The sequence below is a fragment of the Struthio camelus genome, chromosome 2 (assembly GCF_040807025.1).
Source record: "Struthio camelus isolate bStrCam1 chromosome 2, bStrCam1.hap1, whole genome shotgun sequence".
Lineage (NCBI taxonomy): Eukaryota > Metazoa > Chordata > Aves > Struthioniformes > Struthionidae > Struthio > Struthio camelus.
In genome coordinates, this window is record NC_090943.1 from 165,492,699 (window position 1) to 165,732,062 (window position 239,364).

General features: G+C 38.8%; 1 protein-coding gene and 2 long non-coding RNA genes across 9 annotated transcripts; 1 reads left to right on the plus strand and 2 right to left on the minus strand.

Moving 5' to 3' along the window:
- Positions 1 to 57,954: 57,954 nt before the first annotated feature.
- Positions 57,955 to 62,810, minus strand: LOC138066097 (uncharacterized). The gene is made up of 3 exons (XR_011139347.1): positions 62,605 to 62,810; positions 60,325 to 60,512; positions 57,955 to 58,412 (listed from the first exon to the last, which is right to left on the minus strand). It is a non-coding gene; the product is annotated as an uncharacterized lncRNA (long non-coding RNA).
- A 4,178-nt stretch (positions 62,811 to 66,988) lies between these two features.
- On the minus strand, positions 66,989 to 104,474 carry LOC104144087 (uncharacterized). 4 transcript variants are annotated; one of them, XR_011139345.1, is made up of 8 exons: positions 104,386 to 104,474; positions 103,926 to 104,078; positions 102,031 to 102,125; positions 85,894 to 86,048; positions 78,788 to 78,927; positions 73,799 to 73,844; positions 68,431 to 68,459; positions 66,989 to 68,298 (listed from the first exon to the last, which is right to left on the minus strand). It is a non-coding gene; the product is annotated as an uncharacterized lncRNA (long non-coding RNA). The 4 variants fall into 4 exon arrangements; XR_011139343.1 differs by lacking the exon at positions 102,031 to 102,125 and having other exon boundaries at positions 66,990 to 68,298; XR_011139344.1 differs by lacking the exon at positions 102,031 to 102,125 and having other exon boundaries at positions 66,999 to 68,298; positions 78,788 to 78,981.
- A 514-nt stretch (positions 104,475 to 104,988) lies between these two features.
- Positions 104,989 to 203,015, plus strand: KHDRBS3 (KH RNA binding domain containing, signal transduction associated 3). 4 transcript variants are annotated; one of them, XR_011139342.1, is made up of 12 exons: positions 104,989 to 105,474; positions 135,826 to 135,944; positions 143,656 to 143,772; positions 148,864 to 149,010; positions 155,453 to 155,592; positions 166,433 to 166,543; positions 168,017 to 168,209; positions 179,402 to 179,484; positions 194,990 to 195,048; positions 198,376 to 198,525; positions 199,890 to 199,946; positions 202,252 to 203,015. XR_011139342.1 is itself a non-coding variant. In XM_068933381.1 (10 exons), exons 1-10 carry the CDS (start codon positions 105,387 to 105,389, stop codon positions 198,465 to 198,467), a joined length of 1,149 nt encoding a protein of 382 aa, XP_068789482.1. In that variant the 5' UTR covers positions 104,989 to 105,386; the 3' UTR covers positions 198,468 to 198,983. The 4 variants fall into 4 exon arrangements, 3 of the variants coding, with proteins under 3 accessions (XP_068789482.1, XP_068789483.1, XP_068789484.1); XM_068933381.1 differs by lacking the exons at positions 199,890 to 199,946; positions 202,252 to 203,015 and having other exon boundaries at positions 198,376 to 198,983; XM_068933382.1 differs by lacking the exons at positions 199,890 to 199,946; positions 202,252 to 203,015 and having other exon boundaries at positions 166,436 to 166,543; positions 198,376 to 198,983.
- The last annotated feature ends 36,349 nt before the right edge of the window (positions 203,016 to 239,364 follow it).

Sequence of the window (239,364 nt, forward strand, 5' to 3'; positions counted from 1 at the left end):
AGGCAAGGATAAGAAAATAATTAAAGTTCACATCCTTACCCTCTGTACTTATCCTGGTAGCAAGGGGACTTTTAGTGACACTTCTATGGTTTCGACCTTGACTTATCTCCTCCTGGAAATGAACTGAAATCAATAGATTTCTCTTGGGTCATTAGGCAAGCCCCAAGTAGAAGTAACATTTGCTTATCCTTATCTCATCTGCTTACTGATACTTGACCCTATCTTAAACATCAACCAGGTACTACCATCGTTTATCAAAAGCTCAGGTGATTTTTAAGATCCTAAGGGTCTTAAGTGCCTCATAAGGAAGCATCTTATAAATAAAGCTTACTGTAGCTCCAAATACTTGCCCCTGAGTATGCCACAATCCATGCAGCTTTGTTTTTCCCACCTCCTACTGCTCTTTTTCTCTTCCTTTTCTTCTCAAAATATTGGCTCCCAGTCCCCAAATTCCATGAAAACTGTCTGCTCAACTCTTGATTGTTTGCTTTTCTGTCACATAGCTAAACTGTCTGACTTTCATGAAAGTGCTGGTTGTTCAGTTCATAATAGAAAATAAGATAGGAGGGAACCTCAAGAACTCATCGAGTCCATACCTCTGCTCCACAGAAGTACCAATTCTACCTAAACCATTCCTGATAGATATTTGTCTAAGGAGTTCTCAAAAGCTTCTGAACAGTAGAGAGTCATTACTGCCAGAATGACCTTCCATAAAACACTGCCGTTTAATGTAGCCAGGGGAGTAGGCAAGGCAGACAACCTTGATCGTGTGAGTACTATCAAATAATTTCTGGATAAGCCTATGCAGGATTAGTTAAAATCAGTAGTTCCTCCTGCTTTATTGAAACTGGGATTATCAGTCCGCAAAGAAAATTAAGGCCCAGTTTTCAGTGACTTTCAGTGCACATGAGCATCTGTACTCGTGTTTAACTATTTAGTTGTTCCACAGAGAGAGGAAGACACAGCAGTAGATGGAGACAGAAGCTGAAAGTAGATGTTGGTTAGACTCAAGCAAAAAGCAAGAGTGGAGATACTGATAACCTTTCTAATTCCCTAGTTATCATATTTAAAATGGCAAAATTATATTGATTTATTTGTCACCTCTGCCTCCTCTGTCAGCTGTGTGACACCCTATAAAGAAACTTTGATGGACCCAGCTTGGCATCAAAAGGGATTTTTGGTCAGCGGCAACCACCATTGCCTATTCTCCTCTAGAAACTAACACGGGCAGAAATTGTGCCTTTAGCGCGCACCCACAGATCATAAATCCAGAGAACAGAGTCATTCCTGGTAAGGGGCCTGGACCACAGAGCAGTCTAACATTAAATATGGGAAATAGGTCTCTCCATACAAAACTAATTTCTTCACATATATTTTACCACAAAATAGAGTAAAGGGTGAAGTCCGTGACAATCTCTTGACAACCGCCTGGGCAAACCTGTTTGGAGATAAGATGATGGAAGGAGAAGATCAGAACGCCAAGGGGCTTTGTGGGCAGCATTAATATTCCTTCTGATTAAAATATGGTAGATGCAGCTAGACTAGAAATGATTATATGGGAATAGATACTTGTCAGTCACTCTGCTTGCCAGTTCTTTCCTCTTTTTTGGTCAGAGAAAATGCTAAATTTATGTTTTGAAATGCATACATAGATTTCTTTGGAATAAGGATCCTAGCTTTGCATGTTACATTTTCAAGTAAAAGAAAAAAAAGAAAAGCAAAATACAAAAATTTCAATCCCCAAAACTCTTCCTAAACTCCCATCATGATGCTTTGCCCTATGAAAGCCTGGCAGACTGTTTAACACCTTTACTGTTTGATTCTGGGAGCTCAATTTATTATTTACCAATCCTTCTCCTGTCACTGGCCATGACCACATATCTGCTTATATTATTCCTAGCAGGTTCTCCAGCACACATTAGTTCAAAAATCAATCACTTCTTAGATCTATCATTTCTGTTCTGCTTTTGGGCTACACGTCTCAAGTGCTAATGTGTAGACAAGTGCCTGATGCTGGCTACAGTAGCACCTGCTTTCACCACAAGAGTAAAGAAAAGATTGCCTCACACTTCTTGAGCCAAAGTATGCTAATAAATAGATGGTATGGGTGAATAAACACATGCATCTCTTCCCCAGTACCTAAGATCCTTGCTGTAAATTTATGTTCTGTAAATTTTCACATGGTTACACCATTCCTCTGGGAAGATGGCTTTTCAAAACATCAATTCATTAGGATTTGTTTAAATTACACTCCTTTTATAGTTCCTTGAGCTTAATTTTGTCCCATTTCTTAGACTCTTAAGTGATATTCTAAATCGTTCTCCTCTTCTCGTTGTTTATTCCCATCTATAGTGCACATTCAGCCAAGATATAAACATTTAGTTTTATTCATCTCTTATTGTTCATTTATTTCTCAAGTTTCAATATATATTTTTGTGTAATTGATGACAATTTTTTTTCACACTTAAATGTAGTCATATCCCAGCAACATGAAGAAAGATGTTTTCCTAAGTACTAGCATATTTTTCTGCCATATCTCCTTATAATCTCTTGTACAGTTTCTTGTCATCTGTCTTAGAATTATACTTCCCATATTACTCTTCTTTCATGTCATCTTGAGTAATTATCTTCTTGATATTGCTAATTTGCATTTCCTGTTTTGTTCTGTTTTCCTATCCATGTTTTCCAAATCTGTCGGTTCATGTAATTTTATCTATTTTCCCATTTTCTCTAATGTTCACAATTCGTTTACTACTTCCAGTCAGGGTATCACTATGCTAAGTTATGGATGCATAAATAAAAGAAAGGCCCTACCTTAAAGAAAACACTTTCTAGGCTTGTAACAAAAAACAACGATAAAGACTCAAAGACTTAAATGAGGAAAGAGAACAAGTTAGCAGGGAAAACAGATGAGTGTAGGTCATATATTCTTCTATTGAGGATCTCAGTTACAATTGAGGATGCAGCTGAGATTTTCTACTGTTTACAGACTTTTAAAAGTTGATTAGTTTTGATTGCATGGTTGGCTATGTACTCTTTTAGACACTCCGCAGTAATGCTATATTCTTAGTAGACAAAATATTCATTTTTTGCCATATCCTTGAAGCACAGTATGGGCAACAGCTATAAAATCCTACAAGGACCTGACATAGGGAATGGGGCTAAGAGGGACACTTTGGAGAACGCTTGGGATCTTCTAAGCACACAGAACGGATGGGAAGGGAAAGACCTTTCTTAATCTGAAGCAATCCTCTAGGATTGTTTAAACAAGATTGGCGCATTTCTAGCATTTATACAGCGCCAGATTGGGAAAATTAATCTGGAATAATAATCTTCTCTGTTCACTCTCAGAGTTTTAGAAATTACTTAAAGCATTTGCTAAAATAGCGGCTAATGTTGTGAAGATTTCTTTTTTTAAGAAAGGTACCTATTTGAACATCCTAAACACAACAAAATATCAGTATACTTGCTTCAAAGATACAGTTTACGCAAGAGTAAATCTTTCAGCAAAATAAAAATTTTCCTTAACTGACCTCTGCTGGAGCTGCTTTCTTTTCGTCTTAAAAGACACTCTAGCAAGGACATTGCAGGTTCCAGATTTACTCTCTGACTCCTGCTCTTCCATGGCTCTCAGTTGGCCATCCATTATTTATTACAACACAGCGTGTACCTAGGTGACCCTGAACAACAGGTAGAGCCTACCAAACAAAGCAGGATCTCTGCTCAAAGCAGTTTACAGTCTCAGGGCACTACCTTGGAAAGTCATGGAAAATGGGAGAGATTTCTTGACTGTACCTGTACTGAGCACAGCAACTCTCTTAGCTTCTCTGGGTAATAAAACACACTCTAGAGTAAAATAATTACTGTAGTCCTTGCTTTTCTCATACCACAGAGTAGCTGAGGTGGGCAGGGACCTCAGGAGACAGTCTAGTCCAGCGCCCCTGCTCAGAGTAGGGTCGGCAAGAGGAGGTTGCTGAGGACCGTGTCCAGTTGGGTTTCGAATATCTCCAAGGATGGAAACTTGGACAACTTCTTCCAGTGTTTGATCAGCCTTATGATGAAAAAAGTTTTTCCATATGCTTAAATGGAATTTCCTGTAATTTCAATTTTTGGCCTAGTATCTCTTCTGTTTTCACTGGGTACCACTGTAAAGAGTCTGACTCCAACTTCTTTACTCTCCTCCTCCCCATCAGATGTTTATACATATTGATAAGATCCCTCTGAACCGTCTCTTCTCGAGGCTAAACTGTCCCAGCTCTCTCAGTCACTTCTTGCATGAGAGATGCTCCAGTCCCTTAATCATCTTTGTGGCCTGTGGCTGGACTCACTCCAGCAGGTCCACCAAGTCTGTCTTGTACTGGGGAGCCCAGCACCGGACCACGCACTCCAGGTGTGCCTCACCAGTGCCGAGCAGAAGGACGAGCTCCTGAAATGGTTAAAGGAGCGGTGCATAACTTTGCCACTTTACATCACATGGTTGCTTTCAGAGCACACAGAAGAACGTATACCAATGAGAATGTCATGTCCCCCTCGTACATTGTTTACCGCTCATTTTGATCAGTTTTGAAGTGTGCGTATGATTGAAATCGAGCGCCCAAAGAAGCTTTTCCGCAGAGAGGTTTTCTAGAGTTTTTAAGTGCAGCATGGAGGTGTGTCCTAATATAAAATGAAGTAATGAAGACTATGTGATATGTTGCTTTTGAAAGGCAGCTCTTATGAAAAATTCAAGAGGAAATGCTTTCCTTTTGTTCACTGCCAGTTTACCTAGTTTGCAGCTCGAGGAAAGAGAGATGATTATTTTGGGGTACTTTAATGTGTGGGAGCTTTTAAGTGATATAGATTTGTTCTGTTTTGTTGTCAAGGTGCCAGAAGTTCTTGAAGCCTGATAATGCTCTCCCCATGTTTTATTCAGGTTGTCATCAGTAATGAAATATAATTTAATTTTACTTTCCTATTACACTTTTGTCATCTCACTATCAAAAATAGCGTGCAGAATATGTTTTATCACTGCTCACAAACAAGGGAGCTTTAAAAACAAATGTACGCAAAGAATTAATGTTTTTGTAGAATAGCTTTAATTTATTATTTAGCTCTATTTCTCCAGTGATAGCAAGAATATGCTTTTTATGAACATCATGGTACATTTAATTCTCGAAGACAATTTACACATTAAAAATAAATTGTAAAATCTCAGTAGGATTCAGCGTGTTGACACATTTTAGATTAAAGATGGTAATGCTGATGACTGCTAACTTTTAAATAACTAAGTTAGATGGGAAAAAGTGATTAGCAGGAGTTGTGCTAAAGAAAAGTAAAAACAACAAAAAAAATAAAACCCAGAATAACACTGAGAGAGTTAGCCTTTTCTTTCCAGGACAGGATCTCATCACTTCTTCCTTTATGCTAAGAGTCTTTACAAAAAGGCTTCTTAAAATGTCAGGCTTCGGACTGGATAGAGACTGCAAATACTTTTTTCTTGGGATCCACCAGGGTTCAGGTATTTCTTGCCTCCTCCATTCCTGTGAGAACTATTTAGTCCCTAGTTATCCAGTCTTTTATTGTTTGCACTGTTTGATATCTTATTGGTTTCTGGGGTGGGAGGAGGAGAAACTGTGGTGTGTCATCTTCTTACTCAGCGAGGAAAGGAGCAGCATCCACATGGTCTGGCGGCGGAGAAACTGCTGCACCACTGGACGGACTGGGTAAAATTACCTTGTAGGCTTCCCTCAAAGGTGAACGGAGTAGCCCTGTCCTCATCAGGAACATTCATCCCCTTCAAGCATTTCATCTCTAACCCCACCGTGAGAGATCATGGGTTTCTCAGCTGGGATGAGACCATAGGTTTTTCCCCACCCCAGTGTGCCATCACATAAACTCATTTGCTGCTCTCATTGCTCCAGCTTCATCCCCTCCTGCAACCCTGATGGCCATTTCCTAACAAAAACCTTCATCCTCAAGACCTTGCCAATCATCACCTGCATTCCTTTCCCCTTAATCTTCCTCATCATGCTCCGAAAACTCCTCTTCCTGCTCCAAGATTCATACTTTCTTAAAACCGATCTTAAAGAGAACCATCCCTTTGGCTACCAGACACCTTTTCCAGCCTTTTGCAGATTTTTCTTTAAATCCCATTTCTTTTGCCTTCCTTCATTAGATTGTTGTCAAACTTTCATGTATTTTCGCCTCTGGATAGTAGATTGCATATACAGAGCGCATAGTTAGAATGTCAATAGGTTTTATTACAGTTTAGGATAGTGGTTTTGCTTAATTTCATGCTATCCACAAAGCAGACAGTAAATTGTTGGCTCTGAGAGGAAGGTTATACTACAGGCTAAATTGTACCCTAAGTTACATTCAAGCAACTTTTTACCAGAGTCAGAATTTAGCCTGTAATGCATTTGGGAGTAAAAAAGAGAAGTTCTGGTCTCCTTATCAGACCTAACTTACAATCCTGTTATATTACAGATGCACTTCCCTGATATAAAGAGAGTAAAAAAAAAAAAAAATCAACAACAATTCATGGTGAATTTATATGGTTAATATTATCTGATAAAATACAAGTGAATGAACAGGACCTTGAGGGAAAGTTTGATTGTTGAGGGATATAAGGTATCCAGGGAATCATTGCTACATGCCTAGCAGAAAGGTAAAAGCAAAACTAAATGTAGGTCAGCTGAAAAGACAGGAGAAATAGTAAAATAATAAGAAAATTTGAGGAACAAGACAAAAATGACCCGCAATAGAGCTCAGTCCTCATCACATCTCAGAACAAAGTCTGTCAAAGCAGATGTAAAAATGAGAATCCAGCTCAATTACATCAGTTTGTTTCCCTTCCCCTTCCTACTATATTGGGAAATACAGTACTAGTTTTGCAAATCCATTGCTCCATATCTATCTGGTCAAAAATTTCTGGAAAAAAAAAAAAAAAAAAACCCTCACATTTGGGAGCAACACCAATAGTTCCTTCATGTCCTCCGGAGAGCAAAAATCAGCAAGACACCAATCTAATCTCTATATGTAAGTGGAAATGCCATCCACAACACTCAGTGAAGGATGGCATGTTTCTCACCTGACTTTACAGTCTTGACTGTTGACTCCAAGACTCCAGGCTTCAGCAATAGCAGCTCCTCCTCCCATGTAATGTGAGGAGGAGAATAGCATATTGTGAGCTTGTGTGGGCCCTGGTTCAAGCCCAGGCTCAGGTGTCTGCCAACTCAGTCAGCTCATTTTGGTAAACTAGTGCCTTCACACAATGCACTAGATTGTCTGGTACATTCAGTGGCTACTATAAGGAGTGAGGAGTGTGGGAAGGCATGTAAAAATTAGGAGCATAGTCAGAAGATTTTAGGAAACAAAAATCTGGTTAGGTTCTTTCTTTCTCTCCCAGATTGCTTCCAGTGGTTTAATTTCTAATAACCTGTTCAATAGAAATTAAAAGTTCTCAGACATGAGATCACTGACTCTTCTCCAGCGTAGATTCTTCCACAGATTAAGGGATCTCACCTACAGGAATACAATTTCTTCTACGCAGAGCAGACTTCCTGGTAGCAGATAACCGGAAGTAATTAATCACGACAAAGACAAACAAACAAAGACACAAATCATTAAACTAACAGGAACGTGGTCTGCTGCTCTGCCCCCTTCCATCTTCTCTTCTGTCTCCATGCTATTTTGAATGAAGAACTGGGGCTTGAGGGAGAAAATACAAAGCTAACAGTGTATTTTATGGCTTATAATAGTGGCAGGAATTTGTGTTTTGTTTTGTCTTCTTTGTTTCTCCATTGTATTCTAACAAAAGGTTTTGTCCCTATATGATCATGACATGAGAATGTTTCTCTGTGGATCTTTACACACTGAGAACTCCAGGAGTCTCTTTATGTAAAGACAACACACCCTATTCACCCATTATTAAGTATCATTTGCAGTCTTGTACTTTATCATCAGTGTGTTGGTCATTCAGCAAGTTTTCATGCTTGATATACCTGTGCTGACCCTCAAGATGTGTCAGCTAGTTTGTGCAACAAACTAGTTCTGATTATATGTTTTTTATTACTACTATCTTCAGCGGCTGAAGCTCTCATTGACATTCGTTGTACAGCATAAAAACCTTGCATCTCTGACCTTATTCCCCATGACCTAGTTGTAACGCTTCAGATTTAGTGTTCTTACGGTTGAGCTGCCCTTGGAAGAATCCTTGTGCTTTTCCTACTGAAGTTTCCTTGAGACATGGTGTCCTAACATTACTTGTGTTTGCACATTCCCGACTCTATTAGGGCCTAAATCACCAAATTTAGCTTCTAATTATAAAAGAAGTTCAACCGTGTCATTAAAGAAGGGCACTTATTTTAGGAAATATGAAAAAATTTGAGAGGGACAGGCAGCAGGCCCCAATTTCTGCTACACCAGTCCATTTTAGTGGGTACCTCCAGAAATGTCTCTAACCTGGCTAGTGTGGAAAGCATACTCTAGTTAACTGCAAAAGAGTGTACATTATCAGTTGATGAGAATGCCTAAAAAGGATAAGGGAAATCATATACGTATTGTATGTAAAGCAAAAGAATGAGAATTTTGATGCAGATAATGCTGACAGACACAATTGACTAGAAGAACAAGCTAGGTAAAACAGAAATCTTGCAATCTAAATGGAGTAAACTTGCTAAAATGATCTGCAGAAGTGTGAGTGCAACCCCATGCATGATAACTGTACAGTAAGTGAGCAAATGATGTAGCCAATAGTAAATCTCTGCTGCAAAGAAATATCCATTACTGCTAAAGAGGTGAGAGAACTCATTGTCTTTGGATTGTGGGCTACTGGATGCTTCTATCCTATGGGAAACTGTTTAGTCAGAAACATGGCAGTTCTGTCCCATTTGCTGCAAAGCTGAATAAAAGGAAACCTCAGTTGTTTGTGGCTAACAGGACAGGCAGACCCTGGAGAAAAAAAACAGTACATGCTTTCATTAACTCCTTATAAATTTCTTCTCCTAACTAGCAAAGATCCTGTTGATCAAAAAACCAGATGATCCAAATGTTATCATCCCATCCCTAGACACAGCAACCTTATCTAAAATATAGGTAATTAGCCAATGATAGGGTTAAGTCTACCTCCCCTTAAAATCCCTTTGGGCAGGACTGTGACTTATCAACAACCCCTACAATGAGAGAAGACTCAAAGGGCAAGGTGCCCCACCAATTTCAAGGACAATGTAGGATGCAGCTCGCTAACCACAGCTGTTGCACAGCGAACTGACGTCATCTCAAGACAAAGGGGACCGGAGGGTGGCCTTCATCTTAGATAAGCAGCCATATCCGTTACCTGGACCTCATGTAAGTGATTTTTTTTTTTTTTTTCCGTAGCTGACCAAAAGGATGTGAATGTCTCCCTGGGATTAGCCAGACCAGCATGGGAGAAGTGTATATGTGGCTCAGCCCAACAGAGAGTATAAAGCCTCAACAGCTAACAAAGAAATTTCAAAGAGAGCGATGGGCTTGAGCTGGTATCAACCCACACATTCCTCTTGGTGACTAGGGATGCTCAGCATTGTGACAGTGAGCATATTTGAGATCAATAACGGCAATCACATTGGTATTGTAGTTGAACTGTCTAGGTAGATTTTGTTAAGTGTATACATTTGTATTGTGATACACTCGAATTGTAATTTCAGTATATTGCCGAATCACTCTGCTAAATGAAAATCTTGTGTAACATCAAATTCCCTCAAAATGAACTTTTATATTAAAAATATTGCACTCTCGGTATGCGTGGAATATCTAAAAGAACGTGGTCAGAGAGTACAGGACTCTGACACAAACTCTTTCACCTGACTTTAGACATTTGCAATGCAGATCCCCCTGTGTGAACTAGCTCTAATCAGGGTCAATGAAGAGAAATAAGCACCCTCAGGATATGAATCATATGATCTGTTTTAGCTGTCTGAGTCACCTCTTGCCTGCTTGCCTTCAACAACTACACGGGAAGCCCAGATGACTTCTTCAGATGTAGAGATTACCATGCAGACATTTATATTTGAACAGATATATATCACCCTTTCTGACATATCCTTTAGAGCTTTTTGCTAATTTGTATGGCCACATGGAGAACCGAACCTATGATCCTGTTTTTCAAAGCAAGGGAGATGATTAACTGAGAAATGACAGAAGGCCACAATGACATCTGGTGAAAGTAGAATAGATTAGGCCACCCTCAGTTCTTTCTGAACACCCAGGAGGTAAAGAAGAGGTCTCTTAATGCAACCCTAAGCTAGCACAATTAATGCCATACACTGGGTCAGCTACGGTCCCTGGGTAGGAAGGCAAAAGCAGCTTGAACGAGGCCAGAGCAAGCACAACACTTTGAATTTTAACTTCTCCCTGTGCCAAAACTGTTCCTGCTCGTGGAGGCTGCTGAAGCCGCAGCAGGAACTTGCCAGTCCCTGCACCAAGGAATTTTACTACTCCTGTATGTGGTCACCTATTTCCTATCTGCAGTGAGGAAAGAGTGTTTAGAGAAGGGGAGAGATTAGTGAATCAGGTGAATTTAAGGCTGACTGAGAGAAGGGTAGGAGGAAAAGAGCTTGTATTTTACTGGGAAAGCTGGCCAGGAGGATTTATGACAGAAGGTAGACCATGCTAGTAAAATTAAGCAAATCGGGGGACACAAAAGATATTTAACAGATATATAAAAAAAGTCACAATAAGCAGGGCTGCGAGGCAGGGGTGAGGATCTGATTTTAACAGTCTGAAGAAAGTAGAGAACTAAATATAAAACACAGGCTGATGGAATATTTACAGCATGCATTTACCCTCTGAACCAGAAAAATCTACTGGCAGCATAAGCAGACGCTGCCCTCCAGGTCCACTACCTGTTCTTTCATGGTTTTCATTACATCAGGGCTGCTAGCTCTCTGGGAAAGCAAAAGTCATTCATATGTTTGTCTGAATCCTGTGGCATGTGTCACTAGCTATCAAGTACGACCATAACACCAGTGTTGAAAAGAGCACCCAGACTCTAACCCAGACTTGTCTTTCTCCCCAGTCTTTCTCATTTCTTTATTTCCTTCCTGAGAAGTCTGAAAAACCTGGAAAAGATCTGTTTTTTCAGAAGGAGCTCAGAACAGGCTCAGAATAATTGAGCCTCTCACTCAGACAGGCTATTTTGTATACCCTGGCCAAAAAACATGAAGTGTTGCTAGTGTTCTGAAAACAAAATTTGAAGTAATACGTGAGTCAAAGAGAAAGACTTTGGTCTTTTGCAAACCCTGTTTTGACATTTAGACAGTCTTGGCTGTTAAAGGGCCAATTTGCCCCAGTTTGAAGAGGATATAAGTGCAAAAAGTAAGGGAGAAAATGACTAATATTAAAAATATCATGCACAAGCAAGACTGTTCTTTAGAAGCAATCATAGCAATAACTTGCAAAGAGATAGCCATCAAGTTCAGGACGTTCTCCAAAAGCCTACCAACTACATACATCTCCACGGAAATGTTGTCACTTTCTGAGGAATATTTCCCAAATCCATTAGCAAATCTACAGAACAGTAACAAAAACGCTAATTTGAACAATGGCACATTGGAAAAACTGTTATGCCCGATCTTTAACGTTCAAGGAGGACAGAGACAGCTGGTTATCTGATCCACAGATCCTCTTTAATAAATTTCACAGACCTGTACTTATTTACCTCCAAAAGTAGGAAGGGTGAGTCAGGGCACAGGGGACACAGACATGTGATAGTCTGGCCTTAAGCATTGCAAAGTAACCAAGTGTGCTCTATCCTCCCAGTAAAAGCAGGGTAAGAGAAACTTAACAACTTTTTCTTAACCTATGACCCTTTGTGGCTTGATCCAGAGCCTAAGAATATTTCTTTGTTAATGGATTATCAGGTTTTGGTTTTCAGGAAAGTTCTTATCTCAAGCAGCAACCAAAGTGAAGCGATTAGGCTTTTGAGAGTGCATTATATCCGAAGATAGGTCTTCTGATTTTGCATTGATTTAAAAAATATTGTAGCAGATATTCCCTGTAACAGCTGCTAAGATCTACAACCTGAGGTTTAAAAAGAATTAAATCTCTTAGTTCAAGGAGAAAGGAGTCACTTTCACTAAGATAACTTTATACTAAAATTTTATAAAATTGGCGAGAATGTTTGGCTCCTCCTCCCACCCAACTCTTCTGTTATCCATTTCTGAAGGTACATGACAAAAGAAATGCAAATAAAAAGATCATTGACTTTTGAACATACTAATCTCTGAGAATAAAGCAGTTTCGTTTTGTTAATAGTAAATTTAGTATTGTGTTGATGAAGCATAATTTAGCCAACCTATTAAATTGCGACCATAGATCACATTAATGAAAAGCTGCTAATTTACCTTTTTTTTCCAATTATAGTGTAAGATTTTGTGTGGCCAAAAAAAAAAAAAAAGCAAAAAAACTCCTGATTTCCTCTAATCTTTCCATTGTCTGCAGTAGAAAAACAAACCAAAAAACGGTTTTCTTCAGACTAGAGAACATGAAAACAATTATCTTCCTCTCGCTTTTTCAAATTCTCTTCTTACTGTCTACCTCTTCATCTCCCTCTTTCAAGGAGGAACTATTATCAGGAATAATAAAATGCATTCCCTAAGGATAAAGAATGAGTAAACCTCATGGAAGGTGAGATTTTGTGAGCCATTCATTTGCAAAGTCATTTTGTGTTCCCAATCCTTTCCTTCCAGTAATTTAAATCTGTATGGCTTGAGTCAGATCTCAGTTGGACCAGTTTTACACCTGAGCAACTCCATTGGGCTTTTTTCTCCACTGTGTCACATTTTGCACAGTGATTTATACCCACATAAAGTGAGTGCTAGGTGTTACAGCCCTGCTTTGGGACAATTCTTCACACGCCTTGCGGAGAGGCAGATGATTATCTACAAAGCATAAAGCAGCAGGGAGCTGGGCCCTTTGGCTTTTATGGGAGTACTTCTGACTTACAGCCGCAGCAGACCAGCAGGATCCTTTGCAAGAAGCATTCAGATGTGAGTTAAACGAATAATACCCTATTGAAAAAGACAATGTGCATACGAACTCTACTCTACCTTACCCTACCCTACCCTGCTCTACTCTATCCTACCCTACTTTCCTCTCCTCTCCTCTCCTCTCCTCTCCTCTCCTCTCCTCTTCTCTTCTCTTCTCTTCTCTTCTCTTCTCTTCTCTTCTCTTCTCTTCTCTTCTCTTCTCTTCTCTTCTCTTCTCTTCTCTTCTCTTCTCATGCACAGATGCTAAAATTGAGCTTATTTCTGCAGTATTAAACCATCTTTTCAGTATTACGTGTGAAAAAAAGAGCTGACATCTCCAAACTGTTTGCTGTCTCATATTCTCACTTTGGGAGAAGCATGTGGAGTGTTTCTGTAATTTTCTTTACGAATAATACATGCAAAAATATGGTATTAGGTTGTTATGACCCAAGAGCTCTCTTTGGCCCCAGTGTAGCCAGACACAAGCCAGCAGCAGCTTTGGAGTTGTATAGTTTTGACAGGATCTTAGTCTGCCCAAGCCAATATGCTTCTGCTTTCTGAAGACAAAACCTCTCCAAAAAACAAAAGAGGGCTTGGCGACTGGAGGTAGCACCACACTACAGTGGCTGCCTGGCATTTGAAGTAACTGAGCATCGGATAATCTCAGTGCATGTGCAGAGGAGTGTGGGACTGTGTCTCAACACACCCGTTAGATTAAGGAAGTACTTTGCCCTTAAAATGGAAGACTGCTGGCATTCTTCATGGTGCTAATTCCCTCTGGGAATCCCTTCACATGTGGGGACAAATTCCCAAAGAATGCGAAGTCTTCAGTTCTAACACAAAAGAGATTTACTGCTCTTGAATTTTTTGCCTAAAAAAAGCCTATCAGCTTCGGTCTTCATTCCAGACCCTTATGTGGTATTTCACACCTTATCCATTGAACATCTTCAAAGTGGGCAGGAAGAGGCAACACTCAGTTTTCTATTAGCTGTTGAGATATGGCAGGTAGAAGGAGGTAGCCAGCACAGTATGTGTTTGTAGCACCCAGAAGATGTCTTGCCAAGGTCTGTGTCACCTAGAGTTTCTTAAGCATTACCAGCTTCTTGTCACGTTGTCCAGCTGAAAAGTGACAAAGGTGTGAATAACCCTGAGCAGCTTATCGCTGGCTAGAATAATGGAGACAGTAACACAAGTACTGCTGTCATGTACACTGGATAGCATCTTGAATAATACTCTTGCTTAGTGGAGTTATTCCAGATTGTCGCTATAGCTGAGCCATGGCAAATTCCAGTAACATCATTTCATCATATCCATGCCTCTTCAGATAACAGCTTAATTTTTTATCTAATAGGAAATGGAGCCTCAAGTTGGAGTGATATCTTACAGTCCGCATAAATGTGAGAAGGATGCCAAGTCTGTCAGTATAAATCCCTTGACTGCTGTTCTTCTTCTGTCGAGAAAAATTACACAGAAAAGAAGGTGATGCCTCTGCTTTCTGAAAATGCAAGCAAAGGGCCCATTTAGTATGTGCTTTCTGGGAAACTATTTCTGAAAGCAGAGATGTGAAAACAGAATATAAATAATATAAGAATGCTCAATATTGTTACAAGTATTACGCATCCGGGAGTCGGAAGGGAAAGCATAGAAGATATCATCACCTGTGAGACTACAGGTCTTGGAAACAATCGGTTCACTATCGGCATGCTCAGACACCTACTAGCCTACTCACTGGTGGCTTGATAATCAACACAACATCAGTTTCTTAACCCATGTAGCACTTGAAAATTTAATGTGTTAATCCTCCCAAGCCCTTTTCACTGCAGCTAAAAATTGTATCTGTTACCTGGGGAAGTAGCCCGAGGCAATGAGTCTGAGGGCTCTGACAGAAAAAAAGGAAGACTAAAATCAGACGGCCTAAGACATCGCTATTCAGCATTGTGCTCCATCCTCCCTTCAGAGGTTTCCATCCCTCCTGGAGACAGTTCATCCTTCGGTGAATTGGCAGCTGCTTTAACCAAAAGGTAACCTTCAGGTGGATTTCCTCAGTGTCTGATTATAATTCTTCTCATCCTTATGGCTACCCTTACCAAATAGATGCCCTGCTCCTCCCTCCCCCTATCTCCTCAGCCCACTTTGCACTAGGTGATGAAAATCAGAAATGATGTTTTCGGCAAGATATTTCTAAATGACATGGAATTTTCCGCTCACTCCAGTGGGTTGGAGTTTTCTGGTCCAACTCCAAGGCACAATCTTAACAACCTGAAGTATCATAAGCTCTTTAAGAATCACTGGAGGGATCTCCATGAGAGTTTTAATGTAGTTAAGATGCTTAACTTTGGAATCTAGTTGCCATGTAAGCACAAAGAGGGGCCGTTTCAGGGTCAGATTAAGAAAACTTTAAGAATTCCAAGTCCCTACTCAAGGAAAAAAATACACGATCCAGGAAATTTTCTTCTCTGGCATGTCCTAGGATGTTTAGCGCTGGCAATATGAGATTTATATGAGAACCTCAATCTTAAAACAGTTTTTTCCCTTTGTCATTTGAAATGCTCAGACATCCTCATCTATACTGTCCCCAGGTGGCTTATGCTTAACCTAAATAACAAAACAGAATGGAGGAAAGGTTGACCTTGTCTTCACTCCCATATTGACCATGTGTTAGCTCATTACATTACAAATGCACCACAAACAGGTTATAAAAGGTATAAAAATAGTAGTGATGTTTATGGACGTTTGACTAGTTTCAATAGGAATTCAGTGTGAGTGGTGAACTTTGTGTGCTGCTTACTTCCTTGATAGCTCCATATTACCCTGTCCATCCCCATGTTAAGGCGGTAGCACAGAAAAATAAATCAACAGTCAATAAGCAGAACAATTATAGGAGGTGCTATGATAAACAGGCAATGCATTTATCAAACAAGGTGTCTGTAATTACTTAAGACAAGGGAATGGAAGTGGAAGTGTTACCCACAAAGGAATATTATCAGAACAAAAACTCCTAGAACAAGAAGCAGCACTTGAAAAGCAGCATTTTGACAGTTGTTCTAAGGAGGAAAATAAGGATAAAAATTTAAGGTTGGCCTTTCGTCCGAAAGCTGCTGACGAGACTGAACAGCCTCACCTTTTTGGGTACTATTCATACCAGCAGGAAACCCCAGAGCAACTGAGATGCAGAGTTACATTGGTCATTTGATAACCTCATAATTAGGGCTGGCTGGAAAGTGAGAACAATATTTCATTAAAACTATTAAGTTTTTGACATTTCTTTGTATTCTGGGAAAGCAGGCTTTTTTGTCTTTTTTGGTGAAAACATACAAGAGAATTACCCTAGTTTGCTATAAGCTGGTGTCAGGGGCCTGAGGGCACTAGCAGGCCTTAATGGCCCTGACAGCTAGTTTTAAAAATGCACGGTGAGAATGATGTTCAAATGCCTTCTCTGCGCAACTTGGACTTGATCTTCCAGATCATAGCTCATCTCTAAGCTCCAGTGTCTGATTCAGTTAGTTTCCTGGTTAGAGTTGTTTCGAATTGCATAAATACGGAAATCTTAATGCAGGGTCGCAAAGGGCTAATTATCCTTTCTGGAGAATGCAACGTCTTCCCCTAAACAGATGGCCTTGGTTTGTAACAGAAACATGAGCCTGTTTTCCCAGCTCTAAGGAAATCCTTTCACTGGCTGGCTTTGCTGGACTTGGTCACTCTCTAACATTGCATACTATATTTGTGTGAGCTTCCTGATTGTCAGAGAAAATTATGGTTCTGGGGATGAAGACTCAGTTTGCACAAAGAGGCTGACAGCTGAATCAGGCGACAACAAACACAAGAAATATTTCTTGAGTTGTATCATACTTTATTACATAAAGCCGTGTTCCAACTATTATTGCTAATCTTGTTATTCAATTATGCACAAACAACATCTCAACAACATGCACAGTCGTACAAACACAAACTCCACCAGCTCGTTCGCGCACAAGGCACTCCGTGACTATAGAACAGCTCCCTTTCTAACCATCACAGCTGCCATCCAACCTGCTCTGTGTGGCAACATCAGGAAGTCATGCTCCCAGTGCCCACAGACAGTATCCATGCTGATGGTGTTGAGCAATTGCCACTGACACAGGGTACTCTGACCAGTCTGGAATGGATCCACATGTGCGCTCCTCAGCCGCAGGCATGAAGCAAAGGGAGGGTCATCTTCTTTCCAACTGGTGGTTGGGTCTGCTGACGGGTCTCCTTGAGGCCTTCAGAAAAACTTTCCTAGTCTTAATCTACCGTAGCTCCTATTTACATTGGTAATATCCTGGCTAGGAGTCACATAGATCACCCTAGTTAGGTTTTTCCACATTCATCTTGACATGATTTTATCCATTTGTCATCAATCTCCAGCAGGCTATGCCTTTCTATTATTAGTTTCAAATAAGCATCATAAAGCTTCAGGTATGTTCCGTTTTATATACCAGTCACTCTGCAGCTACAGTTTACATGTCTTTGACAGTTTTCTGGCATCAAGGGAAGGTCGCACATACTCCTCCGTTCTGATAAACTAAGAGATATCTGATCAAAGAGAACAACAACAACAAAAAAAAGACTTTCCAGTGAAAAATTGTTTTGTTAAAAAAAAAAAATCAGTAAGCACAGTAAGTTTGGAACACCTCTATCACAACAATAAGTTGAGGGACTCTTCATGATTTCTAGCATTTTTTTTGCTCCAATTATTCTGGAAACCAAACCAATTCCAGCTGAATGGAGTAGCAGGATAGATATTATACTACCTAGACCTCATACAGTGTTTTACATCTTATTATGGCCATGATGTGGTCAGTGTCATTATCCACACTATGGAGAAAGCCATAGCACAGACTAGACAGAATAAATTTCCCAATGCTACTACCAAACAGCTTGAAAGTTGCTTGAAAGCTCAACCCGCAACTGCTGGTATCCAGATCTCCTTCCTCCTACTGAGCACAGTCTGACTGAGTTAGAGTATGTTTTAGTCCAAAGATTAAAGTGAAATACAGACTGACAATGAACTGCCCTCAGTGCAACAGCGGCAGGACTCTCAGGTGGTTGCAATGTGGTTCAGCTGGGGAGTCAACTGGGCTTCACAGACAAGAGCTAGTCTTGCAAGTCCAATGCCCTGCTGAAATCTGTCAGGAACTGGACAAGGGCAGAAACGAAACTGATGGTCTGCCCTAGTTGTCTCAGAATGAAAAATGATACCACCGTTCATCTTGCTCATCTTAATTCTTCTCCCTTGTCTTCTTTTCAACCCTGTGTCTTACATCCTAATACGTCTCCTCACATATGTGCTGTTGCATCATTTCAGCTAAGCTGTCTTGATAACTTTCACTCATGTCTTCCCTGGACAGTCCTTGGATATGAAACTTTTACAAAACTTATGAAACAATAACATGGATAAAATAAAGAAATTTTTTTCCTCCTATGGCAGAAGGGAGCTACCTAGGGATGTCACAGATGGATTTTGGATGTTACAGTACTGTTAAGCACAGCTGTTTTCCAGAAAAGACTATGATTAGTTCTGTTCTTAAAAAGCCATGGTACTTCGTAGGTATTTCCTGTGAAACTACCTTCATGGGAAAATTTCAGATTGCCTAGTTGTTTTCAGTAGTATTCAGCAAATACTAGATAGCTATATCCATCTAAATTAGTCACATGTAACTTCTTTTATAATCAATATGATTAATTTAATACTGAAGTAGATATTTATTTTATACAAAGAAACTTCAACAGGAGAATGATTAGCTCTAACTTAGATACATACACTGTAGGTGACTGAACTTTAGTGGGATGAACCTCAGTTTTTCTGCTTATCTAGTTTTATTGCTCGTCCATAATATGCTTTTTATGGCTGTTGGTCACTGTCCTGCTGATGTGACACACAGATGTTTTGATTATTCAGTCTGGATGTGTTTTAGTGAAGGTTGAAAGCAAAAATTCAACCAGGTGTCATCAGTCCAGTGGACTTATTTCTAATCAAGATGTTAGGGGTTATCTGCTTTTGGAGCAGAGGCATCCAGGGGCTGTCTCCAGTTGTTCTCTAACATCTGAGTTCTGCTGGGAAAGTCCTTGAGAAGAAAAGATACTACTGTGCTAACGTGCAAAATAGCCTATGTTCTCACAATGCAGAAAAGCTCAGTATTAGTAGCACGCTAATCCCTGAGAAGAGTCAAAACAAGATCCAGCAATCTTCTCCTTGCCATCCTATATTTCATGTGCAAGGTCTGACGTGGCAGTCATTGCCTGAGAACGCCAAATAGAGCAGATCTTATGTAAAATGCAGTTGGAAACAACACATTTTCAAGGATGTGCATACACTTATTTCAGTATATTTAAGAAATGTGGTGAAGGCAATCCATAGGAAGGTAGCAGACTTGTTTTCAAATTCTTTCATCTGTAAAATAAATACGAATACAGTTTCTTCCACTTCCAAAGAATAGGCTAGACTACCCTCTAGGTAAACTGCTGCTCAGGCACTATACAGTACTGCTGGAGCTTTTCTAAGCAGTTCAACTCTTAGCTCACAAAATTCAGCTATGTTGCCGTGAAGTTCCTGCTGGCCAAGGCATATAAAGTAGTGAGAGATTTGAAAACAAAGACAACTCTGTGCAAAGAGTGAAGCTCGATGACATGAGGCTTAAAGATAGAATTACAAGGAATTGCATTAGACACCGTATACCCCCTCCTCCCAAAAGATGTTGTATCCGCAACACAGTATTTCCCAGCTTGTTCATATGGCCAAGATTATGTATTCTCTCTCTAACAGGATTTGGAAACTCTTTGCTATCAGATCTTCTTTTCAAAACAAATTCAAATCAAATCAAGTAATCAAGACTGCTTATTTTTTGAGCTGGTTATAAAATACCAATAGGATCCTGTGCAGTAAGTGGTTTGGGATTTCATGCTCTTTCTCTTATTCTCTAGGTGAATCTCATTTTACTTTGTCCTGTGGAGCTGCATTGTGCTTTCTCTTGGGTTTAATAGGAGCTTTTTAGCAGAAGTACCTTTGACACCTTCCTTGGTTCAGATCATTTGCTTTGACAGGCAGCTTCCCCACTCCCACCCTTTTTCTAATTAATTCAAAGCCCACTGCAACAAGAAAAGAAAATTGATCCATTTTTCCTTTCCAGCTGACACAGATCTAGCGGATTCGTTCCCTTCCACTTCCTCCCCCCCACCATGTTTTATTCACAATTTTACCAATATTCCTTCCTTAATAGGACCAGCTCTGTGTGTTCTGTTTGATCAAAGTATGATGAGGCCCACAAAAAAACAGTACCCATTTTCTCTTGTATCATCCTCATCACCCTTCCTCAGCTACTATGTCACATATGCCAGTCCCTGTACCAACATTCTTTTCTCTCCTTTCTGCTTTTTCTTTTTACCATTTAGGACGTTGATTGGGACCTGCTGAGCAGTAATGGTGAGACTGCTAGGCTGCTGAATGACTCATAACTACGGCTGACTGATTGTTTTTTCCCCAGCTTGGTCCTACCTGAGCTTTCTGAATACGGACTGTAATTATTCTTTAATTATGTCCAGTATTTCATGCCAGGCGGCACGAGCCACCCTTTCTCTCTGTTTGCAATAATCCAAACTCCAATAAGCCAGTGTCACGGCACCAGGGAACACAGCACACCATGGCAGACTTAAACCTAAGAGAAATTATGGCAAGTACCAATGTACAGAGCCGATATGAGGTCATATCAAATTGTAACATTATAGCACAGAGGAAGCCCCGACACCACTTTCACTCTTCTGCTGTTGGTTTTTATTCAGTTGCCTGTACGAGGGAGCCATTTTGTTTGCTCTTTTTTTTCTGCTGAATGACCTTTCTGAACTGACCACGTTAACACCGATCACATTAAGACAATATATCCTTAACTGTTTGCATCTGTGTTTTGTTTCAAGCACCATGCATAACACGTATTTGATGTCTAGAGGCAGGAGGCTTTGGAGTCACTCGAAAGTAAATCCAAAAAGCGAAAAATACCTAGATGAGCAGTGTTAGGGTTGGCTACCACGGTGTGATGAGGAAGGTCAGAGAACTGGACTCAGAGCTGTTGTCATGGCATGGCAGCTCCTTTGTCAGCAGTCTGGGCCACAAACGCTGAAGACGGAACCTGGGGAGATTTGGAGATCTGGACCGAGAGTTGAGAGAGGGTTTTCTGAACCTGCATGGCTTCCATCTCCACTCTCGTCTGCATTTTGCTTTCAGCAGGTGGTGCTGCCTTCACATTAAGGCCAGATACTATAAAGAGGCTTGATAAAGATACTATCAGCAGCAGCATCTTACCTCTTTGAGACAGCATATCCCAGCTCCAGCTGAGTCTCAGCCAAGATATTTAATGTCTTGTCTGGGAAAGGAGAAAATACCATTCGCTACAATATGTTTGAAAGGTGGGTGGGTTATCCAAGAGCCTGCTACAAATTAATGAGCTAGCTCTAGACTAGTTAGGGTTAGGAAAGTCAAAGTCCCCCTGGAGTTGAATCTAGGGAGCAATACGATGGGCAAGAAGAAAATCTTCTGCAGGTATATCAGCAGCAAAAGGAACGCTAAGGAAAATGTGGGTGTGCTCCTGAATGGGGCAGGGATCCTGGTGACAAAGGGCATGGAAAAGGCTGAGATACTCAAGATCTTCTTTGCCTTTGTCTCTACTGGTAAGATCAGCCTTCAGGAATCCTAGGCTCCTTAGAGCTGTGGGAAAGTCTGGAGCAATGAAGACTTACCCTTGGTGAAGGAGGAGCAGTTCAGGGAACATTTAAACAAACTGAACATACACAAGTCCATGGGCTCTGATGAGAAGCAGCCCCAAATGCTGAGGGAGCTGACTGATGTCACTGTAAGGCCACTCTTGGTTATCTTTAACAGATCATGGTGATGGAGGAGGTTCCTGTGGACTAGAAAAAAAACAGATATCACTTCTATCTTCAAGAAGAAGGAAGCAAGAAGGGTCCAAGGAACTACTGGAAGGTCAGCCTCACCTCTATTACTGGGGAGGTGATGGAGTAAATAACCCTTCAATCCATTTCCTACCATGAAGGGCAAGAGGAAATTATGCCTGGCGAACCTTATAGCCTTCTGTGACAAAATGACTAGCTTGGTAGATGAGAGGAGAGCAGTGGATGTTGATCTTGACTGTGACAGGGCTTTGACACTATCTCCCATAATATCCTCACGAACAAACTCATGAAATGTGGACTAGATAAACGGTCAGTGAGGTAGACTGGAAACTGGCTGAATTACCAGGCTTAAAGGGCTGTGAAGAGCAGCACAAAATCCAGCTAGAGATCAGTCACTAGTAGGGTACCCCACGGGTTAATACTGGCTCCAATAGAGGGTCCAGAGCCTGAGATACCCGGAATTATTCAGTCTAGAGAAGAGAAGACTCAGGAAGATCTTATCAGATAAATACCTGATAGGTGGACTAGAGAAGATAGAGCGAGCCTCTTCTCAGTGGTATCCAGTGAAAGGATAAGAGGAAATAGTACGGAGAGAAATGAAATATAGAAAATTCTATTTAAATGTAAGATTTCATTTATTTATTTATTTTTTACTGGTGGTTGAGCCCTGGAACAGATTACTGTTGGATGTCTTCAACGTCTTCCATCTTCCTCGGAGGTCTTAAACACCTGACTGGACACACACCTGAGCAACCTCTTCTAGTTTTCCTGCTCTGAGCAGGGGAGGATTGGACTAGATGGTCTCCAGAGGTCCCCTTCCCATACCAGCTACTCTGCGATTCTGTGACAGGCGTCTCTCAGACCCCTAGCTCAGGGCAGAGTGTTTCTTCTGGTACGTGTTGAAGTTATGGGTTCCTTAAAAACCTTGCAGAGCTCTTGGCTCTGTAATAAAAGAAAGTCCAAATCCAGATGCCTTCGAGCAGTCTTAAAAAGTTATTCAGCCTGCCATAAGCAGTAAGTATTTAGATGCTTGCTATTTCTTGGACAAAGGGTCTGCTACCTTATGGAAAAAAAGAGGAAGGAAAAAGTACTGGCTAACATTCCTTAGTGGAGAAGGCCTTATTTTAGGCTATTCTTTTCTCACTTGAAAGACAATGGAGCTTTTGTGATTTCTTTGTTCCTGGACTTAGTTGCTCTGTTGCTTTTGTTTATGGGCAAAATAAAGCCTGATTAAGAGGTTTTCAGTGGAACGGTTATGACTTTCAATATCCTAAACCAACACGAAGTAAAAGACTGCCTTCCTGCCGGTCTTCTTATGGCTTTTTAAAAAAGTCATGCTTTGGTATGCAGACTGGCTTGTCTGCACAAAGAACATGCCATGGTAACTCCTGCAAGAACCCCAGAGACAGATCCTTTCTGAGCCTTATCTATTCTCTTATGAGGACACTTTCAATTTGTTTTCATATTTGATATATCTACTGTCCCTTCTACTCCACTCTTGAACTTGTTGGCTATTTTCACTTGAATTAGAAAGATGACAGTGCCTGCCACTTCTGGGGGAAAAGCTGAAAAAAAGAGGTCACTAACCCAGAAGATCTAGCTTTGCGATCTGCATTAAGCTTCAGGGAAATCTTTAGGAACAGCTTCTGGCTTACTAGACAGGGGAGAATCCAGCTAAGACACAAAGACATAGGAAACTGGCTGCCTTTAATTATCCTTTACCTAGAATTTCTTGCTTGATTTTTCTTTCTTTGTGAAATGCTTCTTACCTGGAAGGGGTTTCTCCATAAATCAGAGGGCTGGAGAGCTGAACTGTGCAAAGAAGCTGCACACCACTGTTGCTCTGAAGTGACTGATGCTGTGAGAGGGGGACAAGCTGCAGTGCCTGATCTCACTCTGACAAGATACAACTGGCTAAGGAAACACAGGAAGGTGAGCTCTAGTTATGGGAATTCCAGGAGATGGAGAAGAGGAAGCATTAAAAAAAATTATGAAATCTATGAAATTAAAATGTTTAGACTAACCATTTCCTATCCCAATTCCTGTCACCCATGCATGTGCTGTGTACACTCTACACTTTCACATCAGGGGTCTTATTTGAGGGCACTTGCAAGCTTAACAATAGTAAAGTTAAATGTAAATGTTAATTCACTCCTGTAGAGGAAGATTTCAAGCTATTTCTATAATAATGACCTCATACTCCTACAGTATCCAAAAAAATCTCAAAGAATTTTGTTCATGCCTTTTCTACCAGGTAGGCATCATAAGTGCTGTCCCCATTTTATTATCTAAAAAAAGCAGGTAGAGTGAAATGCAACAATGCATTCAAGGTGACAAGATGTGTTTGTAGCAGAATAAGTCCTCTGACTTTCCTATTCACTGCATGCGGCTATATGTACTCCTGGAGTTGAATGATAACTAAAAAATTTCTGAGAGATTTATTGTATTGCACCTGATGATTGGTTCATCCAACTCCATATATTGTCTTCTAATTTGATGCACGAAACTATCAGCAGCAGAAAGAAGGTCATTTCAAATGAAAAAGGCTCATCTGTGCACAGAAAGGAATGAAAGGAATCTGATCGAAAGAATAGAATCACTAGCAAAGAAGCCGGAGACTAAAAGCCTGTGTAGACAGGGAACAGACTGTAATTAATGGAAGGGGGGAATAACAGTGCTAAAAGGAAACAAAAGGCACAAACTACTTTTTTTTATGCTTTCATCTGATTAATATAACAACCTGAAAGCGATTACTATGAAACTGTTTGGGGCCATTAAAAAACTCATAATTCCAGTTCTGTGATGTTAAGCAGTGCCAAGGAAGATGATTTAGTGCCAAACTCTCTACAATACCTCGTGCTAGGAAAAATTCCTTTTTTGCTATTCTTCTCTTTTATTAAAAGAAGGCAACCTGGGCTCTTTTTCCTGACAGTTTGCCACCTTTCTGTAATGTTATTCCCTCTCTTTATGAAGTAATACACAGAATATATAGTCAAATATTGTCACTAATCATGCATTTCCCAAAACCCAGCAAGAAGCCGACCTCAAGATGACGCTCATTTCACTGGCTATGCCACTGCTTTACCCATTTCATCAGCACATAGTCCTTAAAAACCAGGAGGTATGACCCTGAGCCCTACTGAGCTGTAATTACTCATGCACAATTAATTTTGTTTGGTTTAGCTCATTTTATTGGACAAGGGCATGGGACATTCAGATAAAACAGGCCCTGATTTAACCTGTGGCCTGAATTCTGCACTCAGCAACCTGGCAGTTCAAACCAACGTCTCCCCAATTAATTATCCTTGTCACCACACTTTTCTGAGCTGAGTCAGGTCCAAAGACACAGTGTAAAGACACTGATATCATTAACATCCTAACCTGATAAAGCTATTTTGAGCAGCAGATCTTCAAACACCACCTAGAGGAGCTCAGATCTACTCTGACCTCTTATGGGTAAAGAAATGGATGTTTGTGGAAAGGAAGCTATATACCCAAGATCACACAAGTAAAATGATAACTCTGGGATGAGAATCCTGTGCAGACCATTATCCTCTAGTCAGAGCTAGATATTACAATACAAAAGTACAGTGTATCTTATGTTGAATGCACTTAATAATATCTATTAAACTCATCTGTTTTAAAAACATATATATATGTAGCAAAGGAGACTGTAATGGAGCCGAGATGCATGCTTTGTATCTGCTTAGTCGGTCAGTCACCGTGGCTTGACTAAGGTTTCAGAAGACAAACTCTTGCCTACTCCAAAAGTATGGTGTTAAAATACAGGCTGTAGAAGTCCATGAGCAAATCACAAAGAACAGAGAGCAAGGTCACACAGAAAACAGGAATAAGAAGACAAGACAGACTGTGGTGATCAGATGCAGGACCTGACCAGATGGAAGTGCTGACCAATATTTAGTTTACACGAGTGGCCCTTTTTATCCCCCCTGCTCTCCATTTTTGCATGCTTGTTCCACCCTGATCCACCTTGATCCCTGCCTTTCCCCATGTTTGGTCTTTCCACAAACCATCCCATAATAATTTTCACACATTCTCACAGTCCTTTCAAAGCACCATATAAGAAACTTTACATAAACCCACAAGCCCTCTCAAACATCCCATAATAAGCCTACCTTTCCTGTAGACAAGTGTGAATCTTGTTTCCCCCCTTCTTATCACTTCCTAAATTCTAGCTGAACCCCCCCAAGTTGAGAGCGGTTCCTTCAGCATCTCCGTAGCCAGTGACCTGAGAGCTCTGGTCTTTGCTGTTGTCTGTTATCTCCTCTTCCTAAGGGTTTGTATATCTAGGTATTTCATTTATTATTTTTCCTGTCTCTTATCTTTGACTCTTCTGCCGATATCTGTTAACCAGATATCTTTACATTCTACATATCTTTGACTCAATCAGTGTTTGGATTAAAGAGTTTGAATTAAAAAAGACAGAAAAAAGTGTAGAGGAGAGCCAGAAGCATTCTAAAGGCTTCAGCTCCAGCAGCTCAGTCCAACACCTGAATCCTGAATTTCATGTTACAAGAGATGCCAAACCTCCTTCCTCGGTGTGTTTGTCAGTTATTTATATACATCACAGGGAAGATCAGGGCTATGTGAAAATGTATATGCTGTATATTCAATGTACAATGGGGTTTGTATAAAGGTTAGTAAGAGAGAGTCCCGATCTCATGACACTTACAATGAGATTATACAAGAAATGACAGAAATTATTATTCCTGTTTTATTCCTGTATTCCTCCATTATTTCTATTTAATAGCCAAGGGTCTGGGCCATAAAGATTAAATAACTAATCCTAAATAACACACAAATTTTATGACAAACTGAGAATTGGATCTCACTCTGTGAAGTTTCAGCCTAGGGATTCAGCTACATCAAAAAATACTCAAATAAAAAATTTGTAACTTTTCCCAAATATGAGGGTATCAAGTTAAAAGATGAAATCAGCGCTCTCCCCTTGGACACTCCTCTTCCTTCCACAGCATCTCCAGTGCCTGCCAATCCTTTCTTCTTTCTTCAGCGTCCAAGAGGATTTTCAAAGCTTCGACTCACAGAAAAATCATTCGCCTTGTTCCCAGAGCAGAGCTGAGCTGACCTGGAGGCACTGTTGTACCAGTTTCTCCAAGAGAAGGTCTCACCCAGCTCTAAGTAAAGAAGGTAGAGCATAGATTTGAAGAAAAAGAAATTTTCACTCTGTTTTACCCATATGACCTAAATTAAATCAGCACCCGCGTGCTGGTACACTCCTCAGTCACCGATGCTCTGACTTTGTTGTATTGCTGCAACTGTGCTGTTACACACAACGAAGTCTACACAACCCTTGGCAGTCAGCTACTTGGCTGTTACGAGCATGGCATGATCTCCCCATCCTCACTTTGCCGTCTGTGAAGTCAACAGTCTGTCTGAGGGCAGACTCCTGTCTGAACGCATGTTCGTGGAAATGGGGCTTGCACCATCCAGTCCTAACTTCCAGACTCACTGCCAAAAAGGACAGCAGACCTAGTCCAGAGGGTCACTTCAAAGTCTAGTGAAGATATGCCAGTAAAAAAAATGCTAAGAGCACGGCTTGTGGTGCCAATGACCCAGACTGATCTCTTATAAACTATTTTTGATCTGCTCTGTGCTTACCTGACCTTCATCTCAGCCAAATTCTCAGCAGGAGTCACCATGCTTTGCTCAGGGAGAAATCCAGTCTTCAGCCCTTCCAATGATCTTATAAACGCTGAAGAATTAATTCTCAGTATCTTACCTTCTCTCTCCCCTAGAGGGCACAGTTGGTTTCTTAAGGTAAATTATTAGCATAATAATCTGTTAATTTGTCCTTGCATTCAGCTCATGTCCACAGCAACACAAAATGTGTGAACGGGAAGTTGAATTGCTAGTGGTAAATCAAACCGTGGCTGAGAAGTCACCACCGATAACTGTAATGCAATCTACACCATGTACCGGATGACGTTTTTTGGAGATCTCCATCCTGTTGATGCTTTCACAGGGGCTTTGTGTGAACTGCAAGTGTTGCTGCTAATCTGCATTTTTGTTTTGTTGATATTGGCACATTAAAAAGGTATGTGATAGAGCAATATTGCTTTGTTGCTAAGTGCTGATTCTTGAATACACATTGACAAAGCCAATGCAAGTAGTGCGAACTGATTTGGCTAGAGTTTAGAAAATCCTCATTTCTTCATAAAATTCATTTTCTTGATGAAGAACTGTTGAAAGAGGAATAGAAACTTGTAATTGTGATGATTCCTGTACTGTAGGTTTTTCTAAATTGGAATTTGATTTATCTGAAACTTTGCTTATTCTTAAACTAATACTCAAGTTTTGTTTAAACTTTCGAAATATGCATATGTATGTGAATATGAACAGCCATAACTAAGGTATCTAAACAAAATTACTGTCCTGATGATGTTAAGTTTGTCTATCCACTAGTGAAAAATAAAGAGCGTTTCATTCAATCTAGAAATAGAGATACTTTTACATGCCCATCGTGGCTGTGCAGTTATTTTCATCCCTCTTTCTTATCTTGCTTAGTTTGCTTTTCAATTTCATCTTATTTCTAAATGTTTCAGATCTGACACATTTACTTTAGTGATACACGTAAAATCCTTGTGATATTATTATCTTTAAATGTGGTACAAGTATCCTTAAAGATTAATACATGCTTATATTTAAACAATGTGTGTGAGAGTGTTGGGAGGGTCGTTCCCTCTAAAATCCACAATAAAAATCTACAATTTAATTATATTTTACCAAGAGATAAGCATTCAAACTGAGAATATACTTTCCCTGATGTTTCAAGATAGTGAAAATATCAGGTCTAAAACCAATCAGCCGATGCAGCAGTAGACAGTATCATACACCTCAAGAACAAAATGAAAAAAAAAACTGGTAGATCACAATGGGGGAATAATCATCTTGCTGGAAAAGTTTGATAATTGTTTCATACCCCAACCACTGCAGCTTTTGCTTTGCAGTTGCAGATGCTCCTGTTATCAGTTATGGTTGGTTTATGGCCAAAATGCTTTAGGTGATCCCATTAGACATGGAGAGCAACTGTTATCAATTCATGGGCAAGCCTTAGCTCAAGTATGAGGCATCTGAATGCAGTTATCTGCAGTGGATGCCTAAGCTGCAAGCATAAAGAAAGGAAATCTAATCAATACTTTCAGGAGGAAAGCAGTCGGAAGATATTCGCACCTGATTTGGGAGACGTGTATCTCCCACATCTATGGCAGCCCTCATTTTAGTCAGCAAAAGTTTCCTCTTAAAGGAAGCTGAATCGTATCCCCCACTTTACCTATAGTTTGATGCACTGGAAAACCCTTCTGCCTCTTTGGATACTTCTTCCAAGTGCGCTGACAGGCCTTTAATGTACAGAGAAGCCCATGTGGACGTACATTTATGTACTCTAAAAATAGCTGCGGAGCGAGGCCTTGTCTGAGACATTGCTCCTGCAAAGTAGTGGAGCCAAGACATCCATGCAATATCCTGAGAAAAGAGAGTTAGACGCTTTCATTCGTGTCAGGTTTTTTTTTTTTTTTTTTTTTTTTTTTAGGGACTAACGCTGAAGGAGCAGGGCCAACCTGAGAAGACTCAAACATCTGCTCTGGCAGAATATAGGATATGCTTTTTCGTTTCTCTCCCTCTCTGATATGGTACAAAAAAGGACATGAGCTGCTCCAGCTCTGGTCTAGTAATGCTTTTACTCATTAGCCCTGGGATAAATAAATGGCTGCATGCTGTCTAGGGCATGGAAAAATAAGGTCCCTCTTGACATTTAGCATATTAAATCATTACTTTCCAACTTGAAACTATTTTCTCTCCTTGCTGACCCTTCCTAATTTTACAGTTACCCAAGGCAAAAGAATAAAAATAAAAATAAAAAAATGTCATTTCTCCGATGCCTCAGGAACTTTAAAACCCAGCTAAATTCTGGAGCTGTGGTTCAAGCCCAGAGTTCTTTGACAAAATAGAGTCGATGACCAAGGGAATTGACTAATTCTGTACAGTTTGCTCATCCCCATTCATGCCCGTAATGAGTTCCTGCATAAATTAAATAAGATTTAATTGTGTGACATTTAGGACCATGTGCTGTGGATTTTAAAACTAAGATTTCCTGATGGAATCAAATCTGTGTGTTTAGTTTTTCCTTGTTTACTATAACAATTTCCTAAGGTGTTCCCCCCCCCGCCCCCACAGTGAAGCACTTGCAATGTGACTTCGTGCATAATAATCAGATCAGGGTAAGGTTACATAACAAGCAAGAACTTTACTTTCATCTTCTCTAGGTAATAGATGAGCAAGTCAGACAGGAAATCAGTCTGCTTTCACACAGGGTATATTTAAAAATTTATGATGCAGAGATATCTTATTCTCCCTAGGTTTAGAGGAAAACGAGTGGTTTGATAAAGAGGTATCCTATACCCAAAGCAAAACGGTAACACAGTTGCCAGTGTACAGCAGGAAACAGAGCCATTGACAATGTCAGTCCTATAATTAATCATTCTGTTCATGATGACTATTTATTAAGCAGTGGTTCTCGCTGCTCCTATGGCTTACATGACTTGAACTTGAAGAGTCCTTGAAGGACAAAGGAAATGTCAAAATATTAACAAAGTCACACGAATCTCTGCTTTCCCGGATCGAGGAGCAAAGCCTGGGACAAGAATACATGACATAATGATTAGGCTTGTGGCTCTTGCAGCAAGCCCATGGAGAAGCAGCAGGGGAAGGAAGCGGGTTGAGGAGCTGGCTGCAGCCCTTGTAGCAGCGCTGTTCTTCACCTGCACTTAGATGGGGCCCTGGCAGAGCTGTCATTGGGAAGAAGAGAGCTCCTAGGCCATTCTCCTCTTCGAGGGTGGGAAAGTAGATGGATTAATAACTTGGAGCATGATCTATCTTTTCAGGACCTGCTCCAAGTCTCCTGCAAGTCAACACAGGAGAAGGACTGAAAAGAGGTGCTGGCCAAGACCCCCTTCCTGACAGAGGTGCTAGGTGGAGTCAAACACCGATCCTGCAGATTGCCAGCTCCTCTCTGCTGATGCTGCAGAGGAGCAGGCTCCCCACGGCAGGACAAGGTAGTGAGCACAGGAGCCCCAGCTGTTCCCAGTCAGTAGGTGACACTGGTGGGATAGCTAAAGGACACTGAGGAAAGGGCGTGGGGGAAAAACCTTCATTTCCAGCTCGTCCGTCTTTAAGTTTGATATCCGTTTGGTATCCAGGAGACTCTTTCCACTGGCTTTTAAAGAAGATGCTCTGTGCAGTGAGGGAAGTTTGCCCTGCTGGCACTGTACCTCTCCATCTGTTCTGCCGGCAGAGTGAAAACTTCAGTGTCAAAAGCAGTGACACCAACATTAAAAGTACTTTTTTTTCTCCTTTTTCAGGAAAAAAAATAAATAAATGAAAAGAATCTGAAAGAAGTGGATAAAAGTGCATAACTTTCCACAGGCACTTCTCCTCTGAAGAGAGAAAACAGGCTGGGTGGATGCTGAGTTGAAAGAATTCAAGAGTGAGTATGTCAGTTAACAGTGATTTGGCTTGAATGATATCTTCCCAGAGGAAAGAGGCAACTCATAAAACTTTTCTTCCGGAAGCTCTCAGATTCCAACTAATTAATTTCAGTGAGGTGTCTTTTAAAATATAGTTGTGCCAAGGCAGATCCAATTGCTCCTGAAACACTTGCAGTTGCCAAGTCTTGATATTCTTACGTTAAGAATCAGCTCCAAAGTATGTCAGTGTAAAAATCCTTGGCAGTATAATATACATAATACAGAAATATACAAGATTTTTAATGAAAAATAATATCCGAACAAAGACAAGACAGGGAGGGTGCACGGAAAAACATTTCTTGCTATGATGCCTTCAGCTTGAATGCCTGGGGACACAGCTCTGTGCCCTGGAGAATCAAAGGCCGGTCAGCAGTGCAGCCAGTGCGACCACATCATACCGGCTTTACATAGCGCATTGTACACCCACATTGTACAGACTAATGTGCTTGATATATATATTTTTTTCCTGATGGCAGCTCCCCTTAATGCATGAGCTGACCTGTGCTTTTTACTTGCTTCTGAAATTAAGTAAATAAAGAAATTCTCATCAATAAGCTTCACTCATGTTCCTTATGACAAAAGCTGTTCCTGTGACAAAGCTGGCATAAGTGGGGTATGTCTATACTGTAACACATAAATAAATAAATAATGATGGACTTCTCATTCCAGTTGATTAACTCCAGTTAAAAAATCTCTATAGACCAGGGCACTTGCTTTTTAACCTACGGCAGCAGCTCATGGCAAAACCCTCACAGAGTATCACGTCAAGCTAAACAAAATCCTATATTGTTGTTTGGTTTTTTGATTGGTTTTCATTGCTATTTTAACCTGAGATAAAACCACAACTTCTGTTATGATGGGTAGATTAACCCAGATTAGCCCATTCCCAGTTTTTGGATGCTGTGGAAAATGTTCAAATAAAAGTGTGATAGCTAACCTCACAAAAACCTCAGCATGTAATTTGCATGCAATACAGCGTGAAAGATTGAAGTTTACTGGCAAACTGGTTACTAATTTCCAATCTGTATCCCTCACAAGAAAGGCAAAATAATAATTAAAAAAAAAGTGTGCAATGACATAAATAAGCTGTATTTTATCATGCTTAAAAATGAAAAGCAAAGTGGAACCTCCATGTTTATAGCCCTGAGCCCCACAGTGACACAGATGGAGGTCACCACTTTGAATTTTTAAATGAAAGTTGTTCCTTAAAAAATACAGAGGAATAATAGGTAGCAGAAGACTTGCTCAACTATTAATGGAACCATTCTTTTAGCAAAATACAGGAAAAAAGATAATAATGATTATCACAAAGTGGGAGAATAACGTTGAAAATTAAACTATAATTTCAAAGCCATAAAAGCACTTGGGAGGCAGTTTTTCATCCATCTTTTTCTACATCTCACTTTTGCACATCAGAGCAAAGAGGTCTCAATAGAAAGACAGCTTGAAAAGATTGATGAGAGCTAACAGGACCAGACTTCCCGTTTACAAGTGAGTGTGCATTTTGATTTAATATTCAGGCTTATTAGTTGCAACTGTGTAAAACTCACAGTTCTAATTCAAGATAGAGCCCATAAAAATGTTTCCATAAGGGATCTGAGGCAGGGATTGTGCAACTTGAGTTGGCACCGGTGAGCCCCTCCACCATCTTCCATGCCCACGTTTCTTCCCGAGATCCCTGCCTTCTAGGGGTGCAGCTTAAGAGAAGGCCCCAGGTGCTCAATTGTCAAAATTCTTAGGCTACAATTGGTGCTGATTTCCTTTAAAACACCAGGTTATAAATTGCAGAGATTTAGCAGCTGCCGTAAGAGCAGATGAACTTCCGCAGATTTTCCCTAAGGGGGCGGATGGCAGCTGTGGCCGGGAAATTTTGCTGCTGTGCTGAGTTGAGCCGTCCCTCCTTATGAAACAGAACCCCAAAGCTGCTGCTATTCAAAGAATCATCTAAATGTGCGCTTACTTCAAGCATGAACTTAAGCTCCATTGACTATTAGAGAGTTTAAACATACACTTAAATATAAGCATATGTGTACAGGCCTTCATATAAGACATGAGGTCTTGAATCAGGGTCCAAGCTAAGGATGAGACAGTAGGCTCATCCTGAATGCAGGTTCATGGAAGTCAAAAATATATTTTTATTCTTACTGATAAATAATACCAAATCTGTATGATATAAATGTTGCTATCTCAGTAGTTTATTCTTGCTATGGAATCCAAACTTTGCAAGATGGGAAGAAGCAGGATGAAGTCTGATATACATCCCCTAGATATAATCCTGATTACACAGTCCTTTTGAAATTGGGCAAGCACTTCAATATTTTACTTCATTAGAAATTTCAGGGTGTGTGAATCTCGATGAGTTACGTCTTGACTATGAATTTGTAGTAGATGTAGGCAAAGAGAATTTAAACCGTAACATGTGACGATGATTTCAGTCTAGGACCAAAGTCTATGGGAGCCCAAACTAACATAATATCATGGATCATGGATATATTTGTACACACTGTCAAACCTGTCAAGGTTCTTTTTAAGTCACTGTAATCTTATAGCAAGGCAAAGTCTTAAAATTTTAGGCACCTATCCAAGTGCCTTATTTTTGCAAAACATTCAAATAAATATGCAGTACCTTGCACAACCATTGCATCAGGGGAGAGGCACAAATGCTTTCAACTTGAAATCCCAAGAGTGTTTTTATCACAGCTATTCAAATTTTGTGACCTTGCTAGAGTTTCAAAAGTGAAACTGAAGTAGCACATCTGGGTCCTTCTCTTACTTCCTCATTGGGACACCTCTGCCTTCCCAGCTGAGCCAAATTAGGTCCATTAGGTCCCTTTTCTAACAAACCCATGGGACTATCTCTTGGGCATTTTGTGGAGTCTTCTGGGATCAAAACTCTAGCGAAGAAAGTGAAGGAGTATTATCTGATTTTCCTCTGTTCAAATTCCTGGTTGGCTCAGGAGTTCAAAGGAGTGGTCATCTATGGCATGACACTTATGGTGAGGAAAGCTTTCTGAGGCTCACACTTTGGGTTCATCTGACCAGCAACTGCCTCTAAGTTGCTAAAGATGAGAACATTTAGTCCTGTTGTGTCAAACACTTGGTCGTCGGTCTTGCTTCTCCACGTGGTCCCAGGGGAGTCCAGTCTCTGTCTGAGGGACGCGTGATTTGATCACTAATTTAAGTGGGACTGCTCATTTAAGAGTTAGAACTTAACATTCAAATTTGCATGAGGGATGGACTGAAAATTGCAATGAACTTACTCTTGGGAATGAGTTGCTCAAGGATACCTCTACCACAGGAAAACAACACATTGCCTCTTATATCAGTGAGAAACAGTCTTCCTATTCCATTTCCAGTTAATGAGGGCAACCAAGCTGGTGATGGCAAACACGTGGATTATGGCAGCCAGCAATTTCTTTCCCTTTTTCAGATCCATGTCCCTGATCAAATACGCTTCTTTCCGTATAGAATTGTCATCCTTATTATGAATAAAAGCATATGTGCATTTTGCAGTGCAAAAGTGTCTGAGCTACACAGTTCATCTGCTAGAGTGGGAAAAAAATGAATAGTAATATCTCAACTCCCAAGCAGCTTTGAGATGTAGCACTGAAGTGTTTATCAAGCATTTTGTGCATACCACAGCAATTTTCTCACCTGAATTCCCAGCCTATTGTAAGCGCTGGGTTACAGGAGGAATGAATTGGCCCTGAGGTCTCCTGTGACCACTTCTTACCTGTCACTTCTGCTCCCTCCCCTTGGGGAAGGGAGTTACACTGGCTGCAGCTTTTATTTTCATTTCTATTCTGTTTTCAGCTGCCCCCCTTTGATGCCTCCTGCCATCTCGCTCTTTCTTGCTGTGCTTTGACGGCATGCACTACTGCATGCACTAGTACTACAGTACTGCAGGCACTAGTAAGATCATGCTGTGATGAGCTTCCTCAAAGCAATGTCTTGCTGGTAACAGGTATCTCTGCAGTGGAAGTTGGCAGTATAGTGCTATAGGGACACAATATGCTCCTCTCTGTCTTTTTAGATTCATCCCCTCTCAGGACTCCCAAGGGCACCCCTCTTGACCAGAAATGTCAAACCACACAGTTTGAAGCTGGGAGCAGATACACTGTGACAAGGTTCAAATCTGCCAGCCCCGAGAGCAAAAGCTTATATTGATGTGCATACTAAAGGTCTGTGTCTTCATTAGGAGTGTTGCTGATCTTTCCCCTTAAAGATTAAGTATTTAGAAAGGTACTAAGGTAAAACACAGAAAGGGGACAAGTTCTGACAAGAAAGAAGTCCTAAAAGGGATTATTTCATCTCCTGAGAGCAGAGGTTTTTTTTAATAGAGATTTGAAATTTATATGCAGAAAAAAATATTTGAGAGAAGAGTGCATATTACTTTCAAGAACAAAGAATGAAGAGCTGAAATGGTTTCAAGTGTGAGATATGACTAGGTTTCACAGAACTAAGAACAATCAGAATCAGCTAGATCTGAGGACAATTTCTCAAGCATGTTGCTTACACAAAGAAGGATGCAGTTGCAGGCTTAAACTCAATCTTGTGCTGGAAAAGTGTGATTTTTAGACTCTGAGACATTAAATCTGAGATTTTTTTTTCACTTAAATGTTTCATTTTTTTCAGTAAACCACTCTGACATGTAACTCTGTTAACATTAAAGTTACCTTTTAAAATATCTAGCAACATAAATTGTTTTATTTAGTTTGAACAAACAATTTAGTTAGACCCAAAGTGCAAACTTTTTTTGTCTTGTGTCATTTGACGGGGAAAGACTGGAAAATCTACTTCAGAATTTCTTCTCTTCTGATTCCTTTTCACTCTCCATGCTTGGAAGAGCACTCTGGAGCTGAGCAATGTCAGGATAGGAAGGTTACATAGCCCAAGAACAGCCAGCCAAGTATGTGATCCCTCAGAGAGAGAATAGCCAGTTAATGTACTCACTACGACATCATTAGCCTGGGGATAAGAGGAACATTGTAGTTGCATCCTTCTTTTACCCTATAGAAAATAAACTGAATATAGTCAAAGATCCCCCTTCCTCTATGTGTCAGGCTTGAGCTTTTCCAACAAAAGAGAGAATAACCCAATAACCAAGATGAATCTTAGTGATATTCTGTGACAGCTGGGCATTTGATAGTTTTTGTACATGTATGTGTCTATAGTGACAACTGCTTATGATGCTGGGCTTGAAACCCAGGGGGATTTCAGAGCAGACTGAATCAAAACAAAAGTTTTAGGGTTTGTCCATGTTGTTAGTATTTTTTTTTTATTTTTTTTTTTCCAGCTAGACACCAGCATGGTCTGCCAAGGAAGATGGTTTTTTGAAGAAGAGAATAGAGAACAGCTGGTCAGGAATAACAGAGGTTGGGTTGATCCTGCTCTTAAAGAAGCTGCATGGGCTGGGTGACTTCTTAAGGTCCTCTCCAGCCAAATTTGTCTACAACTTGCCTACTGTTAAGAGAATAAGAGGTAGGAGGAAGAGTTTAATTTCTGCAAGAATAGAATAAATTATTTTGAGAGAAAAGTGAAGATTAGGGATAAGGACTGGAACAGGACTGAAGCTCAAATTCATTCACCTCTTATATTCTTAGAGGTTATGTATGGGTACAGCTTACAGTCTGAATTTGTTTGTTTGTTTGTTTGTTTGTTTGTTTTTCTGTGACGATTTCTACAAAGTAGAAGGCAGTAAGACGCAGTCTCCAATGGCTGGTGACTTGTAATAAGAAAATCTTTTGAAAAATAAGACTTAACATATAATACTGCTTCCTTTTAGAAAGCCATGTGCATTATTCATGTGACATTCATTTGACAATAATGGAATTTGCACAAAAGGACAAGGGAATTCAAGGGAAAGCAAACCCCCAAAATCCAAAAAAGAAACATTTCAAACAACTAATATTTTTGAAATTGTTTTGGCTGCTCCTTGTTAAGTTATGCCTACATGCAGATGATATGAGCTATAAAAATAAAATTGTTCTGCTCTGACACCTACCAACACTCCCACCGCTAGTAAGCGTTTCAAGATATTGGCATCCATACGCTTGCAGAGGGAGTGGGGGGAGAGCACTTTACTTCAGGTCAGCCTATTGCTGTGAGTACCCTTTAAAACACTTCCCTGAAGAGCAAAATGACTTGATATTTAAGACCAAACCATTCCATTGTTAAAGTGAGAAATTCATTGTAATTAGATATCCTTAAGGTAACATATGTTTTTTAACATGCAATTTTTTAACATTGAAATTATTTGTTAGATGCCCTTGAACATTTCTGCTGACGATTCTTTGCAAGAGCGCCTTTCAATTGTAAGTGGAGGGATCCATCCAGAGACAGTAGCTGTTCACCCACCAACTAGGCACAGCCTATTGTTGCTGCAGATACAAACGTTTTTTCCTTTGCACTCTGAACTACCACAATTCCACTGTAACTATTCAAGTCCCTTACAAAGGAATAAAATTTCATTTGAAAGCAGAGGAAATACTAAAGGAGCCAGTGCAGCATCTTTCTGCCTCCTTTCAACATCTTCCTTTTCTTTTAGCTATCTTTTGTTTCCAGTTTTTAAGTCTGTTTGGAAAATAGGCATTTGGCACAGTAAATGTGTTTATTTTCTTTCCGCACAATATGCTAAGGTTGATGTATTGCTTTATATAAATGTTACAGATTAAAATTGCTTTTAATATTTATAGTGATTTTAAACCTGATATTAATATAGCACTGCTGTCCTTAAAGATATAACAAAGCACAGTCCTCGAGGGAAAAGCTATGAAATAAATATTTTTTGAGATAACACATTTCTTCATTTTGCATAAATTTAACACCATGCACTCTGTACAATATGTGAACTTTTTCCTAACTCCCCACAGACATAAATAGCTCTGGTGAGATGTCATGAAAGCTACAGAAGCTTTGGAAAACACCACATATTAGGGATGCTGAATTTAATTTTCAACTTTTGTTTTGGATGACCTACTTACTCCTCAAAAGCCTTGCCATGTCATGATGCAGAGTGGGGCTGTAGGAACTATCAGGCTATATTTAGCCACATATTAAACATCAGCAGTAAACACCCAAGAAACAATATTCATGGAAGCCTTGATGTATCTAAAGGAAAATAATGGGATGGTGTGGCCAACCTCATTCAGAAGAAGAGCTTGTATTGTATCTCATGGTCTGCTAGTGATTCTACCTTCTGGTGCTGGGACTGAGATTTCTATGTTATAGGCTGATAACCTATGGAGGGAGCGGGTGCTCTACAGAGCTCACCGTTTGGAGATCCTGTGATTTCTCACCTGAAACAGCAGAACTCTCCTTTATTTTTTGAGCTATTTCTAATGTTAAAAAATGCCTTCATGGCTTGGGCATGTGCTAAATGGAAATGCAAAATGTACAGGAGGAAAAATGCTAGACAAAGTAAAAAAAAAATGCATGTCATTGGCCATCTTTATTGAAGTCCAGCCTCTCCACCTGCATTACCAACCATTATTATATTCACCCTCTCTCCCCTCCACTTTGCACCTCCGGGTGCTACTCTTTCACAGATTCATAGAGTCCTGGAAGATTTACTTCTTGTAAACCATCTCCCTGTTTGTTCAGCAGCTTCTTGTGCTTCTTTGGGTCGTTCCCTCAGTGAGCCAGCTGCAAGCCTAACCCTACAGTAGCTGTAGTCACGGGCTCCTTTGGACTTGCTGGCTGAGCCTCGACATTGCAACAGTTCAAGCACGCTGTTACTTCACTCAGTTAACTTTTTTGAAAGTGAAGTTACAAGCACTATTTCTTTGGCTCTCCAAGCTGAAGTCCATCTGAAGGATGGGAGCAGTTTCCCAATGTTTTTTTGAATCCATGATCCGTACCTGATTGCTTCATCTGCACCTTTTTTCAGTCCTTTCCCAAAATCCTCCAATTTCCTGTCATCCTCTTTCTCCTCATCAGAAAGGAGGACCCTGTGTCCAGGGCAGCATCCCTGCTCTCCATTGCTCTCACCGGTCTTTGTCTTCTCTTTTCCTAGGTAACCATGAATCATCAATGGTCAGCAATCTTTTAGCTAGGCTAGATAAGGATCATTAATGTCCTGTACTATTAGAAATTATATACTCTAAGAGTCTGAGGCTGTGACAGTGAACAGAGAGCTATAGGTTAATGGATTCTTCTCTCCATCACGTCTTATGTCTATGTTACTGAATACCTGGAGTTCTAATTTTACATCCCTGTAGACAAACTGATCAGGCAGCTAGAGAATGCTTGTATGACAAATTATTGGTTCCTAATCTCAGTATCTCAGCTCTGAAGGATAAAGTGTTTGTGTAGGTACAGGTTCAAGACTTGGGGATAGTAAACAAGCACGAAAGAACAGAGGCTGAGCTCTTGACTTGTAGGCAAGAGAAGTTGTAGCAAGTGTCACATGATGAATCACTGTCCCTAGAATGGCAACCGGACCATAAAGCTGACATCTAATTATGTGACTTTAGTTCATAATTGATGTCAGTTTTGGTAAAACTAAAATGGAATGCATTATTATTCAATATCATTAATAAATTTGTACTGATTTAGGAACTAATGATTGTCCTGCACAGTTTGTTTTCCTTTGCTTTACCAAGGGTTTGGCATTCAGCCAGGCTTCAGTGCCTGACTTCAATTAGTTCAGTTTTCACGGTCAAGTAGGTCCAACTGTTTCATTTTCAGGTCATACCTAGGGCGTGATGATCCAGACAAACATAAGGGCTTTCAGGAAGGGAAAGGGAAAAGTCAGAGTGAGAGAGAACTGTCATAACATGTAAGCTTAATTTCAGTAGCATTAATAAATTTCTAAATTATTAAACTTGCAACACTAAATAAATCCACTTTAGAGGGTATAAACAGCATACACTTGATTAACCATTTTCTTATGTGAATTAGCCTTATCATCAAAGAATTTGCTCAAATTCACAAAGTGGAGATGACTCAGTTATCTCTATGGAAGGAAGCGGTGAATTTGGGCTTCCTTGTTTGACTTCACTCAAAAGTGGCAGGAGTGTAACAGAGAAGATCAAGTGAAAAACTTCAAAGGTAACGGTTCATCCAAGGTTACTATATTTCACTAGCAAAAGTAGCTTAAGACATTTTTTAATGTTTTAGTTTGGTGAATGAAGAAAAAAATCTAATAATTCTGAAAACGCTTCCAGGAATATGACATGAAACCACACATGAAATGCTCCACATGGAAGAGTACAGATCTGAAATAACTTAGTATCAGATAGAAATGAGCCTTGTAGTGAACAAAGGATTTGCTTACTCATCTGGTTTGGAAAAAATGGTTGTTGGGAAGAATTCCCACTTGTGGCAGAAATAGCATTTTTTTTAATCTTATTTAATGAAATCTATAGATGAAAATACATATTTTGGCTTATTCTGATGTATCCCTTTTCATTTTGATAAAATTGTTAACAAAATGCACCGTAACTTTAGAAATAAGTATTCTTAAAATCCTTTTTTCAATGATTTATGAATTAATAACATGTAGCTTCAACAGTGGGTATGAAGCTGGGTGAATTATGTTTATTTCTGTTTTGACACTGATTTTAATAATTGTGAAAAAGTAATCTAAGTCAAAATGAAAAAAGAAATGTGATCGTCTTGGGTCTTGACAAAACAAAATGATATCTAAACTCATGTTCTTTCAATGTAAAACATTTAAAATATATACTGCCTCCTATACACTGCAAAACATTTTTCCAGGTGTACTAGTTAGCGTAATTAAATAATTATTTGTTATAAAGTTTTGCAGACTACCTCATTAAATCATTATTATGAAAAAATACACCTAGAAAATAAAACTTTGCATTTTACGATGTAAGACACGTAACGCATGCTTTCAAAAAACACGCACAAAATTCAAGAAGCATTTGTGATTAATTCGTCTCTCTTCTCACCGAAGCGCCAGTGTTCCAGAGTTTGTCAGCAAACTGCTGGTTCTATTCTTAGAGTACATCAGTATTAAAATCTGAATAGCTGCAAATCTTCAGGCTTTAGGGAGATACACTTCAGGCTGCGCTTAAGGAGCATTTCCCTTTTGTGCTCTAGTGCAGCACAGCTATGGGCATTATCAGAATATAAGCTTTCCTCCCACTCTCTCCCGTGCTAGCTGCCTTCCCAGATAGAGCGTGTGAATCCACACTGCAGTTCTTATCATTTTAGGCAGATTATAATTACATTCTAAGTAAATTGACTTTACAAGCGATGACAACATTTAATTCAGTCCCTTAATCCACCCCTGACTGTTTTTCAGTCCTACGGAAAAACTCTCACACGCCTCTAATATTTACACCACGATCAGTTAGACGGTGACTACATCAGATTCCCAGGAGAAGCTTTTTCTAGAAATCCTTCATATTAGAGATGTGCAGAAAGGCTCTTGTTCCTACACCTTACTGCAAGCATCAAGTACATCTGTCTGCTCAGTCCTTCACACGTTAACGTGATTTTCAGAATTAAAAAAAAAAGATTCTGAGAAGCTCTTGGCAAAGTCTCAGAGTAAAAATTATCTGTTTACACTGAAAATAGTCAGTCACCACAAGGTGGATCATTCCTGCATGACCTTCCTCTGTAGACCACTGATTTCTTCAAATTAGCCCAAACAAATAAATAATAGTTTTTTAATCCATATTTCATATTCATAGATCTTGGTGGCAGAAAGGGTAACACTGAGATATCTAAAGGTTCCTGGCAAACTTCAGACACCACTACGTGGAGCCCTTACTCTGATGCACGGCAAAAAAGACACATTCCCTGTTTCCTACTTCCCTTTTACGGGTACATTGCCTATTAAAACAAGCAAAAATTTTGCAAACACTGAGTACAGAGCAGAGCGTGATTTGGGGATGAACAATGTTGAACAAAGGACAGCACGCATACAGGAAGACCAAGAAAATACTTCTCCCTGCACTGTCCACATGGCAGCTACTTGCCCCCATTTTCTCACCACTGTGTGAGTGCTCGGTGAGCAAATATCCTTTTTACATTCTGTTCTCTGCTCCCTTTCCTCACCACGCTCCTCCCAGTGTTTGTCGCTCCCCTTCCCCTTTCTGTAGTGACTTTAGCTCTGGGGATATCCCAGGGAAGGAAGTTCCTTCTGCCCCTTGCCTTAATGCTTATATCTAAGCTCCACTCCCTAACTTTGGCTGTAATTGCAGCTAATTTCCCTGCTTGTTCTTTGGTCATATAGTAAGGATACCTACACTCCCTTACACTCTCTCCATGTAATCCAGACTCCAGAGAGCTACTCCAGCACTTCAGCGTCTCCTCAGTTCTTCCCTTTGGCATACAATTAGTGTCCTGAAACTCAAATTCAAGGTAGGTACCTATTGTGAAAGTAGTACCATAAATGGCTGTGTTCACTTCATGTGGGACAATAAGAGAGGAGAGGATGAATGAAAAGTTTCCCAAAATACTTGTGGAAACTTGTCCCACACTATTTTTATTTTTAGAAAATGTTTATGCCAAAATCACTGGTGTCACTCAGGTAAATGAAGCCAGCCATTCTGCCTTTCCTTTAAGTTTATCAGTAAATGGTGGGAAGGAGTTCATCCTGTCTTTTTTGTTGTGGTCCTTGCATGGAAAGTGAGGCTTACTCTCCATTATGAAGTTCTGCTGGCATTGGTTAGGTATCAAAAAGCATGAAAGACTCACAGCTCCACTCCACACGGCCTTCCTAGTCAACCCCTTGGGTTAGCACACCTATCAGGAAGAAGAGTGATTTATTTTGGTCCAGTTTATTCTACAGAAGATGCGGTACACCTCAACTAGCAGAGAGTTCCCATCTATCAGCAGATGTTGCACCACCAAGAGAGGCTCTACGGGCCTCTACAGGCTTGGCAGGATGTCTCTAGGAGGATATACTTTTATAAATAAATAAATAAATAAACGATAGGGTCAGGTGCTTTCTTATAAGGATGTGTAAAATTTTTAGTGACTGGAGGAGAGGAAAAGCATAATTGAAACACACATGAGAAGCACCAGGAAGGCCTTTCAAAGAGTGAAAAATCCTACTGATTTTATTAGAAACCCTAATATTGGCTATAATGTGCCTACTTTCCTATCTAGGTGATTTCACACAGCCTTGTGGTATTAGAGAATGGCAATTGTTATTTATCAGCAGACTTAATGACCATTGGGCATTTATGTGCAAATCACTCACAGTTCATTGCGGATCAGGAAGGATGAAGATATGGGGGAGAATGAGTTAAATAAAAGCATGAAATTAGGTAACAGATTGCTGTAGGGCTGACTAGTGAAAGCTAGCATTCATATTTCTATCAGGGCAAGACAGAAAGTACATTTTTACTGGATCAACAATTACTGTAAAAGGCATTAAAGGTCAAAACAGATAAATATCAAGCCATACAAAGCCCATCTTTAGCTAAAGGCAATTTGGAAGATTGTGCTGTTTTTATAACAACCCATTGTGCAAGAGCTGCTACAAACGCATCACAGAGCTGCTGTAGAAATCATATATTGAAGCACTGTCTTCCTAGCTACTAATAATACTTCAACAAGTACCCTCCTATATCATATCAGTGGTTTTTAACCATAAATATTTCATTAATATTTCTAGAGTTGGCTGAATTAGACTTCTAACGATTTCTCCATTAAATGTGGTCTGATCAATTTTTACAGCATCGCCTGAGGAATGAAATCAAACAAATGTCATGCTGCACTTGCGTTTCCTCTATGGATTTTTGAGGTATTCCTTTAAAAATATGTTTTTGTTTGACAGCAGAGACATTGATTTGACGACCTGCTTTACAAAATTAGAGTAGCTTTCAAATAAGGTAGTTATGTTGGGTGATCTGTGTACCGCTTCACTATTATTTGAGGTTTCAGCTCACATCCCGGTCACGAGGGGCAATTTGTCATTATCTCTGCTAATGACTACGTGAACCTGGATCAAACTGAGTAGTTGATAAATCAACATGTTGATTTCTGGCAAACTACTGACAAAGAACATGATTTTGGTATTTGTCATTAAAGAAGGGACACAGCATCCTAAATACGAGCTGGAAGCAACACTGAACTGTGGAAGATGAGACATAGAATGTAACAAAGGTATCATTTTATACTTAATTTGTGAGCACAAGACATGTGAGCTACCACAGTGAGCCAGCCTAAAGGCCCTCTAGCCCACTATCACGTTTCTTAGCCTGGTTAAGTAGTTGCTGCTTAGAAAAAGGTAATGACCACTGTTGAAGTTAATTGGGATAGCTGAATATTATATGTTCATCTATTAAACGAGGTATTGAGAGTCATTTTACCTTGAAAAATGAAGGGATTTGCTAAGCTACATTGTAATAGCAGTGCAGGAAATGTAGGACTGAGATAAAGAAAAAGAGAAAAATACATTGAGCCTAGCTAAAAGCACCTCATTAAAGCCTCGTTTCATTAGCACAGCTTGTTAAATCAGTAACTTAAGGCTCAACAAAGGCCTATCCACCGCAGCGGCTGCGGTCCTGGAGGGTTCTAGGTAGGACATCAATTGAATTTTCCTGATAAGCAGCAGAGACAGGTCTAACAGCTTTCTCGTTGAGGTGACAGATACTTTCGCTGGTGCGCGCTGAAAAGAGAGCAGGTTGTGCGGGCAACCTTTTTCAAGTCTTGCTAAACCACTGAACATGGCCAGGTTTCAGCACACCTGAACAACAGCTTTGATTAATTACCATCTATTTTAAAAAAATTGGTTAACCACACCGTAATGGCATCCTGTGGTGAGCTTGCGGAAGACTTCTCCCCTCTTTTGAAATGGCACTCCTTGTGTTTAATAAAAATATTCAGTGGCCTTTTGATTTTGCATTATTTTGGGGGATAAGACTTTAACTTATCTCAATTTTCCATAGATCCAGAGAATAAGAAGTCAGAGGAGGCCATTATAAACTTTTTATCCTGCCCCATCAAAACTCTTGCACCAGTCCCCTAACTTTCTGCTAACTGGAAGCATATTATTTCAGAAATTATTTTTGTTTTATTTTAATGACATTGAGTAACCTGAAAGAGGAAAATCAGTGGTGTCAGTCAAGGTTGCATGTCTTGTATCGTGTCTACATGATATGTGAGTGCTTTTTAGCACTGAAGGGACAAATTCATTGTCAGAAAAATAAGCATGGCTCATTGGAGTGCGTGGAACTGTATCCATTTGCAAGACTGAAGAACATAATTTTTATGAGCACTACCATTAGAGGAAAATTATTATCATGGCTTCAGTGAGTGTCCACCACTTCACGTAGAGGTAGAATCAGTCCAAAATTCATACAATGTGAGGCTTGAGAAAGTATGTCCAAAGCAAGACAGCTTCAAACACAGCCTCTCGTGCTGAAATTCCCTTTACCATGCAAGGCAGAGAGGTCGCGTTTCGGTAGATCCCAGAACCCTGGATCTCCAGAAGAGGTGGAGACTGTAAAATCTCACCCACAAATACAATTTCTCCTGGGTCTGCTTCCTAAGAGATCTTATACGCAGAGGACAGAGATGATGCTGAATCTCCCAAGACTGCTATATATTCTCATTATTAGGTTATGGGGTAAAAGATTAACCTTCACTACCACCACTGTGTTCATTTCTGTTCTGTAAAATAAGCCTGCTCACCTCTCAGGGTGTCCTTGAAGATGGGTCTCACAGGTAAGAGAGTTGGAGCTACAATGATGTCTTGACTGCAAATTTAAATGGGCAGGAAGAATGAGATAGACACTAGCTATTCAGAATAGGCAGAAAGTGTCTGATCCTAGGAAATGCTACTGCCAGAAAACGACATGCTTAAGATGCTTAAGACTTTCAGATCCTTCAAAGTTTGGTAGACAACAGAGGAGATGCTTAGCATAAATTCTGTGACGGCAAATAAGCAACAACTAGACACCTTACTCCTTTCATGGATCTAGCTCTAGATTAATAAAAATAAATAAAATCAGTATTCAAGGCTACTGAGTCACTTAGATGCTTCCAATACTTTACCCCTGAAAATTTGAGTTGGGTGTGTCCTGATCTGAGGTGATTGCGTGCGCACACACTCATACACACACCCGCCCCAAATGTTTTGTACCTAGAATTTTCCTATATTGCTAAAAGAATTCAGCATTGGCCTACATTTAATCCAAGGTTTGGCTGCTCCCATGGTTTCCATATAAATCCTGTTTCTCAGAAATATGCACACCCTAGCTTCTGTTTCACCTTGTTACAGACCTGAACTGGAGCTAATTAGATGTGACTAGCATCCTAGGTAAAAAAAAAAAGAAAAATCCCAGCAGGGCTATGGAGGGGTTAGAGTAACACAAGATTCACTCAGTACAAAAAATTTGAACACGCAAACCTCTTCCATCCTGTTACATACTTTGTATCCAGACTGGGTCTCTATATGTTCAGAAATAATCCAACCCACTGTGAGAATAATTTCCTGAAAACCACGTTAACCTAAGTGACTTTATTTTCCTGATTTGGGGAGCTCTCATGAAGGCTTGGAGGTCCTATGAGCTATAGTGCTGTGACATCCCTGCCATTTTACTGAACCTTGCTCATAGTTTGAATTCCAGCAGTGAAGTGGGCAGTGTAATTTCTGATGTACTGGAGTCAGATAACAAGACAGACACATCTGCCCTGTCCGGACAGGTTTTACTGATGCCTCTGGGCAGAGGATGCCTTCAGAAGGGAAAACCTTTGGCCAGGCTCCTATTTCCACAAGCCATCTTACTGTTAGAATATTCAGCAGTCAAATAGATCATCCCCCAAATGACTGATTGCAACGGCAGTACCACACAGAAGTGTTTGGAGGTTAGAAGGGATGCGATGTCAGACAGAAGCCAATACTGCAATGTGGTCACAAAAAGGCAAAATCTGCACCGGGTTGAATTCATGGAAGTGCAACATACTAAAAATGTTTGGTAGGTATTTCACTGTGGCTGGCTTCAGTCAGGTCTCAGTGGCAGTGATTTATTGCATTTGGTTCTAGTGCTACTGACCAAATTCATCACTGGTGTCTTGACACTGATTTATTATTATCATATTTATTACTTTAGAAACAGTGAATCACCCTTGTGAATCAAGGCTGTCCTGCTCTAGGTGATTTACCAGCATGGGGTAGAAGTAGGGTCTGTGCCTGAAGAGCTTACACAGGAAAGCCAGAGATGCAGACAGATGGGAGAGCAGAAGGAATGAGTGCACTGGTACTGGTCTCGTGGTCAGTCCCGGTCTCGGCACAACCGCGGTCCAGCAACGCCAGGTTTGTCATAGGCACCAGAGGGGAGAGAGATTTTAAGGAGAGATTTGAAAGAGGGCAGTGAGAAGTCTTTGGGACTATTGAGAGAAAAGCACTCCTAAGCATATGCAGAAGCCTGGGCAACTCATGGTGGGCATGGCTGGTGGGGGGAGATGCCAGTTTGGTAGTGCATGGGCAAAGTCTGGGCAGTGGAAGGTCTTGGAAACACAGGATATGTTTGATGTGATGGAGAAGGGGAAGCTCAAAAAGAGAAAAAAGAAGAAAAATAACATGGTCAAAAATGCCACTACAGGAAAGTAATTTTTGCAACAATATTTTGAACTGATACAGGCAAATACGAGTAGGTAAGAACATAAAGGTGAATGAAGTGGATAAGGGAATGCAGTGTAAAAGAATTAAAGCACAGTCGAGCTTGTTCGGCAATGAAGAAAGGAAAAATGGCTTTGGTCCTGGACCATGGTATAAGACCTCTTTGATTCAGTCCCTGGCTGTCACACAGCAGCCTAGTGAGATCTTGCACAGACCACTTACTCTGCCTGTGCCTATGCCTCAGCTCCTTTCCTGGAAAAGAAGGGTAATAACATTTCTTTATCGTTCTCGTTGTTGCTGTTGTCGTTGTTGCTGTTGTCATTAGCAGATACTTCTTTATGGCAGAGAGTGTTTTGATCGCGCAAAGTATGCATTTGACCTTATATCAAATAGGGATTTTAACTGCACCACTAAACATTAATATCTTTAAAAAGAGATTAACAAATCTAAAGCAGTTCATCGATGAGACCAAAAAAAAAAATAAAAAGAAATGCTAACCAGAGAAAACAGGAAAGAGTCACTCTGAGAACTGACCTGTATCTCCAGGTCTGCATGATCTCTGCAAGGAGGCCCCTTGCACGAGTGCAGTACCAGGACCACATCAGGCTAATACGTCCCTTCCTTTTTAAAGTAGCTATCCCAGCAGCGAAGAGCAGAAGCCCAAGCAGATTGTCTCTGCCATGAACTTTAAAAGTCTCTGAAAGGCTTCCAGACTGTTTATCTCTTTATCAGTTTGATTTTAAGTTTGTTACACTGGGAGGAGGCTGTTTGTTATCTGGGAGGAGAGAGTTTGCTGACTTTCACTCTGTCTGGATAACATAGAGAAATGTTGATACTAAACACAAGCCAAAAGTGCCTGTGTGGGAAAACTCAGAAAATTGGACATGTTTATATATAAGGAACAAATTATTCAGTTTCTTGACCTCTTTTTTCTTTCCACCTTATTAACTTACATTGTTTAGTTAAGGAAAAAAAAAAAAAAAGATGTTCTGCTTATCTGAACTTGAACACAAAGAGCCGCTCTGACGCCAGCGTATCACAGAGTTTTTGCCATTTGATTCCCATTACGGATTGCATATGGGTTTATTGAAAAGTTAGAGTAAAACACTCTCTTTGCAAAATGCATAGCATCTAGGTGAATTGGACTTGGATTGACAGCCTGTAGCCTTAGGCAGCGTGTAGCTCTGGCCCTGCTTCGGAAAGTCAAATACTGAGCTCAATCCATTAGAAAAAATACAACCTGGTGTAAAAAAACAACAACAATGAGTGAACATACCGAAAGATCTTTAATAGGGTCTTCACACATCAGACGTTAAAAAAATCAAGAAATTAACAAACAAACTCGGAACACACTGGGAAAGCGCATTCCATTCCTTCTTTCCCCCTTCCCCGAAAATGCTATTATAACCAGGGAAGAGAGGACAGAGTTATACCATGAAAACTGACACTTTATACAACAAACAAATCAATATCTCTGCAAAAGTGTTTCTAAAAACTGTACACAAGACTCTATAGTAGAAATAGAAAGGAAAAATGAAATCAACCTGGAAGCAAAACTTGTTTTTATTGTTATGATGGGAACACGATTTGTGTCGAGAAATTTAATTCCAGTGAAGAGTCCAAATTACGTCTTCTCACTCATGTGTGAACATTGAGAAAGAGGATGTATATCCAAGTCAGGAGAGAGTAGCCTTTGAGCAAAAGTGCCCAGGAAGAAATTAATACTATAGCTATCATAAAAGAATTATGAATATTTGTACATATTTCAGCTGTAAATGAATCCCAGTGCTGTCCCAGAGGAAATCATCACAAATGATATTACTACGGTAGAGTCTGTGGTTAAGGTTTGCATATTATAAACACCATTTTTTTTAAAGTAAGTGATTAATTTGCTTCATATTGTAAATCTGATCGGCTGGTAGGATGATTAATCAGACATGCTGGCCCTCTTTCTCAGATCATTCCTTTTATATTGATCATTATGTGGCTTTTTCTTTCCCGCAGTTAACGCTCACTAGTTTTCACTTAAAATGATCAGATTAGACCTGAAATGTTTACCGTGTGCAAGCTAATTCTAGTCACTTGAAACTTCATGTAGCATATATTCTACCTAAATCTGATTAAAATGGACAATTGACTTCTGATTTACGCTCACTTCAAGGGACAATGTAACAGCCCCCAATGCGTAATTAGATGAAGCATACAGAATTCCCTGCGCAGAGCGAGGACGGAGCTCCTGGCCAGCCTGCCACTTACCATTACCCAAGCCAATGGAGAATGTCAGTGAAGCAAGAGCTGAAGTCAAAAGGCAGAGACTTAAATTGCCCAGTTTCTGAGTGCTATAAATGACCTTGAGACATCTCCTATAAATGTCAGGGAGGTTGCCTCTATTCTCAGACTAAAGTCCTCGGTCATGAAATGCTACTTTTGAAATATTGTTCTCATACTATAAGACTCCATGGGATAAGTAACATTTGAGATAGGTAGATCTATTTCTATTTATAAGTGGTGCTGAGCTCCTTCTGGATTATGGATCATTTTTGATTGTCTATGACTCCTTCTTTACACTCGGCTATTCAAGGTCTTCAGAGAGCTCTTGACCACAATAAAACTCAAGTATCTGATTTCTTCTCATCTTCCTTGACCGAGACTGAGACTTCCTTGACTTCAAGCACTTCATGAAGTCAGACATAATCTTCCCTAAAAATATACTTTTCCTGGTTCCCTGTAAGTGGGTGACCTGTAACTTTAGGTTCCTCTTTCCATTTTGATGCTCATGCTTTTTAATCTTTCCATTTTGCAGATTTTTGTTTTCCAACTTTCCACTTCTACATAATCCTCAGCAGCTCAGCCTCTTCACTGATCTTCTAATTCCACTCATCTGATTTTGATTAGTGCCCACAGGCATGTGTTCCCATCCTCAGCTTGTCTCCCCAGCCAGCCTTTTATCTGAGGTACTTCTTTCCCTGCTAGCAACGAAACGCTGTTGAAGCAAAATGGGATGCTTTGGCCTCTTACCCAAGCCATCCTTTCTGTGCTCACTGCAGAAGGAATGCCAGTCTAAATGTCATCTCCAATCTCCTGATTGCTACCCCACTCTTAAGACAGATCTCTGATACTCTATTAGCTTTTCTTGAGTCTCTTCATAATCCCTCCATGAGTAACCGGCATCAGTTGCAGCTGCCTGTGCATCTTTATCTGCACAAAAATAGCTCTCCTTGCCCATCTGCTTTCTTACGACCTCCTTCTTCCCATGTGCTTCCTGTTCATCCCACTGTCCTGCAGAATCCTTTATATGACCTTTGATGAGACCCTTCATGTCTAATCCACAGCTGATAAATAATCTGTAAAGCCCGACCCTCTTTCAAACCCTTCTTCAAAGTCTCTTCAAGAACTCCCTCCTCCCGTGCTTCCTGTAACAAATTGCCAGTTGATATTTGCTAAGGAGAATCATTTGACACTTGTGTCTCTCTCATTCTTTATATGTAACATTAACTTACTAAACTCCATGCAGATGCATGTAAAGCTGATTATTCTGAACATAAACTTTTCTTCCTGATCCATTGTTCTCTCTTCCCTGTGCCTTTCTATTAACTGTGACACCCAGTTTTTGCGTTTTCCACAAATAAGACATTGTTAATACAGCAAATGCAACTTAGAACATCACTTAGAACAGAGGAATGAACCTGAGTGGAAGGTCTCAACACGCTTACAGTATAAATAATAGAAAAAAAATATCATAAGCAGACTATGAATTAAGTTTTTTTTTTTTAAACAGGTGGCTTTTTGACTCACGCATGTAGGCACGAGTCCTGAGAAGCACTGATTTTCACATAATACATAGAGTAGTTATGATCTTATAGAAATATCTCACAATACGGCAGGATTAGGCCAAAAAATCTTTCTATAGCACAAAAAGATGGAGGAAATGACCACTTTGATCAATATAAGGAAATAAACTGACCTTGCAGTTTCCCTGATAAGAGATTATTTTTATTATTTATTTATATGACAGAACTGAATTCCTTTTCTCTCATTAAACATTACCCATTTATCAGCTTGTAGGAATATAAAGTGCCCTTCCACAAAAGTCCTGGAGTCTATTTTCTAGCCTCAGAATAACAAATACTGCAAGTGATTTAAAATTGGATCAGCACACAGAGGCAAGAAGAGATGTAAATTTTAATTTAGAGCAACATTTTGTTTTATGTAGTATTATTATACCATTTCAGAGTAATTTTGGTGTTTTATGCAGTGTTTAAAGTTCTAGAGCTATAACCTCTAAAGAAAAAAAGAAACTAATAAAAATCATAGCAATTCCTTGCCCAATCAAAAACAGCAGTTTTTTAAAACTTGAAATTAGTTCCCCAAGAGAAAAAAAAAAAAAAAAAAACAGATCATAGGGGAAAATTTAATCAAAACAATTGGAAAAAAAAAACAGTTAAAAAACTAGGTGAAACAATGAAAAGAGAAAATTATATTTCTTAACTGTCATATGAAGCTGCCTACAAGGATGTCCCTCTTCTACCTGGAAAGCATAATAATTAGAGAATGTAAAATTAGCCTAGTAACTTTCACGTGATCCTTTTTTTTTTTGTATTGGATAGTTAATAGGGTATTTGAAGAAGAGTTTTGAAGAGCAGCTGCATGTCAGTGTGCAGAACATGTTAATTCGCCCTCACACTCATCCAGCTCACAAAGAGTGAAGACATGCAGATCAGCGGCACAAAGATGACTCAACATGCCCCAAACCAAGCGGGCGACCTGTAAGCCATGTTCTCCAACACTGAGGATTATGCTAGGGAGTATCTTTGTCTTAAGGTCTGGCCTGAGCTTAACAGCTGTATCAAACACATATTTTATAGCTATGTAAAGTAGAACCGAGTGCATCATCTGAAACTGAACCCTGCAAAGTCCCATCACAACAGGGTCTGTGCTGAGAACAGTTCCCCAGTTAGATATTTGTCAGGAATATTCTGAAATAAAAGGACCTATTATCTCAAAAACATATAGTCGTAGATTCCATCATTCAGAGAGAGGGTGGGGTTTGCAGGGCTAGGCATAGATATCTCCATTTGAGCAAGTTACATTGGGCTCCAATTCTAGTCAAAGACATTTAAGGTGTGATCCGTTTTCTCTTAAAACTGATGTTGACATTTGGTTTGATGAATCAGGCCTAAATGACGTTGATTACCAGCAGGATCTCCACAGAATAGGCAACAAGCTTTAGTGCGGATACCTACATTATTGCCACCTAAGATTACGTGAGATGGGTCCCACCATATGAGTGGGACTTTGTTGCCTAGAAATAGATGTGAACTACACATCTTTGAGATGTACTAGAGCATCCTAGATATCTATCTCCCTCAGGTAACCCATATGGCACAGGACCCTTGCGAGACCCATATCCTCATGAGATTTAACCTAGAGATCAGATAAGATACCCTAGAGCATTTTACCTGGAAACCCTTGCTAACTGGCACCCAACTCACATGCAGATCATATTTTGTAACCTGGCATTGCAGCCTGAAAAGATCTGAGAATGTGATGAGGAGCATCACTCCTAGGAACTGTACAAATCAGAAACATAAAGTGGAAAAAGACTTCAGCTATATTCAGCTTTACATGTGCTAGACAGCACAGAGTCTTCTAAGGCAGCAGTAAAAAGACAATAAACTAGACATGCCCAATACAAAAGAATTAGCACGTGGCTGTAACTCAAGAGACAAGTTAGAAAGCCAAAGAAACAAGTTTAGAGGGAAGTGCTAGTAACTTGTGGTATTTCTCCTATTTCTTCAATGCTATTGAGCTCTGCTGATTTTCTTCTGCTTTGCCATTAGGAAGTATAATTACTTCCTAGCTTCAAGTGTTCATTTTATGTCTGGCTATTCATTTCATGCTGTTTATTTGTTTATACGCCAAAGCTCCTGCACAGGATTCATTTTCTCAGTGAAATTTCCTTGAAAGACAATGGCTTCTACATCGGAGGAAAAATAACAGCTCTAAAGTGTTTTAACCAGAATTGTATGGTATGCTGCTGTAGGAGACAGCAGAAAGAGAGATTATAAAACTTGCAATGAAGATGCATATGATTTGTCCTTTATAATGAATAGTTTGATGTCTTTTCTTTCCTCGTTTCCATGGTACTCCTTTGTGACTTTATTTATAACTTCCTTCTGTAGAATTCATAGTCTGTAGATTTTTCTCAGGTTCTTGGTTTGAGACTTTTTTATATCTCTGCATATTGCCAAACTCTCATCCTAAACCCACATTTCAACAAGTTCAAACACTGAGAATATTCAGATCTGAGATCTTCTCGGAGAGCTATGGGGTAGTTGGTACACAAATTTTATCCAAAATCATATTGTCTCTAGCATAGGTCTTCATATTCTTCTTGTTATTATCACTCTGTCTTTTAAAGGCATGTGAACAATGAACCATTGGCTCCTCTAAACTCTAGGAAAAGATAAATCACAGAATCACAGAATCACAGAATCGTTTAGGTTGGAAGGGACCTCTGGAGATCATCTAGTCCAACCTCCCTGCTCAAGCAGGGACCTCTAGAGCATATTGCCCAGGATCACATCCAGATGGGTTTTGAAGATCTCCAGCGAAGGAGACTCCACCACCTCTCTGGGCAACCTGTTCCAATGCTCAGTCACCCTCACAGTGAAGAAGGTTTTTCTCAGGTTCAGGTGGAACTTCCTGTGGTTCAGTTTCTGCCCATTGCCTCTTGTCCTGTTGCTGGGCACCACGGAGAAGAGGCTGGCCTCATCCTCTTGACACTCCCCCTTCACATACTTGTACACGTTGATGAGATCCCCTCTCAATCTTCTCTTCTCCAGGCTCAACAGGCCCAGCTCTTGCAGTCCTTCTTCATAGGAGAGATGCTCCAGCCCTCTAATCATCTTGGTAGCCCTCCGCTGGACTCTCTCCAGCAGTGCCATGTCTCTCTTGTCCTGGGGAGCCCAGCACTGGACCCAGTCCTCCAGGGGAGGCCTCCCCAGGGCTGAATAGAGGGGCAGGATCACCTCCCTCCCCCTGCTGGCAACACTCTGCCTAATGCACCCTAGGATCCCATTGGCCTTCTTGGCCACAAGGGCACACTGCTGACTCATGTTTAACTTGTTGTCCACCAGCACTCCCAGGTCCTTCTCGGCAGAGCTACTTTCCAACAGGTCAGTCCCCAGCCTGTCCTGGTGCATGGGATTATTCCTGCCTAGGTGCAGGACCTTGCACTTGCCTTTGTTGAACTTCAGGAGGTTCCTCTCCGCCCACCTCTCCAGCCTGTCCAGGTCCCTCTGAAGGGCAGCACAGTCTTCTGGTGTGTTAGCCTCTCCCCCCAGTTTAGTATCATCAGCAAACTTGCTGAGGGTGCACTCTGTCCCTTCCTCCAGGTCATTGAGGAATATATTGAACAAGACTGGACCCAGGACTGACCCCTGGGGGACACCACTAGCCACAGGCCTCCAACTTGACTCTGCGCCATTCACCACAACCCTCTGAGCTCGGCCATCCAGCCAGTTCTCAATCCACCTCACTGTCCACTCATTCAACCCTCACTTCCTGAGCTTACCTAGGAGGATGTGATGGGAGACAGTGTCAAAAGCCTTGCTGAAGTCCAGAAAGACAACATCCACTGCTCTGCCCTCATCTACCCAGCCAGTCATTCCGTCATAGAAGGCTATCAGATTGGTCAAGCATGATTTCCCTTTGGTGAATCCATGCTGACTACTCCTGATCACCTTCTTGTCCTCCAGATGCTTAGTGATGACCTTCAAGAGGAGCTGTTCCATCACCTTTCCAGGGATGGAGGTGAGGCTGACAGGCCTGTAGTTTCCTGGCTCCTCCTTCTTGCCCTTTTTGAAGACTGGCGTGACATTGGCTTTCTTAAATAAAGAATAACAGAGATCTTTGAACCCATACTCCGAGTGAAGAGCCCATCACAAGGCTGCAGGATACTTTAGTGTGATTCTTAAATAAAGAATCACAGATGCTCATTCGAAATCCTCACCATCCTCAACATTAACTAAAAATTTAGTGAAGTTCTCCAGTAACATCCAAGCATTTTCCTTTTTTTTTTTTTTTTTTTACTTTCCAAAACTCCCAAACCAATAAATTTTTCATGGCCGGGAACATGAGAAAGCTGAAATCTATATGCCAAAGATTAGATCATTTAACTGCAACACAAAAATACTCATGCTTAAAAGTGTAGAATAGTTCCAACACAAAAGATGAGAAATTAGCACTAAAGTATCCTGCAGCCTTGTGATGGGCTCTTCACTCGGAGTATGGGTTCAAAGATCTCTGTAGAATAAAAGACTGAATCCGCTCCTCCCTCATCTTAACTCAGTGCTGTGACCACACTAGAAAGCTGACACTGGCTGGGCTCCAGGTGTTTCTTCTGTAAGCTCTCAGCTGTGCTCAGAAGAAAAAGCCTTTGAAAATGCTACTTCAGGGCTTCCGCAGCAGCTAAGGACCTGAGCAGCATGCGAATGTCAATACATAGAAATTAGATGCCTTAGGGACTATACAAGAGCTAAGTTTGATCCTGAATGCTTAAAAAGAAAGACTGGAGTTTTACGTCCACCTAGACTTCAGTGGCTTGTTAGGCTAGTGTAGTTTAGGCAGATCAGTTTTGAAAGCCAACAGTTCACAAAGGAGTGATGAGATTATTATCAGTTCCAGTCAGTACTGGTACCCTGGAGGAGGCACTCATTCACAGGCAAGGGCAGGCTGGATCCAAAAAAAGTTTTCTGCTTTGCTTCCATAGTTGTGTTGGGACACCAGAGCTCTCTGCACAGCTTTGGCTGCGCTGGGGGCTCTGAGGACCTGCTCTTCCCTCACTCCTCAAAGCGCAAAATCACAGGAACACGTAGGGGATCTCCCTGCCCAGGGCTGTCGCCTCACTCCAAACTGGCTGAAAACTGAAAATTTGAAGCTGCAGACTGTTCTGCCTGTCTGTTACAAAAAAACCGCATGGTATAAGTGAAGTCATCACTTCTTCTCGTAAGCAGTTATTCCTATCAGTTGTCAGTCACGATAGTCCGCAGACAGCCTATGAACAAGATCCAAGTCAAAGTCTTCGTGCAGGTTTTTGCAGGCTGTAATCATAACGATTTTTTTATGATTTGAGGGTCATCATGGGGGTTTTGTAAGGCAATCGTAACTATTCCTTCTCTGGTTGTAGATACTGCCTCTGTCCTGTTGCATACTGTTGCTAGAGCAGCACCTTTGCAGTCTCAATGCCTATTTAGGCAACCATTTCAAGGTTTGAATTGTGAGTCTCCCTTCCTTCCTGCACAGCCCATGATGCTAAATTTGTGATGTCTTTTTTCTGGGATGTTGCAAGAACACACTGCCTGTCTCTTACTGTTCCTGTTATATTTTGATTCTTTCCCTATGTCTCAGAAATTCTACATAACCAAAACATATATAATAAAGATGTTCTATGGTTATATTGTTTCCTGCATAGCAAAGAAAAGAAACAACACTGTTTCTGAGTGGTACTTTCTGAGTCTGATGCTCACAAGGGATATGGTAAATCCTTCACCAGCTGGCTTAACCGCTCCTGTGATCTTGTCTGATTGTTGTCATATCACCTGCTTTTCTCTGGAGTGTTTCACACTGACGTTACTATCCATCCTAACTTCTTGCGCATTGAGAATTACCTCTGCTACAGACCTCTTTTCACTTTGGCATCTCTGCTGAGACAACCATTAATTTGTCTATTTTACTTTATGATTGTTATTCAACTTTTTGTTAAACAGATGTGATAATCATACTGACAGTGCAGTGACAGGATTATAGAAGTTTGATTAGTACATAATGAAAATTGCCTGTAACATAAGTATTTCGCGCTTATGTAGAAAGCACAGTGCCATCTGGGTCCTGCTCGTCTTTCTCTCTCTTTCTCTCTCTTTTTTTTTTTTTTCTTATAAATGACAACTAGCAATAAAATTTCACTCTGCAGTAAAATGTGAAGTACAGCAACAAGAATTTATTTAAAAAAATGTGTTTTCTCTGAGCATTTAAGACTTAGAAATCAGTTCAACAAACGCTTAGCCTGCTGAGCAGTCCTTGTTCACAGAAGAAGCCATTGACTTTAATAGTGTGACCTATCTAATTAAAGATTATTTGCAAGAGCCAAATGTTTCCAGGTCTGATAGACAGATTGAACCAGGCTCCTGCTGAGTAATCATTCCCTTATCTTTCCTATCATTCATATGCTCTTTGAAAATATGGTAAACTGTAATGCTCCGTACAATAGTGCAACACATCCCTCCTATTACCGGTATCATTTTGTGTGTGCAGCCACCAAGAATTTCTGAATGGTGCGTCCTACTATCGGCATATGCTGGTGGCCTGACGTCCACTAGGCTCCTTCTCTTTGACCTAAAAGCAACAGGGACATGTTCTACTGAAATTAAATTCTTGATTTCTCAAGGTACATAATCAGAAAAAAAAAAAAAAAAAAAAAAACTGAAGGCAAACAGCCTTGGTGAAGGCCCTTCAAAATGTTGATGCAATGACCTGGCAAGAGCCCAGGTATAACCCAATGAAGGAACTGGGATTATAAGCCAGGGTTAACTGCATCTCAAGCTTTTGCTACCTCCTCTGCGAGGGAAATAAGTTTATACAACTCCTTTTTAAAACAGTGGACGGTGAGAGGAGGAAGGTAATTATCCTTCTATAAATGTTGAAAATCAGATAAGAATTTCTGATACAAGGGTCTGCTGGATCTGGGCTTTTATCTCTGCAGAGCAGTATTCCTTAGGCACTAATACTTAGTTAGAAAAGTTCTTGCAAGATTCATGTATCCGTGCATGTATAATGAATTCAAATAAGAATTATATAAACCTCAACTAACTACTTTCATCTAAGTCTGGGAAGTCCTCTGTGCTTTCGGAGTCCAAACACAGTTTGTGATTACTTTTGGTGGGTGTAAAGAACGGCCTGTTTATATAAAGAAAAATAGCACAATATTTTTCCATAGCTACAGAGAGCACTATAAAAAAAGAACTCTCTTAAAAAGAGCGTATGGTGAGCAGTGGATAGCAGCTTTCACTGAGCTTCTTGCAGCCGTCCAGGAATACTTTGTTTTCCTTGGGAAGACAGCACTGAGCATAGCGCAAAGGGAAGACAAGAGATCGTGGAAATGGAAAGCCCCATCCCTGAGGTGGAAGCAAAAATCCAAACTGTCATTGTGCTCTGGTAGGCAAACTGGACTGTCCCCTTTCCTGGACTCTGGAAGGGCTGTCAGATGGAGCTACTCTAGGCAGCAAGCAAGGAATTATATCAATATACCTGGAAAATAGTTTGTTTTCAACGGAGAAGAAAGGGAAATGATTAGAATAGATTATGGTCCAATGCTCTGGCTTCCATCTTATGAAAGGTTTAAAAAAAAAAAAAGCTGAAGAAAAGAGTTAGTGACATGAGGCAAACAGAAAATGAGATAAAATGCAAATGAATGTATCAAGGTTTGACAATGCCGGAATAATCAGATATCTCCCTCTGATAGCATAACTGACTACCTAAACAAAGGAAAGGCAGTAGATGTAATCTATCTGAATTTAGCTAGAGCATTAGACATGGTGCTGCATGGGAAAACACCAGTGAGGTAGAAAAATGGAGAATCAATGTAACATCTGTAACATGGGAAGAGGCTTAGCTAAGGGGAGCTGATAACATGTACTGCGATAGGGCAGTGTCGGTCTCTAAGAGAGGTTATGTATTCTCCAGACTTCCTTCAGAATTATCATTCTTAACATTTTAATGAACAAACATGGCATAAAAAGCCTGTTGAAATTTGCTGTTGACCCAAAGTTGGGAGACAGTAGCACAGATCCAGACTGCATGGATCTAGAGGAGCGGTGATACGGCTGAGTACTGCCACACGAGAAACGGGATGATATCCACTTGTACTGAATGCAGGGTCACGTACCTGGGACTAGTAGCAAATATTTATACTATAAACTGGGAGTAAATTTCGAATCAGTTGGAAACCCTGGGAAGTTGTAAAAGGAAACCTTTTTCCAGATGTTTCCCCACCTAGAGATGGGTAAAACCCTCTAAAGAAGTGCTCGCAGTGGGACAAAGCAGGGGTGAGCAGGAAGGCTCATTCCTACTCAGGCTTTTTTCAGATGAGAGAAGGGCTGGAAGAGAAAGGAAGGGAAAAAGTCGTCTAAAACTGCCAACAGTGCTGTCAGCAACTACATCACGGCAGATAAGAGAAACGGATATTTTGAAAATACGGGCAACAGAAAAAGTAGAAAAAGCATTCAATTCAGCAAAGATGCCTCCTCACCGCAGCTCAGGAACGGTCTGCATCGGCATCTGGTTCTGCGCTGGGCGATCCCGCTGCAGCACCATCGGTCCTTCCCTCTGGCTTCACCCACCCAGCAAGTGTCCGGTCTCAGCTTCATGTCTCAGTTTCTCAGTGCCTTATTGTGAGTATGACGTCTCGGGTAGCCCCACTTTGCCACCTGAACAGCCCTAACGTAGGTATGTAAAAAGCAAAATCAATTGTTCATATTGCAGCTCCGTGCTTCAAAATGGCTTATTAAGCCCTTCTTGTTTTTTTTTTTTTCCAAAAGAAAAAAATAAATCTTTCTAATACTTCTCAAAAAGCAGTCTTGCTTAGAAAATTTTCAAACTAAAGTAAATCAATGTTAAAAGCAGTACTAGCCATTTCCAAAAAACATTGCAAAAGTTACAAAATCCCTATATTTGTCTCACTTTAACTTCAAAGGAATTTTTAATAATAATACTTAAGATTCGCAACCTGCTTTTCTGAGTTAATCTGAATTAACCAAACAAATGATATGGCACAGGGCCAATTTCCTGACTGCAGATTGTTTAAAAGTTCAGTACTAGTTTATGATAATTCTTGCACATCAAATGTATTAATCCTGTGAAAAAATTAAATACTATCATTTGTTTGATGAAATTATTATCGGTAAACACTTATCATCTATTTAATGAAAGTCGGCCATTCACAAACGGTTGTTCTCTTCAACACGAAATGCATGTTTAATAGAAAGAACGTTTAAAAATAAATATATTAGAAAGTATTATAAATCTGACTTTTTTGCAAAAAACTGCAAAACATTTCTTTCAAACACAGATATGGACTGTCAGTGCAGAATAAAATTTTCATCTGTTCTGAAGAGTCCTCTTTAAAATTAGAAAGGGAAATAATCTACTGTTTGAAATAAAGAATTAAAAAAAAAAAAGTAGCATGTTATCCTGATCCAGAGACTAACAACTATCCAGACTTCACAAATCCCCAGCTAACATATGTGTAATAAACTTTGGTGGGGTTGATAGTTACACCGAGGAATTACCCAGGGTTACAATAGCAATTGTTGTTATCACCTATCCAAAATTGGTATAAATTTAGCCAGCCTTCATCAGAAGTACACTTCTTTTGTTATGCAGAATATACAGCTTTGCAATTTTCCTTCTTCTGCAGATTCGGGCTGCCTGTAGGCATGTACCCCTCGCTACCTGATTTTGCTCTGCTCCGCTTTGGTTGTTCTCAGTTATTTAACCGTTCCCCTATGAAATTCTGGGTCTGCCTGAAGTCATGTCGTGTCTTACTGAAGCTGAGACGTGAACGCATGTGACTGAGCCGTACCGCATCGCCTCGCTCCTCTCCCACATCTAAAGAAGGTCTGGAGATAGAGCCTGACAAAGTGTGTGCAAAATCACATCGCTTCTCAACATTTTGTCCTTGGAGTCGTTCTTCCCGTACACAAGGACAGCAAGCAGCAGAACAACCGATGTAGGAAAGGAAGCTGGGAGGGAGCATTTACTTATGGGGATTAAAATGACACAGCATAGCGACTTTGCAGTCTGCACATTAAAGTACCAGATGTCCCATTACAGTAATCCCCTTAATTTAAAGGAATACACGTACGATTTTTTTTTTTCTCCTGTCTTGCTCTCCTTAATAAATTCTATGTTGCAGTCCTGCTGCAAAGGCCAAATTTTTCTGTCGATTTTGAGATTGCTAACAATCTCAGCATGAAAACATAATGATCTCTAGTATGGCTTTATTGAAGAAATAAATGTCAGGTGATAGCTACTGTTTTATTGTAAAACTTGGCAAGAGCTGGCTGCATTGGAGATATAATTGCTTACACTGGGTAAAATTTTAATTCATTAAATATAGATTTCATATTTCTCCGCCTCAGCACTCTGTAAAACTGGGAGAAGAGCTGCATGTCACAATATTCTTCCAAACAAGCAAGCGAATGTTTTCACAAATGCATTTCGTACAGCCAGGTCTAAAACTCGTCAACTGCTAGTGCTAACAACCTGCAAGAGCTCACAGCTTTAGTATCAAGTGGAGGAGCAGATTTGCAGGTTTCTATTGCTGTTCTTTTTGTTTCACTGTGGTTCACGTGTAAGGGAAAATCTTCTATTAGGCTGGTTTGAGGCCAGGCTAGAAGCGGCTTAGGATGAAAAAGGAAATCTGAGCAGAGGGGAGGAGGCGGAATAAGCTGTGTAAAGAAGCCATCAGCCTTCAGCCCTACGGAAAATCTGGGGTATTATTAATCCAGCTTGAATTTCTATAGCTTACCTGTGGTTCCCCTCTGCAGCTGGAAACAGCCCTCTTGGAGGCAGCATAATTCCAGCCGTAGGATGGCCAGAGAGCAGGCAGGAGAAATAGGAAACCCCATACCGCAGGGGCAAATCCTTTCTGCAAATAGCTCTTCTCATGCAGCAGTGCTGAGGGAATCAGGGCAGGAGCATGGCCCACTTCTCCTTCCACTCTGCAAGGCCGGACTTGGTCCCCCAAAAGAAAAAATTAGAGTTGCAGAAGCAGTTAGAAACATCAGGCTCAGCAGGAAAATCATGATCCCTTTGGATCTCCTTTCCTGAGAAACATCTGCAGGATCAGTCCAAGCTCAGGTTTTTCCCCCTGCTTAAGGACAGCGTAAGTAGGGAATCAGAGCATATAGCGGCTGCCACTCTGGGAATGCTAATTAAACCAAATTTATTTCAGTTACGCCAGGGAAAAATAGGAGATCTTGGCCCTGCAGAAAATCTCTATGGAACCTCAAAGCCTAGGTAACTGCTACACATTTTCCTTCCAAGTGCTTCTCAGTCAGATTCTCAGACTTATATTATTAAAAAAAAAATCTGAAGGGCATTTTCTCCCCTTTATTGTATAGTTAAATCTACTCTATTTTTATTTTTCTATTTTCATCTAGTGCAGATCCTCCTCAGCCTTATCCCTGCCCACCGTCCAAGCTACAGCAAATCCAGATTACGTGTTATAAATAAGAAGAGTTCATAGCATATACATGTTATATTTAAAGGTCTTTTCCCCCTGGAGTCTCCCTTTAAATCTTGTGCTTTCCTTTTTTTCTTTTCTTTTCTTTTTTTTTTCTTTTTTTTTTCCCCAGCAACCAAGAACATACTTTTTCCTTTCTTTGTATTTTCTGGTGGTTCTCAACTTAGCAGTGCCATGAATTTAATTTAGTTAAGCAAATTTAGTTTCTATCGATGGGTTTACTGTTCCTGCCAATGTACTGAGCCTGCTATTAGTTCACTGACTGCGGGAACAGCGCTGAAGAGGTATAGACAACGGAGGAATTTACAGCACTGGCAGACCTGAGTGTCTGTGCCAGAGTATGATCCATCAATCATTTCCAGAGGCTTTTGCCAAGAAGGTGAAATCGCCAGATGTCTTCTTTTGGTAAAATTATAATTCCTTTTGAGCAGGGGAATAATCTTTCTCCAGTAGACATGAGTCTCCCCCCAAAAGCATCATCTCTAATTACGAAGACCTAGAAAAGGTAGTTAGCTCACTGGCTTCCAGCACACCATCTAAGTTGAAATGTCCCATCTCCACCTGATCGGATGGCATAATTTAGTTGCTGAGTACATCTGCATCTCAAAGTTCACTTCATGATTTTGATTGGAGTCAAAAAAACAAATTTTTGCTTTGTGGAAATATTTATATTTGGCATAGATTTATACCATGAATCAAAATGAATTTTAACTTACAAACTATCTGTTGGTTTGTTTCACTGTAACATAAGCCAGGAGACCTTTTTCCTGGTCAATATACTTTACTGAGTCTTACGTCACTGAAGTACACCGAACACCACAAACTCTCCCCTGCCACATGCCCAGCAAAAACAGTGTTTCTGCCTATGGCAACGCCTACTGTTTTTTGCTTTTTTGTTTTTTCCCCCCTCATTTTTCATGAAATAGTATAAAAATAACAAAGCAAAAAATGCAAAATTATAAAATTCAAAATTCTGATTCCAGCTTTCAAAGAAGGTTTTTCCCCAAAATCCAGATCCCCAGTTTTTTAATTCCAAAACTTTTTCCCCATGAGATTTTTCTTTTCAATTGATACAATTTCAGAAAAACTGTTTCAGCCTACTTTGCAACAACAATAAGGAAAAAAAAGCGCATCTCTTCCAACCACTATACCTGCTAGTAAGCAGTCACTGAGCTTCCTGACTGCTCTTATTATGGCCTTGTGAGTGAATGGAGCCCTTCGATTCAGATACATGCTCTAGCTGATGAACAAGACATCTTCCCTGCCCCGTAAATCTTGTAATCTTAATACCAATTTTATTCTTACATGCATTCACAAGCAGCCACCATTGTCAGCAAGCAGAGCAATTTGTTCAACAGAGAGCTGAATTGAGCCGTTAGGCTAACTCACATCTGTTCTCCCACATCTTTGATTTGAGGAGTAAATCAAAGACATCTACTGTAACTGGGAACTAGATGATGTAGCAAACAGAGTAAATGTTTTTCTGTGCTTCATGGCTGAAGTGCTGACATCATGTAAATGGTAGGAGGTTAAAAAGGTAGTCAAGAGGGGAGAAAATAATATTAATAACAGTGTCTCTCAAAATATCTTCTTATGGTCATGTTTTGGATCTGAGGGATAAATTACCATTTCCTACACGTTTTTCTTGATATATAGAAAGCAAGTAGTAACAAAGCTTTAGATTATTATCCTCATCCACAATGATGAGTGTGACGCGATGACGACCGGAGCTCATTGCTTGAGCTGTTGTATGCATTTACTGAAAAGTAGAGATCTAACAGCAATATGCAGAACAGAAGAGGGGTAGAAAGGGTTGCTTATCACCCACTCCTAAGGTGGGATTGAGGTGGAAAGAAATTAAAGAGCTTTAACAAGGTTATTTGAAGATTCTAACACTGAACCAAGAACTGGATCTAAAGCTTCCAAATTCCCACCTGTACAACAAATACTGGCTCGTGCCATCTTTAATAAATCCTAAGTTAGAGAAAATGTTTTGTGCAGTTCTGCCTTCTCTAAGAGTAGCTTGCAAGGAAGAGGGTTTATAGGCAATTAGTTTGCAACTTTGTCTTCATTTTTTTTAGGTGCATATTTGGAGAGAGAAAACTTTTGTAACAAATATTATTTGGAAGAACTATAGCATTAGTGTGCTCATTTAATAACACAGAACCTGGAAAACATCTGTGGTGCGAAATTTTGTCAAAGCATATTTTTGGGACAGATTCCAATAGTTCCGTGGTGTCAAACCTGAATGACCAACTAAGCAAGGTGACTGAGCAAGAATGACTTGCGGGCCACACAAGACCACTAAATTGATTTATTTTCTTGCGTATAAAAGAGTATTAATACTCTGACAGAGTCATTTTCAAATGCAAATAAACACCTACGGAATAACAGGATGGTTTCAGTGCTTGGTTCAACTGTTCACTCCAACAATGTGTGTGTATGCCTGTTCTTACAAAGGCATATTTTCCTTATGTTTCATTATATCTCTGTCCATGTTTGCACATCAGGGTTGCTTGGTCTGTTACAATGATCTTTCTCATAGTGTTACTGCATTCAGCTATTGACCGTGTTGCTGGATCACACTGAAATCCTCCTGTGATGGTCTTTACTCAGCAGGCTGGTCTGTGCCACAGGGACTGTGCAAAAAGGATATATTCTACTACTGCAGCAAGCCTTCCCCCGTGTTTATTTTTTAAGCGTTTCTGGTATATTGTTGCTCTTCATTTCATCAGGCATATTGATCCAAATGCAATCTAAAATTTGGTAGGATTTTTTCTTATATTCAAATCGCCTAATCTGATGAGTGTTTTTACCAGGATTCTTGTGACAGGAATTAGATACCCTTTGTGCAGTGCATAAGTCACAAGAAAGAAGGGCCGTTTGTGAAAATAACAGAGTTTTTAACTGGAAGCTGAAAATAGAAACTACAGCACTCGACAATCTTTTGAGCAGAAGGGCTTTTCTAAAAGGAGCAGTTTGTAAAGGGAGAAACAGGGGAGGTCAAGCGACAAAGAACAGGTCTATTGTTACAGGGAAAGCAACTGAAAAGCAAAGGTACTGCACCGTAAAGCAAGTACTAGAGGAATTCGCTGACTCTGCAAATCCTTTACCAGGAGCCCTGCGGAGAAATTATGATCTTTTGTTTTTTTTCTTTGTTTTTGCAAAAAAAGGAGCATATGCATTTCAAAACACTATAATAGGCTGTTAGGCAGATTCCAGTATTTAAAACTATCCTTTTTATATCCCTCACTTGTTTTCCTTATCCTAAGGTCATGATTCAGCAGCCTGCTTAAAGACAGGATGGATCCTTTTACTATCAACAGAATGACATACTTAAATTTTGGCAACTATTAAAATACCTCAGTGAAATGAGGCCTTAAATGAGATTTTGTGGGTGGACAAGTTTGGATTTGGCCTTACATACACATGTAAAGATGGTATGTAACGGTCACATCAGTTTCTGACATACTAATACACCTCTACTGATTTCAGAGAAGTCACATTGATTTATGCTGCTAAGGATTTGTCTTGCTGTATATATCAAACACATAAGCTGTATTTTTGGTCCATTAAACAAATATCGCTTTTCAGATAAACGGAACACTGCACTGGACAGTATGAAAGCAAGACTCCTCCAGAAATAATCTACGATAAGCCCTCTAATAGAAGGTTTTAAGTAGTTTATTTTCAATAACAAAATTTACCTTTTTCCTTAATTTTTAAAGGCATGTATTAAAGGCAATTATTTAAAGCCATATATACATTAAAGGCATTATTTAAAGGCATATATAAAGGCAATTCTTGTCATGCGCTATTATGACAGGAACATTTCGTACTTGAGAAATATAATATTCCATTAAAGTGCGGGAGAAGCCAAGGGGAGGTCAAGCAATAAAGAAGGCAATCAAAAAGCAACTATCTGTCATGCTATGTTTATGCTGGGCTCCGTTTAGCACAGACCCATTTGTGGTTGCTCCTAATACAAAAATGTATGATTAATAATAATTTAGAATCGTGGAATCTTGGAATAACTCAAGTTGGACGGGACCTCAGGAGGTCTCTAGCCCAACCTCCTGCTCAAAGCAGGGTCAAATATGGGGACAGTCCGGGTTGCTCAGGTCTTTATCCACTTGGCTCTTGAAAACCTCCAAGGATGGAGCTGGCACAATCTCCCTGGGCAACCTGCTCCACTGCCTGGCTGTCCTCATGGGAAAAAGTTTCTCCTTACATCCTGTCTGAACCTCTCTCGTTTCAGCTTGTGCCAGTTGTCTCTTGGCCCCATCTCCTTGTACCGCTGTGAAGAGCTGGGCTCTGTCTTCTTGACCTCCCCGCTGGTACTGGGGGCTGCTGTTATTTCTCTCTGAAGTAATCCTTTTTCCAGGATGAACAATCCCTAGCTCTACCTGGCCAAATGATCCATCCCGAAGCATCCTGGAAGTCTCTGATGGATTCGCTCCAGTTTGTTGATGTTTTTCTTTCACTGAGGTTCCAAACCTGGATGCACTATCCTAGACTTATGACAAATTCCTCTCTTTCTCTACTTATAAAAGCTCAATACTGTTGGGATCTAGATCAGCGGGGGCCTGTGATAAGGCACACGTAGGACTAACACGGAAGGGCTGTAGCTCAGACAGGGTCCAAGCACACGAGTGTTAGTGTAAAGCAGCTCCCTTGGGCTGGGGGGTTGAGGTATCAGTTTCCTTTTGTCTTCTATCATGACTAGAAATCTTCAGGTAAGAGCCAGGGTGCCATGGGCAGATGAAAGAGACTTCTACTTGGACAGTTCTGCAACCTGATGAAGAGTTTCTGCTCATAGAAAACATAACCTCAACTTTATGAAGCCAGAAAGCCAAATTCTGGACCTCCTACTTTCTTCTAGAAGCTATATTGCTTACTCTTTGTGAAGTCTGGAGCGTACATAACTGTTATTTTCTTCAGTTTTCTGGCAGAACCTGAACACACTCTTCGTTCATTCTGAAAACGGAAGATTTGACAGTAATAACAATCTACCGTACATCTATGGTATTCTCCATACCATGTATATGGTATAAGGATGTCACATAATAATTGACAAGACTTCACAAGGAGCCTCTTGAGATTTCTTACCTCCATTCTCCAGATCGGGACATTGTGACCTGAGGAATTCAGAAGACATAATAATAGAAAAATTAGCGTGGAGGCAATAATGGGTCATGCATTCTCTGAGGTACAGACCAGTAAGTCTGGCTTCCGTCACTAATAATATGATTGAGGTTGTAACAAAGAGTTGTTCATGGATAAACACAGTGTGTTGGAAAAAAGTCAGCAGGGATTCTGTAAAGGGAACTCCTGCCTCACTAACCTGGTCACAGTGTTATGAGGGTTCAGTAAGCATGTCGACAATGGAAATACAGCAGATACAATATATTTAGACTTTCAAAAAGCCTTTGACAAAGTTCCATGTCAAGCATTGTTAGAGAAACAAAGTTATTGCCAAGCAATGGCTAATCCAAGTTTTTGGACTGAAGCTGATGAAGAGGTAGGAAGTAAAGACCTGGTCACTTTTCAAGACAAAGAAAAGTCAGCAGCAGGGACAAAAAGAGTGATTGTCACAATTTAAAATATAAAAGAACTTTCTAGGGGAATGAGACAGTGAGTACAATGTCTAAATTTAGGAAGGTATATTAATACTTCAATAATTTAGAAGATATTTCCCTGCTCCGTTACTAAGCATTCAGAATAGTCATGACCCTCACTCTTTCTTACACTGATGAGTTAACCAGTCACTGCTCCCTCTTTTACACCCACTTATAGCTGACTATTTGGGCTTAGAAATTGCCTTTTGGACATATCCATCTCTTTTAAGGAACTTGCAGTTCAAGTGCTCTCCTATGTCTCTCAGCTCCACTGCAGGTGGGCCCTACACTGAAGTCGTTCAAACTGGGTTGCTAGTCTCATAACCTGAAGTCCTTAGCACTGCACCAGCTAGCATCCTCCTCACTGTCTCAGATTCCCAGAGAAAGATCAACGTTATAAAGAACTGCACTGGTGTCTTGCCTACAAATGAGGCCTTTGAGAGGAAAAAATCTTGTTTCTAGCTATTACAGAGAAGAGTCCATTACTCCAACAGTGCAGGCTCTGGTTCAGTGATACTCACCTCCTCCCCAGATCTGACGTGATTCTCCTGACATTTCCTTGGAAGGCAGTAATAACAGCCTCTTTATTATTATCTAACAAAAATCCCTCAAAAATCGACATGTGTGACAGGTAAGCAATGTCTGGCTCAGTAAGTCCCTCTTGCCCCATGAAGGCTCCTTCCTCTCTCTCATTAGTCTGTCTGGATTTTGCTAAGCTCTTCTCTTCATTCACCAATGACCCCTCACCTCCATGAAGATTTCAGGTCCATGCCTTACACCTGACATCTCTAGGCTAATTATGAAGAACTCTCCAGGAACTAACAGCCCTCCCTGTCCCTTCTCACCCCCAGGGACCTCCCCCAGCCATCGGCCCCTGACCCTGACTTGTAGGCGATCGCCCAGCCTGGCCCCAGCCCTGATGCAACAGGCTGGTCAGAGACACAGATCTGTAGTCTTCATCCTGCTGACAATGCAAGCATGGATTTCTATGTTGTCATTGTTCAGTGTCTTATTATACCTCTTCTTTCTGTAGATAATTTTAGTCCCATAAATTCTCTTTGATAGCTATTTACAGTGTGCTTCTGCTCTTCAGAGTGACTATGGGGCTCCATAAGCATTGCATATCGGTGATTTTTCATATCAAATAAGCTCAGCTTGCAAGCTGATGGTTTTTTTTTTTTTCACTGCTTCCAGCTCCACAAACGCCGACCCTTACCTACACTGTGCTAACCAGAACTGGTGCTTTCCGCAGCACAACACCATGTGCACATGCCTACCTCGTTCCTGCCTCCTGGAGTCATCTCCTGGGGAATCAGCTCTGGTAGTTCTGGACCCACTGAATACACACAGCTCAGAGGCTTTTTTCTTCTTTGATATCACTAATGGCAATAAAGATGGTGCCATGGTTTTAAACACACAGTCTTCAGATGGCATCCCTCTGTCTCCACACGACGCTAATTTCTATCCCTAAAAAGCCATTTGCCGAAGCACAATCTTGCCTTAGCGCAATGAAGAGGACAAGCAAATGATAGTAGGGTTATAGAGGTATTACAGAATGGTTACTGCTGGCAATAAAGTGCAAGCAGAGCAAAGCACAGTTTGACTTTCATATTCCAAGCTGACAGCTAACGAAAAGAAATGGGCACACATCTTTCCCCTGGTAAAGTGATCACATTTGATTCAAAGGCCCCGAGACACCGCGCATTTGGAATGATGCGTTACAGCTCTTATATTCACTGATCGGAAGAGAAACGTGATTTGCTATAACTTCTTTTGTCACCTTTTTAATGCCAACATCTGGATGAAATAAGCTAACTGCAAGCAGAAAACCTTACATAAATTGAACTTACGATCCAAAGTTTTGCAACAACCATACATGCTACAGTAATAACCTGCGCTCCCTAATCTTTATTGCATGTGTACTCCACCACTGTGGCAGAACAGTATACATTGCATTCTTTTGTTTTTCAGCATTAGAAATTTAAATAACGTCAACCTCTCTTTAGATTTGATGCAAATTTAACCTGCTTATATAACAAAGTCCGATTTTTCCCTGGATATATTCTGCATTCCTCTTCTCTCCTGACCTTTGAAAATATTTCCTCCGACTACCAATCAAAACACTCACACATTAGAAATTCTTTCAGATCTTGCTGGAAAATTAATCATTCTGTGTTCCAAAATAGTCAGTTGAGGGTCTCTTAGTTAAATTCCCCAAATCACATTCATATTCTGAGTAATAAAAATTGGCAGAAATGAGTAGTTGCAGTATCCTACATTTGCCATTGAAAAAGATGAATATTTTCTCACCAATATTTTCTGTTCATTCCTCTTACTGTACTTTTTCCTTCCTAAGCTGGATCCAATAAGAGAGCTGTATGGTTGGAAGCTAATATATGATATTTAGAGGTCTTATTCCCCCTAGGCAAAATCCAGAACTCTACTAGGTGCCAGGGCTCTGGCATGTGGAGAATAACACATCACAAAATGAGACCCAGGGAAGAGGAAAAAGGCTTCAAGAATATTAACGCTCGGAGTGTGGTCGGCCACCTCGGTGCAGTAAATAAAAAATATTGATAGGATAACTCTGGACATAGTTTAAAAACAGTTTAAAAACACCTCTGCTGTAGCTCCCTGCACAATTTGCTTTCTTTTCAGGAATGCTCTGAATCCAAATATAATCTAGATATAAGAGCAGACAGGTTTAAGACAGGCTGTCAGCCTGCATACCCTGACTGCTCCAGATTACACTGGCAATTATCACAGACATATGCCAAAGAACTTGCCAAATCCAAGTGTTTTCATACCTAGGATTACTCAATGAAGATGCATGCATGTGTTTGAGGAGAGTGTTCATGCTGATTTCAAGTCAGCAAGGTTTAAAGAGGTAAGAAAATGAATCAACCATGTCCTAAAGGAGGTACTGCATCATGATACAGATTCTCCATGTGTTAGAGTCACAGCTCTGAAATTAAAGCCAAGGGAGCCAGGTCTTTAACAGCAGAGTCACGTAGTGGATCTAGCCCTTAATCTCTGCACTTTTCCTCAGAAAGTTCTTTTATTTTTAACTCCACTGTATATCAGAGATTCATCACCTAATTATGTCTATAATAAGTCCTCCTTGGAAAGTACCAGCAGGGTTGTTCTAGATGAAAGACACTTCAGAAACATATTAGTTATCATTTTGAAAACAGGGTTTATCATCACTTGCAAACTATACAAATAACATTGTCTTAGTAGCTTTTCCTAACTTTATGCTTGTGCTCCTATTAATTGGTATCGCCCTTGGGATCTCTCACCACCAGTTGGGTGACCATATGGATAGGGGCACTTGTTTATAAACCCTGTTATTTATGCACATACCGGGATATCTAGGAGAAATAAAACTTTCCCTAGATTTTGTTAGGGCAATAGACACTAAAATATTTCTTTCCAGGTGGATATAAATTGTGTTTTTTTCATGTACCTTTTTAAAAGAAGCTAGAGAAAAGCTGAGACTCTTTTTTCAATAACTTCTTAGAGAAAATGAGGACTTAAATCAGTAATAAGGTAAAAAGCTATTAACTCTGCAACTGAATCACCTTTTCTTCTCCAAAGAAAAAACACAGAAAGGTAAAAGGAAAAAGCAACATTCTTTTTTGGCAGCAAGAATGAATTTCATAAAGAATATTGTGCTTTACTATTGTAGAGTGTGCCAGAAATATTAGGTGGAAAACTAGAAAAGGATACTTCATTTTAAGTCATACCAAGAAGAGCAATTGATCCAGATTTTGATCTACGACATTAGTAAAGGTTCAGAAAAAGTTTAGTAGCTCTAAGTCAACAGTTACCTGCATTCACAGCAGACTAATTGATATTTAAAATTGGCCTGGAAGCTATAGTAAAACTAATAATACTAGAATAACACTTTAGGATAATTATAATTTACATTACTTAATTTGCCTTTGCCTAAAGCTGTTTAATCCATCAGAAAAATTAATTCACTGTTGAAAGACCTTTTATATCCCAGTGACTCGAATGGACTTTGGATAAACCTCTGTGAGTTCATGGCAACTTTCAGGAAGAAATGAAGATATGTAGTAGTTTTAATACTGTTCCATTGAGACAATACAAGGACTACTATGAAACGATTTACACCAATTCATTTTTATACGCTCATTATAAGTCAGCTTTTCCAAAACAATACTTTTTAACATGAAATTAATAAGTATATGACTAACATACATCCACAAATGCCGTTGCACAGGATTTCAAATCTGAACCAATTCCAGAATGTGTTGCACACTGTGTATTGTACCAGTTCAGTATTGATATACAAGGATGAGTAAAAACTGCAAAGCCATCATGCCCCTGCAGCCAAATACCTATTAATATTTTTCCCTAAACTTTGAATACAGTCTGATGCTATTGTCAGATTGCAGGATTCAAATATAGCTAAGTGTTATAAGTAATCAAAGACAGCATTCTCTCGACATACTTATTATTATGGTACATCCCTAGGCATCGTGGTCCAACATGCATCCAGATTCTCCTCGTTCCTGACCGCCCAGGCTGGGAACCTTACAGGGCCATGCAGCAGGCTTGTTTGCCCCCCCGCTCATGGACGAGGGGAGGACGAAGACCTTGGTCTTACGGAGACATGAAGTTAAATGTAGAGTGGGGCCTGAAACTGAGAAGTTGGGAAGCACAGCTCAGGTTCGGCACCTCTTGTGCTTCAGATATAGCTCAAGAAATGACTTGAGCTGTGTTTAGCCCTTGCAGCCGCTTAAAAGATAGGTGATAAAAAAGCATAGCTCAAATTTTCAAACTGTTGGTTTCAGCAGCAAAGCACTGCAGGGAGCTTACACAAAGCAGCTCACCTTCAAAGCCTGGCATACGGGAATGTCTTCCTTCCCTTTTGAAGCCCTGTAAGGAAAATAACAAGACTATGTGAAACAGGAGAAGTATTTCTCTGTGCTGCGATTCCTGACTTAATTTATCTGAAATTTTGCCTTACTTTGATAAGAATCGAGTTAACTTAGCTGTTTAAGTCAAGTTTAGGTAGGGGGGTTGCATTGACACTTCTACCCCCTTCCCACCCCTTCCCCCCCCCCCCCCCCCCCCCCACCATGTTATCTGCAAAACATGCAGAAGCAGCTTGGCTACCCCAGAACTGATTTTCCACAGCCATCACAGATTATAAAAATGCAATGTTGTAACCAGCAATACATGTTTTTAAGGCAATTAATGACAGTAGTGAATGTAGGAGATGAAGATAATATCAGAAAAGATGGATCCCATAGGTACAATGAATTTTATTCTTCTATTTCAATTGCATCAAAGGCTACAAAGAACATGAAGGAAAATTTCCCTGCTTCAGGACAGCTTTGTAACAGAATTGAATGTCTTGGTGGAGTTCTATAAGGTTTAGGCAGCAGAGAGCATGATTCAGTGAAGATACTATGCTCCTGAAGTTGCTCCTACAATATTGCACACAGAAGAATGGAAATGGGACTAGTAGGCTGGTGAGATAAGAGAGTTTTGAAAAGAAGAAAAAAAAATCCTTTCCACCTTCCCCTTGTAGTGACAAAGTGTCAAACACTGGTACCAGCTACGTCATTCTAGAATATAACTTTTTCCTTTAAGCACAGAATATACTTCTCAGAGAAGGTGATAAGTTGCCCAGATACTGCACAGAACAGGAAAAGCGTAGGGAAGAGCCAAGAAAATTTCTTTGACGTGGATTAACAAGCATGTTACTAAGGTTATTTTATTCTGCATATATGCCTCTGGAACAAGTAAGTCATCATCTTGTCATTTATAAGAATTGAAAAGGCCAACAATTGGGGTCTTTCAGTGGATATGAGGCCACTAGAAATGGGGCTGAGATCAGTTCACTCATTTTTGACCACAGGCTGCAAGATGAAAGATGCCATATCCCATAATTCCTCAGGCTCATCATGTCAGGACGGTGGCCACATCTGTGGTCCCATTTACTGAATGTGCTTGAGTGTTAAAGCATCAATAAAACAACTTTTGAGTAAAATCTGAAAGGGAAGCATTTTAGTTGACTCCTTAATATTTCGCAGCTTAAAGAGGATTATTGTCCTTACCTCTCCCTTCTCAGAGTGCTGAGAGGTTGAAAGGCATGTCTTTACCACCTCCCTCTCAAGTCAACTGAACGACATGTTATTTGTTCCCTTTAAATGTCTCATGTTGTGGATTAGAATCTTTGATTATTTCTCAATAACGAAGTAAGAAGCTTTCAATCTGTTAGTATAGGTTCCGTAACTCTTAAGAAATCCATATTCATGGATATTTCAAAAAGTGCCCTTGGACACTGGAGCATCTGAAGGTATTAGGAAGAACAATGATTCTTATCACTGAAAGTTGACCACTTCACTAAGGTGCACTGCTCTTTAAGTGCCTGACGGTACGAGAAATTAGAGTAAGATCAAGGTTGGAAAGTGGTAGTTTAAATGGCAGTTTTTGCTTTTGTGAAGGTAATTCCTAATGGACAGGCCATAAAAGGTGAGTTAGTCTCTGCCCTCACAAATGCACCAACTATGGCTGAAGAGCTGAAGGAAACAAAGAAGCAGAAAGAGAAAGTGGATGAGGAGAGGATTTTGAAGACTTTTTATCATTTCAGTCACTATTATTATAGTCACTGCTATGAATCATTTAGAATTAATCAATAGCAGTAATTACAAGACTGGCCTAACCATCATCAGATGGCAATATTATAAATATTCATATTATTACATAGTAGTAAAAGTGCTCTTCATTCATGTGTATAAATATATATATACAAAATATAGATCTACAAATATAATATATATAAATATAAGATATAATGTGATATGTAATATATTGTATATATACATTTTTTCATATGTGTAAAAATCTTAATTTGAGGATCTGCTCCACCCTTTTCAGCACAGTTCAGCTGCTGTTGAACTTTGTGATTATTTAGCCCTGGAGAAATATTCCTGCTAAACTGCCTTTTTCTCTCTTCTACATTTCAGAATCTACAATCTACATTTCTGAGTAGCAGGACAAACAGGGAGAGGTGTCAAGCACTCGTAATTCGACTTCAGTGGAAGTTGCAGACGCTTGGTACTTTTCAAGTCATGAACCAATGTCTGCTTCTCTAGATACTAAAACATTGATACTGTCCGCTGAAATTTCAGTTCAATTTTAAATCACAGATTTGACTGTCAATTGCTGGAGTTAATGGGAGTCTTACCTTTCATCCCATGGGGGGCAAGAGGGAACTGCATGCAAAGAATAATAGAGATTTATTTTTCATGATTGCATTGAATATTCTGTCAGGGAACTAAGTGGTAATAAAACTGTATTTATAGAGCAGATTTTATGCACAAATCGTAAAAATACTTTACAAATAGGCCTACACTCCTTGTCCCAAGCTCCCAGTGATTCGGTTAAACACTTGTGGGAAGGTCTGGCCAGCCCTCACTCCAAGTTTGAGGCGCTGAGGCGCTAGGTATGGAACAAAGTATTTGTTTATCATTAATCCTGAAGATAACACTTCTGAAAATAAATATTTAGTTTATTTATCCATTAAAATTAGCCTTTGTAAACATCAAGTTTGATAATTTTATCTTTTATACTTAGATGATTATATTTCAGTAACTATTGGCATGCGAATAGGATGAAAATCGGAAAGGACATGAGGACATTGATCACTTGTTGACATATGGCCACGTATTTCTTTCTGTACCAAGATGGTACAGACGATGTTTTTGGAGAGGGTCACGTGCATTTCAAACATTTAGCTTTCAGGACGACAGTATTTCTGATCAATATTCTCCAGGCAGAAACGTAGAGATATGCTAAACAGCACATGCACAGTGAGCCAGAAGTGTCAGCAAGGATTGGACCTGCTGCACGGATGTTGTCCAGCTCATCTACGTTTGCACAATGATCTTGGAATTTCCCAAATGGGCAGATCATCCAAGCAGTTGGGCGGTGTGAATCCTCCTGCTTCTGAAGGGATACCGAGCACATTGTTGTCCTAGAAAACTGTGCAAAATCCTCTAACAGCACCCGAACAAAACTTCCAGGTAGAAAAAGGAAGATGTGACTGAGAAAACGTGCGCATATGGTAGCCATAAACCACCTGGCTCTGCAAAGCTGAGATACGGAGTGGAGGAAGAAAGGTAAATTAAATGGCTGAGAAGAAATTGCAAATGGAAAATGACCCCTTTCAAAGTTGAGTCTTAAAGAAATCTCACCGGTGGGGTAGGGCACTCCAGTGACAGTATACCACTGTCCGGATCTCTGCAAGTCCACAACCCTCTATTTATAGCACTTATTGAAGGACTTTGATCTGGAGAGATCTTCATCACTTATAAATGAACCAGTCATTAACAGTCTTTTATGTATCTCCAGAGAGCTATCACAGTTCTCATTAACCAGTATACCTAAAGAACTGAAGTAAATCTCCTTTTCCAAAGGAATGTATTTTAAAGTCTGAATCTTCACCCGTTATCATGTCTTGTTGACTTAAAGAATCAGAAGGAAGCCTGAATAAATTAGGGCAAGCCTCAAACCTTGCAGAATTGCTTCAGTTACTGTTAGGACACATACCAAACACGCTGAAGTTAATATTCTAGTCTCAAAAACTTTTTTAAGAAAATGAGAAGGTAAAGGACTTTGTCACCATCATACACCTCTTCTGAACTGACAGAACTGTTGGGGTTTTTTTTTCAACAATTGGTGATCTAATCCACACCATTCATTTGCTAGCGATGAATGTGATCACTTATGCCAGAAAGGAAACTTGCAATCAAAAGATTTTTTATGTAAAAATGATTTAGACATTCGTGTAATCTTATCTAGAAAAGTAGTTGAGGTGTTTGCTCTTTTTTTTTTTTTTTGCCACAGCTTTCCAGAAGGAAAACAAAGCAAAACAAAAACCAAACCAAACCAAAACAAAACATAGTTCTCACCTTATTCACTGCTTCCACCCTGCCCTTTGCATGGTTCTTTGTCTAAGACTGTGTAAAAACCCCATATGCGTTGATTTAATAAAATTGTTCTGCTGCTCTTAGTTTTACTACCATCCTTTACTTCAGCTAAAAATCTGAAAATACCTATACTGAATTAGAGAAAAGATTCATCTTGCTGTGTCCTGTCTCCAACAGTGGCCGGTAGCTGATGTTTATAGGAAAGAGATAAAATCGGACTAAGGATCCAGTGATGTTTCCCCTCATCCACCCTATCAGCTTCCAGCAAAATATTATAGGTTGCTTTGTACTAGTCTTTTAACCCAATTTCTTCCCCTCCTAACTCAAAGGATTTTATGAAGGACTACAACTACACAATCGCCATCCTCTTTTATGAGCATAGACAACATTTCCCCCCTCCCCTGTCTTTTATTACATTTATAGCCTTTGCCTGCCAAGATACTTTTATGGCTATGGGAATGATTGCCTCACTCTTGATAAAGTCGGGAGTGTCCCTTGTTGCTCCATATAACTTGTCACAATATTCTTAAAAACAGTTCTTTGAGTATTCCTGAGCAACTGACGCTTGCTGCTGACTCCCCTGATGTGCTTTCTGACACCGTTAAAAAAATCCTTCTTTATAGCATCTCCCACACTGTGCCGTGCACCAATACTTCCCAAGTTTTACTCTTGGTTTCTTTATTAGTCTTAACTCCTCAGCTTTTGCCTTTGGAGATGATAACAATTTATACCTTTGCTTTGCACAGTAAGCCAGGAAACCATTTGAAGTAAAACATTTCCTTTGTTATGGGACCTCTCCGTCAAGACTATGGTACGTGTTATTGTAAGGGGTATACCCCAACATGTTTTTTAATGTGATTGGAAACCAGCCACATTTACCTCAAGTATTTTATGCTCAAGAAGACTTGCGCTGTTATGAAACCTCGTTTTTCCATTCAGCTCAGCCTTGCTTGCAGGTTCATCTGCATTTTCAGCGTGCAGGAGATGACATTCGTACTTTTTGCACCAAAACGTGTGACCTACAGGGAATGAAAGACCAAGTAGCAGTATAGTTTTGGTTCCTCTTCAGAGACCTAAATGGAAAAGAGTTATTGAAGATGCCGTTAGGTCCCCTTGCTGAGTCATCAGACTATTTTGCAGCAGTAATTGAGACAGCATATAAATACTGCATAGGTATCTTCAGGCCCTCTTCATAGAGCAGTTATATTCCATTAAAGTGCTTTTCTGGTACAGGTTAATCTCTCAGAATAAAAGTGGAAAGCACAGAAACAAAATAAGATGATATTTTCGCTACTCAATAAACCTCTCTTCGCTTGTCTGCAAATAAACGATTCCCAGAGGCAACCCCTCGAGGGCTTCCGAAGACTAAAAAGGGCAAGGAAAGGAATTCAAAAATATCACAGCCTGTTCCAATGCATCCATAATATTTATTAAAAACAAACAAACAAACAAAGCAGGTCAAAGGCTGTCCTGCTTTGTACTTCACGGAGCCTCGCTGATTTACACAACATGCAAGTTAAATCAGATTTGGACTCGATCTGACTGTAGAAACACATGCCTTCTGTTCTTGACTAGGAGAAAGGTGAAAGCAACTTCTCTACTGACATGAAGCAAAAACAGTGTTTTTATTTTTTAAAAAGAATGGCAAAGCAGGCTTGATCATCAAGGCAAGTACAAAGTATGAAAGAAGGATTAGAGCAAGCTGTACTACCACCTCTTATAATTTCTTGCACATCCACCCCTTTTTTTCTTGTCCTCCTACACTTTTTTTTTTCTGTTAAGTATCAGGACTATATCCACAGCAATTGAACAGTACCTCATATATTTTGGGTACCACAATAGTGTAACTAGCAGTAATAAAAAACATTTTCATTCCAGCTGCACACATAAGGAAGTATTTCAGCCTTCAGTATTGGACTGATTTCACACTATAGCTTAAAAATACAAATGTCTCTCCTAAGGGAAATGAAGTCCCTGCAGTATAATGGCCAGGTTCCAGCTCCAGGAGATTCACATAGATTTGATTTATTTATAATGCATTTAATTAAATTCTATCTGCCATTCTTTTCTGACATCTTTGTCCTTCACTTCCTGTCCCAAACTGTTGTACAGTGGCATTGCATATTTTGCCAGACAATTGGGTTTTTTTGCCTTAACAGCGATCAGATTTTTTTCACGAGCCTCACATTTCTTCCCAAAAAGAGCGGTTAAAGGAGTTTGTAAAATGCTTTGGGATCTCCGGGAGATGAAAGGCACTGCATAAATCTTAGTTATGACTATTAAAAGAAGACTGAGTGAGTTGTCCCTGCCTAGAGGCAGCTCTTGTATGTGGCTTGGCTGTTTGTCGGTAAATCATAGAAACCTGCATTACTGGTTTGCTTTACTGGATATGAAACAAGTGCTGGATGACACCTTGTGTATCACCAGCAGCTTTCCTGCAATTTCTCAAAGAAAATAAGCACAATATACGGCCTACCCGCTGTGAGAACATCTGAAATCCCACAGACAGTAAAAAGCCTTTGAGTAAACTTCTTCCACAGAGACTTTTGGTAATTTGCCCCATATCATTTACTCTGTGTTTAGACCGTATCACTACACATTCTTATTTAGACCATATCACCATGGAACAGAACTCTTCTTACCTCACTGATCACTTTTTGTGTACATGAGAATTTGATAGGAATATTTAAAAAAAAAAAAAAGAAAAAAGAAAAGTCCTATTCCTTTGTTTTGGGCTCCTGATTTTAAAACTTTCATTTAGATCAATCTGCCCGTTATTACCTCCTGGCTAGCAAGTACAAATTTAGCTCCTGCGAGAGTCCTAACAAAGGACTAATCTTCTATCCTTTATTTATGCGAGCAAATTGTTACATCTTAGTGGAACTAATCACAAGAGGAGAGCTTTCTGCTCTCATCAGGACTTTAGGGCCCGAGTGAATCACGCTCAATATACACCACTAACATCTTCACTACAATCTTGTATAGCCAGAATACTATATGATGCTGACAAAAAAGTAGCATCTTCTTTGAAGAGTGCGAAAGAACTCTATGGACATTAATTCTTGTAATGCCCAGAAAGATGGTTGCAGCCATTCTGGAGAAAGGTAAATCGAGTTGTAGTAAGGGTCAATGATTCATCCAATACAGAAGAGATCAACAGCTGTGACTGAGCCATATTCTCCATAACCCATACAATTCGCATCATTATATTCCGCTCTCTTCCCAACAAGCACTAAAAAAGCAGCCCCTCCTTTGATTTATGCTGAATTCCTCTCGACCCACAAAGCAGCCGCTAATTGTACTTTACGTACACAGTGGAATGGGACCTTTAGGAATAGGTTTTTAGTAACTCTGATGACACCTTTCTAGTTAGTGCAGTGTAGCACTATCCTATTTAAGACTGCTTTGTTTAATTATTTAAGAGCCATTATGGTAACGGGGTATACTCTAACTGCAATTTATTCACTCATATACTTGAATTATATAAGTCTACCTTCACTTCATAGAATTACAGATGAACTGGAATAAGGTAATAGTATCAAAATGCTACAGATCATTCACTGTGGAGACATATGGAAAATGCCTTAGCTTCCACAGTAAAGGGGTGCACCAGCTTTCCAGACTATGCACCAGCGACTGTAAGAATAATTTCATACTCTGGCACCAACAACTATATAAACAGTATTAAGAAAATGTATGTATTTTCTATAAAAGAATATGGATATGTATGTGTACATACACACACACACACACACACACACATACATTGATAGACAGGTCTTTAATATAATACTAGCACTTGCTTCCCTTTTTTGTGCAAGAAATGCTCCTGCATCCATCTGTTCATTTCTTCCCTCTCTCCCTGTTCCTCCAAATACATTTCTTCACATCCTTGTCTCTTTTTCCACTCTCGTGCTCACTTTCAAGTTGCCTGGTCTTCTTTTCTCAGTTGTCTCCATGCAACGTGGTTGCCTTCTCCCTGGACACATTGCCCATTTGCCTGAATCCCTCGTCACCTTCCTCTTCTGCCTGGCTGCCAGGCTGCCCTCTTCCTGCCAGCATGGGATATCTCTTTTTTCTGGAAAATAACAGCTCCAAAAGCAGCACCTTCAAAGCAGCTCTCCTCTTGCTGCGACACAGCGGCCACTCTTGCCAGAGGCAGCTAGATTCCCTTTCCGCCATTCAGGCTCTTTTATACATCTCTGAGCTGTCACTTGCAAAAAGAATAGAGACACATGGAGAAGCAGATGAAGAAAAAAAAAAAATCGAGAGTAAATCATGTGAGCAACCAGCTACTTGAAAGCCAGAGCAAGTACTCGCAGACCATCTCAGGGTCATAAATTAATTTGGAACTGCTTAAAAAGGAAAACTTTTAGCGCTGGAGGTTCTTACTTATGGTAAGCCTCTTCAAGAGGATATTGCTGTAGTTACTGCACGTATCTCTCTTACAAATGGTATCCCAATATGCTTACAAGAAGCTGTACTTCAGACAATATGTCGTAGACACTATGAACGTGCAGAGCCACCCTCGGTCTAGAATCCTGGGCTGCAATGTACCTGCTGTTCACACGGAGCAGGGCAGAGTATAAAACTGATAACAGCAATTCTGCCAAGTTTTTGGAGCCAGCCTCTTTTAAGAAGAGGATTGCACCCCTATACTGCCTTGGAGGCTCAGTTGTTCTAAAGCAAAAAGTGGAAAAACTCATAATTTACCTGGACATACTGCTCTTGCGATGAAAGTCATCTGCTCTAAACGAAAAGCTCGCCAAAAACTAAAAGCTACATAGACACGCCTGAGAAAGATTATTAGGAGATGTACAATACTTCCCTGCACTGACAAACAAAATTGTGTCATCACTAATGCACAACATCCCTCTTATACTTAACCTTTATATGCTAGCAAAGTACAGTGTCAAGATTGTCTTTCAAGCACATGTCTGCAACTGAAAGCTTTTAATATCCTCCTTCCTCCTCCCTCAAAGCTAAGTTAGCAGGAACACAGCAAGACTCAGTCACTTATTAAAGCACTGTCTTGTCAGGCAGTATGTTCTTTTCTGCAGGGCACTAGTGAATTGAATGTGCAAGAGAGACAACAAAGAAAAAGCTGTTTCACGAAAGGGATTGCTGGTCGTCTCCCAAGATACTTCACTAGCAAGGAAACTTCCCTGCCCAGTAGAGAACAAAGAAATCCTACGACAAGAAATGAAGATTTAGGAAATCACACAAATGAAATAAAGATGCAGAAAGACTCTGATGGACATGACAATCTGGAACTTTTAAAGTAAATGCTGATTCAGCGGTAACCTGAAAACATGGGACCTAATTGCTTTGATTGCCCAACCCCAGGCGAACCTCTCCCTCCCTTCCTCTCCTTCTGCAAAGTGGATTTGGAAATGTTAACTCTCACTGTCCCGTTTTACACTGACAATGTGCTTATTGAACAGAGCAAGTGCTGTGTAGAGAGTGCTTGAGAATCAGGCCTTGTGGCATGCACTCTTATGCTTAAGAGCATGAAATAAATATTATTATCTAACTGTGTGAATTTAATAGTGTGTGAAAGCAGTAGAGGGATTTCTCCATCAAAAGCAAATGGAACAAATATGGTAATATTAACACATCTTTACTGCACAGTAGCTATGCATGCATTTGCACCGGGTATAAGCTAATATAGGATAATATAGCTTTGCTACCCTAGAGCTTCCGCGCAGCTGTGCTTGCTGTGGAGATGAGACAGCGTGATGAGGACTCCTATGTTTCTGTACCAGTAACCGCCACCTTCCACCAAGACTACAGCTGCTACATACTCCTACTAGCTCACATCTCTTCCTGCCTTTAATACTATGTCTATATCCGTAATTACTTTGATATAGTCTCACTAGTCGTTTACACCAAAGTCAACAGCGCTTTTTGGGTTCTTCAGCTTCTGATGCTCAACCTGAGATCAGCTGACCAGCCAAAGAGATCTATACTTCTCGCTGGAAATCTCTGCTGCTTAGAAGACTCAAAGACGTGGCAGCGCACACGCAGCAAGTTTCCAAGGACCATTGGCTCTTCCATGTCTGAGCTGTACACACGCATTCGCAGTGAGTTTCGGTTGGATTCGGTTGCAAGCAGCATCTGCACAGTAACCGTGAGCCCAGCCAGGACCCACCAGATGAAAGTTCTGCACTAATGGACATGTTTATTTTATTTTATTTTATTTTATTTTATTTTATTTTATTTTATTTTATTTTATTTTATTTTATTTTTTTCGGACAAAATTCTGTCCAGAAAAATGAGACACAGCTGAGAAGATAGATGCACGGCAGCCTTGACAGTCTAAGTTATAGGATTTCATGCTTAAAATCTCAGTTGGAAAATGGCTACCAAAAATTAGTGGCTTCAAAAAAAAAAAAAAATAGGTCATAACTTTTACAGGGCCTGGACCATCCAGTGCAACTTCTCTCACATGGGTAGCTGAGATTCTGAACACAGTCCTAAAGCAAGGGGGGACGGGGAAGAACCAAAGCAAAACCCCCAAACATCCCCAAACTCAAATATTTTGAGGTTTCAACAGGGCAATTAAAATATTAATAGAAAAAAATATCCAAAATTAACTTTGCAGCCACAGTGTTAAATTTACACAGTTCATTTAGTTTTCTTTTTTATTTTACTTTTCAGAAAAAGGGAATTGTTTCACATTCAGTAAAACTGACATTTAATTAGGCTTTGTAACTCACATGCAATTGAATAAAATACCTGGAAAAGGGCATATCCATCTTACGTCGTTTTATTCCGCGGTTTCAACTAACACAGGATGCCTGCATAAACAGTGGCTATAGCTTGACAAAATGTAAGTGTTTTGTTTTTTGAGTGAAATTTCAAAAGCAAGGATCTTTGCAAATTGTTGCACGTTCAATTATTTAAGCTGCCTTTCTCCTCTGTCTCACACCCAATGTAAAGAGAAATGGCCAGCAGAGACTCCAGTACCGCTCGTCGTAGAGCGTTCAGTTTCTCATCCAAAGTGTGTCAGGTAAAGCTGAGTGTCTCCATACTTACATGCTTACCACAGTACACTTACATATATATGTAACTTAATTTGCATATAATTTTATTACATGTTAAGATTTTCAATTACTTAGCACATTAGGTGTTTAAAAAAAAGAAGCTGGCTATTAGTCTGGCAGCAGGAGCTGCTGGAGGGCCCAAAACTTGCAAGTTTGACCCTTGGTAACAGTGACTTCCAGCTTTTGAAAACCAAGAGCTATTTCTGAGGTCTGAGTGACGCTACAGTCGCCCTTGTGCAGAGAGGTCAAGCGGACCCGGGTGCTCTTGGAAAGCCATAAGCAACACAAAAAAGCTAATGCCTATAATTAAGTTGAAGGACACGGACTTTTTGGATGAGACTCATTAAAGCGTGAATAAAGCTTGTGTTCTGCAGAAATGATGAGAAGTTGTTAGCAATTAAATTGCCCAGTACACCACAAAGGGAATTACTCTGGATTCCCCTCTGACTGAAGAGCTGTAAGGCTTTGTGCAGCTTCCTAAAAATCTTGCCAGGACAGAGTGAAAGGAAAACAGTGTGGTGGGGCTTTCGGTATGAGATTCAACTGCTGCAACTGTAGTAGAATAAACATAGGAAAAAGGCAGAAAAATCATCTTGCCAGTGCACGTATGGATAGAATAACGTATTATTACACCTACAGAAGGAGGGTGAATTTGGCACTCAATATACCAAAGGAACAACATAATTTATTTCTGCTGAAAAGCAGTTTTAAAATTTCAAGGCAGCCGGAATGAATGACACACGAAGCCACCGGGAGGCAGTATTGTCACTTTGCAAGTACCTTATCAGAGTCCTTTTCCTTCTGCTGCCTGCCCTCGGTCCTAACAGTGGGGAGCACAGCGTAACGGCATTATCTGCAGGTCAACTCCCAAACAAGAACATCAAAGTGCAGAAAACACACCATGTATAGATATTTACAGGCTGATGCATTTGTACCTACCTTGAGTAATACTGAAAATATTTGGAATAAAAAGTGACGAAAGCAGAGCTCATACTGAACGAACCAGGACTTTAGGTGTTTAAGGAAGAGCTTCTTTGTACAGCAGAAATTATCGCATTTCTACAGAGTCCACATTCCTCTTTCAAAGTTGCAAACTGAAACGCAAAGGAAGAAACCGAAAGTGGTGATTGAGTATGACTCTTCTCTCACATGACAAAAGCCCTTAAATTTGTGTCGTATTAATTTTCCACTGTATCAACCCCTTTGATTATAACCTTGCAAGAAGTAATAAAGCTATGTGTGTGGCACATTTTAGAGATGAAAATCAGAAGCCAGAGAAGTCTAGGAGACATGCTGTTCTTATACGGTGTCTCATCACAACACCAAGTTTAGAAAGTCCAGCTTTTTGCTTCCAGATACAACTAAATAAAATCAGTTTTGTCATGTCATAAATAATCCTTCTGCAGCTTGAAGAATCTTGTAGGTCTTTTTCCTTCCTACGTTCCATAATTATGAAGGCGCCTAATCAAAAAATGTGACCCTCACTCACATAGTGCCACAGCCAGAGCAGACTTTACTTGTTGTTCTTGTCTTACGTATGTATTCTATTTTGAAAGCTGCTGTAAATTTGGGGAAAAAAAATATGGCAATATTTAGCATTTTTGTTGCTGTATAATGAAAATCACATATGAAAACTATTATTTCAAAGAATGCTTTATGATCTTTATTGGTCCATACATATATAAGAGTTTAGTCCCTGAAGCTGGCCATGCCTATAATATATTCTTTGTCTGCTACTCGGGATATTTCATATTCAGGATATTTGCTGTTTTTCACATACAGCTCTAATTATTGTTGATAAATGTGCCACCACCTTCCTTGACTGTCCAGCAACAATTAACTCAGAAAGATATGCTCATAGCATGAAGTCGAGAAAAATGCATAGTGTAAAGAACCAAAAGTGGACAATTTTAAGGCATGCTGTACTTTGAATTATTTAGCTCTCAACACGGAATACATTGGGAGAAATATAACACTCCTCTTTAGTGTAGAGGCTTTAACGTTAAAGTGAGTCTCAAAGGCTAACCCTCGGGAGTATCAGACATGATGCCTGGCATATTTGTCTACGCCAAGAGCTCGCGTGCAGGCAGGTGCAAAGAGCTTTAATTTTGCTTCCACTCCAAGCTAGCAAAGTGCATGTCACCTCCAGGCCTGCATAGCTGCAACTGCGTGAGGTGGCATCACCTGAGATGACGGAGACGGTCAATGACATTACATAGCTTTGCTTGCAGAACTTGCGTTTTGCCATGCCAGAACGTGGGGAGAGTTAGCACACGCCTGCCCGGCAGGGCGAGGATATGTCCAGGGCAGTTTGCTGTATGGGGTGCTAACCAAAACCTGACCCACCGCTCTGTCGTAGCTTCTCTTTGGCCAATTTTCTGTACTCTGGATACTCATCTGTAAAAGATTTCTCTAATTACCAGACTATCATGAAGATAAATCAGTTAATGACTGCCATGCACTCTGATACCTCTGTAATGAGGCTCATGCAATATACTTCTGAGAACTGTCTCCGAACTATCTTCCGGAAAAGTGCCGCAGAGCTGGACAGGCAGGGCGTACGTGCCTCGGGGAGCAGAATACCCAACAGCTTCAGGAAAAGGAAAAAAAAAAAAAAAAACCCTGCTCATTTACTGTATTTATTTATTTTATAATAAAAAAAAAAAAAAAGACCGGTTTAGTCATTACCGGTATTATACAGAAAGTTCCTTCTAAAAAGTTGCCTGTTCCCACCTTGATGCCAGAGGTAACCTCCAAACAGGAAACAGTTTCACGGATTTTATTACGCATCTTTTTCGCCCAGCCTCAGACTCCCGGGGTTACAGACCTAGACCAACCTGGCTGTCTTGAACCAGCTGCACCTGGTACGTAGCTCAGCGGAGAACACCCGGCAGATTATATTTCCAGGGCTGCCGTGACAAATTAAAGCATCTAGGGGAGACAAACTATGCCAAATCCAGAGAAACCCTGGGTCTGTCCAAATGAAACACCTATCGTCATTATTGGCAGCATGAATTTGTACGGGGCTAATGAGTATTCTCAGCTCTTTTTTTGCCCCAAAGAACAACACTGTTTCTGCTAAAGTTGGTGGGAGTGGAATACTATAAACTACCATTGATTCGTTGGAAATTACGATCCTCAGGAGGCTGTACAGCATGATAATAGCAATTCATAACTTAGAGATATTTTGTAAAATGTTATGACCTCATAGGAGCTTTCATTTTTATGAATTTTATTTCATTATTATGATTTTTTTTCAAGAAATAAGCATGACGATATCTGTCCTTCACAGTGAAGTTTTTGCACCAATGAATGAAGAAAATCAGATGCATAGTTCCTGATCAAAACTAACTAAACTTAAACCAAACTAAACTTGCATCAAAACTAACTAGCGCTTCACTTGCTTTTACCAAGGTACAGAAACATAATTATTTCCATATAAAAGTAAGATGAGAAAAGATACGCTTAGTCACCCTTACTGTCTGGAATTATCTGTCTTTTTTTTTTTCTTTTAGTTTTGCTGATGTGGCAACTGTGGAGCCAAATGTGGTCTTGGAGCACATTTGTTACAAAATTCACTCTCTGGAGAGTTATTGGATTTATATGCTTTTTATAGAAAAGGGCAACAGAACAAAAAAAAAAAACTTATGATGAAAACTAGAATGCATGAATAGACCTTCTACCCGGTTTTGTACGATAAATCATGCACGTGAATAGTTTCAACTGAGGAAGGACAATGCAAGAATGATGAAGAAATATGGTTGACTCTCAATCCTGAAACGACAATATCCCTTTGTCCTATAGACACTCTTGAAATGCACATACGCATGCAGATAGACCTACAGAGTTTTGCTTGCTTCTCACAGGAAATTGATAAACGGGGAAAGGTTTCCCAGGGGGTTCCCTTGGTTTAGCAAAAACAGAAGGACTTTTCAGTACATTGCTTTTTACTCATGTATTACTTCAAACGAAATGACTTATGTACAGAGATGTCAGTTTGCGTGCTGTGGACTTTCTGTTGCAATAACTGGGGCTCTGAGGACTTGTCTGAGTGCCTTGCCTGTTAATTTTTTTTTTTTTTTTAATATAAATGCTTATCTAAACCCTATCATTTTGCTTTCAACGCCCCCCTTCCCTGTCGAAGGCATATTATTAATTTGGAGATCTGGAGATACAGCGTGTGTAGCTGTCCTTCTACTCCACAGTCTTATGCAACCACATCTGTAAAGTGAATGCAAGAGGAATATAATTACATTACTGCAAGACTGCTTGTAAGACTTGTCACATTATTTATATACTTATGGAAAGGATTCTTTGGGTAGTTAAGCTTTTTACTATTAAATTGGCTGTAGGATTTATAAACACTCATGCACAATTTAAAAAAGTGTTTTCTAAAAAAACAACCTGAGGATGTTTGTTATGGTAACTCCTTTCTGTATATAAATGTGGCCAACTTTTTCAAGCAAGTGCAGTTCTACCTTCTTTCCCCAGTAGGTCAAAGCACGAAATGCATCAGGATCCAGGTGAGCAAAATCCAGGATGTAGGGAGAGCACTGCTCAGCTCCACCTGGGCAACCAATGGCAGCACACAGTAGGAAAAACGCTGCCAGTAGGTGCTTGTAACTGATTTCTTTATTGAAAAAAACCGCAGCAGCAGTATCTACCATTGTAACAGCCCAGTGGCTGCAATACTTAGCTGGGAATTGTTGAGAACAGGCTTGTGTGCTTTGGGAAGAGTCACCTCTCCCACAAAGCTGCTCTGGCCAGTTAGCGATTTATACTTTCCCATGCTCTCTCCTCCTACCCGCATCAATCTTTCACCCCTTTCTGCACGGGGGAACACTCTGAACGTGCCTATAGGCACTACATTGTGCATTCAACAGTCAATGGATAAAAATAATAATAGCCTTAAGGGCACGAGGGAGACTCCAGGACTCCTTACTCTTAAGTCAGCGTATTAGGCACTAGGGTGCAAAAGCATTTCTGGTTAAGCGTTGAAACCAGTAGGTTATTTTTGTAAATGAAGGGCATTGTGTTCTTTTTAGCACACGATTTTTTTCATTCTTTCAAGTTTGGCATTTTCTGTAAGGAACGGGTTCTGGCTCCGGAGGCCGTGTAGCATCTCCCTTGCAGAACTCACTGTGGTGCTTAAATTGCAGAGAAAGAACACATACACACAAAAAACAGATTTCCCCCGCGCTCAGAATTTTCCACTGGTTAATGCTAAGGTGCTCCCTGCTGAGTCGGACGGTCTCTGGATTGTTTCCCTGCGGGAATCAATTCTCCCCACTGCATTGCATAGAAAAGCACATGGTAGGCTTTGGTTTCTACCTTCCGGACTAGCTGCCTAAAAATAACCATTTCAAAACAAACAAACAAACAAAAAGGTTCTTTATTCATCTGTCCTTAGTGTGTTGTGAGACAATTTTACTTTAAGTCATTAGTCCTGAATAAATTCTTCTTCACTGAAGTATTGACAGAGAAAACAGCTAAGCAGAGACGCTGTTCGTGTAGGATATTTTTGCTCAAAAGAAGTGGACTCTATAATACTCTACAGACTTACACAGTCATGAAAAAGTGAGAAGATGCAGAAGGCTCATTTAGGCTATCATTTCTGCAACTCTCTAGCTCCATTATGAATGTATTAATTAGAGGCCATAATAGCATGGCCTCTGTGTCCGTTTGAAGTTAAGCACCTGCATAAGCTTTGGCACAGTGGGGTCATAGCAATTAGTAGTTATATTGGTAGCTGTTTTCATCTGCTCTCACGCACTCATGCTTTCTATACTATAAAGAGGTTAACTGTGCTTCATATACAAAATTTAAGCTACACGTTTCTGTTGATTGCGTGCAAAATCACAGAATAGCTGAGGGTTGGAAGGAACCTCTCGGGATGATCCAGTCCAACCCACTTGCTCAAGCAGGGTCACTTAGAGCAGGTTGCCCAGGACCACAGATCCTTTTAGGAAACAAATAACGTAAAATCAAACAAAACTGTCCTACATTATATTCATAAAAAGCATCTGGCTAACCTTTATCAGAATTTTAAGACCCAGACATCAAATAGCATTGCAGACTTATTCTCAGCTCAAGGTTTTGCAGGTATTTGCAAATAAAAGACCAAAAAAAAAATTAATATATGCTTTACCTTATCTCAGCTTAAGCCACTGTGGCACATTTATGCTTGTCTACCCACCCTCCCCGGGATAAAAAAAAAAAAAGGGCAGAGAGAGAACAAACTTTCCTAAAAATGTCCTGAATATTGGAAATGTTAAATGACGTACAGGAAGTACCTTGAGGTATATTGAAAGTTTTAGTTTTGGGGCTTTAAAAAGTCTTAAAATGCACATAGGGCTTGTTACTATGAGCTGCTAGTCTTCCACATTTTTAATGCATTTGAATGTCTATTTGTTTCCGATTTCTAATAATTACAGCTTTCTTGGTGCATTAGTTGTAAGATTATGAAGGATCAGAAAGGGATTCAGAATTCTAGAGCTCTTTTTTTTCTCCCCTCAATTAATTTGGAGAAAGATGTATGTTACAAATATCACCAGCTGTGTGAGTCTTTAGGGGGTTGTGTTTTTTGAGGATGGAGGTTGATGGCTTTTTTAAAAAAGTTAGGTTACAAGTTACTCCAGTAAAGACTCCTGCTATATCAGTAGATATGGGTGAAAGTAGATTGTATAAAATGATGTACAGGTTTTTTCTCTTCAATTAAAAAAAAAAAAACAAACAAATCCTCTAACAAAAGCTAAGTGCTCAGTCTAAGGAAGAAAAAACTAGCTGCAATAAAGATTATATGAATGTTAAATTAGTTTATAATGTAGTTCTTCATTTTCTTCCTGTGTCTCATATGTGATTCTGCAAATACATGTTGAATGCAATTCTATGTTTTTGAAATGAAGATACGGATGAAATTTTCTCATTTTTATTAACAATAACTTAAATAGTTGAAAACTTCCATCTCCTTAAGGATACAAATACTGGTGCTTGCTGTCACAGAATAGCCATAGGGAGGAACTGCCATGAGTCCAGACCTTGCAAGCTATTTGATAGGGATGAACCCTCTTTTAAGATTAGGGTCACAGATAGCGTGTACAGGCTTGGGTTTCCTTCATTAGAAGGAAGCAACCTATTCATTCCTCAAATTACAGGAATTTGCTTTTCTCATCCGATATCAAGTTCGCTTAAGCCTTTGTAAGTTTGCAATAGAAAAGAAAAAACTAGACAAGCACCCTTCTCTTGATTTCCTTCCATCTCTTTCATTGAATGGATTAAAGATCGTCTGTCTTACCATTACTGCAATAGTAGTACTCTCCACATCTATTTTTAAATGGATTTTTCCGAGTCCTTTCCATCTGGAGCAATTTTAAGACCAACTATTGTTTCTGAAGCTCAACCATCCCATAGTGCAGTGCACAGTAATCTGACTAAAATGACTGAAATATTACAATTTTAATCATGAAGAATTTATTCAGAATTTATTCTTCAAAAGCCCATAACTGTGATTTTAACCTTTCCCAAGTGCTGTCCTTTGGCCTTTATGTTTATTGAGACAGGGAAGGCCATCAGTCTGCGGCAATTTTATTGCTGTTGGTTTTAAATAAGAAATAGATAAAGCATTAATCTTTTAGGCTAAAAAGTATTTAACTGGGAGTGTCACAAGTATGGTTTTTGTAACTACGGTTGTGAAAGAGTGACGTCTATTAGAAGAACAGTGTGGAAAGCATCTGGACTCTTCCTGCGTGCAATGTACTCATTCTATGTATAAATAGATGTGATCTTGTCAATTAGGCATCTTCTATGAGCACTGAGTTAACTTGAAGAAGAACTTATATCATGGAAGATGGAACAGTGTGTGCGGTGGCAAAGTTAGGCATTTATCTAACATGCTTGATATAAAAATAATTATTAATAGTAATAAAAATTAGGTACTTGCACAGAGGCATGTCCTTAGAGACGAATGCAATTTTTCACATTCTTTAGGAATGGGTGAATATCAATGACCAGACGCAGGATGAATAAACTACCTCTGCAGGTAGAACAAGTGGGATTAATATTATATATGCTGTCTTACAGCTTCAGGGTAAAAGCTCAAGTCCTGCAGTGAGCCTTATCCTGGTGCACTTGCATCCTGTAACAATTTAATCAAAGGGATGTTTGTAGGTACAAGGAAAGATCTCTTACTTGGAGTACTGTGAGTGTAAGGGTGTTCAGGCAAGGCAGTTTGGTGGTTATTAGTGCCCCCCCCCGGACTCTTTCCTTAGGCAAACGGTTGGATTGTAGGGACTGGTTTTTTTACAGTTCTATATCCTGCAGCTCACTTAAGACTGTGTTGTCAAGAAAAACTCATGCTGTTTTCTTTTTTCGTGCATGTGGAAGACAACAGCAACTGCCAAAGCATTTTTTTACAAAGCCACAGTTGACCACTGGCCTGTTGCGTTAAGGAGACGTGAATCTCCTTATTGGTCTCAATATGGAGAGGGGAAAAAAAAAGGTAGGACTTCAGTGAAGCCATAGCTAAATACCGTAAATCTTGAAGTGAAAGCATATGTCTCTTTCACACATCCCCACTTTTATGCTTCAATTTGTCCCAGCCTACCTGAAGTACTTGCACTCAAATTAGATCCATTAGTGGTATAAAAGTATAGCTGCTTGATTTATGTGCCGTAAAAAAATGAAACAGAAATGTAGCTGGCTATATTTAGGATTGGATATTTGTAGGATTGCTTCCTAATCTGCTGTGGAAATCTTATGTAGTGTATAACACAAGATCACGTTATTATGCTTATAGCTATAATGTAGACAACCATGAAGTAAAATAAGTATGGAATAATTAAAAACCTGATTACATATGTCATTCAGAGAATTGCATTTGTTTTATAACACTATTAAGAATAAGGCACATTTGCGTAATACATTCTGTTTGTGGAAAAACAGATATACAATGAGATAATTTTAACTGCACATTATAACATGTGAAGAAAATATCTGCGGCAAAGCACCAGGAAAAAAAAAAAAAAAATCACAGTATGAATGAAAGACCCATTTGGGATTGTTATGCAATTTGGGGGACTTGCTGCAACAGCAAAGCTGAAATTTAGGATGAATGCATCAATTACTAACTACTAATGCTATAAAGATACCCTTAGCTTCTCAAGGTAATTTAAAAGACCCATTTACATCCTATTTTTTCAAGCGTTGCACTTTTATTTGAACTGTATAAGAGGTAAACTCTTCCAAAGTCAATAAAACTTAACAGCTTCCTTAAGAAAACGGAGATTGTTTCCTTGGAAAGTATCATGTTCTAATTCTCTGGTAATTGAAACAAAACAAAACAAAACAAAACAAAACAAAACAAAAACGATCTAGAGGCTTGTGAATAATACCCAGCATTTAGGTTTTAGCCCACTGATGTGTAATTTTTAAGGAAATCTTCCCTTGGGTAGATTTTAAGCATTTTTCAATACTTTCTAAGCATTTCTTACTCAAGCTGACATTTCTGAATGTTCACTGCTAAAATAGTAAGATATTCCGTCGATAAAATTCAAATTATTGATTTTTAGTAACTAGTTTTTCTTTTCAAAGAAACAGATTTCCCATTTCAAGTCACAGAATTGTGTTATTATCCAAAAGTATTAAGGGAAATGATTGGGTGAGGGAGAAGTATTACACTTTAAATCTTTTTAGCAGGAAAGCAATGTGTCTTAACATTTTACTTTATACAGTGACGTATAATGGAATAGTCCTATTTCTCATGTTCTCTCATTTTGCAAAAACTTAATGTGTGGACAGAAGTACTATGATATTTGTGAACATATGGTCAGGACTATTGTTTCCCAGTTGAGTTCTAAATTAAAATCTGAAATCAGGTCATTCTCACCCACTGAATTCTCAGCCATACTTTGTCTGTAGAAACATGTTGTTGTTGTTGTTGTTGTTGTTGTTGTTATTATTTATATCGACATCTCTTTCTCTTCTCACAGACACATTTCCTTTTTACTAGCCCCAACGCAACAGCTCTTTCAACTCTTCTTACGTTGTTCTATGTGTTTTGTCTTGTTTCCCCGACACGTTTATGACTCTCAAAACTAGGACAACCTCTGGAATTGCTCTGTAAGTCCCAAAGGCCAGTCTCCTAATACATCCCTGCCAAACTGCACTCCCAGAGTGCTTTCCCATGAGATCTGTTAGTGTTCTGAGATTTCTTTTTTAAAATGTAACTAGATTTTAGACTTTTGTAGAATTTCTTTTCATGTTACACCATGAAAATCCCAATACTTTCTTTGCAAGTATACCCTCTCCGTCTGGACTTTTTAACTAGGCACTTAATAAAAGTTTCACCTCTTAAGATGTTGAGCCCATTATTTAACCCCTTTAAGCACTCCTAAGATTGCATGTAGTAAAGGATATTTAAGATAGCTGACAAGATACCACATTATAACTGTAAAACTGACAACAGGGTTGTGGTAACTGTAGTAATAACTTCCTCTTCCCCTCCCTGTTATCTCCATGTAATGCTACCTGATACTGTGACCACTCAACACTTGAACAATGCATGATACAAATAATTTCTCTCTTACAGTCAGCCAGTTAAAGTGGAGGATGAATTCCCATAAAGAATTTCAATTCAGAATTTAAATTCACTTAAATTCAGGCTAACTTATCTTAAATAGAGAAATAAATGCATAATATAATATTATATATTTATATAATCAAGATAAAATATGGAAATATTTCAAAGAATTCAAGACTGACTATTCCCATGTGATATCCATGTTTCAGAGCACTTACTTTAAATTTCAGCTCACATCTAATATAAAAGTAAGTCTATAAATGAAATCAGACTGGTCCTAAAATGGAAATCATCTGGTCTATATAATGTCCACATCAAGAAATGCTACAGGTAAAGAGATAAGACTTGGTTTGTTTCATGCAAAAAAAAAAAAAAAAAAAAAAAAAAAAGGAGACAATTAATTTTCAGTAAGGAAACGTTTTATTTCAAAATGTAAGACCAAAACACGATTTGCTATGATCATAATTGCATTGTAACTACTGAATTTTAACATGTGGATTTAAAGAGCGATTTTCTTGTGAGATAAACATCATAGGATCTGATACAACTGTGCCTCAACCACCATTTAGGATCTTTCCTTTTCTATTACTAATAAGTTACAAGATACCCACGACTCAAACTTTTTCCAAAAATACCCAAATCAACATTTCATTGTGGACCTAGTACTAAGAGGTGGCTTGAGAGCACTGTGCCTCAGAGAGCTGAACTACTTTGTGTTAAAAGTGCAAATGCCATTATTTGTAGCTAGACATAAAAACACGCTAGCCTGTTCAGCAACTGCAAGTGAGCTGGGAAAATCTCTGATGGCAACTGTTTAATGATTCTGTTTCTGTCCTTTATCTCTCTGAAACACAAAAGATACCAAAAACATAAAACACCAAGAACACTTTGTGCTGCTTGATCCTTCACTTACAGGATACACGCCTAACAGAGTGGAAGCACTTACGAAATCAGTGTTTCGCTTGCTGATTTGCCTGTGTGCTTTGTGCAGGAGCTGAACTCATGCTGTCTTTCACGGCAAGTTCATCTTCTTTTGTTTGCTGCCTGTAGGAGCAGAAGGAGCACGCTCCCAGTCCAGGACAGCACTTTACCTTCCAGTTGTTCCTTTGGGTCTCTCCTACAACTGCTGTTTTGCTTCATAGTCTCAATTCAGATAGGCAGACTCCTGAGGGTCACTGACAAGCCTCATTCTTTTTATGTATATATTGGTCTCGTCATATTCTGCAAAGTTTTTGTGAAGTGGGCCTCGTACTAGTAAAGCTTCATTCTAGTAGAAGACAGACCAGTGCAGGTGAGCACCTGGACTAAAGAAAAATTGCCCTTTTACTGTTATCCCTCCTCCCTCTTATCAGAAGCTCAAGAAGTGCCTATTATACAGCTGTTTCATGATCACTGTACCTGAATTAACCATGTTTAAAAGCAAATGCAACAAACTACCATCACCAAACAGCCTCTATTGTAAAATATCTCTAGTTTAACTCTTTGTGGATCTGAGCAGCCTTAGCAATGGTTTATTCTGATACCCTATCAGAGGAAAAGAAATTAACTATGACTTTCATGCAGAATAGTGAAAGAAACGGATCTGGAAAGAAATATTGCAGAAAACAGTGGTAGATAGAAGATATTAATGAACAGATTCATTCAGGGTTTAGAGTGGATAATATTCTTCACCCTTTCCACAAAGTAATAAGGAAAAAGGTAGGGCTGTTTTCAAACAGCTGTTTTCAAGTCTCCAGTAAATTCATAGAAGCAGACAGAAAAACACAGGATCTTCGTTCTGAATTATTTGAGGCCTGTTTCTTTTTAAAGGAAAACATCACCATACAAAAAAAAAGTGTTTTGAGACATATCAAGGTCTTACTAAGACAACTGATAAGCGTATAACCCAGTTTTGGCTGATAAGGTTTTGGTAGATGGGAAAGACAGTTTGTGAGAGAGAGGCTTTTAATGGGATCCAATGGAAGGGAAAAAATTAGTACCAAACAATCTCGTAGTGAAAAAAAGCTCTCTTATGAACAAAAGAAAACATTCATTAGCACAAATCGTAATGTGCTAAAAGAGTTACAACCAGGAAGAAGATATGTGTAACAAAGATAAGGATGCAATGGATTTGGCACCACCCACATACAGAGTAATAAAAGAGGTATGTGGGAGGACCAGATGCATCAAGGTTTTTAGTACATGTCGATTGTCCAGTACTAGAGAAGACAGTCACAAAGCACACAGAGCAAACCGTTTTATAAGCATGTTACACAACAAAATAAAATAGTTAAGTGCATATAATTTGGCATAAGCTCCTAACAGAGGAATTTAGCAGTAATACCACACTCTTGTATAGCTACTCTCTACAGGATCAAGAAATGAGTAGCATGAAAGAAGAAATGAGGAAGTATTTATACCCATTTTAGTAGACAGAGAAGAAATTAATAAGGAAGTCAAATATGACATAAGAGAAAAAGAATATGCAAAAAGTCTTTACATCATGATGATACTAGTATCTTTTGCATCAGTATAACTACATGAAGTGAATGAGTATATAAAGTGTCACAATCTAGATTTTTAATAAATATATGTGCAAAGCCAATACTGGGACAGAAAGTTGTATAAATCATTGCACCTGATTTAAAATAAAATCAGGAAAAGAAATTTAATCGTAACGAAATACTTCATACTACAACAAAATAAAGTTCTTTGCTATCTATAGACACATCATGTAATCAATCGATACATGCATGTAACAGTTTCAGGACTACATGCATTAACGATAATGCCTAAAGAAGAGAAAAAACACTTTAGTTCACAGTGTATATGAGCACAATGAAAAAGGTGGTGAACTCACTGCAATATATTGACTAAATTATAGCACTAAAAACTGGAGAGACTGGTAGGATGCACTGCATTAGCTTTTAAGACCTAAACAGGACAATAAGAAGGAGTGCTAAAATTTACCTGCTAGAGAGGATGTAATCTGTGAGCTCTCCAGTTCTCACACATACCACATACTAGGTCTTCAACCTGGATACCAGGAGATCAGGGGAAGCAAAGATTAAAAACTCACTTTTCAACTCTCTGGAAGACAGTGGTTCAAAGAAATGCTTTTTGTGATGGCTGTTGCTCAAGAGATTTTTAAGGAAAGCTCAAGAAATCACAGAATCACACAATCTTTTAGGTTGGAAGGGACCTCTGGAGATCATCTAGTCCAACCTCCCTGCTCAAGCAGGGTCACCTAGAGCATATTGCCCAGGATCACATCCAGACGGGTTTTGAAGATCTCCAGCGAAGGAGACTCCACCACCTCTCTGGGCAACCTGTTCCAATGCTCTGTCACCCTCACAGTGAAGAAGGTTTTTCTCAGGTTCAGGTGGAACTTCCTGTGGTTCAGTTTGTGCCCGTTGCCTCTTGTCCTGTTGCTGGGCACCAGGGAGAAGATACTGGCCTCATCCTCTTGACACTCCCCCTTCACATACTTGTACACGTTGATGAGATCACCTCTCAGTCTTCTCTTCTCCAGGCTCAACAGGCCCAGCTCTCGCAGTCTTTCCTCATAGGAGAGATGCTCCAGTCCCCTCATCATCTTGGTAGCCCTCCGCTGGACTCTCTCCAGCAGTGCCATGTCTCTCTTGTCCTGGGGAGCCCAGCACTGGACACAGTCCTCCAGGGGAGGCCTCCCCAGGGCTGAGGAGAGGGGCAGGATCACCTCCCTCCACCTGCTGCCAACACTCTGCCTAATGCACCCTAGGATCCCATTGGCCTTCTTGGCCACAAGGACACACTGATGGCTCATGTTTAACTTGTTGTCCACCAGCACTCCCAGGTCCTTCTCGGCAGAGCTACTTTCCAACAGGTCAACCCCCAGCCTGTCCTGGTGCAGGGGGTTATTCCTGCCTAGGTGCAGGACCTTGCACTTGCCTTTGTTGAACTTCAGGAGGTTCCTCTCCGCCCACCTCTCCAGCCTGTCCAGGTCCCTCTGAAGGGCAGCACAGCCTGCTGGTGTGTCAGCCACTCCCCCCAGTTTCGTATCATCAGCAAACTTGCTGAGGGTGCACTCTGTCCCTTCCTCCAGGTCATCAATGACTACATTGAACAAGACTGGAGCCAGGACTGACCCCTGGGGGACACCACTAGCCACAGGCCTCCAACTCGACTCTGTGCCATTCACCACATTCACCCTCTGAGCTCGGCCATCCAGCCAGTTCTCAAGCCACCTCACTGTCCACTCGTCTAGCCCACACTTCCTGAGCTTACCTAGGAGGATGTGATGGGAGACAGTGTCAAAAGCCTTGCTGAAGTCCGGGTAGACAACATCCACTGCTCTCCCCTCATCTACCCAGCCAGTCACTCCATCAGAGAAGGCTATCAGGTTGGTCAAGCATGATTTCCCTTTGGGGAATCCATGCTGACTACTCCTGATCACCTTCTTGTCCTCCAGATGCTTAGTGATGACCTCCAGGAGGAGCTGTTCCATGACCTTTCCCGGGATGGAGGGGAGGCTGACAGGCCTGTAGCTCCCTGGCTCCTCCTTCTTGCCCTTTTTGAAGACTGGCGTGACATTGGCTTTCTTCCAGTCCTCAGGCACCTCTCCTGATCTCCAGGACCTTTCCAAGATGATGGAGAGTGGCCTAGCGATAACATCCGCCAGCTCCCTCAGCACTCGTGGGTGCATCCCATCGGGGCCCATGGATTTATGGATGTCAGTTTGGAAATACCAGAAGAACTCCTAGGAATTAGTTGTTGTTAATGTTATTCTAGTATACTGAAACTACAAAAAGGGCTGTGGCAAAATCCTAATGACAACAGGCAAAAGATACAAGAAAGATGCAATCTAAAACTCAGTCACAGTTAATAGAAAACTGTTTGTAAGTGATTCATGTTGGTTGCATCTAAGAAGAGAGAAGTAGCAAACTCTCTCCAGAGTTAGTGGTTAAAGCAATTAAAAAAATTTCTTCCTATAAGAGCTGAAAATCATAATGAAGATGATGACTAAGACTGGCAGAAATCTAGAGTAATTGGGAAGGGAAGAAAGAACATGATACTGGCATCACAGTTTGGATGATATCACGGATGATGTTTTTCACAACATGAAAAACTGTCATTTACTTATTCTACTGTAGTAGTTTAGATCTGCCACAGCAACACACTATAGGTTGATACTTAATAGGCAGAAGCTAGAGTAGCTCTTGAATAATATGAAGTTATGCTTATTAGAAAGGAGCTGTGGATACTATGAATTTTGTTTTTTTCGTTACTGATAGAGCCGCACAGGAACAGTTGAAACTCACGAGAAAACGTTGTGGAACAATCTTGATAAACCTTTGCCTTCTTCAGCACTGACTTTATAATGTGATATACAAAAGCACAACTTAAAAGAAGCATATGATCCTCACAAAAAAAAAAAAACAAAAAAAAACAAGCAACCAATCAACAACTTGCTTGGCATATCTTCTGCACAATACCATGGAAAAAGGTGCAAAAGAAGTGGAAGACTTGGATGAACAGGTGCATGTGACACTATGGCATGTTACAGTGGCTATAAATAAGGTGGCAATGAGTTTAAGTGTCTGAAAGAATGTTCTTTTTTCTACCTGTATTAGCCTAATACATGATATTTTCTTCCTGCAAACCTTGTTCTCTCAGAAATAAATATTTCTCTTAGAAATACATTTAAAGAAATAAAAAAAAATAAATTTAAAGAAAGGGTGAATGAAATATGAAAGCAATGTAAGAAATCTTTTAAAAGAAATGGCATCAGCATGGCTGCTACTGGAACAATATTCATTTGGGGATGAAAATAGCCTTAACTTTGAACTATGGGGCAAATGCTTGTAAAAGAAAAAGCCATGCTATTTGGAAGAAAGCATCAGGAGCTTCTGAAAAAGGATGCCTGGACATAACGGAAAACTCTTGACTATTTCTTCATACTTTAACACACGTGCAAATAAAAAAAAAAAGAAAAAAAGAAAAAGGTCAGGAATAACAGCGAAAGAAGAGCAATGATAATTTCAATATGCCTAATAGAAATTGGCAAGTGATATATTGGAATACTAAGGAAGCCAGCATCTACTTAGCAACATGCTAATCAGAACTATGGTGAGTCACATCAAGGACACATTCACTAGATGTGGTATTTGTGACAAACTCTTTCCCAAAATAGACTCGGCTTCTATAGGTCTTCAGCTGTATGCATTTTAATGAGCCAAAGTCTCAGATAAATAACTGTTCTGTTTCTCTTATAGTCTTTAAATTGAGACCAAGTAAATCGGAGGTAAAAAAACACAATAAACCCCTGCAGAGTCTAAATGGTCAGTGGCAGCTCGGTATGATCAATGAACACAGGCCACAGCAAATAAAAGCGTGAGCTGAGAGTAAGTTTGGAAAAACAATACTTAGGTGTAGTTACAGTATTAGGAACAAAGACTTTATGACTAAATACTGCTTATAATGCTGCCCCAGCAAATAAGGAAAATAGAATTGCCAAAAGTTATGGAGAACCTCCTACCTACCAGAGGGAAGGTGCAGCTCAGTTACAGCCTCTTCAAGCAGTCTTCAGCTGTCCCCTTACTTGTGTCAACCGGTCCAGGAAGTAAGGAGGTTAAATCTCACCCCAGAGAGTGAAGGTATGAAAAGGTCTTAAAACTTCTATTAAATATTAAATGTTTCTAAATATTAAATAATTAAATAATTCCAAATGTTAATTTTGGTCCTGGTGCTTTAAGAGAAGTAATGGACATTACAACTCACAGTGGTTCCTAACTGATATCTACCTACTGAAATAAATTCCTGAAAATAGCATGTGTGTATTAGCAACAGAGTGCACGTGTGCGTAAAAAACAACAAACTAGTTTATTGCTAGGGAGTAAGTCATGAGTTTTGAAAGTTTGGACTCATGGCTCTTAAAATTGTGTTACTAGTAAAGCTACTATTTACTGGGCAGTTCCTTGATCAAGCAACTTTTTCAAGTTTTGTATAGATTTCGCTAACAAGAAAGCAACCAATCCTTAAAGAGTTGGTGCTTCCTGCTTTTCCTGGACAGCAACGACGATGCTTAGTGGACTTTTCCCAGATCACCACACCATAGGCAGCTTTCTACAGCCTGTTGCTCACAATTTCCCATTTTTTCTGTTCATTTCTTGTTTTATTATATCCCAGTGAATTTCAATGGAGAAAATACTCTACTAGTTAAGTGCAGGCATGGGTTTGAGCAATAGGATATAACGTCCATAACTTTGTAATTGCTACATTATTATATATCTGGTGAGAAATGAGTCTTCCAGACTTCCAGTAAGCCTTTCTATATCTATACTTTCTATATAAATCAGAGGGAACTGGTATACTTTGGGAAGAAATACTGTGGTTTCTTGAAACAGCAAATGTTTATTCAATCAGTTACCAGGGAGAATAAATCTTTTTGCAAGAAAGGTGCATTATGTTTTATACCATATAATATAGCTACCTTTCTGATTGAGTTCCTGTATGCTGTAGAGGGACTTTAAATACCTTTTTAGCTTTACTGGTGAAGGTAGGGATTATTTTCCTCCAGGTCACTCAATAAAGATTAGCCTCCTACACATTGTTCTGTGGTAAAGTTGTATGTGTCTGACTTTTTCACAACAGATGGCTGCATTTCAGTAGTTGTGTATAAGCTGTATAAGGAAGGATGAAATAAAACCTGCATTGTAATCCAACTTTTCCCAGTAGCTTGTTTTATTCATATCCTCAAGTTTGATGTCACGCAGGAGAACTTAAAAAAATGTAAATTTGTTTGTGGTTATTAGTGCTGGGACAGATATATTTGGAGGGGTTGTATATGGAATGTAAATCAATTATTTCATATTGCAACATAACAGATATTGTTTTATATTTTTTATCTTTCTGTTTTATGGGTAAAAGACCGCATGCAGTTCTGGGAAGGGAGCCTTAACTTTGCTTGTTAAGTTCTGAGTGAGTGATTTCTCATGCCAGTCTTTTTTCAGAGCTTTTCTCCTCCCCATCTTGCATGGATGTAACTGAGATATATTGAAAACTTTTTTGGCATTAAGTATAATAATAAATATGACATTATTTTATTACCACAAGTTAAGAATCTTTTTAGTGGTCTTTTAACTGTACCTCATCACTGGAGAGTTCCCTATTGATTTCTCCAATAAACGTTGATTAAAAACGTTACTCTAGCCTTACGATTTTGGCTTTAGCGCTTTACTAATTTTCTGTCTCTCCCTCGGGCTTTTGTCACCAAGGGTTCATTGATGAAACTCCTGAGGTCAAATAAGGAAGCTGTGCAAAGCCTCGAAGCTAAAGCTGAACGTGAGTAATGATCTAATATACTAAGTGTATCCTCTGAAAAATATCTAGGAAAAAAAAAACGCTTGAGCACAATCCCGAGCTTTGCTTCTCCTACCTGTAAAACGGGCTGTTTGCAGCCAGCGTGGCGGCAGCGGAGAGGGCGCGGGCGGGGGAGCGGGTTTCACACCCAGCAGGGCTCGCGGGAAACGGCAGCTCCTCCAGCTCCATCAGGTTGCCACTTCGCAAACCCGCTTCGCGGTGGTCATAACTGAGCAGAAATAAGATTATTTGGCTCATACTTATGAAGTGCTTTATACTACCAGAGAGGAAAGGACAAAATACTGGCTCAATAGTGATTTCGGGGGGGGGGGGGGGGAGAGTTAAAACAGGCTGTTGTTTCTCCTTTGGGAACAAATCTTCCCCCCGGGGCCTCCCCCCCCCCCCCCCGGTAGGTGGTACGGGGGCACAGCCCGGCCGCGGCCTTGCTGCCCCAGCTCGGGGGGCGGCCCGGAGGGGGGGGGGGGGGGAGAAGGCACAAGGTCCCCGCCGCTTTGTCCCTTCGCCTCGTTGCTCACCCGCAGACGGCGGCGGACGAGCGCCCACAGACGCCGAAACGAGTTCGCCGTTATCAGGTTGCATGTTTTATTCATCGGCGGCGCGCGGTTTTAACGGACGCTGCGGGAGGGGCACAGCGCCGGCCCTTCTCTCGGGGGAAGAGGGGGGAAGGAGATGAGCGGCTGAGAGGGTCATGAAAGCGCGCAGCTTTAATGAGAGAGCCCTGCCCTGCGGTCGGCCCGTCCTCGCTGCGTCCCCTCAGGGCACCGCCGCCCCGGCCGCTGCTCGTGAGGCGACGCCGCTCGCAGCCCGCGCGGCGCGACCGCCCCCCCTTCCCCCAACACCCGCGGGGGGGGGGGGAGAGCGAAGCGCACCCACCAATCCCAATCTGCGGTGGGCCGCTGACTGACAACCCAAATCACCCAATAGGAGGCGCCGGCTGAGTAGGCGGGGCCATTAGCGAAGGAGGCTGGGCCAGCACCACCCATTGGGAGGGGCTGGAGGGCGGGGGCAGTGGGGCAGGGGAGGGGGCGGGGCTTAACAGGCAGGAGGGCGGGGCTGAAGGGCGGCAAGGGGGCGGGGCTTGTCCTGGGGTATATAAACCTGGCGCCGAGGGGTTCGCCCGTTCAGTCGGCGCGGCGCCGCGGTGTGAGCGGTTTGTCGGCTGGCTGCTTTTTTTTTTTTTTTTTTTCCCCCCCCTCGTTCTTCCCCTTTTTCTTCTGAGCGCGCGTGTGAGGGGGAGGAGGGGCTGAGCGGCTTTCGGGGCCCCGTTGTGCCTCCGCGGAGGGATTTACCCGCGGCCGGAGCGAAGGGGGAGGAGGGTTGGAGGTGGGGGGCGTCCCCCGGCCTGCGCCCCCATCGCCTGCCCGCTCTGGGCCGGGGGCTGGCGGCGCTTCCCTCTGGCTGCGTCCCCGCCGCGGCGGGCGGGAGGCGGCCGGGGGGGAGCGTTGCCTCGAAGGATTTATCGCCGCTTGGGACCCGGCCCCGCGTCGCTGCCGGCTGCCCCGTTGGGTTCGCCGCCATGGACGAGAAGTACCTGCCCGAGCTGATGGCGGAGAAGGACTCCCTCGACCCGTCCTTCACCCACGCGCTGCGCCTCGTCAGCCAAGGTGAGCGCGGGGGAGGGGGGGGCGCCCGCCCTTCGCCTCCCCTCCCCCCCGCCGCCCCTCAGGGGGCCGCGCGCGGGCTGCGCCCCGCTCCCCCCCCCCCCCACGCGCGGAGCCTCCGCGGAGCCGCTCGCCCTCGGGCAGGGGTTTTGGAGCGGCGGAGTGCGGGGCTTAGTGGCGGCGGTTCGCTTTGTACCACCTGGCTCTCTTCCCCCCTCCTCCCCCCCCCCGCTTTGTTTTTTCTTCTTTTTCACTTTTTTCTTTCTTTTTTTTTTTTTTTTGCGGGGCGCTGGCGCCGCGCGAGGGGCAGCGCATCTCGCGTGACCCGGAGCGTTGCCTTTATGGAGGGAGGAGGCTTCGCGGGCTGCTGCTCCGGCAGAAGGAGCACCTCGCCCCTGCCCGCCCGCCTGCAAGCGGTGGGAAATGTAGCACTGAAGCCTCCCGCATCTCCAGCCTTCCCGTGCTGCTTGAAAGGTTGCTTTTACGCTAGCAAACGCGTGGTTTTCACTGAAACTGTCCCAAATTGGGTGGTTGCATGTGGAGAATTGCTTTAGTCCTCTGCACTAGGCTATTCATTCTCCCACCCTGCTCCATTTTCTCCTATTCATAAGACTTTTCCCCTCCCTAAAATGTTTCTGGGTAGATCGATATTGTTTGTAAGCAATAGATTATTGTTTCTATATGCCTCAATATTTTTTTTTTTGAAAGGAGTTTGCAGACTAAGCCTTTTCCTAGAAACTTGTGACCCTAATATATTAAGGAATCAAAACCACATCTTGCTGAATCTTTTCAATACCTAACACATGTTTGCTTTGCGATTATAAAACTTCATATATTCAGAAATGATTTCTCTGCATCCCCCCCAAGATATTTCACTTTGAAACGTTTGATGTATCGTTTCACTGAAGTACTAGCTCTTTGTTTAAATGACACTTTACTGGATATAAAACTCGTTTCCTGTGATTCACGTGATGTGGCTTAATGTAAATTTGGTGCATTGTATGGAAGACAGGTGACTTTGGAATGCAAGTCTTCTATGAAATCAAACACTTGAGACACTTTGGAACAGTCAAATAAAACAAGTTATGAACTGATCCTGTAACTTAAAATGACAGCCCCGATGACTCTGGCTTCTATTACTTGGAGTGATTGCAAAGCTGCGCTAGTGAACTTTACTTCATAATAGCTTAGAGCTGTTCCAGTTGTGCGATTTCTTTGCCTTGATTGACATAGCTTTTTGTGTAATGGACTACAAAATGTCAATCTCAATCTGAGGGAGAGTCGACTGTTTTCTGAAATATTCTGTGTTTGCAGGTAGCTGTCAGTTTTAGCTGTGAAATGCATGTGCCTGGTGGTCTGTAGCTGCATGTCCTTGGACTTGGTATTCTGCATATTTTTCCCTAACTTACCAGTCTTAAGCAATGGATTGGTTTTAAAAAAAAAAAGAAAACCCATTGTTCATACTGGCATTTTTGACAGAGTGGCACTATTGATAGTGTTGGAGGGGAAGTATTAGCAAGTAGTTTTGTGTTGTGTGCTGTAAATAAACTTGTTTAACATTTTTAGCTTGATGGCTGAGATTTTTATGGTTATAAATTAGTGAAGTTCCTCCGCAAATAGTGAAGGAAGGATTATTTTAGATTTCTGTGTGTGTAAATTATTTTAAGGAAGTTACAAAAGCATGTGAATTCTTATTTTACAGTTAGTCTTTATGAAAGAGTATGCATGATTGTACATCTAATGTTTCTTGGGACTCTGATAGCTTTTTGGAGTACATTGAAACAAGTGATATTAGAGGGCAGAAATATAAAACTTCTGGCTTTTTCTAAAATCATGTAATACTTGGTGTCTTAATGTATACTTTCAGCTCCAAAAATAAGTGGTGCATTCAGTGAAAAAAATATAGACAAATACATGGATGCAACCTTGTTGTTCTAGTGTCTGGATTTTTTGCTTGCTTTGAAAGTGCAGTCTTATGTTAAGATCTGATTTGAGTATTACAGCTATTAGGGACAAGTAACTAAAAGTAAAGCTCAGTAGTCTGTTACCTGTAGTATACAATGCAGATTTGTGTAGTCCTTGTGTATAACTGTGTTAGACAGTTGTGCAGTCACCAGGGAGCCAAATGAGGTGAGACATCTGTATAATAAAGTAGGAAATGTAACACTTAAAAAAACCCCGTGTTTTACAAACCCATCTCATTCCATCATGACACTAACTTTAGAAGTGTCTGGTTCATTATTTTGCTGTAATTGTAAGTAACTATTATTAGGAATGCAACTGTAACTACTGACTTGTACTTTTTAAGTCGGATCCCCCCCCCCCCCCAAGTGTTCTCTCCCCTTTCTAGAGTAGTTCATATGAAATGACTGGTATAATATTTTTAAGTTAAAGTTGCGTTAATTTTTCAGTTTAGAATGGAATGGGTGTTTTTTTCAATTTTGTCTTCACCCAGGTATTTGTGCGAATGTCTTTACAACAGGTTTTAAGTGCTTAAAATAACCAGCTTAATTATGTAATAGTTTTTTGACTTCTGGCTGTCTTAATAGTATTACACTTATTGTTTACATTTACTTTAACTGAAATACTGTAGGTAAGCCAACTTTCTTCAGAAAACTAGTATTGCTTTATAAGAAATATAGTTGAATTGGGAAATTCTTCTGAGACTCTGAAGAGAGCGGAGTGCATGTACTGCTTAGACAAAAAAAAATCATTAGCAAATCTCTACCCATGCTGAAATTTGTTTTCTAGGGAGAAGTGGTCCTACATCTAGACTTTTAATCTGTTAATTGTATTTCTCAAATGGAAATGGACACATTTGCATATTTTATGCTTATAATTGCAAATTATAAATTGGATAGACAAATTGCATAATTGTAAATGGTGAGCTACTCAGGATGCTTTTTTAGAGTTCCAGTATAGCCTCTTAGGAAAAAAAGAACATAATAGAGATGACTAGGATGCTAGGAAAATACTCTGAAAAAAGATTCTTAATACTATCCAGAATTAAGAGATGGCAGCACCTCCTCTTACCCTGTAAAACCTCGTTTTCGATATTTTAGTAGCATTTAAATCAAATATCTATATCCTGCATTGTTGCTGCATAGTACATGGAAGCACTGATTTTTCATGTTGAAAATTCTGAAGTCACTAGAGACTTACCTTTTGGGAAACAAATAAGAAAGGTTTTGTTAGAATTGTGCTTTAAACGAACACTGAAATACTCAACAACTGCTTATGTTATAGAACATGAGAAATCTTTTGCAGGTGGCTAGAATGTATTCTTTTTGACTTTGATCAGATGTTTCACTTGGATGCTTGAAGAACATTACAGATAAACTTTTTAAAAGGCTTAATCTTTTAAATATATAGATGCGAAACAAGCTGGCTTCTAATATGGAGCAAGATGGTCCTGCTAATAGGATTAATCTGCAGCTGGTAGCAAATAGTGGGAATGGCAATATTATGCCCTCTTATCTTAGACATTGTAGCTTCTGTAAGTGAAAAACCTTGGGGAAGATGAGGTTCTGTGATTTCCCTATGAAGCAGCAGAAGATTAGTATTTTTGCATTGTTTCTATTTCAGATCTTGTCAGATTCACATACAAAAGCATTTTTCAATATTTGAATGTGAAGATGTAGAAAGTGATGTGTTTTCTGAAGTCATACTAGTTCTCTGTGCATCATTAGAAGGCAATATGGGTAACTTCCTTCTCAGCCTTCCTTGAGATAGCTTGCTATTATGTCACAGAAACACTGTAAAATATCTATAGCTTAATAAAGTGGCAGCTTGCTTTTTTGGACTTTGTAAGTGACTTTAAGAAAATATTAAATATTTTCTTATGGACACTTTTATTTGAAAACTGCAGCATATAGTACTCCTAACTTAAAAATAATTTTTAGTACAGGAGAAGAGCAATCCAAATCCCCTACAAAGTAAAGGAGAAGCTGTTTTACCTGGTCATAGTTAAGTTTGCCAGACTTCTGGCAGTTAATTTGGTATCTGACAACGCTCTTTAAAACCTAAAGAGTTGTGGTCAAGTGCTGATGGGTCAGAGAAACCAAGCCAAGCAACTTGTCTAGCTTTAGATATGCTGAACCTCTGGCAGTTCACTGTCAACTTCCCTGATGCGTGATCATGGCACCCTTCACCAAGCAAGGTTTTGTTTGTAAGGCAGGCTGTTTGTTTGCCTCTTGGTTTGGACCTAAGACGTTTGTAAATATAATATTGATTGTTTATAGCACCACTAGTGAACTACAGTAATGTAGGAAAAGATCGGTAAGAAGAATTCGCAACTTAATTTCATTTCTCTTATTTGAGACCTATGTATAGTACTGATTTATGACAAATATTTTGTGAATGTTGGGTAAAGTGTGTGAAATTGCAGACTGAAGAAGCTAGCTGTAAATAAAATGTGTTGATACCAGACATGTTTTTGTAACAAAGGGAGAAATTAAACCAGTGCCTGGCACTTGTTTATTTTGTGTCATGTTAAGTGTGTAGGTGTAGAGAACTCTGTAATCAAAGTCAGGACAGCTAAAGTCTTCGCTCCAGAAGGCAGTGAGTCTTGATGCTGTTGCTGAAAGACAGTTTTTACTTCCTTCTATGTGGATTATACCTGTGGACCTCTTCCTTCCAAACTGGTTTTAGTTACCTCAGAATTTGAGGTTATATCTTAAACGAATGCGTCTACCCTTTGCTGTCACAACGAGATACACAGGAATAGCAAGCCTTCCCAACAGTAGATGGCTGTATGTGCTAGCTATATATTGAATCACTTTACTGCCTAGTGCAACTCATAGTGAATGTTAAAGGCTTGCTGGTTCCTGTGTGCTAACTTTCAGGAGCAGTGAAAAAATAACTAGAAATTTCCTGAAAACAGTATTTCCCATATCCCAGATTCCCATATCCCAAGTTCTTTCCGTATCAAGGAGGACTCAGAGTGCGAAAGTGTACCAATTTACTACATTGTGCGGGTTAAGTCTGACTTTTCTGTTCAGTGCGCAAGGGATAGCGTTGTAAAAATAGTTGAAGTAGGACCTTAATAAATTAAGGTTCCATGGACAGTATTAACTTGGAATAAATATTCCTTGGAATGGAAAGACTGGTGGGTATATAGCAATGATTTTCCTTCTTCGTATGATTCTAATTTTTCACAATTCTAAAATTTAGTTTGCAGTTAAGTGATATTCATATTTTCTATGATCTAAATAATCAGTTTGTTCATGTATCGTTGTCTCCTTTTTCCTGAGGACAAGGGTGTGTTCTGCAGCCTGGAACAGACATGTCTGTTCCAGTCCTCAGCCCCTAATAGTCTTATGCTCAACTATTGTATAACGTCACTCCCCTTCATTCGTCATTGCAGCCTATCTCACATGAATGAGGAAGAAGCAACATTAATTTCAAGTGTCCTTCTTTCTGAGGCTGTCAAAACACTTTATGAAGGTCATAGGCATTTTGCAATAGAAGTGTAGATAAAGAAAACTGGGATGTTACTTTAATAGGATGCTCCAAATAATCCTGAGTTGAGGTACTTAAGTTTTGTGAGTTAAATACGTATGTTCCTCAGACAGGGTCTCACTTTAAGTTGTCCTTCTTAGAGGTTAACCAGGAGGTAAAAATCCTTCTATTATCTTCCAGTAATCAAACTTTAGGAAAATAGAGCCTGTGAAAATTTGAGGAGGGGGAGAGCAGAGGGAAACAGTTATTTGCGGACTTTATGCACAGCACAAATTTAATAGTGATTGTAATACGCATGCATATCGTTTGCTGGCATCCCCATGAAACCAAGGGAGATTGACTTAGGTATTTCTGTCTGGTTAAAATATTATGCATAGTAGTGAAGAAATAAGTCTGTGTTCTTAGATCTGTGAGTGAAGAAGCAATATTTGGTTTGTTTGTCCCTCATGTCTCAGCCTGGCCATACTTTGTGTGTTCACTAACATGCTTGCTTTGGAAGCTGATGTTTTTGTAATGGCTGACCCTTTGCTTTTACTCCAGCAAAACTGTATTGGGAAAGTCATTGGAGCTCTTAAGAATTATAAAGACTCGAATCTGTAATTGCTGAAAGCAGAGGGAAGTGATTTATCGAGTGTTCTACTCATGTTAACAGGGACACTGCAAAATGCAGTGTAAGATAATCATACTTCACCCTAGGCTTATCTGCTCTGAAGCATGACTCTAGCCTGCAGCCACTCACCAATGATCACATTTAGTCTAAAACTGACTTCTAATTTACTTGCACACTTACTTTGACAGTCAATGAGAGAGATCGAATTTAAAGGTTTCAAATTTAAACTGACATGGTTTGTCACTTTCAATCCTTTTCGACACCAGCCATGCAAATTAAAAGTGTAACCTTCTGAGTACTTATTTACTGGAGAAATCAGAAGGAGGGTTGCTGCACTCCTGGCCCCTGGCTTGTTTGACTTAACTTGCATGAAGCTGAAATCTACATATGTGACCTTTGTGCCCTGTGAGTTGTCTCTCCTCTGACTTAAGAGTATAATTGAGAAACAAGAGTTTTGTATGCTCTCTGATTTGAAATAATTAGGTATCAAAGTTCAGGATTGAGTAGCCTTTGCAAGATATTTAACGTGGTACTGCATGACTTTTTAATTAGTACTAAGCAATTTCAGTAAAAAGCATGTTTAAATGGATTAGCTGGTAACTGACATACCTAATATTTCATGGTGAATTAGCTGACTATTCTTAGCTGAGCTCTACAGGAGCTTAATGTTTACATTTATGCTGATTTCCAAATAGAAAATCACAGAATCGTTTAGGTTGGAAGGGACCTCTGGAGATCATCTCGTCCAACCTCCCTGCTCAAGCAGGGTCACCTAGAGCATATTGCCCAGGATCACATCCAGACGGGTTTTGAAGATCTCTAGCGAAGGAGACTCTACCACCTCTCTGGGCAACCTGTTCCAATGCTCTGTCACCCTCACAGTGAAGAAGTTTTTTCTCAGGTTCAGGTGGAACTTCCTGTGGTTCAGTTTCTGCCCATTGCCTCTTGTCCTGTTGCTGGGCACCACGGAGAAGAGGCTGGCCTCATCCTCTTGACACTCCCCCTTCAGATACTTGTACACGTTGATGAGATCCCCTCTCAGTCTTCTCTTCTCCAGGCTCAACAGGCCCAGCTCTCTCAGCCTTTCTTCAGAGGAGAGGTGCTCCAGTCCCCTCATCATCTTGGTAGCCCTCCGCTGGACTCTCTCCAGGAGTGCCATGTCTCTCTTGTCCTGGGGAGCCCAGAACTGGACACAGTAGTCCAGGGGAGGCCTCCCCAGGGCTGAGGAGAGGGGCAGGATCACCTCCCTCCCCCTGCTGGCAACACTCTGCCTAATGCACCCCAGCATCCCATTGGCCTTCTTGGCCACAAGGCCACACTGCCGGCTCATGTTTAACTTGTTGTCCACCAGCACTCCCAGGTCCTTCTCAGCCTGGTAAATGGTAAATAAGGGCATGACAGTTACACTAGGCGAGTGGTGTGTCTTAAGTACCTGAGACCCAGGAAGGCAGGTCTAGTTTACAAAATGGGAGCTGGATTGAAACTGTTCTGGGAATGACTTAGGGGCCTTTTACCGCTAGCTGAGCATGATTTCACAGTACATCACTCTAGCAAGAGAACTAATATTGTCTCTATGGCCTTATAACTAAGGGCGTATGGAGTAGGATTAGGGAATTTTATTTTCTTAAGACATTCTGCATGTGCTGCTTAATCTTTGAGAACATCTAGAAAAAGTCCACAAAATACTTCACAAGCATGAGAACATCTGTAAGCTTGTTACTAGTCCGTTTTGAAAATAATGGTCACTGACTTATATTTTGAATATAGAAGAAACAGGAACATAAAGTACCAAGAGGCCCTTTAACCTAGTGGTGAATTGTGTAGCAAGAAGCAGTGACTAAGTGTAAATGAAAAGTAGAGCCTAGTACTTGAGCTGTGAGTGGTTAACTGTTGAAACAAATACAAAACAAATACAGGAGGTGGTAGGTTCTCAGTCTCTTGACATCTTTGAGCAGTAGGTTAGGCTCTTTATGGGGAGCTGTCAGTGAATTGGGGTATATGGCAGGTGCAGACTGGATTTTTAGTACAAGTCACAAAATTGCAAGAGAAAATTGCAAGAAGAATTGCAACTGGAGAGGTGGAAGGATGAAATGTTTTTGTGCCATAAGCTCCGAAAGCTGTGTTTTTGAGTGTCTTGACAGCTAAGCAACTCCTGTTTTAAGACAGGATAAATACAAGAGTAAAGGATTCCTTTGCTGAAACTCAACTTTGTCATATTTATCTCTTACTGTACTTCTCTTGGTCTGCTCTGGTGTTGTCATTTTTCATTGTATCATCTCACCTCTTTGTCAAGTTAAAATTAACAAGAAACAGGAAAGTGGAATGAATTTCCTTCCTTCCTATTCTCCATTTCCAATTACTGTTATGTGGCTGGCTGCCTTCCATTTCTTATCTGATATGTTTATCAGACTTTTGGCTTCAGCTAACAGCTCAACAGGAGCAAAGTTGCAAGGCGACAAACAAATGTCAACTTAATGTTATCTGCTGGTATATTTTTTTTTCTCGAGTATAGAGGAGTTCTTTATAGGTCTTCATGATTTTTGGGAGGGGAAGAATTGCATCTCAAAATACTTAATCTAAATGATTAGAAATCATTTCAGTAAATCTTTATAATCCAAAAGAAAATTTTTTATTCAGTGAAAGAATATTAACCTTTTCCTTCACTGTGCAGGTCTAGGTGCAATGTGGTGACAGTGAATTTGGAGTTTGTTTCCTAGAAATTTTTGAACTTTAATCCATTTGATTTGTACAAAAGTAATACTCACTAGGGGAAGATGATTTTCCATGCATGTGGTACTTAAAGATCTAGAATGAAATTGAGATTGCTGTTGTGGTTGGTCTGACACTGAATATCCTGCTGCATTCATTGTTACATGCTTGGAGAGTGAACGCATCTGCATTCTCTACCTCTGATTGTCCAACAGTTCTCTGGAAAGCACGTTTTAGGTATTTTCAACCAGTTTTTCTGCTGCATAGAAATAATAATGTTTGAAACATGCAGAAGCTGAAAGACTGGTCTCAATGCAGTGAAAGTTCAGGTATCTCCTTTTGTGTTGATTAACTGGTAATGGACAGTAGTCTTCATTGCTGGCTCCTTTTGATTTATACCCCATTTGCTGTTTCTCGGGGACAACCAGAGGTGGCAGGGAAGCAACCGTGCAAACTTCTGTCAGGATGATGCATCTCTGGTGGCGGCAGTCTGGTTCCAGCTTACTGAGCTCCTTAACTGTCTGACACTGAATATCTGTGCATTCTTCATGTCTGTAGTTTTTATTCATGTCTTCAGCTTGTTGGCAGGAGAAGATGGGAGAAGTGACATACCATCTCCCATGCAGACTTAAGTGATACAGTTCTATGGAGTAAATAAGTGAGACAGACTCATATATTTTAATTCACCCTTTTCCCTTCTACCCTCCTCCAAGCTAATCATATCAAATGATAATTTGTTTTACAAAAGTGAATGTATTGCAGCATAATATTGTTTCATGACTTTTTGTTGTGTTTGACTATTCACTTTGCAAATCCCATTTTCCTCTTCTGGATTTCATATAGGTTGGCTGAATAAAATGTTATTAGTCCGTTTGTAGTTTTCTGAATGGCCACAGCTAAGTGCTTTTTTCACTGTACTAATTATCTGACTCTTTCATGATCAGTATTTCAGCCTGCCTTTGTTCTGGGAGCAAGATGCCCTAATTTCAAGAAACAGGAGTGTCACAGTTCTTTGAGTTCTGAGGTTTTCTGCTGTTATAGGAGTTTTGCCAGTTTTTGGGAGTAGGTGGGTTTCTCTCTTGGAAAAAAAACTTACTAAAGATTTGACTTGGTTTCTCCATTTAAATCCTAATTGTATGTGAAGGAACTTTTGCTCGTATGTTAAAGCAATGCCTTTAGCCCTAGCTAATATTTCTTTTCTAGGGCTGTCCTAATGTGATGATGCCTTAGCATGAATCTGAAAGGTAAAATGTGACTCCTCAGCAGTAGATTTTAAGACTGGAAAGGAATGTTGTGATCCATTTTGCCTTCCAACACAATTGTAATACAACTTAGTTTTAAAGATCCTCTTCATTTGTCATATACCCTTGACCTTCATAGTATACTGTACATCCATGGTCAGGAAAAATGATTCAGTTTTTATTAGCCTACTTGATAACAGAATACAGCAGAAGAGCTGTTTTTAAAGTTTGTGTCTGTTCTTTAAGCAATTTTTCTGCAGACAGTCTTACTTGAAGTCTTCAGAAGTCTGTTAAGACAGTGTGGAAAAAACGTCAGGAATGACATAACTCCTTCCTGCTGGATTACTATACTTAAATTAGATATCCTTTTAAGATTTCTTCCAGACTTATGTTCTTCTGTGAGCTTGTCTGGGGGGGTCTCTGGTAATTATGAAATAGTAATCTGAGCACACCTTGGAAAAAAAGAGATGGTTTCCACTGTGACATTTTCCATAGAATATCCTAATGTTGACGTTTTAGAGACTTAGGTTACCAAGAATGCTTTTTGAATAGTACTTTCCATCTCTGTTGGGAAACGTTGGGATCCATCACCATGCGTTTTTTTGTTTGCTTTTTTGAAGCATTTTTCGGATGCTTTTTTAAAAAACAGCCTGTGTCTTCAGGATGATGCTGCAGCCCCTTAACTATAAATACTGAAAATGCTCCAGCAGGGGGAGCCGATATTCAACCTAAAAAACTATCTACTGAAGTGTGAGACTGGAACTTGTCGGTGTGGTCTGAAGGTGTACTCTGGGAAAAGGAAGTTGTGGGGCCTTGATGTTTGTCCCTTGCAACCAGGGAAACTGGGAGCTGCTGTTGTAGGAACCATATGTGACTGCTGCAGTCATCTGTGTTGGGTTGGCATTGTAACTTTTGAAGTCAAACACCTTTGTGTTCTCTGCTTCTTGGAATGCAGATCCCTCTTGAAGAAAATAGAAATAAATGGATAGTCTGGAGACTTGAGTATTTATAAGCTTTTTAAATAAATATTACTTGTATCCAGTGTTTGATTATGAAAGGTTGCTGTTCAAGCTATAAAGGCTTTAACTGATAACTGCCTATTTGAAATCAGCTCTGGTTTCATCTTGGCTTTACCATCTCACAGGTGTTTGTCCCTTTACTCCTTGTACCTTGACTGTAATCTTAAGCTTGAATATGGACCAAATGCTGTATTTGTAGTAGAACTACTTTTTCTTTGGGCTACCGCTTTCTGAATACAGTAGAGGTGCGTGTTGGTGGAAATGGCTTCTGCCTGTGCTGTTCTCCTGATGTATGCTTTAATAAGGCTGTCAGTCCAATATGATGAGTGTTTAAATGAAGTTTTTAAAGCATACATCAAACTTTTTGAACTAAGCTGTCTTAGAATCTCACATAATTATCAGGTGATTAAATGGAAACTGCAGGGAAGCTTCCATAATGTTACTTATGCTTCTGCTTCTCCAAGGATTCCAGTTGCTGGATAGTTTCCTACTTGGTCTTTGTGTTTGGGGAAAGTGAAATGGATGGATAAAATTGAGCTACAGTCCTCCTATTTGCCACTTGGAGGAAGAGGATAGTAAAACTTTATTGACCTCATTTTATCTGGTTTGTTGAAATCCTTTGCTTAATTTGTTATCATATTAGAATAATATTTGACTAGAACTCCAATCTGTAGTTGGTAGTTGAGTAAATTTTTCAGAAGTAAAGATTCATTATTCATGAGTCTGTGCAAATGGTGCTAATCATGTAATTGTCTCTTGTCAGTGTTTGTCTGAGGTATTTTTGGGCACTTCATTTGGAAGGTTTTGGTGCTGTTATCAAATCAGAGATTTGATGCTTTTGCACACAGCCATCTGAATGAAAAGCAGAGTACTGATTACAGAAAACAAATATAGTCCCTTTTCTGTTCTGATTTAACACCTTAAAACATGAGTGTGTGTATTTGTCAGTAATGGATGTCAAGCTGTGTTGTAATAAAACAAATGCTAGAGAAGGTTATTTTCCCTTCATTTTATTGATGGCTAATTACCTATTGAGCTGTAAAAATTATAGTCAATCAGCTTTTGGTAATAACCCCTTTCCCTTTTCACCTTACAGCATTTTGTCCTCAGGACAATTATCCTGAGATGGAAGAAATTTTTACATGTAACTAATTGAAATCCTAGCCGAATAGTGAAAGTGGTTTCAAGCTAGGGCACAAAATGAAGAATTAAGAGCAGATGGCTCCTTCAGAAAAATAGATTAAGGAGAAGAGATGCTCCTGGCCAGCTACATAGTTAATCCCTTGCCTCTTGTCAAGAGCTACTGGCACTTGCTAGTTATTATGCAAGAAAAATAAAATAGCAGGTATATGAATTTAATGAAAGGAAAACTTTTCCTCTGTTCTAGGTCTTGTAGGTGTGGTGTTCATATTTTTAGTTTAAGATATGGCTATAGTAAATTGGAATAATAAACTGTTAAATAAGATCCATACTGCTTCAAAAATGGGTACTAGCAAAAAATCCTGAGACTGAAGTTCCTTTTTTATTCAGTGAAGGTTCCTTCTGGCATCGCTGTTGTTTTCTTGCTCTATGAAATGCACTGTGACTGCTGTCTTCAAACCCTCATGTGAGAAACTTGATAAAATCTTTGTGCATATTTATGTCCTGATGACTTGAGGAAAAGAATTTGCTAACTTTCCCATGTTTAATATTAGTTTCTAGTTTTAGTATTAAATGGGCAGCCTGTCTGTTTGGTTAAGTACCTTTATTTCTTAAGACTATATTAAGCAGCACACATTCAAGCACTTTAAGTAGTTATTCTCTTTTTGAACTAGATGAAGTCATTCTTGCACTCATAAAATACAGTCAATGAATCCAGGTGAGTAGATTAATCTTAATATCTCTTAATCTGCATGAGAACCATACCTTAGTAAGACCTGTTCATGGGACTAAGTGTACACTAAGATGACCATTTTGGTACTTTAAAAGATCATTGGAGAACAAAAGATATTTTGCTCACCTGTTACAGGAGTGATGCAATAATATACCTTACTAAATAGTTATTGCTTCTTGGCTGTTCTTCATCCTTTGGGCCCCATAACTCTGCACTTCCTTGGCAGCTGCCTAGAAATTTTATAAATTCAGCCCCTTAGCCAGCTGCCACATCTAGAAGGTAACTCGGCTATTTTTTATCCCATATTTTGGGAAAAATCAAGCATCAAATTTTTCCATCTAAAAGCTCGTGTGAACATTACTGCAGCCAGAAGCATTGACCCCTCATGTTCTTGGTGTTTGCACTTTCCTTCTTGTGCCTCAGCAGCAGAAGTGCTGAGAAGCAGCAGAACCTTGAATATATGTAATTATAAAGATAGGTGGAATATGCCAAGCAGAGGTCTGGTTGGTGGTAGCTGCTGTGTTTTCCCAGCACTGTTGACATCCCAAGCCAGCAGTGCCTGCTGAGCTTTGATTTTGCTCTCGATTTTTATGTGTACATCACTGATTGTGAACTATTCCACTAAATCTTAAGCTGCCTTGTGTGTGTGCCTCTTTCTAATAGTTGACTATTCTGGGCAAAATTTGTAGAAATAAACTGAGATTTATTTAAACCATTAGAGAAATGCCTAGTATAGGAATTACTACCATAAAGAAAATTTTTCTTTTTCCCAGCATTGATTGAGTATATTTATGTTTAGTAAAAGGCAGGAAATTTAAACTTTAGGTGGATTAAAGTATTCATTCTGAAAGGCTGGTTTATCACATAACTACACAATTTAGTATTACTGTTTCAGAAAACTAGAAAGGAAACATCACATTTTCCCTTTCTACATAGGTACTTGATTTTAAATTGCTTTAAATCTAAATTTTTTTATTTAACTGAATTTTTCAGTATTTTGATTCCACAGAGTCCTTGTACAGAAAGGAAACAGTATAGATATTTTGCTTTCACAGTGTCGGAAAGAGTTGATGTGCTTTGGAGAAGCTAACCTCAGATTTTCTTTTAAATACTTTTCTCCTGAAGAAAAGCACATTTACCTTTTATAAACAGATTTATTTACCTGAAATATACCACTAATCTGCTCTATGATCTGTGTTCAGAGGACACTGTTCAGTTTTACTTAAGTTAAAAAGCATAGGACCCTTGTTTTGGATTACATTTGTCATTCAAAGCTACTATGGCAAATAAAACATTTATGGAGGGGTTCTATCAAATGCTAGTAGAACTATAGCCTCTATTTTAAAACTTTCTGTCTATACAGAGAGTTTCAATTTACTTTAAAGCTTGCTGGTGGAAATGGATATGTTAAATTTGTGTGGGTATAAGTCATGGAGGTCTGTTTTGTTTTCAATCATAAAACTAGAGAATTATAAGGATAATATTCTGTTACGTGAATTTTGGAAATATTAGTTTAGAAATAATAAAAAAACCCTCTTACACTCAGCTAGGCAGATGCCATAAAAGCTGGAAGATCGTTTTTTGAGTGAAATTACTAAATGGACTACATGATCCTACAGAAGATAGACTTATTGTGGACTTAGACCTCATTTTCTTCCTTGAAAACCTAGCCTTTTGGCAGAGAAGTTTAATCCTTCATTTGCTTGCGAGAATTCCAGTTGGGATGGTCTGAAAGCTGTTTTTTCAAGATGGATCATGCTTGTAAGGAAGTCTGATTTTTTTTTAGTCTGAAATGCCATAAATTTGGGGAGATTCTCATATAGGGTAAATACCCCAGGGCTCAAAAAGTGAAACAATGCCCCCATGCTCTCCTTCTGCATTTAGACACCTTCTTAAATGTTATGGTGTGGTTTTGGGGAATCTTTTCTTTACTCTTCACTATAATTCATGATTGTAAAGTTTATTTTAAAACATGCCTACCTTAGTTTCTGTAGTCTCTTATATAGTGGAAATAGTGTTTTCTGTAGTATGTATGTGTCAACAATATTCTAATTGCTACATAGGTAAACTGCGGGACTGTAGAGCGTTTTAAATAGAATTGAGTAATATCACTTTAGACTTTTTATTGTCTCTTAAATGTATCAACAGTTTCTACAAAAATAGCAGCAGGTGAGTAATTTTCTCTAAAATTCTGGAAGTGAGATTGGTCAGGTAACATCGTAGGTCTTGTGCCTGTTTGACAAGTCTCAGATGAGTCAGCAGTCTGGAATCAAACAAAATATACTTACGTATTTTATCCTTACAAGTTAAGGATCTAACCTACTTATTTGTTTCTGCAGGACATGCAGAAATAAAGGACATAATTCAAGCCAGAGAAATCTCTATCTTTAACTGCTGAAAGCATATAGGTGTGCTCTTCATGTTCCACTGTATGTTGAAGTTCACAGTGAATTTTATAAACAAGCTTAATATTTAGAATGCCTTCTAAAATATGAATAGAGATAAACTTCCTTGTTTAATACTAATTTGTATAACTTATTCTTCTAGAGTGGATTCTTGTTCTGAATAAGCCTTCATACGCTTCTCACCATGAGGATAGTCAAGCATTGGAATAGGTGACTTGTGTAGTAAAATCTGCCATTGGAAGAAATTTTCAAGACATGGCTAGACATAACTACAAAAAAATACTGAGATATCTAATATATAGGGTTTAGTATTTATTATGCTTGCAGGTAGTAGTCATATTAGATCCAGTGGAAACTGGTTTTCTCAAGGCCTGACAATGCACTCAAGTGTCCAGTGCTAACTCTAGTTTTACTGAATACAGTACAAGAACTTTGCTTCATTTCCATTCCATTTCCTAATACTATGTGAAACAGTAACAGGTAACAGGTTTTTATTGGACTGAAATATGTATTTTAGGCAGTATGTTCTCAAACAGTGGGAAGAGGCAACTTTGGAGGAATGAGTGTGCTTTCAGCCACACAAGTATAATGATGGTGTTATGGAGAAAGGAAACAGTGGGATATTATATATTAGATCACTCCTTTAAATCTTTCTCTAGGCTAACTGAGTATCTACAGTGATCTTGTCTGAAAAGGCAACACCAATTTCTAGCATGATTTAAAGTATCAAAAATGTCTTCCTGGGCTACAGTATTATGCTAAAGTAAATTCTACAACTTTTGTGGCACTGAAGTGCAATTTGGTTTCATTTCATGAAAAAGCAGTTGAACTGTGAAATGTACCATTTTTACAGTCACGTCTTAGAGGTCAGTAAAGGATTTTAGCAGGATATGAACAGATTCCTTGAATAGGTAGATACATTCCTTTTTAGAGTAAGGATAAACCAACTAGAATAAATTGTCAGCGATGATCTCCATGGAGGAAGGATGGGTGGGTGTCCTGACAGTTGGCAGGCAAGTGTCTTCTGTAAAAAATCATGTAGTTAACAATGCATGAATGAACTGCAAAATAGACTTCACAAAAGTGTATTGTCATTACCTTAGAGGATTTCTCATGAGTTCTCACTGCAAATAAATCTTGGGATAGCAGCAGAGTGTGGAATTGAGGAAGACTAATATCAACAGGGAAATAAGAGGCAACAAAAATATTCCCTTTAAAAAATCCTTTTAAAACTCCTGCAAAATTGGGTAGAAATTAGTTCAGACATGAATTAAGTGCCTTGCTAAAAGTTCAGTATGTAATGCTTATTTTCAGCTTATTTAACAGCAGTTTGTTCTGCCTTTGGTTGAGGAAATTTACCCCCCACAGCTACTGATTTTGTGAAGCAATGCTCATTACCACAGAATGATTGAGGTTGGATGTGACTTTGGGATATCATCTTGCTCAACCCCCCCTGCTTGGAGCAGGGTCAGTTAGAGCAGGTTGCTCAGGATTTTGTCCAGTTGAGCTTTGACCGTCTCCAAGGATGGAGCTGAGTTCATTGAAATACTGTTCAAAGTTGTTTTTACTTGGGGTTTTACTCATTTTAAAGTAAATCTGTTAAATTCCTAGACGTGGCTATCAACCATGTGTTCAGGAGATCAGTTCTGGTTATAGAAGAGAACAGGAGAATTTGGGATCCTTCAGGTCAGATTCTTACAAGTTGCTATGGAAACAGTATTTATCTGTACTTGCAAAAGATTGTTTCAGTGCACTAAATGTACACTAACTTCCACCTTACGTAAGAATGACAGTTTTATTAAACTGGAGTTACATATAAATTGAGATTTCCTATATCCCACCATAACTGATAGCAATACATAGTTTTAGCAGAGGAGCTGAAAATTTCTCTTGCAAAATCACCGAATTATATTATGTTACCAAAGTTACTTCTGACCTAAATGTTCAAAGAATTTCAACAGTTTAGCATATTAACAAGCCAACTTCTTACTGAGGTGGTTGACTGACTTTATCCATGCAGAATAACTTTTAATTTTGTAAAACAGAAGAAACTTGAATCAAATGTTCAAGAAACTAGCAAAGTAATAAAATACGTGATAAAATTCTTTAATCTGTAGAGAAGTTTCAAATTTCAGATGTTTTCAGTTCTTTGGAATCATTTAGGTTGAAAGGGACCTCTAGAGATCATGTAATCCAATCCACCTGCTCAAAGCAGGTCTGAGCAGGTTGCTCAGGGCCTTGTCTAGTTGGGTTTTGAGTCTTGACAGCCTCTGAGCGACTTGTTGCTCACAGTACCACCCTCACAGTAAATTTTGTGTTTAAATTGAATTTCCTGTATTTCAGTTTGTGCCTGTTGCCTCTCACCCTTTCACTGGATACCACTGACAAGTCTGACTTGGCTGTCTTTATTCTTTCTAGTCAGGTATTTATGCATATTGGTAAAAGTCCCCCTGAGCTGTCTTCTCCAGGCTAATCCACCTCACTGTCCTTTTACATAGCCTATTCCCTCTCAGTTTATCTGAGGATATTATAGGGAAATAGTCAAAAGCCATGCTGAAGTCAAGATAAACAACATCCACTGCTCTCCTCTCAGCTACTGAACTAGTCATTCTGTCATAAAAGCTATCGGACATGATTTCCCCTTCACAAATCTGTGCTGACTACTGACCACCATAATATGTTTGGAAATGGTTTCCAGAAGGATATACTCTATAACCTTTGCAGACATTGAGGGGAGGCTGACCAGCCTGAAGTTCCCTATATCCTCCATCTCGCCCTTCCTGAAAATAGGAGTGGCATTTACTTTCTTCCAGTCCTCAGGAGCCTCTCCTAATTTCCATTACCTTCCAAAAATAGTGGCTTTTCAGCTCCCCCAGCACTTGAGGGTGTCAGTTGGGGTGGAGGATACTGAGAAAGTTCCAGGCTTACTGAAAATGATTGATTTGTTTTAGAGGGGTGGGGGAAGACAGCACTGCTTCATCTTGTCGGCTTCATAGATCTTACACAGTGCTAGGAAAAGACCTATGTTAAATTTTCTTAATTACCTTGACTTCAGCAAGGCTTTTGACACTGTCTCCCATCACATCCTCCCAGGTAAGCTCAGGAAGTGTGGGCTAGATGAGTGGACAGTGAGATGCATTGAGAGCTGACTGAATGACAGTACTCAGAGGGTTGTGGACAGTGGTGCAGAGTCTAGTTGGAGGCCTGTGGCTAGTGGTGTCCCCCAGGGGTCAGTCCTGGGTCCAGTCTTGTTCAATATATTCATCAATGACCTGGAGGAAGGGACAGAGTGCACCCTCAGCAAGTTGGCTGATGATACGAAACTGGGGGGAGTGGCTGACACACCAGCAGGCTGTGCTGCCCTTCAGAGGGACCTGGACAGGCTGGAGAGGTGGGCGGAGAGGAACCTCCTGAAGTTCAACAAAGGCAAGTGCAGGGAGAAATAGGGAGGAATAACCCCCTGCAGCAGTACAGGCTGGGGGTTGACCTGCTGGAAAGCAGCCCTGCCGAGAAGGACCTGGGAGTGCTGGTGGACAAGTCAAGCAAGAGCCAGCAGTGTGCCCTTGTGGTCAAGAAGGCCAATGGTATGCTGGGGTGCATTAGGCAGAGTGTTGCCAGCAGGTGGAGGGAGGTGATCCTGCCCCTCTCCTCAGCCCTGGGGAGGCCTCCCCTGGAGTACTGTGTCCAGTTCTGGGCTCCCCAGGACAAGAGAGACATGGCACTCCTGGAGAGAGTCCAGTGGAGGGCTACCAAGATGATGAGGGGACTGGAACATCTCTCCTCTGAAGAAAGGCTGAGGGAGCTGGGCCTGTTGAGCCTGGAGAAGAGAAGATTGAGAGGATCTCATCAACGTGTACAAGTATCTGCAAGGGGAGCCTCAAGAGGATGAGGCCAGTATCTTCTCCGTGGTGCCCAGTGACAGGACAAGAGGCAATGGGCAGAAACTGAACCACAGGAAGTTCCACCTGAACCTGAGAAAAACCTTCTTCACAGTGAGGGTGACTGAGCATTGGAACAGGTTGCCCAGAGAGGTGGTAGAGTCTTCTTCCCTGGAGATACTCAAAGCCTGCCTGGACGTGGTCCTCTAGAGCATATTGCAAAGGATCCTACTTGGAGCAGGGAGGTTGGACTAGATGATCTCCAGAGGTCTCTTCCAAGCTTGGCTATTCTGTGATCATATAATACAGAAGATCTCATCTGTACTATCGTGTTTTGTGGCGTGGTAATACTGACTGACGTGTGTCTTGGTAGTGTAGGCATCTCATTCTGGTATTGCATGTGGTATTTATTTGAACCCATAGTCAAACAAGTCGAACTTATGAAGCCTTTGCCAATATACTAAGCAATTTAAAATGGCAGGTCTGTAATATTGCCTAAGTCTGTATGCTTTAAGCTTCCAAAATTGGGTATAATGCGGCTACAAAATAACTATTTTATTCTGGCAACATCTTGAAGTATAATCTATACACGTAAGAGCTGCAGACAGTATCTACTCTTCAAACATGAGATCAAATTATGCTTTACGTACCTGTGAATGATGACAAAGGAATCACCGTGAGTTTATGGATAGAATCACAGAATCGTTTAGGTTGGAAGGGACCTCTGGAGATCATCTAGTCCAACCTCCCTGCTCAAGCAGGGTATAGATAGTGCTGTATGTGTATAACGAGGAGGAAAGTATGAGGACGCTTATTGATGACTCAGTATTGGAAGACCTTGCATAAGGGATATGCGATGGTGTTGGTAACTCGAAGACAGTATAACAACTGTTTATAAAGGCTCTTGATGCAACATACTAACTTCATTTTCTGAACCCTAAGCCTTATGTAAGACTCTTTATGTCAGCTCCCCTTCTAAAATGAAAGTAGTTATGGATCTGTTTTTGCATTCTGCCTCTGAAATAGCTTTATAGCCAGTTTTCATGCTTGGACATGCTGTTTTTTGAGGGAACTACTTTAGGCTAATGCTTAAAGCAACTTTAAGGCTGTATAGGATAGTATACCCAGCTTCACTATATACATGCCCATTTGTCTTTGGGTATCTGACCTTTATGCTTACACTATTCTGTTCTCTCACACTTCTGTGATGCAATATGATTTAAAAAAATGAATTATTAAAACTTCGTAACATCTGATAATACTGAAAACTGCATGTTTGAAATGTTCTGGTGTAGTAAATATCTGGATAACTTAATTTTCATTACATTTAGTTTGTCTTTATGTAACTCTTTGTCTTTATGTAAATCTGACTGTTCAAGTTTGTGGCTTTTAAGTTGAGGGGGAGGAGGACAAGGGAAGAAACTGGAATTAAGTTAGTGATGTTTTCAGAAATTTCTTTTCCATTGTAGTTCATAACTAAATCTTGATATTTAAACCAAGAGGAACAAATGCTTAGCAAATTTTTAAGAAGTGATTAAGGAATGAAAGTCTTCCACTAGCTTCACTATGGTGAGGGCTTCATGCAAGATATACTATTGGGAAGAAAAGTACTTGCAAAGGAAACTTTTGTCGTTTCAAATGCTTATGAACTAACTTTGTGTTGTAGGCTATTACTGAGGGGTGTGTGTGTATGTATAGTGGAAAAGTATAAACTATGATTTGTGTGTTAATGCCTCTGGAACCGATATCCCAAAGTGCATTAGTTGCCTGAATTTGTGGATAGGGATATTTGAAAGAACTTGGCATGAATCAGAGGTGTTTGGCTTTGGTAGTACTCTGATTAAAGATGAATTGGGCACCAGTGAAAACAGTCCTTATTGTGAAGGAAAATCTCTAAGAAACGTCTTCTAAAAATACAGAGCACTTAAAATCTTGACTTCTCCATTTTGTTCTTACGGTGCTGCCTTGCTGAACAATTTTCTTCATTTAACCTTACTTCGTGCAGCAATTAAATAGCTTAATTCTCATCCAGAAGTAAATATACCTCAGTCTGTCTGGGTTTAAGAACTACAATCCCCAATGTCACTTGCCTGAGAAATGAGGTTGAACTATCCAGGTGTTTTTTTGACAGGACGTTTCATACTTAAAACAACAAAAATCAAATTAAAATAGCTCTCTCTCCCGTAAAAATAAGTCATAGTGCCTATCTAGAACTGTAGCAAACCGATCTGAAGACTGAAATTAAACAGTTTAACCTGTCTTCCTAGATTTATTTAGTGGAAACGTCTTTGTTCTGGTGCAAGTTGTGTAATGTTATGGCAGCTGGTTGATAGAGAACAGTGTGACTTGGTCTACTTTTATGTCTAGTGGAAAAAATAAAGAATTAAATGCTTGACTCCTTTTATAGACTGTATCAGTGCAGTCATAGTCTGTTCCATAGTGTGCCAGCAGGGTAAACAGGAGACGATGAATCTTTACACAGAGGGAAATAGTTTTGTTCAGACTACTCTTCTGAAACCTATCTCTTTTGGACTGTGGCTTCACCTAATCACAATCTCTTAATTCAAATCATTGAAGGGTTTTAATTATTTACCTCTTGAGCTGGATAGCTGTGTGAGATAGCTGGTCTTTTGCAGGATACGTGAGTAGTCTTTGGATTAAAAGAAATGTAACTAAACCCTTAGAGTTAATTAATTCTATCCTTTTATTTAATATTCTATAGCATATGAATTTCAGTGATATTTTTGTAGCCTAGTTTAGGAAGGAGATGGTTTAGACTCTTACTGTTCTGCTGTGCTTTTTAAATTTTTCATTGTTAAACGTGTACTGCTTTTCATTGTTTTTGCTTTAATTTCAGTTGTGTTATAAGAAATCTCTGCTGTGTTCTAGTTGACTTAATTCTTGTATTTGAAAACTTCAAATTGATTTTACTAAGCTTAATCTGGAATATTGGTTTTGTCATAAAGTGCCTCAGTTCTAGAGTGCAACCTTATATAAGGCTACTGTTAATTCATGAGAAAGTGAAAACTGCTGTTTAAAAGTTGACATGTCTGCTCATTTTTTGGTATTAAACTATCCTAGTGATTTTTACTTTTATATGCTTGTTCTTAATGTAATTCTACTTATGGTCGAGTAAGCTGGTAAAGAACACTTGTATAATGTCTGTTTTGTTGCAGCACAAGCTTGTAACTTTGTTTAGAAGAATCACTCAGTGCACAGATCAGTTTAAGATGCACTACTCTATTTTATCTTAAATGTATACTGTGATGTGAAATGAATGAAGGAATTAAAACCTTTTGCAAACTAAGATAGTGGAGAAGTGACATCCCCTCTTACTAGTGTAGGCCAGTGCAGCTTGTTGCTTTCCAGTTTACTTTTTCGCACGCACAATGCAGCAAAACATTTATCACTCTTTGAAGGCTGACTGTGTAGGGGAATATATTTGCTCTTTCTTTTTGAAGCTAAAGCAAAGTATGATGTAGGTGTCTGACCCTAGAAATTTCTCATGCAACTATGAAGATTACTGAGTGTATTGAATAACAGTAAACGGTTATTGGGAGGAATTCTTGAGCTTTGGCATTTTGTCAGTAACTGCTTGCAGACAGCTTCTGCTGCACCAAAATTTTTGTAAAGAGCTAATGCAATTATCTGTATTACACAGCAGATGAATTCAAGGCAACAGGGTCTCTTTTCAGGTACCCTCCACTTACAGGATAGGGTTATAGGGTAGCTGAGGTTGGAAGGAACCTCAGGAGGTTCCAGGCCCCTGCTCAAAGCAGGGCTATAGGCTATTCATCTACAGAGGCTACTATCTTCCCAGTATTTCTGGCAGCAAAACTAGATATTTTTGAAATGGGGAGGAACGTGGAAGTCCAGTGACTCCCTTCCTTCCTGACAGGATGCGGTATCCAAGTTTGAAGTATTTTAGTGTAGAACACCAAGTACTGTTTATCTTACGTGGATATTTAAGTTGGGGACTTACCTTTTGAAGGCGCTGAGCAAATGAGTTGTCTTTTTTGTGGTTGGTGGGTCCCTGAACTTGCTATTAAAAATGTACATGTTTAAAGAAAATTGTCAATAGTAGCTAATGCGTATGGGAGCTTGTGGCACTCTTAAGAGATACTTTTGAACTCCTATTTATATAATCAGATGCACTGTAATTTTCAGCGGAGTAGGGTGGGTATATGGGGGCTTTTAAAAAAAAAATGAAGCCAATGTTTTCATCTTTTCCGAGTGTGACAGAACAGCTATAAATATCCCATTCCTTTTCTATCAATTCCTACTGTAGTACTTTCTAGTTTATTGCTAATATTGATCTGAACAGATTTTTAATGTCATTTTTGAGGTGAAAGTAATAGGTGATCCATTTGTCTTGAATTGTTTAAAAAATATTCAAAATTTGCTGTATTGATGACTGAAATTTATTTTCAGATGGTTTTCAGAGTAGTATTTAGCCTGTAAGGTAGAATTTACAATGCAATTGATATCGAGATTGCTGTAAGTCTTTCAACAGGGATGTTATCTTAATTGAGTATGCTGAGTATTGCAGCTATCATCCTAGCATGAGCTGCTTATTTTTACTGTAAATTCAAATTAGGTTCATTATCAAATGCCTCTACAAAATTAAGGTGGCAGATAAGACAGTTATTTTGAATTCAACATTTGTAGTACCATACATTTGTTGAAACAAATTCTTATGCTGCTTGAAAACAATTCATGTTTTTAATATATTCCTTTTTATTCCAGCTCAGAATTAGGATCTACTGTAGAGTATGAGCTTACAGTGAAAATTTGTTTGTTGTAAGCCAAAATGATGGCTGAGGAGGAAGGTGTGGAGTGTTTTGAAGTTTATCATGCAGAAGAATGTGGATAGGTGCAGTGGTAGAGCGTTATAAACTGAACTTCATTGTGTTCTTGTTTCTCTTGAGTGACTCATATTCCTTCAGTATAAATCTAGATGCAGCCATTCCATATATAGTTACCCCGCTCATCTGCAAGTCTTTCATTCTGTACTAGTAAAGTAAGATACTTCTGTTTTACTTGATTAGTTCAATTTTCTAACTTACTCATTGGTATATATTTTCATAAAAAGGTGTTTGTTTAGAAAAACTCTTATGAATAGAAAAAATATTTTTCCAAGTGCAGACTTGCATCAGAAAATTTTCCAGGAAAGTTTAAGAAAGCCTTTTGGGATGGGTTAAAGGCTTGTATGTGATTCTGAGTGAAGTGCATGTTATGCAGTACTATCCTGTGCTGAAGAGACGACAAATATTTGTTGGAGGCTTACTGTTTCAGATAATGGTTTATTGCCTCATTAGTACTCCTTTTTCAAAGAAAAGGAGGGAGTCAAAAGGAGTCCAGCCTAAGAGGTGTATAATCTTGAAGCACAGTCAGTATCAGTTTTACTATGGCAATAATGTCACTGAGCTCTCTTCAACAGCAAAATTAGGAATATTATTGGGTTCATCCTGCATGTTGGGCTTAACAGAATGAGGCATGGAAGGACTGTGAGCAGTAAATACATGCATCACTTCTGCAGCTTTGTTACCATGCAAAAGTTCTAATTGCCATTATTTTCCCAGTGAGCTGCAACTGTGAATCTTCAGATAAAAGTAAAGATTTTATCACGATTAAAACTCTAATGAGAAGGAGTGAGGATTTTGCATATGGTAAAGAAGTAATATTTCTTGCAGGAGCTTTGATTCCTGAGACTCCTGCAAGTAGTTACTGATGCTCAGAACTGGAAGAACTGTTTTGATGAAACAGCGCAGATTATTTATTGTCCTATTTTTCCTCCATTAAGGAGAAAATATTAAAATGTGCAAAATGTGTTTCTGCACTACCTAATTTTGAATTTTTTCTTCCCTTTGGAACCTTTCATCTGTTTTCAGAGCTTGGGTGTGTTCATTAAAGGTCTTTAGAAATGCAAGCTAATAAAAATCAAGAGTTCTTCCTGCTATTATAGTACCATCATTTCTTTTATTGTTTTTTTTAACATGAGAACATAAAGGATGGCTGTATCACTCAGACCAGATATCCGTCTAGCTCGGTATTGCATCGCTAGCAGTGGCCAGTAGCAGATATTTTTTGAGAAATATAAGGACAGGGAAAACATGTAATGGTACTTCTACAGCCTTTAATTTGATGTTCTGAATGGAAGATGCTGTTTATATCTAACAGCAATGTTGTGAAGTCTTGAGAATTTCCTGGAAAATACTATTGTTATTGGGCCCTGCTTCAGCAATTTCTTTTGACATGCTGTCTTGGCTCACCTCATATTGAAGTTTACTGTTATTAGCTGTAATCTAAAATCAGAATTGACTAATAAAGCAATGTTATTGCTGCTATTATATGGTACTAATTATCTGTAAAATCTCTTCAGTGGCAATTTCACAATTGCTCATTATTCCTAAATAATCACCTATCTTTAGGAATATTTGTAAAAGGTAACATTCTTATGTTGTTTCTATTTTCAAAATTAATGTGGAAATTATTCTAATGAAACTGTGGTGAAGTTTTTTCTGAAGTCATGATTGTTTGAATGTCCTAGAGATGCAGCCTCAGATTCTTCATTTACTCTTCCATCTGAAGTAGAAAAAAATCACATGAATTTAATAGAAATGATCAATTGGTTCTAGTAGGGTTTCTGAGATTTCTGAATCTTAAGGAGAAATGGCAGAACTTTTCTCAGGGACTTCCAGACAAACATGCCTGGTTTATTTTGAAACCTTGTGGTGCTATAATTTTATGAAATATTTGATAAAGGAGGTCCTAAAGGACAAATGCAATAAACACTTCTATTCATTTGGAGTTTAGCATTTGGTCCTACATTGATTATATTGATTTATATCAGCATGGAGCACCACTTAATTCTATGTAAACACAAGTATTTATACTGTCTTAGTAGAAGCAGTGGGATTCCTGGCTTGTCGTTCTTCTGTAGGAAGATTAATTCTACCTTGAAATTAAAGTGAAACAATTCTACTTTGTCATTATCTGATGTATCTTGGGACATTATTCGGTGGATTAACTAAAGAGTAATTGTTGCTTAGACCTCTCTGCTATGATTAAATGTAAATCAAAAAATCCATGCAATTATTACTTCATTCAGCTAAATTCCTGGACTATTGCTGTAGCTGCATCCTTAGCCTGAGAACACAGGATTTTAATCCACAGCATTATGGGAAGCTTTAATCGCATATTCGTTTATTATTTGATCTAGGAAATGTAATCACTTTATATAGCTAGGCAGTACAAAGTATAATCTAAGGATTAAGAAAAGGCAAATCTTCCTATCCACTTGACCTTGAAAATCTGATTGATTTGACTTATCTGGTATGATTTTCCCTAATTATCTAAACCTTGATGTGTATGATTTGCGCAACTCATTCAGTATCTATCATTCTTCTGAGTCTAGTGCTTAATTTTATTTCATATTCATTTAAGTTTCAACTGCAGAGAAATGACAGGAAAAACAAGAAAAATCATGGTTAAATTTGTACCTTTGACATAAGATAACTATTTTTAGTAATAGGATGGCATTTTGGGCTGCCTTCTTTCAGAAGATCTTTCAGAATGAAGATCTTTTGATAGCTGTGAAACTGCATAAACTTGATTAACTTGGGATGAAGGAAGAACTATTTTATTTTCCATTGCTATGGCAGTGTGATTATCACAATCAGAATCACAGAATGGCTGAGGTTGGAAGAGACCTCTGGAGATCATCTAGTCCAGCGTCCCTGCTCCAAGTAGGATCCTTTGCAATATGCTCTAGAGGACCACGTTCAGGCAGGCTTTGAGTATCTCCAGGGAAGGAGACTCCACCACCTCTCTGGGCAGCCTGTTCCAATGCTCAGTCACCCTCACAGTGAAGAAGGTTTTTCTCAGGTTTAGGTGGAACTTCCTGTGGTTCAGTTTCTGCCCATTGCCTCTTGTCCTGTTGCTGGGCACCACGGAGAAGAGGCTGGCCTCATCCTCTTGACACTCCCCCACTTCAGATACTTGTACATGTTGATGAGATCACCTCTCAATCTTCTCTTCTCCAGGCTCAACAGGCCTAGCTCTCTCAGCCTTTCTTCAGAGGAGAGATGCTCCAGGCCCCTCATCGTCTTGGTAGCCCTCCGCCCGACTCTCTCCAGGAGTGCCATGTCTCTCTTGTCCTGGGGAGCCCAGAACTGGACACAGGACTCCAGGGGAGGCCTCCCCAGGGCTGAGGAGAGGGGCAGGATCACCTCCCTCCACCTGCTGGCAACACTCTGCCTGATGCCCACCAGGATCCCATTGGCCTTCTTGGCCACAAGGGCACACTGCTGGCTCTTGCTTGACTTGTTGTCCACCAGCGCTCCCAGGTCCTTCTCGGCAGAGCTGCTTTCCAGCAGGCTAGCCTCCAGCCTGCACTTGACTTTGAATTTCATGAGGTTCCTCTCCAGCCTGTCCAGGTCCCTCTGAATGGTAGCACAGCCTTCGGGTGTGTCAGCCACTCCCCCTAGTTTTGGATCATCATTAGACTTGCTGAGAGTGCACTCTGTGCCTTCCTCCAGGTCATCAATAAAATACATTAATAGTAATGGACCCAGGACTGACCCCTTGGACACTCCTAGCTGCGGGCCTCCAACTAGACTCTGTGCCACTGATCACAGCACTAACATGTTTGTTAGAAGAAAAATCAGTCATCTGGATTTAAAGCAAATGGGGGAAAAATGGTGATCATCCACTGTTTAACGAATAGTTTCTTGGCTGCCCCTTATGGGTTTAAGTGGCTTGATCAAACAGGTAGAAGCTTGATTAAACAGTGGAAGTAAGGATAGGTAAGGAAATAGTGGTTCTTAAAAAATCAGTAGGAAGTACTCAGTTATTCAGGGTAGGAAAGCTGATCTTCAGACTGACTTTTTGGTCTTTCCAAGTTATCTTGGCCTCTTCAAGAGAAGTGATTTTTGAAATAAGGGAATTTTTTTTTGCAGCCTTTTAAATTTTTATTGTAAGAATAAGACTGTTACTAAGTATTGATGAAAGTGAATCAAAATACTTAATTATTCATGAAGGTATGTAGCATTAATCAAGTTGCCATTAACAAATCCTTCAAATATTGAGTTGGGATAATTATTTTTACTATGTAAGCTAAAATACTTAGGGAATGCATATAACTTAGTTTATTGATCTTTTGAGAAACTTTTGCAGCTGACTCATCTGAAGAACATTGCAGTAGATGTTAACTCTCAACTTGTCAAATATATTTGAACCATGACAAGTTTCAGACCCCTACATGTTCCTGAATGAAAGCTCTTGTTTTCAGTCTGTCATTTTCTCTAAAGGTCCTTGAAGCACTGTTCATTCATAAGTCTAGTGTAGTGTCTGTCTTTTGTAAATACAGCTTTTATGAAACTAAATATCAAGGTGGGCAGGGGAGGAAAGTGCAATATATACCATACTTTGCCTTAGTAGGAAAAAGCAATTTTTTAGCTTTATCTACCGTTTGCAAAATCATAGTGAACTTGTTTTGATGTTAATCTAAATTTACGTAATTAATGTGGCTTTTGTCTTCTGTATGTTTAAAAAAAGCTTGTCTTACTGTAACAGTAATTATTTCCCCTAGCTACTGCAAAATTGAGATCTCATGTCATTCTGACTCCTATAAGTCTTCTATGCACTGATCTGTTCCCAAATACTACATCAGTGCTTAACATCATTTTTGAGTCTTGAATAACATAGTTCCAATATCTCCCTGAAACAAGGCAAACTATGCTGGATACAAACAGTGCTGAACAACTTCTAATTCTAACATTAGATGTTAATACTAAATCAAGTAATTTGCCTTGTTATTGTAATTGCATTTGTTTTGATCATAAAGTAGGTGTGTTTGTATTCCAATTTTAATATTTGCTAGACTTTGGTGTAAAAGGTTGTTCTAAATACAATTTAAGAATGGAATCTCAATCACTTGAAATCATGCAGTCGGAGAGATGAGGGTAAAGTGTGTAGTAACTGCAGCATTAAAAACCTGTGCCATATATGTTTTCTCCCCATAAATCACAAACTTTTGTAAGCATCCAAAGAACTTCATCATAACTGCCCTTGTTATATCAAGGAGCAGGGATATTAGTAGTTCACTTGTATTTCAGAGTACTGCAATAGTACTACGCTCTGAAGTTTCTGAATAGCATGTTCAGACTTGAAAGGCTTCTAAAATATCAGGTGCCTGCTTTGTATGAGTGGAAACACCATGCCCTATAAAATTTCAGTCTCAATTTCATCTGGCAATGAATTTCAAAATACCTTTATATGTCCTCTATATGTCCATGGCCATAATACTCCAATACATAAGTGGCACCTACAGAAACATATTAATTACACTTTACTAGCATTTACCTAGAATAGTTGTTTTCAGCCTGTTTTAGAAGAAACCTCTAAAACTTGTGACAAATGTCACTAACTTCTGGTCAAGTAGAATTCAAGCTTAAGTGGTGGTGTATGTTTATTTTTTATTTTACTGTGAATTTAACAAGCTGTTAAGATGACTGTAGAAGATGAATGTTTCATATCCTAGAAGACCTTTTGCAGTGATTCTGTTTCTTGGTTGTATTTTAATAGTCTTGTGGTAACACATTTAATGTACTGCAGCCTCCAGTATGCTTGAATCCAATCCAGCAAAGACTTAGACGTAGAGTAGTTCAACCAATGCTTTGCTTTTAGTCTCCTTGTGGACTCCTTGTCTTCCCCCACCTGTGAAATGGAATATTTTTATTACAATAATGCAGTATTTTTATTACAGTTAGTATTAAGAGAGTTGTATTGAAGAATCAATTTTGTGTATACTTGAAATATCTCTGGAATGCATAGTATCATGAGATCTAGGTTTGGACTTCTAAATATTGTTCCTAATGATGTAGTTCCTTTGATATAGCACTAAGCCCAGATTTTTGGGTTTGATTTATGTGCTTAATAGCATTTATGAAATTTTGAAAGACTGGTTTGACATTTGCTCATAAGTGTACAGTAAGCATGATTTAGTCTATAGATCTGTGTATCTAATGCCATTATATATTATGCCATAATGCATTAATTTGAAAGGGTTTTTTAAATTACGCTGACTTTAAAGAAGCGCAGCTTTCAAATTGTGGTCTTAAACTGAGAAAATAACAGACTTTTTTTTTCTTTAACAGAAATTGAAAAATTCCAAAAAGGAGAAGGGAAGGAAGAAGAAAAGTATATTGATGTAGTCATCAATAAAAATATGAAGCTGGGGCAAAAAGTTTTGATTCCAGTAAAACAATTCCCCAAGGTAAGTCCCCTTGTTACACTTCACAAATCTAAGTCCTTGTAAAAGAGATAGTTACCTAGTTTAAGATAGTAAAGGGATTTGTTAAATTTAAAACAGTATTAACCCTCTCTACTAATACTATCTTGTGGTCTACTCTATAGAAATTCTAACATAACTGTTTTTACAGAAAATGGATTTGAACATAGATGTTGCTCGCAACCTTAGTATGCGGTAATGTTCTCCCTGCTTGTGATAAGGAAGTACGTTTTCCATTTTCCATTATAAAAAGGAAATGATTGTTTGTAATATATTGAAAATATATCCCAAGCTCCAAGAAACTGTGTATCCTGAAGTCAGCTTTAAGAGTTATAACTTAAAATGAGAATTATACACCTGAATACTCAGTTTCTAATCTGAGCCCAAACGTCTCCAATAGCTTTTCTCCTTTTTAAATGCTGTTCTGCCTGCAGTGCTATAGATTCAGTTATTTGGAAAGCTAGGACCTTTTCTTTCTACTTTGTACATAAGGTTTTGACTTGCATTTAATATTGGATTGTCCAGGCTGGTTATTCTCTTGTGACAAAGTTTGGAAAGGGGATGGCTTAGTTCTCTGCTCAGAGTAGTACTTGGTTACATTTTCTTTTGGCCCTTAAACAAGGGAATCCTACCATAGGAAAGTTTCCTATTAAAACAAATGAGCAGAGAAGTGTTGCCAGTCATGCAAAAACTAGTGTTTTGAGAATGAGTGATAAGAGTCATATTTTTCATATAGCTAAAAACAAATCCTCTTCAGGGTTATACTTGAGTTGACTTTAGTGGTGTGCTTTGAAACTTTATTGTAAGCCAAAGTACATTTTTAAATGAACCAATAGAAAGTAAGTTCACTATATAAATTTTCTTTCCTTTATCCTTTTAAACTTCAGCCTGTGCTGTAATGCTGATTTAGGTTTACCTGCACTACTAAATTAGGCAATCTGTTCGAGGAAAATAGGGACTATTTTGTTGTTTTTGGCTATCATGAATTGTGAATGTTTCTTTGCTGCCAGCCGTTTTGGAGTAACGAATTGCTACATGGAAGCATTTATTCAGTGTTCAATAGACTGTGGAACTTTATCCCTTTTTAAAATTTGAGGCTAACGCTATGAAAAGCAGAAGGATATTATGCTTTATTTGTTTGAAATGGCTTTCTCTTTTCCTACTGCAAGACTCTTTTTTGGTCTCTGCTTATGGAGCAAAGAAATTTGTTTATTCCTACTTCCATTTCACTCGGAATCTCTTCTAAATAGTTTTTTCATGCTCTCCATGTTTCCCTCCCAGGTCACGCTGGATAATTTGTAGGTATTGCTTTACAGCCAGGCTTCAAAGTTTCAGGAAAGATTGCTTCCATGAATTTCTGAGTTGGTGTGCCCTTTGTATGTGGGCATCTCTTTGACTTCAGATTTCACAGTTCCATCTTTAATGATGCAGAGAATTATATCCAAATGTATCCTTAAGTAGTAGATGATCTGAGTTATCTATAGTAAGATTCATGTCTGTAAATGTGTTGCAAAGTTGAGTGCTCATTCTTGGCTTGCATGCTGTTGATGGAGTAATGGAAACAGTCTCTGACTTAAATGCACAAAACTGTATACAGTCTCCCTTCAGCAACTTTGTGTATCAGAGTGATGTGGGCAAAAAGTGGACTCTGAATGAGAAGCCAGTGTGAAGTAGGAAGCGCTAAGATGTACCTTAGCCACTTCTAGACCTTCTTCACAGAATATTCCTTCACTGAATTTCAGTCCAGAGCCTCTTCCTAGAGTTTAGCTCTTGAGGCTGTCATCTACAACCTGTTGTAGATGGTGTTTGACATCTAATGCAGAAGCTGTTTCCAACAGGTACTGGAGGTCTAGTAAGACCTGTTCTGCCAGAGAATGAAATCAAATATTTTTTAGTTTAAGAATATTTTCTCTTCCAGCATGGGGAGCCCCTTGATTTTTCTTTCAGAATTTTATTATGTAAGTAGATGGATATTTCTGTGGAATCTTTAATGAACAACCTTTAAATGAGAAGGAATTAGAAATTCTCGCTGTAAAAGGAGTCTGGGATGTTAGCATGGCTTCAAACTCCTTAAATACATGAAAGGTGGGAGAATAATACTAGTCTATGTAATAAGTACTCTTAACTTTTTTAGACAAACAAGCAGTCACTGGAATTTGGTACTGTCTCGTTTACCAGAGCTATGCTTGCTCTTGTTTTCCTTTTATAGTCTAATACATGTAAATACTTTGTACAAAGCGATATAGCTTCAGCATGACAAACTGATAAGTCTTATCCGAGGATACTATATAGTCTGTGGTGAGTCAGGCGTGAATGCATACACAGGAGAACTGAGTCTTTCATATCTTAACATTTGTAAGTACTAATCTTTTTACTGTCAGGTGTGTTCAAAGAAGGGCTCAGGAATCAGGAATGCTTTCTCAGCTCTTTGGGGGTGGGGGTAGATGTGAAATTACTCTAATCGTCTTAGTATCAATGAGCTGTATTTCGAGTGCATGTATTATATTCAGATTCTGCAGAATTGAAGCAGAAGATATTGCACAGTGAGTGTAAAAGCTGAAATTATGTGAATGACTTCTGCCTCTAGGCCAGGGTTTCCTGTGCCTTTGTACAGTTTGCCAGACCTCAGCTATTCTATCTGCAAGAGGGGTTAGTGTTCTGGCAAATGTGCATCGTTAGACAGCCAAGTGATAGCACCTCGCAAGAATTGTTAAACTGTTAAAGGCTTGCTCCTGATTTTTGAGTACTTTTCTCTTCTGCTAATTAGTATTAGTGACAAATGCTTCATCAGGTTGGAGCTTAAGACTTAGATATATGGGCAAAATCTGTACAAGAAGCTTATCTGTGTGTAAGTGTTGAATTCAGAGGCATTCTTCTAGCAAGCTAATTGTCCTCTTGCTTCCTATATGCCTACAGTCAACAGTAAAGCTGTTAGCTGTTGTATAAGGTCCTGAAGAGAAAGATACCTCTGGTCTTCCAGGAGATGGAGTCTTTTTGGTGTTGGTAAACTCAGGATCTGCTGTTTAGGCCTGACCAAATTGAGTACCTGATAAAACTGTCAAAAACTAGCATTGGGACACCTAACCTGTGTAGTAGTTTGGGTTGAATTTGGCAAACCTAGACGTTGAGAAAGTGAGGAGGAATAACTAAATTCACTTCAGCTTTGGAGACAAAGCAATGCTTTTCTCAAATGAAAAAAGCTGTGTTTAACTTGCACAGAGTTGAAAAACTGGTTATTAAACATTTGGAGTTTAATATCTGAAAATTAAACTACAAGTGAAAGTGATGATCTTGTTAGTAGAAACTATTCTTTGTTCTTTATATTTGCCACTGATTCTCCCCCTAGTTGACAGATTATTCGACCAAATATAGGATTAATTAATCCAAAATAAGTTTCCTTGAAGTTTTTCATTGTCCTTTTTTCTCTAGAACTTCCTCTTTAACTCTGACTCTTTGAATAAATTGTAGTAGCTTCAACATAGGGGTCAGACAGTTCTGACTGATTTGATCAACCTGTCATTGCAATGCCCAGTCACATTACCTATCCTGTCAGATATGTTCTCACAGGATCACAGCTAAGTCCTATGCATACTTGGCATCATTACCTCTGACAGCCCTGGAAGAGGACTGGATAACTGTAGCAGAAAGCTATTCAGCTGAAACTCATAACATCTGATTTCCTGATTTTTTTTTAGAGGGATCTGATAGACCTCAGATTAAAAAGTAGGTATTTCTTTTTTAATCTGAGCATCTATTCTCCCTGAAAATTCTGCGTACTTAACTGGCCTTCTGCTGCATAGTCCTCAAAAGGTGAGACTGTCCATTGTTTCCATGTGGATATGTTAACCTTGCCTCCTATCTAACAGCTCTTGGTTGCTTCTTTGCTACTGTATGTCTCTTCCGGTCTGAGATCTTTTGTCTTGCTAAAATCTTGAGTGTTAACAAGCCTAGTATCTCATGCTAAAGCTAGTGATGTGACATGGTTTCTTCTGTTTTAACCTTCCTAATAACTATAGTTTTATCTTGCAGGTAGAACAAATGAGACAGCCTAAATTGTCTGTTTTATGAAGTAACTTGACCAGATAGTGAATCTCAGGAGTTGTTTAGCTTCTGCTCAAGGTTAATTGTGTATTTGAATTAACTTCATTTATGTTCTTTACAAGCTCCTGTATAAGTTAAAACAAAACTGATCTATTCTGTCTTGACACGAGAGTATTACTTGGTGAGACAAAACCATGTGGAAACTGCTCTATGGATTGCAGGTCCAGTCAAGTCTTAAAATCCAGTTGTATGCAATCTTGTTATGAACTCTTTAGATTGGTCCACCTCTTCAGACTCCTTTGAGAAATGGCTGTGATATGGGGACTGCACTTGAAAGTGTTTAGGTGAGGCTTGGAAATGCTTTGATAGGACTGTCTGCGATCCTGTTGTAACTGGGTTTTGTGCTATGAGCCAGGATTAAAGGGAAGGAAGATCAGCATTTTTGTGCAGCCTCATAGGCCATGAGGCAGCTTTTTGAGCTAGGATTCAGTTTCAGATTAAGTCACCTATGTAGAAGTCCATAAGGATGCTGGATAGTGAACTTCCAGTTAGTCGAATGAGATCTAGTAAGGTAGGTGTTAGAGTAACTTTAATATGCCCTGCTATTTGTTCAGCTGTAATACCTCAGCTGATTCTAGGTCAATTAAAGCTTTTTAGCTCAATATTTTGAGTAAAAATATCTATTTAAAAATGACATTACCTTATAGAATATCTGTGACTTCTCCACGACAAGAAGTCATGGAGAAATTACTATTTTAATCATGTGACTAGTTAGAAATAAATTTTACACAATAGCTTAGTTCTGTGTGGATTTCTTATACTAGGAATGGGGGACAAGAATTTGGGTAAAATTGTAGCTGATGTGGAAGAACAGGCATCAGCTGTAATACCAGAAAACTGTTGAATTGATTTACAGTAATGACAAAGTTTCGTGTTGAATATGTTCAGAGATCTACTACTGTGCGATGAGAGTGATGTGGAGGAGATAGTAATTTGATGTGGTGTAGCATAAGTGCTTGAGGTACTTATCTTTCTGTAAAAACCTTGTTTTTTGAAATGAGTAAGAAAAATCTTGAAGTTCTTCTAAGGGAAGTGTAAGGGAAAGTACTCTTGACTCTTAAAAGGTAGCTGTCTGTATTTTTTTTCTTGTTATTCTTGAGAAACCATTAGAGAAAGCTAATATGCCAAAAAGCTTTCTGTGGCTTTGACATTGGCTTGTAGGAGCTTTACAGTAGAGCATTTGGTCAAGCATTTATTCTGTCATTAAGTATTTTAAGCTGGATGAAGCATTCTCTGCAGACTTGTCTTGGTGGGGATAAACAAGGATTACTTTTTCTGTTATATCTCTTTCTGTTTAAACATACTGTAGCACTGGCATTGATTCCTTTTTGCTGAAATTCATACGGTAGATAAAATACTCCTGAAAACGTTTCCATTTATACACTTCCTTTGTAGCGGTCTTCTCCAGAACTGTTCTCAGAATAATTTCAAGCAGTGTGCTGGTAAGAAAATATTTCTAGATTACTGTTGAAGGCATATTTTGGCAAACCCAAATTCTGAGGAAAAAGGTTAAGTAGGTTTCCCTAATCTCTATTGTACTATATCTATGCAAATTTAAAATAAGGCTTTATGACTACATGAAGATGGAAATCTACATGCGAAAATGATTGTTACAAAATTTTCTAGTTTTAGTACAAAATCTTGGTACTTCCATTTGAAATATGGGTATTTCATAGTTACACAACAGTTAAAAGTAATCTGTCAAAGAGGAATTCATGCTTTCAGTATAGTTCAGCTGCGTTTGTAAGCCGGTGGACACCATGACCAAGAGATTTTCTTAGTTGAGGAGCTAAGGTGGTGTTGTCTTTAGGAAACAGGGTGGTGTTGACACTTCATGCTGTAACTTCAATGACAGACGGAGGTGTAGGTGTAGAAGGATGTGCTTTCAGTGATAAAAGATAGAGCTGTTAGGAACTAAGGAGAAGAATATCCCTTCCTAAATCTCACATAATCTTACTCAAACTGTAATTTGTATCTCGTGATATTTTGATATAATTCTGACAGATTTCAGAGGGTGTCACTCATCACTACAGTTAGTGACTGGAACAATAGCTGATGTGACGTTTCCCTATCTTCTCCAATCCTGTTCTGTTGTTCTGGATCTTGATGCTGTTGCAGAGGTGGCTTAAACTTACAGCTGTGGTCTTCTGCTTCCTAAGGCATATTTGGCATATCCTTTGGAGCAGTACCAGAAGCAGCTTTCAGATAGGGACTTTATCATATTTATAATACCATCAACCAAAATAAGTTCCTGATTGTTACCTAAAACATCAGAAATTCCTTTGACATATAGACTGTCTCTGATTTTAACATAGGTGATTTATCCATGTTATAGAATAATTTGCATGGCGGGCATTTGCTCAGAGTACAGGTGGTCTATAAAGATTTGAATATGATAGCTTCCGGACCACCTTGGGTATGTATACCTTTGAAGAGATGATGACTTTTGGTGGTATTGGAGTTTTGTAAGGCAGGTTTTACGTACACATAAAACATTGAACTTCTTAATTTAATTAGAATAATACAGCTGGAATAAACTGGCTTTGGGGCTCTCAAGGCTCCTATTCTTTAGTTGCTTTTGTTCCAAGGTGATTTTTTCTGAGAACGACACATTTGCAGTGGAATGCACTTCCTTTGTTGCAAGTGTGCACTTTCATTTGTAAATTTTTCCGTTTCTTTTAATGGTTGAATGGTTAAATTTGTTAAGTGATATTCAGCGCCATTACACATTTAAATATGTGCTTTCCTATTCCCAAATCATTGTCAGCTTGTTTTGAGTAAAATTAGATCTGAATATATTTATTAAAACTAGTGATTAGAAATTTAGACTATGTCAGACTGGGTACTCAGCACTCAAATAGATCTGCGTACTGCAAATGGAAACTTAATTAGAAATGTATAGAATATCTATTTATGTTCCTTTTCCTTTTTTGTTATGGAGGGGTTTTTGAATTTCTGACTTTAGCTTCCTTCCCTTCTAAAGCCCCTTCTGAGCTGAAAGAGCCCCAGGCATTCACAAGTAGCCTCTGTTTCAGTGTTTGTTCCTGTGACTAGAAGTGGCAGTGTTTAATATGCTTCCTTGTTTTTGTGGCACATCACTTCATACCACTAAGATTACTTAAGGAGAGGAATGTTATGATTATGAACCCCAACTGGCTTTGGTAAACTTGAAGGTAGTAGGGGCTGGCGGCAGCCAAGAAAACTTGTTAAGGGTTATAATTCTTTGAGACTGAATTTATATGCTTGCGTTCTCTGTCCGTTTCTGATTGCATAGGGTATTTTGTATAGGTTGCTGTATTACTCCATAAATCTTTAAGGGAGGATAAGCCACTTGTGTTTTCCCTCCAGAGATTTGGTTGCATCTGAGATTGCTACTGTTCTTATGATTATGGACATGCTAACAATTGTTGCAAAGTTGAGCTGAAGTCCTAGTAACTATCCTACTCATTTGTGTTTAATAGCTATGAAATTTATTATCTGATATGACTGCACCTACAGCAAAATGGTTTAGCAAAAAATTTCCCCTTTTGCATTCATTTTTGATGGTTAAAAGTCTGTTGCAATGAGCTAATGTTGGTTGTTTTTTTTCTTACAGTTCAACTTTGTGGGAAAACTCTTGGGTCCACGTGGCAATTCTCTAAAGCGCTTACAGGAAGAAACTCTGACCAAGATGTCTATTTTGGGAAAAGGTTCTATGAGGGACAAGACGAAGGTAAAAAGACCTGAAAATGTTAATGAAGAGTGAAATCTGAGTTTCTTAACTTCCCGTTCACCTCTTCTGGGGAGGTGAACAAACCCTGTGACAAAAAGGCGGGGGGGGGGGGGGGGCACAATTATAAAGTATAGGATATCCTAATATTGGTTAGGTTAATACAGAATTGTTTTCCCTATGGAGTCTGCTCTTTGTAGACTCAAAATATTAATACTATGAGCTGTTCTCAGGTCCCCTCTCCTCCAACTAAGGTTCCTCAAAGTAACTGGGGCGTTATCAGAAGCATGATGTAACTTTTTCTTGTCCAGCTTGTAATGAGTAATGCCAGGTGAACACTGTAGGTGTTTTCAGTTTTAAAGGGAACTGACTTTCAAATAGACCTGAATGAACATTCATTTTCCTAGAAAATAAGTGTGAAAATAGCTGAGGAAAGGAGACGGCAAAATATGAATAGAGGGGAAAAATCACACTTGACTATTTCTAGATGACAAATTGTGATAGCAGTTGAACAGCATAAATCAGTTCCTTTTCGTAGGAGGCATTTGGTTAGGGTGGCAATATCCATTATGTGTAGTGAAATAAGTCTCAGACCAGATTTCTAACAGACACTAACTGTACATTGGTGAGAAGATGGCATGGGTGACATGACAAGATGTACATGTACGTAATGAATTACATTTTATTATTGGGAGCACTCCAAATGATACAAATTAAACATGGAAAATAAAATATTCTTAAACTGTAACTGCATCTGTAATTTAACTTTGTAATCTGAAATGTTAAAATATTGTGTGCTATAAAGCTGAATGATATGCATATGTAAGAAAGACTTAGAGGGCTGGCTAGCTTATTTCCTAAGTTTGAAGATATTAGTCAGCACGGTTCTCCATGAGCAAAATGAAAATGTTTAAACTATTGATCAAGAACTTGATAGCTTCTTCCTGTTTGCCAGTTGGCATATGTGATATTACCAGCTTTAAATGTATAATGATTACCTGAAGAAATGAGGCAGTAAGTCTCAGACTTTCCAAGCAGAATATTTGCAGATCTTTAAGTTTTTGCTTAGACTTTTTGAGCTTTAAGAGGTGCTTGTGGAAGACAGTTAATTGATTCAAAAGGTTGACAAGATGTTAATAGCAAAGATGACTACTTTTTGCAAGTTCTCTAGGGAAAGGTATAGATAAAACAAGAAACAGAATTTTGTCTCTCAGTAAAATCATTTTGGGGCAATGGTATTTCTCCAAGTCTTTTTTGTAATCACTTTCTTAGAACATTCTATCTGCTTACTGATAGATTTGGGTTAAAAACTGCATATTCAGGGGTGCTTTTCTGTATCTACCTGTTTGTTAGTACTTAATTTGACTTCTAGAATGACTTCTAGAGTTTCTTGCCCTCTCTTTTGTCAACTTCTAGGGTTCTATTTGTATCTACTTGTGATAAATATTATCAATATATCTTATCAGTTCTGTTCCTCAGTCCAGATATGTGATTTTTTCAAGCTGTGCTGTCATTTGATCACTGTCTTTTCACTAATGATTGCTCATGACACTACTCAGGCTTTCATGTCTTCTAAGGAGAAGTGAAACAGCAAGGAAGGACCCATTTCAGGGGGATTTTTTTCATTCTGTGAAGATTACTTTTATATGGCAAATCTAAAGAATACAGTTAAAGCCTTCCAACACAATGGGATGTTTCTGCTGTTATCTGTAGTTTGAGACTCCTATGCCTTTGAGGCCAGTACGGGTCTCAACAGTTTCAGTATTCTGAATATGAATGGCTTGTAAAATCTTAAATGAAACTTGACTTTTTAGAAAACTTTAAAAAAGTAATATATTAGCTAAGCCTAAGGAAACTTAGAGTCTAAATCCAAGGTGATATAGTAAAGATGAAAATGAACAATACCATGAGAGGTACTTTGAGAAGTACTCAAATACTGTATGTAAAGCAGTAGACTTCTAAACTGGTATCTAGTTTTTGATAGCTTAAGAAGTGTGAGGGAAAGCTAGCAGGCCTACAGATGTAATAGATTACAGGGTAAAGAACGTTAGCTGTCTTTAGACCTTTGAGCAATGGGTGTTGCTATCTTGTAAAGCTGCTCTTAGTGCTCTGCTTTCTTCTGACCTCTTAAGGGGTGGAATGTGAGAGGGTGCGAGGAACCGAGGGAATAGGGTCAGCTTCCTCAAAGACTGCTGGAGGATCAGTACCGCGGGGATGTATGCCTACCAAAAACATGAATTTAAATCAATCTGTTGAAGCCATGAACTACTTGTGGTATGATTGGCCTTTCAGTCTCAGTGCTTGCTCATGCAGACTTTCTTTAAAACCAAAGGAAGTGGCCATCTTTTAGCTAGCTTGTTTCACATCTATTTCACTTCCATCCTTTCAACAAAGTTTAAGGCAGCTGGAATGCAGCTGCATGAATCTCTAAGATATTTGTTTGATCTCTATTACAGTTGAAGGGGGAAAAAAATATATATGTATTGTTTGGCTGGTCTGCAAGCAAAACAAAGGGCACTCAACGTGGATCAGACTAGCCCAGCCAGATCACATGCTGCCAAGTAATGGAAGGTAGAGCATACTGTGCAGCTAAAACTATTGTTGGCAAGGGGGTACTGGAGCAGGAGCAAGCTGTAGCTTTTGTGTTGGGCATCATGAAAAATAAAAAGGACTGGAATGCTGAATGTATCCCCATGGTTGGGAGATGTGAGAGACAGGGAGTGAGCAGATGAGCTCTTTACTATTTGTATGGTGCTACTGAGAGCTGGGGACACTAGTGTATTGCCAAGCCATATTACTTGAATGTAAAGCAAGTTATTTTAATCAAGGCAAACATTGCCAAAAAGAAAGCAAAGCAAAAAGAAAAAGTTGAAGTTTACCTATGAAAAAAATGGAGACTGCTCAGAAGTTATGTTTTGTTAAAATTGCTTGTTGAAATCTTTCACCAGCCACTACATGTGAAATTGACTTTTTCTCTATTCCTTGTTGTTACTGCTATGCAAGTTTATGGTACCTTTACCTTTTCTTCACTCTTGAATAATTAATAGCTTCTGTTTCTTGAGAGGCTTGTCCAAAAACTAGCTGATCCTAGCTGAATTTTTTTTTATGTTTACATTTCTCATTTTCTTACTGTTGCAGTTCTTTCCTGTTCTTTTGGATGCCTCAACTTATTCTGAAATTAGTTGCCTGACAATTTCATTTGTTAACATTGCAGCATGCAATGGGTTATAGGGTTTATAGGGTTTAGTGCTATAAAATTATTTCAGCTTAGTGTGATGATGTTTAACTCTGTGGCAGCTGGTGAAAACAACAGCACTGAACTGGTGGTTAATAACACTAGGTGGTTAATGGTGGCTACAAAGTGTCTGCAAGTAGATTCACCTGTGCCAGGTGGCCTGAGAGGAAGAGTTGATCAGACAATATGATTCATAAAGCCCAGGAAAAGAGATAATTTCTTTAATTCTTTTTAATTCCCTGCACATCTAACTGCTCAGTTATTCTGTCTTTAAAAAAAAAAAGCTGGGGTGGGAAGGATGCTTAATAGCATATGTGTATATTAAAAGATGAAATATATAAGGAACTGAACTGATGAAAGCATAATTGCTTGCAGGGCTAGATGATTTGTACATCTTGAATAACTGCTTAAAATATTTAAGACTTGCTATTAAAAGTAAATATATTTAATAGCAGTAATGCTGGTATTAGGGATGTTAGGGAAATGAGCTCTTTGTTCTTTGTGTTGACAAGATAATGGTTATTTTGACAAAATCTAAGTCTACTGACTCTGGTATGTTAATTTTCTTGCTCGAGTACTTTTAACAGCTAACCAGATTGTTCTAATTTTTTTAACTAATTTATTGAAATAGTCAAGTGTGCTAAATATGACAACAAGAGTGTTAGTTGTGAGAAGCAGAAACTTGTCATGTATGAACTCCAACCCATAATATAATGGGGAGGGGGAGAGATTGCAACTGTCATTTAAATTACTTAAAAATTATACCTTCAAAGAAGCGTAGTACTTATCTGGTGCTTGTTAAATGTGATAAACAGCAGAAAATAATTTTCTTAAGGTAGTATTATGTTGAATTCCTAGATTACCAGATCTCCTGTCTAGTAATACAGTGCAATTGTATTGTACAATGCTTTGGGTTTGCCGTGCTGTAAGTGGTTTATTCCTGTGTTGTCCCTATCACAAATACATAGTTTATAAATATTATAGACACACATATATTTAGATGTACGCATGCATATAAGTTTGCATATATATCACATATATGTGACATTATATAATCTATCTCTGAAACTAGCAAATTGTATCCTTTAGGTTTGTGAACAATTTGCATGTGAATGCAAATATTTCAAAGAACTGAACTCTTTACATTGAAGCCATTGTTTCTGCAGTCATCTTAAAGTCGGTTGGAGGAAGCAGAATAAAAGAAACTTCTGAAACTTTTTGCAATGTCCTCCCTACACTCTCCTTAAAATACTATGACGTGCTAGTTTTATATACAGGCAATGCACTAGCCTGTTAAGCAGATACTTATTGTGTGGTAGAAATGTCAGTGAGAACAGACTAACTGAATCAGAGTTGCTAAAATGTACAATAATATTAAGAGAATGAAATAAACTTGGATAAAAATCTTGATGTGACATGGAATATTAGATTAAATCTGTTTCTGAAGGCCATTTATCTTTGGGAAAAGTGTTCCAGTTTCTCCCTGGAAATAATATATGTTTGTATAAAAACAAGTGCACTCAGGAAAACTGAGGAGTTTTTTCCTTGTAGTACTTTCTGTATATGAGCAGAGGTTGGTCATGTGTCCTGTTGTGTGTTGCCAGGCACGTATTATAAATAGGCAAACTGGTACTATTCTGATATTTTTAAATCATGATTGTTTTGCGGTGTACCAGAAAGATACGTTATAAATTTTTCAACTGTTGACATCTGGATATAAATACAAGTATATGTGAAAGCCTCCAAAACAATTTTAAGTAACATTTGTCTTATGTGATGCTCTGTTTAAAATGAGGGGGGAAAGCAGCAGCAGCAGCAACAAAACAAAGAAACAAACAAAACTTTTTCTGTCCTCCTAGGAAGAAGAGTTGAGAAAAAGTGGTGAGGCAAAATACTTCCACCTAAATGATGACCTGCATGTTTTAATTGAAGTCTTTGCTCCACCAGCAGAAGCATATGCCAGAATGGGACATGCGTTGGAAGAAATCAAGAAGTTCCTCATCCCTGTTAGTATTTTTTTCTTAAGAACCGTGGTACTGAGTGAACAATTTTCTAAGTTCCTTTATCAGCTTTGAATATAATAACTTTACAGAGTAATAAATAATTCAACGTGTGTATTTATCCTTAATGCTTATTGAAATCCTTATCCTAATAATTTGATATTGCTGTATGGAATCAAATGCTTTCAGTTCATATATAAGGCAATATTTTTCATTAAAAAGGGCACTGAACTTAAAACTGGGGACCCCAATTTCTGTTGTTGTCTGTAAAACTAACTTACTGTCTAATAATAGTCAGATCATACTGCTTCAAGTTTTTACATATTACTAGGTCAATACATAACTACCCCCATCTGCTCTCATCTCGTGGTATGACCTTAAAGAGCTAATTTATTCTTACTTAACTGGTAATGTGCAAAGTATTCAAGTTTACAAATGATTGGAAAATCTATAAGAATGTGGAAGAATAACCTTTAAGACAAGTCTTTTTTCCCCTCTTACCTTATATGTTGAAGCATCAGCATAGGCTTTTGTTTCAATAAGAGTAGGCAAATTTGCAGTGGTAATATTGCTCCTGCACTTAATCCTGAGTTAGTAGCCAATGCTGAGAATCAATATAACTTCATATTCTATCTTTATTTCTTTCATAAAGCTAATGATGATACTTTGGATATTCTTATCGTGCTTATTTTTGGATGTGTACTTGAGGAGAACTGGCAGTTCTGAAGCTAGTGCTCTTACTCTGCTTCGGCTTTTGGGGTACTCAAAAGTAGATTCCTGAATAGGCAAAATAGTAACTTGAGACCTGCAGAGAGTTCAAGTATACTTGTGCAGTACTAGAGTTCCCTCTTATCCTGACATAGAGAAGTCTAAATTATAAAAAATCCTTTCCTGAAGGCTGGAGTTATATCTTGTTCCCTGAGAAAATAGGTGGCATCTTAAATATAAGACCCATGATTGGGCCAGTGTTTGCATTTGGAAAAATGGGGAAAAAAATTCCAGTTTCTGTAGCTGCTACAATTAAGAACAGGATCACTCTAATATGACTTTCAGCTGTATGGGTAACTGTACAGCTTGGATGTGGAACTCATGTTTGGGTGTATAAAATGAAATATTTCCAGTAATAATTTGTATTCTGTACTGGGGGTTTGAAGAGACATTGATATCTTAGGTTTTCTAGTGTCTAGCATAGATTCCTGTTTTCTCGTATAAGGAGCAACCTTGGCTACTTTGCAGTGTTAAACTGCTTGCAAGAGTCTATGCTATTAAGAATTGTAGCTGAGGCACTAGAAGTAATATTACTGGTTGTGAAACTCCTGAGTGCTTAAGCTCTCCAGTAGACATCCTTCTATTGTTATGGGTTATCAGATGAATGAATGCGGAAAGTATGCTCAAAGTACAATGGTTTGGTTTATTCATTATTCAAATCCATTATTATTTTACTGTTTACTTCTATTATTGTTAAAATGATTGTTAGATTTCAGGTCTCTGAAATATGAAGGACCTAGGTAAGGGAACCATATTACTACTATGTATTTCTGAGTGACAGCGGCACTTGGGTATAGACACCATAACTGTTAAGGACTAGTTGGAAACCTATTATATGGCTATGTTAGCAGGGACTACAGCCCATTAGAGGTAGAACTGCAGTTCCTACCCAAATGAAACAGTTGGTGCTGGTGGCATGGCAGCACTGCTGCTGCATTTTGGGGATTTTACTTTGGACTAACTCTAGTCTAGATACATGAAGCTGGAAGTCCTAGAGTGACTGGAGTTGGTCATGAGCTTCTTGACCATTTCTTCTGGCTTACCTTTGTCTGAATGAAAACTAGTTCATATGCTCCAGCATTACTCCATGACATGAACCAAAGTACAGGAAGTCAGGATGCTCTGGGTGTTCATTTAGAAATATATCCTAATGCAAACTAAAGCATTAATGTGGATGCACTCAGACAGTTGACATTCAAAGGAGTGTCATGACCATTATGTTCAACACAAATAAGCACACATTGGATCATAACTTTGTCTAGAGTTTCCAGATAGCTTTTGTTTTGATATGTATGAAAGGAGGTACATAAATGTCCTCCTGTTCAAATATCCTAACTGGTTTGATAGGGGACACCCAACAGAATATTTGTAGGAATACTACCTTGTCATAGTGTGGAAGGTTGCTGTATTTACGTGTAGACCTTTGTTGTTTATGCTAGGATTAAGTGTGAAGACTTAAATATTTTTCAGTAAGAGATGGTGAAATTAAGGCTGGCTATTCTAGTGAACAAGCAGCTGCTTTCTGTTTAGTTGAAAGTGTGCTTGATTTGATAAGAAACCTTATCTGTGCACTGGAAATGAGGATATGTATGTGAATCCCCCCACCTCTGCATCAAAGGTCTTTAATTTTTCTTCACTGAGCTTAATTCATCTGATATAAGGAAAATATACTAATCATTAGGTTTTGATATATTAGTTTAACAGTAATATATTTAGTTAAAGGCGGCTGACAAGAACAAATCCATCTGTTGTACACTTCTACTGCTCAGTTTTTTGATCCTTGCATTATCAGTTTAGCTCAGTACAGTAAAGGTACATGAGCTTCTCTAAAATGCAGGATCAAGGCAATACTACCTTAATTTTCCTTTGATTTTTTTCAAAGGTAGTCTTATTAGAGTAGTTCTAAATAGCCTTAATTCCTTCTGCACCCACCACCTGCCTAGGTGCAACTCCGGGAGGCAATAAGAGCAGCTTTGTCCCCTCTGAACTTCCATTGGGTTAACTGCTGAGAAACACAATTTTATTTTCTGTAATGCCTGCTGTGGCTTTCTTAGCAAGCTATTGATTCTTTCAAAAAGAAAGTTCTGCTATCAGTCTGTATAATTGAGCTTTGTAATATGTATATTTACTTTATAGTGGAAGCTAGCTATGCCTTCCAACAGCATTAAGTGCTGATCCTAATCAATGAATATTGTAGAAGTTGTTCAGTTTTCCTGTCAGGTCTGTATATACAATCATATTTGCTAGAATGTAAGATACAAAATATCCTTGACGTAACTGACTTATTTAAAAAACAAACAAAACCCTTAGTCTCTCTTCTCAAATCTTTCAGATCCACAAACAAGAACCTTTACATTGAAGTTCAGTCTTAAGCAGCTGCAACAGTGTTGAAACCAAGACACACACAAGCTGACTTGAAGTTTAATGCAGTCAAGTGTGTTTATCAAGTTGGCTTGTTTCTAACCTGTCTTGTGCAGGTAGAATTGTTTGTTTCTTAGATTATATTTTCCCTTTAAAATAGGAAATTAAATTAGCAGTCTTGCCGGACTGTCTTTTCTGCTTAATTTTTGAGTAGTGGTAGTTATTCTTTTGACAGCTGCAGCATTAACTGTTTTGTGTTATTGGTTAGCTGAATTATTTTCCTTGTCTTTAAAGCTATGTGTACAAATACTTTTGCGAGAACAATATGTACTGGTAAATTTGCATCATCATGGAAGCTGAACTTGCAGGTTTGTCATGTACTCTGCCTTGCTGCCTGCACACATTCAGAGTTTGTAGGATCTGGTGATAAAATGGCTCTTAATGGTATCTGGAAGGACTGGTAGGTTTCTGGAGCTTGCACTGTTTTTGGCAGGCCAGAGAAACTAAGGTGAGTATAAAGGTGGCTGGAAAAACCTAGGTGAAAACTTAATGCTTCACTGCCAGGATAGAAAGACATACTGCATAGGGTTCTGCAGAGATCTATCCTGACCTTAAATAAAAGGAATGTTTGTTAATGTTTTGGTGATCAAAATTGGAAGACAATCTCTAAAGGTATAGATGAGGTATAGAGAGGACCTTGTTCAACATGCATAAGTGCATGACCTGTTGGGAGGAGGAATGATCCCTTGTACAAGTCCTAGTTAGGTAGTTCCTACAGAAGAAAATCCTCAGTGTTCACAGATTGTAGTCAAGAGAGCCAGGACATGTTGCTGCAGGACAACATGCACAAAATAAAACAATAGTTCAGTTTATTCACTTTGAATTCCTCAGCAATGTTTGACTGAAATGTTAGTCTCCTCTTTCTAAAGTGTATAGAGAAGATGGGCAGGAGACCATCCTGTCTTCTAGGTGAAGAGAAGGCATTGTTGTGTCTCCTAAATTTGCCCTGAAGTGTGCTGTTTTTCCAGGAGTGGATAGCCATAAATAGACCATCTGTTAGCTTTAATTGAAGAATCCATTTCAGAGCCTAATAGATTAACACCACTACTTATCATGTCTACTTGTGGTGGTGTTTCCTTGTACTGGCCTGTCACTCTATATCCTCCTGCTGCCTCTGGCCTTTGTGATAAGGACAGTCTCTTTTCTGTGTTTCCACATAGTGGAGTCCTTGCTGTGACTAAGGCTGCTAGGTACTGCTGTAGCGTCCTGCAAGAAAAGGAGGAAGCATCAGGAAGGAAGAGGATCCAGTATGCACACTGGAAATTTAAACACATCTTGTTAAGAAATTAAATGACATATGCCATTTACTTGATGGAAGGTATTTTATTAGGAGCTTAATTCTGAGGAAGATGCCTTGTGGAGGAGTTAGGAAGGACATTTCTATCAAATGCTGTGTCAGAACTTTTGTGACCAAGGTATCGTGTGTTTGCAGTACAGTCTTAACAATATGTTGACATGTTATTTCAAGGTAAAATTCTTCTACCTATACGTAACTTGTTTAAAACTTTGTATTGTAGCCAGAGTGGACATACAGAGTTTTCATATTAGGTCCAGAAGCAGGATATGAAATAGATGTGTGTACAGTAGTTCAGAACGGTTGTAGTTTGACTCTGATAGTTTGACTATATATTGGTCCAGCCTCTGTTTTGTAATTGAATATCTTTCTCCAAAGCTTCAAGTATTCAGTTTGTTGAAACAGTTTAGCCAATTCAGTCTTCTAGAGCTTTGTACTTCTTGGATAACTGTCACAGACTGAGACCAGCAGAGAGCATGACGAGATTACTTTTGCTTGCTTGTTGGTTTCTGCTATTGTCTAAATAGAGAATTATCTTAAATGGGCAGCTGGGAATTAACTTTCAGAGCCTGTTCAAAAGTCAACTGATTGGTAAAATCTCTGTGTAGTATCACACATTTTTAATGCTAGTAACCATCTTCAGGAATGGCATAAAAATGAAAATTTACTCATTTTTATTTGTGGAGGGCTATGGGAAACAGAAGGATTCAAGGCATGAAGCAGCATGGAATTCCTACCAGTATTAATTTTCTTGCAGAGCAGAGTTAATGCTTCAGAATGAGCTGTCTTGTGTAAGACTAACATTCTTTGGCTAGCTATTTAGTATATCAATGCAGATTTACAGAGTAAATAGTACATAGCAGATAAAATCAGGTTTCTGGTAAGAGATAAAGATTCTTTGTTTCTTAACTGGATCGTAAAACGGGTACGATTTGGACGAACCTTTGCAATGGGAGCACTTGCGGGACAATTTTTAAATGGTGGAAGATAAGATCATTTAAGCCAGAATTATCACTTATTTAAAGGACTTATTAATATTTTCAGATACTTAATATGTACGTACACATGCTGAACAAAATAGTTTTTCTTTTGTTTCACTTCTAAAAATGCATTCCTTGGCTGATTTTAAGTGGGGAAGAATGACAGAAAAATAAGCAGCTCTAAAGAGTTCATTGTGACATTTGTTTTATTCCTGTGTAATATACCGGATCTGGAGGTTGGCTCAAGGTCCTTGAAAAAACTCTTGTGTATTTGAGAAGTACTGTATTAATTTCATGTAAATTTCAGCTTTCATTCCTGTAGACCTTGAGAGAAGTTCTGTGCAGAATAACAAATGATGTGTCTCCAGTTTGTTAACCCTTGCATGTTGAAGGAATGGAGATCTTGAAACGCTTTCTTATTAGATAATAGCGTGCATTTTGTATTGAACAAATTCCATTGCTTATTCTCCTTTTTCCATCTCCTGATTTTAAGAGGTAGGCACCTAATCTGTTCCTTGCTCATGAAGGGCTGTTTTCAACTGTATATTTCTTCTGCGCTGCATTGCAAGGCTGGACAATGGGAATTTCACTGCTTTTAATGGGCTATTTTTCTCTACCCAAAACAACTACAAACCAGATATCAACTCAGAATATGGGACCGTGATTCATCTGCCCCTTTTTTCCTTCCTTGTCTCCTACCCCAGGTCATCTACAGCATTGAAATATTTGTAGTTTAAGTGGCAAAGCTACCTGGAGGTAAACATACTGTGCAGATGAAAAACATGACCTGAACAAAAACTGTAATTAAGACCCATTTTGGGGGGAATTTTTGGCTAAATGATGTTCATAGTATTGTTCTACCTATCTCTTAAGCTTTCCAATGGCAGGTTCACCTTCTTCATTTAGAAGCAGTGTTTGCTGGTACTAATTTGATGTGGTGGTTGAATAGTTTTTCCCCCTCCCCGCTACTTCCCTTCTGTTTTAGGACTACAATGATGAAATCAGACAGGCACAGCTTCAAGAATTAACGTATTTGAATGGTGGTTCTGAAAATGCAGAAGTTCCAGTTGTTCGAGGAAAACCATCTATTCGGGCAAGGGGAGTACCAGTTCCTGCTTTGTCCAGGTAAGTATCTCAGCTGCAGTGCAATTTGTTTTGAATATGTGTATTTTAGGCTTTCCTTCAAAAATAAAAAGCCAAAAAGTAAGATATGTGAAGCAAATATGGACCCCCTAAGTAGTTTAATAAAAAGGTAAGAGAAATAATCTTGATTCTTAAATTTCGCCTGCAGTTGGACTGCTTTTGATCTTGTGAAACTTGTTTCTACATTAAGAAACATGTACCTCATAGAAGATGTTCAGCCTTACTGTAGGCGCCTGCTTGACTCCCAGCTGAAGTAGTTGCTCTGTAGGAGCATTTAGGCACTGAAGTGTTTAACTTGGAACTCACAGCTTTGGCAAACTGGTAAGGTCTATCTTTTCTTGAATGATATTTAAATTCTGAATTTCCCTAACGTACGTCACAGTTAATCTAATAAAAAGAATATTTTGTATTGACTGTGACAGTGACCTTTGATAAAAATCTAGCATCGTGGAAGTCTTTTGGAGGTGTAATTTGTGCTTAGGCTCATCTCAGTTGCACTTCACAAAGTGGCTTTAGCGTGATTGAGGAAGAAGCAAATTTGCTGTTGATTTTGGTGTACTTTTCTTTGATGCAGGAGGTGCTCTGTTTTTTACTCTTGCATCCCCTTTCTTCCTTGCAGTATTCCTTCAGCTCCTTTGAGTCTTGAAGTGTGAAAACAACTAAAGTACGTAATTTCTGTCACAGTACAGAGATTCTGTGGCTGCAGCAGTTAAGTGTAGCAGTTTTCTAAGAGGAACAGTTTTCCTTCAGTTTTGGCTATGATTCTCATTAATACAAGTTTCAAAGTTACATTTGAGCTTTTAAAATCAGTTCAAAACAATATTCTGAAATGTATTTTAACTCAGCTCAAGTGTGTTAGAGGAAAACACTGAGGTTTTAGTCTATTTAGAAAGAACTGCTTTATACAGTTATATATATCCTGATTCCTGATGATTGATTGTTAATGCAATGCAGAAGAACCTTAATTTAGAGAATTTACAGTTAGTGTTGATCCTATAAAATTCTTACAAGAATGTGATTTTCTCTAAACAAATTTTTGTTCTTGTGTTCTTAGCTAAGTAACTTATTACACAATGCATCTATACTGTTGCTTTTCTTTTGATGTTCAAAAAACTGATAATCATATACTGAGGTTTACTTCTTTAGCACTGCAGTCAGCCATCCATAAGTGCTGGCAAATTATAGTAGGGGTCTTACTTGCTTTCCTGTAATAAGATTGCTTTTTTTGCTAATTTTACTTAAGATTTGGGTAGCAGTCACATTCCCGGGGGGGGGGGGTCATTAATAAATGTAGTTTTGTTATGAAGGGATGAGCACTTCCACTAGAAAAAAAATTCAGTTCGCACTGAGCAACACTGAATACAGTTCTTTTGGTACTGAGCAGTAGTATTTTTGACAAGATCTTCTGTAAAGGTGTATGTGTTTAGTCAAGTTGTTTGCTTCTGTAAAACACTGGAATTGCTATTGTAGATTTAATCTGCTATCTACAGATATCTCTCTTTGCATTTCTAGTATCCAACTCCTTCAAGCGTTCATTTCCACTTTGGATTATATTCTCAACCACTTTTAGTAGTGGGTAGTCCATAAAACTAAGATTTTAGGTCTCTTTCTCTTTGCATATTTAATACATTGGTATACTGCTTTCTGTTAATGTCAATTTCTTTGCAGATGAGTTCTGTTCTTTATTTTCCATAAATATCTGTAACAGTTCTGCTGCACGTACTGAGGGCTCAGTACAGACACTTGCAGTTCTATTCCATATTTTCTTCATTATTCATATGTTCATAAGCTGGTGTTTGATATAGTTGTTGGTTATTGTTCTGATGGGGTGTTTTTATGACTAAAGTTCTTGATATCTGATTTCCATTACAAAGTGTCTAGTTGATGCATGCTTAATTAACTATTGATAGCACTAAATTTCTAACATAACACTAGTTCTATCTTCTGTGGATTTTGGTAATTGCTTCCTTTTATCTAAGCCTGTGTTTAATGCAAGACATCTAGGCTGCTATGTGTTCCACTATATCCTTTGTAGTTCATCCTATTGCCGTACTACTGTTGGAGCATCTTCAGAGTAAATCTAAATGTTACTAGCATTTGATGTGGAGATGATCTTGCAAATACAAAGTGAAATTGTTTTGTCTTCTGCCTTTTTCATATGATCTAAAGAAAACTGGAAGTTTTTCTCTTTTTGACTAAAATACTCCTCGAGTGGTACTTACAACAGAGCTGCTGAGATACTAAACCCGTTGAGTTAGAGATCTCAAACACGATGTAATGCTGATTTTTTTTTAGCACCAACTGACTTCAGCGAGTAATATTTTCATTGAAGGAAAGTTTTGTTAAAGGCTATGTCTTAGTATGTTAAATAAAACACTTTGAATAACAAACGTCCCTGAGGTCTCCAAGAGAGGTAAAACTTGTAAATGATACTTTGGTATCTTCAAAATAGTCTATAGCCTGAGAAGACTTATGAAATACAAAAATCTTTTTAAAATATAAATTGATCTTACCTCTTTAATCTGTAGAATGTCTTTAAGGTCTCAGTCTTGACACTCAAACTATCCTTGAGGATGTGATAAATGATTGTGTTGAAGTTGCTAATTTTTTAAGCCTTTATATACTCTATTATTCCCTAATAGTTTTACTTAATACTAATCTATGGCTTTTTTGTCCTCATCAGACACTTTGAGACTGGAAATAATACATCTTGCCAAGTGCCGCCTTAAGATGAAATATTACCTGTATGTTTAGCTTCATAAAAAAGTTTTACGTTATGGAAAGCAGTACAGTTCTGCTTGCATATGAAATTCTCATATGTGCACAGGTGTTCCTGTATATGGTAACCAGTTTCCTAATGGCTATGACTTGACAATTTTTTCTGCTATTTCTAGATTATTCCAGATTTTACCTCAGTTTTTTACTCTACAACCAAATAAGATTTCTCTATTAAAAAAAGTTGGGATTTAATGATTCTAGAAGGGTCATCTGCCTTTTGAACTTCACTTTGAAGAACTTAACTTTTCTTACCATTGGTCTTTGGCTTAGAGCTGTTTTCCTTCTGCCCCTCCCTCACCCCCCTGTTATTTTTTTCTTCATTCCTCTTAATACAGTCAAAGATGACCTTCAGATGCTTTCATAACATTCCTGCCTGGAAGCTGTGGGAACTGTGCTGAACGTCTAACCTTTTTAGGCATTACCTTCTCCTTCTGTGCAACAGAAGAGAAGGGACGTGAGAAGTTTACTGCAGTGGAAGTCTAGTTTTCATTCCTTATTTTTTCCATTTTAAGTTCTGACACTGTTCTTAGATGATATTTTAGAGATAAATATATAAAATAAAGGATTATACTCTTTAAGCTTGCTAGCGCAGTGAAATTAAGGTATCGTTTTGTTTAGTACAATGCTGCTATATCTTCTAGCTACTCACTATGGCACATCTCTGGAATCAGTGTTTCTCTTTAATGCGTCTGAATTCCTGTTCAGAGTCAGTGCTGTCGAAAAGATAGGTACAGTTTAAATGTGAACTGAGGCATCTGATTAACTAGAGTCCATAAACAGGCAATGTGTTTAACACATTGATGTATGCCTCTAAGGACATTTTACAGCTATAAAGGTAGCATTTCCTTTCGACAACTTAAAAGTTCCTATTTTATGATTAAGTAAAAATGAGTTTTAAGAATCAGTCAGAATCCTAACTCAAGCTTAAATGCATTGGAAGAGCAGAGTTGGAGGATGGTAGTAGTGAGGCTAAGGATATGAATACACTTTCCTTGCTACTCCCGAGTGGGGTGAAGGGGAGACCAATGCGTGTCATTAATAGCTGAGTTGCTGTCGCTGTTCAGCACACTTTCTAGGTTCATTTAACTTATTACTGTGAAATATTCCGGACCCAAACAGTTGTGCATAACTGCAAAATCAAATGGAGTTCACTCCCCAGATTGAGAGGAAATATATCTGAAAGCAAATGTTTTGGTTTCACTAAGGTGAGGGAAGGAAATTCAAAAGAGCTGTAATGTTTCTTCATGCTTCTCTTAAAGTATTTGACTTTGAGCAGTTTCAGGATGGATAATAACAATGACTCAGAATATTCTAAATGGAACTTCTTTCATGGTTTTCTGGACAAATTATGGGTATATATGCAGCATGACTTCAGGGGTGCATATGAACAGCAGATACAATAGTGTCTTTAAAGATGCAAGCATATGCATTTAAAATTATTATCTGGCTGCAGAACTAAGTTTGTCAATGTTGTGGCTACCATGTTTTTTTTTGTGTGTATGTATGTTTTTGTCTGTACTGTTTCCAAGAGGTTTCAAGCTGTGTAGAGAAATTTCGAGCTTCTCAAGAAGGCTGCCATCCTGCACTGGTGGCCTCTGGAACAGGACTGATCTTCCCTCAGGAGTGTCAATTGAAATATTTTTTCATGGAGCCAATATATATGAATGGTGTAATTAAGAGTTCTGTCTATGCTCACATGAGTGTAGTTTTTTGCTTCCATCTATTTTCTTTTGATTCTTATTTCCATGTATGCAGATTGTGATGCTATGACTGTAATGTCTGAGGACAGATGTTGCACAAAAGCTGTAGTTTGGAACATGCTGAACTATAAGTCAGAAAAGATATGTTGATGACTGATGTAACGTGTTCCGACTTAAACTATTCTGAGTCACCAGATCAAACTTACATGAGAACATGTAAATAATGTCCTCTAAAAGGTTACTATAGCACAAAAAATCTTGGGAGAACAAGCTCAGAAACCAAGAGGAGAGAAAGTATGTTCAGTGTGTCTTGGTTCTTTTATCTTGTGATGAATCTTGCATTTATGAAAATGAAACTTGAACCTATGTATTGCTTTTTACATAATGGGAAATTTTGTATAGGATTGCTTGCTTCAGTGGTGAAATATATTAAAAATGAAGAAAATGTCTAATGAGGAAAAGACAGAATGTATCTATTGTTGGGACCTAGTTATCAAAGTTTTCAATTTTTGCTGTTGATTTAAATAACAGTTCTGTTTTTCAAATATCTAATGTAAAATCTTAAATAAAAAGAAAAAATACTGCTTGAGGAACATTGACTGTAGTTGACTGTTCTCAAAGAAAGAAAATATCTCAACATCTGTAACAAATTATAGCAGTTTATTGAATAGTTTGTCTCTAGAGATAGGAAACTGAATGCTAAAATTAAGGAATTCAAACTATTTCTTCATTGATAATGAAGTGTTAGGGAATTGGTTCTAAAATTTAGAACCAATCCTTTATTTTAAAGTCATTCTTGCATTTACTTTCTCTTCTGGAAGGAGACATGGAGAAGGAGCTTCACATAGCATGAACTAATTTTATTTGCGTTGTTCTTCCACTAAAACAGAAGGTGAAAGCTATGAACTGACTCTGATTGTGACTTTGTAATCAGTACTTTTATTAAACCATTCAGTTGTGCAGTGAAAGAAGAAACTTGAAATAAATATATAACAGAAGATGGAGAAATAGTGATAAATGAAAAAGTAAGGAAGTAGAATTATAGTTGAGGGAAGGTGGTAGGGAGTATGAACTAAGAAGCTATGGTGACTGTGGCCAAGGAGAATGGCTTAGTTTTTACAAACAAATTGCAGAAATAATATGGGACTACTGTAAGTTAGATATTGTAAAATTAATAATTAATGTCAGAGGCAGAAGTGCTAATACTTCTGTAAGGATGCACTTTAGTTGTATAAGCGGTAAAATACTGCATCATTGGCAAATAAGGAGTCTGTTAATAATCCGAATTACTTTGAAATGCTCGGAAATATTCTCTCAGCCTAACAAATAGTATAATACAGTTCTGAGAAGCGTTAGATTTTCGGAATTTTTTCCACATGTCAAACTCTTATTTGGACACCAAGCATTGCATTTTGCAATGTATCAGTCTTAGTTTTTCTAAATTGTGCTGAGGTAGATGCACTTTTTAGGAGTTTTGGTACAATAAAATTTTCCTTACAACTACTGTGCTGTCTTTAAAAATCACACTAGCCATATTCTAACATTTTTGAAAGCTCTGTTCTCCCATTCTTTAGTATATTTATGATAGATGGAGGAGATCACTTTTTAGAAATCAAGTCCTTTGGGGCTTTTACTGCCTTTTTCCCCTGCTCACTTTGTCACACCAAAGTAATAATAAAACTGTTTGTCAGAAAATGAAGCTTCCCATAGTACTTAGTTTCCTTTTGATGCTCCCTTCAAGGGATGCTGTAACCTAATAGTTAATCTAGACTGTGCAAACCCCCCCCCCCCCCCCCACCAAACTCCTCTGGTATGCTGCTTGTGTAGCAAAAGGCAGGGATGTTAAAGGAGAGTTACTGAGTTTTACTTTGTTTTGTCCCTGGGCCTTAGATTGAAGGTGCACTTTTCAGTGCAAAGCCTAGAAGTTAAATTACCAGGCTCTGTGAGTAGAATTCATTCTTAATTTAACCATCTAAATTACCTGTACACTTAATGGAGAAGGGTGAATTTCCTTCACTGGATTCACAACTGCCAATTACCAAATTTTGGGAAATCAAAGCCAAACTGATGATGAAATGGAGAAGTAGTTCAAACTTTCTAATCTGTTTTAGGGCAGTAAATTGAGACTAGGTTGGAGAGGTCTTAATTGCATAAACCATCATTTTCTTTCAAACATGGATGGAGGTGGTGATAATAGTACCTGACTAGTACCTAGAAGCTAGGACTTTGTGTGTTTAAATGCTATCTAACTACTGCAGTATATTTGGTAGAATAATAGGTACTTAAGAAACAAGTTTTCCCTCACCCAGAGAAATTTTGAGAGATTCTGAATAGTATACTGACTTTAGATTCAGAACAATATAGGTTCGTTCTTGTAAATGTAGTAAAACTACTAAAGCCTCCTGTGATGCTTAACTATGATAGAATCATATGCATAATTATGTACTATTTGCAATTTCATAAATCTGAGGGACCACACCTGAGGACCATTTACCATTTTATACACCAATGATGTTTCAAAGTGCTTACAATCAAAGTATATGAAAAGTCTGAAGGTGGACGTATGGAGCATGCATTTAAGTACAGTTTAGCTTATGTGTATTGTTAGTCTCAGTGTTGTAAAGATATATTTATGGGCCTTGGGTTAAGGAGAAGATTCAGAAGACTTCTGAAGAAGAATGAGGTAGCACAGTAGTGAGGAGGGATAACAAAAGGGCCAAAAGGCCCTCTTACTTGAAAATACAGTGAGCAGGTAATGGAGGCTAGCATCACGGGCTGATATAGAGAATGAGTATTTTGATAACGTACGACATGTAAGTTTTGGAGATGACGCTTTGTGGCCTTTAAAAGTGTAGAAACAGACCTATATAACAAAGAGCCAGTGGAAGGATTAAAGAGGGGGCAAGCAGACAAAGCAATGCATTAGGAGATTGAGATTTCAGATTCAGAAGCAGTCTGAATGTATGTCTTAGTCAAAAGAAAAAAATATGTACTAGTATTTATGCTGCTGGTGGTGAAACCATGGATTACCTTTGAACCTTATTTGTGAGTCATGGCAGGTTTTCAGGGCTATTTGAACAAATATGGCAGTTTTCATTAAAACGAGTGGGAATGTGGTGTCTAATCACTGACACTTCAGAAAATTCCAAAATCTACTTTTGTGAACCTGGATTCATGTGACAGTGTCTGAGTGGTGGTGGGGAGGGGGCAGGGATCCTTGCATTATGTTAAACTGCCTGATGTCACCTGAAATCTCCATGCCAAAGTGTTTTAAGTAGATTGAAAATAAAGTCCAGATACTGTTCATATTAAAAAAAAATAAAGCACAGTACAAGTGCAGGCTCTGTTCAAAGACCAGGAGAGTTGGTGATGACAGCTGAAATTTGGCCTGCAGGATGATGTTCTCAGTCATCATGGAAGCAAGCAGTTAAAAAGGACTTGGAGGAACTAAGAGCCATGTTGAATTTGAGTCAATGGTAAGATATCTGTATGAAGGTGATAGAAAAGAGATTTTGGGGGAGGGGGGATGAAATACAAGTAGGAGGATGACTCTAAACGTTAGGAGATGCACAAAGATGTTTGAATTTGTAGGTAAGAGGGTTGTAGATGAGAAAGGTCACAGAAAAGATGCTCTGTGCTGTCTCTGCACAGAGATGGAGAAGCAGGTCATAGATGCCCCTGAAAAGCAGCTTATTAATGGAAGGGAAAGCCCAGGAAAATAAAGTAAGGTCTCCAAAGGAAAAATGAGGCTGGAGCAGCAGTAGTAGAGACAACCTGGAATATGTGGTGGAAACATGGAGAATGTAGCTGAAAACAGGTCATTGGATAGCTGGTGAGAGTGCTTTCTGATAGAGTGCGTGTTTGCACACCACTGACTATGTCTAGGGTCAAAATGGAAGAGAGGGAAGTCTAATTTAGTTCAAGGAACTTAAAAATCAAAGTAAAATGGGTTATATTCTTGCATGTTAGCTTTTTGGAGGGTGGAGCCTTAAACTTAACCCCCCCCCCCCAAAAAAAAAAAAAAAAAACCTTAAAGAAACCTTAGGTGGGAGAGAACTGGAGAAATATATAAATTACAAAATAATAAAGGGAGAGGAAGAGCTGGCAAGACAGATCAGAACTGAGGTTAAATGGAAGTATTAGCAAGGAAAGACTGTAGAAATAATTTGTGGATGGAGGGAGTCAACTGGCGTGGTGCCTGCAGTTCTACCCCAGGAGCTCTGCTGGGTGGATATGAGTATAAGATGACTTTGGGGAGTCGTTGCTTTCGTGAGAGCGGCTGTAGTGGCTCAGACCCAAGGACTATCCCATGTAGTATCCACTTCCTCCTGTTTCATGTCATCTGCTTCTTGTATCGGGAAAGACTGATGAATCATTTCTGATGTACCTTTTCCATTCATGTTTCTGTAGAATTGTCATATTAGTATCAGTTGTCTTTTGTAGTCTGCAGAGCCTTGATCTTTTATTATTATTTATGTATAAGTAGTTCCATACTGTTGATTCTTTAACATTATTTCTGATGTTCTTCTCACTCTTTTATGTTTTTTTTTTTTTTTTCAAATGAGGAAACAGAATTGCAGTAGTGGTCAAGACCCAGGTGTACCATAAACGTATGCAGTAGTGCAGTGATATTTTCTATCTTCTATTCTTACATTTTCTAAAATTTGATTTGAACATTTTTTAACTATTTTGACTGCTAGGCCGATCTTGACATTATAAACTTTTTATGGGTAGTTATAGCTAAAAACCTGTCACTTTGTACACCGTTGGGAGTGTTGTTTTGTTTGAACTCGTGTGTGCCCTCTTTGGTCACTGCTTTGAATTTTGTTTGCAGTTTTCCTTTCCTTGACGTTCAGGTTGGGATTTTCAGTTCCAGATTAAAGAGCTAGGCATCCAAAATCCCATTACAATTTATAGAGCATTACTTGCTACTTTTGTCCTGTAATCTGTCTTGGTAGACCAGTTGAATGTGCTACCCAATGCATCTTGCGTTAAGAAGAGGCTGTAGCACGAGAACCTTATCCAATCTTGTTTATTTAGCAAAAAATGAAATGAATATTTTATGAATGTGTGTATATAAACATGTGCACTAGTGTATTTTTTAATATATAGGTGCATACATATGCATGCACATATATGTTATCTTGCAGCATTCTTTATGGGTAATTTGGTCTTGGACTCTGGCAGGCTTCCTGAATCCAGAGCGTTTCAAAAAGGTGTTTTGTTTTTTTTTTCTTTTACAAATTAATCTTCAAACTGTCTCTAACCTGCTTTTCTGTCTATTTTAAGTTTACTTTATTGGAATTTTTGATCTTTTGAGTCTAGAGATGGAGCTTTTTAAGTGATACCTCTTCCTTATTCTGCTGTTGAAGTCTTGCTGAGTTCCTTTTGCCCTATCTCAAGTCTTTTGACAATTGTTGTATGTTTTCTCTAACTTCCCATGTTTTTTTTAAAAGTTTCCTTGTGCTGCCTATGTACTTTTATTCTTTTAGCTGTCCCTTCTAAACCTTTACCACCCTTTTCTTTTTCAGTTAAGCAGTACTGTAACTGATCTGTTGGTTTTACCTCTGTATACAGTGGTGCCCATTCAAGTGGTTCTGCAGCATTGAGTCAGTTTGTTCATTATTCATATCAGAATCAGGTTTCTTTAATTCCCTGGTAACTTCTTACTGAAATAGCAATTAATAATGTTTAAAAATTTAGTCTTAGTGTTGTACCCTGGCATTAACTCAGTCTGTGTGGTGGTAATTGAACTCTTCTATTACTGGGTTTTCAATGTTTGCACCTTTCTAGTCCCTTTCAGCCTGGGCCAGTAACCACTGAGCGGTGTAACGCAGAACTACGCTTCTCAGATAAAGTTTGCTACAGACACTCTTAGAGACTAGGTGAATAGTCTGCTAATACAGGAGAAATATAATTTTGCACCATCACCACCCCAATCCTATTAACTATTTTTTTTTTCAAAAGGCAAAAAGACCCTCTTCTCATCACGTGGATCTGGTATTGTAGTACCTCTCCAAGAATAAGTTTATGCCAGCTCTAAAAACTAGGGTTTTTTGTTTGATTGTTTTTTTTTTCTTTTTCCTCCCCTCCTCAAGTGTTTTTTCATGGTTTTTCAGCATGTCCCATTTCGTGCTTCTTTCTCTGGCACGTTATCTGAAGAATGCCACGAAGAACGCTGTGGCTAGTGGTTCCTGAGTCTATCTGCTGTTTGCTTTCTTTCTTTTTTTTTTTTTTTTTTTAAACTTGTGGTATTGACGGTTGTCTGTGCCAATAGGTTCGTATCCCTTTCTTTGGCTTCACTTGGAAAATGTCACATTTGCTATTTCTTTATATTACTTCAGCAGGCTGTGTCTGGGAAGTTCACTGCTCACCCCTGCCCCCACTACAATGAAGTCAAATAAGCAGCTGGTACCCTGTGCTGAGGAGGCATTCTACAGATTAGCCAAAACCAAGTAATAAGCACAGTTTTAATCGCTTACTGTCTAGGCTTGTTTATAATATTTTGCTCTGTGACTGTTTTTGATCAGTTATTAGAAATAATTAGATCTATCCTGATTTTATAGTGAGGATTTACATTTCTGAATTCTTCATCCCCGATGCAGTTTTTCAAATACTAATTAGCTGTCATATAATTGCTCTGGTAAGGTAACCGATGAGATACGGTATGATTTAGTTGAAATAAGATAGAAGATCTCAAGAGCAGATTTGGGTCTTATAATATTGGCCGAGTCAGGAATTTGTACTGATATCAGGACAAAATATTTCCACTGAATTACTACTATTGAGATTAATTAGAGCAATGGTTTGATAGGTGAGAAGGAAGTGTAGAATTTGTGTGTTCCTGTTCTACGTATCTGTTAGGGTAGACATTAAGGGTGTTACCTCATCTGCACAAGCAGAGATGCCTAGAAAGCAGCCATTTAAACTCAGTTACAGTCAGTAGGAAGAAATGGACTGAAAGATGTCTGTTAGTGATACTTTAAACATCCTATTTAAAAGAGGATAAGTGATCTGAATTTTGCACTGATTGTGCCTTTAGGGCTCTCCTTTGACCACTATGGAGATGGTGGGGGGACTAGCTCAGGTGTAGACTCTAAAGATACACAAGGGGACTCCACCTCTAAATTGATCAAGTTTTTTGAAAATTGCCACAGTTTAGTTTTCAGATCTTATTCACATGTGAAGTGTCCAAAGTAAAAGAATGCAATTTAACCTTTATCACTCTTTCAGAACTTTAAAACAAATGCATGTATGCGTATCTATATAAACATATATAGTGCTGTTATTTCTTGCCCTCAAGTATACATAGAACATCAGATTATATCCTGTGATCACCCTGCACATACTATATACATCTTTGAATATTTCCTGCAACAGTACAGTTGCACAGCTGGAAGTCTTCTCCCTTTAGAACCAGGAGGGAAGAAAAAAAAAAAAAAGACCCACTTTTGGTCTCCTGTGTGCAGAGTGATCTTTGGATTGCATTCAGAAGCCTACGTGGGATCGGAAGGGAGATGCAGCTGATGCCCCTGTGCAGAATTTGAGTCCAATATAGCCTGACAGCTTCAAATTAAGCTAATGTTCTTTGACTGGGTTTTCACATACTATAAATCAAGCTGTAGTGAACTGACCAGAGTAAATTGGCTTGGGTGTTTCTATGTACGCGATCAGCAAAAAGGATGACTCAAGCTAATAAGTTCACTGCTAAAAGTCATATACACCTAGCTTGTACCTTTCGGTATTTATGGCATAATGTGTATAACTGGATTAAAGTGTACAGACAAATGCCAAACTATAAACCTGCCCTTTTTTATAATTTCTGTCTGATTGTAATGAAGCAACATTGTTGTGGTATGGGGGAGGGATCTGTTGAAAGGGAGACCAAGGGTGGGATATTTAAGTGTAATTGATGCATTTATTTACAGGGGCCGTGGAGGAGTCCCTCCGCCACCAGCAGGAGTACCAAGAGGGGCACCAGCACCAAGAGGAGTGCCTCCCAGTAGAGGACCAGTCAGTCGCAGCCGTGGACTTTTGGCACCCCGTACGAGAGGAGTGCCTCCACCTGCAGGCTATCGGCCCCTTCCACCACCTCCAGCGCAGGAGACTTACGGTGAATATGTAAGTCGAGCTGTTCTCGGAGCTATTGACATACCACACGTGTATTGATTTGGAAGGGATGATCTTAACTATCTCTTTAGACCTCAGTAGCATCTCTTTAATTAGTATGTAATTAAGTCTTGTACCGTGAATCGACAGAGAATGTGGTAATCTCTCACCACCTTTTCAGGCTTGATGAACTGTTTCAGATTACTGAAAACTAAGTTTAGATGTACGGTTAGATAAAGACATTTGTAGTGCACTTGGCAAAATAGTTATGTACCTCCTAAATGAATTATGCTAGGTTTTTGCTTTGCACAAATTTCAGTATTTTTCTAGTTCTTAACTAAAGCTGGGAGAGTGTTGTTCTGATCCTCTTTCTAGGGTCATATTTATGATCAAATAACTGTTTTCCAACTGTTTTTCATTTAGACAAAGTTTTTTTTTTTTTTAATCAAAACTTCAGAGTGTGATTCTAAAGTTTTAACAATTATATAGTAGCTTTCAATAAGCCTTACATATTCATCTTGATTTGTAATATAATAAAACTTGCAGAGCAGTGGGATGAAGAAAAAACTTACTAAATCAAAACTATTTTCACAAAAATGGATTTACTCTTAAAGAAAAATGACATATTCAAATGCTATGTTTTTGATGTTTTTCAAATCTTAAAGCTTTAATGCACTATCTTTACAGCCAAGGCTGTTGTCAAGACTTAGTCTTTGTTGTTCAAACTAGCAAAAAAAGAGTTCCTGTTCAAGAAAGTGGCTTTATTATTCAGACTTCTTTTACTTTTCTCTTAAAACCTTTCCTAACCTCCCTTCTTTCTTCCTCTGCCCCCATTCATCCTAAATCAAATCTCAACCATTGTCCTGTTGATCAGAAATCTAAATTTCTAGATAAGATTTATAAATCTCCAGAGAAATAAGTTTAATGTCATAAGCATGAACATTTTTATACCTGAATAATTCTGAAGAAGCTAATGAAGTTTATCAGTCTTATGCAAACTTCTACTTGAACAACATTTCTCAGTAGCCTCTGGCTATACCTGACTGACTGGTCAAAGTGCATACTGCAGATAGGTGGTTATTTTACAATGCTCTCAAAGCAATTGGCTTCCATTAAACTTCTTATGATGACCTGTTCCCAAGGCGTACACTGTAAGATTGATAGCAACATGTGGTAGAAAATAAACTTACTTAGTAATTTCAGATTAATGTTTATCTGCTATCTATAACATGTATATATAGAAGTGTATGGTACGGTGTTAGTTGATTGAATCAATGTTATGTTACACTCAACTTCTGAGAGAGAACGATGAGAAAATGGAATAAAGAAAAATAGTGTTACGCTATACGACTTTTTGCTAACAACTAATTGATAAAGCTGTGCTAGTTGATCCATTTTTAAAACTACCGTATTTTCTGAGTCTCCTGTGTTAAAATGGAGCTTCATTACAATAAAATTTTGCTAGGACACGAAACATTAGTGTATGGTGTGTCAAATGTTAAATTGAATGCATGCTGTTTCTCCCGGTTGACCAATTGTAATACATTATCGCAGTGCCTTAACTGTACATTTTATAAGTTACGGTAAAGTCGTAAGAGTTACCAGTAATGTGTTTGTCCTTTCCTTACTAGTAGATTTAGCAGAATGTAAGTGTAAAATCCAGGTATGCAAACTTGAATATCTGAACAGGGTAAAGTGTCACAGTTTAAGAAATGTCTATAGAATTAGACCATTAGTGAGATAAGGAGGATCATAGTTATTTTAACAGCATCTCTGTGGCATATAATTTCAGAGTTGCAGATGGGCATATCCAGCAAGGTTGGAGAGCAACTACTAGAACTTTTCCATTGAGAATTAGAAAGTCTGCAAGAATTCATGAAGCTTTTCATTCCTTTAGGCTTACAACCCTCCGCTCTGTACTTACTAAAACATACAGAACTATGCAAGTTCGGAAGGAAGCAAACTAGATTTGGATGGAAGTCTTTGATCATTTGCTGCTGTAATTCTGTAAATCTTTGAAGAAGCAGAGATTTCAGTACATAAAGTCCTTTCCCTTTTTCTCTGTGGCATACTATTAAGTATACCTTGTGACAGAAAATGAGGGCGTCACTGACTAACATAAAGAGCCTTACTTTTCTCTAACTCCTTTTAGTAACTTTAGTTCTGAGTATGTGTCAGACTAGTGAATCCTTAACATCTAAGAGTAAATTACCCTATCTTAATCTCTCTCCTCCCTGTTTGTTTTTTTTTTTTTTTTAATAATTTAAGGAGTGGTCTTTAAAAGTTATCAAAATGGGAGTACCTACTGCAATCTGAAAAATTAGAAGGGTTAATTCTGGAGACGGTGTCTCATCCATGAAAAATCATACAACAGGTTAAGAACCATCTTAATTGGATTTTAAAAACTTTTAGACTTGGGCTCAAGATCAACAGAAATAAATATGATCTTTGCTGTCCCATCTTTGAAATCTGTAGGAGACTTGTCCAGAACTTACCTCTTACAGAAACGTGTACACAGTGATGGACCATCTGCATCAGCCCTCAGCTTGCCCGGATACCTGTGACACTGAGCCCCATTGCTTGATGGCATGGCCTTTCCCTGCCAAAGTTACTCAGCATATTAGAGTGGCAGCAGTATCTGCATGTCTTTCCAGTTCAATATCGTGCCTTGTTTTCCCACCCTATTGCCAGTCTTGCTTATGTTTGTCTGTTAGCCCCAAGACCCGTTCTTCGTGGGACCTCATTATGCTGTTAGTCCGATGGTGACCTTTGTAAAGCCACCAAACCACAGTTGTTATCATTGTTTAGCAGCTGTAGATAATAGGAAAAAATCTTAACCTCGATGGCCAGGCAGCTTTAGAACTACTGCTCTAACCTTGTTGCTCTGTTTTGTGTGATTAAAATTCCTGATTTTCATTTACATCTGCTGATTCTCCTTCTACTTATGTCCTCAAACCTCTCAGGTCAGGAGAAGGTTTAGTAGCACATACATAGCATGGCTAGAATTATTTCTATAATACCTGAATAAAGGAGAACATTAGGCACTCCCGAGATTTATTGAAGCCTTTGCAGGTAGTCTGAGAAACAATGTTTTCTTAATTAAAAGAGAATATTTTTTTCTGTTCACTGGGCCAAACTAAATATATAATAGATGAAATCAAAAGATTTATCCTGTATTGTTAAGTTGATAGAATTTATTAAAATAAAAGATTGAAATTTTTTATAACTGTTAGCAGGAAATTTTGAACTTTTTTATAATCTTCAAGAAGCAGGAAATAATTTACTAGCAGTATGCTGTTACTGTTGTTCACTGTGTTCCGTAGTGTCTGTTACTTAACCAGTATTCAGTCAAACATGACGGTTCAAACTTGACAGTTCATTCTAAATTACTGTCTAGTGGAAGTTTTCTTCCTCTTGCTGTTGTCCTCTGCCCACCAACTTCAGACCTTTGAGGCTTTTTCCAGATTACCAGCACAATGTTTCTGAAGTTTTATTTTAAGATTAGATTTTTATTTGATGATATTTTCATTTCATAAAGGTAATAATTCTGTAAATATTTGAATTTTGTACTTTGAATATCTGTATGTGCAGTTGTCATATCAAGTCAATGGGTTAAATGGAATTTTAGATTTGTCTAAACTGATGGTCAGATTCTAGATGGGTATTAAGGACTGGTTTGTGAACATAGGTTTGGAAGCAATTGTTGTGGCATTGTGGGGAATGTCTGCACTGAAAAATAAAGGTTAGCAGACTAGTGGGCTATGGCCAAGACTTGCTTCAGCACTGCTTTGGAAAGCAATTAATTCCAAGCGTTCCTCTTAGTGTCTGGAAAAAATGGTGGCAGAGCTTTAGATTTGCTTCTGGCCATTTTATTGATGTTTTATTTTAGTTCAGACAAAGGGTTACCTTAACAGCAGATTTTCCTCATGCAATGACCACGTGTGTAATTTCTAACAGTTAGTACTTCAATTAGAATGCTATAATGAGATTGCTTTCTGTAATAAGAAATTTAATTAAGATGAAATGCCTACCAGTTAGTCCTAGGGATCCTTTCTAATGTTAAATTGTAACTTGAAAAAGAACATTATGTACTATTTCCTCTTACGGGCCAAGATTTTTTTCAAGTTAAAGATACAGACTTGGAGGGAGGGTGCACAGAATGCTTGGATGCATAACATATGCTCGTAACAACCTTCAAAATCTAGTCTTTAAAATCCACATTTAGTTACTGTCTGATTTTGCAAGGTCCTAAAATTTAGCAATTGCTAAGTTTTAAATATTTATAGTTCCTGAAACAAGTTTCTGGGTATTTCCAGAATTATATTGGTTTTAGTGGTGGACAATGTAGTGCTTCACAATTAAGCATCTCCTAGTTCTCATACGAAGTCTATCCCCTGATCTCATGGGAAAGGACCTGAAAGACGTTACCATAGTGTTCTGGCTAATGGTATCCCATCCAAACAAGCAACAGAAGGCGTGAGGCTATATGTCTTCGTTCTTAACTAAAGTTTAGCTCTTTGGAGAGTGTGTGCTGACCACCAGGCTACTGACTGTTCTCACATAGTAATTCAGTTGTGATCCTGAACATTCAGCCTGGATTCTGCAGCTGCCGCATATTGGGTAAAAGCGGAGACAATATCTCCTTTTCTCTCTTTATGAGAAAATGCCAGTCTCCGTGGGTGAGTTTAGTGCTATGGATTCTGGGTGCAGGGGGATATGCTTCAGTACCTGAAGAGCTGCTGTTTAAAACACAAATGCACTTTTTCTTTCATTCCCTCAGTATTACTGCTATCGGCTTGTTGAATTAGGTGGAACCCCCACCCCCCAAATTAGGTATTTTAACGTTAGTTTGTAGGCATCTGCAATTTATATAGAGTCTCTTTAGTTGACTTGATGCTTTAAAGATTTTCTTTTAAGAAAATATTCTGACTTATCAGGATGCTTTCTGTATCTGCTCATTGAGATCAGACATAGAAAATAACTGAAAAAGCTGAAAGTTAGGATAAAGCAGTTCTGAAGGCACTTTCTTGGAGCTATTAAGAAAACGTAGATATTTTTTCTTATTTGTCTCACGTTCATTTGCTCATTCATTGTTCTTGGCCGAATAGAAAAGATGTACTCAAAAAAGGGGAATATCCGGGGGGGAAAAACCCAAACTTTTTCTTAACATATGAACCTTTCTCAGTGGGAAGAAAAAAAAAAGGTATGTGTATTTGGAGAAATCGAGCAAAATGAAGGCCAGTACAGAAGTCATAAGACTTAAAAAGACTTAAAATTCTCTCTGGACTGAGTTCCAGTATAATGATAATCTCACTTTGCAAGATCCACACCATGTTTTGTTTAACTTGCCTTGGTCTTCTGAATATTGATCGTTTCCCAATAACTTGCAACAATTTTAACCAAGTTAATTCCAGATGTCTTTCTGTTTATTTATTTTGAATATGAGATTATTTTGTTCCTAAAAAAGGATTTGAGGTAGCTTCGTTCTCTAGGAACTACAGGAACAATGATATTTTTCTCTATCTCGGTGGAGAATGTTGTGAGTTTCCAGTTAACTCTTGTGGTATATACCCACATGCACATCTGAACAGTGGAATTTCAGAAGGATTAAAACTGTTCTTTAATTCAGGATGAATTCAGTTAATGCTTTTGGTTAGAACAGAGGAAGGCAAGTTTGTTATATCAGAACATTTTATGTCGATGTTTTCAGAATAACTTTTTTTTACAGATATCAGAACATTCTTGTTCTGATATTTTCATTAAACTTTCTTGCTGAATAGATCAACAAAAAAAAATTAAAAATGTTTCAAATGTTTTAAATAATCCTTTTTTTTTTTTTTAACATTTTCCAAACTATTTGGATTTTTGGGGGGAAAGGGCGGGGAGAGTGGAAAATCTTTTCATTTTCTCAGATATCTTTTTGTGGCTGTGAAAACAGTGAAAGCTGTTGCTGAAGGAAAGGTTGAAAAGCTTTTTCCGCCTGTCTGTCTTGGAGTTCAGACTTACCGTATAATATATTTTTAGATTATTTCCTTCTCAAATTATTGCAACGTTTATACTGCTAATCTCAGTTGATCATTCTGTGACTTGGTATTATTGCTTGAGCACGAGTTCTTCTCGGGATTCTGACACTTCTTTCCTGCCACTGTATGTGCCAAAAAAAAAAAAACACTTTTTTTTTTGTAGCCTCGTTTAAATGTCACTGCCTATGTTCATTAGCTTCTCTTTGATTTTTTTGCAAAGCTGCATGAAGAGAAAATACGCTACTACTTCTCTCTTGCTCCACTTATCTTATTTGTTCTGGCTGAAAGTTCATTAAGGTCCTAGATGAAAATCTATGAAATAAGAACGCAATCTGCTCATGTTTGCTGCGAAGGTCCTTCACGTTTCCACTCAGACTTTAGAAGGCAGTACCTGCTCATAATAGTTCTCATTTCCCTATGTTTCTGTTGACTGAGTGATGGGGAAATGTTCCTTTTGTACAACACAATGGCTCTCCCTTCCCTTTCGAATTCTCATTTGCTGAAAATATTCTTTATTGCACCATGGTGGTGTAGTCTCATTCTTTCTTCCCCCTTCTCTTTACTTGGTCTCTGTGTACAGATTTTTTTGAATGGAATAGTTTTTACCTAAACAGGAGACTTTCCACCGGTATTCTGTGATAAGTTGCTGCTATAAGTATTAATTTCAGAGAATGATGGAAAAAAAGAAAAAATATCCTTTTAGTTGTAGTGATAACAGCCTTAATTTTTTTTTTTTTTCCCCCTTGGATGTATGTACTTGACTGAGGAGAGCTGGGGAACTGATTTCTTATTGATTTGATTTTTTTTTTTTCCCAGCACTGCAAATGGTCTTTTTGTTAAAATGAACTTTTTACCCTCTTTTTTCTTCCTGCTTGTCTTATTCTCTTTGAAACACTGTTAATTCCACCTAAAGAAGGGCCAAGTACTAGTCTGTCATTGTCACTGCCAGCAGATTATAATTTAAAGCCACCATTTCCTATTCTGCAGGAAGAAGGGAATGTTTAAAGTACTTAATTATTAGAAAGAAACCCAAATGAGCAAGACTTGCCATGATTTATAATGCATTTGGTAGTTGTGGAAGTTTTGGCTAAGACTGCTTTCAATTAACTTTTGACCTGTGACAGTAACTTACTCTTTAATATGTTTGAAGGGTGTACATTTACACATTGCCTTTAGTTTTGTCCATGAAAAGTTTTCTCCTTTTGCACTGGACAGTTACTGGTACCCGTGCTGCTCTCGGGCTTTACATCACTTGTAGGCTCCATCACCGGGACAGTTGTAGGCACAAACTTTCTCCAAGACAGTTTGACTCCTGCAGACTGGCTTAACAAAGGGTATGTGAGACAGGTTTGAGATACTTTACAAAACATATATCCCTTTCAGAAGATCTATCTTGTAATTCCAACAGTTCTGTTATTTTAGAGGAATTCTTAAAATGGAAATGAGCAGAAGTCAAGACAATATCTCTTGCTATTTTCATATTTCAAGTGTTCTGTGGAAAATGTATGCAGTTTTAAGAGGATTATAGCATTTTCAGAGCGGTATGTGTAGTTTTTTCTGTGTTTTTGTATTGTAAGCATAAATTCTGGAGCATATTTGATTAAATCTGTTGAGAGTTAATTTTCAAGGTTGTCCTCAATAGTCAAATAGTGAATAAAGGAAACAAAATGCTTCCCTTCATAAGATTAAAAAAAATTATAATTTTGCTTGGGCTTTTGTTTTGGGGTAGGAGAGCAAATATGGCTTCACTAGTTAACTGACACTATTTATCAATTACTAATTACTCTTATGAAGAGCTGTTTGTACCTCTGAGGAGGGAGGGGGCAAATATATTACAGTGCAATTGGTAGGTATAACTCAAATGCTGTCTTCCTTATGAAGAAGAAGGGTTTTAAATACAAAGATAAATATTTGGGGTGTCTTAATAAATGCCTGAAACATGTACTGGAAACTCAGCAGGAAAAAAAAGCTTGAAGGTGTCATGTTTGTGTGTTCTGTAGAAAGAAATCCTCACAGCAATGCCTGGCAGTGAGTATCTGTGATGTACTTAAATATGCACAGCTCTTCAATAGCAAAGTCCTCGCTTCCGTACTTCTCCATTATAAATGCAGAAAATACCTATTCTCATTCAAGTTAGCGTGATATTTTAAAGTACTGAAAAAAGTCAGATGGCTGCGGATATTTCACATAGATACCAAATAAGGTTAAAGAAAACATTCATTGAAGTCATAAAATGTCTGTATTTCAGAAGCAAATTTAGCAAAATATTCCAATAGTGGGATTTAATCTTAAAATATTTTACCTTGGCTAATCTTATCTGCAACCTTCTAAAAGGGAAAGTTTTCAAATATTGGACGATGGAGAGAAAATAGTATGTCAGACCTAATTAAGTGAAAGCTCTGAAGCATACTTGAGCTGCCCCTGCATAATTGTTATTTTAAAGGACTTGTTCATGGTGAGAAATGCTTTGGAATTTGGATCTTTAATCTCTCTTAACAGAACAAGCCATTGAAACCATTCTGTTTTTGCAGCATGTTTTGCATGGAGTTTTTTTTTTCTTAATATAAACTTTTTAAAAGAGTGAATGCAGCAATAAAATGGAAGAACGGGCAATATATTTTAGTAGATTATGGTAACTACAAAAACCTAGGCTGATCTTGTTAAACCTGTGACAAGAATCCTGCCTATACAAACTAGATACTGAGTTTCTATTCAAAGTTTAGAAGGAGGAGTGTCATCTTGAGCAAAATCACAATGCAGGACTCTAAGGAACTCACTACTACTGAAATTACCACACAAAATGTTAAGCAATAAAGCAAAATTTTTATGGAAGAGAAACAATAATACCTGCAATGCTTTGACAGTCTGATACAAAACATAAGTCTGTCCTTTCTCCCAGACAGTCTACTTTCGATCTGCTGGATGTATTGTTAGTCTAATAAGGCCTTCCTATTTCAAGTTTACTTTGTTCCTTTGTTTCTGTCTACAAGAAGTCATAGATATACCGTACCTTCAGAGTAGTTTATTTCCTCCTTTTCCTACATGATCAATTTTTGAGTAAAACCGTTAATGTAAGCATGAATAACAGGACCAGTTGCTTAGACTTCTCCAAGAATCCCATAGTGGCAAAGCTTTCCTAAAATGTAAGAGAAAAGGTTAATTTCAGGCCTCTACTTCACTTGTTGTCACAGCTGTGTGCGTACTGTCCAAGTTTGGGGGGCCCTCTTTGGGATGGATGGTTCACAGTTGGTAGATCCTATGAGAGGGGACCAAATATCATGTAAATGTTCTGGAACAGAGCAAATAAATTGTCTGAGATTGCTTCTGCTGTTGATGAATGTCTGTGTTGTTAACAGATGTCTGTGTATTGCATCAATAAGTAATAAAGTGCTTGTTCCTAATAACTGCCCGGGAGGCAGTGGTTTTGTGGGTTTAGTGTGTGGTTCATCAAGGAAAATCCATATCCTTCTCAGGTGAGAAAGAAAATGCTAAAATCCTACTCTAATTTTTAGCTTCAGGACAATGAATTATTTAAAAAGACGACAATCTCTTTACTTTTCAAGTGGGACCACTTACCCTTAGTTTCCTCACAAGCATTTAGAACAATCCTTATTTTTTTTCCCTAGGCCTACCAATAGTCTGTCAGGCTCGTGTATGTGTCAAAATATTGCCCGCTCACCATTGCGGGAAAACAGTCACATTCAGCGATCTAGCAATGGTGAGGCAGTATTGATGGTAGACTGCCTGGTTTTTCCATAGAGGCAGTTTCAGATGACAGGAAAAATGTTGTTAAAAACAAACAAAACTCTCCAAAAACTCTCTTACAGAGAGCAAGTTCACAGCTTCATCTCTGTTTCAAGGATGTGTCATTGGTTCCTCCTGCTATAGAAGTCTTTCCTTCTGAGGTCTAGAAAACTGTCAGTTTTGAATTATTGGAGGTGTGTTCTACCAGACAATCCATCATTTGGGTATTCCCTACCTAACTGATACCAGTAGTTGGTTTTATCGTTTTCAGTCATTATTGAGAGGGTCTGTTTTCCCAGGAGAGATGTTGCTTTGTCATGAGATTTTATCCTTATTTTACTAGGGTTGATGCACACTCATATAGTCAGAAAACACTGTTTTAATTGCAGTTACAAATTTGTATGATGATACCTGATTTTCATTGGACTGGGTCCCTGTTCAAAGTGTCGTCTTAGATATCATTCTCATTTGGTGAAACTGGATGAGATACCCCTAATTATCTTTAGAGACCTTTGGGATATTTGAGTAGTGTTTCTTAATTCTTTGTCAGATAACTTCTAGAGATCAGTACAAAGGAAATGCCATTTCTGCTCATCATCTGTTCAGCTCTGTTAGGTTTATTATCAAACTATAAATTCGTGACAGTTCTTTGGATTTCCACAATTCATCTCTCTCAAGGAAAAGATAACGTCGTTGTCCTATATTTACTTTTTTCTCAAATTCCTGTACTGCTTGTACCTGGAGTTAATGTGGTTTGTTCAGCGTGGCGTTTATATCTAGGGCTATTTTGGGAAGAACAGTATTGCAGTCCTTACTTTAGTAGGGTCTTTCTGAATGCTGAAATCCCACAAGTTTGAATGTGTACAGAGGACACTTCAAAGAAGTAAAAATTTGTTTCTTGCAAACATTATCTCTAAGCAATTTCATTGCCTTTCCCATGTGTAGTCTATGTAGGAATATTGAATTTAGTGTCCAAAATTAAGTGTCTGCTACATAAGTCAGTTGCACAATCTTATTTGGATGCTTTGGTTCCTAGCAGAGGTCCTTCCCAGAGCTTTAAGGTCACACTTTCCAAATTTAAGTGTGTAGGGATATCTGTACTGTTTTTTTTTTTTTTTTTTTTTTTTAAGCAAATGTTTAAATTAAGCAAGAGACAATGTTTTAATTAAAAACTCTCTCTTGGGTTTTTTTAAAGCACGTGGCTGTGAATAGCTCAAAATACACAGAAAAGTAATGATACAGTACCTTAAATGTAGGTGGCCTCCTAGGTGGACTTAGTTAATATAATAGCATTAAAATTTTACTACTTCATGGTTCATGTGTGGTGGTACAAATCTATTTTGGAAGAGCACTGTCTTTCATATTTAGAACTAGGTTGCTACCTTGTTTCCAGAATGTGCTTAAGGTTAATGTTAGCTTTCTTTTATATCCTTTTAGGAGTATGATGATGGTTATGGAACTGCTTATGATGAACAGAGTTATGATTCCTACGATAATAGCTATAGCACTCAAGCACAAAGGTAAGTCTCAAGCTCTGCTGTAACTGCGGCTGAGATGTTCTGCAGCTGAAAAGTTTATTTCACTTAGGCTAATGATTTTTTTTTTTTTCAGTTTCATCTTAAATAGCAAAAATGTTATGACAACTTTGTTAGAAATAGCCAGTGTTATTTATGTATCCAGTATCCAAAAAATGGTTGAAAGTGTGATTGACTGGTTGAAAAGAAATAACGATAGAGATCTTGAAATGAAGAATTTTGGTGATGTCAGAATGTAAATCATAGTTTTTAGCAGTTCAAGAAGTTAATTCAGGAAAGATTTTTTATTTTTTGGCGAGGATTATTGGTGGGGGGGTGGAGGGGAGTATTTTCCTACAAAGAGAAAAACTAATCTTTACCTGGAAAGAGTACTTACTATAAAGTCTTAAATCATGTGAGATACAGAGCTCATCGAATTTTCACTTTTAAAACATGATTTTATTCAAATATTTTGCCATAATATTTTACGTTACTATAAGAAAATAAATAAGGATATATCCTTTAATCTGTTCTGCTCCCATGTGAAATGCTCTTTATGATGAATTTGAATCTCTTGCCACCTGTGTCTCCCTTCCGCCACTGTACTTTACCAGCAATATTTTTAAGCAATTCCAATTTTCTTACAATTTAACTTTCTCTAAAATAAGTCTCTGTGATTCTGAAATTCCATGAATTGCAAGGAAAATTCTTGTGTCGGTATCCAGTGATGGAAGAAGCAGATGCAGTGAATTATGAACTACTTTCTTGACTTACGTCATAGTTAAAACTTAATGGCAAATATGAAATGGCACATTATTTAGCAGCTTGGCCAGTGGTCCCATTATGAGGTACTTGAAACGTGCATATCTTTAAAAAAGAATTTTTTTTTTTTAATATTTTTTGCTTGACTGTAATTTATTCCCTTTTTTTCTCCTAAAACAAACCACCTTAGTTTGAGCAGTTGCAGATTTTGTAATGTCTTTGAGAACTTCTTGAAAATGTTATTGTAATAAACTTTAAATGATAGAGAGGAGCACTGAGCAGGTAGTAGAGGTTCTGCTTTACTGCTTTGGCTGTTCAGAGTGCTTAGATATCAGTGGTCGTTGTGGTGTTAATGAATGAATACCATCCAGACTATTCTACCTTCCCCTAAACATGTTTAAGACAACTCTTCTCAGGGTAGCAAAATGTGAAATCTTCTCATCTGAAAAAACACAGAACTGCTCACAGCCCAGTTGAGGACAAAGCCCTTTATACCAAAAATCAAGGGATGCTTTGAGTGCTGACACACCCAACTGAAATTTTGTTCCAGAAATGAATAGTTTCCTGTGCCGACTGATTTGTTCAATATGAAAGAGCTCAGGGTAAAGTTGAAGTGTCATCATTGTTGTAAACCGCTTTGAAATTTCTGGTCATAAGGAAAATAATACCCTCCTTTCTGCTGCTTTACTCCTACGGAGCCTTGTAACCTTCTGAAATTTAATAAACAATAATATGAGCTGAGACACCAGCAGTGTAGGACCTCCAAAATATGAGTCTGTGTAGGATTTTACATTTAGAGAGTAGGTACTGATAATGGATTTTCTTCTTCCAAAAAGAAGATTACCAAAATAGTCCTCAACTTTTATGTCGGTAATTCTGTTCTGTGTTACTGCTTCTCGTGTTGGTAAAAGGGTTTACTGCATGCAAACATTTGAATTTCATTACCAAGCTGTTTGACTGTGCCAAAACTAAAAACGTTACTTAAATTTGATTTTTTTTTTTTCCTGCAAAGAAGGATTTCACTAGGATTTTTTTCTTCCTTTGAACTAAAATTAGAAAAAAGCAAATCTCCTAAGGAATGAAGTTCTTCATTTAAAGTATTATTGTACATAATGTGTACATTAATGTAATTTAATGTAATGTGTACATGTGTGAAGTACATTCTTAGCCCAATCTGGAAAGAGAGACATCTCATAAAACAATTGATTTACCTGTAGTTTCACAATATATATATTCAGATTTCTTTTAAGTTGTTATTTCCTGAATGATTGCTTCATTTTTTTTCCTCTGCATTTGTTAAGTACTGCATGGTAAAAGAAAAGAAACAGAAATGATTCACTCATACATTTCTCACATGGTGCGGGCACTCATTTCCTGGCATTTTTTTCTGGCTTGGCAAAAAGAATTTTAGGATTGCATTGGCAGGGAAAAAGCAATGGCTATAAACAGCCATCTGAGCTACCTAGAACAGCATTCCTACCTTTAATCTGAATATCAAATAGTAGCCCATATTGCAAAACGTCATTTGGAACCACTGAGAAATACTTAACACATTTAGGTGCATTACAAGGTCTTTACTGTGAAGCAAATTCTGGAGAAGAGAATTGTTTTCCTGCTTGAGCTGTATATCACCTTGATGTTTTGCCCTCATTATGAAGCATGAAAGAAAAACACATTTGAGCAAAGAGGACATTTACCTGTTTAAAATGTGCCCTTTAGCGATTAGCATGTTAAAAAAAAAAAAAAAATTCTTTCCTTCTGTGGAAAAAAAAGGAATAGAATTTCTAGTATATCTTCCAATATTTTTTCCAATAGACTATGATATTAATCATTTTATATGGTGTATTAATGAGGACACTTCAGAAGAAGATAGGAAGTGAAAGTATAGGATTGTTCATTAGATTATTTGCACTAGCTCTTAAGTACATAATCCCTGTTCCTGAGCCTCAGCAAATTTCTTTTGTATTCACAAGCCTATTTTTTTGTGTGTGATAGTGGAGATGGTTGAAATACTCATTTTGTTTTTAAGTGTTGCGTATTTCGGTGATTCCTCCGTTAAGGATGGAAACCTGGAATAGAATGGGAAAATACGATTTTTCTGTAGGTGTGCGACTGGCTGCGTGTTGTTCAGCGACAGCACATCTTTGACGTGAGGTCTGTGCACGGGAGCAGGCTCTCCAGGTTTGACCACCCAGTACAACACAGCCGTACTCGCCTGTTCGGTTTTTGATTTTCCACAGATGTCTGTCTAGCGTATTTCTCCAAAACAGGCAAATCTGAGAGGGCCTGGAATGGGTGATATGCTCAGATATGAGGATTAGCATATTGTGTATTTCTGTGTGCATTAAGGTAGTTGGGGCTGTGCATGCCTGTATGAACAGTCCTTCTTTTTTATAACCTAACTGCTTGCTATTTCCAGATCATATCCATTTAAACTTTGATGGCATTGTATTTGTCATTTTGTGCCACTTCTGTATCCTGTTTTGTACTTGACAATTGACACTTTAGTTAAAACCTGTCACTAGACTAATAGGGAGAGAAATGGAGTGTTCTCCCAGTTCTCATCCTTCTTAATGCCCTGTAATCCTATAGAAATTGTTGTTCTTTAAAACATTTTCTAATCCACAATTGGTTTTTATACAACAAAGCCCCAAATAGCAGTGCTTGGGGATGTCTTTTAACAGAAGTATTTTTCATGTTAAATTGACTTTAAAAAGATATCCTTAGGAGCTCTACCAAACTTGAATGAAGTTGGAAGACTTTTTGGAAGATAGGTGATTAAACTTTATAGTTTTTTCAGAGGATTAACGTTAGGTGAAGGTTATACCAATGCAAACTAACGTGGTTAATCAACTGGGCTGTTTGGTATTGTTATAAAAAACAAAACAATCTAAAACGAATTTAACAAATGAAATATTTCTCAACTCCTGAAAATCAGAGGCTAGCAGACGGTTTTAGATTGGTAGCCAGACAGTTTCACCTCAGCAGAGTGTTCTGAAAACTCCCAAAAGCTGTGGTCGCTGAATGATACTGAATGCCAAGCTAAGGAAAGCAGGCAAGACTAAAATGAATGTTACGCTACACCGCTAGAGTAGCTTTTCTGAGGGCAGGTTTTGCGTTATGCAGAGGTTAATTCTTTCTTTCACGACGCCTGTCCTACGTGCATACGCAGTAATTTAACGTGTGCGGTTGGACGCTGGACATGCGGTTGGGATCTTAGGGTAGAACGTGGATTGTGCGTTTGCAATACCAGACTCCTAAACCAGACTCCTCTCCTGACTCTTGGTGCCGAGATGCATTGCGTGCCTGCAGTTTTGTGAGCTTCACCCGCATGCGTGGTTACTTACAAAACACCTCACTGATGCTTAAAGGACTTCTCAAATCCGTCTTGGACTGTAATCCTTTACTTGGATTTATTGCAGAAAGTAGTGGGTGTTTTAATGGTCCGATGCTAATGCTAGAGCAATTTCATTAAGAAAGTTCAGAGAAGAATATTATGGAGGAAATGAGAGAATTTGATTGGGTCTTAATTTAAATTAGTAGATTGGTTTAAACATTTTTGGTGTGAAGAAAAATTCTATTAATTTTAAATCTCTGAAATGCTATGTTACAAATTAAGCAAACGTGCTTTTGTCCTTTAGTAGCTCCATGCATGATCTACACAAGTGTTTGCAAAGACAATAACAGGGCAAAGGGAAACGGGTGCTAGTAAATCAATTGGCACTGTCAGTTCACTATTTAATGTTCTCTAGAACACATAAGATTTATCACTGAGGAATTGTAGAATAATGGTAGTGTATGGAAACAAAGTCCACTGGGGAGATGTAGTACATCATTCGGATTTAGCGCTGCCATCTGCTTAATAGCATTGAGATGACTACAGAGGTACTTATGATCAACCATTCATAGCAGTGACAGATGCTGCAGTGAGTTAACATGCCAGAGAACGAGTTTTGTTACTAAAATTCAGATTATGTGACAAGGTTGCTGAGAGAGGGGGATGTTTATTACCTCTCCAGCATCACTAAAGGTTTGCTGTTTGCTTTTAAGTGTACTATCAAGAGATAGTGGCTAATACTGTTACCCCAAAAATGTAGAGAATCATACAGAAACCATATCTGTCTGCCTTATGCTACCCAGAAGTTTCAAAAAAACTTAGCTTTTTGGCTAGCATTTGCAACTGGATGCAGTAACTTTTTTTTTTTCTGAAGAAAGATGACTTTTGTCTAGTTTTGTTGTTTTTCACCTACAGTAGAGATTAGCAGTCTCAACTGTAAAAGCAATAGTTTGCATAACTCTACGTACCTTGTGTCCATTTACGGGCAAAAATAATGTTAATTCATTCATATAGTGATATAGTCATTTGGTATTTAATTGTAATTTAACTCTATGCTTGAATCAGTCCAGGGAGGAAAAGGTAATGTAAGTGAAGTAGATGTTCATACACAATATCTTTCAGTTTTAGATCGTCAGTCTGGGTGACCTTACCTTCACTGAATTGCAGAAGCTACTATAAAAGAGTATTGAACATAAAAGGGGAAAGATAAGGATTTACTATGACTGCTGGCTTGTCTACTCAGTTTTCTGCACTGTTCTGTTTTCCCACTTTGCTTATTAATGCTCTAGGTTTCCCTTGGAGGCTGGCTTAAACGTAAAAGTGTGTTTCTCGGTCACCTCTGCTGCGTATGTAAAAATATCTTTTACCATTTCAAGTTGCACCAAATGTGATACATTCAAATAACTGCAAGTTACGGTAAGGCTTAGATTCATCCCATAAGGCTAGATCCATCCCATAAGTCTAGGGGAACTGACAAATCTCCTGGAGTATACCTATGTTTACTCTGTGCGTCTCATTTGCTAAGCTGTGTTTGTTCATTTGTTAACGTGCTGGGAAACGTAAAGTACGCAATTTTATTTTAAATCATTCCTCTAAAAGCATGAAAGAATAATGGCATGTGTGGTAATTCCCAAGCATGTTCAAACCCCACGTTATGGATGCAGTGCGGTGGGGCTTTATTTTTCAGCATTCATTGGAACTGTAAATGGTTCAAGGCATGGAATTTGACTTAAATAGGGAAGACCATGCACGAGAAGCCAGTGGTCTGAGAGGTGTGAGGAAGTTCGCATTTAGTAGCTTGTGGCAGTTACTTAAAATACTGAAAAAAAATAAATAAATAAATAAAAAGAAGCACATGTATGCTATTGTCAAACTGAATGCCTAAATGGTACAAGTGATTTAGCTTTTTTTTTAAATTCAAGTTCCTAAATTCCTAGTTTTGCACCAGACCAGAAATAACTTAATTTTGACAAAAACTAATTGCTTGCCAAGACGCAGAAACAAATTGCTTGACGCTCAGCATTAGGAGCCCAGATCCTCAGGCACGTTCTGAAACCAGACTCAGTCGCATGCAAGATGCCATTACTGTTTATAAGAAGAGGGTTTTAATATAAGCGTGGAGTATATTGGTTAGAAACTAGTTCATGGAGGGGTTGCTATTGGTATTTAAAAGTTAATTCCTAGCATTTTGTTTGCGCTGCTCAGTGTTTTAAATTTACGTTGTTAAGATTGTCAGCAGTTGTGCATTTCCAGGGTGTATAAATACGCATTATATGCAAAACAGTGTCTGGTACTGTTGCTTTTCAAGATGTAATTCTCTGGATTTTAATGCTAGTAGCTGTTTATTCTTCCTGCTCTGACTCGTGCAGAAATCGATCAAACCAAGCCGCAGCAGTTTGATTTCCCACGATAGTGCAAATAGCTAGGATTTTGCAGTTTGATTGTTGCTCATGTGCACCTGGTACATGTGAGCTTATTGGATTTTATAATTCTGTACAAATCAAGCCTCAAAACATTCACATAAACAAGATAATGTATCTTTTAACTGCAAGTTAGTTCCAGATTTTCAGGGATTGATCAGTTTCTGAAAATCCCTGCCATGGGATTGCCTGTGTAAATTTTTATGCCTATTTTATGGGAAAAGTTTTTCTGCAGTCCTTCAGAGGTAGATGGTTTTTAAGTTGAAATATTTTTTTTTCCTTTTTGTCAGCTGTAAAGTTGTGACAAGATAAAGTATTCAAAATTGCCTCCTTAACACAGATGCTTTTAATTTTGACTTTAGCATACTGTTTTGAATTCAAATAAAGCTCGCTTGCAGAAGTCATTAATCTGAAAACTCTGTAAACAGGAATTCAATTAGGGCAGTTTGAGTGTAAAGAAGGAAAAATGAGTCACAACACAAGTGTGATAATAGATTAATAATTTTTAAGGTTACTTTTAAATTTGTACTAATACTCACTGAAATACTCATTACATAATAAAATTAATTTGGTTTCCCTCATGGGATTGCTGTCTAACTTAACCTTTTTTTTTTTTTTTTTTTTTTTTTTTTTTTTTTTTTACCACAGTAGCTGCAGAAGAATTCTCCAGCATATCTCTAAATTATTTTAAATGTGTTTTGAACACATTTTCAAAACATTGAGGGATGGGTACAGTAATGTCAAATTTTAAATACTTAGAGGATGCAAAGAAGGGATTTGTTCTGTTCATAGACTAACTTATTCATTTTGTGTGAATGACTTAATTTTATTTAGCTGGTTACACAGCCTCTTAAACTGTGTGTTTGAATTACCTCAGTACAATTAAAGAGGATGAGTATTGGTAGGATTTAGGAGTTTTTCCTTGACTGATGACACAGCTGAAATCCTAAGAAAAAGATAGGTCAAGTACGATATTTGTTCTAAGAAGTCCTTAATAAGGAGAGAAACTTATTAAAAAGTGATTAAAAAACCTTAAAATACAATATTGTAAATTTTTAATAATAGTGACTTTTTGAATTAGTCATAGTTTAAAAATATCTTAATTATTAGAGGTTTCAGTTTAATTATGAAGACAGTTTAAGCTCAGATAATGGAGGGAATGGAAATAAATTAGGTCTACTAAGTAGCAAAAAGAATTTAGAAGGAGTTATTTTGGAGAGAGTATCTAGTAGGTAGGCTTTAGGATGCTGTAGCAATGACCAATAGATGTATGATCTTTGGATACAGAATGCAGATAATCAGCCTTCCAAATTTTATAAGTTAAATTTATTATTATGTACTTAAATAATTTTTCAAATGGCATACATCGTGATTAACTTTCTGCATATTTCACTAAAAGAAATACTCAGATAGGAAAGAGAGGCTGCTTAGTCTCTCTATGATTAGAGGAAGGGGAACATCATAAATTCACACTTAGTGATGAATACACAGGGCAGGTTTATTTCTCGACTCTGTGGGTTGGGCATGGGGAGCAGAAGGGAACTTCACTGGAAGCTGGCACTGTCTTAGCTGGTGTCTCAGTTGTATGGCACAGATGTGCGAGAAATCAGGTTTCCTCAGCTTAGGTGGTCACAAAATCCATTTTTGTAGATGAAAATTTGGCACTGTTTTGCAGCTTGATAGTCAAGATACTACAGCTGCTTACTAGTAGTAATTGAAAATTGCAATTTTATCTCTTGTAGACTATCCTGAACTATTCGGTTTGCTTTGGGGGGGAATGCTTTTCATTAGGGAGAGGAAACGTCTGTTTAATTGGACAACACTGGAGAAGGGAGATTTCGTTGTAGAATAGCTTTAAATCGCTCTTTCTTGTTTGTTTCTCCCCCTTGAATTTTATTTTTTGGGGAAAAAAAGTCTGGGACCTGGAAATTGTGGTTCTGTGCACGGTTTTGGTATCGTTCAGATGCCAAATAGTGAAAAATACTCAAATTGGTACCCATCAGAATTTACAGTTTATCATGGAGTAATTGTCAGTTGAGAGCAGCATGGAATGCATTTGCAGCATACATGTTCATACAAGTAACAGAGCCCGCAGAAGAACAGCAAACAAATCTTAGCAGTTAACTGCACTGGAAGAGGTCTGCCCTATAGCGCTTGGAGAGTCAAGACTCAAACCTTGCTGGTGACTTGTGTAAAGGGCAATAGGAAAGCAGCGAAAAGATCTCAAAGATAGTAAGGCATTGCTTTTAAGATCTGCCAGATACTTACAATTTGCACAGTCTCGAAAGCAGTTAAATTTAGTCTTTCTTTAACCAAATACATTACTTGATGGCACTTACTATTTGAATTATCATCATATGAAACTAGGATGGAATGATTTTTTTTTTCCTCTCAAATGCTCTTAAATTGCCGCTGATGAGTAAGAGTTTCAAATTTATAGGAAAGTTTGAAAGTTGTACTGTATTCCTTCAATAAATTACAAAGGCAAGGTATGATGTATATCTTACCAAGTAGTATTTCTAAGGACAGAATGGTGACATACTGTCTGCACAGTTTTTGTGGATGATAATGTATTATAGGCAATGTTGTCATCTTGTTCTCCAATCTGTAGCGAGTAATCTGTAGCCTCAAATCTCCAGCAGCATCTCCTGCAGGATGCAAGATGGATAACCAAGATGTGTGCTAGCTCAGTTAAAGATGAAGTTAATGCGTTGTCCAATATGCTCATTCCGTTATGGCAGCGGGCACTCTTAAAAGTCCTTGACTGATACTGGTCACATCTTCATTAGTCTCTGCTGCTTCCCTTGTCCTGAATGGCGTTGTCTGTTTGCAGACCCTTTTCCAATAATAACGTTTGTATTGGTTCAGATCTCTATGTCCATTTAGGGGTTTGAGTCCATTTGGTGCACCCTAGGATTTTTTAAACCTTCCAGTTTAGTTTCTTCTGATAGGGATCTAGTTAACTTGCCCTGTAACTGCTTTGCAAACCAGACAAATGTGATGTGGGGATGAATGGGATTTGATTCTAACAAATAGCTAACGTATATGCAGCCAGAGTTTTTAGTTCCTCTGCTGGTGCTTTCTTGTTTGATGTGGAAAATTTTTGATGTTTTACTCATCTCCCATGTTTGGGAATGGATTATTGTGGCATTCTACTTGTGGTTTCAGGAGAAATCTATACCTCCCTGCTACTACTGCTACTGAGAGAAAGCCTGATGGATTCATTCGGTGTGCTTCAGAGTCACCGCTGCTACTTGCCATTTACCACTTGCATTTTGAGAGATGAGACATGAGAGTGGAGGGGGGAAAAAAAGACTAAAACTGCTCCCAGGCAGTAATAATCAGGTATTTCGGATGGTAAAACTGCTAGGCTTAGGACAACATGTAGTCTTCTGCTAGAAATACGTAGATGGACACAGTTCTTTGCCTGGTAGTTAGTGACAGAATGCAGATGTCTCTGAAGGTTTTTTGCTATTTCTCTACAAAAGTGGAATTTATTACAACTGCCATAAAGTAGTTTCTAAATAGCGATAGCTAAGGGAATCCTTGAGAGAGCAGTCTGGTCATCTTTTAAGATTATATGAAATAGATTTGCAATTGGTATTATAAGAAACTGCAACGGGATGTAATTTAAGGAATATCACATCATATTTTTGTATTTTATAAAACTTTCACATATAGTTCTCAATTGTTTTCCGAGGTCATTGTCTCCAGTTTACTGAGGGAAAAACTTGAGATGCAGGGTTGAGGGTAGTTTACCCAAGATAGTTGTGCCAAGAAGTGGGCAGTACATAAAACTTTATCTGAAAGATATAAGAAAAAACATGCGTTTCCTCCTGATACCCTGTTCTTTTGTTACCATACTGAAAGCTGAGTTACAGAATCTGTAATGTTTTAACGATCTACAAAAGCATCGAGATCAGGTATTCCACTCAGTGTTCCAGAAGATTTTGGAGATCTCAGAAGCTTTGCTATAGTGAGTAGTTGTCTTAACATTTGGGACATGCTTCTTCCTGCTTATTGTTGATAGGTGTTTTTTGATATCAGAACCAGCTGAGCCTGCAAAACTGATAGGAAGCTGGCAAAGACGTTGTCCTTGTGGAAAAGTTCTATTCAGATGTGATCGTATCAGTCAGGGTCTATTAGGTAAGACCTCTTGCTAGAAACTTCCTCCTTTCTTCTTTCTACTTTTTGTTGTTCTGTGCTATATCTTTCTAGAAAGAGAAGGACGATGTTTGTGGAGCTATTCTTAAAAAGGTAGCGTTCCCCGTTTGGTAGCTTTCTTTGGTCAATTTGAAAAACTGCCCTGACTTCTAGCTAAAGGAATCAGCCCCAAAGTTACTTCTAATATCAAAGTGCACAAGAAAAAAGGGTGTGGTTTTTTTTGCCATTTTTTTTCCCTGATATGTATTACACTAATTCAAGAACTTGAATTGATTGAGAACTTGAAAGAAGCTGTTTTTCATCGCTGAGGGGGAGAGAAGTGCCAGGTCAGTTAGTGCCTAGAAATCCGGTAACCAGACTTGTTCACGGCTGACAGCCTGGACATTTCCTTTAAACTGTGAACTGCCGGTAGGAGAGCTTTTAGTCCCCCCTTAGCTGCTATTTCAAACATAGAAATGGCATAATCCTGATTCCAGAAGATTCCTCATCTAGAGGGCCATGCGAATCACATTCATTAGTCACAATATATTCTATCTGTCTCTATGTATTTTATGCAACTGCTACAGAATATCAACACTGTGTGGTTGGCATGCTGATTCTAGGGTTGTCCCCAAAATAGCCTAATGAGTTATTCCGACACCCACACGAGTGTTAGCTTCTGGAAACTGAACCATTCTGTTGATATCTCTCACCAAGAGAGCATCAGAGCATCTCTAGTCGGAAGAAGCTAGTAGTTGACATAGTAGTAAAGGTACATGCTCCTTAAGACTTAACTATAATGCTTAGAACAATCATTGCTATTTCATTTTTTAGTAAAGATTTATTCTTTAATTACGGCTCCTCGGGGTTTTTTCAGAAACCATCAGCTCAGCAGAAATGCCTGACAAAGTTAGGTTATATTCAATGTGTCTTGAATACCTCCTGTCTGGAATACGTCTACATTATTAGTATTTTGAGACAAACTCCTCACAAGACATAATAGTTCTAGAAGATTAACAGTTAGCTTCCCAGTCTTCTGTTTACTAGAGAAAATGGCTCTTTTAAGGGTTTACTTCATCAGTGATGCGGTGCTACAATCTATGAGCTTGCTCTACTAGACCTCAAGTTCCTTCTTGGACAGAGAGAGCAGACACTTTCCCCTTGGGTATATTAAAACTACTTAGGACTCACTTCATGCTTGCTCTAAGCATTTTAGGATTAATGTCCAGCTCTCTGCAATTAGAAGCAGCATACTGTATTGTATTGTTTGCTAATCTCTTTGTACCACTGAGTGAGTGGTTTGGGTGGTTCCTAGTTTTTAATGTTGACACAGAGAATCAAAGAAACTTTTTTCCTTATTGCTCATTTTTCTTTCTTGTCAGACCAAAGGCATTGTGTCAGCATGGGAATACAAAGGACGTTAATTATGAATAGATACAAACAAGGGCTCTGTCTGTTCAGAAGATCTGATACACAGCTGATATTCCAGTGTTGACTATACTTATACTCCTTACTTGGTGGTCAGGAAAACACTTGAAAAGCTCACCTGACTATAATAAGTAATAGATATCTGTGTACAAAAAATAGACACCACAAATTTTTCAGGTACTGCCTCCCATCTGCTGCTAGGCAGAAATTGCTTATAGGCACCTGGAGAAGTAAGAAAAACTTAAGAAAAGAAAGTTGAGGAAAATGGTCTTAACAAGGCCGTTGCATCTAAAAGTGTATTAACTCAAAGCAGATTCCAGGCTTAGCCTTGCTGGGTTAGAGGAAGGGAATCCTGTGCTAGGTTTTTCCTTGTCTTCTGAAAGGAGGGAGGCACATAAGGTGAAGGAGGGTGTGTTTTGGGTTTTTTTCCTCTTTTACGAGAGGAAATGGAGGGAATAGGAAGAAAATGGTCTCTTGCAGAATAGATCACTTAAAAGGAAATACAAAATATTACCAATCTTCAGTCAGAACTCCTAAGATGCTATGGAACTTGCAAGTTCCAGAATGTCAAGGTTGATTTTCAAAGAGAAATCATATAGGTAGGTTGTTCTAGTGTCTTTTCTATAACTGATGTGTAATGATTTTTCAAGTGGTAGTTTCCAAATTTAAGGCACCTATTCTGACGTCATGCCTTCTGCCCAGAGAAAGAATCATTCATTGCGGATATTAAATTCCTCGCAACAGAGTTGACCTCAGCTATCCCAGTTAGTGAGTTTAAATATACAGTTTGGAGAGAAACTTATTTCTGATATTACGGGTTCCTTTGACTAGTTTTCCTTTTAGCAGGTGCTGGCTTCAGAAAAAAACACAGTTCTGTAAATTGCTAGTAACTTAATGTATGATACCAGATTTATTTGCAGAATTCCTCCCAGAAAATTCGAAGATATCTTAGCCCTTGGACTTCACAGCCAAGACCAATACAGACTCTGTTACATGTGAAACAAAAGTTATTTTATTCATACTTGCTTTTACCTATAACTCCTTGTAGGCGTCTGCATGTACTCGTTGGGTCATAGTCTTTCAACTGTCTTTTCTGAAGTTTTACATTTGTTTAATATACAGAGAGTGTTAGTGTTGCTTTCTTTACAGAGTACAAATGAAAGTGCTCAGAGTAGAGCACTTATAATTTGTACTTTTGGGGCAGATTATTAATTCTGAAGGTTCTATCCACTAATAAAGATGGATCATGGTATACTCTCAGTGTAAGTAAAGCATTTTTCCATTCCCATGTTTATTAGTTTTGCCGTTTACATGCCATAAAATCACCCATTTTTTGTTTAATAGATATTTTAGGTCTGTGAAATGAAATCCTGCTGAAGTAATTCTAACAGGATTGACAGATACAGCGATAGGGCTCAGCTGCTATATACTTCTAAACTAGATGACAGTCTTAATCAAATACCATGTGAAATGATAGTCAATGTCAGTTTTAAGTTTTTAACTGTCTGAATAAAGATTGTTTACCTCTGGCTGCTTCAGGACAAAATTATATTTCTTATTCTTCAGATTTGATCCTTGTTATGCTGGTCTGCATTGCACGGGCTGACAAACCATAGATAGTGTCTAGGTTGTTGTTTTTTATTTATTTGTTTAGAATGCTGGTGCGCATGCAAGGAATAACAAATACTCATCCACGTGTTTTGGTATGCATTTGCAGACACTAGGACATTCATTCTTCTAGCCTGGATTATTTTCTGTATTTTAAAACTTTTATTAGTTAAAAACCAAATGATCTGTCTGTCCTGTAATTTTGTTCAGCTTAGAACTGATTGTGATTTGAGTATTACTTATATTATACGAAGGCTCTATCTGCTGACTTGCTTTAAGACTATAAATTGCCTTTTTCTCCCTGATTTTTATCTTACGCTAGTAATCAATCTCATGTTAGGGACATTTTGTCAATGTTGGTAATTGCTGATTAGTGATCATATGTTAACGTGATTTCCTTCTCAGTCTAAAGGTAAAGATTTGGTAGCATCGGTTTGTGAAGTATTTCTTTTCCAAATGCCAGCCCTGATCAGGTTATGAGATGTTGAACAATCATTTATCTTTCTGTCCTTTTTTTTTATAATAACAACAATTTTAGAGACTTGCTTTTGATGTCCTCCAAACAGGTCTAATAGACTTTTGTTGCATGTAGACTATGGAAGACTCTAAAGGCTATCCACAGCAGCAGTTACATGAAACATGAAACCATAGTAGAAAAGTAACATGGAATAAGGCTTGTCCTGGGATTTCCATTCACTGGTCTTAATATAAATAAAAATGCCATTATGAAATAAGTCCCAAAGTTACAAAATTGCTTTCCACTTAAAAGCAGTTTCAAGATTTTTCATAGTCCATTGGTTGAGTATATCTGCTTCTGAGCCTCAGTATGAATTTTGAAGTCTTTTAGCGAATGGCTATCATATTACTATAGATTCTTGAATCCCAGCTGCTGCAGATTTCTGTTTAACTCTGAAGTTCCTGTTGCTATTTCTAGTATAATTAATAAAATGAGAGTCTTTGAATATGTGCACGTTCATCTTGTTTTGAAGACTGGACCTGAGACACAGCGTATTTAGCCCTCAGATCAATGCGTTGCTTGTCCTTTGTGTTTTGTACCAGAGGATTTTGAATTCACTGCTCTGGTCAAAAGTGAGATATTTTTAATAGACTTGTCAAAATGAAGAGGAGAGATGCAAAGGCAAAATACTAGGCAATGGTAGGTAGTGAGTAGAGAAGTTTGTAAGACGAAGGAATTACGTTCAATACTCAGACCTAACACTATTCCTTCACTGGCACTCTAAGACCTTCGACCTTCCCATCTGTAAGCTGTGCTGACAGTTCATATCTCTGCATGGAAGAGTGGAGTCAATTATGTTGATGATTCAATGATATTTTTCAGTAAATGTACAGAGATTGCTTTGTTGTCTTAGCTTGGAGGCACTTTGCCAAAAGATTTTGGTTCGGAAGTGTAAAGTTTGAACAACTACATAAGATATCATGAATTAAGAAAATGCAATGCAAAGCGCTTTTGAATGCATATTCATTTCCCAAGGTTTCTTCAATACAAAAATCCCACAGCATCACGTAGCACTGTGGACCAGGGGCTCATTGATATAAAACAATCCTATGTGAATGTAAATAATTTTAGACTTTGTTTTCCCTTCTTGTTAATGGATAAATAGACCTAAGCTGTCGTTATGTCATTTGGGCACTAAGCTTGCTTAGCAGAGGAGATGCCTACAGCCTTCAAGCTTTCTTCTTTTCAAAGATAGGATGAAATGGGAAGCATTATTTCTTAAATTGTAACTGTTATATCTTGTTCCTTTTTCTCTTCCTATTCCCTCTTCCTCCTCCTCCCGCTCTTCCTGTACAGCGGAGCAGATTACTATGACTATGGGCATGGACTGAATGAAGAAACGTATGACTCTTACGGTGAGTAGCATTATGAGCTGTATGGCTAAAGTAAGATAGACTTCTGAAAAAAATAATATAATCAGAAAAGAATCTCCCTAAGTAAAGCTTGAATACTGTAGCAGTTAACTAGTGTTCAGGGATTCCTGACGCAGAGCTTTACATGCAGTTGTTGCAACAAGTACAGCAAGAGGTTTCCATGGTCTGTTAGCTACTCTAATCATGTGGAAGTGGGGGGGTGGGGGTGGGGGTGTACCCTTTTCATATAACACTCAATGATATTTAAGAAAAAATAGAGGTTACATGGCCTTAGTTCAGGAGTTGTTCAGCCATGAAAGGAAATGTTCCTAGTGTGGCACAGCTGGTGTCAAACTCGGTATAAGCTAAGAATGTGTTGAAGTTCTCTACTAGACCAGGGCCTAACTGAGTGTGTTTTAGACTTGTATGGTCTTTTGATATTCGTTCACTTTCAAGCTGCACTCTCATGAAAGCAAGCAGGGAGTCATCGTGTAAAGGTTATGAAAGTACTTCAGGTAGCTACTTGCCGTGAGGACAGTGGGTAACTCTTGGAGACAAAACAATGTATAATGAAGCAAAAGACATATGCCAGTGGGATAGATTACTTTTTTTTTTTTTTTTTTTTGAACTAGAGGTACTGTGGTGACAGGTTTAATTAAAGAAATGTGTTATGGTTTGGAAGCATGAAACACGTTAAAAGGCACCTTTGTTTAAGAGATAGATGTTAAATCTCTGGCTAGAGATGAGAGAAACTCAAATTGTTGATCACTCAAGAGCTTCCAACGTTGGAGGATAACTAATATGAGTTGTGATTCTGGGTAATGGATGTTACAGTGATTTTAGGACCCATGTGAAAGTATTTTATGGTGTTATTTCTTAAGCTTCATTTTGTAGTGTTTCCTGTGGGAAAACAAAAATGACCTCAACTAAGATTTGTTTGTTGTGATAAATGCATCTAATGTGGAGGTTTGCTTAATGTCATCTACTTAAACTAATTCAGCTTGCTAAAGAGAAGGATCAGTTCATCAAAAGAAGAGGTCACTTGAAGTTCCTCTGTCTACCAGGACTTTAAATTGATCTTGATAGATATATATCTGAAATCACTTTGTATTTCAGCATTGAAATAAATTGTTATCCAATGTAAGTCTGATTTCTAAGAGTATTTCATTAATGGAAAATTGATAGGAGAAAAGCATACAGAACTGTTTAATGTAGGCAGAATTGACTAAGAGGGAAAAAAGGTAAAATGCATTATTTAAGACTGAAAATACAGACTCTTTTCATTGTTTTTGCGCTTAAATTTATTTTTCTATTTGTCATTTATTATAATAATTTATATAATTATTAAAACTTATTTTTTAAGGAGGAACCACTCAGAATATTATTATTTCCTCATACTGAAAGGAAGATTGTAAATATCTTGGAGAAAGTTTATGGATTACAACCAATGAAGTCTTTGTGCCTATAAGTCAGACACTTTATTTCTTAATGCAAATAGATCCTTAAACGAAGAATTAGATACCAGTCATCACCTATACAGTACATAAGGAATACTAGGTGCCTTAAAATAAGATTCATATCCCTACCTACTGAGTAGATAGCTGCTTAGAGCTGGCCAGGAGCAAACAGTGTCCTAGGAAGTATCTGAACTTTTCCTCCTTTGAGAAGCTGAAGTCCAGAGGATATAGGAAGAAGAGGTTTTTTTAGGATTCAGAGCCCCTAATGGCACCAAAAGGAAAACAAATAAAGGAGTCACTTGAAAAGGAGCAAATAGTCCTCTTTGACTGTTCTTGCTGCTTAATCAAGAATGCTTTTTAAATTTGGTTTCTTGTAGCAGCAGTGCTTAAAATCTGGGATTTTCTTTAATGCTTTCCCCTCAGCCAGCTGCCTGAACTGTTCGTACCGGATTCTTTCTTGATTTGAATCTTGCTTTGCTTGTGACAGCAAAGCACAAGGGGTTGATTCCCACGCTTGTTATCCTGTAATTAAATGGTGGGGAACTCTCAGTTATGAGTTTTATTCTTCCAGCGTGGCAGCAGAATTGAATTTGTGCCATTTACCTCCTGGGCAAATGTTCTGTCCACTTAATGGGATATTTAATCTATGCTCCATAAGCAACACCTGAATCTTAAAAGTTGAGGTAGCTCAGATGAGGTTTTTATAAAGGTGTTATGAAATTCGGCCTTCTGGAACTTCTTCTACTGTAGGATCCCTGTCACCTGATTTGAGGTATCTGAGGAAGTTACATAGCCCATTTGGAGAAGTTCAGGGGTTCTTCGACTATTGACTTTTTTACTTTCTGTTCAATAGAAAGACAGATAGGGTGATGTCTACGTGTCGGTTGACCATATCTAGTCGTTGGAATTCCACCTCTGTTTTCTGGATTGCTTGGGGTTCACTTAGGTATTCTCAAAGAGCAGAATGAGAAGCACATACACTATTTTCAGGAGTGTGAGCAGGCTCCCCCCCTACCCCTTATTCCTCTCCAGGGCTAAACAGTACTCTGATTTGGCCTTAAGTAATTAAAACCCACCTAAGTTCTATTTCAGTAGTTACACCCTGTTTTGCCCTTGGCCTTCCGTCTTTCCTTTTGTTGTAAATACCTGGCACAGTAGATCTCTAGTTCTCATTTATTAGCACATTGTTACTTTTTATTAATATTACCTTTAGAATGACAGGATTATGAAGCATTAAATATAGCACGTAAAGGAGTTTTCACAAACTTTGTTTATTGTCACAATTCAAATGAGCAATGTCCCTTGCCCTTTTAATTTTTTTTAGAATCTCCCTTCCTAGCTTATGCATTTTCAAGGAAGTGTATTTTTGCAGTGAAGTCTGATGTTGCCTCTAGCTTATGCTGGAAGCTACAGGTCTTTGTAGTGAAATATGAGGCTTTTTTTTCCCTTGTCGATTGTGTATTTGAATTAAGCCTAAATTGGTACAGATCCAAAGAAATGTGTTTGAGGATTGTTCATTCGCTTGTATTTGATTCAGAAACCTGTGTTCGTTTCCTCTTAGCGTAATTGTTAGTCTGCTACTATAGTTGGCATTTCTCTCCATCTGCGGCAGGCAGGCCCAACCGAATGCTGGAGACCTAAATAGGGTTTCACAGCTGTCACTGCCTACTGTTGTACATTGAAAGAGCTCTGTGAGTAGCTCACATAGACCTGTGTTGTACTCAGATTTCCTGGTTCATGTTCTGCACTTCAGTTTCTACAGCGCTCAGTAATTAATTCACATTAATTAATTCACAATTAAATGACCAAAAAATTCAGTACAGTGTTTCGGGGAACAGTGAGAGAAGTCTAACTGTGTTTTCCCTTCTTGTAGGGCAAGACGAATGGACCAACTCAAGACACAAGGCACCTTCGGCAAGGACAACAAAAGGAGTCTACAGAGACCAGCCATATGCCAGATACTGATTGTACTGTCTGATGTTGTGAAATATCCAATCTCCACCAGTCCTGTATACTGTTCAAAGTAATTTTTTTCTATGAACAATCCCTTTTTATTAAATCAAAGTGCTTAAAAATCTGAATGGATGGACTGAACTTAAAATATGTTGTTGAAAGAACAACCTGGACAGAAAGATATGTAAAACAAGGAATTTTGTTATTTCCAAACTGTGTTTGAAAAATAGGCAATCAAAAAAATAACCTTTGATTAACTAGTGTTAAAAAAAACTAGGTTTACTAAATATGTTAGTCCATTCTTTTAACATAAGCGTAACCTTTTATTTTAAAGGTTTTCAACAATTTAGTTTTTAGTTTTTATTTGCAGCCGTTTGCTAGTTTTTCTCTTTGCAAATATGCGTAAAAAGGGAAGCAAAGTACAAATGCAAATAATGTGGTATTTTGTAACTCAAGTCTTGAAATGTTCTGTAGTGTTAAGCAAAGTTTTACCCTTGCTTGATACTAAATAAACTTTTGAAAGAAAAACAGTGTGTGTGAGATTAATTTTATGCTTTATTTTATAATAAAACTTCATAAATAGTAGTAAACAGGGAGAAATCCATTTAACAATGATCAGCATAAAAGGCTCATATTAAACATTGCACAACTTAAAAAAAAATGGTATAAACCTAAATGTACACTTATATACTCACAGTAGATTTAAATGATGTTTAAAGTATCCAAATGGTATGGATCTGCTTGAGTGCCACATTAAATCAAAACATTTCTGTTAAAAATGGTTTAAAATAGATAATGAATTTTCTGAAAAAGATGTGACTAGTTTTCATCTTGTTGAGCGTTTTTTCAATAGTGCAACTTTGGAATTTTTATGAGAATTTTGGTACGTTAATGACCACCTCGCTCCGTGCTGGAAGCAATAAACACAAAGCTTTTAAAGACTTTCTGACTTGACTAATTGAGGTCGCTTTCGTCAGAGGCAGAGGATGTGTAACCCTTAAAACGGTCTTCATTTGCAAAGGTAAATAAATCAAATAAGATTTTAATCTCACTTAATTTATCTTAATATAACCAATAAAAACAGGGAGACTACAACCTAGAAAGTTTCATTTTAGAATTTAGGAAAGGCTTCAAGATCACCTAAATTCTCCTTTTAAAACGTTCAATTTGTGTTAGTAATTTAAAAAGCCTTAGCTTAGTTAGTTTAATTTGGGCAAACTCTTCCCTATTAAAAAAATGTAAAACCTCATAACCAACAGCTTGTTAGTATATTCTTTTTCCATAAATTCTAGTAACTTAAATGTAACTTACAAATGTTATCTAAAGCTTTTCATTAATCATTAAGTTTCTTTTAATTATAGTGCATTTACATTGTTTTTTAGTTTTTATTTGAAAGTCTCTCATATTTAGTAAATTTGTTTTTCCTCTTGTCAGGAAACCCAACTCCCTGGAGAGCCAGGAGAACAAAAACCTTAATCTTCTGATGCTTTGGTAGGTATCTATCTTAGTCATCTGTGAAATTGAGATAAATGATGGGGCTTTCAGTCAGGTCCTCAATTTTTTTTATACCTAGGGCTTTAATTACATAATGGTTACAGGTGCTGACCCCAAGACTGATCAAAATTATTGACTATTTTGAATTCTTCTGGAAAAATCACAGCTTTAAAAAGTAATATGACATTAAACTATCCTGGTGTGTGGACACTGTCCTATAAGCTGTTTTTTTGTGCTTACTGTTTAACTGCACCTGTGATTAGAAATTAAAAGTTATACTTCGCTTTGACTACATTTGAACCAACTAAGTAGTTTCATCAGACAGATAAAGACAAGAGAAAATGAATGTGATCTTATGCTCGTAGTGTTCAGATGAAAACTTAACTAATCCAGTCAGCAAACATGTCTGTAAGCTTGTTTGACAAAGCTGAAGAAAGCGTTTTGTAGAACATAATTTTCTAAGTCAAGCATTTCTGCACAAGGAGTGAACTGCATTTTAGTACAAATGAAGGAGGGCAAGTCCACTGAGAGACATTAGCTGTGAAACAGCTTTCCTTACTGCTTCTGATGAATTTAATACATAAAATATAATTTAGCTCCACTTGTGCTCAAACTAAGTGTGTGTGTGTGTGTGTATATATATATATATATACATATATATATATATATATATATATATATAAATATATAAAAAATTAAATAGAAGATTTTTTGTCTTTATTTTATGCTTGGAGTGGTAATTCTTTCTACTAATTTCAGGAGCCTTAGTGTCTTTAATTTATGCATTAGAGCTCTATATTTTGAAATATTGCATAAACTGCACTGATTCTGGATACCACAGGTGATTGCTTTCACAGGCAGGCAGGAAGAACCTTTTACATTTGAAAAATAGCTTTAGAACAATTTTGAGACCATTTTAAAGATTTAAAGAAGGACCCTGTAAAGGTTGAGAGAGGTCAAACAAGATTTCTCAAAGGGCAGAGGTTCAGTAACAGTAAGGCTAGCTAGAGCTGCTACAGCTGAATGAGTATACGTGTTCATGTTAAAATACATATTGGTCAGATCTCTTTCTGTTGACATCTTCAAAGTTGCATAATATCAGGAAGCGTTACATAAGTCATATGAAGTCTTTATTGGTAAACACGAAGTTTTACATAAATGGCATACGAGGAAACTTGATGAACTTAAATATAAACTACCGAGTAGCAGGGATGACTAATAGAGGAATGACTGAACTGGAAGTGACTTCAGCCTGCCAGAATGTTTGTCCAACTCATGTTTCTTGATGGCAACTTTCCTTTGTGCCTCCTTGTAGGGAGGAGGAATGGAATAGCATCCTTTTCTGCCATCTCGCTGCTGCTCTGTCCCAAAAAAGCCTGTGAATGTTGCACTTGCACGTGGTCTGTGGCCATACAGGGCTCCCTTTAAGTAACTGTGACTCGCCTTGACCAAAAAGTTAACACTTGTGGCCAATTTTGATTGCTCTTTTAATGAATTGCAGAGTCTAAATGTCATACATATAAGAAAAAAAGTCTGCGTATATACTGACCGTAATAGCATGGTATGAATTTTAAAACCATTGTCTCCCCTCTTCCAGTCCCTCACACTCATCCATCTTCTACTAATAAAAGTCTGCTTTTATTCCTCTCTTTACAAAGTTTGTGTAAGTGCTCATGTCTTATACATGTGTATACAATAAATTACATCAGTTCAGACATCTGCTTTTAGGTGTTCTTAGAAAATGCAGATTTGCAGTACAAAACTTCTCTTGACAGTTCCTGAAATAACATGCATTAGCATTGTGTTTTGGTATTGCATTTCTGTTTGGTTTAGGATTTTTTTTTGTTTGGTTGTTTCCTCTTTGGATTAATCTGTGAGATGGTATTGGTTAGCTTTCATATAGGGAGAAAAATAATGTAAAAAGGTGCCTAAATCAAGAATTTCTTTTAATCAGTGTAGAAATCAGCCTTCCTCTATTGTGACAAACTTTACCTAGTCATCCGTTCTAGTAGGATTTTGTGTTTTGACACTGATCGATTGCTACGTGTCACTGGTCAGATAAATACGTTAATCATTATAATTAATCATATCATTAATTTGCCTTCATTGAACAGAACCTTTTGATCATATTTGCACTGAATTACAGTGATAGCAGTTTCTGCAATAGTTTCCATAAATCTACATACATTTATTACAGACTTAATTGCCTGGTCCCACTGCTAGTGATCTGGCAGTCTCCAGAGAATCAGTAATCATTAATCTCCAGATGTATACAAATAAATTCCATTTTGCTCTTTTTCAGGGACTTCTGCCGTATTAATTACGGACGGCTTAGAGCATTGTACTGGTCAGCGTACCTAGGCAACGAGACTGGCTTCGGAATATGAAAATCCTGCTCTGTATCTCTTGTATGAAAGCCTTAAAGTGTATAACATTATAGACTTTTTAAAATAATTGTATATAAACCCTTGATTGTTCAGTGACAACAGTATTTTATTTGGATCTCAATAAAAAATTTACATTTCAGTTCTTGTAACAAGCAATAACGCAACCTCATGTTCCTTCAGTGACTTTTTTAGCCTTATGCAGCAAGCGTGAGAGAGAGTGTGTGAAGTCTCATGACTAAAGTTTAAATACGCTTTTGGAAATAGCTTGTCTAACGTGTGAGCAACATGGATAAGTTAAAATGAAGAGCAGTGTTTCATGCTGAAGCCTTTCATTTTCCTATTAGCTGATTGTAAACAGGCCTGCTCAAAACAAGGCTCCTCGTTAGAAATAATACTCCAACTTCCATTTCCTTCAGAAACTTGTTATATGACATGAGCATATTTTAATGCCTGTTGACTATAGTGTACTGCTTATTCTCTTTCACTCGGTCTTTGCATAGAAATGCTTTCTCTTCTAATGTTATACAATCACCTGTTTTCTAGTGGTAGAATCTTCAATGAGGCTTTTATGCCTTGATAAGTCTTGTATCCAACAGTCATATTTCCTCAGTGCTTTCTCTGTTTTATATTAATTGTGGTTGTGATAATTTGTAACAGAAATAAACTTCTGATAATTTAATTTCTTGTGCTCTTTTTGTAAATGCTGCTTGCCAAGCGTGAGTGTCATCTCATACGTATGTCAGGTATGGGTTTCTGTCGCTTGTCTGACCTATATTCACTGAATATCAAATTCATTTCCAGAAGAACATAACTTGAGCCTGCCTCATTTACATTTATTTTGAAAATGAGCAATATCACTTAATAGCTTCCTCACACTAAATATCTCTTCTTCAACATACATTGATATTTTCCAATACAATATACTGACTATTGAAGAATGCCTTTGAAATTGAGGGGGCTGTGGGAGAAAATTAAGTCTTCCTATTATTCTTCACACCGATCAAAGTATCTTGATTGACTATGATACCGTTTTCAATAGGTTGTAAAAAGTTTTGACCATAGCATAAAAAACTGTATATCGTTTTACCTTTGAACACTTAACGCAATTTTGTCAGTTACTCTCATCCTAAAAGGTTTGCCTTGCCGCCATCTTTCACTATACAACAACTGCATTTCTGTAATGTTTTCCACAGCAACAGATGGTGACTACTTAAATTAAAAAAGGTAAAATTTAATTTTTAAAAAAGTGAATAAGAGCAATAGATATGTATAATAATGGATTCCCTTCACACTAATAGGCAGGAACCTCTGATGTGGAACAGTGACTAACGTTTTAAATGCTAGCCAGGTATAAAAATTGTACATAAATACTGTGGGAGGAGTTTAGATAAGCAGAATGCAATTTCACTAGCTGTGATTTGGACCGGACACTAAGATCACCAACACCATCTCATCTGAGGAGTGATGTGAACCATTTAATGAATAAGGCATCAAGTTTTCACTCTGGAGTGGTGGACTGCTATTCAATAAAATTGCATCAACAGCAGAGCTTCCTGGAGTCAATGCTAAAATGTTTTGCTAGTATGACTTATTTTTAATATATGACAGCTATTTGTATATATCTATATTTCTGTGTATCACAGCTATTTCTATGCTGCCCCTGATGGCTTTAGCCTTCGTGGTGAGACAGCAGCCCTGAGTCTGTGTTCTGGGATCTGAGTTTTACATGATGTTTCCTGACTTAAAAGGTTTAGAGCAAGGACATCAGCCTGCTGCCTAAAATGCATTCAGTCTGCACAGCAGTGTTTCCAGTAGTGTTATGTTCTTCCTAAGGTGGGCATCTCCCTGTTACATACAGCTTTAATGAGGTTTGTGATTGAAACTGGAGGAATAGTTTTGATCATAAGTGTTCTTAATAGTGTGCTGTGACTGTATGAATTGAAGTCATGCTTTTTTCTAAAGGGTGTTGCAGAGCATGTTTTCAGGCTGAAACTTCTTGTCCTTCCAGGTGAAGGAACTGAAAACTGAAAGATCAAAATACAAAGTTGTGAAGTTTATATATATATAGAGAGAACATATATAGAGAGAGATACACACACATCAGCTGATAAATAGGATTGAATATAACCGTGAGAGTTGCTGTCTCTCCACATACCACTTCACAATCTTTTCTAATATTTTAGTATTCGTTTTAGGTTTTTGTTGGCACTGTCACAGCTCAACAAGCGCAGAACAAGAATCAGAATATCTCCGACTTCAAGATTATGAAAAAGATGAGTTGATTCAAGGGGCTGAGGATTTCTTTCACTAGCTCAGCAGCTTTATCCAAGACAGCTGCAATTCTAAAATAGGGAGAAGAAAACCCTTTGGTGTTGGAAATTATTTACGGTATTTAGTGTTAAAAGACATATTGCTAAGATGATACACGTTTGTGCAAGCTTAGGTACTTGAATGAGTTTGCAGTGCACTGAGCCCTGTCTTCAGGCAGGCTTTCCATAGGATTGCAAGTTGAGAGAACATCCTTGGCAAACTTGTATTTTAAAAATGCTTAGAAACTGTAGCCAAGGGCAGAAATAAAGCTGCTTTGCTGTGTAATTCTCTTTTAGGTTCATCATTGGAAAGTATTAAGAATGCATGAAATGGTGACATTATTACTAAAAATAGCAAATTAGGGAACGGGCTTAATGGAAGCCTCTAGCTTTCAGTCAGAGACATACTTGAGATTTATGAAATTAAAATTGAGATTTAATAAAGGTGTCTGTCAAAACTTCTCAGAAATCTTTTACTATATCAAGTAATCAAAATAATTCATGCTCTTTCAAGACAGAAAGCTCCTGAGCTAGGATTCCTGACTAAACAAGGTTCTACTTTTATTACCTTGAGCAAAATCAAATGTAAATCAGTCCATGTAATTCAAGTTTCTACTTTCCAGAGCTAAACGGTTCTCCAATGTTTTATGCCTTTTGATATAACATGATAAATGATCTTCCCTAAATTTATACTCTTAACTGAAACTTAGAATCAAGAAGGAGGGATCTACCTGAAATGAAATGCTGGCCCCTTTGTGAAATCAAAGGGAAGATTTCTTTTTTACTGACCTCCATATTCTGATTTTTTTTCCCTCCTCCTATGCAGAGCATAGGGAACTATTGAGAAGGTTTTCTCAGGCAGCAGCCTGCTAAGGCAATAGCTCATAACTTTCTGTTACAAAAGTGAGTGGTAACTTGTGCTATTGCCGTTATCTGCTTGTCAAAGATCCTGACCCCTGAATGTCTTTTAAAGACCAATCACTGGTCTTTTTTTTTCAATTGATAAATTATCTTCTTTCTTAGTTCTTAAGAGATTTTTGTCTTAATATGAGGGTAGCTGTTTCTCGTGTTTTTGTGGGATTTTTTTTTGTTGTTCTTTTTACTGAGAGAGAATATGCAGACTCCAAATCGCTGACCCCAGTACTGATATTGAAGGTCTATTAAAAAGGAAGAAGAAGAAAAGAAAAAACGTCTCTAAATTCATTCTTCTGATGCAGTTGCAGGTGAACAGCTCAAAAATCTGTAGGTATGGACACTCTCACTTCAGGTGTATGCAGAGCAGCTGCGGAGTTACACTTTTAAATTGTATATTCCTGAATTTTGGGCTCTTTATTAAATCCCTTTGCTATGTTCATATCACAATATAAATATTTATTGTTTTAAAAATTCATTAGACCCCTCAGGATATTTAATTACGGGCTTGAAAGCAAATGAGAAGACCAAGTATATGCTATGATGAACGCTACCTTTGTGTGTTTTGGAAGTCATCTAACTTTAATGGTGATGTTCAGAATTATTCAGTTGTGAAAATGAACCTTATGCTGTTTGCTTAATGCACCAGTTAAGATTCTAGCTAGTAAAACAGTTTAACTTTTCTAATGATGGCTCTCTCTGTTATGCAGCGTTTGAATAAGACTAAGTGTATAACTTTTTCAGGATTCAGTTGGAGAATAAATTATTGTTACCTCAGAAGTAGAGACCATCTAAGATGGATAGAAGATTTAAGGAAGTATAAGTTAAGGAAAAAGATGATTCTTAGGCAGTTATTCCCCTTGAAAAAAATATGGGATAAAGGAATTGTGGCAAAGTTTCTTAATGTGTTTTATGGTGACCGATCATGGTTGTGTTTCCTTGTCTTTCATGTATTGCATTCATGACAGATTTGAGGAAATTAAAGTGGAAAAAACTACAAGTATATACTGTACAAAAGGAAACTGGCTAGATTAAAAATTGGTAGGTTGTTAACAAATAATCCAAATACTAAAAGCCATTTTGGAATTCAAATTAGAGTATGGAAGATGAAAGCCTCCGTATTCCAAAAAATAACTTCCCTGAGTTAGTTTGGGAAACTGTGCAATACCTGCTAATCTTGAAACTATCTTTTTTTTTTTTTTTTGTAAGCACCATTCCAACAAAATTGATTTAGAGATATTTGGTGTTAAAAAGGCAGATCTGTCCAAGGTCACAGGGCTACCCTGTAAGAGCAAATCTAGGTCCCAAACATATTCTATAATCCCTGTACTATTTTTTCCTCTCCATATCTAGCTAGCCTGACGTTGGAGTCCGTCATGTAGCAGTAATAGCAACTCATTAATTTCAGTGACACCCTTCAAAGGTATAAACAGATGATTTTTGTAAATGCCACAATCAGTACCCCTTTGAAAGGTCACTTTGTGTACTCCTGTATAATATTTCTACATGCGTCTACATAATTTAACATGTTTGGTAAATGCTCCTCAGAAGAACGATTCAAAGGACGGAAGAAGATATCTGACTGAGAGATACTTAAAAAGCTTGATTATGGTTTATAATTGCATGCACAGGGAGAAAATAATAAGTACTAAATGAGTCTAATCTAGTAGTGAAAAAAAAAACTAAAAAGAACTAATGTAGAATGTAAAAAGCCCTTCAGTTTTAAATGAGAAATTAGGTTCAAATGGGAGTGATTAACTACAGCAGCGAACTGCATTCAGGCGAACTGACTTTTGTGGCTTTTTTCCACATAGGAGGCTAGATTGAAGGATAATAACCATAACCATATCTGAACTTGAGATTAGTGGATCAATAATAAATGTATAAAATTTCAAACTATCGCAGTGGAAGAAAAGAAAGCATTTCTTTTCTGACTTGCAAGCCGATAGAGTAATCTGTGAGGGCTAAGATAATCAAAATACATTTTATTAACAGGTATGAAGTCTCCATTTCTATAAGGGAGAAAAAGAAAAGAAAAAGGTGATACGTGTCTCAATTTGCTTTTGTAAGTGGTGAAAACAACTGTAAGCCAGTATTTACTGATATTAAGAGACCAGCACAACTGTTATTCCCCATACAAGAACCATTTGGAAATCTTGAACATTGGTGTAGTTGACTTGCAAATTATGCCTTTTTAAAAACAACATCTACCTATTAGGTTAACAAAAGTCTCTGTACATTATGTTGAAGAAAAGAAGCAGGGTGGGTTTGTCAGTTTTGATGTATGTATCTACAGATCAGATGACAACCTCTGGGTTGGTTGCCTAGGCTCCCTTTATAGTCAACCGAGAGAAACAAGAGCAAAGGATAACTAGTTTTGTCTGCAACAGAAATATAGTAAGATCAGATAACTCGCCCTCTGAAAGCACCTGATTCCTCCCCTTTGACTCTTGTGCGTGATTAAGCTTGGATATTTTCACTTTAGGTGTCTAAAGTGAAGTGCAGTGAATCCCACTCATAATATTTGTGTTCCAAATCCAGCTTTTTTGATATCTTGAAGACAGCAGCGATTGATAGGGTCTTGACACAAATGGAAACTTGGAAAAATCAAAGACAGCAGACCTCATAGTGTTGTTTGTGGAAGGTGTGGTTTGGTATACGGTATAGAGGGGACTATTCCAAATAGAGTAAAATGAGAGGATGAGCATGTAACCACGTTCACTGCTTGCCTTCGCTCCCTTCCATCTAACCATCCTCCCCTTTGTAATTAAAAGCTTTATGCTCTACTTGTAACTCAGGAGGAGGAGAGACTAGCTGGGGAACAGGTCACTTAAAAAGTGATAAAACCATAGGTAGTGATAAAACCTATTTTATATCATCAAATAGCTGACCTTCAGGTGATCTTTTGGTGTATTTCCCAAATACTTTTGGACTTTTCTTTAAATCACTTTTTCTATGCTACCCGTCTTCACATATTTTTATCACACTTCTATCAGCTGTTTCCCCTCCAGGCTGAAGAGTCCTAGTCCACTTAGTTGCTCCTTTTATGGAAACTAGTTTTTATTTTGATCGCGTTTTTAACTCTTCTGCATACTTTTTTCCACTGCTGCTATATCCTCATGAGATGGAGGACCCCAGAAATTAATGTAGCAGATTCATGGTTGCACAGTTATATTTTCTGTTTTGTTCTCTAGGTTCTGTTACGACTTTTGTGGTAAGGAGGCCTGAGGTAGATGGAACTAATTAAAAGAAAGGTAGACTGTGTTTTAATGACGTACGCTTCCAAAGATTTCTGTGACACAGCCCTCTTGGCATGTTTATTTATCAGCATACTTTCACACACAGTGCTTGTTTCTGTAGCCTTCTTTTAAACATGGCTACATCTTTTTGTTTGCTCATAAGTGCTCTAGATCTAAGGATTAGCTAAAGAACTGAGTGGTCTTAGGCAAGAAGAAATCTATGGTTATGTATAAATGTGAGTTGCGGCTGAAAGATTTAAATGGGGTCAGCTTAAGGAAAGTAAGTGTAGAGACTAGAAAGTGTGGTTGAATTTCTGTGCCTAAAAGCTTAGTATATTGACAAGTGGAAGTAAAAGATTTCCTGTATCAGCAGAGAGTCTAAAATATTAATATCCAGCCCCCAATAATAACCATCATATTAGAAGGAAAATAAAAATAAGAGAAGGATAGGGGAAAAATAAACATCTTCAGTGTACTTATCCAGTTATCCAGAGGTATATAAGTAAGATTAGCTCTTCTTTCGACTACATGTAAGAAATCTTTTTATCTATGAAACAGAAAATTCAGTTCAAAAATTCCTAATATGCAACATTTCTGTTAACAGGAATCTAAGGCTTTACACTTGCATGGTTCTTAACATCTGAGGAATCTTCTTACTCTCAAATTCTGTTGTGTTAAGGAAGAGGTGATACATGTAGATCATTTTGCACTATACAGAAGAGGAGCCAAAACAAGCTTGAAATTTTTAATCAGTGCAATTTTCCAGTGGATAATTCTGTTCCAATAAAACTTTTTAATGAACTCAGAATTTTGATGTTTCTAAAACACAGATTTCCCCATTTGTAGGGGAAAAAAAAACACGTTGGAAACAAAGTTGCTATTTCAAAATAAACTTATTTCAATTTTTTTTTTTTCAAAGATATGTATTTTTAAAGCATGCCTGTTTCTCAAGACATTTCTAGTATTGCAAAGCCACTCAAACGACATGAGAATATCAACTGGGGCAAAAAGAGGAAGGGGGAAAAACAACCAACCAACCAACAAAAAACAAACAAGAATGCCAGAACTCCGATGTGATTGTTGCGCAGACTGCATTTCTCTATATAAACATAATAATATAACTTCATCTACTGAAAAAATGGATGATTTTGAATTGCATAGAATTATTAATGCTTTAGGGTAGAAAACAGATTTATCACAATGTGAATTCTTGTAGTTCAGTCACAGAGTCATGAGCAGGTTTTTAGAGAGCCACTATGTTGTTTGACTAAGGCATTTATGTCTTAAGATGGATACTGTAGAATTAAGGTAATTTAAAATTTAAGGTCTTTTAAGACAATAATTAGATACTCCCCTTACAATTCCCTTCTTCAGGCTAAGCAAACCCAATTTCTTCAGCCTCTACTTGTATGTCTTATGCTTGAGCCCACGGCTGATCCTGAAGAGGTTTCTCTTTGCCTGTTTCTTCAGCCTGCTGAGGTCTATCTAAGTAGCAGCCCTGCCCTGCAGTGTGTTAACTGGTTCCTTCTTCCACCCCCAACCCCCCCAAAAAAGATGTTATCTGCAAGTTTGCTTGCAGTGTCCTATTATCCAGCATTGGCCCCAATATTCGTCCCTGAGCTATGCCATTAGTAACTCGCTGCCAGCCAGACTTAAACCAATGACCACTACCCTTTCAGCCCAGCTGTGCAGCTGCATTTGCATCCAGCCTAGTTTTCTGCTCACCTCATAGTCTTTCCAAATGCTCTTTCTGTCACTGGTTTGTCTGCACGTGAGATACGTCCATGAGACTCTTAAATCTCTTACCAAAGTAAATGCTTATCTACTGCCCTCCCCGAGTCTAGGAAGCCGATCAGCTCATCACAGAAGGCAATCAGGTTGGTGAGGAATCATTTGTCTTTAGTAAATTCATGTTGGCTGTTCCCAATCGCCTTCTCATCCTTCATATACCTAGAAATAAGATTCTGGAAAGATTTGCTCTATAACCTTCTCAGAGGTCAAGGTTAGGCCAACAAGCCCATTATTTCCCGGATCCTCCGTCTTGCATTTCTTGATGATGGACGTGACGTTTGCCTTTCTCTAGTTATCAGAAATCTCACTCATTTGCCATATATTCCTGGTTTTATGCATTCATCATAAAAAAACATTAAAGTAATATGAATCTTTCTCCTGAAGATTCCTCCATGCTGCGTGGCCTAGTACATGAGACTAGTTGCTCAACTTTTACGTAGTTCAAGGTAGTTGAGAGGACCCTAAAACTAGAGAGGTCCTTCCTCCGTTCCCTGCTATAAAAATGCATAAAAATAAGGTTAAAAATATACTGTATAAAATATACTCTCTTGGTGTTACTTTTTTTCCTTAAGGCACTCATGGCAAAAGACAGATGTTTTTTCTCCCCCTGCCAACAGGCACTGGACCATCACAACAATCTTCATTGCAGCTCCGATTCTTGGAGGATGCTCTTAAGAACCTGTGGGGTTGCCAGAGTTACTTGCAGTGTTACGGTGTGTAAATCCCTTCACTTTATAGCCAGGCTTATGCACTTCAGGTATTTTAGACTAGGATTATCCCACCTAATGAGATCTTACATTTATTCTGCAGTTGTTCTAGGTTCTTCTATGGACAATTGTGAGAGAGCGCTATGGAAGACAGACCTGCAGGGTATGATTTGGCCTACCTCAGGAACACAGGAGGACTTTTCTTCTATGTTTGAAGCCTCATTTAGTTGCTTGAGGTTAGCTGGCATTTCCTTACTGACCTTCATGAACTACTATTGAAATAATTGCAATTCTAATATAGTAATATAATTAATTTAGTAATGAATAAATACGCTAAGCGCTAAGTCTGTGTTTCCTCTTTTATTTTTTCTCTTGTGAAAACACAGATTGTGAGTGAGCTGATTATAAATAAGTTCCTGATAATCAGCATGTCTTAGCAGGAAAGAGTTGACTTCCGTGTGCCACGCCACCAATCCTATTAGTGTCATTTACTGAAGTTACCTCGTTCCGCTAATTCAAGTACAGTATTGTGTAAGTGGGGTTGCTGTTAACCAGATAGCTGCTTGAGAAACATCATTATTAATCATCCCTGCAGATCTTTTGTTCTCTTACAGATTCATCTAGAGAGCAGGCAACTTTTTCAATTATCTGCAGACATTTATTTTTCAATGAGTTTCTTTGTATTAAGAAAAAAAAAATAGCCAACTGCAATTTATTATTTACTTTCTTTTGAGCACCTGCAGCATTTCACATCTAGTGGGCAGAACACAACACTGCCTTATTCATGCATCTGTGAATGTATTGTTCCTGTTACTTCCGTGTAATAGGTTTTAAAATTTAAAAAGCCTTAGCTATATTATAGGACACCTCCCGATCCATCTATATTTTTCAAATGAATAGCAGTCAGAATTTTAAGTACCTGGATATAATGCATTATAATTTGATTAGGATAGAGCAAACCTCAAAAGATTTACAGATATGGTTTAGATAGCTGCTCGTCTGAAAGTACAAGTCTCCAGCCTTGAAGCAAATAAGGTTCAAAGTTTTGCCATTAAGGTCCTATTTGCAAATCAAGCCTGTTATATTTATCTGAAAAGGGCAGATCTCCTCAGTAAGGTGATTTTTTGAAATGGGAGTTGACTGTACTTCTTTTTGTGCTTAATTTGTCCCACTGAAGAGCATGGTACAAATTCTGAGGGTCCTAAGAGTTGGATTTTTCCAAGTCATTTACAGGATGGCAGAATGAGTTAGGAACAGAAGCCCCACGGCCTCTAGGGTAACAGTCTCCTGCTGGCCCTATGAGTGTCCTGCCTAAAGGATCTTCTGTTATTTCTCAGACCTTCACAATAACTCTGAAATTATTTCTGATCATGAGTTCTTTTTACTTATCTGCATGCTGTGTTCCAGAATGAATACTGTACTGTTATATTGTAATGTATAGCACTATGCTGTAATAATATTCAGGGGATGAAATAAGCTGAAAAAATTTAAGGGGTAATGACCTCTGGATGAGGTTTGTTTGGATCAGTCTCCCTGCTGACATCTCGTATACTGATGTCTGATTAAGATATCTAAGGAAGACAAAGACATTTACTGTACAAGAATAGAGATGGGTCGTTTGAATGCCTCGATATGCAAGGCTGCCAGACCTTGGGTCCGTATGTGGTGGAAGAAAGGTCCAGATCTGACTCAAGCGCTGTCGCAGGCAGTGGTTTTGTCATTTGTAAAGATCAGGCCTCCAGTGGGACTCGCAAGCCCGTGTTGCTCTGTTTTGGATACGAAAGCCATCTCTTACTCTCCTGAGGAAACCCATAGGTTCGTGACAAAATGGTAGGGGTAGGTCGTGCAAAGGGTAGCTGGGAAAAACAGGCAACTTTTTGATGACTCAAAACCTATGGAAGGTAACAACAGATCACCTGCCTCCTGTTTATAGCAATGATTTGGGAGTCTCACAAGAACTGCTTAGGTATTCCTTCTTTAGATGCCTTTTACCAATGTTTTAGTCAGTTGTAGCAAAATGCCTTTATGGGCAAACCCATCATCCCCTGAGCCTCTGGCAAAGCTAGCTATTTCTCTTTTAGATTATTGGTAACCACATTCATTTTTTACCCTACAGTTCCCTCTTTAAGAAGCACATGAACTGTATTGTTAGGGCGTCTCATGTTCATCCGGAGCCGGGTATTTATTATCTCACTTCAGCTCCCTGTTGACTCAGTGGGTTGCACAGCTTTCGACTCATATTTGGCTTGTTGCCTTTCTTTTTTTCTTCCTTTCTGGAAGCAGCCCAAGTTATTAGCACCAGCAAACTCCATCTGTAACCAAATGTTGCTCCTCAGTGAAAATTTATCTGCAGTTATGACACTAGAACAGCACTCGCCGCAGCGGTATCAGAGCAGAGGGCCCTGCGAGGTGGTTCTTGCCAGCCTTCAAATAAGACATCAAGCTTCGAGCTTTGCCACACAGGGGTGTTTAAAGACCCTGTGGTATAGGAAGACTAATTCCCGTCTCTAACCCGGTAATCTAAACGGGTAATGACTGTGCGGTTTGTCTAGCAAACTTTCCGAGGCCTCTGTGCTTGCATGTGTGATTTTTCCTTTCCTGTGTGACACTGCCGTGTGGTGTTACCCAGCTGCTTCTTCCTACCCCGGAGAGAGCTGCATCTCAGCAAAAGACAAAGTAATTGCTGTTCTTCAAGCGTGTGAAATTCCCTAGGAGTAAAGAGCTCTTACTCTTCTGCCTCATTTGACTTTAAAATTTTTTTCACACCTATCTGCAGATTCAAGAGCCGTGATTTAGGTATTGGTAGGGATGTGCCCTTAAATTATTATATCCCTACAGATGACTAGTTCTCTCCCTGCTCTGCCCCAAAATAGATCTCATCTAGAACAGAGAGACTTTTAGGGTTACTAAATCAGACCAAATGTTCACAATTAAATTTCCAGTGTACTGGAGGTCATTTGTATTTGAAATTAACTTTTAATAAAAACAGCTTTAAGATGTTACCAGATGCACTCATCTTGTCTGTTCTTGGGATGACTTATACGTAGTTGGAGTTTACTTTTTATGCCTACTGTAGTTTTTAAGCTGACTCCCACAGTTTGTACCACAAGAAGATCTGACCTAAGTGTTTTACTGTAATTGAATAATAAGCAAACTATCTATGATGCAAATGAGATTTAAAAAAAGAAAGAAAGAAAGAAAGAGAAGTGCCTACTTGCCCAGGAAAGCAGAAGCAACATCTTGGCAATTTCACACAACAGAGAATGAGGACAGTGGGCATGTGGCCTTGATGCAGAAAGCTCGTTCCCAGTCAGAGGCATGTGTTATGCAAGGAGCATGTTTCAGGTTACTCCTTCCTGGCACTGAGAAAAATCCAGTCAGGAGCTGTTCATGTTTTTTAGTATCAGCCAAGTCTCCTCCAAACTGCAGAGGATGCTAATTTCCCAGACGCTCAGGATTGCTCTTCTTCTTTGTACGTGCTCTGTAATCTCCAGGGCCCCCTTCATTTTGGCAACTTTACTTTTATAGCACACAGGCATGCTTCAAGCAGGGGCATGAAATATCTCCACAGTGTGGAGCAGATGCCTCACGGGAGAGAACAGTCGTTTCCCAAAGAACAGGGCAGGAGATCGTCGCTTGCTCGGGGGGTGAGATGCTTCTCTACATGGTGGACGTCAAATAAGGACTCCAGGTTAACTAAAGACATTAATTTAAGGTGGATTAATTAAGAGTCATGAAACCTGATACGAGATGCTCTGCTCTAGAATTTAGCAAGTGAAGTGCTAAAATTTAGCTTTAGAAGCTAAATTCTCTACTTTGTAAGAATTCTTAAAAATTTAGCTTAAGAAACCCTGGAAGAAGACAAGAGTTCCTCCTGAACAAAGTTTCTTTTGACTCTGCTTTGCTGTGGTTGACTCCAACTGCAGTTTCAGATCTGGAAGTCAGCTAATAAAACTCAAATAGATAAATGGTTCCTGGTTTGAACAGTGATTTGGAGTGGGGGGATGAAATTATTTTAGCCATGAATACTTAACAGATCTGCCAATGACAGCCAAAGCCAACTGCTCTTAAGCCTTAGCTTACTTCTGTGCGTTACACTTTCCACCTATCATACTAAGTGTGTTGCTACAGGACTTGCTATTTAATGTAAATTTCTGAGGTGTGTTCACCTATACATAGAGGGGCATGTCCAGAGTTTATTTTCTCTGTTCTAAAAAGTTTAAATGATCATTCTAACTCTCATTTGAGCCAACTCTAATTGAAGGTGGCTCATTACTAGCTATAAAAGCAAACACCGGAGGCAAGGGTCAGGCCAAGCAGAGTGGTTCTGTAGACACAGACCAGTGGAGCACAATAGAACATGTACTTCCAATGCTTTTTTTTTTCTTTTTTCTTTAACACATGTAGCATGAAAAGAGAAAAAAAGGTCCTTCTGACCTTTACAGGTGACAATGTGACATGCAAAATTCTATTGCGAGAAATGAATAACCATCAGCTGAACCACTGTCTTATAAATAAATTGAGGGCATCACAAGAAGTCTCATTCCTGCTCATATCCATAACCAATCATCAAGGGAGATTCATGTGTCCTTTCTCCCTCAGCAAATGGAAATTCAACAGTTCTTTCCAAAGCCTGATAGAGGGATCTCAAACCCTGTTTTAAAGGCTACAGGAGACAGTCCATGCCTTTCCTTTCCTTGCATAAGCACTACATCAGTGCTTAACAATCCTACTTATAGGAAAATGTCATTGACTTCAACGTTGAATTTTACAACGTCCAACTTCCAGCTCTTGTTTGGCTAAGAAGGTCACAAACAGTTTAGGGTGCTGACATGCAAGCCTATGGAGAGAATTAGCCTAGGTTGGTTGCCAAATGTTTTTACTATGAACTAGGAGATGGTGGACGCTGAGGATGTTATATTCTGTTTGTCCAGCAGATGCAAATCTAGAAGGTGTCATGCTGGTATCTTTGTTAAAATTGCATAGCATGTCTCTTCCCCAAGGGCCAGAACTGACATAGCAGAGAATTTTACTTTCAAATGGAGTAAATCCAGCAGAATCTGGCCCTAACAGCACAAACACATTAGGAGAATAAACTGCAGCGATAATACAAATTAAAGTGTCAGAGGGAAAGAAGACTACCGAAAAAAAACAAAGGGTGGTTCAGATAAAAAGGTTTCCTCCTATTTAAAATTCTATGTATTGTTCGTTAGCTAGCATGTTCAAAGAGCTGTCGGTACGAGCTAATGGATATACCATGCTCCAGTCGCAGAGAACAGCAAGGGGGAAGTGAGAGCAGATTCACTAGTCTGGTGGGACTGAGAGCTGTACTTAGCAAAGCCAACTCTTTTGGTCCTTTTAATAAAATGACAGTAATTTGACAGTAATAAACATTAGGCTGTCACTGTAACGTAGCAGTTTGCAAATAACGTTGACATTATCTTATGCTTCACGTCAGAATGCGTATCCCCTTTATCAGCTGATTAATGGGGAAACTGGATAAAATTATTTAAATCTGACAAAAAAAAGGGAGATTAGATTGCACTGGGAGTGAGTCGTCTTTTGTTTTCCTCTGTTCCTTTTAAGCCCTGGTAGTGTCTTTTCATTCCCTTTTTGTTTTTTTCTCATTTAGAGCATTTGTGCAAAGCTGTGACAAGTTGAACATAAATGGTAATGCCTAAACTACTAGAAGTGTCACTTTAAAAAGTCTCTGTTCAAAAGCTGACTTTTTTTTTCTAGAAATGTACGTTTCTGAAATAGCTAAGTTGGTTTTTTTTTTTTTTTTTTTAATGACTTCAGTGTTAACTTCTGTCCACTTTCTTTCACAGCTGTGGCTGTACCTGTATGCTAGTGATCTGTTACACCTGATGATTAGCCTTCCAGAATTCATTTTAGGGCTGAGGGAATTACTAACATAGAAATTGCCCATGCCAAACCAAGGACTTTCCCTGTCATTGCTGTTCATCATTGTGAGCCAGGCAGTCTGTCATACCAGAGCCCTTGTCTGGGCTCTAGTATGACAGACATACATCCTTCCCCGTCATGCACTTTTCTTTCATTCAGGATTTCCTTGAAAAGCAGCTGACTCTAGCTAAAGGGCACTGGGGACATTTGGGCTTTGTTTGTATTTTGAAAGCACGTACAATTGAAAAGTATTTTGTGCCATGGAGGTTTACAATCAAAAGTAGGCTACTGGAAGTGTATGCAAATGCCTGATAGGTTTATCGACTGGCTTTGTTTTGGAAGGAAAAGAAATCATCGTCATTTAGATGAGCTTTCTTTACCCTGCAGAGAGCCCAGCTGAGGTGTCACCCTTCAGGTTTGGGGAAGCCTGTGGAAATATATTGGAGTCATAATGCTTTCTGTGTGTGCTGGGATGGAGACTGCTGGCTCCCCCGCTTGTGTCCATTCTCACAAACAGCTCACACAACTGGACATCTAGCGCTAAAGTGCCACTTTCCTATGGTCATAAGGTATTCAGGTTCAAAGGACCCCCAGGAGGTCTCTTGTCCAACCTCCTGCTCAAAATAAAGTCAGCTATGGAATCAGATTAGGTTGCTCAGGTCTTTAACCATTTGGCTCTGGAAAACCTCCAAGGATGGCGTTGTCACAACCTTCCCAGGCAACCCACTCCACTGCCTAACTCTCCTTGTGGGGAAAAAGCTTTTCCTTATATCCGTCCTGAGCCTCTCTGAGTTCTCTGAGCACATATTGTCTCTTGTCCTCTCACCACACACCGTTGTGAAGAGCCTGACCCTGTCTTCTTGATGACCTCCTTGTAGTTTACTAGGGGGTCCTATTAGGTGCCCATGAAACCCTCTCTTCTCCAGGCTAAACAAACCCTAGTTCCTCAGCCTCTCCTCACTGGGTCAGTGTTCCAGCCCCAAGCATCCTGGTGGCTCTCTGCTGAGCTCACTCTAGTTTGTCAGTCTTTCCTGTATTGCCCACCTCTTTCCCCTAAACTGGACTCAGTACCTAGATGCGCTCTAATGAGTATTGAGTAAAGGGGGACAACCACTTTCCTCAATCTTCTGGCTGTGTTCATGTTCATACAGTGCAAGATGGTGTTGGCCCCATCCCTTATCCTTGAATTCAGCCTTGCATGGCCAGATAGGAGAATGGGAAAAGGCTATGTCTTCTGTGGAGCCAGCACAGCCCCTGTGACACTTTTGTGCTTGCATCCATAAGTCTAATTTTCCATCATGCAGGTATAAGTATAGTTAACCTGTCATTAATAGATGTCTTTCAGATCAGTTACTGACTGTGTAATACATCTCCTATGAAAAGGACCAAACCTGCCTAAAAACAGCTCTACTGAAGAAGAATGACTCTGTGGTTGCTCCCCTGTTTCTTCCGGTAAGGATAAAGGCCAAGACCCTCAGGACATTTAGCTCACATTTAAATCAATTGAAATATAATGTGAGTTAGCCACTCATAACCCTGTGGACCTGGGACCAAGCACTCTGAATAGTACTCGGACCAGTCCAGTGAATGATAGCTTACCCTTTACATCTCTGAATCCCATGGGCAAGAAGAAGGTATCATCTTGCTTTTTAGAGATGCAGAGGTACTGTCCAGCTTGGACAAAGGTGGTATAATCACTCAGTGGCAGAGTCATGATTATTACCTAGGCCTCTAATCCTTTTCCACCTTTGCTGGACTGGATATCAAAAATCCATCTGATTTGGGTGGCAATTGGGAAGGGAATTACGACTAAATTAGGAACGAGTGTCAGCAAGTACTCCCAAGAGGCACCTGGCACCCTCTACAACAAAACAATCAGGGAATGTTAAAAATCAGTTAGCATTTCCACAGAGCAACCTTTGCCACACAATGTATAATAACCTTTATAGGCCAGAGAAGAGTCAATTTAATGTACTATTTAATGCCAGATGGTAATGTCTTTCATCATTTAGGTGGCTGGTGATTAAACTCAGTTTTCTCAGCCACCGATTGACCTTTATCCATCTCCCACAATTTAGTGAGTAGAAGTTGGTTAAAACTAACAGGGTATATAGATCATCTTGTGACAACTTCTGCTTATAACAAGATGCAAATGGTCAGTGAGGTACATCTCAGAGGCAGTTATTTCAAGCATATTCTATATTTCTCCAGATAAAGGAGAACTTGTTGAGATGCAACCAAACTGTCTTTGTGTCCATCACGTGCTACATGTATGTTTTCCACCCAGTGAGACAGTTGTTATAATGTTTTCACTATTGAGCTATGTTGGAAGAGGTCAGTAGTTAGCAGCTTTCCATTTAGCAGGAGAAGGATGAGACATTTGTCATGTGTCCCAGTTGGTGTTCCAGTAAATATGGAGAGAACTTACCACTGTCTCTCTCCACCCTTGGAGATCAATCCGTATTCACAGGTTGTCATTTAGTCGATATGGTGCCACAGTGCAAGAAAAGATCTTTTCACTGCTGTTTGCCTCCTGGCAATGGTTTCCTGTGATCCATACAAGTGCTGGCCCCAGAGGTCTGGCAAGTATGGATGCAAGACCAGTTGCAGAACAAAATGTGACAATACAGTGTCTTCCTTCTCCCATGACCTAGTGCTTGGCCCAAACAATAGTTGCAAGAAGATAGATAGATTATTTCAGCTCCATTCAGCCCATTGGTAAATCCATGTTGGGGTAGGACTAATTGATATTTCTTTTTAAAATGCATATAGATATATATTTGTGTATATGTGTTTGTGTGTGTGAGTGTATGTATGGAGAAAATGATTTAATCTAATGAGGGACTTATCATTCACAATTGTCATTTCACTTGAAAAGCTCAGATTTTATAAGGCCCTAGTGAGTATGGTATAGGAAAAAAATTTGGAAAAATTCATCAATAATTTTGGAAAACTGGAAAGAAAAATATTGTTCTGCAAGGACTTCCTTTTGCCCGTGCTTGCCTTGCTAGCAGCAAGAAAATAACTAACCATGACAACCAGAGAAAACTATGGTTTTCATATTGATATAAGATAATAAAAGGGATTTTTTAAAAGGAAATATATATATTTTTAAAGGTTTTCTCATTTCGGTGGAGAGGAAGCAAAAAGAAAGGAAATTCTCTGCACTGTTCAAAGGCTACATATCTGAGGGCCTTTGACTTTGGGCTGCCGGTACACTGGCCTTGCCTCGTAAGACTTCGTAATAACGTATTTCTATTTCTGGTAAATACTCCTCACTATAGCTGTCTGCTAGACGCACTCTCGGGATACCGTATCTTGAAATCTTTAACTGGGAGACGATTTGTCATATTTCTACAGAAAAGGCTGTGGTTAATGCCGTAGCCCAGAAACACATTCACGGTTTTTGTTTGTTTGTTTTTAACAAAACAGTCCATCTTCAGAAGTAATTAGGTATTTTGCATCTTCAACCTTTTTCCATACTTCCCTTCCCTTAAAATAGTAGGGAAGGAGGTAAGGAAGGTACTCTTTTATTGTGTCCCATTCCTATGACCTCTTCTTTCCTTCCCTCACTCATCTTCATGTCACTCATGAGGCAGCAAGTGGTGCCTGCAATGGCTTCCCTATCACAGTAGTCTTTCAAAGCTTTCCCTTATCGAAGCTCTCCTTAGGATGGTTTTATTTTCTCTCCAGACCCCAATGATGCCAGGATATGGCAATTAAACACTACCACTGAATTACTGTCTCTTTTCATGGTAATTAGTTTAGACTTTTGGACTACATCTATTCGAGCTAATTGAACGGTGCCAGGGAACGTTTCCAGGGACCAGGACTTGATCTCCTGTCTGCCTAAATGGCTCCTGCTATGGTTTTGGCCCGGACCAGCTGGCATGCTCCCTCACACTGCCTGGACACAGTTTGGGAATCAGCCCAGACCAGGGACCATTCCCGGTGAGCAGTTTGGATGTGCTCTCCCTGTTTTGCAGGCTAGGAGAGGTTAGCAGTACAGATATAGGCCGCCTTGTGCCAAATAATGATTCCAGGCATATATAAATTTCTAGCATAGCCGTCTAACCATGTTGTAATCCTAAAGCAAGGATTCTCTTTCTGTAGTCTCCTAAAAAGACCCAGTTTTTTGTTAAGTTTTTCTTACAAATCCTTTAACTCATACAACATACAACTTGGGAATCAACTGACCTAACATTTTCTGTGCCACATGAACTGATGCCTTTCATGAATATATATTACCTTCCAACCACTGATTATATGAGTGTGTGCTCATATCGGATGCCTATATTGGACAGCTCCAGAGATGCATCAGGACTGTGTAGGGAAAGTGCCCCCTGCCACTCCTCACCCCCAGCCTGCAGAACTTGCTCATTGCAGCAATTAGAAGGTATATGATGAATAAAAGCAGAATAGGTGAAGGGAAGGAGGATTTCTTGCCTGTTATGGCTGAGTACCAAACTGAGGAACTGGATACCACCTTTCTCCAAGTGATACTCCATAAGAAACTTATAGCCACCAGATTAGTCCAAGGTGATAGCTTTTCTTAAGTTATTATGACCCCCTCAGAAAATTCCCCGTTGTTTGCATGTCGGTAGGGCTGTAGGTATATTCAGTCTGGGCTACAAAGAGCCCAAGAGCACAAGTAATTCTTTGCTTTAAAAAAGAGGTGATGGAGAAGGAGATAGAAAAGATGTGTTTGTGAAACAGTTATGCAACGGCTTAATCTGGCATGATTTTATAGGTCTTCAAGTAGGCTGTATCTTATGGGATCTTCTGTCTAATTAGATTGCAAGTGTTTCCATGCAGAGACCTTTCCTTCTCTCAGGAGAACTAGTGAGACAATCCAGGTCCCACATTTACAGCTCCTCTTGACCTTTCTAGGTAACCTCATATTTACCCTTGGATAGTGATTGCTCACAAAAAAGCTGATAGCATGAAGATAGTGCTGCACCAGTCATACATTTTGTGCAGAAGCTGTGGCTTAGGTGCAAAATGCAGAAGTTGGCTTAAAATAGTCTTACATTTATTGCATACTGGCCTCGATTCAGTACACTGGCAAGAAGTTTGCAGCAATACTGAGAATTTCAGTTCAAAACTGGGAAGATTCTGCAAATAATTCCAAATTTCATTGAATGTGTGGTTCTGCATAAAAAGTTCCTTTATATCAAATAAGGACCAATATTTATTTCATTAAAATGGAATAAAATTTTAGTTTTTCATTTCAACCAGCTAATAATATTGACGTATAGTTAAAATAACCCTGTGCTCCAGAGACGTACAATTAAATATCCTCAGAATGTAATATCAAGGGTAGCAAGTATTATTGATTAATTTCATTATACAGGTTACACAAAAGCATTCACTTTAGAGAATCACTCAATACTAGTTATCAAACTATATGCAGAGGACAGGTGAAGGTTATGAAATTGTCTGGAGAACATAGTTTACAAAGTTAACTCTCAGCTATGAGTTCTGTGCATGACTTCTTACTTTTAATAAGGTAAATATGTGTATATTACAAGCCCTATTGATCCTTACTAGCTAAATTTCAAGTCAGGATTAACAAAGGTAGTAAGACAAATACTGAAAATTATAGCCCATTAATCTAGGTAACAGAAGTGAAATGCAAAGCCTAATGTCCGTTTGAAAGTCACCAGTAGAGCAAAGTTCTGGTCTGTCCCTGTAGTAACTACACACAGGAGGAGAAAGAGTCTGAGACTGGTTACACAACTAGTAACCTCGAAACCCACATAGTTTCTTACTGATGCTTTAGTTTTCTCAGTGCTCTCGACATACATGATCCAAACAACAAGAAATGAGTTTTGCAAAAAGGTCTGTGACTTTCAGCTTGCTTTCTTCTTAAGAGATGGTGGGGGAACATTTTATATTTGTTTGTGCTGATTTACTGTTACTTCCACTGTAAACAATTAACTGAATGGAATGAAAAGTTAGGGATTCTCTCTCTGACACAAAGATGCTCTAAAACCATAGGAAAGTTTTTTGGTTTTTTTTCCTTCCATCTTTCTCCACTTCTCTTTTTCCTTTTCATCACCTTTCCTTTATATTGGAAACTTTTCACTGGAGCGGCTACTCAGCATGTCTTGTTCCAAACACTGATCTCCCCATAAAGCTGCAAGCTCTGAAGCGCTATTATAATGACTAATAAATAATTCTTGTGCACTGGGAAATAATTTAACTTTTACTACAAAAACCCAACCCTCTTCCTTAACAACAAGCAAACAGACAAATAAAAAATGTCCCCTGCACCTCCCCAAAAAATCCTAGTTTCAGTAATTACTTTATAAAGTACTACACAGAAAAACCAAATTGTCTAGAAACTAAAATACTTTTTTCTGCTTGATACTTTTAGTATCAACTATACAAATCTCACTGAATTTACATTGTTGTTGCAGTTATTTGAAGTGACTGAAGTGATTGGGACGGTGAGGGAGCTGAACCATGTCACCCAGGTGATGAACGTGGTCCGTGGTCCAGGTTATTTAAGTTTCTTGCTACTGGCTCAGTGGAAACTCCTTTCCTTTCCACAGATGGATGTGGTCAGCCAGCCACCTGCAACCGTGGGCTGTTAAAACACCAGCGTAAACACACAGATTCAGTCTACCCGTGAAGAATTACAATTCCTTTCTTTATTGCTAAAGTGAAAAGGGAAGGAAGCATGACCTATAAAATGGAAATTAGCACCCTGAGCTCCATCACTGCGGTGACCATCTGTGTCTGCCAGGTTAGCAGATTCATTTGGTTGGTCGAGATGCACAACACACTGAATTACAGAGGTGAGAAGGTGGAAGCTTGAACCTGCCTGAGCCCTGTAAGATTGCTTTTGTCCATGATGTGGCAGCTTTGTCATCTTTTACAGTGACTTACGGGTGATAACAAACACCTTCTACGAGGGAGCCAGTCTCACTCTCCTATTGATTTTTCTGAGTCCTCTGTGCTTGTTTAATAAGAAAAATGTTGTTTGAAACTGAGTCTGATAATCTTAAAGATGTTATTTACTTTTTGAAAGGTGAGCCGGATTATGATTAATATGGTGAATAGCTAAAACCTAATAGAGTCAATGCTTCTTTATGTCTTGCAGTGGTCCAGTCCATGTGCACAGAAGAAAGTAGTAGTCAAGCCTGAATTAAACACACTCAGCTTTCATGTTTGTACAGGGCACTTTGGAATATTTATTCATATTTGTGTGTCTGCCGCTGTTCAGTCAGAGGAGTTAATGCCATGGTGCTGCACAGAACGGGACCGACCAACTCAGCTAATTGCAGGGCAAAACCTGCTTCCACACTTCCCCTGCCGCTTTCCAGGGTCCATCAGGGAGCTGGTGTCCACAGACCCCCCCCTCTCTTTTGATGATCAGCCGGATAACATGGTATATTTTTACCCCTGGATGGATCAGAGGAACCTTTTAGAGGTCCATCCCTTTCCTTCTTCCTTCCTCTTGCCATCCACAACCATCTCCCACCTGTGTGTCCAGGTTCTCAGCAACCCCTTAGGATAGGATGGGACTAGCCACCCACTAAAGGTCTTGCCTCCTTCCACTGGAAATGGGGGCCCATCTGTCACGAGCCTGGAGAAGACACAACAGATGAGGCAAGATGCATCCCAACCCACAAGTTCTGCCTTTCCTTGCTGACTCTCAGGCAGGGCTCCAAGGACCCCCCGTCACCCATGAAATATGCTCTAGGAGGTCTACGTGAGTCTTTCCTGCAGCAGAGTCACCCCATGGAGGATGGGAGCTCTTTCTATCGATTAGCAACAGCTCAATATCAGTCTTGTAGGAAGCAGAGCTTTACTGGAAATGCAGTTGCTCCCAGTGCTGCCGACTCTCAGAGACAGAGCACCATTCATTACACGCTTCCTGAGCTCATCTTCCTTTCTCCTGAGATCACAACATCCATTTATCATGGTGTGCATGGACCTACAGACACCAGTGCTTGCTTTGATTTGCCTTTTGGCATCCCAGCTGGGCAGTGATATGTTGTCCTGTCATGCTGAACGATGTGGTTTAGTTTTGATATTTTTTAGACAGTGACACAGTATTTCCCAAAATCTTAACTTGAAATTGAAGCTGGGCCCAAACAGATGGAAAACTACTCATTAAAACTTTATTGTTAAAAATTGAAAAATAAAAATAAATAAAAAATTAATAATCCTTTATGTATGAGTACTCAAAGGGGAATTTATCTAGAGGTTGGTTTGATTTTACTGCATAACTTTAAAATGACAGTAGTATTGACACTGTCAAAACTTACAAAGTTACTTACTGAAGTGACTTTAATAAGCCATTACTCTGTATAGTAAAATTCCTAACATGTTCCAAAGAGGATCAGAAAGAAATTCAGTCAACCTAAAAGACCATTCAGCATTAATTTTTCTTTTTGATGCTGGGAGGATGTAGGGAGGTGTTTTATGAATTATCACGAGGGATATTCGGCTCTTGAGTTGGGATTCATTCTGCTGGAGGAAGAGGGCACAATTAAATTAGTAGTCTACCAGTGATACTCCCATGCAGCCATGAAGCACAGTGAAAACCTATAGCAAACCATAATCGCAGGTCATCTTTCCCAGAGAACTGCAATTCATAAACATTAGGGTTTTTTTGGGTTTTTTTTTCCCTGCTCTTTCTCTCTCTTTTGCTTTAACAAAAATACAAGTACACCTCAGAAAGGTACCAATACAAAAATGGAACTAAGGTATAGTTTAATAAATATGATTTGATTGTTTTTTGATTGTTTTAATTAATGCTTCTATGACCAAAGAAACATGCGTAGTGAGGTATTCTCTGGCGTGGAGTCTCATGTTCAGATACTCGCTCTCATTAAACACGCGTCTATGGGCGGAGAGTTTGTAACATCCCTCTCCCACGTGGATTCTCTGGTGCTTAACGTTGTCGTTAAGGTCAGGGTTCACTTTAAGGCAACTGAATTGAGCCCTGGCTGTGTCAGCAAAACTGAGTGCTAGTACTGAGCTTTGAGTGCACGTATAGACTCTTAATTTAAGTATATTAAGCTGCAGCTGAGTCCCTCTTTCAGTATCTCTGAGACTACTACCCATCTGTCAGGTTCGGTTGGGTTAAAAATTTATTAGAAGAAAGGCAGTCTTGGACACACAAAGACAGCATGGCTACAGTGAAGTACGCTTCCCGTCCACTCTTGCTCTCTTTATCTTTTTTCCTTCTCTCCAGTCTCAAAGGCGGAAGAATCTCATCCTCGTCCCTCCTCGACTCACTCTCTAGTGACTCTCCCATTTTGCAAGCACTTTGACTTACTTGCTGCTTTATCTCACTTATGTTCAAAGAAAAAAAGAATAAAAAAAAAAAACAACCTGTAATTGCCTTTTCAATTCAATTGCCTCATGTCCTTCTCCTACTTTTCTTAAAGGTAATGTTGACAATCGTTGTCTGAAATAGTTTACTGTAGAGAATCCCCTTGTTCTTCTTTCCTTGCAGGTCCTTAGCTGTCTTCAAATCTTCATCTTTCCTCACTTTCTGAAAGACATTCACAAGTTAAGGGCATTCCCAGCCATTCTGAGATTCTTGTCCGTGTTTTGGTCAGCTCTTGTTCTGATTAAGCAAGATAAAGTCATATGCAAACTTGCCTTCCTCATATCTGCGTAAGTCATTGCTGTCAGGAAAGCTCTCCCAGACTGCCACTTGGCCCATGTTGTCCCTCTCGTGCCATCTTTTTGCACTTCCCCTCAGGACTTTCCTTTCCCAGTAAAAGAAAAAAAAAAAAAAAACCTATTTGCCTTAACTGAGCTAACTGAACTTAACTGAACTAGCCACACAGCCTCACAGCCTCTTTCAATCGGTATCACAATGTCAAATCCTGCCTCCGCTTCACCCACGATGCCTGTTTCCACTTCTTGCAGCCTCCCTACTGGCACTCGTATTTGTCAGGCATTTCCCCATTACAGATGGAAAAGTCATATCCCCCTCACCCAAGCTTTATCCCCCTCTCCATGAACACTACGTGGGACTTAACAACATTTTACAGCTACCTACTCTGCAGCCTGAATTCATCTCTTTGTTTTCTTGGGTTCCCCACCTTCCCACGGTTGTCCTTAATTTTCAGTTGTATTGTGAGTACTTTGGGGGTAGAGGATACCTTTTGTTCTGCATCTGTGCAGTATGTGGCACAATGAGATACTGGTGAGGGTTTCTGAGGGCTAACAATGAAGAACAGATGGTACCTGAGTAAAGTAGATGATAGATGCTGCAGAAAGACAAACAGAAAAGTGTTTTGAACTTAACTCATACCTTTAAACTGAGATCAGTGGCTCATTATTGTACTTCAAGGCCAGAAGAAACCACTTTCGTCGTACACGTCTTTATCACGACATGCAAACCTCCCAATAATCTATAGGATAACTTATTGAAAAACATGCTTTTTCATTGAAAATTTTCCATTTTCCATTGTTCGTGTTTCATTATCTTTCACATTAAAATTTGACTTCTCTTTTTCCAGTTTGCATAGTTTATGCCGTAAGACACTGCTGTGCCTTTTTTCTGGTAGATGAGAAAGGCCATCTCTGGTGAGTATGCTGCCTCCTGGCATTCAACTCTAGAGTTTGTGTTCCCAGTCTTACTATCACCATTTGAATTTCAAAAGCCTGACTAAAGTGCACACTTTAAACCCTGGACAGGTGTGGGTCTTGATTCATCCCAGAGGTAGGAAGGTAGCTGGCTTAGCCTATCGTCTGTGGCATTTCTACCTTTACTCCTTCTGCCAAGGTGGATGGGGACTGACAGATGACAAATGACTAGTTTACTGGTGGTCAGTCTAAGACTTTATTTGCCTTGTGAGAAGTCATCTATGACTTTTCTGTTTGTTTCCCAAGGCTAGAAATGGGAGCATCAGTTCCAGCTACCAAATGATTTGGCAACTAGCCTTGTGCAGCAGGTATGTCTACACTCATTATTGTTAGAAAGACAATGTTTCTGGAGGGCACTGAGCCTTATTGGAGGAGATTTTGGTGAGAAGCAAAAGGAGTCTGGGGAACACGGCAGCCAAGACTGGCTTTCACAGCTGGATATTTAGAGCAGAAAGAGCCTCTGAAGGGAGCCATGTGGATATGACTGGCAAGCCAGAAGGTCACTTTCCAGAAGTGCTGCACAGACTGAGCAATTCATATTTTCTGGACAATGTTACAGGAAAATGTTTTGTCTGCAGCACAGTTAGACTTCCCTGGCTGTTACCAGATGATTTTTTCGTTTGTTTGTTTTTTTGGTCAATAGGGTGCTAGAGCTAGTTTCTGCTATCAGGACCATGGGTTTTGAAATGGAAAGAGGGCAAAGGTCTTGGCTTTATCTTGCCTTTGTCTGAACTTTGTCTCCTCACCCTCCACCTAAAATGGCTTTTGAGGACTGAGGAATTTTGGTATCCTATAATACCAAGTACGGAGGAGAACTCTGTAGCCATGACCAAATCCTGATTCATATCTTGAGTATATTTACAAAAAAAACTATAAATAGAAATTATGGCCTCCTGTCAATCCCAGTTCAATGCCTTCATCTTCCCTAGATTTGTGCTGATATGAATGGACTCAGGTCAATTTGGCTGTCTTTATTTTTCTTGAGCTTCGTAGACTCTTTGTAGTCATTAAATATGAAGAGAAATGAAGTGAGGATTTACAGCTGGGAGTAATTAGGAGTGATTGGGTGCGAATATGAATAAAAAAGCCTAGGTTTGCTACCTAGGTGGAAAGCAGTCTAACCTCTACTGGGGAGAAGTTTTTCCCTAAATGTCTCAAGTCTTATTTTGCATAGCTTTGCACTTTGTATTTTACGGTATTTTATTCCATGGTTTCAATCTCAGCATGCTTAGTTTCAAACTGCATTGCTTATGCAAACTAGCAGTAGCCCAAAAATCAGTTCTAGATGACTAGGAACAGAGAATAGCTCCACATGCCTGTTTTTCACTTACCTAACTCTTCTTTAAGCTTATTGATGCTTCCCCTACCATAATTCCCACACATGGGAAAAACCTCCTTGTCACAATTCATAAACTTTTTTCATTTGACATTACTTCTTTTTCTTATCCATTCAGACAGTGCCTTTTCCCCTTTCCCTCCCCCAGTCTGTCTGAATGGCTCATCTGTTGTATGCCTTCTGGCATTTAACTTCTGAGTTGTCTGGGCAGGGACTGTGTTGTGATGTAGCTGTATAGCAACTGGTCCTAAGGGGCTCTGATCCCCAGTGACGCTCCCTCAGCATTCCTGCTATCCCAGTCATTCTGTCTCCTGCAATAGGCAGCTCAGACATTACCTTAAAATATGTTTAGTATATAGCAGAATGCCGCATCCCTAGGGAATCCAACTTAAGGCCAAATCTTTGCTTTTCCTGTGTGCTTTCTTGTTAACAGTTCAAGTTAAGGACAAAGTGTCAGCCTAAATTTACCATCTTTAGTTATCTCATGTCACAGTCTTAATGTTATTTTGATACAGTTTACTTGAACATGCAACAAATAAAGGTCATTTCCTTCTACTTAGAAGAGGCTTTGCTTCTTTATTTTTAGGAGTGACCTTATTGCTAGTGAAGAGACAGACAGACAGGCCACACAAGAGTCTGGAATGGCTTATTCCAGAGGTTATGATGCACAGCGTGCATGCTATTGATGGTGCACAAGCGACTTCAAAAAGGAACAAGGCAGCTGCTCTTGCCTGCTTCTGAGAAGAGGCATATCTGAGACGAGGGGTGAGAGCACATTCATTTCCCTCTAAATACCTGCTTGGCCAGTAATATCACAGCACATGGGTGGGAAATAATTGGTAAGGAGAGATGAGGAAGGGAACAGTGAGCTGGTGGTATGAGTGTAGATGGGGAAGGTGTCGGGATGGAAGCTATGGGTGTAGACATGTGCAGACACAGGGCTGGGTCCTAGCTGGTGGGAGGCTTGGAGCTCTGCTTTAAGAGAAGAAAGTGAGGGTGCTCTAACATGAGAGTTGGGAACATGGACGGTTGACTCCTTTTATGCATGTAAATAGTCCAGAACAGAGCTGAGAACTGACCTTCAGCTACAGTGGTACCCAGACAAGCCAAATCTGAGAAAACCCGTGTTTACGCTCAAACTAAGCACCACAGAAGCAGCATCAGTGCAAATTTTCCTTATTTCTGCCCTATGTGAGATCGTCCTACTTTTGGTATGGAAAGATCTCTCCAGGAGAGGGGTGGGAAGGAGAAATGTGCTGAGAATGGTTCCTTCTAGCCAACCACAGCTTTCTCTGCTAAGATGTTTCACTGGGGTATGAAGAACAGAAAAATCTTTCATGCAGTTGACATGCTACCAACTCTTTGTGGAAGAGTTCCTGGAAAATGGGAAGATAGCAACCATGAATGGATCTGAGATAACATCTCAGAAAGGAAAGCCCGCACGTCACGCCCTACTACCTCCCAGCATTTCTCAAACTCTTCTTAATGGTAGAGCTATCTGCAGCGTCCTAGACTATCTACTTTGCTAGCCATTGAAGGAGATTCTTAGACGTTTCAAAGGATAATCAAGTTCTCCAGAAATCACCTTTTTGGTGAGACTCTTCTTGCAGGCTGTACCACTAGCTGAAGGGAGACACAAAGGTTTAGTCTGTCCCCCAGCCTCTGTGCATTGGCTTTACCAGGGTCCTTGAGTCTGTCTTGCACAAGAGATGATGCTGTTACACAAGGACTTAGGAAACTGCTGCTAGTCTGCTTCTGTACCATAAAGGCATGATGCTTATTTCAGGAAGACAAGTAGGAATAGGGATAACTATAACTGGGAAATCCTAAGGCAGCCTGAAATGAAAGCTTCACCTCACTCCTGAAGGAGGTGGTTCTGTATAATGGACAGAGGCTTGTTATAAGATTATGTGAGAATATCGGAAGTATTTAACACTCCACAGCTGTTAAAATTAAAAATAAGGAAAAGGGATACTAAAAGAAATGCCATGAAGGCACACAAAAAGACATTTCTAAGCACCTAACGGGTAAGTGAAATATAGTAAGTTTCTAACATAATGAGATTTTTCAGTGTCAAAAATCAGAATGGAATAAAATAAATTAGTAATGTCAAAATTGTATAAAAACAGATATGAAACTATCCCGGAATGACCAAACCACTTCTATTTTGGGTTTTTTTCTTCTTTGAAAGACTTATTTCAAGAGTAGTTTTGAGGCCTTATTCCTCCCTCCATCTAAATCAGTTTCAAATGTAAAAGCTTTTAAAGTCCATCCTGCAATGCCCAGCTTGGCCTCAATGTTGTATCTATGACCAATGGCATTGACATTGTATAAATTTGAAGTATATGGAAAGAAACATAACCTGAAAGCCAAAGAATGAGTCAGAGAAAGATCTACACCAGCTTTCTCCCTGTCTCACAGATCACCATCTGTATGCTTGGTGAAAGCTGTAATAACTGCACCGCAAACGCCTCTTTTGCTATTTGGTGTCTGTAACACTGGCAGTGACATTTCCTCTTTATCTTTAGGGATTAGTTGGAATTGTAGTGTTTCTACAAAAGAATGAATCTTTACAAAATGAAGTAAGACATTATGCTTTCTCAGGTATTGCTTTTATGAGTTGAAAACAGTATTGTACAAATATTAACAGCAACATTTGTACAATAAATTGTAATAAATAACACAAGATGTGACTGATATCCTTAAAAAAAAAAAAAAACAAAATAGATTTGCTATAGAAAAAAAATCCTTTTCAAAGTAATTATTCTGGAGTCAAGTGACCTAACCTGCTGAACTGAAGCCTGAAAAAGTCAGTTTAGTATGAACAGTGACACGATCCATACAAATAAGTGTCACAATCAAATTTCTCTGCTCTTTAAATAGGAGCGTTCAAATTTGTTCAACGAGATACAGTACACAAAGTCCTGCAAGGCAGAATTTCCTTGCAATTTCCATGGCAGTGAACCCAGTAGACAGAAGATTTAAACAAGCCATCTAGATTTCCAAGTAGATATGTAATCAGAATGGAAATGCACTGAATTTTTTTTTTTTTATTCATGCTACACTGGATTTATCTCACCATAAAGACACTGTGCAATGTCCTTTTCTCAGGATCAGTGCTGAAATGTCATTCTAGCTAATGTTTTGCATTAAAAAGGGCATATTCTATGAAACGTGAAGTTGGCTCTCCTACCAGTTAAAAGAATCACCCCGATGGAGGATAAAGTGATAAAAAATACAAAACTATATAATTTTTGCTTTGGAAATGTCAGTAGTGGCTTTGGCTTTGTGGGTGTGAAAAGGGATGGGAGAAGCTATATTAAAGTACTAAATTAAGGACAAGGAAAATGGATGCCCTGGTAACAGCTGTGAGACAAGGATGTTCTCTGTGGACACTGCCCACTCTCCTCCTTGTCTCTGCCCATACTACATTTAGAGAGCTGTTGCCTGATAATGGCTAAGTAGATGGTAAGTTGTGATTGCTGCTACTAATTGGCTAAAAACTGCATCTGCAACTTATCGATGTTAAAATGGTATAATGCTATAACGATAATAATAAACAAAAAATGTAGATTTTGTTCCCTTATCTTACCCCTACCTGCTTGCTTGTAAAACACGGAGATACTTTTCAAAATACCTGATTTCAGTCAATTCAATTGAAGTACTGCAAATTCCTGCTTGGACACTCCTACATCAATTTAAACCAAATTTATTTCACATTAAGGCCATTAGGAATAGCTTCTAGTGAAATCAAAATACTCCTGTTTTGCAGTACAGGAGCTAAGTTGATGTAAGTGTACATGGATTTAGCATAATCACTTTACAGGTGTTGCTGGATGTGTTCCTGGGCTCACAGGTGATTGATGTTAAGTTGTTACTGCATTTTGGCTAAAAGTAGCTGCCCCTTTAACGGAGATGTGTAACTCATTCTCCCTGACTGTTTCAGTCCAGAATAAGTAAATAAATAAGCAAACAAACTTAGCTTGATATGTTTCATTTTGCACAGAAAGGAATTTGAGGGTACAATAACTGGAAATGGAGAAGTGGCCACGTCTGAGACCACGTGGTGACACTCCTCTGGCTACATCCAGATAAAACCACATCTCCTTGCTCATAGACCAGAGCTAGTTCAGTCAACTCTCAGATTTTGGACAAGAAGAACTGGGCAAGGGAATCCCTTAACAGAAGATTTAGTGTTTTGAAATTTTCTTTTACTTCTTATCAGTGGAAGAATAAAAATTGAAAATTACCAGTGAAAGGGAACAGAGCCCTATCTCTGGAGCTAGACCAGGAGCTGTGGACACCTTGGAGACCCTGACAGCACAGTGGTCTGCTAGGAGCCAGACTGGGAGCTCTGACTCTTGACGATCTATGAAGACCCCTCGTGCCCTGGTCTTGCCTCAGTTTGGCAGATGAGCTGACAAGAAGCTGTGATCCACACAAGCTTTGGTAACCTAGCAGACCAGGCAAGCAGGCTGTAAAGGTTTAAGGTAGGCAAACTGGCAGGTACATCTGAGAAACCTGCAGAAGGAACCATGACGTTTCACAATTCTAGCAAATCAGCTAATTCCAATTAAAAAAGAAAACTTTCATCGCTCTCTGGTTACATTCTTTCCGGGCTGTATCTCTACAGTAGCAAGAAAAAGGAGTTCTCATTTTGTCCAGCCACTACCGAAGAAGTAATATTACGTACCATTATAGCCTGGACTGGTCTCCTAGAATATAATGAAATAAAACACCCATCGACTCTAATGGAAGTAGGCTCAGACTTATCTGCAGTTTTCCAATTTCTATTCACTGCTTGTTTCACCCACAGGAATTGCTAAAATGTTTTTAAGAGGTTAGATTAGCAGAAGGGAAATGGAGACACAGGAGATGAGATCCCATATGGGTGAGTTTGACTCACCAGAATACATAATCAAGTTTTTTTTTCTGCTTTTGCTGACTGTAAAGCTATTCCTAAGTCTTCAAGATGTTCACCTAGGTCTCGATTAATCAAGGTAATCAACCAAGATAAATCCATTAATCAGATTTTCATTAATAGTGATATTAATAGAAAAGTATCATTGAGAATCAAGTCTTACTGACATAATCCTAATTTGCTCATAGACATGCCTCAAACAGCACCCTGTCCCGAGAAGGTGCAAGAAATCCTACCACTCCTTTTTATGTATGGGAGTGCAAAAGAGGGCTTTTCTCCTTCCCGCAGGAGATAGCTATGGCTTTACTGACCGTGAATTTTTTATGGCTTTTATACTTTTTATCCCCCCTCTCTTTTGCATGAAAATTATAACCAAGGCTCAAGGGTGGGGTGCCAGTTCAAACAGAGGCGGTAGAATATATGTATAGTAGAATATATATATATATATATATATATATATTCCTTTTTCATGATAATAACCATATATATGTAGTAACTTGGCACAGGATATCTGAGTGATCAATTCTGCATACCCGATTCCGAAGAAAAGTGGTGCCTGTGCAACTTGGTGGTATTTTTTACAGTCTTGAGGGTACTATCTAGAGGCAGCTCTGCCTCTGCTGGGAGTTACGTTCAACTTTGATGATTCTCCACCTGGTTAAATGGTGTGATCCCTGTACAAGATTAATTGTTTTTTCCCACAGAAGGTACTTGTTTTCTTTAATTTGATAACACATCCCTCTGTCAAGGTATACTTTCTCAGTTAACTTGTGCATCTGGGAAGTGTCCATTTTCAGATAACCTGTTTATCTGTGGATCACCCATCAACTTGTATTTTCCTTCAAATGCAGATTAAGACCTGGCGTCTCACTGATGTTTTTCCAGGTGTTGCTCAGGGTAGCCTTAATACACTTTCAGTCTACTTTAGTTTTTCAAGGTTTTCCAGGGTCGCTAGACGTTCAGGTTGGTCAGCTGTAGTAAAAAAATACGTATTTGCATGTGTGTATGTATGTTGATGCATAATCCCTTTGTAATTACTTATTATTAGTATCTATCTAATTGCAATAGTGTTATTGGTACTTATTAAAATTGTTTACCGAGATTTGTTTGAGTCTCCTCAGGGTACGGCTTAGCAGAAGCAAAGATGCTCTCTCCTCATTTTTTTTTATTTAGAGAAGAAGCTCTTCGGTAGACTTTCTGCAGCCCCGGCTTACCTCCCTCCACCCGGTTAGGAGGGTGAGGGGGCTGCTGCCGCGGCCCCTGTGGCCGTGGTACCCAGGCTCCCATCTGCTCAAGGTGGTTGCTAAGGAACGTCTGCTGCAAAGAACAGCGGCGCCGTCCCCCACCTGCTCCCACGCCGGCTCCGCGGGCTCCTCTCTCTCTCCTTGATTCAACAGACGGGGAAGCACCAGCTGCCGCCGTGGCTGCAAGATTGGGTTGAAGTTTTTTCTTTTCTTTTCTTTTTCCCTCCCCCTTCCCCACCAATACTCCTTGCATCCTTCAGAATTTAAGCACCTGCTGCCGCCCCAGAGGCAGCCTCTTAGCATACTCCCTCCCCACCACGTTAACGTCAGCTGCTGTGGAGCTTTCTACTTGGGCACCCTTCCTTGGCTGCTTTGCCTCGATGCGGTGTAGGACACCGCAGTTCAGGCCTGCAGACCCAAACTGTTTGTGCATGGCTTTAGACCAAGAGAGCGATAATTCATGTAGAAAGTTTCCTTCCCTCCCGTCTCCCTACGCACACCCATGAGCTAGACCCTGGCAAGAGCTGTGATTTGGATCTCATAATTCATATCCTCTTGAAGGGAAATAAAAAAGCATGTGTCAGATCATCCTCTTATTTTGATGATTGCTGCTTTTCAATTAATTATAACCCTTTTGGTATTTTTTTGAAAGGTCTGTGGCTGACGATGTGAGATTTGATTTTGTAGGAACAGAAAAGCTGGCCGCTCATGTGGTTATGAAATGATATACAGTTTAGCAAAGATGCCTTATCTCTACCGAGAGCTTGAAAAAAAAGTTCATAGTGCAGCCTACTATGAATAATCTTCTTATTCCTAATGCCACTCAGCCATGCAGACTTAAAGATAAGTAAAGATGAACTAAGAGAGGCTGAACTTATTAAATGTAATGGAAATGGACTTTAAATTTGGTGAATCAAAATTTTGCATTAACTTTTTTTTTTTTTAAATGCACTTAAATCGCTTCTGAAGCAGTTCCATTTTCCTCATCAAATTAGTTAAGTGGGAGATGAAGTGATGCAAGTTCTGATCTATGAGAGAGTCGCAGCCTCTGAGCTGAAACTAGTGAAATATGAAAATGGCTGCTACAAAGCCAGGCCTTGTAAGAGCAGGAAAGGAAGGCTTTTTTTGTTCAAAAATTCTTCAGAGAGGAAGCTTGTTCCCCCAGTGAATACAGTGTTACCCACCATATTCTCTCTTTTCATCCTGTGCTAGGTCCTTCAGGCCATTTTATTCCCCACGAAAAGGGATGTGGCACATCTATTAGGTGGGAAATAAAGATGCTTGGAGGAAATATGGTCCAGAGCTGCCACAGGAAACTTCCCTAACTGTGGTTACATCCTCTGGCTGGGGCCAGGCGGGCTGCAGCCTTGACCTGGGCCAGGTCATGGCCATGGTCTTTACAGCCACCATCTGGTCCCCTTATCCACAGCTTATGAGAAGCACAGGATGGAGCAATGGGAAATATGACAGATCCATATTCAGCATGTGTTTATGTTCAGGCTAGACTACATAACTCCCCTTTCACCTCAAACTGATCACCATCTGTGAGATATTCACTCAAGAAAATCTCTTCTCTACTTGTATAAGGGTCACAGTATCTCAGCAGGAATGCACACACACACACACACACACACAACAGAACAAACCAAACCAAGCCAGAACGCAATCTCATTTCCCAATGTGACACGAAATAAGAACTCAAATATTGCAACACTTCAGAATCTGATCATCATCTTAGCAGAAGACACTAAACTAGAAGAATCATAAAGCTGTTTTTTTTTTTTTTTTTTCCCGTTCATTCCTATTTGGTTCCTATGACGTTTGGGGGAAAAAAAATCCAAAAGCCCAAACCTTTACTCTTTTTTTTTTTTTTTTTTGGTAATTCATTCATCTATTGTAATTCTCCTCAATTAGCGTAGCAGTGCAAATTTAAAATATTGTTGAATTTAGAAAAATTATCTGAAAGTTTTAACCTTTAATAAAAATACTGCTGTACTTAAAATCAATTTGATCTCAGCTATGCTGTCCAGAGTCATGATTCCATGAATAATAAGGTGTGTGAATAGCTTGCCTCTGGTTACTGTCCTTGTGAGTCACATATCTTTATATATTAGCGAGTTTGGGGGCTATAAACACTGTGATTCTTCTCTTAATTGTGCCAGTCAGAGTCCTGCCAGTGATTTCAGTGGAAATGGGATTTTTTAATTAAATATTTTTAATTTTTAGGGTCTCTCCAAGTCTGCGGGAGAGTTCATGTGTATCACAAAGAGATTTGTTTGTTAGAAAAGGTGGGATTTTGCTTTCCTAACTTTAACCATCTAAAATGCAGGTATTTAGGATGGGAATATTTTGGCTAAACTTGGGTGTCCATAGTGCTGCACCTGCACCTATACAAGTCCTGGGCTCCCTTTGAGGTTTGGGTAGAACTAGCCAAGGTAATCAATAGAGTTTAGGGCATGGTTCATGTCATCTTACAGTAGATGCTTATATCTGGGCATACAAATAGCACCCTAAACACCACCAGATTTATTGACCAGCTCTCTGTTGGCTGTGAGGGGGATCTGGAAAGAAGCAACCCAAATTTTGAGAATTTCTGTGAAAGAGTATATCACAGAGACACCCCACCTGGCTCCAGGGATCCCCATCCTCCATTGTGCTGGAGAGACACGTACTGGTAAGGTGGTTTCCTTCCTCTCTGAATTTGCTTATTGCAGCTTTGTTATCTGATGGTATCAGAGATGAGGGGCAGGAGCATCTGAGTTCTTTTTCTTTTGTTCTTTATTTCCACTATTTTTCCTTTAGGATCTATTGATTATTTATACGGCAAAATGAGTTATTTATTGAACCATTATTAAAATTCCAGGTGACCAGACACATTTGTGCCTGAGAAAACAGGAAGTCCCAACTGCCTATACAGAGAAACATGAAAAAGACAGTTAAAATACCAGTTCGGGTAGATGACGAGGAATATTTAACTGTTCCGACCAATGCCCTGTAACACAACCAGAAGCTTCGGTGCTGGGGCTCTTCTCTCTGGTTGCTCTAATCTCTTTTCCGCTACTGCAAAGAAACAAAACAAAATTACGTATTAAGGCTAACTCCATATTCCTCATCCCTAAACTGAATCCCTTAATATTCATGCTAAGGAACTGATTATAGGGTCTGTTGTTGGTTGCTGTTTTTTCCCCCTTTTTTACCATCTGTCTGCTGTGAGTATATCTGAAATCCCTGGCTCCACCAGCTAAAATGTACTCAGCAACTCCATATTTTTTCCCTTCTAATTATCCTTTTAATTTGCTTCTGCTCAGCTCCCACACCTCCTCCCCCTTACCAGATTGTTTATATTTTTCTAAAGAGCTTCTGACAATTGCTTAGCCTGCTCTTTGCACCCTCTCCCCGGTCCTCATTCCAGAAACTGCAGGCTCTTGTCTCCTTCCTAGCTGTGATTTTGCATGAGTGGATGTGGCTCACAACCTTTCCAAGCGTTTCCGACAAATTGCCCCGCAGAGCAATAATCTATTATATTAAGAGAATTTTCCTGTTAGGCAGCCCTCCCTGTTCTGCATCAGCACATGGGATAGACTCCAGTGATTACCATGAGGTTTGGTACAAACCAGTAGCACTTTATTTCTGAAAACAGGTACTTCATCAGGTGATACCACTAAGCTCTCCAGACAGCTGGTAGCTGAATCATAGCTCAAAACATGTGTCTGTCTTAGGTAATATTTGAGAGGCTGGAAAAGTGAAATCCAGAAGGAGGTTATGGGACTAATCCTCGGGACAGGATATCAGTGAAACATTTAAGAATCAGTCAACCTCCTAGCCTAGGAGCTAGATCCAGACAGAGGTGCAGACAATTAGCACAAGATCTAAGATAGACTGGTGTGTGTAGCTCCAAAACTGCATTCCCATGACACTTTTTCAGGCACCATCCAAGGCTGGAGATGTTTGAAGTCCTCTTCCTCTTCACTTTTAAATTTCCTTAAGCTGAGAAGAGCCCCAGTCTGAGCCCCTCCCTCTTGTCTACATGCAATCAGGAAACAAA

Coding starts and splice junctions, on each gene's coding strand:
- KHDRBS3 (XM_068933381.1), top strand. CDS start 105,387: ATGGACGAGAAGTACCTGCCCGAGCTGATGGCGGAGAAGGACTCCCTC. Junction 149,011..155,452: donor TCAAGAAGTTCCTCATCCCT/GTTAGTATTTTT, acceptor CTTCTGTTTTAG/GACTACAATGATGAAATCAG. Junction 166,544..168,016: donor TACAGATTAGCCAAAACCAA/GTAATAAGCACA, acceptor ATTTATTTACAG/GGGCCGTGGAGGAGTCCCTC.